Source organism: Bombina bombina, chromosome 2 (genome assembly GCF_027579735.1).
Source record: "Bombina bombina isolate aBomBom1 chromosome 2, aBomBom1.pri, whole genome shotgun sequence".
Classification (NCBI taxonomy): Eukaryota; Metazoa; Chordata; class Amphibia; order Anura; family Bombinatoridae; genus Bombina; species Bombina bombina.
This window is the reverse complement of record NC_069500.1, coordinates 802,114,514-802,393,152: the sequence shown is the minus strand read 5'-3', so window position 1 is coordinate 802,393,152 and position 278,639 is coordinate 802,114,514. Positions and strand designations below refer to the sequence as shown.

The following is a 278,639-nucleotide window of genomic DNA, read 5'->3' as shown; positions in this document are numbered from 1 at the left end:
AACTGCACTGCATTAATTATAAAGCTCATGCCTAGAGCTGCTCCCTGGTTTAGCAGAGCATCAAATGAAAGATAAACAGAGCACTCTAAAAATAAATCACTAAAGAAAAGTTTTAGGTGCAAACTATGAAAATTCTGCTCTCTGACTCTGTTCCAAGTCTGTCAGTGCACAGCCCCGGGCCGCGTGCCTACCGCTTCTTATGGCCAAGCACCTCTGCACTCTGCCCACCCCCAGACCCCCGCCCGCCCTCCTACCTGTTCAGTGTGCACTTAGTGTACCGTAACCGTAATGGTCTGATGGGCATCATACGTGGCTCCTTCACTTTAAAGACAGTGTCAAACAGTCATGCGGTCAGGTGCCAGGCATCCCCTCATGATTTGCCAGTTCCCGTTTAGAGAGACAGCACAGCAGTGAGTGACTCCACTGCTCCACATGTCACTGAGCAGTGAGCACAGATAGGCAGGCAGGTTTAGGCTAGCAGCGCAACTTTGCAAGCCCCACGGCATGCCCACAACATTCATAGCGAAATTGGGCAGGGGAGAAGCAAAGTACAAACAAGCAAAAGCAGCCGGGAAAACTATTTGTTGAAATTGCAGCACTGGCTCAAGGGGCAAAAAAATTGTGTGTCTACATCTTCCCCAGTCCCACCAATGTTCACAAATGCCAGCCCCTCTAATAAAAATAAATCTATGCATCTCAACATTGTATTTCTTTTAATTTCAATAAAATTAAAAAAAAAAAAAAAAAAAAAATTTTTTGGTGTCCCCCCCTGGTGGGTGTCACCCGGGTGCGGCCCGCCCCCCCCCCCGCCCCCTCCTAGTGACGCCACTGGTCTAACACGCCTCCCAAAAATAAACCCGACACGTAAAACCACTATATCCCCCACTAAACCCACATCGGAACTAATAAAAGTATTAACCACAAAACCGACAACCCCCCCACAACGCAATATGCCTAATTAAACTATTAACCCTTATTTCCACCATCAAACCCACACCGCAAGTAATAATTACATTATTAACCCCTAAATCCACCAACCCCAACATCGCAAACTACCTAATGTATTAACCCCTGATCTGCCATTAACCTACATCGCAAAGTCCCTATTAAAACTATTGACCCTTAAACCGCCATTAACCCACATCACAAAATACAAACACACATCGCAAACTACCTATTAAAACTATTAACCCCTAAACCGCCATCCCCTATAATGCAAATAAATAATGAAATTACTAAGCCCCCTAACCTAACACCCCCTAAAAATTAAAAAAAATTAACCAAATCCCTATGAAAATAAAAAAGCCCACCCAAAATAAAATGTAAAAGAGCTGCAAATCGGTATCCAATATTCAGCGCAAGGACTTATGTGGCGAAAATGGATACATTTTACTCCATTTTCACCTCACCACACAAAGGCAGCCGCAGCAAGCCTTGCGCTGAGTATGTGAGCACCGTAATTCCGTAACTGCCTGAAAATATAAACTAACACCTAAAGCATGTGCAATGTCTATCTACCTGTCAACCGCAATCCCCCACCGCAAAAACTAATAAAGTATAATTAACCCCTATATCTGCAATCAAACTCACACCACAAGAAATAATTAAAATATTAACACCTAAATCCGCAAACCCCAACATCGCAAACTACCTAATGTATTAACCCATAATCCGCCATTAACTCACATCGCAAAGTCCCTATTAAAACTATTAACCCCTAAACCGCCATTAATCCACATTGCAAACTACCTATTAAAACTATTAACCCCTAAATCGCCAACTCCACAACGCAAATAAATAATTAAATTACTAAGCCCCCTTACCTAACACCCCCTAAATTAACCCAAATTACCTACATTAAAAAATACTAAAATTACTATCTATTAAAATAAAAAAAAATAAGTTTAAATTAAGCTAATATTACGGAAAATAAAAAAATCTAATATTGCAGAAAATAATAAACAAATTATCAAAAATTAAAAAAATAAACCTAATCCCTATGAAAATAAAAAAGCCCCCCCAAAATAAAACACCCCTAATCTAATGCTAAACTACCAATAGCCCTTAAAAGGGCTTTTTGCAGGGCATTGCCCTAAGTTAAACAGCTCTTTTACATTTACAAAATATCCTCAGTCCCCCCTATCAGTAAAACCCACCACCCACCAAACCCCCCAAAATAAATAAACCTTACAGGAAAAAACCTAAACTACTCATTGTCCTGAAAAGGGCATTTGTATGGGCATCGCCCTTAAAAGGGCATTTGTATGGGCATTGCCCTTAAAAGGGCATTTAGCTCTTTTGCTGCCCTTAAAAGGGCATTTAGCTATTTTAAGAATTGCCCATCCCTAATCTAAATAAAACAACCCCCCCAAAAAATTTAAAAAATCTAAGTCTAACCCCCAGGTTGGTACTCACGGTTCCTGAAGTCTGGCAGAGAAAGTCCTTTTCCAGGCGGTGAAGTCTTCTTCCAAGCGGTGACCTCTTCTTTCTTCTTCCAGGAACAACCCGGCGCGGAGCGGAGGACAGAGCTGAAGACCGATGACCATGGAGCTAAAGACCGGCGACCCTGGAACTGATGACCAGCGACCCTGGAACTGAAGACAGGTGACCGTGGAGCCATGGAGCATAGAGGATCCTCTTCATACGATCTCCGCCATACACTGAATAGTGAATTCAAGGTACGCAATTAAAGATAGCCTCCCTTGAATTCCTAATGGCTAATTTTATTCTTCAAATTCAAATCAGCCAATAGGATGAGAGCTACTGAAATCCTATTGGCTGTTCAAATCAGCCAATAGGACGAGAGCTACTAAAATTCTTTTGGCTGATTTGAAAAGCCAATAGGAATTCAAAGGACGCCATCTTTAATCGCGTACCTTGAATTCACTATTTAGTGTATGATGGAGATCGTACGAAGAAGATCCTCCACGCTCCATGGCTCCGCGGTCGCTGGTCTTCAGTTCCAGGGTCGGTAAGTCTTCAGCTCCGCAGTCATCAGTCTTCAGCTCCCCCCTCCGCTCCACGCTGACTTGTTCCTGGAAGAAGAAAAAAGAGGACCTTCTCCGCCGGACTTCAGGAACCGCAAGTACCAACCTGGGGGTTAGACTTAGGGTTTTTTTTAATTTTTGGGGGGTTTGTTTTATTTAGATCAGAGATGGGCAATTCTTAAAAGAGCTAAATGCCCTTTTAAGGACATCAAAAGAGCTAAATGCCATTTTAAGGGCAATGCCCATACAAATGCCCTTTTAAGGGCGATGCCCATACAAATGCCCTTTTCAGGACAATGAGTAGTTTAGGTTTTTTCCTGTAAGGTTTATTTATTTTGGGGGGTTTGGTGGGTGGTGGGTTTTTTAGGTTTTTAGGTTTTTTAGTGTAAGGTTTATTTATTTTGGGAGTTTGGTGGGTGGTGGGTTTTACTGTTATGGCTGACTTAGAATTTTTTGTAAATGTAAAAGAGCTGTTTAACTTAGTGCAATGCCCTGCAAAAATCCCTTTTAAGGGCTATTGGTAGTTTAGCATTAGATTAGGGGGTGTTTTTATTTTGGGGGGGACTTTTTTATTTTCATAGGAATTAGGTTTAATTTTTTTAATTTTTGATAATTTGTTTATTATTTTCTGTAATATTAGATTTTTTTATTTTCCATAATTTTAGCTTAATTTAAACTTAGTTGTTTTTATTATTAAAGTAATGTTATTACTTATTAATAAATTTGGGTTAATTTATGGGGCATTAGGTTAGGGGACTTAGTAATTTAATTATTTATTTGCGTAGTGGGGGTTGGTGGTTTAGGGGTTAATAGTTTTAATAGGTAGTTTGCGATGTGGGTTAATGGCGGTTTAGGGTTTAATAGTTTTAATAGGAACTTTGCGATGTGGTTTAATAACAGATTAGGGGTTAATACATTAGGTAGTTTGCGATGTTGGGGTTTGCGGATTTAGCGGGTTAATAATTTAATTATTACTTGCGGTGTGGGTTTGATGGCGGATATAGGGGTTAATATACTTTATTAGTTATTGCGGTGGGGGATTGAGGTTGACAGGTAGATAGACATTGCGCATGCTTTAGGTGTTAGTTTATATTTTCAGGCAGTTATGAGAGTTACGGTGCTCACATACTCTGTCTTTGTGTGGCGAGGAGAAAATGGAGTAAAATGTATCCATTTTCGCCACGTAAGTCCTTGCGCTGAATATTGGATACTGATTTGCAACCTGGTCCCATGTTAGCTTGTACCGTGTAAAAACCAGTGGTGTTGGCTGCATATGTAATGGAGCCCAAGATTTCTAAAACATTTTAGTTTTTATGCACTGCAATTTCTACTCCTATTTTCCGAAATATCAGCAACAAGGGTGGCAGGATTATAAAAACTGTAGAGTTATGGAATATTTACTCTTACTGGATTTTAAAAAAGAAATAATTTATTGTCATATTATGCTATAATCCTCTGTCACTTTTAGTGACTGGATATGCTGAACATTTTAAATAAATTGGATTATTTATTGAGTTAATAGGTGTTGAAAAAAAGCTACGTTCCCCCATCTACTAACATTAAAAATGGTGAAAAAAATAGCATTGGCCAGTTGTGTCTTAACGGTAGGGTGGTGGGAACAGAATGCCCCAGGTGCCAGAAAACGTTGGTGCATCAGGGGCAAACTAACAGTCGTGGTCTGAGTGAGGATAGTGCTACCTAAAATACAGGATTGTATTTCACATCTGAAAGTTACCATCCCTCAGTGGTCACCATCAGAAACTAATGTGGTTGTTCTGCTTACGCACAGTGGCACAGATTATTGGCAGCAGCTTTCTTTGAGAGTTTGCAGGTAGTGATGTCTGGGTGGGTATCTATCTGGATTATAAAAAAAACATTTTCAGCTAAAACTAAATGAAGATATACTTAGTAGTGATTTGGTGATTTGGCATCTAAAGTTCCAAATTTCCTATCTTTCGAACATTTGATAGAAAACTTGAATTCTGGCATTAATTTTGATAATTAATTCCTTGTTTATTTACCTAAGAAATTGCACCTTACACATTAGAATAAAATGATAAATACAAATAAAAAAAGAACCAGACAACTATAAGTATTTTCTAAATGTTGTATTTCTTTCTAAAGTTTTCAACTAAATTATAATCAAAACTTTTTGAAGTCCTGAAAAACATATATATAAATTATAATTTTCTGTAAAGCTCCACCAAATTCTGTGAATAATATAAAAAGACAAAAAGTTGTGACATTCTGATCATGTGAAATAATGATACCTCTCTGTTCTTTGAATTGAACAGCAAAAAAAAAATAAAAAAATAGGGTACAATAATTTGTAAATAATGAATATAAATTAACACCTGGGGCGCGATTACATATATGCGCAGGCTTCAGTGCAAGCGCTGCACCCTGCTCCACCTGTAACTTCACCTTGCAAATCGGACTTTTACATATACGGCGCCGGCAGTTCATAAAGTGCCGTAAGTCGGGTAAACTAGCAATGTCCTCAAATGAGCGTAAATACAAATTTCTGGAGTCGCTAGTGACTTACAGCACTTTAGAAACTGCCGGCGTCTAAGAAAAGTAAAAAAAACAACGAATCTCCCGTAAAAGTCTAACATGTCTCCCACACATAGGCCCAAAACATAAAACCCCTATTTCCGCAATCCCCTCTCTCACAACTAATAATAATTGTATTAACCCCTTAACCGACAACCCCCCACAATGCAATATGCCTAATTAAACTATTAACCCCTATATAAGTCATCAAACCCACACCACAAGTAATAACTAAATTATTAACCCCTAAATCTGCCAACCCCAACATTGCAAACTACCTATTTAAAGTATTAACCCCAATCCGCCATTAACCCACAATGCAAACTACCTATTAAAGTATTAACCCCTAAACCGCCAAAGCCCACAACGCAATAAACCTATCAAAAGTATTAACCCCTAAACCGCCAAAGCCCACAACGCAATAAACCTATCAAAAGTATTAACCCCTAAATTGCCAAAGCCCACAATGCAATAAACCTATCAAAAGTATTAACCCCTAAATCGCCAAAGCCCACAATGCAATAAACCTATCAAAGTATTAACCCCTAAACCGCCAAAGCCTACAATGCAAATAAATAAATTACTAAGCCCCAAGGCCTAACACCCCCTAACCTAACACCCCCCTAACCTAACACCCCCTAAATGAACCCAAATTACCTATATTACAAAATAATAAAGTTACTATTAAAATACAAAAAAGTAACACTACTTTAAAAATAAAAATAAACCAAGTATAAATTGAAGGGGCAGTCTAATCAAAATTAAAATTCTGGTATAGACTGTCCTTTAAGCTACAATTACAGAAAATAAAAAAATCTTAGATTACATAAAATAAAAAACAAAATTACCAAATTTAAAAAAATTATACCTAATCCCTATGAAAATTAAAAAGCCCCCCAAAATAAAAACACCCCCTACTCTAAGAATAAACTTCCAGTAGCCCTTAAAAGGGCTTTTTACAGGGCATTGCCCCAAGATAATCAGCTTTTTTACAAAAAATACACAAAGTCCCCCCTAACAGTAAAACCCCCCACCCACCAAACCCCCCAAAATAAAAGAACCTAACACTAAAAATCTAAACTACCCATTGCCCTGTAAAGGGCATTTGTTGGGCATTGTCCTTAAAATTTAAAATTAACCCCAGGTTAATACTCACCATTCCTGAAGTCTGGCGGAGAAGGTCCTGTCCTCTGCGGTGAAGTCTTCTTCCAAGCGGTGACCTCTTCTTCCAGGAACATCCAGCACGGAGCGGATGGTGGAGATGAAGACCGGCGACCCTGGAACTGAAGACCGGTGACCCTGGAACTGAAGATTGGTGACCCTGGAACTGAAGACCGGCGACCACGGAGCCATGGAGCGTGGAGGATCTTATTCGTACGATCGCTGCCGTACACTGGATAGAGAATTCAAGTTACGCAATTAAAAACTCAAATCCTATTGGCTGTTCAAATCAGCCAATAGGATGAGAGCTACTGAAATTCTATTGGCTGATTTGAATAGCCAATAGGATTTGAGTAGCTTTCAGCCTATAGGTTTTTTTATTTGTTTTATTTAGATAGGGTGGGCAGTAAAAGAGCTAAATGCCCTTTTCAGGGCAATGGCTAGTTTAGGTTTGTAATGTGTTAGGTTCTTTTATTTTGGGGGGTTTGGTGGGAGGGGGGGGTTACTGTTAGGGGGGACTTTGTGTATTTTTTGTAAAAGAGCTGATTATCTTGGTGCAATGCCCTGCAAAAAGCCCTTTTAAGGGCTACTGTTAGTTTATTCTTAGAGTAGGGGGTGTTTTTATTTTGGGGCTTTTTTATTTTCATATGGATTAGGTATAATTTTTTTAAATTTTGTAATTTTGTTTTTTATTTTATGTAATCTTAGATTTTTTTATTTTCTGCAATTGTAGCTTAAAGGGGCACTGAACCAAAATGTTTTCTTTTGTGATTCAGATAGAGCATGTATTTTTAAGCAACTTTCTAATTTACTCCTATTATCAAATTTTCTTTATTCTCTTGGTATCTTTATTTGAAATGCAAGAATCTAAGTTTAGATGCCGGCCCATTTTGGTGAACAACCTGGGTTGTCCTTGCTGATTGGTGGAAAAAATCCATCCACCAATCAAAAAGTGCTGTCCAGAGTTCTTAACCCAAAAAAGCTTAGATGGCTTTTATTTCAAATAAAGATAGAAAGAGAACGAAGAAAAAATGATAAAAGGAGTAAATTAGAAAGTTGCTTAAAATTGTATGCTCTATCTGAATCACAAAAGAAATAATAGATACTGGGCTTTGTGACCCATGAAGAGGAAGTCTCAATAAGGCAACTATTATCTTCGTGGCTGGAGCACCTGCTAAAGATTAAAAGATCTCTAAATCTGCCGCAACTCTGACAATAATATTCCACCGGCAGAGATACAAAGTATAAATCAATCTACTTCAGATGGGACATAAGATACAATGTCTACTCACAGGAAAGTATACAAGTCCTAAACTGTGCCTGGAAAGACTCTAAATACTAAAGCTCTCCCCGGTGAGCACACAGAGCTCCATTCTATTGGCGCACCTGAAGTCTCCCGAGTTGCTCGGTTGCTCCCTGGAGAGCACACAGAATCCCGCTCTACTCATAGCACCTGAATTTATATGTAGCGCCCGGCTGTTCCCTGGTGAGCACACAGAGCCCCCTGCCTACTGACATACCTGAACTCCTCAAGCCGCTAGCCTGCCCCCTGGAGAATATACAGAACCTCGCAGCTTCATATCTCCTGGACCTATATGCGGTGCCCGGTTGCTCCCTAGTGAGCATGTAGAGTCCCATCTACCCAGTACCTGAACTCTTCTGAGGCACCCGCCCGCTCCCTGGTGAGCGAATCTTGACTCCGACGGCGACGCTGAGATCTTGAGAGGAATACCTCCTGCTCCAGATAGACCGGGAGGCGGACACAGCAGAGGACCTTAGGCGCAGGGTGCTTGCGCTGAAGCGACGAACACAGGGAGAGAGGTCATCTTCGACTTCGGAATCTGTGATTGGAGGAAAGCCGGGGGTGCGCAGGCAGCGTGCGGTCGCACGTTGATGAGTGCTGCTGAGATTCATGTTCACCGGCATTCCTCTAATCCCGCAATAGAAGGTTGGTGGTCGGTAACACAGTAGGAGGAGTGGTACACGTTACTTGCCTACTGGCCCAAAACCGGGTGGACTGCTCAAGATAAGGTACAGCTTTTTTGCTTAAACGGCCAGAATTTGGAGGTGATGTATGCAAGGATAATTTACCTGGGACTTGCATAAAAGAACTATAAAGTAAAGTTCTGTTTTTTTCTACATGTGTTTGTTTTGTCCCTCTCCTCTTTGCTTTTTTTCCCCTGTGATCTAGCGTGCATATTACATATGCATAGAGGCTTCTAAGAACTGTCTTCACATCAATAGATGGACACTGGGACAATTGTATAATAGCTGTCTCTGATTTAGTTAAACCTAATACTCATGCTTATATATGGCTGTAGCTGATACTGTCTTTTAGGACAGAGCCAAGAGAAAAGGGAAAACTTATTGGTTGGACTTAGGCATAAGGTATATAAACTGCTAAGATAATAGTTCAATATAATTTTTATCTGATCTTTTTCTAGATACGCAGGGGTTGTTTGTAATAGTCTTATCCCTGGATTGTACTGCCATGATATAGGAAATACATGAAAGATTTGTATATTGTGACTTAACTAAATGAGTTGGCTTTTTTATTTTCATATGGATTAGGTATAATTTTTTTAAATTTTGTAATTTTGTTTTTTATTTTATGTAATCTTAGATTTTTTTATTTTCTGCAATTGTAGCTTAAAGGGCCCTGAACCCAAATGTTTTCTTTTGTGATTCAGATAGAGCATGTATTTTTAAGCAACTTTCTAATTTACTCCTATTATCAAATTTTCTTTATTCTCTTGGTATCTTTATTTGAAATGCAAGAATCTAAGTTTAGATGCCGGCCCATTTTGGTGAACAACCTGGGTTGTCCATGCTGATTGGTGGAAAAAATCCATCCACCAATCAAAAAGTGCTGTCCAGAGTTCTTAACCCAAAAAAGCTTAGATGGCTTTTATTTCAAATAAAGATAGAAAGAGAACGAAGAAAAAATGATAAAAGGAGTAAATTAGAAAGTTGCTTAAAATTGTATGCTCTATCTGAATCACAAAAGAAAAAAATTGGGTTCAGTGTCCCTTTAAAGGGACAGTCTATACCAGAATTTTAATTTTGACTAAACTGTCCCTTTAATTTATACTTAGTTTATTTTTATTTTTAAAGTAGTGTTAGTTTTTTTTTATTTTATTAGTAACTTTAGTATTTTGTAATTTAGGTAATTTGGGTTCATTTATGGATGTTAGATTAGGGGGTGTTAGGCTAGGGGGCTTAGTAATTTATTTATTTGTGTTGTGGACTTTGGCAGTTTAGGGGTTAATACTTTTAATAGGTAGTTTGCAATGTTGGGGTTGGCGGATTTAGGGGTTAATAATTAAGTTGTTACTTGTGGTGTGGGTTTGATGGTGGATATAAGGGTTAATAGTTTAATAAGGTTTATTGCGTTGTAGGGGGGTTGCCGGTTTAGGGGTTATTACTTTTATTAGCTCCTATGTGGGTTTGATGATGGATATAGGGGTTAATATACTTTCTATCAGCCAATCGGAATTAAGGTAGGAAAAATCTGATTGGCTGATCCAATCAGCCAATCAGATTGAGCCTGCATTCTATTGGCTGATCGGAACAGCAAATAGAATGCAAGCTCAATCTGATTGGCTGATTAGATCAGCCAATCGGATTGAACTTGAATCTAATTGGCTGATTGGATCAGCCAATCAGATTTTTCCTATCAGCCAATCGGAATTCGAGGGACGCCATCTTGGATGATGTCACTTAAAGGAATATTCATTCGGCGAGTAGGCGTCGGTGGATGAAGATGGCTCCGCGTCGGCTGCTTTGAAGATGGCTCCGCTCCGGATGGATGAAGATTGAAGACGCCGCCTGGATGAAGACTTCTATCGGATGGAAGACCTCTTCAGCGCCCCTTGGATGAAGACTTCGGCCACTGCGGATGTCCTCTTCTGTTCCATCGGTGGTCGGCTGGCTGAAGACGGCTAAAGGTAGGATGATCTTCAGGGGGTAGTGTTAGGTTTTTTTAAGGGGGGATTGGGTGGGTTAGAGTAGGGTTATGTACGTGGTGGGTTTTAATGTTTCGGGGATTGTATTTTTTTTAACATACAAAAGAGCTGATTTCTTTGGGGCATGCCCCGCAAAAGGCCCTTTTATGGGCTGGTAAGGTAATAGAGCTGTTAACTTTCGTAATTTAGAATAGGGTAGGGCATTTTTTTTATTTTGGGGGCTTTGTTATTTTATTAGGGGGCTTAGATTAGGTGTAATTAGCTTAAAAATCTTGTAATATTTTTTTATTTTTTGTAACTTAGTTTTTTTTATTTTTTGTACTTTAGTTAGTTTATTTAATTGTATTTAATTGTAGGGATTTGTAGATAATTAATTTAATTTATTTAATGATAGTGTAGTGTTAGGTTTAATTGTAACTTAGGTTAGGATTTATTTTACAGGTAATTTTGTATTTCTTTTAGCTAGGTAGTTATTAAATAATAACTATGTAATAACTATTCTACCTAGTTAAAATAAATACAAAGTTACCTGTAAAATAAATATAAATCCTAAAAATTATTAATTACATTGTAGCTATCTTAGGGTTTATTTTATAGGTAAGTATTTAGTTTTAAATAGGAATAACTAATTTAATAAGAGTGATATTTATTTAGATTTATTTAATTAATATTTAAGTTATGGGGGTGTTAGGGTTAGACTTAGGTTTAGGGGTTAATAATTTTTATTATAGGTTGCGGCGGTATAGGGGGGCAGGATAGGGGTTAATAAATTTATTATAGGTGGTGACGGTGTAGGGGGGGCAGATTAGGGGTTAATAAGTTTAATATAGCTTGAGGTGGGGTCTGGCAGCGGCAGTTTAGGGGTTAAACAATTTATTTAGTTGCGGCGGGGTACGGGATCGGCAGGATAGGGGTTAATAAATTTATTATATGTGGCGGCAGTATAGGGGGGCAGGATAGGGGTTAATAGGTATTATGTAGGTGGCGGCGGGGTCCGGGAGCGGCGGATTAGGGGTTACTCAGTTTATTAGAGTGGCGGTCGGCTCAGGGAGCGGCTGTTTAGGGGTTAATACATTTATTATAGTTGCAGCGGGGTCTAGGAGCGGTAGTTTAGGGGTTAATAACTTTATTTAGTTGCGGGGGGCTCCGGGGGCGCCGGTATAGGGGGTAGAACAGTGTAGTTTAGTGTGGGTGCTTAGTGACAGCTTATCAATAAAGCTGTAGAAAAGCCGAAGAGCAGCGAGATCGGATGAGTGATAACTATCACAGTCCGCTGCTCATCACCCCGTACTTGGTGCTTGGCTTTTTGACAGCTTTTTTGATAACATTGGCGAGCGTATTCAGGTCCGCGGCGGCAATGTGAGGCGAGCTTAGGCGGGCGTATTGGGGCCGGCGATGGCAGGTAAGTAGACACGTTGATAACTAGAGGCCTATGAGTCCAAATTATCAAATGTCTGTCGGACCTAATCCAACAGTGCGGATCAGGTCCAACAGACGTTGCTGAATGCAGAGAGCAATACGCTCTCCGTATTCAGCATTGCACCAGCAGCTCACAAGAGCTGCTGGTGCAACGCTGTCCCCTGCAGACTCGCGGCCAATGGGCCGCCAGCAGGGAGGTGTCAATCGACCTAATCATACTCAATCAGGTTGAATTGTGGTGATTCCTGTCTGCATCATCAGAGCAGTGGCGTCACTAGGGTTGGTGTCACCCGGTGCGGTAAGTCATGGTGTCACCCCCCCCCCCCAGAAAGCAGACAAACACAAAAACACAGGCAAACACACATACAAACACTCAGACACACTTAAAAACATACTCAGATGCACACACAAACACTCGGAAACACACTCAGACACACACACAAAAACACACACACAAAAACACTGAGACACACAAAAACTCAGGCACACACATACAAAATATGTAAACTGCACTGCATTAATTATGAAGCTCATGCCTAGAGCTGCTCCCTGGCTCAGCAGAACATCAAATGAAAGATAAACAGAGCACTCTAAAATAAATCACTGAAGAAAAGATTTAGCCGCGCAAACTATGAAAATTCTGCTCTCTGACTCTGTTCTAAGCCTGTCAGTGCACAGCCCTGGGCCGCATGTCACTGAGCAGTGAGCACAGATAGGCAGGCAGGTTTAGGCTAGCAGCGCAACTTTGCAAGCCCCACGGCACACCCACAACATTCATAGTGAAATTGGGCAGGGGAGGAGCAAAGTACAAACAAGCAAAAGCCGCCGGGAAAACTATTTGTTGAAATTGCAGCACTGGCTCAAGGGGCAAAAAAATTGTGTGTCTACAACTTCCCAAGTCCCACTAATGTTCACAAATTCCAGCCTCTAATAAAATAATCTATGCATCTCAACATTGTATTTCTTTGAATTTCAATAAAATTTAAAAAAAAAAAAAAAAAAAAAAAATTTTTTTTTTTTTTTTTTTTTTGGTGTCACCCCCTGGAGGGTGTCACCCGGGTGCGGCCCGCCCCCCCCGCCCCCCCCTAGTGACGCCACTGCATCAGAGCAGGCGGACAGGGTTATGGAGCAGCGGTCTGAAGACTCGCCAGAAACACAGGCCACAAGCTCCATACGGAGCTTGATAAATGGTCCTCCAAGTCTAAGATGTTATATGAATTGTACATTGTAACTTGCTGCAAATGGATCCAGCTCTGGATATTGCTTTGGTTTATGTTATACAACATTTATGTTAGGAATATGATGAAAAAGATCTGGAAAACAATAAAAAGAAGTTTTTTTTTTAAAAAAGATGCACTTGAAACCTTGATATTGTCTATGCTTTTCCACAATATTTTTCTTAAATCCTCAGACAATTCTTTGCTGTTCTTTCTCTTCTCCATGCTCAGTGTGGCACACAGAGACACACAACAGAAAGCTTGAGTCAATTTTTCACCATTTTAACTGGTTACCGGTGTGATTTCTATATTGTCAGCACCTGTTAATTGATACAGGTGAGTTTAATTACAAATAACAGGAGCATCCCAAACTTGGAATGCAATTATTTCTTACAATTTTGAGAAGGTGCCAATAACTTTGTCCAGTCCATTTTTGGATTTTCTTGCATGGAATGTGTCAGCTTTGGCTTTTTTTTCCACTTTTAGGTTTCATACCAATACAAACAAAAGAAATAAACATGATAATGCCTAAACATTTGTAATTGCAACAATTTTCTGGGCGAAGTGGTGCATTATCTGACAGAGATACAGGGGTGCCAATATTTCTGGCCATGAATCTATACAATATATATATATATATATATATATATATATATATATATATATATATATATATATATATATATATATATATATATATATATATATATATACTGTATATATGTCTAAATATGGAATAAAAAGAGGTTTGTGGATTGGTACAAAATCACACAAATTTCAGTGGTTGTAATGTGTGAACAATTTGGTGATAATATTTCACAGTAATATCATATAGAAATTAAAAAAAATTGTATAGGTTCTAAATCAATTAGAACTACAAAACTATAACAACAGTGGTAATCAAATACACTAGGACTCTAGGAGTATAAAAATGTCTGCACAGTTAAGATATGAATTAGTAAGTAATGTTCATATAGAGTCCCAGGAGATAATGGTTTGTATAAAGTGGATAGATTATGTAAAATCCACAGGCAGTTAATAAAATGAGGAAGATAGGAGGCAAGAGTCCTGGTCCCTTTCAGGTATCTACTTACACTCTTCTACCTCAATCAGTATGAGGTAAGAGCCGCACAGTATAGGTATAGTCTAGTCACAGACACCAGGCATATCTTGTCTCCTTGTGATATTATCAGGCCAGTATCTCAGCATAAAGGTTTCATCAGTAGCTAACCAAAGCCAGCAGATCCTACAGGATTATAGTGAGACAGTTGCGTGTTATCTCTATAAGGAACCTGCTCCATAAACAAACACCATCCATTATCATGTTTATTTCTTACCTAAGTATTTATGTATTTATATATGTATATATGTATTTACAGACATATATAAAAATATAAACACATAAATACATATGTACAAATATAATGACATATATATATATACAGTATATATATATATATATATATAGATATATATATATATATATATATATGTATATATATTTAACACAATACACAGAAAACCTGGCACTCGCCAGTAGATTCACAGTAATGTTTAAAGGCAAAACTGGCACCAAATGTATCTGACTTCCCCCAGTTTTGCTTTTGAACATTAATGTGAATTTTTCTGTGTGTTGTGTTGATAATGTTTGTAATGCTTTCTTGCGGGCCTGTCACCCAGGTTGCTCTGGGGTTAACTCCCTGGGTTGCTGGGAACTTTGCAGCTGTCTGTCAGTGTTCAGGGCTGTGGAGTTTGCTGTGGCTTAGGATGTGTACCCAGTCCAATCTGTGAGTGCGGTCCATTCCTGTGTTTTATATATATATATTTATATATAAGTGCATTAGAGCCCTTTGCAGTTAAGTAGATGAAAACATGAAAATTCATATTTATGCAATATTCATATATAATAAAATGTTATACTGTATATTTACTGTAAATATTTCACATACCAATGTTCAAAATCAAAAAATATGTTTTAAGTGTTTATGAAAAGATATTCCTATACTGTATATATATATATATATATATATATATATATATATATATATATATATATATATATATATATATATATATGCATATATCTATAGCTATATTTATTTATAAATATATATATTGTACAAACATGCCATCAAATATATGTAGAAATGTTTATTTATGAATAAATAGGGCATTTTCTTGAATGTGAAGAACATTGGCATGTGAAATATTCATATTTTTTTGTCGCATTAGCGCATTTGAGAACATGAATTTGGGTTAGCTTGCAACTTTTAGCGCAATTAGTGCTAACAGCCCAGGACAAAGCCGCCGTACTAGTGTCTATGTGACCGTTTGTTTGACTGTTTATTAGAGTGTCTACATGAGCGTTTGTGTGAGACTGTATTAGAGTGTCTATGTGACTGCTTGTGTGAGTTTGTATTAGAGTGTTTATGTGACTGTTTGTGTGAGTGTGCATTAGTGTTTATGTGACTGTTTATGTGAGTGTGTATTTGAATGTCTATGTGAGAGCTTGTATGTGTATGTGTCTGTGTTTGCAAATGCATGTGTGAGCATGTCATACACGGTTTGTTTGTGTGAATGTATCTTCTTTGTGTATGTCTAGAACAATATACAAATACATAAAACTGTTCTGTTATGTTAGTTTTCTGCAATGTTTCATATTTGTGACTTGCAAGTTGTTGTCAGGCTCTGTATCACTGTGTTATGCGCTAAGACTGTCATACCATTTTGCACAGTGATACAGAGCTGTGTCTGCAATCTGTGTATCTTTAATAATCAGCTGATATTCAGTTCCAGCACTGTTTATTGTGCCAGTGAAATGAGCTGATGACATCCCAGGTCCATAGTTGGGTGATGAGAGTGTGTGATGGTTGGTAAATATTAGTTTAGGAGACTCCCCTGGTGATTGTATTAAGAATGCCATACCACTTGAATCCTTAACACCTACAATGCAGTTAAATGTATAACTCTGCCCTTGAGTAACAGATCCAACTTGAGGGCTCAGCACTGGTGTTTGTGATTGAGCACCTAAAAAATATATAATATAAATACATTTTCAGTAAAAAAGCAAAAGACAATGACATTGGAAATATTGCTTGGTAACTTACATGAAATATAAAGTAATATGCAGCATGTCAGTGACTGCAACAGGGTCATGTTAGGAGGGTGTTTTTGCCTTGTTCTGTACTCAGATATAAAAGAAAACCTGCTGAGTGGGACATAAATACTATCAGGAACAGCAGTGTCTGTGTATGCAAATATGAGACAAGTAAATATGTATAAATCTAACCAGCTGAGCTCAGTGATGAGTGAAACAATCAGCAATTACAAGTCTCTACTCAATGTTTACTGGAAATACAAGTGCCATTTGCTAATACATCAGCTCTGCACATCATTTACAAATTGAAAACAACTTTTAAAAAATTAATATCACAAAACACCTTCAGTATCTTTTGATGTAGGTAGATGCATGCTGAACTTTATGGTAGTCACTGTATTATTAGTTTTATACAGTTGAAAGTCTTTATTTTGTATTTTATGTATAGCTGTTCATTTAGGAATATGATGTCTAAAACATTTTAGTTTTTATGCACTGCAGTTTCTACTCCTATTTTGCAAAATATCAGCAACAAGGGTGGCAGAAATATAAAAACTGTGGAGTTATGGAATATTTACTCTTACTGGATTTTAAACAAGAAATAATTTATTGTCATATTATGCTATAATCCTCTGTCACTTTTAGTGGATATGCTGAACATTTTAAATAAATTGGATTATTTATTGAGTTAATAGGTGTTGAAAAAAAGCTACATTCCCCCATCTACTAACATTAAAAATTGTGAAAAAAATAGCATTGGCCAGTTGTGTCTTAACGGTAGGGTGGTGGGAACAGAATGCCCCAGGTGCCAGAAAACGTCGGTGCATCAGGGGCAAACTAACAGCCGTGATCTGAGGGTAGTTCTACCTAAAATACAGGATTCTATTTCACATCTAAAAGTTACCATCCCTCAGTGGTCACCATTAGAAACGGATGTGGTTGTTCTGCTTACGCACAGTGGCACAGATTATTGGCAGCAGCTTTATTTGAGAGTTTGTAGATAGTGATGTCTGGGTGGGTATCTATCTGGTAATAAAAAAAAATATTTTCAGCTAAAACTAAATGAAGATCTAGGCCTCCATTACATATGTAGCATCGCCCGCAAAAGCCGGCGACGCCGTTTTTTGCGCTGTTTTGGTATCACATATACGGCGTAGCATACAAGTTACACCCGTATATTTCACCCGTCGCTCGCAATTTTTGCTCCCATAGGCTAACATGGGACCGCGTCGTAAATCGGTATCCAATATCCAGCGCAAGACCTTACGTGGCGAAAATGGAGAAATCTTACTCCATTTTTACCTCGCCATAAAAGCAGCCATAGCAGGCCTTGCGCTGAGTATAGGAGCACCGTAACTCCCGAAAATGCCTGCAAAAATAAACTAACACCTAACGCATGCGCAATGTCTATCTACCTGTCAACCGCAATCCCCACCACAATAACTAGTAAACTCTATTAACCCCTAAACCGCCATAGCCCACATAGCCTATTAAATGTATTAACCCCTAATCTGCCGCCGCCAACGTCGCCGCCACTATAATAAAGTTTTTAATCCCTAAACCTAAGTCTAACCCTAACCCTAACACCCCCCTAACTTACATATTATTTAAATAAATCTAAATAATATTACTATTATTAACTAAATTATTCCTATTTAAAACTAAATACTTACCTATAAAATAAACCCTAAGATAGCTACAATATAATTAATATTTACATTGTAGCTATTTTAGGATTTATTTTTATTTTACAGGCAACTTTGTATTTATTTTAACTAGGTACAATAGCTATTAAATAGTTCATAACTATTTAATAGCTACCTAGTTAAAATAACTACAAATTTACCTGTAAAATAAATCCTAACCTAAGTTACAATTACACCTAACACTACACTATCATTAAATTAATTAAATTAAATAACTACAATTACCTAAAATTAAATACAATTAAATAAAATAAACTATAGTACAAAAAAAACACTAAATTACAGAAAATAAAAAAAAATTACAAGAAGTTTAAACTAATTACACCTAATCTAAGCCCTCTAATAAAATAAAAAAGCCCCCCAAAATAATAAAATTCCCTACCCTATACTAAATTAAAAATAGCCCTTAAAAGGTAATCAGCTCTAAAACCCATCCAATCCCCCCTTAAAAAAAACCTAACACTAACCCCTTAAAGACCACCCTACCTTGAGCCGTCTTCACCCAGCCAGGCAGAAGTCTTCATCCGATCTGGGCAGAAGAGGTCCTCCAGCCGGGCAGAATTCTTCATCCAAGCGGCATCTTCTATCTTCTTCCATCCAACGAAGAGCGGCTCCATCTTGAAGACATTCGACGCAGAGCATCCTTCCTGGCCGACGACTAACCGACAAATGAAGGTTCCTTTAAATGACGTCATCCAAGATGGCGCCCCTTCAATTCCGATTGGCTGATAGAATTCCATGAGCCAATAGGAATTAATGTAGAAAAAAATCCTATTGGCTAATGCAATCAGCCAATAGGATTGAGCTCGCATTCTGTTGGCTGATTGGAACAGCCAATAGAATGCAAGGTCAATCCTATTGGCTGATTGGATCAGCCAATCAGATTGAACTTCAATCCGATTGGCTGATTGCATCAGCCAATAGGATTTTCCCTACCTTTATTCCGATTGGCTGATAGAATTCTATCAGCCAATCAGAATTGAAGGGACGCCGTCTTGGATGACGTCATTTAAAGGAACCTTCATTCGTCGGTTCATTCATTCTGCCATTAGTTTGTTTTTTTTATAATTAATTCCTTGTTTTTTTACCTAAGAAATTACACCTAACACATTAGAATAAAATGATAAATAAAATTTAAAAAAAAACAGACAACTATTAATATTTTCTAAATGTTGTATTTCTTTCTAAAGTTTTCAGCTAAATTATAATCAAAACTTTTGAAGTCCTGAAAAACATATATATAAATTATAATTTTCTGTAAAACTCCACCAAATTCTGTGAATAATATAAAAAGACATAAAGTTGTGACATTCTGATCATGTGAAATAATGATACCTCTCTGCTGTTCTTTGAATTGGACAGCAAAAAAAAAAAAATAGGGTACAATAATTTGTAAATAATTAATATAAATTATAACACCTGAAGCCTGCATATCATCTTTAGACTAAAGTATGAGCCTACTGGTGTGACAATAACACAACATTCATGTGGTAAGTGTAAGGCCTGCACACACATTTAAACTCATATATCATAAGGAGCTGGGAGACTAGGGGGACATTCAGACATTTTCAATCACTTTAACTAAAAAGGTTCAGAATTCACAAAGGCAGGAGATCCAGAGAGGTCAGGTTGCCTGCAGCAAATAAGCAAGTTATAGGGTCGATAATAATTTTGTAAAGCATATCATATGATTTAACTACAAAAATTCCAATAGATTCCAATAGTGAATGTTGTAGAAAACATCATGAGATATGCTTTGTCTAAAATGATTCTTATCGACCACTATGGGGCCGATTTATCAAGTGTCTCTCAAACATGATCCACTCAGCGGATCATGTCTGACAGACATCGCTGAATGCCGACAGCATACGCTGTCGGCATTTATCATTGCACAAGAAGTTCTGGTGAACTGCTTGTGCAATGCTACCCCCTGCAGATTGGCGGACAATCGGCCGCTAGCAGGAGGTGTCAATCAGCCCAATCGTACACAATTGGGCGGAGCCTCAGAAGCAGCATATGAGTTAAGGAGCAGCAGTCTTAACTAGTGATGTCCCGAAATGTTCGCCCGCGAATGGTTCACGGCGAACATAGCATGTTCGCGTTCGCGGCTGTGGGCGAACACATGCGATGTTCGATCCGCCCCCTATGTGTCATCATTGAGGAAACTTTGACCCTGTATGTCACAGCCTTCTGACACATTAGAGCCAATCAACATCAGACAATCCCTCACAGACCCTCCCAGCTACTTGGAATCCGCCATTTTAGACTCATAACGACCTTGCTTTCTTAGTGAGAGGACGTGTTGTTTTTGTGCTGCTGACATTATAGTGAAAAAGATAGCTAGGCTAGTGTATTTAGTGTCCACTACAGTCCAGAAGGACTCATCTCATCTCTGCTGCAAGGACAGCACCCCAAAAAGCCCTTTTTAGGGCTATAATTCGAGCCGTTTTTTGTTTTGTTTTTCTTCGTATTTTTATTAGCATTTGCCTGGCTTTCAACCTGTGTTTGTGAGGCTCACAGCATATGCTGTGATTACTGCCACCACTGATATCTGCCTAACAACATTAGTTTAAATTTAACCAACAAAAATGTTTAATTATTTTGCTAGTGTAATTTTTATTCATTTTCTATCAGGCCTGTGTCACACAGCATATACTCTGGTTCATTGCTCTGTGCCAGCCACCAGTGTTAATATCCGTTTATAACATTATTTTAAATTAAAAAAAAAAATTAAATAATTTTGCTAGTGTAATCTAATTACATTTTCTATCAGGCCTGTGTCTGTCAGGCTCACACAGCATTAATATACTTCATTTTTTTCAGTCTTTTGGTTAATTGCTCTGTGCCAGGCATCCACTCATATCTTCTTCACCTTAATTTAAATTTAAAAAAAAAAACGTTTACATTTTTTTGATAGTGTAATCTAATATCATTTTCTATCAGGCCTGTGTGTTTTGCTGACATACAGAGCCTACTGTGTTTACTTGCTGCCCTCCCTAGTCTATGAGCCATGACTCATATGTGTTTAACCTTTTTTTTAATTCCCCCCCCCAAAAAAAAAAATTAAATCATTTGTCTAGTGTAATCTAATAGTATTTTCTATCAGGTCTGTGTGTGTATCTGACTTACAGAGCCTACTGTTTTTAATAGCTGCCCTTCCAAGGCTATCAGCCACGACTCATATCTATGTGCTTAACCTTTTTCTTTAAATTCCCCAAAAAAATCTAAATCATTATGCTAGTGTAATCTAATTTTATTTTCTATCAGGCCTGTGTCTATCTGTCTATCTGACTTACACAGCATACTGTTGTTAATTGCTGCCCTACGTAGCAGCCAGCCAGTGCGACCAATCATATGTGCATTGCACTTCTTAACATTATTTTAATATTAAAATATAAAATTTTAAATTATTTTGCTAGTGTAATCTAACTTAATTTTCTACCAGGCCTGTGTTTTTGTCACTTACACAGCATACTGTGTTAAATTGCTGCCCTACCTACCAGCCACGACTCATATCTGCCAGCCTGTGTGCCAGGCCCAACTAGCCAATTAGTGCCACCAATCATAGTTGTTGTAACAGTATTGAAAACATTGTGAATCATCACTTTTTTGACTGTCAATCTGCAGTCTAGTAGTGCCATTGAATTGCAGTTCCCTCCTGCCTGGCAGCCTGTGTGCCAGGCCCAAACTAGCCAATTAGTGCCACCAATCCTAGTTGTTGTAACAGTATTGTTAATCTTTAAAATTACAAATTGTTCACTTGTGATTCATCAGTTTGCTCGTGCCATTGAATTGCACTTTCCTCCTGCCTGCCAGCGCGTTTTCCAGGCCCAACTAGCCAATTAGTGGCACCAATCATAATTCTTGTAACAGTATATAAAAAATTTAAAATCATAATATTTTTGACTGCAAATATTCAGTCTCCTAGTGCCATTGAATTGCAGTTTCCTCCTGCCTGGCAGCCTGTGTGCCAGGCCCTTACTAGCCAATTAGTGCCACCAATCCTAGTTGTTGTAACAGTATTGTTAATATTTAAAATTAAACATTGTTCAATTGTGATTCATCATTTGGCTTGTTGCATTGAATTGCAGTTCCCTCCTGCCTGCCAGCGTGTTTTCCAGGCCCAACTAGCCAATTAGTGGCACCAATCATAATTCTTGTAACAGTATATAAAAAATTTAAAATCATAATTTTTTTGACTGCAAATATTCAGTCTCCTAGTGCCATTGAATTGCAGTTTCCTCCTGCCTGGCAGCCTGTGTGCCAGGCCCAAACTAGCCAATTAGTGCCACCAATCCTAGTTGTTGTAACCATATTGTTAATCTTTAAAATTACAAATTGTTTGCTTGTGATTCATCAGTTTGCTCGTGCCATTGAATTGCACTTTCCTCCTGCCTGGCAGCCTGTGTGCCAGGCCCAAACTAGCCAATTAGTGCCACCAATCCTAGTTGTTGTAACCGTATTGTTAATCTTTAAAATTACAAATTGTTTGCTTGTGATTCATCATTTGGCTTGTTGCATTGAATTTCACTTTCCTCCTGTCTGCCAGCGTGTTTTCCAGGCCCAACTAGCCAATTAGTGGCACCAATCATAATTCTTGTAACAGTATATAAAAAATTTAAAATCATAATTTTTTTGACTGCAAATATTCAGTCTCCTTGTGCCATTGAATTGCAGTTTCCTCCTGCCTGGCAGCCTGTGTGCCAGGCCCAAACTAGCCAATTAGTGCCACCAATCCTAGTTGTTGTAACAGTATTGTTAATATTTAAAATTAAACATTGTTCGATTGTGATTCATCATTTGGCTTGTTGCATTGAATTGCAGTTCCCTCCTGCCTGCCAGCATGTTTTCCAGGCCCAACTAGCTAATTAGTGGCACCAATCATAATTCTTGTAACAGTATATAAAAAATTTAAAATCATAATTTTTTTGACTGCAAATATTCAGTCTCCTAGTGCCATTGAATTGCAGTTTCCTGCTGCCTGGCAGCCTGTGTGCCAGGCCCTTACTAGCCAATTAGTGCCACCAATCCTAGTTGTTGTAACAGTATTGTTAATATTTAAAATTAAACATTGTTCGAGTGTGATTCATCATTTGGCTTGTTGCATTGAATTGCAGTTCCCTCCTGCCTGCCAGCCTGTGTGCCAGGCCCAACTAGCAAATTAGTGCCACCAATCATATTTCTTCTAACAGTATATAAAAAAAATTAAATCATAATTTTTTTTACTGCAAATCTTCAGTCTCCTAGTGCCATTGAATTGCAGTTTCCTCCTGCCTGGCAGCCTGTGTGCCAGTCCCAACTAGCCAATTAGTGCCACCAATTATAGTTGTTTAAACAGTATTTAAAAAATTGTAAATCATCACTTTTTTGACTGTGATTCTGTAGTCTAGTAGTGCCATTGAATTGCAGTTCCCTCCTGCCTGCCAGCCTGTGTGCCAGGCCGACTTGCCAACTAGTTACACCAATAATATTTGTTGTCACAGTATTGTTATTATTTAAAATAAAAAATTATTTGATTGTTATTCTGAATCCTCAGTTTTCTCGTGCCATTGAATCGCACTTTCCTCCAGCCTGGCAGCCTGTGTGCCAGGCCCAACTAGCCAAGTAGTGCTAGCAATCATATTTCTTTTAACAGTCTTGAAAAAATTGTAAATCATCACTGTTTTGACTGTGAATCTGCAGTCTCCTAGTGCCCTTGAATTGCAGTTTCCTCCTGCCTGCCAGCCTGTGTGCCAGGTTGATTTGCCAACTAGTTACACCAATCATATTTGTTGTCACAGTATTGTTAATAATTAAACTTAATTTTTTTTTATTGTTATTCTGAATTTCTGAATCCTCAGTTTGCTCGTGCCATTGAATTTCACTTTCCTCCTGCCTGCCAGCCAGTGTGCCAGGATGACTTGCCAACTATTTTCACCAATAATAATTGTTGTCACAGTATTGTTAATTATTAAAATTAAAAAAAATTTGATGGTTATTCTGAATACTCAGTTTTCTCGTGCCATTGAATTGCATTTCCCTCCTGCCTCCCAGCCTGTGTGCCAGGCCCAACTAGCCAATTAGTGCCAGCATTCATATTTATTTTAACAGTCTTGCCAAAATTGTCAATCATCACTGTTTTGACTGTCAATCTGCAGTCTACTAGTGTCCTTGAATTGCATTTTTCTCCTGCCTGCCAGAATGTGTGTCAGGCCCAACTAGCCAATTAGTGCCACCAATCATATTTCTTGTAACAGTATTGAAATTTTTGTTAATCATAACTGTTTTGACTGTGAATCTTCAGTCTCCTAAAGCCATTGAATTGCAGTTTCCTTTCTCCCAGCGTGTGTGCCAGACAGGACCATTTGCCAACTATTGCCAACAATCATATTTGTTGTCACAGTACTTCTAATATTTTAAAAAATTAACAATTTGTGATTTTTAAAACATCTGTCTGTTTTGTTGTTGTCAGTCTCACAGCGTATACTGTGCCCACTTGCAGAGTGCCACCACTCATATAATTTGTGTTATAGTATTGTTAGTGTCCATTTAAAAAAAAATGACAGGCAGAGGCAGGCCACCCCGCATGTACCATGGTCGTGGTCGTGGTGCTGTGATTCCTTTAGACCCTACAAATATGCACATTGTTCAGACGCCGGGTGCCAGGGGGGACGCGAAAAGTTCTGAGGAGGACCTAGTTAAATGGCTAACACAGGACACCCAATCTTCTACAGCTTCCGCTCCTAGTCCTCCTAACCTTGACGCACCATCTACACCCAGCTGTGCTTTGGGCAGGTCTCAAGTGACCAGTGCCACTCGCCCGCCTGTCACCACCATCAACACTAGCACCACAGCCGCTTCACTTGATCTGTCACAGGAGTTATTGACACATCAGTTGGAAGAAATGAGTGATGCGCAACCATCATTGACAGAGGATGTAGATAACAGTGATCAGTCTCAGTCAGGCAGCATTACCGACATGGAGGTATGGTGTGATGATGATGATGTTGTACCCGCTGCTGCTTACTTTCTTGATGTGTCAGATACAAGTGAAGCGATTGATGATGATGTGTCGGTGGATGTCACGTGGGTGCCTGCTAGAAGAGAAGAAGAAGAGGGGGAAAGTTCAGATGGGGAGACAGAGAGGAGGAGGAGGAGGAGACGAGTTGGAAGCATGGGGAGGCCGTCTCAAGGAGCTAGTGGCACAGTCAGACAGCATGCATCGGCACCCGGGGTCAGCCAGACAGCACGCCAACGCCCATCAACGCATGCTGTTGCCACCACCAGAATGCCGTCATCGCAGAGCTCAGCAGTGTGGCATTTTTTGTGTGTGTCTGCCTCTATCAACAGCGATGCCATTTGCAACCTGTGCCAAAAGAAACTGAGTCCAACAGCCACCTAGGTACAACTGCTTTGCGAAGGCACATGGTCTCCCATCACAAACGCTGATGGGAAGAACACATGAGTAGAAGCAGCACACAAAGTGAAAGCCGCCCTCCTCCTCCTGCTCCAGCATCTTCAGCCACGTCAACCACTGCTGTCCTCCTTGCCCCCTCTCAACCATCCTCCACTGAGTCTCTCTTACGTAGCAGTTCCTGGTCATCTGCCCACAGTCAGCTGTCTGTCAAGGACATGTTTGAGCGTAAGAAGCCAATCTCAAAGTCACCCCCTTGCCCGGCGTCTGACAGCTGGCTTGTCTGAACTCTTAGCCCGCCAGCTTTTACCATACAAGCTGGTGGAGTCTGATGCTTTCAAAAAAAATTTATCTATTGGGACACCGCAGTGGAAGGTACCTGGCCAAAATTTCTTTTCACAAAAGGCAATCCCAAACCTGTACTCTGTTGTTCGAAAGGAAGTTATGGCATGTCTGGCACACAGCGTTGGGGCAAGGGTCCATATGACCACGGATAGCTGGTCTGCAAAGCATGGTCAGGGCAGGTATATCACCTACACTGCGCATTGGGTAAACCTGCTGACGTCTGACAAGCATGGAATGCGTGGGTGACACAGCCACGACTTGCAGGCAGGCCTGCTGCTACCTCCTCTACTCCTCCTACTCCATCCTCTTCCATAACCTCTTCCTCGGCTGAGTCCTCTTCAACTTCTGCGTCTTGCTCCACATCTATGGCACCCCCCCAGCTCCCCAGGTACTATGCTACATCCCGGGTACGGCAGTGTCACGCCGTCTTGGGGTTGACTTGCCTGAAAGCGGAGAGTCACACCGCACCAGCACTCCTGACCGCCCTGAATGCACAGGTGGATCAGTGGCTGACTCCGCACCAACTGGAGATTGGCAAGGTTGTTTCTGACAATGGAAGTAATTTGGTGGCGGCATTGAAATTGTGCAAGTTGACACCATGGCACATGTGTGTAATCTGATTGTACAATGCTTTGTGCATAAGTACCCAGGCTTACAGGACGTCCTGAAGCAGGCCAGGAAGGTGTGTGGCCATTTCAGGCGTTCCTACATGGCCATGGTGCACTTGTCCGATATCCAGCGTCGAAACAACCTGACAGTGAGGCGCTTGATTTGCGACAGCCCGGCACGGTGGAATTCAACACTCCTGATGTTCGAGCGCCTGCTCCAACAAGAAAAAGCTGTTAACGAGTATTTGTATGACCGGGGTGCTAGGACAGCCTCTGGGGAGCTGGGGATTTTTTTTCCAAATTACTGGATGCTCATGCGCAATGCCTGTAGGCTCATGCAACCTTTTGAGGAGGTGACAAACCTTGTCAGTCGCACCGAAGGCACCATCAGCGACATCATACCATTTGTTTTCTTCCTGGAGCGTGCCCTGCGAAGAGTGCTGGATCAGGCCGTAGATGAACGTGAAGAGGAAGAGTTGTTTTGTCCATCACCACCAGAAACAGCCTTATAAGCATCGCTTGCTGGACCTGCGGCAACGCAGGAAGAGGATTGTGAGGAAGATAAGTCAGAGGAGGAATGTGGCTTTGAGGAGGAGGAGGAGGAGGAGGAGGAAGACCAAGCACAACAGGCATCCCAGGGTGCTCGTTGTGGTCACCTATCTGGTACCCGTGGTGTTGTACATGGCTGGGGGGAAGAAGATACCTTCAGTGACATCAGTGAGGACGAGGAACGGGACATGATTAGCTCGGCATCCAACCTTGTGCAAATGGGATCTTTCATGCTGTCGTGCCTGTTGAGGGACCCTCGTATAATAAAGCTGAAGGAGAACGACCTGTACTGGGTGTCCATGCTACTAGACCCCCGGTATAAGCATAAAGTGACTGAAATGTTACCAAATTCCCGCAAGTCGGAAAGGAAATAAATTAAAAAGTATGCTTTACACAGCGTATAAGGGTGATGTCACAGCACAACGGGAATCTAACAGGGGGAGAGATGAAAGTAATCCTCCTCCTCCTCCCACGACCACAGCGGCAAGGACAGGACGCATTCCTGACCTGTTGTTGATGGAGGACATGCGTACCTTTTTAACTCCTATGTATCGCCAGAGCCTTTCGGGATCCAGCCTTATAGAAAGACTCAACCGACAGGTAGCAGACTACCTAGCATTAACTGCGGATCTCAACACTCTGAGGAGCGATGGACCCCTTGACTACTGGGTGTGCAGGCTTGACCTGTGGCCTGAGCTATCCCAATTTGCAATCGAACTTCTGGCCTGCCCCGCTTCAAGTGTCCTGTCAGAAAGGACCTTCAGTGCAGCAGGAGGTTTTGTCACTGAGAAGAGAAGTCGCCTAGGTCAAAAAAGTCTTGATTATCTCACCTTTATTAAAATGAATGAGGGATGGATCCTGAAGGGACTGACATTGGGCGATACATTAGAGTAAAAAAGGCCTGATGATGAGCTGCCTTGGGCTACAAATGGTACACACGCTGCCGTATTTTTTCTTCGAATGCCGGATGACTTGCATTTGGACATGCCTAATTTTTCTGGCCTCTGGTGCTGCACTGTGGCTACAAAACCCAAACCAAAAAAAGGCACATAACAGTGATGAAACTGTTAAGAATAGTACTCAGTCATTAACACACCACTCATATCTAGTGGCACAGTAGATTGCACGTGCAGTGCCCCAAATTTGAAGTAGGAGGACCAACCAAGAATCTTTTTCCATCTCACGGTTCAGAAAAATTATCTATGGGTTCCTAAAAACGAGGCCATACCTGTACTCAATTGTGCAAAAGGATGTCATATGTGGTGTTTCATGCTGTTGTTCCTGTTGGGGGTCGTGGACCATCGTATAAAAAGGCTGAAGGAAAACGACCTTTACTGGGTGTCCAAGCATGTTTTTTTGTTCAATTTCCCGGTTCCTGTAAATTATCTCCGGGTTCCTAAAATCAATGCCATATCTGTAATCTATTGTGCAAAAGGATGGCATATGTGGAGTTTCATGCTGTTGTGCCTGTTGGGGGTCATGGACCATCGTATAAAAAGGCTGAAGGAGAACGACCTGTACTGGGTGTCCAAGCATGTTTTTTTGTTCAATTTCCCGGTTCCTAAAAATTATCTCCGGGTTCCTAAAATCAATGCCATATCTGTAATCTATTGTGCAAAAGGATGGCATATGTGGTGTTTCATGCTGTTGTGCCTGTTGGGGGTCGTGGACCATGGTATAAAAAGGCTGAAGGAGAACGACCTGTACTGGGTGTCCAAGCATGTTTTTTTGTTCAATTTCCTGGTTCCTAAAAATGATCTCCGGGTTCCAAAAATCAATGCCATATCTGTTATCTATTGTGCAAAAGGATGGCATATGTGGTGTTTCATGCTGTTGTGCCTGTTGGGGGTCGTGGACCATCGTATAAAAAGGCTGAAGGAGAACGACCTGTACTGGGTGTCCAAGCATGGTTTTTTGTTCAATTTCCCGGTTCCTAAAAATTATCTCTGGCTTCCTAAAATCAATGCCATATCTTTAATCTATTGTGCAAAAGGATGGCATATGTGGTGTTTCATGCTGTTGTGCCTGTTGGGGGTCGTGGACCATCGTATAAAAAGGCTGAAGGAGAACGACCTGTACTGGGTGTCCAAGCATGTTTTTTTGTTCAATTTCCCGGTTCCTAAAAATTATCTCCGGCTTCCTAAAATCAATGCCATATCTGTAATCTATTGTGCAAAAGGATGGCATATGTGGTGTTTCATGCTGTTGTGACTGTTGGGGGTCGTGGACCATCGTATAAAAAGGCTGAAGGAGAATGACCTATACTGGGTGTCCAAGCATGGTTTTTTGTTCAATTTCCCGGTTCATAAAAATTATCTCCGTGTTCCTAAAATCAATGCCATACTTGTACTCGATTGTGCAAAAGGATGGCATATGTGGTGTTTCATGCTGTTGTGCCTGTTGAGGGTCGGGGACCCTCGTATAAAAAGGCTGAAGGAGAACGACCTGTACTGGGTGTCCAAGCATCTTTTTCCATCTCCCGGTTCCTAAAAATTATCTCCGGGTTCCTAAAATCGATGCCATACCTATACTCTATTGTTCAAAAGGATGGCATATGTGGTGTTTCATGCTGTTGCTTCTGTTGAGGGTCCTGGACCCTTGTCTAAAAAGGCTGAAGGAGAACAAAGTGTACTGGTTGTCCAAGCATCTTTTTCCATCTCCCGGTTCCTAAAAATTATGTCCGGGGTCCTAAAATCGATGCCATACCTGTACTCTATTGTTCAAAAGGATGGCATATGTGGTGTTTCATGCTGTTGTTTCTGTTGAGAGTCCTGGACCCTCATCTAAAAAGGCTGAAGGAGAACGAAGTGTACTGGTTGTCCAAGCATCTTTTTCCATCTCCCGGTTCCTAAAAATTATCTCCGGGTTCCTAAAATCGATGACATACCTGTAATGTATTATTCAAAAGGATGGCATATGAGGTGTTTCATGCTGTTGTTTCTGTTGAGGGTCCTGGACCATCGTATAAAAAGGCTGAAGGAGAACGACCTGTACTGGGTGTCCAAGCATGTTTTTTTTTTCAATTTCCCGGTTCCTAAAAATTATCTCCGGCTTCCTAAAATCAATGCCATATCTGTAATCTATTGTGCAAAAGGATGGCATATGTGGTGTTTCATGCTGTTGTGACTGTTGGGGGTCGTGGACCATCGTATAAAAAGGCTGAAGGAGAATGACCTATACTGGGTGTCCAAGCATGGTTTTTTGTTCAATTTCCCGGTTCATAAAAATTATCTCCGTGTTCCTAAAATCAATGCCATACTTGTACTCGATTGTGCAAAAGGATGGCATATGTGGTGTTTCATGCTGTTGTGCCTGTTGAGGGTCGGGGACCCTCGTATAAAAAGGCTGAAGGAGAACGACCTGTACTGGGTGTCCAAGCATCTTTGTCCATCTCCCGGTTCCTAAAAATTATCTCCGGGTTCCTAAAATCGATGCCATACCTATACTCTATTGTTCAAAAGGATGGCATATGTGGTGTTTCATGCTGTTGCTTCTGTTGAGGGTCCTGGACCCTTGTCTAAAAAGGCTGAAGGAGAACAAAGTGTACTGGTTGTCCAAGCATCTTTTTCCATCTCCCGGTTCCTAAAAATTATGTCCGGGGTCCTAAAATCGATGCCATACCTGTACTCTATTGTTCAAAAGGATGGCATATGTGGTGTTTCATGCTGTTGTTTCTGTTGAGAGTCCTGGACCCTCATCTAAAAAGGCTGAAGGAGAACGAAGTGTACTGGTTGTCCAAGCATCTTTTTCCATCTCCCGGTTCCTAAAAATTATCTCCGGGTTCCTAAAATCGATGACATACCTGTAATGTATTATTCAAAAGGATGGCATATGAGGTGTTTCATGCTGTTGTTTCTGTTGAGGGTCCTGGACCATCGTATAAAAAGGCTGAAGGAGAACGACCTGTACTGGGTGTCCAAGCATGTTTTTTTTTTCAATTTCCCGGTTCCTAAAAATTATCTCCGGCTTCCTAAAATCAATGCCATATCTGTAATCTATTGTGCAAAAGGATGGCATATGTGGTGTTTCATGCTGTTGTGCCTGTTGGGGGTCATGGACCATCGTATAAAAAGGCTGAAAGAGAACGACCTGTATTGGGTGTCCAAGCATGTTTTTTTGTTCAATTTCCCGGTTCCTAAAAATTATCTCCGGGTTCCTAAAATCAATGCCATATCTGTAATCTATTGTGCAAAAGGATGGCATATGTGGTGTTTCATGCTGTTGTGCCTGTTGGGGGTCGTGGACCATTGTATAAAAAGGCTGAAGGAGAACGACCTGTACTGGGTGTCCAAGCATGGTTTTTTGTTCAATTGCCCGGTTCCTAAAAATTATCTCCGGGTTCCTAAAATCAATGCCATATCTGTTATCTATTGTGTAAAAGGATGGCATATGTGGTGTTTCATGCTGTTGTGCCTGTTGGGGGTCGTGGACCATCGTATAAAAAGGCTGAAGGAGAATGACCTGTACTGGGTGTCCAAGCATGGTTTTTTGTTAATTTTCCCGGTTCCTAAAAATTATCTCCGGCTACATAAAATCAATGCTATATCTGTAATCTATTGTGCAAAAAGATGGCATATGTGGTGTTTCATGCTGTTGTGCCTGTTGGGTGTCGTGGACAATCGTATGAAAAGGTTGAAGGAGAACGACCTGTACTGGGTGTCCAAGCATGTTTTTTTGTTCAATTTCCCGGTTCCTAAAAATTATCTCCGGGTTACTAAAATCGATGCCATACCTGTACTCGATTGTGCAAAAGGATGGCATATGTGGTGTTTTATGCTGTTGTGCCTGTTGAGGCTCGGGGACCCTCGTATAAAAAGGCTGAAGGAGAACGACCTGTCCAAGCATCTTTTTCCATCTTCCGGTTCCTAAAAATTATGTCCGGGTTCCTAAAATCGATGCCATACCTGTACTCTATTGTTCAAAAGGATGGCATATGTGGTGTTTCATGCTGTTGTTTCTGTTGAGGGTCCTGGACCCTCGTCTAAAAAGGCTGAAGAAGAACGAAGTGTACTGGTTGTCCAAGCATCTTTTTCCATCTCTCGGTTCCTAAAAATTATCTCTGGGTTCATAAAATCGATGACATACCTGTACTGTATTATTCAAAAGGATGGCATATGTGGTGTTTCATGCTGTTGTTTCTGTTGAGGGTCCTGGACCCTCGTCTAAAAAGGCTGAAGGAGAACGACATGTACTGGGTGTCCAAGCATCTTTTTCCATCTCCTGGTTCCTAAAAATTATCTCCGGGTTTCTAAAATTGATGCCATACCTGTACTGGATTATTCAAAAGGATGGCATATGTGGTGTTCATTCTGTTGTTTCTGTTGAGGGTCCGGGACCCTTGTATAAAAAGGCTGAAGGAGAACAAAGTGTACTGGGTGTCCAATCATGTTTTTTGTTCAATTTCCCGGTTCCTAAAAATTATCTCCGGGTTCCTAAAATCGATGCCATACCTGTACTGGATTGTTCAAAAGGATGGCATATGTGGTGTTTCATGCTGTTGTTTCTGTTGAGGGTCCGGGAACCTCGTATAAAAAGGCTGAAGGAGAACGACCTGTACTGGGTGTCCAAGCATCTTTTTCCATCTCCCGGTTCCTAAAAATTATGTCCGGGTTCCTAAAATCGATGCCATCCCTGTACTCTATTGTGCTAAAGGATGGCATATGTGGTGTTTCATGCTGTTGTGCCTGTTGAGGGTCGGGGACCCTCTTCTAAAAAGGCTGAAGGAGAACGACCTGTACTGGGTGTCCAAGCATCTTTTTCCATCTCCCGGTTCCTAAAAATTATCTCCGGGTTCCAAAAATCGATGCCATCCCTGTACTCTATTGTGCTAAAGGATGGCATATGTGGTGTTTCATGCTGTTGTTTCTGTTGAGGGTCCTGGACCCTCGTATAAAAAGGCTGAAGGAGAACGACCTGTACTGGGTGTCAAAGCATCTTTTTCCATCTCCCGGTTCCTAAAAATTATCTCCGGGTTCCTAAAATCAATCCCATACCGGTACTCTATTGTGCAAAAGGATGGCATATGTGGTGTTTCATGCTGTTGTGCCTGTTGAGGGTCGGGGACACCCGTATAAAAAGGCTGAAAGAGAATGACCTGTACTGGGTGTCCAAGCATCTTTTTCCATCTCCCGGTTCCTAAAAATTATCTCTGGGTTTCTAAAATCGATGCCATCCCTGTACTCTATTGTTCAAAAGGATGGCATATGTGGTGTTTCATGCTGTTGTTTCTGTTGAGGGTCCTGGACCCTCGTCTAAAAAGGCTGAAGGAGAACAAAGTGTACTGGTTGTCCAAGCATCTTTTTCCATCTTCCGGTTCCTAAAAATTATGTCCGGGTTCCTAAAATCGATGCCATACCTGTACTGGATTGTTCAAAAGGATGGCATATGTGGTGTTTCATGCTGTTGTTTCTGTTGAGGGTCCTGGACCCTCGTCTAAAAAGGCTGAAGGAGAACGAAGTGTACTGGTTGTCCAAGCATCTTTTTCCATCTCCCGGTTCCTAAAAATTAACTCCGGGTTCCTAAAATCGATGACATACCTGTACTGTATTATTCAAAAGGATGGCATATGTGGTGTTTCATGCTGTTGTTTCTGTTGAGGGTCCTGGACCCTCGTCTAAAAAGGCTGAAGGAGAACGACCTGTACTGGGTGTCCAAGCATCTTTTTCCATCTCCCGGTTCCTAAAAATTATCTCCGGGTTTCTAAAATTGATGCCATACCTGTACTGGATTATTCAAAAGGATGGCATATGTGGTGTTTCATGCTGTTGTTTCTGTTGAGGGTCCGGGACCCTCGTATAAAAAGGCTGAAGGAGAACAAAGTGTACTGGGTGTCCAATCATGTTTTTTGTTCAATTTCCCGGTTCCTAAAAATTATCTTTGGGTTCCTAAAATCGATGCCATACCTGTACTGGATTGTTCAAAAGGATGGCATATGTGGTGTTTCATGCTGTTGTTTCTGTTGAGGGTCCGGGAACCTCGTATAAAAAGGCTGAAGGAGAACGACCTGTACTGGGTGTCCAAGCATCTTTTTCCATCTCCCGGTTCCTAAAAATTATGTCCGGGTTCCTAAAATTGATGCCATCCCTGTACTCTATTGTGCTAAAGGATGGCATATGTGGTGTTTCATGCTGTTGTGCCTGTTGAGGGTCGGGGACCCTCGTCTAAAAAGGCTGAAGGAGAACGACCTATACTGGGTGTCCAAGCATCTTTTTCCATCTCCCGGTTCCTAAAAATTATCTCCAGGTTCCAAAAATCGATGCCATCCCTGTACTCTATTGTGCTAAAGGATGGCATATGTGGTGTTTCATGCTGTTGTTTCTGTTGAGGGTCCTGGACCCTCGTATAAAAAGGCTGAAGGAGAACGACCTGTACTGGGTGTCAAAGCATCTTTTTCCATCTCCCGGTTCCTAAAAATTATCTCCGGGTTCCTAAAATCAATCCCATACCGGTACTCTATTGTGCAAAAGGATGGCATATGTGGTGTTTCATGCTGTTGTGCCTGTTGAGGGTCGGGGACACCCGTATAAAAAGGCTGAAAGAGAATGACCTGTACTGGGTGTCCAAGCATCTTTTTCCATCTCCCGGTTCCTAAAAATTATCTCCGGGTTTCTAAAATCGATGCCATCCCTGTACTCTATTGTTCAAAAGGATGGCATATGTGGTGTTTTATGCTGTTGTTTCTGTTGAGGGTCCTGGACCCTCGTCTAAAAAGGCTGAAGGAGAACAAAGTGTACTGGTTGTCCAAGCATCTTTTTCCATCTTCCGGTTCCTAAAAATTATGTCCGGGTTCCTAAAATCGATGCCATACCTGTACTGGATTGTTCAAAAGGATGGCATATGTGGTGTTTCATGCTGTTGTTTCTGTTGAGGGTCCTGGACCCTCGTCTAAAAAGGCTGAAGGAGAACGAAGTGTACTGGTTGTCCAAGCATCTTTTTCCATCTCCCGGTTCCTAAAAATTATCTCCGGGTTCCTAAAATCGATGACATACCTGTACTGTATTATTCAAAAGGATGGCATATGTGGTGTTTCATGCTGTTGTTTCTGTTGAGGGTCCTGGACCCTCGTCTAAAAAGGCTGAAGGAGAACGACCTGTACTGGGTGTCCAAGCTTCTTTTTCCATCTCCCGGTTCCTAAAAATTATCTCTGGGTTTCTAAAATTGATGCCATACCTGTACTGGATTATTCAAAAGGATGGCATATGTGGTGTTTCATGCTGTTGTTTCTGTTGAGGGTCCGGGACCCTCGTATAAAAAGGCTGAAGGAGAACAAAGTGTACTGGGTGTCCAATCATGTTTTTTGTTCAATTTCCCGGTTCCTAAAAATTATCTCCGGGTTCCCAAAATCGATGCCATACCTGTACTGGATTGTTCAAAAGGATGGCATATGTGGTGTTTCATGCTGTTGTTTCTGTTGAGGGTCCAGGAACCTCGTATAAAAAGTCTGAAGGAGAACGACCTGTACTGGGTGTCCAAGCATCTTTTTCCATCTCCCGGTTCCTAAAAATTATGTCCGGTTCCTAAAATTGATGCCATCCCTGTACTCTATTGTGCTAAAGGATGGCATATGTGGTGTTTCATGCTGTTGTGCCTGTTGAGGGTCGGAGACCCTCGTCTAAAAAGGCTGAAGGAGAACGACCTATACTGGGTGTCCAAGCATCTTTTTCCATCTCCCGGTTCCTAAAAATTATCTCCGGGTTTCAAAAATCGATGCCATCCCTGTACTCTATTGTGCTAAAGGATGGCATATGTGGTGTTTCATGCTGTTGTTTCTGTTGAGGGTCCTGGACCCTCGTATAAAAAGGCTGAAGGAGAACGACCTGTACTGGGTGTCAAAGCATCTTTTTCCATCTCCCGGTTCCTAAAAATTATCTCCGGGTTCCTAAAATCAATCCCATACCGGTACTCTATTGTGCAAAAGGATGGCATATGTGGTGTTTCATGCTGTTGTGCCTGTTGAGAGTCGGGGACACCCGTATAAAAAGGCTGAAAGAGAATAACCTGTACTGGGTGTCCAAGCATCTTTTTCCATCTCCCGGTTCCTAAAAATTATCTCCGGGTTTCTAAAATCGATGCCATCCCTGTACTCTATTGTTCAAAAGGATGGCATATGTGGTGTTTCATGCTGTTGTTTCTGTTGAGGGTCCTGGACCCTCGTCTAAAAAGGCTGAAGGAGAACAAAGTGTACTGGTTGTCCAAGCATCTTTTTCCATCTTCCGGTTCCTAAAAATTATGTCCGGGTTCCTAAAATCGATGTCATACCTGTACTCTATTGTTCAAAAGGATGGCATATGTGGTGTTTCATGCTGTTGTTTCTGTTGAGGGTCCTGGACCCTCGTCTAAAAAGGCTGAAGGAGAACAAAGTGTACTGGTTGTCCAAGCATCTTTTTCCATCTCCCGGTTCCTAAAAATTATCTCCGGGTTCCTAAAATCGATGACATACCTGTACTGTATTATTCAAAAGGATGGCATATGTGGTGTTTCATGCTGTTGTTTCTGTTGAGGGTCCGGGACCCTCGTATAAAAAGGCTGAAGGAGAACAAAGTGTACTGGGTGTCCAATCATGTTTTTTGTTCAATTTCCCAGTTCCTAAAAATTATCTCCGGGTTCCTAAAATCGATGCCATACCTGTACTGGATTGTTCAAAAGGATGGCATATGTGGTGTTTCATGCTGTTGTTTCTGTTGAGGGTCCGGGAACCTCGTATAAAAAGGCTGAAGGAGAACGACCTGTACTGGGTGTCCAAGCATCTTTTTCCATCTCCCGGTTCCTAAAAATTATGTCCGGGTTCCTAAAATTGATGCCATCCCTGTACTCTATTGTGCTAAAGGATGGCATATGTGGTGTTTCATGCTGTTGTGCCTGTTGAGGGTCGGGGACCCTCGTCTAAAAAGGCTGAAGGAGAACGACCTATACTGGGTGTCCAAGCATCTTTTTCCATCTCCCGGTTCCTAAAAATTATCTCCGGGTTCCAAAAATCGATGCCATCCCTGTACTCTATTGTGCTAAAGGATGGCATATGTGGTGTTTCATGCTGTTGTTTCTGTTGAGGGTCCTGGACCCTCGTATAAAAAGGCTGAAGGAGAACGACCTGTACTGGGTGTCAAAGCATCTTTTTCCATCTCCCAGTTCCTAAAAATTATCTCCGGGTTCCTAAAATCAATCCCATACCGGTACTACATTGTGCAAAAGGATGGCATATGTGGTGTTTCATGCTGTTGTGCCTGTTGAGGGTCGGGGACACCCGTATAAAAAGGCTGAAAGAGAATGACCTGTACTGGGTGTCCAAGCATCTTTTTCCATCTCCCGGTTCCTAAAAATTATCTCCGGGTTTCTGAAATCGATGCCATCCCTGTACTCTATTGTTCAAAAGGATGGCATATGTGGTGTTTCATGCTGTTGTTTCTGTTGAGGGTCCTGGACCCTCGTCTAAAAAGGCTGAAGGAGAACAAAGTGTACTGGTTGTCCAAGCATCTTTTTCCATCTTCCGGTTCCTAAAAATTATGTCCGGGTTCCTAAAATCGATGCCATACCTGTACTGGATTGTTCAAAAGGATGGCATATGTGGTGTTTCATGCTGTTGTTTCTGTTGAGGGTCCTGGACCCTCGTCTAAAAAGGCTGAAGGAGAACGAAGTGTACTGGTTGTCCAAGCATCTTTTTCCATCTCCCGGTTCCTAAAAATTATCTCCGGGTTCCTAAAATCGATGACATACCTGTACTGTATTATTCAAAAGGATGGCATATGTGGTGTTTCATGCTGTTGTTTCTGTTGAGGGTCCTGGACCCTCGTCTAAAAAGGCTGAAGGAGAACGACCTGTACTGGGTGTCCAAGCATCTTTTTCCATCTCCCGGTTCCTAAAAATTATCTCCGGGTTTCTAAAATTGATGCCATACCTGTACTGGATTATTCAAAAGGATGGCATATGTGGTGTTTCATGCTGTTGTTTCTGTTGAGGGTCCGGGACCCTCGTATAAAAAGGCTGAAGGAGAACAAAGTGTACTGGGTGTCCAATCATGTTTTTTGTTCAATTTCCCGGTTCCTAAAAATTATCTCCGGGTTCCCAAAATCGATGCCATACCTGTACTGGATTGTTCAAAAGGATGGCATATGTGGTGTTTCATGCTGTTGTTTCTGTTGAGGGTCCAGTAACCTCGTATAAAAAGTCTGAAGGAGAACGACCTGTACTGGGTGTCCAAGCATCTTTTTCCATCTCCCGGGTTCCTAAAAATTATGTCCGGGTTCCTAAAATTGATGCCATCCCTGTACTCTATTGTGCTAAAGGATGGCATATGTGGTGTTTCATGCTGTTGTGCCTGTTGAGGGTCGTAGACCCTCGTCTAAAAATGCTGAAGGAGAACGACCTATACTGGGTGTCCAAGCATCTTTTTCCATCTCCCGGTTCCTAAAAATTATCTCCGGGTTCCAAAAATCGATGCCATCCCTGTACTCTATTGTGCTAAAGGATGGCATATGTGGTGTTTCATGCTGTTGTTTCTGTTGAGGGTCCTGGACCCTCGTATAAAAAGGCTGAAGGAGAACGACCTGTACTGGGTGTCAAAGCATCTTTTTCCATCTCCCGGTTCCTAAAAATTATCTCCGGGTTCCTAAAATCAATCCCATACCGGTACTCTATTGTGCAAAAGGATGGCATATGTGGTGTTTCATGCTGTTGTGCCTGTTGAGGGTCGGGGACACCCGTATAAAAAGGCTGAAAGAGAATAACCTGTACTGGGTGTCCAAGCATCTTTTTCCATCTCCCGGTTCCTAAAAATTATCTCCGGGTTTCTAAAATCGATGCCATCCCTGTACTCTATTGTTCAAAAGGATGGCATATGTGGTGTTTCATGCTGTTGTTTCTGTTGAGGGTCCTGGACCCTCGTCTAAAAAGGCTGAAGGAGAACAAAGTGTACTGGTTGTCCAAGCATCTTTTTCCATCTTCCGGTTCCTAAAAATTATGTCTGGGTTCCTAAAATCGATGTCATACCTGTACTCTATTGTTCAAAAGGATGGCATATGTGGTGTTTCATGCTGTTGTTTCTGTTGAGGGTCCTGGACCCTCGTCTAAAAAGGCTGAAGGAGAACGAAGTGTACTGGTTGTCCAAGCATCTTTTTCCATCTCCCGGTTCCTAAAAATTATCTCCGGGTTCCTAAAATCGATGCCATACCTGTACTGGATTGTTCAAAAGGATGGCATATGTGGTGTTTCATGCTGTTGTTTCTGTTGAGGGTCCGGGAACCTCGTATAAAAAGGCTGAAGGAGAACGACCTGTACTGGGTGTCCAAGCATCTTTTTCCATCTCCCGGTTCCTAAAAATTATGTCCGGTTTCCTAAAATTGATGCCATCCCTGTACTCTATTGTGCTAAAGGATGGCATATGTGGTGTTTCATGCTGTTGTGCCTGTTGAGGGTCGGGGACCCTTGTCTAAAAAGGCTGAAGGAGAACGACCTATACTGGGTGTCCAAGCATCTTTTTCCATCTCACGGTTCCTAAAAATTATCTCCGGGTTCCAAAAATCGATGCCATCCCTGTACTCTATTGTGCTAAAGGATGGCATATGTGGTGTTTCATGCTGTTGTTTCTGTTGAGGGTCCTGGACCCTCGTATAAAAAGGCTGAAGGAGAACGACCTGTACTGGGTGTCAAAGCATCTTTTTCCATCTCCCGGTTCCTAAAAATTATCTCCGGGTTCCTAAAATCAATCCCATACCGGTACTCTATTGTGCAAAAGGATGGCATATGTGGTGTTTCATGCTGTTGTGCCTGTTGAGGGTCGGGGACACCCGTATAAAAAGGCTGAAAGAGAATGACCTGTACTGGGTGTCCAAACATCTTTTTGCATCTCCCGGATGTAGCGTTACTCCACTAGGGGGTCTCCCTTCCTCTGTCCAAACCCAGGGGTGGCCACCGTATAGTGGGACCAGATATATAGTTGCTGAGACCGGGGTCAAGCCAGCGGGTGTATCTCCCGCAGCTGGGCTGGTCTCAGTGGACTCCCAGTCAGGTAGCATCCTCTCTGCACTGCAGCTCTTTCTTGGCAGGTATCGTCCCCTCTGCCTGTCTGCTTCTAGTCAGGAATAAATCCCCCTGCTAGGCTGCTTCTTGGCAGGAATTGATCCCTCTGCCTCCAAATAGTGGGACCAGGGCTATCGTGGCTGAGACCGGGTTCAAGCCAGCGGCTGTATCTCCCCCAGCTGGGCTGGTCTCAGTGTGCTCACAGGCAGGTAGCGTCCCCTCTGCCTGTCTGCTTCTAGGCAGGAATCGATCCCTCTGCCTTGCTGCTCCTTTCAGGCAGGCCAGCTCTTTGCATACAGGCCCACAGACTCTGTAACAGATCTCTCTTGCAGGGAGAGGTGCAGCCAGAATGCAGGGTCAGAACCTTGGCAAATGGTATACCTGAAAGAATCAAATAGCACAAAAAGGCAATCCCGGACCCAACCTGTACTCGATTATGCAAAAGGAAGTAACCTTACCATGGGTCTCAGACCGCATGTCTTATTGTTATACTCTGTCATTGAAATTATATCTATCAAATCTATCTATCTATTTATCTATCTAATCTATCTATCTAATCTATCTAACTATCAATCGTATCTATCAAATATATATTGCATCTATCGATCTCTGTATTTCTTATCTATCAAATGTATATTGCATCTTTTGATCTGCCTTGCTGCTCCTTTCAGGCAGGCCAGCTCTTTGCATACAGGCCCACAGACTCTGTAACAGATCCCTCTTTTAGGGACAGGTGCAGCCATAATGCAGGGTCAGAACCTCTGCAATTGGTATACTTGATTGTGCAAAAGGAAGTAACCTTACCATGGTTCCCTGACCGCACGTCTTGTAATACTCTGTCATTGAAATTATATATCTATCAAATCTATCTATCTATTTATCTATCTAATCTATCAATCTATCTAATCTATCTAACTATCAATCGTATCTATCAAATTTATATTGCATCTATCGATCTCTGTATTTCTTATCTATCAAATGTATATTGCATCTTTTGATCTACCTTGCTGCTCCTTTCAGGCAGGCCAGCTCTTTGCATAAAGGCCCACAGACTCTGTAACAGATCTCTCTTGCAGGGAGAGGTGCAGCCAGAATGCAGGGTCAGAACCTCTGCAACTGGTATACTCGATTGTGCAAAAGCAAGTAACCTTACCATGGGTGCCAGACTGCACGTCTTTGTAATTCGCAGTCTGTGAAATTATATATCTTTCAAATTAGCTATTTATCTATCAAATCGATCTAATCGTATCTATCAAATGTATATTGCATCTATTGATCTATGTAATTCGTATCTATGAAATGTATATTGCATCTTTTGATCTATGTAATTGGTATCTATCAAATGTATATTGCATCTATTAATCTATGCAATTTGTATCTATCAAATGTATATTGCATCTATTGATCTATGGAATTCGTATCTATCAAATGTATATTGCATCGATTGATCTATGTAATTAATATCTATCAAATGTATATTGCATCTTTTGATCTATGTAATTCGTATCTATCAAATGTATATTGCATCTATTGATGTAATTCGTATCTATCAAATGTATATTGCATCTTTTGATCCATGTAATTTGTATCTATCAAATGTATATTGCATCTTTTGATCTATGTAATTTGTATCTATCAAATGTATATTGCATCTATTGATCTATGCAATTCGTATCTATCAAATGTATATTGCATCTATTGATCTATGTAATTGGTATATATCAAATGTATATTGCATCTATTGATCTATGTAATTCATATCTATCAAATGTATATTGCATCTTTTGATCTATGTTATTCGTATCTATCAAATGTATATTGCATCTATTGATGTAAATCGTATCTATCAAATGTATATTGCATCTTTTGATCCATGTAATTCGTATCTATCAAATGTATATTGCATCTTTTGATCCATGTAATTCGTATCTATCAAATGTATTTTGCATCTTTTGATCTATGTAATTCGTATCTATCAAATGTAAATTGCATCTTTTGATCTATGTAATTCGTATCTATCAAATGTATATTGCATCTTTTGATCTATGTAATTGGTATCTATCAAATGTATATTGCATCTATTGATCTATGCAATTCGAATCTATCAATAGTATATTGCATCTATTGATCTATGGAATTCGTATCTATCAAATGTATATTGCATCGATTGATCTATGTAATTAATATCTATCAAATGTATATTGCATCTTTTGATCTATGTAATTCATATCTAGCAAATGTGTATTGCATCTATTGATGTCATTCGTATCTATCAAATGTATATTGCATCTTTTGATCCATGTCTTTCGTATCTATCAAATGTATATTGCATCTTTTGATCTATGTAATTCGTATCTAACTATCAAATGTAAATTGCATCTTTTGATCTATGTAATTCGTATCTATGAAATGTATATTGCATCTTTTGATCTATGTAATTGGTATCTATCAAATGTATATTGCATCTATTGATCTATGTAATCTATGGATCTATCTATCAAATCTATCGATCTCGTGGTTGTGCAAATGGACTGTTTGCGGTTGTTTGCGGTGCGTTAAACGGGAAGTTTGGTCTGTCACTGTGAAGCGGGCGTAAACCTTACACTACCTGATCGATACAACATCATACCTGATGTTTTAAAGCACGTTATTCCAAACAATTTAGGAATGTTAGGTAATTTATGCCCTTTATGGATTAAAACCAGACTCTGCATCAACTAAGTAATTTTCCATGGGAGTTTTTCCATGGATCCCCCTCCGGCATGCCACAGTCCAGGTGTTAGTACCCTTGAAACAAGTTTTCCATCACTATTGTGGCCAGAAAGAGTCCCTGTGGGTTTTAAAATTTGCCTGCCCATTGAAGTCAATGGCGGTTCGCCCGGTTCGCCGGTTCGCGGACATTTGACAAAGTTTGCGTTCGCCGTTCTCGAACGCAAAATTTTAGGTTCACAACATCACTATGTGAAACATCAGTCTGCTAGTGTAATCTAATTGCAGTTGCCTGCCTGCCAGCATGTGTGCCAGGCCCACTTGCCAACTAGTGCCACCACTCATGTCTGTTGTAACAGTAGTGTAAATTTAAAAAAAAAAAACTTTTTTGACTGTGAAACATCAGTCTGCTTGTGTAATCTAATTCCAGTTGCCAGCGTGTGTGCCAGGCTCGCAGCGTATACTGTGCCCACTTGCCCAGTGGCACCACTCATATCTTTTTTAATAGTAGTGTAAGTGTACATTTATAAAAATAAAAACTTTTTGGACTGTCAAACATCAGTCTGCATTTTTGTGTCAGGCTCACAGCGTATACTGTGCCCACTTGCCCAGTGCCACCACTCATATCTTGTTTAATAGTAGTGTAAGTGTACATTTAAAAAAAAATGACAGGCAGAGGCAGGCCACCCCGCAGGTGCCGTCGTGGTCGTGGTGCTGTGATTCCCTTTGGCCATAGAATAATGCCCAGTGTTCAGAGGCCACGTCCCATGAACTCGAAAAGTTCTGAGGAGGACATAGTTGACTTTTTAACACAGGACACCCAATCTTCTATAGCTTCCGCTCCGAACCTTGACGCACCATCCTCCTCCAGCTTATCTTCGGGCACCTCTCAAGTTACCACCACTCGCCCGCCTGCCGCCACCACCAACACTAGCACCACAGCCGCTTCACTTGATGTGTCAGAGGAGTTTTTTACACATCAGTTGGAAGAAATGAGTGTTGCGCAACCATCATTGACAGATGATGTAGATAACAGTGATATGTCTCAGTCAGGCAGCATTACAGACATGGACGTACGGTGTGATGATGATGATGTTGTACCCGCTGCTGCTTCCTTTGTTGATTTGTCAGATACAAGTGAAGCGGTTGATGATGACGATGCGTCCGTGGATGTCACGTGGGTGCCCACTAGAAGAGAAGAAGAACAGGGGGAAAGTTCAGATGGGGAGACAGAGAGGAGGAGGAGGAGACAAGTTGGAAGCAGGGGGAGGTTGTTGCAAGGAGCTAGTGGCACAGTCAGACAGCATGCATCGGCACCCGGGGTCAGCCAGACAGCACGCCAATCAACACATGCTGTTGCCACCACCAGAATGCCGTCATCGCAGAGCTCAGCAGTGTGGCATTTTTTTGTGTGTCTGCCTCTGACAACAGCGATGCCATTTGCAACCTGTGCCAAAAGAAACTGAGTCGTGGGAAGTTCAACACCCACCTAGGTACAACTGCTTTGCGAAGGCACATGATCGCACATCACAAACGCCTATGGGATCAACACGTGAGTAGAAGCAGCACACAAACTCAAAGCCGCCATCCTCCTCCTGGTCCAGCATCTTCAGCTATGTCAACCACTGCTGTCTTCCTTGCCCCCTCTCAACCATCCGCCACTCCGTCTCTCTTCCCGAGCAGTTCCTGCTCATCTGCCCACAGTCAGGTGTCTGTCAAGGACATGTTTGAGCGGAAGAAGCCAATGTCACAAAGTCACCCCCTTGCCCGGCGTCTGACAGCTGGCTTGTCTGAACTCTTAGCCTGCCAGCTTTTACCATACAAGCTGGTGGTGGAGTGTGAGGCGTTCAAAAAATTTGTAGCTATTGGGACACCGCAGTGGAAGGTACCCGGATGAAATTTCTTTTCACAAAAGGCAATCCCCAACCTGTACTCTATTGTGCGAAAGGAAGTAATGGCATGTCTGGCACACAGTGTTGGGGCAAGGGTCCATATGACCACTGATAGCTGGTCTGCAAAGCATGATCAGGGCAGGTTTATCACCTACACTGCGCATTGGGTAAACCTGCTGACGGCTGCCAAGCATGGAATGCGTGGCTCTGCAGAGCAGTAGTTGGTGACACCGCCACGACTTGCAGGCAGGCCTGCTGCCCCCTCATCTACTCCTCCTACTCCATCCTCTTCCATAACCTCCTCGGCTGAGTCTTCTTCTGCTGCTGCGTCTTGCTCCACATCAACGGCACCCCCCCAGCTCCGCAGGTACTATTCCACATCCCGGATATGGCAGTGTCACGCCGTCTTGGGGTTGACTTGCCTGAAAGCAGAGAGTCACACCGGACCAGCAGTCCTGTCTGCCCTGAACGCACAGGTGGATCAGTGGCTGACTCCGCACCAACTGGAGATCGGCAAAGTGGTTTCTGACAACGGAAGTAATTTGGTGGCTACATTGAAATTGGGCAAGTTGACCCATGTGCCGTGCATGGCACATGTGTGTAATCTGATCGTACAATGCTTTGTGCATAAGTACCCAGGCTTACAGGACGTCCTGAAGCAGGCCAGGAGGGTGTGTGGCCATTTGAGGCATTCCTACACGGCCATGGCACACTTTTCCGATATCCAGCGGCGAAACAACATGCCAGTGAGGCGCTTGATTTGCGACAGCCCGACACGTTGGAATTCAACACTCCTAATGTTCGACCGCCTGCTCCAACAAGAAAAAGCCGTTAACGAGTATTTGTATGACCGGGGTGCTAGGACAGCCTCTGTGGAGCTGGGAATTTTTTTGCCACGTTACTGGGCGCTCATGCGCAATGCCTGTAGGCTCATGCGTCCATTTGAGGAGGTGACAAACCTAGTCAGTCGCACCGAAGGCACCATCAGCGACATCATACCATTTGTTTTCTTCCTGGAGCGTGCCCTGCGAAGAGTGCTGGATCAAGCCGTAGATGAGCGTGAAGAGGAAGAGTTATGGTCACCATCACCACCAGAAACAGCCTTAACAGCATCGCTTGCTGGACCTGCAGCAACGCTGGAAGAGGATTGTGAGGAAGAGGAGTCAGAGGAGGAATGTGGCTTTGAGGAGGAGGAGGAAGACCAACCACAACAGGCATCCCAGGGTGCTTGTTGTCACCTATCTGGTACCTGTGGTGTTGTACGTGGCTGGGGGGAAGAAGATACCTTCAGTGACATCACTGAGGATGAGGAATGGGACATGAGTAGCTCGGCATCCAACCTTGTGCAAATGGGGTCTTTCATGCTGTCGTGCCTGTTGAGGGACCCTCGTATAAAAAAGCTGAAGTCGGAAAGGATGCAGAATTTCCAAAATAAATGAAAAAGTATGCTTTACACAGCGTATAAGGGTGATGTCACAGCACAACATGAATCTAACAGGGGAAGAGCTGAAAGTAATCCTCCGACTCACACGACCCCGCCGGCAAGGACAGGACGCTTTACAGACGTGTTGTTGATGGAGGACATGCGGAGCTTTTTAACTCCTATGCATCGCCATAGCCCTTCGGGGTCCACCCTCAGAGAACGACTCGACTGACAGGTAGCAGACTACCTCGCCTTAACTGCAGATATCGACACTCTGAGGAGCGAAGAACCCCTTGACTACTGGGTGTGCAGGCTTGACCTGTGGCCTGAGCTATCCCAATTTGCAATAGAACTTCTGGCCTGCCCCGCTTCAAGTGTCCTGTCAGAAAAGACCTTTAGTGCAGCAGGAGGTATTGTCACTGAGAAGAGAAGTCGTCTAGGTCAAAAAAGTCTAGATTACCTCACCTTTTTTAAGATGAATGAGGGATGGATCCCGAAGGGACTGACATTGGGCGATACATTTGAGTAAAAAAGGCCTGATGAGATGAGCTGCCCCAAATTTGAAGTAGCAGGACCGACCAAGAATCTTTTTCCATCTCCCGGTTCCTAAAATCCATGCCATATACACCTCCCCCGATAGGGGGAGTAACAGGTATTAAACTAATCAGAATAGTACTGCTTAACACACCACTCATATCTGGTGGCACAGTAGATTGCATGCGCAGTGCCCCAAATTTGAAGTAGGAGGACCGACCAAGCATCTTTTTCCATCTCCAGGTTCCTAAAATCCATGCCATATACACGTCCCCTGGCGCCGCAACTGCCTCTGGGAACCTTACCATGGGTCCCAGCTGCATGTCTTGTAATTCTCTGTCTGGGAAATTATATATCTATCAAATCTATCTATTTATCTATCAAATCTATCTAACTATCTATCGTATCTATCAAATGTATATTGCATCTATTGATCTATCTAATCTATGTATCTATCTATCAAATCTATCCATCTCGTGGCCAGACTGTTTTGTGACAGCCACTTGTGTTTCGGCCAAATGTCCGTCGGCCAAATGTCTGTCGGCTAAAGGTCCGGCCACGATTGCACGCGCAGTGCCCCAAATGTGAAGTAGGAGGACCGACCAAGCATCTTTTTCCATCTCCCGGTTCCTAAACTCCATGCCATATACACGTCCCCTGGCCCCGCAACTGCCTCTGGGAACCTTACCATGGGTCCCAGACCACACGTCTTGTAATTCTCTGTCTGGGAAATTATATATCTATCAAATCTATCTATTTATCTATCAAATCTATCTAACTATCTATCGTATCTATCAAATGTATATTGCATCTATTGATCTATCTAATCTATGTATCTATCTATCAAATGTATCTATCTCGTGGCCGGACTGTTTTGTGACAGCCACTTGTGTTTCGACCAAATGTCCGTTGGACAAATGTCCGTCGGCCAAATGTCTGTTGGCTAAAAGTACGGCCATGATTGCACGCGCAGTGCCCCAAATGTGAAGTAGGAGGACCGACCAAGCATCTTTTTCCATCTCCCGGTTCCTAAAATCCATGCCATATACACGTCCCCTGGCGCCGCAACTGCCTCTGGGAACCTTACCATGGGTCACAGACCGCACGTCTTGTAATTCTCTGTCTGGGAAAGTATCTATCTATCAAATCTATCTATTTATCTATCAAATCTATCTATCTGTCTATCGTATCTATCAAATGTATATTGCATCTATTGATCTATGTAATCTATGTATCTATCTATCAAATCTATCTATCTCGTGGCTGGACTGTTTTGTGACAGCCACTTGTGTTTCGGCCAAATGTCCGTCGGCTAAAAGTCCAGCCACGATTGCACATGCAGTGCCCCAAATTTGAAGTAGGAAGATCGACCAAGCATCTTTTTCCATCTCCCGGTTCCTAAAATCCATGCCATATACACCTCCCCCGATAGGGGGAGTAACAGGTGTTAAACTAATCAGAATAGTACTACTTAACACACCACTCATATCTGGTGCCACAGTAGATTGCACGCGCAGTGCCCCAAATTTGAAGTAGGAGGACCGACCAAGCATCTTTTTCCATCTCCCGGTTCCTAAAATCCATGCCATATACACGTCCCCTGGTGCCACAACTGCCTCTGGGAACCTTACCATGGGTCCCAGACCGCACGTCTTGTAATTCTCTGTCTGGGAAATTATATATCTATCAAATCTATCTATTTATCTATCAAATCTATCTAGCTATCTATCGTATCTATCAAATGTTTATTGCATCTATTGATCTATCTAATCTATGTATCTATCTATCAAATCTATCTATCTCGTGGCCGGACTGCTTTGTGACAGCCACTTGTGTTTCGGCCAAATGTCCGTCGGACAAATGTCCGTCGGCTAAAAGTCCGGCCACGATTGCACGTGAGGTGCCCCAAATTTGAAGTAGGAGGACCGACCAAGCATCTTTTTCCATCTCCCGGTTCCTAAAATCCATGCCATATACAACTCCCCCGATAGGGGGAGTAACAGGTATTTAACTGATAAGAATAGTACTACTTAACACAGCACTCATATCTGGTGCCACAGTAGATTGCACGCGCAGTGCCCCAAATTTGAAGTAGGAGGACCGACCAAGCATCTTTTTCCATCTCCCGGTTCCTAAAATCCATGCCATATACACGTCCCCTGGCGCCGCAACTGCCTCTGGTAACCTTACCATGGGTCGCAGACTGCACGTCTTGTAATTCTCTGTCTGGGAAATTATATATCTATCAAATCTATCTATTTATCTATCAAATCTATCTATCTATCTATCTATCTATCTATCTATCGTATCTATCAAATATATATTGCATCTATTGATCTATCTATCTAATCTATGTATCTATGTATCTATCATCAAATCTATCTATCTCGTGGTTGTGCAAATGGACTGTTTGCAGTTGTTTGCGGTGCGTTAAACGGGGAGTTTGGTCTGTCACTGTGAAGCAGGCGTAACCCTTACACTACCTGATCGATACAACATCATACCTGATGTTTTAAAGCACGTTTATTCCAAACAATTTAGGAATGTTAGGTGATTTATGCCCTTTATGGATTAAAACCAGACTCTCCATCAACTATGTAATTTTCCGTGGGAGTTTTGCCATGGATCCCCCTCCGGCATGCCACAGTCCAGGTGTTAGTCCCCTTGAAAAAAAATTCCATCACTATTGTGGCCAGAAAGAGTCCCTGTGGGTTTTAAAATTCGCCTGCCCATTGAAGTCAATGGCGGTTCGCCCAGTTCGCCCATTCGCGAACAGTTGCGGAAGTTCGAGTCCGCCATTCGCGAACGGAAAATTTTAAGTTCGCGACATCACTATTCCAGTACAGAAACAAGGAAAGGGTTTTTACTCAAATCTCTTAATTGTACCAAAGAAGGAGAATTCATTCAGACCAATATGGAATCTGAAAACATTAAACAAATTTGTAAGAATTCCAACCTTTAAGATGGAAACTATAAGGACTATTTGCCTTTTGTTCAGCAAGGTCATTAAATGTCCACAATAGACTTACAGGATGCTTATCTTCACATCCCTATTCACCCTGATCATTTTCAATTTCTGAGATTCTCTTTTCTAGAAAAGCATTTTCAGTTTGTTGCTCTTCCATTTGGCTTAACAACAGTAAAAGGATAATGGTTAGTATATTGTAATTACAACACATTTCTACAACTTTAAAGACTTACCTTTCAAGTTTTACATGTAGATAGTTCAACTTATTCTTCCTAGTTCAATAGTAATCCTGAATAATGTCTTATATCAATATTCTGGGCAAATATAAAAGAATAATAATAATTGAAAGATTCCCAGACGTTTCTTCTTCATATATTAGATAAACTTTCAAAACATAGATGAAATGATTTAAAACTAAGATTATATTTTTGTTTGTTTACAGCTTTTTAAGTCAATGGTAGAGGATAATTATAATGTGTGTTAAATTACATGATAATATAAGTTGTTGATTGGATGTTAAAATGTAAATGACATAGAATGTGGGTTTTTTTCTTAATTTTTCATGCTATATCAGCCTCTGAGACCAAAAAAATAAGTAAATGGTAGAACAAGTCGCTGTGGCTTAGTTGGTTAAAGTGCCTGCCTAGTAAACAGGAGATCCTGAGTTTGAATCTCAGCAGTGCCTTCTCTAAATCTTTTATATTTAATTGATATAAAGAAAAATATAAAGGTCTCTAAAACACAATGCTGGATAATTATAATGTGTGTTAAATTACGTGATAATATAAGTTGTTGATTTGATGTTAAAATGTAAATGACATGGAATGTGGGTTTTTTTCTTAATATTTCACGCTAGATCAGCCTCTGAGACAAAAAAAAAAAAAACACGTGGATCTACAAGGCGCTGTGGCTGGTTAAAGCGCTTGTCTAGTAAATAGGAGATCCTGAGATTGAATCTCAGCAGTGCCTTTCTCTTTTTTAAAAAAAGCATCATATGATAAAAAGATTTTTAAAAATGCATAAAATGTCTAGCAGGACATCAATATTGATAAGAGTAACAAATTGGGATAAAATAGTTACTGTAGGCATAAGTACTTTAAAAAAAATCAAAGTAAAATCCTTCCTCAGTGATTAAATGAATATCATAACATTAGTAAAAGGATAATGGTTAGTATATTGTAATTACAAAACATTTCTACAACTTTAAAGACTTACCTTTAAAATTCTACATGTAGATAGTTCAATTTATTCTTCCTAGTTCAATAGTAATCCTGAATCATGTCTTATATCAATATTCTGGGCAAATATAAAAGAATAATAATAATTGGAAGATTCCCAGACGTTTCTTCTTTATATATTAGATAAACTTTCAAAACATAGATGAAATTATTTAAAACTAAGATTATATTTTTGTTTGTTTACAGATTTTTAAGTCAATGGTAGAGGTCTACAAATTTCACGTTCATCTGACCCACTTCAATAGATGTTACTCAAGCATATTTTGATAAAAGTTGAATCCTTATTGATATGAGTACTCACTGAAATAGGAAGATTTTTTAAAGTTTGAGATTTTAATGTATAAACATCATGAATTGCGCAGAGTAAAATTTGAATTTAATATTTTAATGTATGCAGTAAACAACATAAAATCTTCTTAAAAAGCCTATTTTAATCCAGTTGACAGCATTTTCCCTATTGCTTTTTTTCTTTAAATGTATAAGATTTCACCCTAAGACTCCCAGAATTTTACTTCTGAAAGAAGAAGAAAAAAAAGCTGCTCACTTTTTCTCAGAAATTATAATATAAAAATAAATTTATATTGATCAATAGTGTCTAGAAATTAAAACTTTTAGATGAAGCTGAACACAAAAAGCATGGTCTAAAGCGAAGCCACTAACGATCAAATCTCTTTTAGCAAAAAAAATATTACCTGCAAATTTTATAGAAAATTCAATCCATCTGAATTATCATTTATTTTTAAAATATAGTTTAAAACTAATCCACTAACCTACAAATCTTTAGTAAAGAAAATATTGCATGCTAGTTTTATAAAAAATACAAAAAATCTCATATATTGTTCATTTGTAAAACTCGACAAACGTACCAAAGCCAAGAACACACAAAAAACCTCCAATGCATAATCATTTAGATGTCTAAAACAACTCCTACAAAAACCATCCGGATTAGATTGATTGTGGGGTGCTGTGGCTTAGTCGGTTAAAGCGCATGTCTCGTAAACAGAAGATCCTGTGTTCGAATCTCAGCAGTGCCTTCTCTAAATCTGTCATATTTAACCCCTTAACGACCGAGGACATGCAGGGTACGTCCTCAAAAAAAAGGCAGTTAATGCCTGAGAACGTACCCTGCATGTCCTCGGTGTGGAAAGCAGCTGGAAGCGATCCTGCTCGCTTCCAGCTGCTTTCCGGTTATTGCAGTGATGCCTCGATATGGAGGCATCCTGCAATAACCTTTTTAAGCCATCCGGTGCAGAGAGAGCCACTCTGTGGCCCTCTCTGCACCGGAGATCGGTGGCTCCCTGCGTTGGTGGGTGGGAGCCGGACCGGGAGGCGGGTGGCGGCCATCGATGGCCCTGGTTATGTGCAGGGGGGGGCGGGATCGTGGGCGGGGATGAGCGGGGGCGCGCACGGACGTGCGCGCGTGCACGGGAGGGCGGGCGCGTGCACGGGGAGGGAGCGGGTGGGAACCGCTACACTACAAAAAAAGTATTAATAAAAAATGTTTAAATGTCTAAATATTTAAAAAAAAAAAAAAGATCAGCAAGGTGGTGGGGGTTTGTCTGTGTGGGGGGGGAAGCTACACTACAGAAAAAAGCCAAACAAAAATAAAAAAAGCACTTTTTTTTTGCAAACTGGGTACTGGCAGACAGCTGCCAGTACCCAAGATGGCCCCCAATGAGGCAGAGGGGAGGTTTAGAGAGCGGTTTTGGGGGGGATCAGGGAGGTTGGGGGCTAAGGGGGGGATCCTACACCCTAGCATATGTAAAAAAAAATTAAAAACCCTTTTATTTTAGTACTGGCAGACTTTCTGCCAGTACTTAAGATGGCGGGGACAATTGTGGGGTGGGGGAGGGAAGGGAGCTGTTTGGGAGGGATCAGGGGGTGGGATGTGTCAGGTGGGAGGCTGATCTCTACACTAAAGCTAAAATTAACCCTGCAAGCTCCCTACAAACTCCCTAATTAACCCCTTCACTGCTAGCCATAATACACGTGTGAGGCGCAGCAGGATTTAGCGGCCTTCTAATTACTAGAAAGCAACGCCAAAGTCATATATGTCTGCTATTTCTGAACAAAGGGGATCCCAGACAAGTATTTACAACCATTTGTGCCATAATTGCACAAGCTGTTTGTAAATTATTTCAGTGAGAAACCTAAAATTGTGAAAAATTTAACTTTTTTTTCAATTTGATCGCATTTGGCAGTGAAATGGCGGTATGAAATATACCAAAATGTGCCTAGATCAATACTTGGGGTTGTCTACTATACTACACTAAAGCTAAAATTAACCCTACAAGCTCCCTAAAAGCTCCCTAATTAACCCCTTAACTGCTGGGCATAATACACTTGTGGTGCGCAGTGGCATTTAGCGGCCTTCTAATTACCAAAAAGCAACGCCAAAGCCATATATGTCTGCTATTTCTGAACAAAGGGGATCCCAGAGAAGAATTTACAACCATTTATGCCATAATTGCACAAGTTGTTTGTAAATAATTTCAGTGAGAAACCAAAAGTTTGTGAAAAAATTTGTGAAAAAGTGAACGATTTTTTGTATTTGATCGCATTTGGCGGTGAAATGGTGGTATGAAATATACCAAAATTGTCCTAGATCAATACTTTGGGATGTCTACTAAAAAAAAATATATACATGTCAAGGGATATTCAGGGATTCCTGAAAGATATTAGTGTTCTAATGTAACTAGCGCTAATTTTGGAAAAAAGTGGTTTGGAAATAGCAAAGTGCTACTTGTATTTATGGCCCTATAACTTGCAAAAAAAGCAAAGAACATGTAAACATTGGGTATTTCTAAACTCAGGACAAAATTTTGAAACTATTTAGCATGGGTGTTTTTTGGTGGTTGTAGATATGTAACAGATTTTGGGGGTCAAAGTTAGAAAAAGTGTGTTTTTTCCATTTTTTCCTCATATTTTATATTTTTTTTATAGTAAATTATAAGATATGATGAAAATAATGGTATCTTTAGAAAGTCCATTTAGTGGCGAGAAAAACGGTATATAATATGTGTGGGTACAGTAAATGAGTAAGAAGAAAATTACAGCTAAACACAAACACCGCAAAAATGTAAAAATAGCCTTGGTCCCAAACGGACAGAAAATGGAAAAGTGCTGTGGTCATTAATGGGTTAATTTATATAAAATAATTAAAAAGGTCTCTAAAACACAAAGCTGGATAATTATAATGTGTGTTAAATTGCATGATAATATAAGTTGTTGATTGAATGTTAAAATATAAATGATATAGAATGTTTTTTTTTTCTTAATTTTTCACGCTATATCAGCCTCTGAGACCAAAAAAAAAAAACATATGGTACAGCAAGTTGCTGTGGCTTAGTTGGTTAAAGCGCCTGTCAAGTAGACAGGAGATACTGAGTTCGAATCTCAGCTGTGCTGTCTCTAAATCTTTCATATTTAATTGATATATAATATATATAGGTCTCTAAAACACAATGCTGGATAATTATTATAATGTGTGTTAAATTACATGATAATATAAGTTGTTGATTGGATATTAAAATGTAAATGACATAAATTGTGTTTTTTTTTTCTTAATATTTCACGCTAGATCAGCCTCTGAGACAAAAAAGGAGCTGTGGCTTAGTTGGTTAAAGTGCCTGTCTAGTAAACAGGAGGTCCTGAGTTCAAATCTCAGCAGTGCCTTTCTCTTTTTTTTAAAAAAGCATCATATGGGGCGGAGTTAGCTGCCAGAGTGAGAGGACATGTTGTATGGGAGCTCCTTCCTTTTTCTTATAAAATTACTTAAAATCTAACTAAATACCCATATTTCCTAGCTAAATATCGGATACCTTACTTCTATGAAAGTCTGAGACCTCTGAAAGACCGGATTGAGGATTTAGGAAAATTTTATTTGGCCGGTGAACAAAGCTGGTGTGTTGCGCACTTCATTTTGATTACCAGAGCTGCTGGATTGACTGCGTTCTCCTTACCACTGGAAGACTAGTTCTGTGGCTTAACTTCACTCCGGAGGGTCGGGGCTCTGCTCCGGAGTGTTGGGACACTATTTACCTGCCATCAGCACTGTGGCCATCGGAGACTAGAGGAACTTAAGTTGCCAAATACCTAGGTGGTTCACCCGCATCCTTGGCCATGACTTAGCGGATAAATCTGCAGGCCCCAGTGTCAACCTTTACTCTGGGACCCTAGATGATCTTATTTACCAGCGGTGACACTGACCAGCCGAGAGTGAAATTCTCTAGCCTGTAAGTGCGTTATCACGGTTCTAGCGTGAACGTCCGCCATTTTCTGCACTGTCAGGCCGTCCAGGAGAAAGCATATAACCAGCACCGGACCAGGAAAATCACTAACAGCTGATCCCTATAGCTGCACGGAGGGTAAGACCTTTTTGTAAGCACCGTGTCTTTGCCACATAAATAGTCCCTGTGCTAGATTTATTTCCCCCCTTGGCTGGACTTTGAGACCTATAAGCGGCCGACAGAGAGACTGGTATTTTCTTCTCTGACACCAGAGCACATAAGAGGAGCTTGAGCTTATTATCACAGCAGGGCAAATTAAGCCTTTAATATTTTGTCAATCACAGAGACTGTGCTCTAAGGGGTATTAGCAGTGTATAATCTTACCAACTTTATTACAAATAGAGGAGAAGAGAAAGCAGGGAGTTTGGGGAAGTATCTGCAGCAAAGTTTACATGCTCTCTGTGGGATTTGCTATCACCCCTAGGATTGTGAAGTACACAGATAAAGGCATAAATATATTTCCTTTCTAGTGACACTTGTCAACATTGCTGATTAATATACCTCTAAAATGGACTGTTTACCACATTTAAATTGTAGTGTCACATGTTACTAAGATTGCACTGCAAATAAAGGTGCAGAAATAAATTGTGCATTAAGAGAAGATCTACAATCAAGGTCAAACTCAATGGGGTGCCTCTTCATAACTGCTGAGGTCTATATGGTGAATTAATAGAGCCACTAGTAGATCACTCTCCCTGTGCTACTTACTAATGCTAATGTTATAACAACATCTTTAATTAGTTAGCAAGTCTCTCTTCTCCCTTTCCCGTTGGCCAACGTGCCCGCTGGTCATACCCACTTTCCCTTTTCCTTACATAGTTCAGAAGGAACACCTCCCCAGGAGAGAGACCTTTTCCATTTGCATAAGAGGGATCTACAAGCAAGCGTTACCCCTGCTGAGAAGTTGCTTAATTAACACCTGAGGCACTCTTAGCATAAGGAGTCCTCCTGGATTGACTTTCATTTACTGTACCCCACTGGCCCTAGACCCCTTTCCTGTGATGGGAAATTCTTGAACTGCTTGTCTACATCTCTTCAGCAAATGGGGTGCTAGTGTACTAATGCCAAGGGGGGGGGCTATGAACCACTGAGATCTGTTTCTTTTTTCTTTTGTTTAAATTATGTCTCATGGAAGTCTAGTCACACCAAGTAATTAACCGATATAGTTAGTAGATCTCCATCAAGGGTCCTGTTCTTTGAAACGATCCTGCACTCATGGCACACCTCAATAAAAGACGGCCCAAAACTTCAACTGTTGGGCCTAAAAGGACAGTGGTGGATCATTTTAATACTATCTCTCCCTCCTCTCCAGAAGATCAGCAAGAAGATCCAACCATGTCCCAATCAGAAACTGATGCTGTTGCTACAACCTTCAAAGCACTCCAAGAGGTGGCTCCAGCTACAGTGACTCCTAATTTTATCTTAGATTCCCTCAAATCCTTGCTGGCAGCACATCATTCTGCTTTTCAAACACAAATCACAGCCTCTTTAGCTGACCTGCGGAGAGATCTTACCTCCACCTCAGAGCGGTTGGATACAGTGGAAAGGAAGCAGGAGGACATGGTAGTGGATCAAGCTAATATCTTAACTTATGCTCAAAGTCTAGCAGAGCAGTTAACCACTTTGGATGATAAGATGGCGGACATGGAGGACTGCTCCCCTGCAACAATCTGCGGCTGCAAGGTATTCCAGAGAATGTAGTTCCTGGAGATCGAATATAATTTCTGACGGAGTACTTTGGGTACTTGGCCCGTCCTGCTGATTCTAACGAGGGCCTCATTGATAGAGCTCATAGAGCCTTAAGGTCTCTAAAACACAAAGCTGGATAATTATAATGTGTGTTAAATTACATGATAACATAAGTTGTTGATTGAATGTTAAAATATAAATGAAATATAATGTTTTTTTTCTTAATTTTTCACGCTATATCAGCCTCTGAGACCAAAAAAAAACACCTGGTACAACAGGGCGCTGTGGCTTAGTTGGTTAAAGCGCATGTCTAGTAAACATGAAATCCTGAGTTTGAATCTCAGCAGTGCCTTCTCTAAATCTTTCATATTTAATTGATATAAAAAAAATATAAAGGTCTCTAAAACAAAATGCTGGATAATTATAATGTGTGTTAAATTACATGGTAATATAAGTTGTTGATTGGATGTTAAAATGTAAATGACATTGAATGTGGTTTTATTCTTAATATTTCATGCTAGATCAGCCTCTGAGACAAAAAAAACACACATGGATCTACAAATATAAAAGAATAATAATAATTGGAAGATTCCCAGACGTTTCTTCTTCATATATTAGATAAACTTTCAAAACATAGATGAAATGATTTAAAACTAAGATTATATTTTTGTTTGTTTACAGATTTTTAAGTCAATGGTAGAGGTCTAAAAATTTCACGTTCATCTGACCCACTTCGATAGATGTTACTCAAGCATATTTTGATAAAAGTTGAATCATTATTGATATGAGTACTCACTGAAATAGGAAGAATTTTTAAAGTTTGAGATTTTAATGTATAAACATCAATATATATTAATGTATGCAGTAAACAACATAAAATCTTCTTTAAAAGCCTATTTTAATCCAGTTGACAGCATTTTCCCTATTGATTTTTTCTTTAAGTGTATAAAATTTCACCCTAAGACTCCCAGAATTTTACTTCTGAAAGTAGAAGAAAAAAAAACGGCTCACTTTTTCTCAGAAATTATAATATAAAAATAAATTTCTACTGATCAATAGTGTCTAGAAATAAAAACTTTTAGATGAAGCTGAACACAAAAAGCATGGTCCAAAGCGAAGCCACTAACGATAAAATCTCTCTTGGCAAAAAAAATATTACCTGCAAATTTTACAGAAAATTCAATCCATCTGATTTATCATTTATTTGTAAAATATAGTTTAAAACAAATCCACTAACCTACAAATCTGTATTAAAGAAAATATCACATGCTAGTTTTATAAAAAATACAAAAAATCTCATATATTGTTCATTTGTAAAACTCGACAAACGTACCAAAGCCAAGAACACACAAAAAACCTCCAATGCATAATCATTTAGATGTCTAAAACAACTCCTACAAAAACCATCCGGATTGGCTTGTTTGTTGGGTGCTGTGGCTTATTTGGTTAAAGCGTCTGTCTTGTAAACAGGAGATCCTGAGTTCTAATCTTAGCAGTGCCTTCTCTAAATCTGTCATATTTAATTGATATTAAAAAATTATAAAGGTCTCTAAAACACAAAGCTGGATAATTATAATGTGTGTTAAATTACATGATAATATAAGTTGTTGATTGAATGTTAAAATATAAATGATATAGAATGTTTTTTTTCTTAATTTTTCCCGCTATATCAGCCTCTGAGACAAAAAAAAAACATCTGGTACAACAAGGTTCCCTGGCTTAGTTGGTTAAAGCACCTGTCTTGTAAACAGGAGATCCTGAGTTTGAAACTCAGCAGTGCCTTCTCTAAATCTGTCATATTTTAATCCAATTGACAGCATTTTCCCTATTGCTTTTTTTTTTTTTTTTTTTTTTTTTTTAAATCAAATTTTTTATTGGGGTGCTGTGGCTTATTTGGTTAAAGCGTCTGTCTTGTAAACAGGAGATTCTGAGTTCGAATCTTAGCAGTGCCGTCTCTATATCTGTCATATTAGATTGATATAAAAAAATTGTAAAGGTCTCTAAAACACAAAGCTGGATAATTATAATGTGTGTTAAATTACATGATAATATAAGTTGTTGATTGGATGTTAAAATATAAATGATATAGAATGTGTTTTTTTTCTTAATTTTTCATGCTATATCAGCCTCTGAGACCAAAAAAAAACAAATGGTACAACAAGGTGCTGTGGCTTAGTTGGTTAAAGTGCCTGTCTAGTAAACAGGAGATCCTAAGTTCGAATCTCAGCAGTGCCTTCTCTAAATCTGTCATATTTTAATCCAATTGACAGCATTTTCCCTATTGCTTTTTTTTTTTTTTTTTTAAATCAAAGTTTTATATTGGGGTATTTTGCAAGAAACTGAACAAACATAAGTTGAGACATAAGTTACTTCTAGAGGCACACATCTGATAACACATTAAAATCATGACGATCACTCTTATATCAAACATAACATAATACAGTGCTAAACTGTCCCAAACATATGTACGGTATGATTTACATTGATATGATACCTCATCATTTTTATTTTTTTGTAAGAGATTACTATAGTACCTTTTTATCAAGATCTGCTACCTATTAGGATGAAACTTTAATCTGGTATACCCAGGAAATTGTCTTGGTTGAAAGGTACATTTGTCCCTGAAAAGTACTGAATAAGATATTAATTGTAACATTAGCTTCCATGGAATAAAAATAAAAAACACAATTAATATCAGGAGCGGATTAATACCTCTAAATATTCACCAAAGAGAGTGAATAGGGACTAAGGAAACTTAGTCATGTGGGGGAGGAGGGGAGAAAATGGTATAAAATAGTAAAGACTATGTAATGCCACACTAAGAACAAACGTTGGTTATAACTGTATTAACTATATGTTAAACTGAGTTAGGGAGAAACTGATGGACCTTGGACTCCCTACTCCTAAGGAGGGTAATGGTGAAGCTTAAAGTAAACATGTAGCCAAACCTATCATCTATAACCGAGGGGACTAATAATTTCCCTACTCTTCTTTGGTATGAAAGGATACCTGTAGTACTTAATCAGGTGCAAGAGCTCAGTATGTAAAGCAGGTATAAACTTTCTGATACAAATATAGGTATATTTCAACTTCATGTCTATTTTTGTGTTTCACATCATTCCCAACCTGAAATTAAATATGAATCTAGGTTGTTCATAAGACAAGTTAGGCACCTTTAAGGAACACAACTCCAGCATCTCAAACCTTTCTGAAACCCCTAGTAAATTTGATGAAATTACCCTATTTCTACTACATATACTCTACACGATCATATTGAATATTAAAAGAGATTGGTTACTATAAGTATTACAAAAGGAGCAAAAATCATAAAATAGGATCTCCCCTTTGCACTAGTATATTAAAATAGGACTGGAATATTTCACTCTGTTGGCCTCCCAGAATATATTTTATGGAGTCGTAAATGTCAACACACATTCTGAACTACAATATATATCCTAAAGGCATTGCAACAGGGAGGGTTACGAAGCATAAACTAGGAGTGTAGGGGGAATATTACACAAAGTATATAGGAATAGTAAAAAATATAAACCCCTTCTTTAACAGCTAGGAGCGCATTTTTAACTGTTGCGGTACTCTAAAGAACACTAATTAGGCAATTCCATATAACTATAACATTCCTAACTAGCTTCTGTTAACATGCCTTAACCCTTTAGCATAGTAGTTAGTGTGCCAAAACTTCAAGAAGAGAAAGGTCAATACGTAATATCCTAGATGGAGTTAGTCCCTTTGTTTCAAGACTTTAGGCCATCTGGACTCTAGTCAAACTAAGGAATCACCCGAGTTCAGAAAGTCCAGTATATTGAACATAAGCACTGTTGGTTGGAATGCTTAAATGAATAGCAAGTTCCATTAGCTATAACTTATAATTTAGAATCCACCCTGTGGCAGAAATAAAACAAACAATTCTGAAGCAAGCCACCTCGGCCGCAGGTAGCTTCCAAAACATATTATCAAACTCCCACAACAGGAGGGAGGCCAAGGCATTTGTGCTACATGAAATCCCAAGGGATGTCAATATAGAAACATAGGGTCACAGAAGAGCACATTTGACAAATATGATGAACCCCTACTATTACATCACTTTTTTTAAGGAACTCAGAGGAATTTATAGCTCCCAACAGCTAATTTTTATAGGATGATGGGGATTGCAATAGGTGTAATATAGTATCTAGAGTCCTGAATCCACAAGCTTCAGACCTAAGGGTCGTCATCTAAGGTAATGGACAGCTAGAAGACAGTTACTAGATATCCCAATATACAGATGAAATCTGGTGTAGTCACAGTATGGAGGATAAGACAGTGATGCGCTGCAGCTTACATAGAGAGAAACCGAACATCACTCCAACTCTGATAAGCGCTCACCCAATTCCAGATCTTGGCATCAAGATTTAACATAGGATGACCAGGTCCCGGATACAGTCAAAGGACCATCGTGAGCTGCATGAATATAAATAGGTCCCCAGCCACCTAGATCCATCCACAGGTTGCAGCATATTGCCCCCTGTCACAACACACTCACTCCTAATAGAAGCCGCTGGTGTCAGTATTTTATAACGGCTGACAATTTTCTGATGTGCCACTTGGACTAGTTCTAGAGCCGTGTTGCAGCCAAACTCAAGGCTCCTTGCGATGTCCCTTACATTTCTTTCCAGATCTGCACAAAACGCAGTTCTCTCTTAAACCCGTATTGCTGATCATATGTACGGTGCAGAACCATATCCCCACCGTCAGGCAGGGCATCTGTTGGGCTGATGAGTGGATTTTCACAAGGTACTGCTGTATAAGGAGCGCTGACTGCATCCCTTAGTGTGTCGACAATGGCAACCAGGTGGTGGTCTAGTCGGGCGCACAACGATGCCAAACAGGAAGCAGCCAGCTCGATGTTAAAATATGTGTGAGCTTATAAATGTCATCGCGACCCTGTCTCCTCACTTGTAAATTAACATTAGGGTGAGATAGCTTAAGTCTCCACAGTAATGGGTCTCTATAGCATAGTTAGCGATACTTTCTTTCGGGCCATGTCGCAGTTAGAGTCCGTAACTGTGTGGTAGAACACAACCACAGCTGCATGTTTTTAAGCCAAAGCCAGTGATTTTGCCACTAAATCGTCTACTCCCGTGTTCTCAACATATCCCTGGTGAAACTTAAGAACATGTGCATACAATTATCAAGAAGATAGTACTTAGGACCCCATCTAAAAAAAAGAAATTTAACGGAGCTCTTCCAACTTTCATCCGCTCAGCATGGCGGTTGGCTCCGCCCCCGCAATAATCTTCCCTATTGCTTTTATCTTTAAGTGTATAAGTGCCTTCTCTAAATCTGTCATATTTAATTTATATTAAAAATTATAAAGGTCTCTAAAAAAACAAAGCTGGATAATTATAATGTGTGTTAAATTACATGATAATATAAGTTGTTGATTGAATGTTAAAATATAAATGATATAGAATGAGTTTTTTTTCTTAATTTTTCATGCTATATCAACCTCTGAGACCAAAAAAACAAATGGTCCAACAAGGCACTGTGGCTTAGTTGGTTAAAGCGCCTGTCTCGTAAACAGGAGATCCTGAGTTCGAATCTCAGTAGTGCCTTTTCTAAATCTGTCATATTTAATTTTTATAAAAAAATTATAAAGGTCTCTAAAACACAAAGCTGGATAATTATAATGTGTGTTAAATTACATGATAATATAAGTTGTTGATTGAATGTTAAAATATAAATGATATAGAATGTTTTTTTCTAAAATTTTCACGCACTATAAGCCACTGAGACAAAAAAAAAAAACCCTGTTACAACAAGGCGCTGTGGCTTAGTTGGTTAAAGCGCCTGTCTAGTAAACAGAAGATCCTGAGGTCGAATCTCAGCAGTGCCTTCTCTAAATCTGTCACATTTAATTGATATTAAAAAATTATAAAGGTCTCTAAAACACAAAGCTGGATAAATATAATTTGTTTTAAATTACATGATAATATAAGTTGTTGATTGAATGTTAAAATATAAATAATATAGAATGTTTTTTTTCTTAATTTTTCACGCTATATCAGCCTCTGAGACCAAAAAAAACCACCTGGTGCAACAAAGCACTGTGGCTTAGTTGGTTAAAGCGCCTGTCTAGTAAACAGGAGATCCTGAGTTCGAATCTCAGCAGTGCCTTCTCTATATCTGTCATAAATATAAAAAAATTATAAAGGTCTCTAAAAACACACAGCTGGATAATTATAATATGTGTTAAATTACATGATAATATAAGTTGTTGATTGGATGTTAAAATATAAATGATATAGAATGTGTTTTTTTTCATAATTTTTCATGCTATATCAGCCTCTGAGACAAAAAAAAACAAATGGTACAACAAGGTGCTGCGGCTTAGTTGGTTAAAGCGCCTGTCTCGTAAACAGGAGATCCTGAGTTTGAATCTCACCTGCAAATTTTACAGAAAATTCAATCCATCTGATTTATCATTTATTTGTAAAATATAGTTTAAACCAAATCCATTAACCTACAAATCTTTAGTAAAGAAAATATCATATGCTAGTTTTATAAAAAATACAAAAAATCTCATATATTGTTCATTTGTAAAACTCGACAAACGTACCAAAGCCAAGAACACACAAAAAACCTCCAATGCATAATCATTGAGATGTCTAAAACAACTCCTACAAAAACCATCCGGATTTGATTGTTTGTTGGGTGCTGTGACTTAGTTGGTTAAAGTGTCTGTCTTGTAAACAGGAGATCCTGAGTTTGAATCTCAGCAGTGCCTTCTCTAAATCTGTCACATTTAATTGATATTCAAAAATTATAAAGGTTTCTAAAACACAAAGCTGAATAATTATAATGTGTGTTAAATTACATGATAATTTAAGTTGTTGATTGGATGGTAAAATGTAAATGACATAGAATGTGTTTTTTTTCTTAATATTTCATGCTAGATCAGCCTCTGAGGCAAAAAAAACACATGATCTACAAATATAAAAGAATAATAATAATTGGAAGATTAGCAGACGTTTCTTCTTCAGATATTAGATAAACTTTCAAAACATAGATGAAATTATTTAAAACTAAGATTATATTTTTGTTTGTTTACAGCTTTTTAAATCAATGGTAGAGGTCTACAAATTTCACGTTCATCTGACCCACTTCGAAAGATGTTACTCAAGCATATTTTGATAAAAGTTGAATCATTATTGATATGAGTACTCACTAAAATAGGAAGATTTTTTAAAGTTTGAGATTTTAATGTATAAACATCATGAATTGTGCAAAATTTTAATTTAATATTTTAATGTATGCAGTAAACAACATAAAATCTTCTTAAAAAGCCTATTTTAATCTAATTGACAGCATTTTCCCTATTGCTTTTATCGTTAAGTGTATAAGATTTCACCCTAAGACTCCCAGAATTTTACTTCTGAAAGTAGAAGAAAAAAAAGCGGCTCACTTTGTCTCAGAAATTATAATATGAAAATAAATTTCTACTGATCAATAGTGTCTAGAAATAAAAACTTTTAGATGAAGCTGAACACAAAAAGCATGGTCCAAAGCGAAGCCACTAACGATAAAATCTCTTTTAGCAAAAAAAATATTACCTGCAAATTTTACAGAAAATTCAATCCATCTGATTTATCATTTATTTGTAAAATATAGTTTAAAGCAAATCCACTAACCTACATATCTTTATTAAAGAAAATATCACATGCTAGTTTTATAAAAAATACAAAAAATCTTATATATTGTTCATTTGTAAAACTCGACAAACGTACCAAAGCCCAGAACACACAAAAAACCTCCAATGCATAATCATTTAGATGTCTAAAACAACTCCTACAAAAACCATCCGGATTTGATTGATTGTTGGGTGCTGTGGCTTAGTTGGTTAAAGCTCCTCTCTCGTAAACAGGAGATCCTGATTTCGAAACCCAGCAGTGCTTTCTCTAAATCTGTCATATTTAATTGATATAAAAAACTTGATAATTATAATTTGTGTTAAATTACATGATAATATAAGTTGTTGATTGAATGTTAAATGATATAGAATGTTTTTTTTTTCTTAAATTTTCACGCTATATCAGCCTCTGAGACAAAAAAAAAACACTTGGTACAGCAAGGCGATCTGGCTTAGTTGGTTAAAGCGCCTGCCTAGTAAACAGGAGATCCTGAGTTTGAATCTCAGCAGTGCCTTCTCTGTAGCTGTCATACTTAATTGATTTAAAAAAATTCTAAAGTTCTCTAAAAACACAAAGCTGGATAATTATAATGTGTGTTAAATTACATGATAATATAAGTTGTTGATTGGATGTTAAAATATAAATGATATCGGGTGTGGTTTTTTTCTTAATTTTTCATGCTATATCAGCCTCTTAGACCAAAAAAAACAAATGGTACAACACGGCGCTGTGGCATTGTTGGTTAAAGCGCCTGTCTAGTAAACAGGAGATCCTGATTTTGAAACTCAGCAGTGCCTTCTCTATATCTGTTATATTTGATTGATATAAAAAAATTATAAAGGTCTCTATAGCACATGCTATATAAGCCTCTGAGACCAAAATCTCAGCAGTGCCTTGATATTAAAAAATTATAAAGGTTTCTAAAACACAAAGCTGAATAATTATAATGTGTGTTAAATTACATGATAATATAAGTTGTTGATTGAATGTTAAAATATAAATGATATAGAATGAGTTTTTTTTCTTAATTTTTCACGCTATATCAGCCTCTGAGACCAAAAAAAAAACATCTGGTACAGCAAGGCGCTGTGGCTCAGTTGGTTAAAGCGCCTGTCTAATAAACAGGAAATCCTGAGTTCTAATCTCAGCAGTGCCTTCTCTATATCTGTTATATTTGATTGATATAAAAAAATTATAAAGGTCTCTAAAACACAAAGCTGGATAATTATAATGTGTGTTAAATTACATGATAATATAAGTTGTTGATTGGATGTTAAAATATAAATGATATAGAATGTGTTTTTTTTCTTAATTTTTCATGCTATATCAGCCTCTGAGACCAAAAAAAAACAAATGCTACAACAGGGCGCTGTGGCTTAGTTGGTTAAAGCGCCTGTCTCGTAACCAGGAGATCCTGAATTCGAATCTCAGCAGTGCCTTCTCTAAATCTGTCATATTTAATTTATATAAAAAAAAATATAAAGGTCTCTAAAACACAAAGCTGGATAATTATAATGTGTGTTAAATTACATGATAATATAAGTTGTTGATTGAATGTTAAAATATAAATGATATAGAATGATTTATTTTTCTTAATTTTTCACGCTATATCAGCCTCTGAGACCAAAAAAACAAATGGTACAACAAGGCGCTGTGGCTTAGTTGGATAAAGCGCCTGTCTCATAAATTTTTAATTTTTAATGCTGTATCAGCCTCTGAGACCAAAAAAAAGAAATGGTACAACAAGGCGCTGTGGCTTAGTTGGTTAAAGCGCCTGTTTCGTAAACAGGGGATCCTGAGTTCGAATCTCAGCAGTGCCTTCTCTAAATCTGTCATATTTAATTTATATAAAAAAATTATAAAGGTCTCTAAAACACAAAGCCTCTGAGACCAAAAAAACAAATGGTACAACAAGGCGCTGTGGCTTAGTTGGTTAAAGCGCCTGTCTCGTAAACAGGAGATCTTGAGTTTGTATCTCAGCAGTGCCTTCTCTAAATCTGTCATATTTTAATCCAATTGACAGCATTTTCCCTATTGCTTTTATCTTTAAGTGTATAAGTGCCTAGAATGTGTTTTTTTTCTTAATTTTTCATGCTATATCAGCCTCTGAGACCAAAAAAACAAATGGTACAACAAGGCGCTGTGGCTTAGTTGGTTAAAGCACCTGTCTCATAAATTTTTAATTTTTCATGCTATATCAGCCTCTGAGACCAAAAAATAAATAAATGGTATAACAAGGCGCTGTCACTTAGTTGGTTAAAGCGCCTGTCTCGTAAACAGGAGATCCTGAGTTCGAATGTCAGCAGTGCCTTCTCTAAATCTGTCATATTTAATTTATATAAAAAAATTATAAAGGTCTCTAAAACACAAAGCTGGATAATTATAATGTGTGTTAAATTACATGATAATATAAGTTGTTGATTGAATGTTAAAATATAAATGATATAGAATGTTTTTTTCTTAATTTTTCACGCTATATCAGCCTCTGAGACCAAAAAAAAAACAAATGGTACAACAAGGCGCTGTGGCTTAGTTGGTTAAAGTGCCTGTCTAGTAAACAGGAGATCCTTAGTTCGAATCTCATAAAGGTCTCTAAAAACACAAAGCTGGATAATTATAATGTGCGTTAAATTACATGTTAATATAAGTTGTTGATTGGATGTTAAAATATTAATGATATAGAATGTGTTTTTCTTCTTAATTTTTCATGCTATATCAGCCTCTTAGACCAAAAAAAATAATCATACAACAAGGCGCTGTGGCTTAGTTGGTTAAAGCGCCTGTCTCGTAAACAGGAGATCCTGAGTTCAAATCTCAGCAGTGCCTTCTCTAATTCTGTCATATTTTAATCCAATTGACAGCATTTTCCCAATTGCTTTTATCTTTAAGTGTATAAGTGCCTTCTCTAAATCTGTCATATTTAATATATAAAAAAATATAAAGGTTTCTTAAACACAAAGCTGGATAATTATAATTGTAAACAGGAGATCCTAAGTTCGAATATCAGCAGTGCCTTCTCTAAATCTGTCACATTTATTTGATATTAAAAAATTATAAAGGTTTCTAAAACACAAAGCTGAATAATTATAATGTGTGTTAAATTACATGATAATATAAGTTGTTGATTGAATGTTAAAATATAAATGATATAGAATGTGTTTTTTCTTAATTTTTCACGCTATATCAGCCTCTGAGACCAAAAAAAACACCTGGTACAACAAGGCGCTGTGGCTTAGTTGGTTAAAGCGCCTGTCTAGTAAACAGGAGATCCTGAGTTCGAATCTCAGCAGTGCCTTCTCCAAATCTGTCATATTTAGTTTATATAAAAAAAATTATAAAGGTCTCTAAAAACACAAAGCTGGATAATTATAATGTGTGTTAAATTACATGATAATACAAGTTGTTGATTGAATGTTAAAATATAAATGATATAGAATGTGTGTTTTTTCTTAATTTTTCATGCTATATCAGCCTCTGAGACCAAAAAAAAAACAAATGGTACAACAAGGCGCTGTGGCTTAGTTGGTTAAAGTGCCTGTCTCGTAAACAGGAGATCCTGAGTTCGAATCTCAGCAGTTCCTTCTTTAAATCTGTCAATTATTAAATTGATATAAAAAAATTATAAAGGTCTCTAAAAACACATAGCTGGATAATTATAATGTGTTTTAAATTACATGATAATATAAGTTGTTGATTGGATGTTAAAATATAAATGATATTGAATGTGTTTTTTTTCTTAATTTTTCATGCTATATCAGCCTCTGAGACCAAAAAAAACAAATGCTACTACAGGGCGCTGTGGCTTAGTTGGTTAAAGTGCCTGTCTCGTAAACAGGAGATCCTGAGTTCGAATCTCAGCAGTGCCTTCTCTAAATCTGTTATATTTGATTGATATAAAAAAATTATAAAGGTCTCTAAAACAGAAAGCTGGATAATTATAATGTGTGTTAAATTACATGATAATATAAGTTGATGATTGGATGTTAAAATATAAATGATATAGAATTATAAAGGTCTCTAAAAACACAAAGCTGGATAATTATAATGTGTGTTAAATTACATGATAATACAAGTTGTTGATTGGATGTTAAAATATAAATGATATAGAATTATAAATCTGTTATATTTGATTGATATAAAAAAATTATAAAGGTCTCTAAAACACAAAGCTGGATAATTATAATGTGTGTTAAATTACATGATAATATAAGTTGTTGATTGGATGTTAAAATATAAATGATATAGAATTATAAAGGTCTCTAAAAACACAAAGCTGGATAATTATAATGTGTGTTAAATTACATGATAATATAAGTTGTTGATTGGATGTTAAAATATAAATGATATAGAATGTGTTTTTTTTTCTTAATTTTTCATGCTATATCAGCCTCTGAGACCAAAAAAAAACAAATGATACAACAAGGCACTGTGGCTTAGTTGGTTAAAGTGCCTGTCTCGGAAACAGGAGATCCTGTGTTCAAATCTCAGCAGTGCCTTCTCTAAATCTGTCAATTATTAAATTGATATAAAAAAATTATAAATGTCTCTAAAAACACAAAGCTGGATAATTATAATGTGTGTTAAATTACATGATAATATAAGTTGTTGATTGGATGTTAAAATATAAATGATATAGAATGTGTTTTTTTCTTAATTTTTCATTCTATATCAGCCTCTGAGACCAAAAAAAACAAATGCTACTACAGGGCGCTGTGGCTTAGTTGGTTAAAGCGCCTGTCTAGTAAACAGAAGATCCTGAGGTCGAATCTCAGCAGTGCCTTCTCTAAATCTGTTACATTTAATTGATATTAAAAAATTATAAAGGTCTCTAAAACACAAAGCTGGATAAATATAATTTGTGTTAAATTACATGATAATATAAGTTGTTGATTGAATGTTAAAATATAAATGATATAGAATGTTTTTTTTCTTAATTTTTCACGCTATATCAGCCTCTGAGACCAAAAAAAACACCTGGTACAACAAGGCACTGTGGCTTAGTTGGTTAAAGCGCCTGCCTAGTAAACAGGAGATCCTGAGTTTGAATCTCAGCAGTGCCTTCTCTAAATCTGTCAATTATTAAATTGATATAAAAAAATTATAAAGGTCTCTAAAAACACAAAGCTGGAAAATTATAATGTGTTTTAAATTACATGATAATATAAGTTGTTGATTGGATGTTAAAATATAAATGATATAGAATGTGTTTTTTTTCTTAATTTTTCATGCTATATCAGCCTCTGAGACCAAAAAAAACAAATGCTACTACAGGGCGCTGTGGCTTAATTGGTTAAAGCGCCTGTCTAGTAAACAGAAGATCCTGAGGTCGAATCTCAGCAGTGCCTTCTCTAAATCTGTCATATTTAAGTGATATTAAAAAATTATAAAGGTCTCTAAAACACAAAGCTGGATAAATATAATTTGTGTTAAATTACATGGTAATATAAGTTGTTGATTGAATGTTAAAATATAAATGATATAGAATGTTTTTTTTCTTAATTTTTCACGCTATATCAGCCTCTGAGACCAAAAAAAAACACCTGGTACAACAAGGCAGTGCCTTCTCTATATCTGTCAATTATTAAATTGATATAAAAAAATTATAAAAGTCTCTAAAACACAAAGCTGGATAATTATAATGTGTGTTAAATTACATGATAATATAAGTTGTTGATTAAATGTTAAAATATAAATGATATAGAATGTGTTTTTTTTTCTTAATTTTTTATTTTTTATTTTTTTTCTTAATTTTTGAGACAAAAAAAAACAAATGCTATTACAGGGCGCTGTGGCTTAGTTGGTTAAAGCGCCTGTCTCGTAAACAGGAGATCCTGAGTTCGAATCACAGCAGTGCCTTCTCTAAATCTGTCATATTTTAATCCAATTGACAGCATTTTCCCTATTGCTTTTATCTTTAAGTGTATAAGTGCCTAGAATGTGTTTTTTTTCTTAATTTTTCATGCTATATCAGCCTCTGTTCAGTTCGAATCTCAGCAGTGCCTTCTCTAAATCTGTCAATTATTAAATTGATATAAAAAAAATTATAAAGGTCTCTAAAAACACAAAGCTGGATAATTATAATGTGTGTTAAATTACATGATAATATAAGTTGTTGATTGGATGTTAAAATATAAATGATATAGAATGTGTTTTTTTTTATTAATTTGTCATGCTATATCAGCCTCTGAGACCAAAAAAAATAAATGCTACTACAGGGCGCTGTGGCTTAGTTGGTTAAAGCGCCTGTCTCGTAAACAGGAGATCCTGAGTTTGAATCTCAGCAGTGCCTTCTCTATATCTGTTATATTTGATTGATATAAAAAAATTATAAAGGTCTCTAAAACACAAAGCTGGATAATTATAATGTGTGTTAAATTACATGATAATATAAGTTGTTGATTGAATGTTAAAATATAAATGATATAGAATGTTTTTTTTCTTAATTTTTCACGCTATATCAGCCTCTGAGACCAAAAAAAAAACAAATGATACAACAAGGCGCTGTGGCTTAGTTGGTTAAAGCACCTGTCTAGTAAACAGGAGATCCTTAGTTCGAATCTCATAAAGGTCTCTAAAAACACAAAGCTGGATAATTATAATGTGCGTTAAATTACATGTTAATATAAGTTGTTGATTGAATGTTAAAATATTAATGATATAGAATGTGTTTTTCTTCTTAATTTTTCATGCTATATCAGCCTCTTAGACCAAAAAAATAACGGTACAACAAGGCGCTGTGGCTTAGTTGGTTAAAGCGCCTGTCTCGTAAACAGGAGATACTGAGTTCAAATCTCAGCAGTGCCTTCTCTAATGCTGTCATATTTTAATCCAATTGACAGCATTTTCCCAATTGCTTTTATCTTTAAGTGTATAAGTGCCTTCTCTAAATCTGTCATATTTAATATATAAAAAAATATAAAGGTTTCTTAAACACAAAGCTGGATAATTATAATTGTAAACAGGAGATCCTAAGTTCGAATATCAGCAGTGCCTTCTCTAAATCTGTCACATTTATTTGATATTAAAAAATTATAAAGGTTTCTAAAACACAAAGCTGAATAATTATAATGTGTGTTAAATTACATGATAATATAAGTTGTTGATTGAATGTTAAAATATAAATGATATAGAATGTGTTTTTTCTTAATTTTTCACGCTATATCAGCCTCTGAGACCAAAAAAAACACCTGGTACAACAAGGCACTGTGGCTTAGTTGGTTAAAGCGCCTGTCTAGTAAACAGGAGATCCTGAGTTCGAATCTCAGCAGTGCCTTCTCCAAATCTGTCATATTTAGTTTATATAAAAAAAATTATAAAGGTCTCTAAAAACACAAAGCTGGATAATTATAATGTGTGTTAAATTACATGATAATACAAGTTGTTGATTGAATGTTAAAATATAAATGATATAGAATGTGTGTTTTTTCTTAATTTTTCATGCTATATCAGCCTCTGAGACCAAAAAAAAAACAAATGGTACAACAAGGCGCTGTGGCTTAGTTGGTTAAAGTGCCTGTCTCGTAAACAGGAGATCCTGAGTTCGAATCTCAGCAGTTCCTTCTTTAAATCTGTCAATTATTAAATTGATATAAAAAAATTATAAAGGTCTCTAAAAACACATAGCTGGATAATTATAATGTGTTTTAAATTACATGATAATATAAGTTGTTGATTGGATGTTAAAATATAAATGATATTGAATGTGTTTTTTTTCTTAATTTTTCATGCTATATCAGCCTCTGAGACCAAAAAAAACAAATGCTACTACAGGGCGCTGTGGCTTAGTTGGTTAAAGTGCCTGTCTCGTAAACAGGAGATCCTGAGTTCGAATCTCAGCAGTGCCTTCTCTAAATCTGTTATATTTGATTGATATAAAAAAATTATAAAGGTCTCTAAAACAGAAAGCTGGATAATTATAATGTGTGTTAAATTACATGATAATATAAGTTGATGATTGGATGTTAAAATATAAATGATATAGAATTATAAAGGTCTCTAAAAACACAAAGCTGGATAATTATAATGTGTGTTAAATTACATGATAATATAAGTTGTTGATTGGATGTTAAAATATAAATGATATAGAATTATAAATCTGTTATATTTGATTGATATAAAAAAATTATAAAGGTCTCTAAAACACAAAGCTGGATAATTATAATGTGTGTTAAATTACATGATAATATAAGTTGTTGATTGGATGTTAAAATATAAATGATATAGAATTATAAAGGTCTCTAAAAACACAAAGCTGGATAATTATAATGTGTGTTAAATTACATGATAATATAAGTTGTTGATTGGATGTTAAAATATAAATGATATAGAATGTGGTTTTTTTCTTAATTTTTCATGCTATATCAGCCTCTGAGACCAAAAAAAAATCAAATGATACAACAAGGCGCTGTGGCTTAGTTGGTTAAAGTGCCTTTTTCGTAAACAGGAGATCCTGAGTTCGAATCTCAGCAGTGCCTTCTCTAAATCTGTCAATTATTAAATTGATATAAAAAAATTATAAAGGTCTCTAAAAACACAAAGCTGGATAATTATAATGTGTATTAAATTACATGATAATATAAGTTGTTGATTGGATGTTAAAATATAAATGATATAGAATGTGTTTTTTTTCTTAATTTTTCATGCTATATCAGCCTCTGAGACGAAAAAAAAAACAAATGGTACAACAAGGCGCTGTGGCTTAGTTGGTTAAAGTGCCTTTTTCGTAAACAGGAGATCCTGAGTTCGAATCTCAGCAGTGCCTTCTCTAAATCTGTCAATTATTAAATTCATATAAAATTTTTTTATAAAGGTCTCTAAAAACACAAAGCTGGATAATTATAATGTGTGTTAAATTACATGATAATATAAGTTGTTGATTGGATGTTAAAATATAAATCATATAGAATGTGTTTTTTTCTTAATTTTTCATTCTATATCAGCCTCTGAGACCAAAAAGAAACAAATGCTACTACAGGGCGCTGTGGCTTAGTTGGTTAAAGCGCCTGTCTAGTAAACAGAAGATCCTGAGGTCGAATCTCAGCAGTGCCTTCTCTAAATCTGTCACATTTAATTGATATTAAAAAATTATAAAGGTCTCTAAAACACAAAGCTGGATAAATATAATTTGTGTTAAATTACATGATAATATAAGTTGTTGATTGAATGTTAAAATATAAATGATATAGAATGTTTTTTTTCTTAATTTTTCACGCTATATCAGCCTCTGAGACCAAAAAAAACACCTGGTACAACAAGGCACTGTGGCTTAGTTGGTTAAAGTGCCTTTCTCGTAAACAGGAGATCCTGAGTTCGAATCTCAGCAGTGCCTTCTCTAAATCTGTCAATTATTAAATTCATATAAAAAATTTTTATAAAGGTCTCTAAAAACACAAAGCTGGATAATTATAATGTGTGTTAAATTACATGATAATATAAGTTGTTGATTGGATGTTAAAATATAAATGATATAATTTTTCATTCTATATCAGCCTCTGAGACCAAAAAAAAACAAATGCTACTACAGGGCGCTGTGGCATAGTTGGTTAAAGCGCCTGTCTAGTATACAGAAGATCCTGAGGTCGAATCTCAGCAGTGCCTTCTCTAAATCTGTCACATTTAATTGATATTAAAAAATTATAAAGGTCTCTAAAACACAAAGCTGGATAAATATAATTTGTGTTAAATTACATGATAATATAAGTTGTTGATTGAATGTTAAAATATAAATGATATAGAATGTTTTTTTTTCTTAATTTTTCACGCTATATCAGCCTCTGAGACCAAAAAAAACACCTGGTACAACAAGGCACTGTGGCTTAGTTGGTTAAAGTGCCTGTCTCGTAAACAGGAGATCCTGAGTTCGAATCTCAGCAGTGCCTTCTCTAAATCTGTTATATTTGATTGATATAAAAAAATTATAAAGGTCTCTAAAACAGAAAGCTGGATAATTATAATGTGTGTTAAATTACATGATAATATAAGTTGATGATTGGATGTTAAAATATAAATGATATAGAATTATAAAGGTCTCTAAAAACACAAAGCTGGATAATTATAATGTGTGTTAAATTACATGATAATATAAGTTGTTGATTGGATGTTAAAATATAAATGATATAGAATTATAAATCTGTTATATTTGATTGATATAAAAAAATTATAAAGGTCTCTAAAACACAAAGCTGGATAATTATAATGTGTGTTAAATTACATGATAATATAAGTTGTTGATTGGATGTTAAAATATAAATGATATAGAATTATAAAGGTCTCTAAAAACACAAAGCTGGATAATTATAATGTGTGTTAAATTACATGATAATATAAGTTGTTGATTGGATGTTAAAATATAAATGATATAGAATGTGGTTTTTTTCTTAATTTTTCATGCTATATCAGCCTCTGAGACCAAAAAAAAATCAAATGATACAACAAGGCGCTGTGGCTTAGTTGGTTAAAGTGCCTTTTTCGTAAACAGGAGATCCTGAGTTCGAATCTCAGCAGTGCCTTCTCTAAATCTGTCAATTATTAAATTGATATAAAAAAATTATAAAGGTCTCTAAAAACACAAAGCTGGATAATTATAATGTGTATTAAATTACATGATAATATAAGTTGTTGATTGGATGTTAAAATATAAATGATATAGAATGTGTTTTTTTTCTTAATTTTTCATGCTATATCAGCCTCTGAGACGAAAAAAAAACAAATGGTACAACAAGGCGCTGTGGCTTAGTTGGTTAAAGTGCCTTTTTCGTAAACAGGAGATCCTGAGTTCGAATCTCAGCAGTGCCTTCTCTAAATCTGTCAATTATTAAATTCATATAAAATTTTTTTATAAAGGTCTCTAAAAACACAAAGCTGGATAATTATAATGTGTGTTAAATTACATGATAATATAAGTTGTTGATTGGATGTTAAAATATAAATCATATAGAATGTGTTTTTTTCTTAATTTTTCATTCTATATCAGCCTCTGAGACCAAAAAGAAACAAATGCTACTACAGGGCGCTGTGGCTTAGTTGGTTAAAGCGCCTGTCTAGTAAACAGAAGATCCTGAGGTCGAATCTCAGCAGTGCCTTCTCTAAATCTGTCACATTTAATTGATATTAAAAAATTATAAAGGTCTCTAAAACACAAAGCTGGATAAATATAATTTGTGTTAAATTACATGATAATATAAGTTGTTGATTGAATGTTAAAATATAAATGATATAGAATGTTTTTTTTCTTAATTTTTCACGCTATATCAGCCTCTGAGACCAAAAAAAACACCTGGTACAACAAGGCACTGTGGCTTAGTTGGTTAAAGTGCCTTTCTCGTAAACAGGAGATCCTGAGTTCGAATCTCAGCAGTGCCTTCTCTAAATCTGTCAATTATTAAATTCATATAAAAAATTTTTATAAAGGTCTCTAAAAACACAAAGCTGGATAATTATAATGTGTGTTAAATTACATGATAATATAAGTTGTTGATTGGATGTTAAAATATAAATGATATAATTTTTCATTCTATATCAGCCTCTGAGACCAAAAAAAAACAAATGCTACTACAGGGCGCTGTGGCATAGTTGGTTAAAGCGCCTGTCTAGTATACAGAAGATCCTGAGGTCGAATCTCAGCAGTGCCTTCTCTAAATCTGTCACATTTAATTGATATTAAAAAATTATAAAGGTCTCTAAAACACAAAGCTGGATAAATATAATTTGTGTTAAATTACATGATAATATAAGTTGTTGATTGAATGTTAAAATATAAATGATATAGAATGTTTTTTTTTCTTAATTTTTCACGCTATATCAGCCTCTGAGACCAAAAAAAACACCTGGTACAACAAGGCACTGTGGCTTAGTTGGTTAAAGCGCCTGCCTAGTAAACAGGAGATCCTGAGTTTGAATCTCAGCAGTGCCTTCTCTAAATCTGTCAATTATTAAATTGATATAAAAAAATTATAAAGGTCTCTAAAAACACAAAGCTGGATAATTATAATGTGTATTAAATTACATGATAATATAAGTTGTTGATTGGATGTTAAAATATAAATGATATAGAATGTGTTTTTTTTCTTAATTTTTCATGCTATATCAGCCTCTGAGACGAAAAAAAAACAAATGGTACAACAAGGCGCTGTGGCTTAGTTGGTTAAAGTGCCTTTTTCGTAAACAGGAGATCCTGAGTTCGAATCTCAGCAGTGCCTTCTCTAAATCTGTCAATTATTAAATTCATATAAAAATTTTTTATAAAGGTCTCTAAAAACACAAAGCTGGATAATTATAATGTGTGTTAAATTACATGATAATATAAGTTGTTGATTGGATGTTAAAATATAAATCATATAGAATGTGTTTTTTTCTTAATTTTTCATTCTATATCAGCCTCTGAGACCAAAAAGAAACAAATGCTACTACAGGGCGCTGTGGCTTAGTTGGTTAAAGCGCCTGTCTAGTAAACAGAAGATCCTGAGGTCGAATCTCAGCAGTGCCTTCTCTAAATCTGTCACATTTAATTGATATTAAAAAATTATAAAGGTCTCTAAAACACAAAGCTGGATAAATATAATTTGTGTTAAATTACATGATAATATAAGTTGTTGATTGAATGTTAAAATATAAATGATATAGAATGTTTTTTTTCTTAATTTTTCACGCTATATCAGCCTCTGAGACCAAAAAAAACACCTGGTACAACAAGGCACTGTGGCTTAGTTGGTTAAAGTGCCTTTCTCGTAAACAGGAGATCCTGAGTTCGAATCTCAGCAGTGCCTTCTCTAAATCTGTCAATTATTAAATTCATATAAAAAATTTTTATAAAGGTCTCTAAAAACACAAAGCTGGATAATTATAATGTGTGTTAAATTACATGATAATATAAGTTGTTGATTGGATGTTAAAATATAAATGATATAATTTTTCATTCTATAGCAGCCTCTGAGACCAAAAAAAAACAAATGCTACTACAGGGCGCTGTGGCATAGTTGGTTAAAGCGCCTGTCTAGTATACAGAAGATCCTGAGGTCGAATCTCAGCAGTGCCTTCTCTAAATCTGTCACATTTAATTGATATTAAAAAATTATAAAGGTCTCTAAAACACAAAGCTGGATAAATATAATTTGTGTTAAATTACATGATAATATAAGTTGTTGATTGAATGTTAAAATATAAATGATATAGAATGTTTTTTTTTCTTAATTTTTCACGCTATATCAGCCTCTGAGACCAAAAAAAACACCTGGTACAACAAGGCACTGTGGCTTAGTTGGTTAAAGCGCCTGCCTAGTAAACAGGAGATCCTGAGTTTGAATCTCAGCAGTGCCTTCTCTAAATCTGTCAATTATTAAATTGATATAAAAAAATTATAAAGGTCTCTAAAAACACAAAGCTGGATAATTATAATGTGTTTTAAATTACATGATAATATAAGTTGTTGATTGGATGTTAAAATATAAATGATTTAGAATGTGTTTTTTTTCTTAATTTTTCATGCTATATCAGCCTCTGAGACCAAAAAAAACAAATGCTACTACAGGGTGCTGTGGCTTAGTTGGTTAAAGCGCCTGTCTAGTAAACAGAAGATCCTGAGGTCGAATCTCAGCAGTGCCTTCTCTAAATCTGTCATATTTAAGTGATATTAAAAAATTATAAAGGTCTCTAAAACACAAAGCTGGATAAATATAATTTGTGTTAAATTACATGGTAATATAAGTTGTTGATTGAATGTTAAAATATAAATGATATAGAATGTTTTTTTTCTTAATTTTTCACGCTATATCAGCCTCTGAGACCAAAAAAAACACCTGGTACAACAAGGCAGTGCCTTCTCTATATCTGTCAATTATTAAATTGATATAAAAAAATTATAATAGTCTCTAAAACACAAAGCTGGATAATTATAATGTGTGTTAAATTACATGATAATATAAGTTGTTGATTGAATGTTAAAATATAAATGATATAGAATGTGTTTTTTTTCTTAATTTTTTATTTTTTATTTTTTTTCTTAATTTTTGAGACGAAAAAAAACAAATGCTACTACAGGGCGCTGTGGCTTAGTTGGTTAAAGCGCCTGTCTCATAAACAGGAGATCCTGAGTTCGAATCACAGCAGTGCCTTCTCTAAATCTGTCATATTTTAATCCAATTGACAGCATTTTCCCTATTGCTTTTATCTTTAAGTGTATAAGTGCCTAGAATGTGTTTTTTTTCTTAATTTTTCATGCTATATCAGCCTCTGTTCAGTTCGAATCTCAGCAGTGCCTTCTCTAAATCTGTCAATTATTAAATTGATATAAAAAAAATTATAAAGGTCTCTAAAAACACAAAGCTGGATAATTATAATGTGTGTTAAATTACATGATAATATAAGTTGTTGATTGGATGTTAAAATATAAATGATATAGAATGTGTTTTTTTTATTAATTTGTCATGCTATATCAGCCTCTGAGACCAAAAAAAAAACAAATGATACAAAAAGGCGCTGTGGCTTAGTTGGTTAAAGCACCTGTCTAGTAAACAGGAGATCCTTAGTTCGAATCTCATAAAGGTCTCTAAAACACAAAGCTGGATAAATATAATTTGTGTTAAATTACATGATAATATAAGTTGTTGATTGAATGTTAAAATATAAATGATATAGAATGTTTTTTTTTCTTAATTTTTCACGCTATATCAGTCTCTGAGACAAAAAAAACACCTGGTACAACAAGGCACTGTGGCTTAGTTGGTTAAAGCGCCTGTCTCGTAAACAGGAGATCCTGAGTTCGAATCTCAGCAGTGCCTTCTCCAAATCTGTCATATTTAGTTTATATAAAAAAAATTATAAAGGTCTCTAAAAACACAAAGCTGGATAATTATAATGTGTGTTAAATTACATGATAATACAAGTTGTTGATTGAATGTTAAAATATAAATGATATAGAATATGTGTTTTTTCTTAATTTTTCATGCTATATCAGCCTCTGAGACCAAAAAAAAAACAAATAGTACAACAAGGCGCTGTGGCTTAGTTGGTTAAAGTGCCTGTCTCGTAAACAGAAGATCCTGAGTTCGAATCTCAGCAGTGCCTTCTCTAAATCTGTTATATTTGATTGATATAAAAAAATTATAAAGGTCTCGAAAACACAAAGCTGGATAATTATAATGTGTGTTAAATTACATGATAATATAAGTTGTTGATTGGATGTTAAAATATAAATGATATAGAATTATAAAGGTCTCTAAAAACACAAAGCTGGATAATTATAATGTGTGTTAAATTACATGATAATATAAGTTGTTGATTGGATGTTAAAATATAAATGATATAGAATTATAAATCTGTTATATTTGATTGATATAAAAAAATTATAAAGGTCTCTAAAACACAAAGCTGGATAATTATAATGTGTGTTAAATTACCTGATAATATAAGTTGTTGATTGGATGTTAAAATATAAATGATATAGAATTATAAAGGTCTCTAAAATCACAAAGCTGGATAATTATAATGTGTGTTAAATTACATGATAATATAAGTTGTTGATTGGATGTTAAAATATAAATGATATAGAATGTGTTTTTTTTCTTAATTTTTCATGCTATATCAGCCTCTGAGACCAAAAAAAAAAACAAATGATACAACAAGGTGCTGTGGCTTAGTTGGTTAAAGTGCCTGTCTCGTAAACAGGAGATCCTGAGTTCGAATCTCAGCAGTGCCTTCTCTAAATCTGTCAATTATTAAATTCATATAAAAAAAATTATAAAGGTCTCTAAAAACACAAAGCTGGATAATTATAATGTGTGTTAAATTAATATAAGTTGTTGATTGGATGCTAAAATATAAATGATATAGAATGTGTTTTTTTCTTAATTTTTCATGCTATATCAGCCTCTGAGACCAAAAAATACATATGCTATTACGGGGCGCTGTGGCTTAGTTGGTTAAAGCGCCTGTCTCGTAAACAGGAGATCCTGAGTTCGAATCTCAGCAGTGCGTTCTCTAAATCTGTTATATTTGATTGATATAAAAAAATTATAAAGGTCTCTAAAACACAAAGCTGGATAATTATAATGTGTGTTAAATTACATGATAATATAAGTTGTTGATTGGATGTTAAAATATAAATGATATAGAATGTGTTTTTTTTCTTAATTTTTCATGCTATATCAGCCTCTGAGATGAAAAAAAAACAAATGGTACAACAAGGCGCTGTGGCTTAGTTGGTTAAAGTGCCTTTCTCGTAAACAGGAGATCCTGAGTTCGAATCTCAGCAGTGCCTTCTCTAAATCTGTCAATTATTAAATTCATATAAAAAAAATTATAAAGGTCTCTAAAAACACAAAGCTGGATAATTATAATGTGTGTTAAATTAAGATAAGTTGTTGATTGGATGTTAAAATATAAATGATATAGAATGTGTTTTTTTCTTAATTTTTCATGCTATATCAGCCTCTGAGACCAAAAAAAAACAAATGCTACTACAGGGCACTGTGGCTTAGTTGGTTAAAGCGCCTGTCTAGTAAACAGAAGATCCTGAGGTCGAATCTCAGCAGTGCCTTCTCTAAATCTGTCACATTTAATTGATATTAAAAAATTATAAAGGTCTCTAAAGCACAAAGCTGGATAAATATAATTTGTGTTAAATTACATGATAATATAAGTTGTTGATTGAATGTTAAAATATAAATGATATAGAATGTTTTTTTTCTTAATTTTTCACGCTATATCAGCCTCTGAGACCAAAAAAAACACATGCTACAACAAGGCACTGTGGCTTAGTTGGTTAAAGCGCCTGTCTAGTAAACAGGAGATCCGGAGTTCGAATCTCAGCAGTGCCTTCTCTAAATCTGTCATATTTAGTTTATATAAAAATAATTATAAAGGTCTCTAAAAACACAAAGCTGGATAATTATAATGTGTGTTAAATTACATGATAATATAAGTTGTTGATTGAATGTTAAAATATAAATGATATAGAATGTGAGTTTTTTCTTAATTTTTCATGCTATATCAGCCTCTGAGACCAAAAAAAAACAAATGGTACAACAAGGCGCTGTGGCTTAGTTGGTTAAAGTGCCTGTCTCGTAAACAGGAGATCCTGAGTTCGAATCTCAGCAGTGCCTTCTCCAAATCTGTCATATTTAGTTTATATAAAAAAAATTATAAAGGTCTCTAAAAACACAAAGCTGGATAATTATAATGTGTGTTAAATTACATGATAATACAAGTTGTTGATTGAATGTTAAAATATAAATGATATAGAATGTGTGTTTTTTCTTAATTGTTCATGCTATATCAGCCTCTGAGACCAAAAAAAAAACAAATGATACAACAAGGCGCTGTGGCTTTGTTGGTTAAAGTGCCTGTCTCGTAAACAGGAGATTCTGAGTTCGAATCTCAGCAGTTCCTTCTCTAAATCTGTTATATTTGATTGATATAAAAAAATTATAAAGGTCTCTAAAACAGAAAGCTGGATAATTATAATGTGTGTTAAATTACATGATAATATAAGTTGATGATTGGATGTTAAAATATAAATGATATAGAATTATAAAGGTCTCTAAAAACACAAAGCTGGATAATTATAATGTGTGTTAAATTACATGATAATATAAGTTGTTGATTGGATGTTAAAATATAAATGATATAGAATTATAAATCTGTTATATTTGATTGATATAAAAAAATTATAAAGGTCTCTAAAACACAAAGCTGGATAATTATAATGTGTGTTAAATTACATGATAATATAAGTTGTTGATTGGATGTTAAAATATAAATGATATAGAATTATAAAGGTCTCTAAAAACACAAAGCTGGATTATTATAATGTGTGTTAAATTACATGATAATATAAGTTGTTGATTGGATGTTAAAATATAAATGATATAGAATGTGTTTTTTTTCTTAATTTTTCATGCTATATCAGCCTCTGAGACCAAAAAAAAACAAATGATACAACAAGGCGCTGTGGCTTAGTTGGTTAAAGTGCCTGTCTCGTAAACAGGAGATCCTGAGTTCAAATCTCAGCAGTGCCTTCTCTAAATCTGTCAATTATTAAATTGATATAAAAAAATTATAAAGGTCTCTAAAAACACAAAGCTGGATAATTCTAATGTGTATTAAATTACATGATAATATAAGTTGTTGATTGGATGTTAAAATATAAATGATATAGAATGTGTTTTTTTTCTTAATTTTTCATGCTATATCAGCCTCTGAGACGAAAAAAAACAAATGGTACAACAAGGCGCTGTGGCTTAGTTGGTTAAAGTGCCTTTCTCGTAAACAGGAGATCCTGAGTTCAAATCTCAGCAGTGCCTTCTCTAAATCTGTCAATTATTAAATTCATATAAAAATTTTTTATAAAGGTCTCTAAAAACACAAAGCTGGATAATTATAATGTGTGTTAAATTACATGATAATATAAGTTGTTGATTGGATGTTAAAATATAAATGATATAGAATGTGTTTTTTTCTTAATTTTTCATTCTATATCAGCCTCTGAGACCAAAAAAAAACAAATGCTACTACAGGGCGCTGTGGCTTAGTTGGTTAAAGCGCCTGTCTAGTAAACAGAAGATCCTGAGGTCGAATCTCAGCAGTGCCTTCTCTAAATCTGTCACATTTAATTGATATTAAAAAATTATAAAGGTCTCTAAAACACAAAGCTGGATAAATATAATTTGTGTTAAATTACATGATAATATAAGTTGTTGATTGAATGTTAAAATATAAATGATATAGAATGTTTTTTTTCTTAATTTTTCACGCTATATCAGCCTCTGAGACCAAAAAAAACACATGGTACAACAAGGCACTGTGGCTTAGTTGGTTAAAGCGCCTGCCTAGTAAACAGGAGATCCTGAGTTTGAATCTCAGCAGTGCCTTCTCTAAATCTGTCAATTATTAAATTGATATAAAAAAATTATAAAGGTCTCTAAAAACACAAAGCTGGATAATTATAATGTGTTTTAAATTCCATGATAATATAAGTTGTTGATTGGATGTTAAAATATAAATGATATAGAATGTGTTTTTTTTCTTAATTTTTCATGCTATATCAGCCTCTGAGACCAAAAAAAACAAATGCTACTACAGGGCGCTGTGGCTTAGTTGGTTAAAGCGCCTGTCTAGTAAACAGAAGATCCTGAGGTCGAATCTCAGCAGTGCCTTCTCTAAATCTGTCATATTTAAGTGATATTAAAAAATTATAAAGGTCTCTAAAACACAAAGCTGGATAAATATAATTTGTGTTAAATTACATGGTAATATAAGTTGTTGATTGAATGTTAAAATATAAATGATATAGAATGTTTTTTTTCTTAATTTTTCACGCTATATCAGCCTCTGAGACCAAAAAAAAACACCTGGTACAACAAGGCAGTGCCTTCTCTATATCTGTCAATTATTAAATTGATATAAAAAAATTATAAAAGTCTCTAAAACACAAAGCTGGATAATTATAATGTGTGTTAAATTACATGATAATATAAGTTGTTGATTGAATGTTAAAATATAAATGATATAGAATGTGTTTTTTTTTCTTAATTTTTTATTTTTTATTTTTTTTCTTAATTTTTGAGACAAAAAAAAACAAATGCTACTACAGGGCGCTGTGGCTTAGTTGGTTAAAGCGCCTGTCTCGTAAACAGGAGATCCTGAGTTCGAATCACAGCAGTGCCTTCTCTAAATCTGTCATATTTTAATCCAATTGACAGCATTTTCCCTATTGCTTTTATCTTTAAGTGTATAAGTGCCTAGAATGTGTTTTTTTTCTTAATTTTTCATGCTATATCAGCCTCTGTTCAGTTCGAATCTCAGCAGTGCCTTCTCTAAATCTGTCAATTATTAAATTGATATAAAAAAAATTATAAAGGTCTCTAAAAACACAAAGCTGGATAATTATAATGTGTGTTAAATTACATGATAATATAAGTTGTTGATTGGATGTTAAAATATAAATGATATAGAATGTGTTTTTTTTCTTAATTTGTCATGCTATATCAGCCTCTGAGACCAAAAAAAAAATAAATGCTACTACAGGGCGCTGTGGCTTAGTTGGTTAAAGCGCCTGTCTCGTAAACAGGAGATCCTGAGTTTGAATCTCAGCAGTGCCTTCTCTATATCTGTTATATTTGATTGATATAAAAAAATTATAAAGGTCTCTAAAACACAAAGCTGGATAATTATAATGTGTGTTAAATTACATGATAATATAAGTTGTTGATTGAATGTTAAAATATAAATGATATGAGGGCGGAGCCAGCAGCAGCGATGGAAGCTGTGTAACTTCTGAGCTCCGTGACCCGGTTCCATAGACAGGCTCAAAATTACACACAAAGCCCTAATTTCCGCAAAACAACATGCTCTCATGAAAGCCTTAAAGACCAGGAGTCGCAAGAAAGCCTTTTTAAGCAGATCCAGTGGATTTATTCCCGCCGTTGGGCCCCATCGCATCAATACCCGGCGATGCATTGACTTTTACACGGCCCGGAGCTAGACTGGTAACCGGGACTTAACTTTGTGCCTTGTCCGCCTAGGGGAATCCCTCCCCACCCTGACCGCTGACCTGGAACGCCACTCGGCGTAGTAACAGAGCCCCTTACTTACTCCCGTGTCCCACCGCCATTGCTAGGAGTAACCTACGCATGCAGCACTGAGGCCGCAACCGCATCATAAGAAGCCGGAGGACACCGACCCGGAGGTCACTTCTTCTACGGGTAAGGAGAGGGAAATAGCACCACCTGGGCTCAAACTAAAGACAGGGGGAGTGTAACAGGCCCAATTCTAACGGACAGGCATACACCCTGTGAAGACTAACCACCTAGCCTAAAGCCAGTGGCGTGGGGCCTACAGATTTTTACTAGCGCAGCTTACCACGTGGCAGAGCAACCACGCGGCTGAGTATCTACCAGCACTACACCGATCCTAGGGGTTTGCAAGCTCACATAGCTGGCAGCACAGACACCTGCCCCTGGCCTTTACTATATTCTATATCATTGAACATTACTCCATAAAACAGCGCACCTGGATTAGGTTTCTTATCTTCCCTCATAGCCACATTTGCTTTGAGAAGGAATCAGCAACATACTTTTACATCTTCCCACTGCTTAAATACAATGAATGCAAAGCGCTCCACGAAACTGAATAAACCCTCTAAGATGCACAACCACAGGGACAGTATGGTCGCTCAGTTTTTCTCACCCCCTGCTACAAAAGTTAGTGACAGTGTTGAATCTGCTAAGTCACCAAAAAAGAGAGTTCAGACCTCACAATTACAAGAGGATAACACTGAAGAGAGCACACCTATCCCTAACACTATCCTCTCTACATTGGCATTCAAGCAGGATATAGCCGACATAATTCGCTCATGCATCAGGGAAGAGATAGCAGAAATAAAGCAGGACCTTCACTCAGTGGGCAACAGGGTGGAGGCCTTGGAGGAATTCACGGACCACCTTCAAGTGGAAATCAATGCAACTCAAGATTCAACTACCCATCATACAGCTCTTATAGCAGATCTCTTTGACAAAATTGAGGATCTGGAGAATAGGAGCCGCCGGAAAAACCTTAGAATTAGAGGTGTACCTGAGTCGGTATTACCCAAAGACTTCCCTATTTATCTCCCGGCTTTATTCGCACACCTCAGAAACACCACCCCCTCCACCGATATTCCTTGGGTTCGGGCACACAGAGCCCTCAGACCGAAGCCTCCAGACGCTGCTCCCCCCAGGGACATTATTATGAAGTTTAGAGAATTCAATGAAAAGGAAGAGCTCCTAAACCTCTCCCGTAGGCACCAGCCTGTGAAATTCAGGGGGGTTGTTCTCCAATTTTTCCAGGATCTCTCCCAACGCACATTACAAAGGAGGAGAGACCTTGCTCCTGTAACGTCTCTGCTCCGACAGAAGAAAATCCTATACAGGTGGGGATTCCCCTTTCATCTCTATGTTCTTCATGGAAACAGAAAGCTAGTCTGTAGAACCATGGAAGATGTCAACACCTTTTGCCAGGCACTAGAATTGGACCCCCCAGAAGATCTTCCCCCAGAGAACTCCCACGAACCCCCTAGAAAGAAACCTACAGGATCTGCCCAGAGAGAGTGGCAGCGTATACCTTCTAAATCCCAACCTAAACCGTTGGCCAAGTCCTCCGGCTCGCTCCCTAGAGCAACAACTTAGCTGGTCATTTTTATTTCAGTTACCTCTACGATTTGAACAATCTGTTTGAGGCCATGCCCGCTGCTACAATCTGGTCGTGGGGTAATGTATAGCCTCATTGGTCATTAATCTTTAACTGTTAAATGACTCCTGGTCCAGAAATTTTGGAAGTTTAGGAATTTAGGAATTATTATATGGTATTGTTAGAATTATTTTATCACTGTAATTGAGCATTAGTTAGTCTTAAACGTATAATATTTACTTTGGAAAGGGTCATAATCCCTCCCTTTTAACACCAAAAGTTCAATGTCAGTATTTGTACCTAGAGTTTACATGAGAAAATGTATGTTTTACTTTATGTTTTTATTCATGTTATTTTTGCTTTGTGACAGAGATTCGGGTCCTAGGGCCTACTCAACACAGTATATTCGCTATACCCTACACCCACGCATGAATGCCTATCACCTATCGCAGTCATCAAACTATAGACACCAGATACACCAATACCATGGAAGGCCCCACTAAAACTCTCACCTTACTGAGTCAAAATACCAAGGGCTTGAATTCTGCACAAAAACGCTCACTAGCCATGAGAGATTTACGTAGGAAAGGGGGTGACATTCTCTTCCTCCAAGAGACCCATTTTTTAAAACACAAGGAACCTAGCTATTTTGGAGGTTTCTACACCCAAAGTTTTCACAGCTCATTTGATCACAAAAGGCACGGCGTAAGCATTCTTATTAGCAGACAGATTCCTTTTACACATATTCATACTTTCACTGATACAGAGGGTAGGTTCTTATGTGTAACTGGCACCTTGTTTGGCTCCCCGGTGACACTGGTTAATCTTTATGCTCCCAACACCAGACAACTCCCTTTTTTCAAGAAAAGTTTTGCTCAGATTTTAGACCACACAATAGGTGCACTATATCTTGGGGGAGATTTCAACCTCCCCATTCAACCACACTTAGATTCTTCGAACCCCCGGCCCACAACATCTAAACACACAATCAAACAACTATGGAAACTTTTGTTAGACCAAACACTGTTTGACACCTGGAGATTCATCCACCCTGAGAAGAGGGACTATACCTTCTTCTCTGCCCCTCATAGTTCATATAGTAGAATTGACTACCTTATTACTAACCAAAGAGGCCTTTCCAATGTTTTATCTTCCAAGCTCTCACATACAGTATGGTCAGACCACTCGGCAGTACTAACAACACTCAAATGGCCATCGGCTCCCAGTGGCAACTTCCAGTGGAAACTAGATGAGAAACTATTAGATTCCCCAACCCTGGTTTCCAATTTAGAAAAGCTTCTACAGGAGTATTTTAGATTTAACTCCCTACCGGAAACAGACCCTTTTGTTGTCTGGGAGGCTCACAAATGTTTTATCAGGGGGGAACTCATAAAACAACAAGCACAAGCTAGAAAGAATGCACGGCAGATATATAAAACATCCACTGACCTCCTAGCCAAACTTGAATATGACCATAAACGAAACCCTTCCTCCCCCCATCTTTTAGCCGACTTAATGAAAGCTAGGAAAGCAGTTCATGACTTACAACTTAGTGAAGCTAATGCACTGGCCTTATTGACTAAACAAAAATTTTATTTTGAAAGTAACAGGGCGGGAAAACTCCTAGCGCGCTCCTTAAAGCTTAAAAAACTTAAAACCTTTATCCATGAGATTAAAACCCCTACGAACCAAACTGTTAATACCACCCCTGAAATACTTTCCCAATTTGAGGCGTATTATTCCAATCTCTACAACCTCACTAACCCTGACCGCCCCCCTGACCCCAGTAATGCCATAAACAACTATCTTCTAAGCACCCCGTTACCGCAACTCACTGATGCACAAGCGGCAGAATTAGACGAACCCTTCTCATTGACTGAACTCATAACCACCCTGAAAGATTTACCATCGGGCAAAAGTCCTGGCCCTGACGGACTCTCGGTCGCTTATTACAAAAAGTTTGCACCTAGCTTGCTTCCACAATTATGCACCTTATTTAACCTAGTTGACCAGGAACACCCCTTTCTCCCCCCCATGCTGGAGGCGCATATTTCTGTGATCCCTAAACCCGGAAAGCCCACAGACAACCCCTCTAACTTTCGTCCCATCTCGCTTCTAAACGTAGACGTTAAGCTTTATGCTAAACTCATAGCCACCAGACTCAATAAGATCCTCCCCCAACTGATCCACACAAATCAAGTGGGATTTGTCCCCCGAAGAGAAGCGCGAGACAACACCATCAAAATCCTAAATTTAATCGAATATACCCAGTCACAAAACATCCCATCTATCTTTCTAGCCATCGATGCCGAAAAGGCTTTCGATAGGTTGGATTGGTTGTTCCTTCGGTCAACGCTCACTCGATTTGGCCTGGGAAACAGACTCATTGAGAAAATATTTGCCTTATACCACACGCCGAAAGCCCGCATAAAGTTAAATGATTCTTTGTCAAATGCATTCCCTATATCAAATGGAACGAGGCAGGGCTGCCCCCTTTCCCCCATCTTGTTTATTTTGGCCATGGAGGTGCTTGCCTCCAAGATTAGGAATGACGAAAAAATTTACGGCATTCACATAGCAGACACTCATTACAAACTAACTCTCTATGCGGACGATATTTTATTTTCACTGACCTCCCCCTCACAGTCCCTAGAAGCACTTCTGCCGGTAATGGGTGCTTATAGCGCCCTCTCTAATTTCAAAATAAATAAGCAGAAATCAGAGTTCCTAGGCATCGATATCTCAAACCAGACAGCCCAGCAGATCACTAATTTATACCAATTTCGGTCCCAACCTTCTTCCATAAAGTATCTAGGGATAAAGCTAACGACCTCAAAAGAAGCTCTATATCGCCAAAACCACCAACACCTTTTAGAATCCATTAGAGCAGATATGGGAGCTTGGCGTAATAAATTCCTTTCCTGGCTTGGCAGAGTTCAAGCATTTAAGATGAGCATCCTGCCTCGCTTTTTATACATGTTCCAAACCCTACCCATCCAACCTCCCCTACACTACATTCGCAATGCACAGTCCTTCGTTAATGGCTATATATGGGCCCACAAACGCCCTAGAATCTCTAAAACCACCCTCTACAGGAAAAGGGACGAGGGGGGACTAGGGGTACCCAACCTTTTACTTTACTCACAGGCAGCGCAACTAACTAGAATAGTCGACTGGTGCAAAAACAGTACTGACAAAGAATGGGTTAAGCTTGAACACGACCTATCCACTTCAAGAAGCCTAGGGTCGGTGTGTTGGACATATAGACAACATAGGACATTATCACCTCTCACACCCTCGTTAGTAACCGATACACTCTCCACATGGGACCATCTTATAAGTTCACAGAAAGGCATATCGACCTTACCCTCGCCACTTACTCCCCTACTACACAACAAAGACTTCCCTCCACTACTCCAAAAATGGTCTCTGGAACTGTACACGCTAGTTGCGGGTTTACCCTGCCACCTTGTCCTAGAAAAAGGCACCATCATACAAAAAACCGCCCTTGCGGACAAAAACATAAGCTTTTTTGAAAGATGGTTCGAATATTTACAACTAGCCCCCTTTTTCTCCCACCACAAAGATAAACATAACTTGGTTAGAAACCTAAACCCATTCGAAACACTATGCCACTCCTCATTATTAGCGCAGGGCACTCTCTCAAAGATATATAAAATCCTAATTGCCCTGCACTCCAAAAACCTTCCGTCATATACAAAAGCATGGGAAGCCGAGTTGGGGCATGAGATCCCACCTGAGACATGGGACATAATATTCCAGCAAATGGGGAAGGCCCCTTCCTAAATGAGCATCACTGAGACGAACATAAAACTTTTAGAAAGGTGGTACCTTTACCCCAGCAGGCTTGCTAAAATTTACCCCCATACAGATCCACTATGTTGGAGAGATTGCAAACAAGTAGGAACACTCCTCCACATTTGGTGGACTTGCCCCACACTTCAGCCTTTCTGGCTGGACATCCACAGGGAAATTCAAAAGGTCCTCAACATCACTATCCCCTTCAACCCCATAACGCTATTATTCAACAAACCCCCTAAGATCAAATGCAAATACAAACAGGTCTTACTATATATTATGTTAAGTGGGGCTAAGCAACTGGTCCCTAGACTGTGGAAACAGCAACATATTCCTACCCAGAAAGAGTGGGTACAAAATGTCACTCTCCTTCTTTCCCTGGAAAGGTTTCACTATCAGAAAACAAAAAGGATGGATTTCTATTGCGCCATGTCCTTCTATTGGGAAACATACACCCACACACTTGCTAGAATTCCACCATAGCTAACTAAAAACTCTCTGGTACTCAGATACCTTGTGTAGCCAAATAACCCCCGTAGTCCATAGCAAAACTAGGATCTCTGTCACATTGCTCAGTTTAAATGTTAAGTGGAAGTTTCATCCACAAGTGTTATTTTAAAAAAAAAGAAAAATCAACACAAGCTACTACTAAAAACACAAAGCTGGATAATTATAATGTGCGTTAAATTACATGTTAATATAAGTTGTTGATTGAATGTTAAAATATTAATGATATAGAATGTGTTTTTCTTCTTAATTTTTCATGCTATATCAGCCTCTTAGACCAAAAAAATAATGGTACAACAAGGCGCTGTGGCTTAGTTGGTTAAAGCGCCTGTCTCGTAAACAGGAGATACTGAGTTCAAATCTCAGCAGTGCCTTCTCTAATTCTGTCATATTTTAATCCAATTGACAGCATTTTCCCAATTGCTTTTATCTTTAAGTGTATAAGTGCCTTCTCTAAATCTGTCATATTTAATATATAAAAAAATATAAAGGTTTCTTAAACACAAAGCTGGATAATTATAATTGTAAACAGGAGATCCTAAGTTCGAATATCAGCAGTGCCTTCTCTAAATCTGTCACATTTATTTGATATTAAAAATTTATAAAGGTTTCTAAAACACAAAGCTGAATAATTATAATGTTAAATTACATGATAATATAAGTTGTTGATTGAATGTTAAAATATAAATGATATAGAATGTGTTTTTTTTTTCTTAATTTTTCATGCTATATCAGCCTCTGAGACCAAAAAAAACAAATGGTACAACAGGGCGCTGTCGCTTAGTTGGTTAAAGCGCCTGTCTAGTAAACAGGAGATCCTGAGTTCAAATCTCAGCAGTGCTTTCTCTAAATATTTCATATTTAATTTATATAAAAAAATTATAAAGGTCTCTAAAAACACAAAGCTGGATAATTATAATGTGTGTTAAATTACATGATAATATAAGTTGTTGATTGGATGTTAAAATATAAATGATATAGAATGTGTGTTTTTTCTTAATTTTTCATGCTATATCAGCCTCTGAGACCAAAAAAAACAAATGCTACTACAGGGCGCTGTGGCTTAGTTGGTTAAAGCGCCTGTCTAGTAAACAGAAGATCCTGAGGTCGAATCTCAGCAGTGCCTTCTCTAAATCTGTCACATTTAATTGATATAAAAAAATTATAAAGGTCTCTAAAACAGAAAGCTGGATAATTATAATGTGTGTTAAATTACATGATAATATAAGTTGATGATTGGATGTTAAAATATAAATGATATAGAATTATAAAGGTCTCTAAAAACACAAAGCTGGATAATTATAATGTGTGTTAAATTACATGATAATATAAATTGTTGATTGGATGTTAAAATATAAATGATATAGAATTATAAATCTGTTATATTTGATTGATATAAAAAAATTATAAAGGTCTCTAAAACACAAAGCTGGATAATTATAATGTGTGTTAAATTACATGATAATATAAGTTGTTGATTGGATGTTAAAATATAAATGATATAGAATTATAAAGGTCTCTAAAAACACAAAGCTGGATAATTATAATGTATGTTAAATTACATGATAATATAAGTTGTTGATTGGATGTTAAAATATAAATGATATAGAATGTGTTTTTTTTCTTAATTTTTCATGCTATATCAGCCTCTGAGACCAAAAAAAAACAAATGATACAACAAGGCGCTGTGGCTTAGTTGGTTAAAGTGCCTGTCTCGTAAACAGGAGTTCCTGAGTTCAAATCTCAGCAGTGCCTTCTCTAAATCTGTCAATTATTAAATTGATATAAAAAAATTATAAAGGTCTCTAAAAACACAAAGCTGGATAATTATAATGTGTATTAAATTACATGATAATATAAGTTGTTGATTGGATGTTAAAATATAAATGATATAGAATGTGTTTTTTTTCTTAATTTTTCATGCTATATCAGCCTCTGAGACGAAAAAAAACAAATGGTACAACAAGGCGCTGTGGCTTAGTTGGTTAAAGTGCCTTTCTTGTAAACAGGAGATCCTGAGTTCGAATCTCAGCAGTGCCTTCTCTAAATCTGTCAATTATTAAATTCATATAAAATTTTTTATAAAGGTCTCTAAAAACACAAAGCTGGATAATTATAATGTGTGTTAAATTACATGATAATATAAGTTGTTGATTGGATGTTAAAATATAAATGATATAGAATGTGTTTTTTTCTTAATTTTTCATTCTATATCAGCCTCTGAGACCAAAAAAAAAAACAAATGCTACTACAGGGCGCTGTGGCTTAGTTGGTTAAAGCGCCTGTCTAGTAAACAGAAGATCCTGAGGTCGAATCTCAGCAGTGCCTTCTCTAAATCTGTCACATTTAATTGATATTAAAAAATTATAAAGGTCTCTAAAACACAAAGCTGGATAAATATAATTTGTGTTAAATTACATGATAATATAAGTTGTTGATTGAATGTTAAAATATAAATGATATAGAATGTTTTTTTTCTTAATTTTTCACGCTATATCAGCCTCTGAGACCAAAAAAAACACCTGGTACAACAATGCACTGTGGCTTAGTTGGTTAAAGCGCCTGCCTAGTAAACAGGAGATCCTGAGTTTGAATCTCAGCAGTGCCTTCTCTAAATCTGTCAATTATTAAATTGATATAAAAAAATGATAAAGGTCTCTAAAAACACAAAGCTGGATAATTATAATGTGTTTTAAATTACATGATAATATAAGTTGTTGATTGGATGTTAAAATATAAATGATATAGAATGTGTTTTTTTTCTTAATTTTTCATGCTATATCAGCCTCTGAGACCAAAAAAAACAAATGCTACTACAGGGCGCTGTGGCTTAGTTGGTTAAAGCGCCTGTCTAGTAAACAGAAGATCCTGAGGTCGAATCTCAGCAGTGCCTTCTCTATATCTGTCAATTATTAAATTGATATAAAAAAAATATAAAAGTCTCTAAAACACAAAGCTGGATAATTATAATGTTTGTTAAATTACATGATAATATAAGTTGTTGATTGAATGTTAAAATATAAATGATATAGAATGTGTTTTTTTTCTTAATTTTTTATTTTTTATTTTTTTTCTTAATTTTTGAGACAAAAAAAAACAAATGCTACTACAGGGCGCTGTGGCTTAGTTGGTTAAAGCGCCTGTCTCGTAAACAGGAGATCCTGAGTTCGAATCACAGCAGTGCCTTCTCTAAATCTGTCATATTTTAATCCAATTGACAGCATTTTCCCTATTGCTTTTATCTTTAAGTGTATAAGTGCCTAGAATGTGTTTTTTTTCTTAATTTTTCATGCTATATCAGCCTCTGTTCAGTTCGAATCTCAGCAGTGCCTTCTCTAAATCTGTCAATTATTAAATTGATATAAAAAAAATTATAAAGGTCTCTAAAAACACAAAGCTGGATAATTATAATGTGTGTTAAATTACATGATAATATAAGTTGTTGATTGGATGTTAAAATATAAATGATATAGAATTATAAAGGTCTCTAAAAACACAAAGCTGGATAATTATAATGTGTGTTAAATTACATGATAATATAAGTTGTTGATTGGATGTTAAAATATAAATGATATAGAATTATAAATCTGTTATATTTGATTGATATAAAAAAATTATAAAGGTCTCTAAAACACAAAGCTGGATAATTATAATGTGTGTTAAATTACCTGATAATATAAGTTGTTGATTGGATGTTAAAATATAAATGATATAGAATTATAAAGGTCTCTAAAATCACAAAGCTGGATAATTATAATGTGTGTTAAATTACATGATAATATAAGTTGTTGATTGGATGTTAAAATATAAATGATATAGAATGTGTTTTTTTTCTTAATTTTTCATGCTATATCAGCCTCTGAGACCAAAAAAAAACCAAATGATACAAAAAGGTGCTGTGGCTTAGTTGGTTAAAGTGCCTGTCTCGTAAACAGGAGATCCTGAGTTCGAATCTCAGCAGTGCCTTCTCTAAATCTGTCAATTATTAAATTCATATAAAAAAAATTATAAAGGTCTCTAAAAACACAAAGCTGGATAATTATAATGTGTGTTAAATTAATATAAGTTGTTGATTGGATGTTAAAATATAAATGATATAGAATGTGTTTTTTTCTTAATTTTTCATGCTATATCAGCCTAAGAGACCAAAAAATACATATGCTATTACGGGGCGCTGTGGCTTAGTTGGTTAAAGCGCCTGTCTCGTAAACAGGAGATCCTGAGTTCGAATCTCAGCAGTTCCTTCTCTAAATCTGTTATATTTGATTGATATAAAAAAATTATAAAGGTCTCTAAAACACAAAGCTGGATAATTATAATGTGTGTTAAATTACATGATAATATAAGTTGTTGATTGGATGTTAAAATATAAATGATATAGAATGTGTTTTTTTTCTTAATTTTTCATGCTATATCAGCCTCTGAGATGAAAAAAAAACAAATGGTACAACAAGGCGCTGTGGCTTAGTTAGTTAAAGTGGCTTTCTCGTAAACAGGAGATCCTGAGTTCGAATCTCAGCAGTGCCTTCTCTAAATCTGTCAATTATTAAATTCATATAAAAAAAATGATAAAGGTCTCTAAAAACACAAAGCTGGATAATTATAATGTGTGTTAAATTAAGATAAGTTGTTGATTGGATGTTAAAATATAAATGATATAGAATGTGTTTTTTTCTTAATTTTTCATGCTATATCAGCCTCTGAGACCAAAAAAAACAAATGTTACTACAGGGCACTGTGGCTTAGTTGGTTAAAGCGCCTGTCTAGTAAACAGAAGATCCTGAGGTCGAATCTCAGCAGTGCCTTCTCTAAATCTGTCACATTTAATTGATATTAAAAAATTGTAAAGGTCTCTAAAACACAAAGCTGGATAAATATAATTTGTGTTAAATTACATGATAATATAAGTTGTTGATTGAATGTTAAAATATAAATGATATAGAATGTTTTTTTTCTTAATTTTTCATGCTATATCAGCCTCTGAGACCAAAAAAAACAAATGCTACTACAGGGCGCTGTGGCTTAGTTGGTTAAAGCGCCTGTCTAGTAAACAGAAGATCCTGAGGTCGAATCTCAGCAGTGCCTTCTCTAAATCTGTCATATTTAGTTTATATAAAAATAGTTATAAAGGTCTCTAAAAACACAAAGCTGGATAATTATAATGTGTGTTAAATTACATGATAATATAAGTTGTTGATTGAATGTTAAAATATAAATGATATAGAATGTGAGTTTTTTCTTAATTTTTCATGCTATATCAGCCTCTGAGACCAAAAAAAACCAAATGGTACAACAAGGCGCTGTGGCTTGGTTGGTTAAAGTGCCTGTCTCGTAAACAGGAGATCCTGAGTTCGAATCTCAGCAGTGCCTTCTCTAAATCTGTCAATTATTAAGTTGATATAAAAAAATTATAAAGGTCTCTAAAAACACAAAGCTGGATAATTATAATGTGTTTTAAATTACATGATAATATAAGTTGTTGATTGGATGTTAAAATATAAATGATATAGAATGTGTTTTTTTTTCTTAATTTTTCATGCTATATCAGCCTCTGAGACCAAAAAAAACAAATGCTACTACAGGGCGCTGTGGCTTAGTTGGTTAAAGCGCCTGTCTAGTAAACAGAAGATCCTGAGGTCGAATCTCAGCAGTGCCTTCTCTAAATCTGTTATATTTAATTGATATTAAAAATTTATAAAGGTCTCTAAAACACAAAGCTGGATAAATATAATTTGTGTTAAATTACATGGTAATATAAGTTGTTGATTGAATGTTAAAATATAAATGATATAGAATGTTTTTTTTCTTAATTTTTCACGCTATATCAGCCTCTGAGACCAAAAAAAACACCTGGTACAACAAGGCAGTGCCTTCTCTATATCTGTCAATTATTAAATTGATATAAAAAAAATTATAAAAGTCTCTAAAACACAAAGCTGGGTAATTATAATGTGTGTTAAATTACATGATAATATAAGTTGTTGATTGAATGTTAAAATATAAATGATATAGAATGTGTTTTTTTTTCTTAATTTTTTATTTTTTATTTTTTTTCTTAATTTTTGAGACAAAAAAAAAAAATGCTACTATAGGGCGCTGTGGCTTAGTTGGTTAAAGCGCCTGTCTCGTAAACAGGAGATCCTGAGTTCGAATCTCAGCAATGCCTTCTCTAAATCTGTCAATTATTAAATTGATATAAAAAAAATTATAACGGTCTCTAAAAACACAAAGCTGGATAATTATAATGTGTGTTAAATCACATGATAATATAAGTTGTTGATTGGATGTTAAAATATAAATGATATAGAATGTGTTTTTTTTCTTAATTTTTCATGCTATATCAGCCTCTGAGACCAAAAAAACAAATGGTACAACAAGGTGCTGTGGCTTAGTTGGTTAAAGCGCCTGTCTCGTAAACAGGAGATCCTGAGTTCGAATCACAGCAGTGCCTTCTCTAAATCTGTTGTATTTTAATCCAATTGACAGCATTTTCCCTATTGTTTTTATCTTTAAGTGTATAAGTGCCTAGAATTTTTTTTTTTTTCTTAATTTTTCATGCTATATCAGCCTCTGAGACCAAAAAAAACAAATGGCACAACAAGGTGCTGTGGCTTAGTTGGTTAAAGTGCCTGTCTCGTAAACAGGAGATCCTGAGTTCGAATCTCAGCAGTGCCTTCTCTAAATCTGTCAATTATTAAATTGATATAAAAAAAATTATAAAGGTCTCTAAAAACACAAAGCTGGATAATTATAATGTGTGTTAAATTACATGATAATATAAGTTGTTGATTGGATGTTAAAATATAAATGATATAGAATGTGTTTTTTTTATTAATTTGTCATGCTATATCAGCCTCTGAGACCAAAAAAAACAAATGCTACTACAGGGCGCTGTGGCTTAGTTGGTTAAAGCGCCTGTCTCTTAAACAGGAGATCCTGAGTTCGAATCTCAGCAGTGCCTTCTCTATATCTGTTATATTTGATTGATATAAAAAAATTATAAAGGTCTCTAAAACACAAAGCTGGATAATTATAATGTGTGTTAAATTACATGATAATATAAGTTGTTGATTGGATGTTAAAATATAAATGATATAGAATGTATTTTTTTTCTTAATTTTTCATGCTATATCAGCCTCTGAGACCAAAAAAAACAAATGCTACTACAGGGCGCTGTGGCTTAGTTGGTTAAAGCGCCTGTCTCGTAAACAGGAGATCCTGAGTTCAAATCTCAGCAGTGCCTTCTCTATATCTGTTATATTTGATTGATATAAAAAAATTATAAAGGTCTCTAAAACACAAAGCTGGTTAATTATAATGTGTGTTAAATTACATGATAATATAAGTTGCTGATTGGATGTTAAAATATAAATGATATAGAATGTGTTTTTTTTCTTAATTTTTCATGCTATATCAGCCTCTGAGACAAAAAAAAACAAATGGTACAACAAGGCGCTGTGGCTTAGTTGGTTAAAGTGCCTGTCTCGTAAACAGGAGATCCTGAGTTCGAATCTCAGCAGTGCCTTCTCTAAATCTGTCAATTATTAAATTCATATAAAAAAAATTATAAAGGTCTCTAAAAACACAAAGCTAGATAATTATAATGTGTACATGATAATATAAGTTGTTGATTGGATGTTAAAATATAAATGATATAGAATGTGTTTTTTTTTCTTAATTTTTCATGCTATATCAGCCTCAGAGACCAAAAAAAACAAATGGTACTACAAGTAGCTGTGGCTTAGTTGGTTAAAGCGCCTGTCTCGTAAACAGGAGATCCTGAATTCAAATCTCAGCAGTGCCTTCTCTAAATCTGTCATATTTAATTTATATAAAAAAAATTATAAAGGTCTCTAAAACGCAAAGCTGGATAATTATAATGTGTGTTAAATTACATGATAATATAAGTTGTTGATTGAATGTTAAAATATAAATGATAGGGGGGCGGAGTTTGCCACGCTATCAAGCAGTCACGCTTTGTGAGAGCTCTGCAGACCATACCTTATTTTATTATTTTTCCCCACCTAATTTCTTTTTATTTTCTGCCTAATATCTCTCTAACCCCACTGTGACTATTCCGGTTAACCTTCTAGGTGAAAATAATTTTTTAAAAGAGCCGTTTCACCAGCTTGAAGAGGGAAATTTCCACTGCACCACTATCTACAGCAGTGTTATAAGTGACTTCCGGATTGCCCTAACATCCTGACAGGCACTAAGAATAGAGCCGGACAACACGCAGCGCTATTGCTTCCAAGGCTACTTACCTCATCCACCGGACACCCGCGGAACAACAATCTACCTGGCCACAACTAAAGGGGTACACAGAAAGAGCGAGGTTTTCAGATCCTCCCGGCCCCCATCATACCGCCGGTAGGGAAGCCCTGTTACACTTTCCAGCGCGCTGCAAGATAACGGCTCCCCAGGTGCATTTGGCCTTTACTACTGAGCCTCTCTACAAGAGCAGAGTACCTACCCGCTCTCCCACCGGAGCCTTCTGCCTGTAACTGCTGCCTATGGGGTGACTCAGCAAATTCTACCACGCAGATCTTCAGGGTAAGCAGTCTGATTATAGAGTTGTAATACAGTGGGGTTAAATTGTACCAGCATAGTCCCAACGAGTATCCAAGGATACAAGAGACTGCTAACTATGACCATTCTCTAACAGACAGGGAAAATAACATTACCTTTCAATTACTTACTCACAGTAAGGCCTCACACCTCGTTACTCAAGCTGGGACTTTGTATATATCTGTGATATTCCCCTGTCTGCTGTCAGTGCAATAAAGGATACATCAAATACTCTCTGTATATGAGCATCCACCCCACATTTACTTGGGACATTTATAACTGCCAGCTATTTTTACACCTCTCAGCAGCCTATATTGAGACCTATAATCATCCCTGCTCTTGCTCCAACTTACTGTAATTCTCAGCTACAACCTCAGTTTGTAACACTGTTATCTAAAGAGACTTGCATCACTGAATTATACTAAATGCAATATATTGCAATAATCTGGACTTACAGATCTGCAAGCAATCTATACTATAATCCTCCTGGGTCTGCTGTTATCCAAGACTTTACCTCTGATCCCTGCAAATATCACAACCACATCTCATTATCTCTCTTTTTTTTTAAACCCCTGCGGTAATACTTACTACCGCCTCATCTACCTGCTCTCTCTCCCCTCCCTTTCCCGTCGGCCCACTGTGCCCACGGGTCATATCCTAAATTCCTTTTTCCCTACTTGCTCGGAAGAGAGCAATCCCTAGGGGAGAGAAACACTTTAGACGACAACGAAGATTACAACAACTTTATTTTAAGCTGACTGATTAAGAAGTGAGAATAACTGAGAAGCTGTGAGAGACTTTCCCCAGGTCGCACAATAAATTTCTAATCAGTGGATCGTCATCTCATGTTGGGCTAGGCGCCATTACTGGGGGAGTGCCTGACGCATACCCTTTTGCTACACACTCTGAAATCGAAACCAACTTTGAAATCTCTTTTAGAAAGTTCCTGACCTCTCAAATCAATTATGAGTAAGATGGCCCACTCGCAGAGAAAGAAACAGAAACATGGCGACATGCCGAAACGGACTCTTTCGGATCACTTTTCAAATAAGAACACATTTGAACAGGACCTATCTGATGAAGACTCACGAGACTCAATTACCTCAGCTAAAGGACCATCCCGGTCTCTTTCCCACTCCACAGAAAGGGTATCTCATTCCTCCTCTTCTATCCTTGAATCAATCAAGGATCTCTCAAATAAAATGGACTCACATTACACATCTCTGAAGCAAGAACTTAAAGCTTCCGTATCTGAGCTGAAGAGGGATGTTTCTCTACTAGGGGAAAGAACAGAATCATTAGAGAAAAAGCAAGAAGATCTACATGTGGATCATACCAACCTACTAAGTTACACCCAATCGTTAGCAGAAATGATATCCGGCCTGGAAGCTAAATTAGCTGACCAGGAGGATAGATCACGTCGGAACAACCTCAGAATCAGAGGTGTTCCTGAGGAAATTGGCCCTGCAGATCTATCTAACTACCTCCAGTCCCTCTTCACAGAAATTCTTGGTTCTGTCTCCTCTCAGGAGAACTTAATTGACAGAGCTCATAGGGCCCTTAGGCCAAGAAATGCACCTATGGGAGCAGCAAGAGATGTAATTGTGCGACTACACTTTTTCACTTTCAAAGAGAAAGTTCTGAGGGCCTCTTTTCAGAATAAAAACTTGAAGGATCCACATCAGGACATACAGATTTTCCCAGACCTGTCAGCCCACACTCTTTCTAGAAGAAGACTTTTTCACCAAATTACCCTATGCCTTCGCAATAACAATATTAAATATAGATGGGGGTTTTCCTGTTCGTTTATTTTTTCAATTCAATGATATTTCATACACCATCACAAATCTCGAACAAGGTTTCCAGCTCTTACAGTCCCTGAAACTCCTTCCAACTGACAATCAGTCTTCTACTCCTCAGGAACCTTCCAAGAAACTCAATGCCACGGCGGCCACTTGGCGGCCTCAACACCAAACCTTCAGTTTTCAGTCTGCCAGGGAAGATCCCTCACCTTCACTACCCTCGAAAAGACCACAGTTTTGAGGAGAAAGAGCTGTTGACTAATATGCTGCCCCTTTTCCTACTGAACTTTGTGAGGCATATAATCATAAGACTATCTTCTCTTCCACCATTTTGCTCCTGTTGAGTTTTTGTTTGTTTTGTTTTCTCATTTTGCTCTCTACTACAGTGCCTCCTAGGTTCTGGTGTTATTTAACCCTTCAGGACTTCCAGCTTCCAGTAATTAGAAGATGTTGGATGGGTAATGTAAAGCATCTATATCATGTATAGAGTTTAACTGCTTAACCATTGTGTTTAGAGGTTCGTTACATTCTAGTTAGCACTGTATATTTTTCATTTTTTTTCTTATTTTTATCATTCATAATGGGCCTCCTGGACACCTTATTCCACGCTCTATATAGCCCCCCGCTCTTGAAAGATGTTGACTCACAACTCAGATATTACCTAAGATGAGACTTGTTTTAGCCTCTAGAACCCACTTTAGATAGCTCTCAATTGATATTTTCTATACACCTGACGATATGCTGACTTCACACGCCTCACTTTAAACTTATATGAGAAACTTCCTCCCTTAACATTGAGAGGCAATTATACATATAGTAGAATTTAACTCAACCTTTAATTGATTGATTAGCCCCGATCACTACCTCACATAACGGACACTTCTAAACTAATTATGCTGTTACCTTTTAACGATAGAGTTCACTTATATTCTACCATTAAAGCACTTATATCCTGTTTGACCGACTTTACTTCTCAGACTAGGTCGTGAGATTAGCAGGAGGAATTTCACTAGACAATCTACATTTAACTTTTCCCTTACTGGTCTCTATCTATTGAGTCATCATACACATGGAATAAGGTTGTATCAATTAGAGAGATGTACACGTGATTTATCTACAACTTAGATACTACTTTCTTAGTTTTTACTTATATAGATGAAAAATATTATTGCCTATTTACAACGGTCCTCCTTATGATGTTTTTATATAGTTAGACTATTGTTATGCTTTGAAAATTTTATTCGATATGTTTGAAATGTTATATATGTTTACTTTCATACTTATTCAGTGTTGGTTGGACCATTTTTCTGTCCTGACCCTAGTAATGTTGGAGTTCTATCCCTCTGCCTTTACTTCTTCTCTCTCTGATTTCAGCTTACTAGTTGGAACAGGGTACTTACCCAGGCACTCCCCTTCTCCCCCAGCTTTCACACCTCATACGAATTTTCCTCCTCCGCTCCTCAGACTGACCCGCTTTAGTTTTTCTGGAGACGCTAAAATCTTCAGAATCACTTTATTTACATTCTCCCATTTTACTCATTTTTTCTACCTAATTTTAATATCTTCTTTACCCCTTTCCTTCTTTCCTTTATTTAAGGTCTGCATCTCTATACCCACACTACGAATTCCTTATACGAAAAGTCCATCTTATAAGCAACTCCCTCCTCCATCACCCCTCCCTCAACTCCCTTTTATCCCCCAATTCGAGCGGCTTTTGCCCGCTGCATCCCCCTCCCTTAGCTCATCCAGTGGGCCTTATAGATTTAAGTATAGTAATCTCTTTTCATTATTCTCTCATAGAGATTTATAAATAGACTTGGAGAAATACAGTTATACCTCTACAATGTCAGAATTGAAGTTTTTGACCCTCAATACCCAAGGGCTCATCTCCCCGACCAAACGTAGCCTACTACTCACCATGCTTTCACGCAACAAAGTTGATGTAGCCTTCATTCAGGAGACGCATTGGCTTGTTAACACAAATTTTACATATTCATATAGAAAATTCCCTACTGTAATTACAGCGCCCTTCCACTCCAAATCCAGAGGGGTGGCTATATTGATTGGTTCCTCCATCCAATATGAGCCAATTTATATAGAAAAAGATTTGCAAGCTCGTTTTATAATCTTAATCTGCAAACTCAATTCTAAAATATTTACATTGGTAAATATTTACGCACCCAATTCAGGCCAAATTAGATTTCTTAGATATCTCTTGGAGTCAGTGTCGGCCGTGACCCAGGGGGAATTAGTCTGGGGAGGGGACTTTAACCTCATTTGGAACCCCCTGATAGATAGAACGGGCCCCCCGATTTCCACATCAGAGAGAACTCTACACCCTCTATCTGTATCTTTTCAAAATCTGATTAAACAGTATAACCTTTATGACGTATGGAGAGCAGTTCACCCGAACCGACGAGAATATACTTTCTATTCGGCCCCCCATAAATCTCATACTCGGATTGATCTTTTTTTCTTAAGCTCCCGCCTGTTAGATTCAATTTCAGACGCATCAATCTCAGTAATCTCGTGGTCAGACCATGACTCCCTGTCAATAGTTCTAGGTAGCTATTCCCCACGCACTGTAGGCATCACATGGCGACTCAAAAATTTCCTGGTCACTACCCCGGAGATCAAGACAGAGACTTTAGCAGCCATCACCATCTTTCTTGCTGAAAATCGCTCCCCTCTTTTGTCGGAGGAAGTGATCTGGGCTGCGCTTAAAGCGTATCTCAGAGGCTTTTTTATTGATAAGGCATCCCAAATTAGGACGACACAGGGAGCCACACTCGCGTCCCTCAACTGCCAACTAAGAACATTGAAACTCGAACTCTCTAACTCCTACTCTACTATAACGAATACTCAAATATCAGAAATCACAAAACAGATAAAGACTTTAGAAGTTAATAAAACTCAGCACATGCTAGAAAGACTTAAACAAGTATACTATCACAATAGTAACAAGGCCTCCACATTGTTAGCTAGGAAGCTTAGGAATAGGACGGCACAAGCCAAAATTACAGCCATAAACACCAGCGGCGGATGTGTTACATCTCCTTCTGCTATAGGTGAGGCCTTTAAAAAATTCTACTATCAGCTTTATAATCTAAGTTCTTTGGACCCCACGAAAACTATTGAACCAGAAAACATTCGTAGATATCTACACTCTCTAAATCTCCCCCAACTGGACCAAAAGGATAAAACTGCTTTAACATCCCCTATCTCTCTTGACGAAGTCACCCTAGCCATCAGAGAACTCCAAATAGCGAAATCTCCGGGCCCAGATGGCTTCACGAGTCAATTCTATAAATCCTACTCTCCTCAGATCTCTCCAATCCTCTGTGGAGTATTCAATGAAGTACTCAATAAAGGTAGCTTTAGGAAAGAATTCCTTGAAGCTTCAATCACTACTATACTGAAACCAGGCAAGGATCCTCAGGAATGTGGAAGTTACCACCCGATTTCTTTACTCAACATAGACACGAAACTCTACGCTAAGATTTTAGCAACCCGTCTCTCCTGCATCACTCCCTCTTTGGTCCATTCGGACCAGATGGGATTTGTGCCCCGTAGAGAAGGTCCAGATGCCACACGACGTGTTCTGGATATATTATTGGAGAGTGCAATTGGAGATACTCCCACGTTAGCCCTGTCGTTAGACGCTGAGAAAGCCTTCGACAGGGTGAGGTGGGAGTATTTGTGGGAAACCCTTTATGCTTTTGGGATTCCGGAGCAATTTATTACGGCAATTCAAGCTCTTTATGCCAACCCGACTGCTAGTGTTAAGGGAATAGGATTTAAATCCAATAGCTTTGACATAACAAATGGGACGAGGCAGGGTTGCCCCCTCTCCCCGCTATTGTTCGCTTTCTCTATCGAACCACTCGCTCAGGCTATCAGATCTAACCCGGACATCTCCGGTTTCCCGATAGGCTCCCGTCAACATACCATCTCCTTATATGCAGATGATGTAACGCTATTGCTTACCGACCCACATAGGTCGCTACCGGCTGTATTTAAAATCATCTCTAAGTTTAAAACTTTGAGCTATTATAAACTAAATCTTTCTAAAACCGAGGCTCTATACATCAATATCATGCCTGCAGATCTCCTAGCTCTACGTGATAGATACAAATTTCAATGGTCCCCCCATTCCCTCAAATTGTTAGGTACCCACCTCTCCCCGAATGTCTCTACTATTCTTTCCAGGAACTTTACGGAGAGAATCCCAGAATGGAAAAAACTTTTAGATTCCTGGGAATTCCGCGAAATCTCCTGGACGGGTAGGATTGCAGCCATCAAAATGTCTTTTATTCCGAAGGTAACATATCTTTTTCGCACTATCCCAATTAATATACCACGACCGATACTTAACAAGCTTCAGAGCCTTATCACCAGTTATATTTGGAAAGGTAAGAAACCTCGTACGTCGAGGCAAACTCTTCAAAGACCTAGTGATAAAGGCGGACTAGGCATGCCAAACATTATTCTCTACTATCAAGCAGCACGCCTAGCACATGTGATAGAATGGGGTCACAGCGACAGCCCAACCTCTTGGAGAGAGGCGGAACAATCACTTCTTCCCTCTGACTTGAGACTGTCGGATCTCCCGTGGGTGCCCTCCCATTATTGGAAAAATCTCCTTACCACTCACCCAGTGATCTTAGACACCCTTCGGTTCTGGGATCAGACGAGACATTCAAACTTGATCGCTCCTCATCCTTCCCCTTGCCAAACTGTTTTTAGTGTTCTCTTCTGCCTACCTGATACTCATGTCTCTAGCTGGACCTCTCTTGGAGTAGACCGGTTGGCCGATCTTTATGGGCAAGTTGGGAATATATCCTACTTGGCGATTAGCAATAAACTTCAGATCCCGACCCCATTAAAATTTGAAGCCTTCCGACTCTGCTCCATAATCAGATCCTGGGGGTTCCCAAGAGAGAATATTAGGCCTATTACAGTTTGGGAGCAACGATGGTCACAACCTCACAGACTCAAGGGAACTTTATCGTTCCATTACGAGACCCTACTAGCTCCCTTCTCCCAACAGAAAGTTTCCCAGTTTATAGCCTGGGAGATGGATTTGAACTTTGCGACCGACGCTGACTCCTGGTATAGAGAACTTAAATCTACGAAAAAATTGTTGCATTGTACGTCCCTATGGGAACTTCAATACAAAATTGCAGTACGATGGCACCTAGTTCCGGTGACCCTACATAGGATCTATGACTCTCACTCTCCTGCCTGCTGGAGAGGATGCGGACAGCTGGGAACTCAGGCACACATCTGGTGGTTCTGCCCTAGAGTTTCCTCTGTTTGGCTCCAGGTAACCAATCTACTACACTCTCTAGGTATCACCATCACACTTAGTCCCCAAGCTGGCTTACTACATTTAGATTTCCCAGTTATATCTCCTACACATAAAGCTTTATCTATCTATGTTCTAATGGCTACTAAATTAGAAATAGCGAAAGCATGGAAACAACCCATTCCTCCGACCATGCCACAAATATTAGCCACAATTAATTTTCTTTCAAAAATGGAAGCTTACTCGCACTCTGCTCTAGATAAACTAGACTTTTATTACGCAACCTGGGCACCTTGGTGGGAAAAATTCCCTAATTGAACAAGCTGATAGCATATGGACTTTGGTCACCCCCTCCTAATATTTTGCTGATAGCTGCCCCTCCTCATTTTTTTTTTTTAATTTTTTTTTTTTTCTTTTTCTCTTTCTTTTTTCATTTCTCATTCCCTCTCATGCTCCTCACTCTGTGTTTTCTCCATCTCTCACTCATTTAGTTTGTTTCTTTGAGTATTCTATAAGAGTATATATATGTTCCCACTTGTGTTTTTTGATGTTTATATACGCTATATAATTTTGAAAAATGAGAAAAGTATACAATGCAGTGCTGTACAACTTGTTAATTGCTTGTACATTGAAACTGCTGAAACTATATTAACAGTTGCTACTATTTCTTTTTTCTGTATCATTGATAATACTGCCTATGTTTGATATTTTTGTATCCAGTGATTTTCTCAAATAAAAATTTATTTAAAAAAAAAATATATAAATGATATAGAATATTTTTTTCTTAATTTTTCATGCTATATCAGCCTCTGAGACAAAGAAAAAATGGTACAACAAGGCGCTGTGGCTTAGTTGGTTAAAGTGCCTGTCTCGTAAACAGGTGATCCTGAGTTCGAATCTCAGCAATGCCTTCTCTAAATCTGTCAATTATTAAATTGATATAAAAAAAATTATAAAGGTCTCTAAAAACACAAAGCTGGATAATTATAATGTGTGTTAAATTACATGATAATATAAGTTGTTGATTGGATGTTAAAATATAAATGATATAGAATGTTTTTTTTCTTAATTTTTCACGCTATATCAGCCTCTGAGAACAAAAAAAAACACCTGGTACAACAAGGCAGTGCCTTCTCTATATCTGTCAATTATTAAATTGATATAAAAAAATTATAAAAGTCTCTAAAACACAAAGCTGGATAATTATAATGTGTGTTAAATTACATGATAATATAAGTTGTTGATTGAATGTTAAAATATAAATGATATAGAATGTGGTTTTTTTTTCTCAATTTTTTATTTTTTATTTTTTTTCTTAATTTTTGAGACAAAAAAAAAGAAATGCTACTACAGGGCGCTGTGGCTTAGTTGGTTAAAGCGCCTGTCTCGTAAACAGGAGATCCTGAGTTCGAATCACAGCAGTGCCTTCTCTAAATCTGTCATATTTTAATCCAATTGACAGCATTTTCCCTATTGCTTTTATCTTTAAGTGTATAAGTGCCTAGAATGTGTTTTTTTTCTCAATTTTTCATGCTATATCAGCCTCTGAGACCAAAAAAAAAAAAAAATTGGTACAACAAGGCGCTGTGGCTTAGTTGGTTAAAGTGCCTGTCTTGTAAACAGGAGATCCTGAGTTCGAATCTCAGCAGTGCCTTCTCTAAATCTGTCAATTATTAAATTGATATAAAAAAAAATTATAAATTTCTCTAAAAACACAAAGCTGGATAATTATAATGTGTGTTAAATTACATGATAATATAAGTTGTTGATTGGATGTTAAAATATAAATGATAGGGGCGGAGCCTAGCCACGACTGTTAATGGCTGCACATTGAGAGTGCTCTGACACCCAAATACTCTCAGTGTAAGGTTAAACACGACATGCAGCACTAAAAATGATCCTGAAGCAGCACAATTGACTGGTGAACATATATACATTGAAGCGGTCACCTAATCAAGCACGGCTGGATATTAATAAGATTGCAGAGCCAGGCCTACAGCGACGCCGTGAAGGAGTCACAACTCGCATCTATCTGGCGCCCTTCGGTGCCGCTGCCTACCTGTGAGGAGTAACAGAGAATCGCACACTAAGCGGCCGGAGCACTGGACAACATCTGAGTAGCCCCCTCCTTTCGGTCCGAAATAGACCCAGTAACGAAGCGCTTGCCGGCGCACACCTGACCGCGGCTAATAAACCCCAGAGCCGGGAAGAGGCCCCGGTATACACCGGTGACTTACCTACTACTGGCAGGCGGCACTAAAGATCCCTACGAGGTGGCCGCGGCAGAGAAGACTGACCGGAGGAGTGGTGAGTGGCACCTCGGTGCGTAGTTCAAAACCGAGTGGAGAGGTGGCAAGTAACTGGCAGTACACGTGCAATAGAGAGCAAGAGCGTGCACTTGCAGAAGCACAAGTTAGATAGCACAACAACAGTTTACATATACATAAGGGGACTGCTTATATAGTTGCAGGGAAAACTGGAGGCATAGAGGTACTAACTAAATGGCCGAGAAATAAATGCCACTAGGCCGCCACACTTGTGATTGATACGCACTCCCTAATAGCAGCTACTCTTGTACACAGCCCCTAACAATAAGGAGTGATAGAGACAGATGTGAAAAGGGAAAATTGCAACATAGGCCCAACTTTGTGTGCAACGTTAATATGACAAGCAAGAGAGGCCCCAAGGTACACAAGGCCCTGCATACATCAAATATGGACAGTTATTTGATACCTACTGACTCAGGACAAAATCCACCAAAAGACATAACAGAGCCTGTACTTTCACAAGAGACAGCTCCCTCCCAAGGTACTGAGCCTAAACAGTGTGATTATATCACAAAAGAAGATATTAGACATTTATCATCAAAAAAAGATATAAAGGAGGCCATTATGGAAATGAAAAATATGTTTGGGGCCCTTAAAAAAGACATTGCCACTATAGATCATCGTGTTACACTTGCAGAGGAGTCACAAGAGGCGCTGCGTGCTGATGTACAGCATAACACTAATTGTATTCAATCACAAGACATGACTGTTCAAAATCTAACTGAAAGGATTGAAGATTTAGAGAACAGGAGTCGACGGAATAACTTGAGACTGAGAGGAGTTCCTGAGACTGTGACCCCGAATGAAATCAATGAGTACATTCAGAAGCTGTTTAAACACATCAAAAATAACCCTGAAGAAGGGGATATTCATGTGGAGAGAGCCCACAGGGCCTTGCGACCTAAGCCGCCAGCGAGAGCACCCCCCAGGGATATTATAGTCAAGCTCCTGTCATATAGAGACAGGGAGGAAATACTCCGCCACACCAGAAATAGGCAGCCACTATCTTACGAGGGAACAGAGATACAGGTCTATACAGATTTGTGCCCTGCAACCCTTCAAAAACGGAGGGAGATGCGCTTTCTGACATTGCAACTTAAGGAGCAAAGGATCCCATATAGATGGGGTTTCCCAACATGTCTCATTGCCACTAAGGATGGAGTCACAGCCACTTATCGCACAATATCTGACCTACCTGCTTTTAACCAGGCACTTGGAACACAAATAAGGCCTCTACACCCTGCAGCAGAACCTGCACAAGAAGGAGGAATCCACATGGAAGAGAGAGTCCCACAAAACAGAAGACTGCCTTAAACATCTTACTCTCCCATTGGAACAATGGACTGTGTCTGCATAAGTGAATATGTTGAGGCTGCAGGACATTATAAAGGATAGATGCTTCACTCAAGACATGGATCTTCATGTCTAGCAGCTAAGTATATAATTTATCTTGAATGCACATAGTTAGCCTGATAATGATAAAGTTATAATATGTCACATGCTCCATATTAAATGTACAAAGCCAGCACCCAGGGACAGCAGAGCAACTGGCGGCCCACACATGGCTATAGTAGTTATTATAAATGTTATTGTCTGGGACACTTCAATTCTTTTTTGATTTATGTATGCCATGCTTAAGATCACAGACCTATGGGACTATATCCAACCACAGTTGTACCGATATGTCACAGCACCCCCTTGGAAATTTTGAATGAACTCCCTCTAGCTGTAATGCAAATGTGTAGACTACCTGTGAACAAGCATTAACCACTTACCATATAGAAAATACAATAGAAAGAATGATATTACTGATTTTGCACATGTTACTGCACTGTTTAAATGTTTATTGTTATCATTAGATTTAGGAGCATACCAGTTAGTTGTGCTCACCATTTTATGTAATAGAATCGAGTCTGGGACCAGTACATTTTTACCCACAGCCTTGACCTATGTTAATTGTTTTATTTTTCATATGCTCCATTACATGCTCTTATTATCTTTGGTTTGATGGTGCGAAATACTGCGCCACCCTATGCAACTCAGACAACCGATCTTTTAAATCACACAGTCTCCTCATGTAATTACTATTTAAAAAGCTCTATGATCACCTTAGCCCCCCATCATTAATAACTAGAATGGGAAAGGTGAGAATGAAAGAGGGAGTAAAGGAGAGGGAGACATAGCCGAGTATAGCATAACCTGAGGCATATCTGAGGTTATATGGATAGCAGAAACTTCCCCACACGAGGTCATTCGCCCCTCAGAAAGATTTCATGCGCAAGCGACTAGGTAGTCTCATATATTTTATAACATAGCACTGATTATAAATAGATCTCAATAGAGATATAGAGTACTGACACTAGGTATGAGAAGAAAGGGATAGGTGTGTGAGACCAAAAGGGAACTGAGATGCCCAGCCCACTAGAAAGTGTATAGGATTCCTAATAGCGCACCTTAGATACTATAGTTAGGCTATGGACAGGACTTTATAAGGAATATGTCCCTGGCTCGATAAGTAAAGCTGAAGATATGTTTTGTTTATTGTTTGTCGTGTTTACCTACAAAATATAGAATTCTTAAGTATAAACCAATTGCTGAGAGTATAAGGGTTACTACCCCCTTTGATTTGTATTACTTGTTAGTAGAGATTCACTCTACACTCTTTAGTTTATTCTTATTTCGAACTATTTCTGTACTTTCTTCCTCCCTGCCTGAGATAGGGATATTTGTCTTCACCCCACCCACATACCTACCCCTCTGAACCTTACCTACTGCCTATACCCCACACTGACCACACCCAATCTTCTATTTAGCTTGCCCACCTTTCCCGTTTTTTTTTTTTTTTTTTTTCTCTCTTCCCTCTCCTTCATTCTATTACCCTCTCCCCCCCCTACCACCCCCTGATCAACGTCTCTCCCCTCCACACCCACTTGCCTTATTAGCCGAACTAGGTGGCCCTAGAGTGCTCGCTCGATACAATGAGAGGTCCCGGAAATCTTACCATAGACCTCATTACAATCAATGTCAAAGGACTTAACAGCCCTGGGAAGCGGTCAATTGTCACTAGGGACCTTCAGAGGATGGGCGGGGACGTTGTGTATGTTCAGGAGACGCACTTCTCTAAATTTAAAGAACCGAAATGGTATAATCAAAAATTCCCAGTAGCGCACTTTGCATCTGGCCCATCTAAAAAAAACGGGGTGGGAATACTATTCGGGACTAGGGTACCTTTTCGGATGGAGCAGACAATAAAAGACCCTGAGGGTAGGTTTCTGATGCTAATTGGGACGCTATATGGAAAACATGTAACATTTGTTAACGCCTACTTACCTAATGTGGCACAGGATGTCTTTTTTAAAAAGCTAACAAATAATATCCTGGAAAACCAGAAGGGGATTGTCTTCCTAGGTGGAGACTTTAACGTTTCACTCTGTCCTACATTAGATACTTCAGACGGTCTATCAAGTACTAAGCACAAAATTGTGAAACAAATAACTAAATGCATGAGGGACCTGGTCCTCCACGATATATGGCGTACAATGCACCCATCTACCAAGAATTACTCATTCTATTCTCATCCACACAGGAAATACACGAGAATTGATTATATTCTCACGGATCCAGCAGGATTATCTATTACCACCAGCAGCAATATAGGGCAGATCACCTGGTCTGACCATGCTCCTGTGAGATGCACCATCGAATGGCCGGAAATGCCTGTCACCCCGTTTGTATGGCGCCTCGATGAGGCCTTGCTGGATGACCCATTATTAAAGCAGAAGTTAAACTGCGCCATTGAAGAATACTTCTGCATTAACTCAGAAGGTGACCTAGATGATAACTTGGTATGGGAGGCACATAAGTGTGTCATAAGAGGCGTCTTGATTAGACACACTTCGATCCTTCGAAGGGAACATAGACACCGATATAACATCCTTCTTCAAAAAGTTGAACAAGCTGAAACTGCACATAAAGCACGACCTGCAGACTGTGCATTGCAGGAGGACCTTGCTGAAGCCAGGGCAGCTCTTTTGACCCATATACAGGCTGAACAGCAATCTAAAGCCCTTAAGCTCCGACAGTATTACTTCGAACAAAGTAACAAAGCAGGCAAACTCCTAGCGCGAGCACTAGCACGCCAAAGACTGAAAACATATGTATATGAGATAACTGACTGCTCTGGTAACAAACACCAAGAAGGGTCGGCTATTGCTGACACCTTTGGAAGCTTTTATGAAACCCTATATAATCTGCATCCTACAGTCCAAGAGGAGCGAGATCAAACTCTTGGGGATCCCCAGGAGAGAGCCATACTAGACTACTTAAATGGAATAGAGATGCCTGGGCTGACACAGGCAGAGGCATCTAAGCTTGAGGCACCATTCACGATCAAAGAGATCCAATCAGCGATCAAGCTCCTGCCGGGAGGTAAAAGCCCCGGCCCAGATGGCTTTGGCATGCGCTACTACAAAGCATTCTCAGACAAACTAGCTCCACGCTTACTGAAGATATTCAATAAGCTGTCAGAAGGGACCTCACTACCCGACTCTATGCTTGAAGCGCACCTCACAGTCATACATAAACCAGGAAAACCTGAGACCCAGCCTAGTAGCTACAGGCCAATCTAGCTCCTTAACTCGGACATTAAAATCCTGGCGAAGGTTATCGCTAATCGCATTTCTAAGCTCTTACCACAATTGGTCCACACGGACCAAGTGGGGTTTGTCCCGGGCAGAGAAGCCCGGGACAATATCCTTAGGGTAATACAACTGATATCCTTCGCCCATAACAACTCAGCTCCGTTGGCCCTTGTGTCAACGGACGCTGAAAAAGCTTTTGACCGGGTTAATTGGTCATTTATGAGACATGCCTTGGCTAAACTGGGTTTTGGTAACGGCATTATACGCACAATTTTCTCGTTATACTCATCACCGAGTGCTAAGGTGCGAGTCAATGGGATGTTCTCTAAATCCTTTAAGATCACCAATGGGACGAGACAGGGGTGTCCCCTGTCTCCTCTACTATTTGCAATAGTGATGGAGACGCTGGCTTGCAAAATCCGCAACAATCCTAATATCTCGGGATTAGTGGTCGGGCAAAAAGAGCACAAGTTAGCCATGTACGCGGACGACGTCCTTGTGATGTTATCTGATACGTCTGCCTCATTATCAGCACTATTGGCAGAGTTCGCGGAATTTGGAAAAGTCTCGGACTTTCTGCTTAATCTGACCAAATCCGAGATTATTAATATCTCCATACCAGTTGATACTTTCAAGGAGACATGCACGCTCTGCCCACTTAGTGTGACAAAACATCGTTTGAGATATCTCGGGATCATCCTGACACCAGTGGTCTCCGACATTGTCGACATAAATTACAAATTGCTTAGAGATGCAGTGAAAGAGGACCTGACGAAATGGAAAAACAAGTCCATCTCATGGATGGGCCGAATCCATGCGATCAAAATGAATGTTTTGCCTAGAGCTTTGTATATAATGCAGGCGGTACCTCTTTTATCGGCAATACCTCTTATCCACCAGATCCAATCGGAAATGGAGGCGTATATATGGAATGGCATACGGCCGAGAATCAGGAAAAAAACAATGTATCTGCCTAGAGACAGAGGGGGAGCTGGAGTTCCCCTGCTGAAAATGTACTTTAAAGCGATAAATGTACAACGACTGGCCCACTGGTGTCATAACAAACCGGACAAGGCATGGATCGACCTTGACTGCGAGATCTTACAAAGAGGCAACGTAGGCACCCTTGCGTGGGTCTCGACAGAGAACCGGATCTCATTGATCCATCAATACCCACTATTGGAAGACGTTTTTTGTGTGTGGGATTCTCTGGTTAAGCAAGATAAATATATCTCTACCAAACCATCGCCCGTAACCCCGGTTTATGAAAACCCAGACAACGCTTTAGCATACAGAACACATGCCCCAAGACGTAAATATACGTTAGCAGAAGCGGCGGTTTCTAATGCTTTCTGTGACGGGAAGATCAAGGCCCAAGAGAGCCTGCAGGAATGGGATCAATGGCTATTCTCCTCCTGGTTCAGAGTAGCACAGTTTCATCACTACGTTAATGGACAAAGTGATATGGCTGCTTTCACAAGAGAGAGAACGCCCTTTGAATCAATATGTACAATGGCTCAACCACCGGGCCATCTGGTTTCACGCCTGTACAAATTACTGTCAACAGGCGATGAAGAGACACTGCCCTCTTATACAGAGGCATGGCAAAAGGATCTTGACTTAAATATCACCCCAACAGACTGGTTACAGATCTTCAATAAAGCTAAGAAAGCATCGGTTTCTATGAAACTACAAGAGATGCATTTTAAATTTCTAAGCCGATGGTACCTGACCCCACAAAGGCTGAATAAGATCTACCCACAGACAAATGGAGAGTGTTGGAGGGGCTGTGGAGAACAGGGATCGATCATGCACATATGGTGGACATGTCCACGAATAGGTGTATTTTGGGAGGCGGTCTTCCGAGAGTGCAGCCGACTCCTGCAAATGATCTTGCCCCCAAACCCACATTACCTGGTCTACCATGCCATGCCTAAGATGGTGCTAGAGGCGAAGCGTGCTCTATTTCTTTTGCTGCTGAACTGCGCTAAGGGCCTAATTCCAAAGTATTGGAAATCAGTAACAGTGCCAAGCTTAAATGAATGGAAACATGGAGTTAGAGATCTGCTGGGTTTGGAAAGGTATCACTACCTTAGATCTGGGAAAATAGCCCTTCATGAACACATGGTCATGATATGGGAAGGCAAAAGCATATAATAGATCAAAATAGAGACCAATATTCTAATTGATACGCTGTTGCAGACCCTGGAGATACACAACCTGACTCGCTATAGAGAACACATCCTAGATGAAAGAACTTATGAGAACTAATAATGTAATATATATATCACATTGGGTGATAGGAATAGCTTACCTACAAGGGTGAACCCCGCTCCTGCCCATATCCCTCACTCGCTCCCGCACATTCATGATTCCCTCCCTCCCCATCTCTTCCTTCCTCTCCCCTCCCCCCCCCTTTTTTTTTTTTTTTTTCTCTCTTCTTTTCTCTCTCTCTTCTTCCCCCCTTCATCTTCCTCCTTTCTTCCTTCCGATACTGTTCACATTCTGGGTATGACTTAATACCCAAGCTTAATTATAACTCTGAAAAGACTGATACGCTTAAAACTATAATGTATAATAATGCACTGAAAGATGAGAACAATGTACCAGATATTTGAACCAAGAGCAATGTTGAAAATACTGTTAACGCACTGTTTACTTGACTGTAACTCAACTCAATGTTAAATATGCAACTCTTGTTTATTTGCCAAAGATTGTTGGTTATTTCTGTTTATGCTGGACATTCAATAAAGCTTTTCAAAGGGTAAAAAAAAAAAAAAAAAAGTTGCACAAAACACATAAAAAATACATGACAAAGTACAGTTACATATAACACAAGGAATTCCAGCACTCAGGATAGGATGCACCTCACCTTAGGACCACTGCCCAGGCCCCAAACAATCACAAAAAGAAGGCAAGCAGGTGACAGCAAAACTGTTTATTCCATACTCAAATAGACAAAAAGACAGGCGACGTTTGGGAACTCATGCCATGCCAAACAAACATGTTACACATACTTATATACCCTTACACCACTAGGTGGCACTCTGGAGTAATTAACTCCTTATTTACAAAACAATAATCATCTTATTTATTTTACAATTTCAATACAGAAGTAGATATCTAGTGGTATGTAACTAATTCTATATTAAAAAATCTCATATTAAGACGAAAAGGCAGAAAAACTGAAAACAAAATATATCATACATATCATACATATTATCCTGAATAACAATTTACATGAAGTCTTTTGTCAATTAAACTTTCGTCTGAGACGATCTTACGTACTCGTAAAAATTGACTAAGAGAAACAGTACAGTTAACATCATCTAATAAAAAATATTCACAAAATATATTGCATACAGAAGTAATAAGGGCTCAAAGATATGAGGTCTCAGGTATTAGAAAAAAAGGCAGGCAAAAGGCTTTACAATGAGACACATATACATGTCTAAATATGTGTATGTATGTATTTATAGATGTCTTTATTTGTGTACATACAGTATGTATTTATATGTGTATATATGTATTTATAGATGTCTTTATTTGTGTACATACAGTATGTATTTATATGTGTATATACATATTTATAGATGTCTTTATTTGTGTACATACAGTATGTATTTATATGTGTATATATGTATTCACAGACAAATATAGACATATAAACACATAAATACATATATAAACCTATATATGAGTGCATTGGAGCGCTTTGCCATTGAGGAGATGAAAACATGTAAAAGCATATTAATGCAATATTCATATTTTATAAAGGTTTTAACTATAAAATATAAATGATATAGAATGTGTTTTTTTTCTAAATTTTTCATGCTATATCAGCCTCTGAGACCAAAAAAACAAATGGTACAACAAGGTGCTGTGGCTAAGTTGGTTAAAGCGTCTGTCTCGTAAACAGGAGATCCTGAGTTCGAATCACAGCAGTGCCTTCTCTAAATCTGTAGTATTTTAATCCAATTGACAGCATTTTCCCTATTGTTTTTATCTTTAAGTGTATAAGTGCCTAGAATGTGTTTTTTTTTCTTAATTTTTCATGCTATATTAGCCTCTGAGACCAAAAAAAACAAATGGTACAACAAGGCACTGTGGCTTAGTTGGTTAAAGTGCCTGTCTCGTAAACAGGAGATCCTGAGTTCGAATCTCAGCAGTGCCTTCTCTAAATCTGTCAATTATTAAATTGATATAAAAAAAATTATAAAGGTCTCTAAAAACACAAAGCTGGATAATTATAATGTGTGTTAAATTACATGATAATATAAGTTGTTGATTGGATGTTAAAATATAAATGATATAGAATGTGTTTTTTTTATTAATTTGTCATGCTATATCAGCCTCTGAGACCAAAAAAAACAAATGCTACTACAGGGCGCTGTGGCTTAGTTGGTTAAAGCGCCTGTCTCGTAAACAGGAGATCCTGAGTTCGAATCTCAGCAGTGCCTTCTCTATATCTGTTATATTTGATTGATATAAAAAAATTATAAAGGTCTCTAAAACACAAAGCTGGATAATTATAATGTGTGTTAAATTACATGATAATATAAGTTGTTGATTGGATGTTAAAATATAAATGATATAGAATATGTTTTTTTTCTTAATTTTTCATGCTATATCAGCCTCTGAGACCAAAAAAAACATATTCTACTACAAGCCGCTGTGGCTTAGTTGGTTAAAGCACCTGTCTAGTAAACAGGAGATCCTGAGTTTGAATCTCAGCAGTGCCTTCTCTAATTCTGTCATATTTAATTTATATAAAAAAAATTATAAAGGTCTCTAAAAACACAAAGCTGGATAATTATAATGTGTGTTAAATTACATGATAATATAAGTTGATGATTGAATGTTAAAATATAAATGATATAGAATGTGTTTTTTTTCTTAATTTTTCATGCTATATCAGCCTCTGAGACCAAAAAAACAAATGGTACAACAAGGCGCTGTGGCTTAGTTGGTTAAAGCGCCTGTCTCGTAAACAGGAGATCTTGAGTTCGAATCACAGCAGTGCCTTCTCTAAATCTGTCATATTTTAATCCAATTGACAGCATTTTCCCTATTGCTTTTATCTTTAAGTGTATAAGTGCCTAGAATGTGTTTTTTTCTTAATTTTTCATGCTATATCAGCCTCTGAGACCAAAAAAACAAATGGTACAACAAGGCGCTGTGGCTTAGTTGGTTAAAGCGCCTGTCTCATAAATTTTTAATTTTTCATGCTATATCAGCCTCTGAGACCAAAAAAAGCAAATGGTACAGCAAGGCGCTGTGGCTTAGCTGGTTAAAGCACCTGTGTCATAAACAGGAGATCTTGAGTTCGAATCTCAGCAGTGCCTTCTCTAAAGCTTTCATACTTAATTTATATAAAAAAAATTATAAAGGTCTCTAAAACACAAAGCTGGATAATTATAATGTGTGTTAAATTACATGATAATATAAGTTGTTGATTGGATGTTAAAATATAAATGATATAGAATGTGTTTTTTTTCTTAATTTTTCATGCTATATCAGCCTCTGAGACCAAAAAAACAAATGGTACAACAAGGTGCTGTGGCTTAGTTGGTTAAAGCGCCTGTCTCGTAAACCGGAGATCCTGAGTTCGAATCACAGCAGTGCCTTCTCTAAATCTGTCGTATTTTAATCCAATTGACAGCATTTTCCCTATTGTTTTTATCTTTAAGTGTATAAGTGCCTAGAATGTGTTTTTTTTCTTAATTTTTCATGCTATATCAGCCTCTGAGACCAAAAGAAACAAATGGTACAACAAGGCGCTGTGGCTTAGTTGGTTAAAGTGCCTGTCTCGTAAACAGGAGATCCTGAGTTTGAATCTCAGCAGTGCCTTCTCTAAATCTGTCAATTATTAAATTGATATAAAAAAAATTATAAAGGTCTCTAAAAACACAAAGCTGGATAATTATAATGTGTGTTAAATTACATGATAATATAAGTTGTTGATTGGATGTTAAAATATAATTGATATAGAATGTGTTTTTTTTCTTAATTTTTCATGCTATATCAGCCTCTGAGACCAAAAAAAACAAACGCTACTACAGGGCGCTGTGGCTTAGTTGGTTAAAGCGCCTGTCTCGTAAACAGGAGATCCTGAGTTTGAATCTCAGCAGTGCCTTCTCTATATCTGTTATATTTGATTGATATAAAAAAATTATAAAGGTCTCTAAAACACAAAGCTGGTTAATTATAATGTGTGTTAAATTACATGATAATATAAGTTGCTGATTGGATGTTAAAATATAAATGATATAGAATTTGTTTTTTTTCTTAATTTTTCATGCTATATCAGCCTCTGAGACGAAAAAAAACAAATGGTACAACAAGGCGCTGTGGCTTAGTTGGTTAAAGTGCCTTTCTCGTAAACAGGAGATCCTGAGTTCGAATCTCAGCAGTGCCTTCTCTAAATCTGTCAATTATTAAATTCATATAAAAAAAATTATAAAGGTCTCTAAAACACAAAGCTGGTTAATTATAATGTGTGTTAAATTACATGATAATATAAGTTGCTGATTGAATGTTAAAATATAAATGATATAGAATATTTTTTTTTTAATTTTTCATGCTATATCAGCCTCTGAGACAAAAAAAAAACTGGTACAACAAGGCGCTGTGGCTTAGTTGGTTAAAGTGCCTGTCTCGTAAACAGGAGATCCTGAGTTCGAATCTCAGCAGTGCCTTCTCTAAATCTGTCATATTTAATTGATATTAAAAAATTTTAAAGGTCTCTAAAACACAAAGCTGGATAAATATAATTTGTTTTAAATTACATGATAATATAAGTTGTTGATTGAATGTTAAAATATAAATGTTATAGAATGTTTTTTTTCTTAATTTTTCACTCTATATCAGCCTCTGAGAACAAAAAAAAACACCTGGTACAACAAGGCAGTGCCTTCTCTATATCTGTCAATTATTAAATTGATATAAAAAAATTATAAAAGTCTCTAAAACACAAAGCTGGATGATTATAATGTGTGTTAAATTACATGATAATATAAGTTGTTGATTGAATGTTAAAATATAAATGATATAGAATGTGTTTTTTTTTTCTCAATTTTTTATTTTTTATTTTTTTTCTTAATTTTTGAGACAAAAAAAAACAAATGCTACTACAGGGCGCTGTGGCTTAGTTGGTTAAAGCGCCTGTCTCGTAAACAGGAGATCCTGAGTTCGAATCACAGCAGTGCCTTCTCTAAATCTGTCATATTTTAATCCAATTGACAGCATTTTCCCTATTGCTTTTATCTTTAAGTGTATAAGTGCCTAGAATGTGTTTTTTTTCTCAATTTTTCATGCTATATCAGCCTCTGAGACCAAAAAAAAAAAAAAAAAAAAATTGGTACAACAAGGCGCTGTGGCTTAGTTGGTTAAAGTGCCTGTCTTGTAAACAGGAGATCCTGAGTTCGAATCTCAGCAGTGCCTTCTCTAAATCTGTCAATTATTAAATTGATATAAAAAAAATTATAAAGGTCTCTAAAAACACAAAGCTGGATAATTATAATGTGTGTTAAATTACATGATAATATAAGTTGTTGATTGGATGTTAAAATATAAATGATATAGAATGTGTTTTTTTTCTAAATTTTTCATGCTATATCAGCCTCTGAGACCAAAAAAACAAATGGTACAACAAGGTGCTGTGGCTTAGTTGGTTAAAGCGTCTGTCTCGTAAACAGGAGATCCTGAGTTTGAATCACAGCAGTGCCTTCTCTAAATCTGTAGTATTTTAATCCAATTGACAGCATTTTCCCTATTGTTTTTATCTTTAAGTGTATAAGTGCCTAGAATGTGTTTTTTTTTCTTAATTTTTCATGCTATATCAGCCTCTGAGACCAAAAAAAACAAATGGTACAACAAGGCGCTGTGGCTTAGTTGGTTAAAGTGCCTGTCTCGTAAACAGGAGATCCTGAGTTCGAATCTCAGCAGTGCCATCTCTAAATCTGTCAATTATTAAATTGATATAAAAAAAATTATAAAGGTCTCTAAAAACACAAAGCTGGATAATTATAATGTGTATTAAATTACATGATAATATAAGTTGTTGATTGGATGTTAAAATATAAATGATATAGAATGTGTTTTTTTTATTAATTTGTCATGCTATATCAGCCTCTGAGACCAAAAAAAACAAATGCTACTACAGGGCGCTGTGGCTTAGTTGGTTAAAGCGCCTGTCTCGTAAACAGGAGATCCTGAGTTCGAATCTCAGCAGTGCCTTCTCTATATCTGTTATATTTGATTGATATAAAAAAATTATAAAGGTCTCTAAAACACAAAGCTGGATAATTATAATGTGTGTTAAATTACATGATAATATAAGTTGTTGATTGGATGTTAAAATATAAATGATATAGAATATGTTTTTTTTCTTAATTTTTCATGCTATATCAGCCTCTGAGACCAAAAAAAACATATTCTACGTCAAGGCGCTGTGGCTTAGTTGGTTAAAGCACCTGTCTAGTAAACAGGAGATCCTGAGTTTGAATCTCAGCAGTGCCTTCTCTAAATCTGTCATATTTAATTTATATAAAAAAAATTATAAAGGTCTCTAAAAACACAAAGCTGGATAATTATAATGTGTGTTAAATTACATGATAATATAAGTTGATGATTGAATGTTAAAATATAAATGATATAGAATGTGTTTTTTTTATTAATTTGTCATGCTATATCAGCCTCTGAGACCAAAAAAAACAAATGCTACTACAGGGCGCAGTGGCTTAGTTGGTTAAAGCGCCTGTCTCGTAAACAGGAGATCCTGAGTTCGAATCACAGCAGTGCCTTCTCTAAATCTGTAGTATTTTAATCCAATTGACAGCATTTTCCCTATTGTTTTTATCTTTAAGTGTATAAGTGCCTAGAATGTGTTTTTTTTTCTTAATTTTTCATGCTATATCAGCCTCTGAGACCAAAAAAAACAAATGGTACAACAAGGCGCTGTGGCTTAGTTGGTTAAAGTGCCTGTCTCGTAAACAGGAGATCCTGAGTTCGAATCTCAGCAGTGCCTTCTCTAAATCTGTCAATTATTAAATTGATATAAAAAAAATTATAAAGGTCTCTAAAAACACAAAGCTGGATAATTATAATGTGTGTTAAATTACATGATAATATAAGTTGTTGATTGGATGTTAAAATATAAATGATATAGAATGTGTTTTTTTTTATTAATTTGTCATGCTATATCAGCCTCTGAGACCAAAAAAAACAAATGCTACTACAGGGCGCTGTGGCTTAGTTGGTTAAAGCGCCTGTCTCGTAAACAGGAGATCCTGAGTTCGAATCTCAGCAGTGCCTTCTCTATATCTGTTATATTTGATTGATATAAAAAAATTATAAAGGTCTCTAAAACACAAAGCTGGATAATTATAATGTGTGTTAAATTACATGATAATATAAGTTGTTGATTGGATGTTAAAATATAAATGATATAGAATATGTTTTTTTTCTTAATTTTTCATGCTATATCAGCCTCTGAGACCAAAAAAAACATATTCTACTACAAGGCGCTGTGGCTTAGTTGGTTAAAGCACCTGTCTAGTAAACAGGAGATCCTGAGTTTGAATCTCAGCAGTGCCTTCTCTAAATCTGTCATATTTAATTTATATAAAAAAAATTATAAAGGTCTCTAAAAACACAAAGCTGGATAATTATAATGTGTGTTAAATTACATGATAATATAAGTTGATGATTGAATGTTAAAATATAAATGATATAGAATGTGTTTTTTTTCTTAATTTTTCATGCTATATCAGCCTCTGAGACCGAAAAAACAAATGGTACAACAAGGCGCTGTGGCTTAGTTGGTTAAAGCGCCTGTCTCGTAAACAGGAGATCCTGAGTTCGAATCACAGCAGTGCCTTCTCTAAATCTGTCGTATTTTAATCCAATTGACAGCATTTTCCCTATTGCTTTTATCTTTAAGTGTATAAGTGCCTAGAATGTGTTTTTTTTCTTAATTTTTCATGCTATATCAGCCTCTGAGACCAAAAAAACAAATGGTACAACAGGGCGCTGTGGCTTAGTTGGTTAAAGCGCCTGTCTCATAAATTTTTAATTTTTCATGCTATATCAGCCTCTGAGACCAAAAAAACAAATGGTACAGCAAGGCGCTGTGGCTTAGTTGGTTAAAGCACCTGTGTCATAAACAGGAGATCTTGAGTTCGAATCTCAGCAGTGCCTTCTCTAAAGCTTTCATACTTAATTTATATAAAAAAAATTATAAAGGTCTCTAAAACACAAAGCTGGATAATTATAATGTGTGTTAAATTACATGATAATATAAGTTGTTGATTGGATGTTAAAATATAAATGATATAGAATGTGTTTTTTTTCTTAATTTTTCATGCTATATCAGCCTCTGAGACCAAAAAAAACCAAATGGTACAACAAGGCACTGTGGCTTAGTTGGTTAAAGTGCCTTTCTCGTAAACAGGAGAACCTGAGTTCGAATCTCAGCAGTGCCTTCTCTAAATCTGTCAATTATTAAATTCATATAAAAAAATTATAAAGGTCTCTAAAACACAAAGCTGGTTAATTATAATGTGTGTTAAATTACATGATAATATAAGTTGCTGATTGAATGTTAAAATATAAATGATATAGAATGTGTTTTTTTATTAATTTGTCATGCTATATCAGCCTCTGAGACCAAAAAAAACAAATGCTACTACAGGGCGCTGTGGCTTAGTTGGTTAAAGCGCCTGTCTCGTAAACAGGAGATCCTGAGTTCGAATCTCAGCAGTGCCTTCTCTATATCTGTTATATTTGATTGATATAAAAAAATTATAAAGGTCTCTAAAACACAAAGCTGGATAATTATAATGTGTGTTAAATTACATGATAATATAAGTTGTTGATTGGATGTTAAAATATAAATGATATAGAATATGTTTTTTTTCTTAATTTTTCATGCTATATCAGCCTCTGAGACCAAAAAAAACATATTCTACTACAAGGCGCTGTGGCTTAGTTGGTTAAAGCACCTGTCTAGTAAACAGAAGATCCTGAGTTTGAATCTCAGCAGTGCCTTATCTAAATCTGTCATATTTAATTTATATAAAAAAAAATATAAAGGTCTCTAAAAACACAAAGCTGGATAATTATAATGTGTGTTAAATTACATGATAATATAAGTTGATGATTGAATGTTAAAATATAAATGATATAGAATGTGGTTTTTTTCTTAATTTTTCATGCTATATCAGCCTCTGAGACCAAAAAAACAAATGGTACAACAAGGCGCTGTGGCTTAGTTGGTTAAAGTGCCTGTCTCGTAAACAGGAGATCCTGAGTTTGAATCTCAGCAGTGCCTTCTCTAAATCTGTCAATTATTAAATTGATATAAAAAAAATTATAAAGGTCTCTAAAAACACAAAGCTGGATAATTATAATTTGTGTTAAATTACATGATAATATAAGTTGTTGATTGGATGCTAAAATATAAATTATATAGAATGTGTTTTTTTTATTAATTTGTCATGCTATATCAGCCTCTGAGACCAAAAAAAACAAATGCTACTACAGGGCGCTGTGGCTTAGTTGGTTAAAGCGCCTGTCTCGTAAACAGGAGATCCTGCGTTCGAATCTCAGCAGTGCCTTCTCTATATCTGTTATATTTGATTGATATAAAAAAAATTATAAAGGTCTCTAAAACACAAAGCTGGATAATTATAATGTGTGTTAAATTACATGATAATATAAGTTGTTGATTGGATGTTAAAATATAATTGATATAGAATGTGTTTTTTTTCTTAATTTTTCATGCTATATCAGCCTCTGAGACCAAAAAAAACAAACGCTACTACAGGGCGCTGTGGCTTAGTTGGTTAAAGCGCCTGTCTCGTAAACAGGAGATCCTGAGTTCGAATCTCAGCAGTGCCTTCTCTATATCTGTTATATTTGATTGATATAAAAAAATTATAAAGGTCTCTAAAACACAAAGCCGGTTAATTATAATGTGTGTTAAATCACATGATAATATAAGTTGCTGATTGGATGTTAAAATATAAATGATATAGAATTTGTTTTTTTTCTTAATTTTTCATGCTATATCAGCCTCTGAGACGAAAAAAAACAAATGGTACAACAAGGCGCTGTGGCTTAGTTGGTTAAAGTGCCTTTCTCGTAAACAGGAGATCCTGAGTTCGAATCTCAGCAGTGCCTTCTCTAAATCTGTCAATTATTAAATTCATATAAAAAAAATTATAAAGGTCTCTAAAACACAAAGCTGGTTAATTATAATGTGTGTTAAATTACATGATAATATAAGTTGCTGATTGAATGTTAAAATATAAATGATATAGAATATTTTTTTCTTAATTTTTCATGCTATATCAGCCTCTGAGACAAAAAAAAAAAATGGTACAACAAGGCGCTGTGGCTTAGTTGGTTAAAGTGCCTGTCTCGTAAACAGGAGATCCTGAGTTCGAATCTCAGCAGTGCCTTCTCAAAATCTGTCAATTATTAAATTGATATAAAAAAAATTATAAAGGTCTCTAAAAACACAAAGCTGGATAATTATAATGTGTGTTAAATTACATGATAATATAAGTTGTTGATTGGATGTTAAAATATAAATGATATAGAATGTGTTTTTTTTTCTTAATTTTTCATGCTATATCAGCCTCTGAGACCAAAAAAAAACAAATGCTACTACAGGGCGCTGTGGCTTAGTTGGTTAAAGCGCCTGTCTAGTAAACAGAAGATCCTGAGGTCGAATCTCAGCAGTGCCTTCTCTAAATCTGTCATATTTAATTGATATTAAAATTTTTTAAAGGTCTCTAAAACACAAAGCTGGATAAATATAATTTGTGTTAAATTACATGATAATATAAGTTGTTGATTGAATGTTAAAATATAAATGATATAGAATGTTTTTTTTCTTAATTTTTCACGCTATATCAGCCTCTGAGAACAAAAAAAAACACCTGGTACAACAAGGCAGTGCCTTCTCTATATCTGTCAATTATTAAATTGATATAAAAAAATTATAAAAGTCTCTAAAACACAAAGCTGGATGATTATAATGTGTGTTAAATTACATGATAATATAAGTTGTTGATTGAATGTTAAAATATAAATGATATAGAATGTGTTTTTTTTTCTCAATTTTTTATTTTTTATTTTTTTTCTTAATTTTTGAGACAAAAAAAAACAAATGCTACTACAGGGCGCTGTGGCTTAGTTGGTTAAAGAGCCTGTCTCGTAAACAGGAGATCCTGAGTTCGAATCACAGCAGTGCCTTCTCTAAATCTGTCATATTTTAATCCAATTGACAGCATTTTCCCTATTGCTTTTATCTTTAAGTGTATAAGTGCCTAGAATGTGTTTTTTTTTCTTAATTTTTCATGCTATATCAGCCTCTGAGACCAAAAAAAAAAAAAATTGGTACAACAAGGCGCTGTGGCTTAGTTGGTTAAAGTGCCTGTCTTGTAAACAGGAGATCCTGAGTTCGAATCTCAGCAGTGCCTTCTCTAAATCTGTCAATTATTAAATTGATATAAAATTTTTTATAAAGGTCTCGAAAAACACAAAGCTGGATAATTATAATGTGTGTTAAATTACATGATAATATAAGTTGTTGATTGGATGTTAAAATATAAATGATATAGAATGTGTTTTTTTTCTAAATTTTTCATGCTATATCAGCCTCTGAGACCAAAAAAACAAATGGTACAACAAGGTGCTGTGGCTTAGTTGGTTAAAGCGTCTGTCTCGTAAACAGGAGATCCTTAGTTCGAATCACAGCAGTGCCTTCTCTAAATCTGTAGTATTTTAATCCAATTGACAGCATTTTCCCTATTGTTTTTATCTTTAAGTGTATAAGTGCCTAGAATGTGTTTTTTTTTCTTAATTTTTCATGCTATATCAGCCTCTGAGACCAAAAAAAACAAATGGTACAACAAGGCGCTGTGGCTTAGTTGGTTAAAGTGCCTGTCTCGTAAACAGAAGATCCTGAGTTCGAATCTCAGCAGTGCCTTCTCTAAATCTGTCAATTATTAAATTGATATAAAAAAAATTATAAAGGTCTCTAAAAACACAAAGCTGGATAATTATAATGTGTGTTAAATTACATGATAATATAAGTTGTTGATTGGATGTTAAAATATAAATGATATAGAATGTTTTTTTTTTATTAATTTGTCATGCTATATCAGCCTCTGAGACCAAAAAAAACAAATGCTACTACAGGGCGCTGTGGCTTAGTTGGTTAAAGCGCCTGTCTCGTAAACAGGAGATCCTGTTTTCGAATCTCAGCAGTGCCTTCTCTATATCTGTTATATTTGATTGATATAAAAAAATTATAAAGGTCTCTAAAACACAAAGCTGGATAATTATAATGTGTGTTAAATTACATGATAATATAAGTTGTTGATTGGATGTTAAAATATAAATGATATAGAATATGTTTTTTTTCTTAATTTTTCATGCTATATCAGCCTCTGAGACAAAAAAAAACATATTCTACTACAAGGCGCTGTGGCTTAGTTGGTTAAAGCACCTGTCTAATAAACAGGAGATCCTGAGTTTGAATCTCAGCAGTGCCTTCTCTAAATCTGTCATATTTAATTTATATAAAAAAAATTATAAAGGTCTCTAAAAACACAAAGCTGGATAATTATAATGTGTGTTAAATTACATGATAATATAAGTTGATGATTGAATGTTAAAATATAAATGATATAGAATGTGTTTTTTTTTCTTAATTTTTCATGCTATATCAGCCTCTGAGACCAAAAAAACAAATGGTACAACAAGGCGCTGTGGCTTAGTTGGTTAAAGCGCCTGTCTCGTAAACAGGAGATCCTGAGTTCGAATCACAGCAGTGCCTTCTCTAAATCTGTCATATTTTAATCCAATTGACAGCATTTTCCCTATTGCTTTTATCTTTAAGTGTATAAGTGCCTAGAATGTGTTTTTTTTCTTAATTTTTCATGCTATATCAGCCTCTGAGACCAAAAAAACCAATGGTACAACAAGGCGCTGTGGCTTAGTTGGTTAAAGCGCCTGTCTCATAAATTTTTAATTTTTCATGCTATATCAGCCTCTGAGACCAAAAAAAGCAAATGGTACAGCAAGGCGCTGTGGCTTAGTTGGTTAAAGCACCTGTCTCATAAACAGGAGATCTTGAGTTCGAATCTCAGCAGTGCCTTCTCTAAAGCTTTCATACTTAATTTATAGAAAAAAAATTATAAAGGTCTCTAAAACACAAAGCTGGATAATTATAATGTGTGTTAAATTACATGATAATATAAGTTGTTGATTGGATGTTAAAATATAAATGATATAGAATGTGTTTTTTTTCTAAATTTTTCATGCTATATCAGCCTCTGAGACCAAAAAAACAAAGGGTACCACAAGGTGCTGTGGCTTAGTTGGTTAAAGCGTCTGTCTCGTAAACTGGAGATCCTGAGTTCGAATCACAGCAGTGCCTTCTCTAAATCTGTAGTATTTTAATCCAATTGACAGCATTTTCCCTATTGTTTTTATCTTTAAGTGTATAAGTGCCTAGAATGTGTTTTTTTCTTAATTTTTCATGCTATATCAGCCTCTGAGACCAAAAAAAACAAATGGTACAACAAGGCGCTATGGCTTAGTTGGTTAAAGTGCCTGTCTTGTAAACAGGAGATCCTGAGTTCGAATCTCAGCAGTGCTTTCTCTAAATCTGTCAATTATTAAATTGATATAAAAAAAATTATAAAGGTCTCTAAAAACACAAAGCTGGATAATTATAATGTGTGTTAAATTACATGATAATATAAGTTGTTGATTGGATGTTAAAATATAAATGATATAGAATGTGTTTTTTTTATTAATTTGTCATGCTATATCAGCCTCTGAGACCAAAAAAAACAAATGCTACTACAGGGCGCTGTGGCTTAGTTGGTTAAAGCGCCTGTCTCGTAAACAGGAGATCCTGAGTTGGAATCTCAGCAGTGCCTTCTCTATATCTGTTATATTTGATTCATATAAAAAAATTATAAAGGTCTCTAAAACACAAAGCTGGATAATTATAATGTGTGTTAAATTACATGATAATATAAGTTGTTGATTTGATGTTAAAATATAAATGATATAGAATATGTCTTTTTTCTTAATTTTTCATGCTACATCAGCCTCTGAGACCAAAAAAAACAAAGCCAACTACAAGGCGCTGTGGCTTAGTTGGTTAAGCGCCTGTCTAGTAAACAGGAGATCCTGAGTTTGAATCTCAGCAGTGCCTTCTCTAAATCTGTCATATTTAATTTATATAAAAAAAATTATAAAGGTCTCTAAAAACACAAAGCTGGATAATTATAATGTGTGTTAAATTACATGATAATATAAGTTGATGATTGAATGTTAAAATATAAATGATATAGAATGTGTTTTTTTTCTTAATTTTTCATGCTATATCAGCCTCTGAGACCAAAAAAACAAATGGTACAACAAGGCGCTGTGGCTTAGTTGGTTAAAGCGCCTGTCTCGTAAACAGGAGATCCTGAGTTCGAATCACAGCAGTGCCTTCTCTAAATCTGTCATATTTTAATCCAATTGACAGCATTTTCCCTATTGCTTTTATCTTTAAGGGTATAAGTGCCTAGAATGTGTTTTTTTTCTTAATTTTTCATGCTATATCAGCCTCTGAGACCAAAAAAAAACAAATGGTACAGCAAGGCGCTGTGGCTTAGTTGGTTAAAGCACCTTTCTCATAAACAGGAGATCTTGAGTTCGAATCTCAGCAGTGCCTTCTCTAAATCTGTCATATTTAATTTATATAAAAAAAATTATAAAGGTCTCTAAAAACACAAAGCTGGATAATTATAATGTGTGTTAAATTACATGATAATATAAGTTGATGATTGAATGTTAAAATATAAATGATATAGAATGTGTTTTTTTTCTTAATTTTTCATGCTATATCAGCCTCTGAGACCAAAAAAACAAATGGTACAACAAGGCGCTGTGGCTTAGTTGGTTAAAGCGCCTGTCTCGTAAACAGGAGATCCTGAGTTCGAATCACAGCAGTGCCTTCTCTAAATCTGTCATATTTTAATCCAATTGACAGCATTTTCCCTATTGCTTTTATCTTTAAGTGTATAAGTGCCTAGAATGTGTTTTTTTTCTTAATTTTTCATGCTATATCAGCCTCTGAGACCAAAAAAAGCAAATGGTACAACAAGGCGCTGTGGCTTAGTTGGTTAAAGCGCCTGTCTCGTAAACAGGAGATCCTGAGTTCGAATCACAGCAGTGCCTTCTCTAAATCTGTCATATTTTAATCCAATTGACAGCATTTTCCCTATTGCTTTTATCTTTAATTGTATAAGTGCCTAGAATGTGTTTTTTTTCTTAATTTTTCATGCTATATCAGCCTCTGAGACCAAAAAAACAAATGGTACAACAAGGCGCTGTGGCTTAGTTGGTTAAAGCGCCTGTCTCATAAATTTTTAATTTTTCATGCTATATCAGCCTCTGAGACCAAAAAAAGCAAATGGTACAGCAAGGCGCTGTGGCTTAGTTGGTTAAAGCACCTGTCTCATAAACAGGAGATCTTGAGTTCGAATCTCAGCAGTGCCTTCTCTAAATCTTTCATACTTAATTTATATAAACATTTTTTATAAAGGTCTCTAAAACACAAAGCTGGATAATTATAATGTGTGTTAAATTACATGATAATATAAGTTGTTGATTGAATGTTAAAATATAAATGATATAGAATCTGTTTTTTTTCTTAATTTTTCATGCTATATCAGCCTCTGAGACCAAAAAAAAAACAAATGGTACAACAAGGCACTGTGGTTTAGTTGGTTAAAGCACCTGTCTAGTAAACAGGAGATTCTGAGTTCGAATCTCAGCAGTGCCTTCTCTATATCTGTCATATTTGATTGATATAAAAAAATTATAAAAGTCTCTAAAACACAAAGCTCGATAATTATAATGTGTGTTAAATTACATGATAATATAAGTTGTTGATTGAATGTTAAAATATAAATCATATAGAATGTGCTTTTTTTCTTAATTTTTCATGCTATATCAGCCTCTGAGACAAAAAAAAACAAATGGTACAAGAAGGCGCTGTGGCTTAGTTGGTTAAAGCGCCTGTCTCGTAAACAGGAGATCCTGAGTTCGAATCTCAGCAGTGCCTTCTCTAAATCTGTCATATTTTAATCCAAATGACAGCATTTTCCCTATTGCTTTTATCTTTAAGTGTATAAGTGCCTAGAATGTGTTTTTTTTCTTAATTTTTCATGCTATATCAGCCTCTGAGACCAAAAAAACAAATGGTACAACAAGGCGCTGTGGCTTAGTTGGTTAAAGCGCCTGTCTCATAAATTTTTAATTTTTCATGCTATATCAGCCTCTGAGACCAAAAAAAGCAAATGGTACAGCAAGGCGCTGTGGCTTAGTTGGTTAAAGCACCTGTCTCATAAACAGGAGATCTTGAGTTCAAATCTCAGCAGTGCCTTCTCTAAATCTTTCATACTTAATTTATATAAAATTTTTTATAAAGGTCTCTAAAACACAAAGCTGGATAATTATAATGTGTGTTAAATTACATGATAATATAAGTTGTTGATTGAATGTTAAAATATAAATGATATAGAATCTGTTTTTTTTCTTAATTTTTCATGCTATATCAGCCTCTGAGACCAAAAAAAAAACAAATAGTACAACAAGGCGCTGTGGTTTAGTTGGTGAAAGCACCTGTCTAGTAAACTGGAGATTCTGAGTTCGAATCTCAGCAGTGCCTTCTCTATATCTGTCATATTTGATTGATATAAAAAAATTATAAAAGTCTCTAAAACACAAAGCTCGATAATTATAATGTGTGTTAAATTACATGATAATATAAGTTGTTGATTGAATGTTAAAATATAAATCATATAGAATGTGCTTTTTTTCTTAATTTTTCATGCTATATCAGCCTCTGAGACCAAAAAAAACAAATGGTACAAGCAGGCGCTGTGGCTTAGTTGGTTAAAGCTCCTGTCTCGTAAACAGGAGATCCTGAGTTCGAATCTCAGCAGTGCCTTCTCTAAATCTGTCATATTTTAATCCAAATGACAGCATTTTCCCTATTGCTTTTATCTTTAAGTGTATAAGTGCCTTCTCTAAATCTGTCATATTTAATTTATATAAAAAAAATATAAAGGTTTCTAAAACACAAAGCTGAATAATTATAATTGTAAACAGGAGATCCTGAGTTCGAATCTCAGCAGTGCCTTCTCTAAATCTGTCACATTTAATTGATATTAAAAAATTATAAAGGTTTCTAAAACACAAAGCTGGATAATTATAATGTGTGTTAAATTACATGATAATATAAGTTGTTGATTGAATGTTAAAATATAAATGATATAGAATGAGTTTTTTTTCTTAATTTTTCATGCTATATCAGCCTCTGAGTAGTGATGTCCCGAACTGTTCGCCCGCGAACGGTTCACAGCGAACATAGGTTGTTCGCGTTCGCGTTTGTGGGCGAACACATGGCGATGTTTGATCCGCCCCTATGTGTCATCATTGTGGAAACTTTGACCCTTTATGTCACAGCCGCCTGACACATTAGAGCCAATCAACATCAGATACTCCCTCACAGACACTCCCAGCTACTCGGAATCCGCCATTTTAGACTCATAACGACCTTGCTTTTTTAATGAGAGGACGTGTTGTGTTTTTGCTCCTGACATTAATAGGAAAAACATAGCTAGACTAGTGTATTTACAGTCCAGAAGGACTCCACTCATCTCTGCTGCAAGCACAGCACCCCAAAAAGCCCTTTTTAGGGCTATATTTCGTGCCGTTTTTTTTTTTCTTTTTTTTTTTATTAGCATTTGCCTGGCTTTCAGCTGTGTGTTTAAGGCTCACAGCATATGCTCTGACTACTGCCACCACTGATATCTCCCTAACAACATTAGTTTAAATTTAACTAACCCAAAAATATAATTATTTTTCTAGTGTAATTTTTTTTCATTTTCTATCAGGCCAGTGTCACACAGCATATACTCTGGTTCATTGCTCTGTGCCAGCCAGCAGCCACCAGTGTTAATATCCGTTTCTAACATTATTTTTAATTTAAAAAAAAACACAAAAAAATATTTTTCTAGTGTAATCTATTTACATTTACTATCATGCCTGTGTCTGTCAGGCTCACTCAGCATTAATATACCTCTTTTTTTTTCAGTCTTTTGGTTAATTGGTCTGTGCCAGGCAGCCACCCACCCAGCACTCATATCTATTTTTCTTTCACCTTAATTTTAATATAAAAAAAAAAGTTTAAATTTGTTTGCTAGTGTAATCTAATATAATTTTCTATCCGGCCTGTGTGTTTTGCTGACATAGAGAGCCTACTGTGTTTACTTGCTGCCCTCCCTAGTCTATGAGCCACGACTCATATGTGTTTAACCTTTTTTTAATCCCCCCCCCAAAAAAATAATTTCAATCATTTTTCTAGTGTAATCTAATAGTATTTTCTATCAGGTGTGTGTGTATCCGACATACAGAGCCTACTGTTTTAATAGCTGCCCTTCCAAGGCTATCAGCCACGACTCATATGTATGTGCTTAACCTTTTTCTTAAAATTTCCAAAAAAAAGTCTTTAAATCATTATGCTAGTGTAATCTAATTGTATTTTCTATCAGGCCTGTGTCTAACTGTCTATCTGACTTACACAGCATACTGTTGTTATAATTGCTGCCCTACGTAGCAGCCAGCCAGTGCGACCACTCATAGAGTCATATGTGCATTGCACTTCTTAACATAATTTTAATATTAAAATCTAAAATTTTAAAATATTTTGCTAGTGTAATGTAACTTAATTTTCTATCAGTCCTGTGTTTTTGTCACTTACACAGCATACTGTGTTAAATTGCTGCCCTACCTACCATCCACGACTCATATCTGCCAGCCTGTCTGCCAGGCCCAAGTAGCCAATTAGTGGCACCAATCACAATTCTTGTAACAGTAATAAAAAAAAAAACATAATTTTTTGGACTGCAAATATTCAGTCTCCTAGTGCCATTGAATTTAATTTACCTCCTGCCTGCCACTGCCAGCCTTTTGTGCCAGGCCGTCTAGCCAACTATTTACACCAATCATAATTGTTGTCACAGTCAGACAGTATAGTTATTAATTTAAATAAAAAAAAAATTTGTGTTGATCTTAATCCTCAGTTTGCTCGTGCCTTTGAATTGCACTTTTCTACAGCCTTCCAAGCCTGTGTGCCAGGCCTACTTAAAAAATATTTACACCAATCATATTTGTTGTGACAGTATTCTAATAATTAAAAATTAAAATTTTTGGTAATAGTTGCTGTGATTTGAATCCTCAGTTTGCTGGTGCCATTGAATAGCACTTTCCTCCTGCCTTGCAGCCTGCTGTGAGCCAGGCCCCCACCTAGCCAATTGTTGTCAGCAATCATATTTCTGTTAACAGTATTTCAAAAATTGTCAATCATCACAGTTTAGACTGTCAGTAATCAGTCTCCTAGTTTCCTTGAATTGCATCTCCCTCCTGCCTGCCATCCTTTTGTGCCAGACCGTCTTGCCAACTATTTACACCAATCCAAATTTTTTGTCACAGTATAGTTACTAATTAAAATTAAAAAAATCTTTATTGTTGATGATCTTAACCCTCAGTTTGCTCGTGCCTTTGAATTGCACTTTTCTACAGCCTTCCAAGCCTGTGTGCCAGGCCTACTTAAAAAATATTTACACCAATCATATTTGTTGTGACAGTATTCTAATAATTAAAAATTAAAATTTTTGGTAATAGTTGCTGTGATTTGAATCCTCAGTTTGCTGGTGCCATTGAATAGCACTTTCCTCCTGCCTTGCAGCCTGCTGTGAGCCAGGTCCCCACCTAGCCAATTGTTGGCAGCAATCATATTTCTGTTAACAGTATTTCAAAAATTGTCAATCATCACTGTTTAGACTGTCAGTAATCAGTCTCCTAGTTTCCTTGAATTGCATCTCCCTCCTGCCTGCCATCCTTTTGTGCCAGGCCGTCTTGCCAACTATTTACACCAATCCAAATTTTTTGTCACAGTATAGTTACTAATTACAATTAAAAAAATCTTTATTGTTGATGATCTTAACCCTCAGTTTGCTCGTGCCTTTGAATTGCACTTTTCTACAGCCTTCCAAGCCTGTGTGCCAGGCCTACTTAAAAAATATTTACACCAATCATATTTGTTGTGACAGTATTCTAATAATTAAAAATTAAAATTTTTGGTAATAGTTGCTGTGATTTGAATCCTCAGTTTGCTGGTGCCATTGAATAGCACTTTCCTCCTGCCTTGCAGCCTGCTGTGAGCCAGGCCCCCACCTAGCCAATTGTTGTCAGCAATCATATTTCTGTTAACAGTATTTCAAAAATTGTCAATCATCACTGTTTAGACTGTCAGTAATCAGTCTCCTAGTTTCCTTGAATTGCATCTCCCTCCTGCCTGCCATCCTTTTGTGCCAGGCCGTCTTGCCAACTATTTACACCAATCCAAATTTTTTGTCACAGTATAGTTACTAATTACAATTAAAAAAATCTTTATTGTTGATGATCTTAACCCTCAGTTTGCTCGTGCCTTTGAATTGCACTTTTCTACAGCCTTCCAAGCCTGTGTGACATTCGGTGTCGTATCAGCTATTAAACTAATAAGAACAGTACTACCAAAATACACCCAATGAAGGGCCTTAGGAAGACTGAGCCAAGGTTGGATTGTAGTATTTGGTTAGGCTAATCATGATGGCCATGTAGACCACCACCACCGAGAGTCCTGGAAGTAACAGGGATGATGAGATGAAAGAGCTAAGAATAGTAGAACTTGAAACAACAGAGTTAGCCATGGGTGTTAGTGCAAAACTGCTTGGCTTTTTTTTGGCTTTGGGTGCGGCTATTCATGCAGGCCATATAGAGCTGACAACATTCGGTGTCATATCAGCTATTAAACTAATAAGAACAGTACTACCAAAATACAGCCAATGAAGGGCCTTAGGAAGACTGGGCCAAGGTTGGATTGTAGTATTTGGTTAGGCTAATCATGATGGCCATGTAGACCACCACCACAGAGAGTCCTGGAAGTAACAGGGATGATTAGATGAAAGAGCTAAGAATAGTAGAACTTGAAACAACAGAGTTAGCCATGGGTGTTAGTGCAAAACCGCTTGACTTTTTTTTGGCTTTGGGTGCGGCTATTCATGCAGGCCATATAGAGCTGACAACATTTGGTGTCATATCAGCTATTAAACTAATAAGAACAGTACTACCAAAATACAGCCAATGAAGGGCCTTAGGAAGACTGGGCCAAGGTTGGATTGTAGTATTTGGTTAGGCTAATCATGATGGCCATGTAGACCACCACCACAGAGAGTCCTGGAAGTAACAGGGATGATGAGATAAAAGAGCTAAGAATAGTAGAACTTGAAACAACAGAGTTAGCCATGGGTGTTAGTGCAAAACCGCTTGGCTTTTTTTTGGCTTTGGGTGCGGCTATTCATGCAGACCATATAGAGCTGACAACATTCGGTGTCGTATCAGCTATTAAACTAATAAGAACAGTACTACCAAAATACACCCAATGAAGGGCCTTAGGAAGACTGAGCCAAGGTTGGATTGTAGTATTTGGTTAGGCTAATCATGATGGCCATGTAGACCACCACCACCGAGAGTCCTGGAAGTAACAGGGATGATGAGATGAAAGAGCTAAGAATAGTAGAACTTGAAACAACAGAGTTAGCCATGGGTGTTAGTGCAAAACCGCTTGGCTTTTTTTTGGCTTTGGGTGCGGCTATTCATGCAGGCCATATAGAGCTGACAACATTCGGTGTCGTATCAGCTATTAAACTAATAAGAACAGTACTACCAAAATACAGCCAATGAAGGGCCTTAGGAAGACTGAGCCAAGGTTGGATTGTAGTATTTGGTTAGGCTAATAATGATGGCCATGTAGACCACCACCACCGAGAGTCCTGGAAGTAACAGGGATGATGAGATGAAAGAGCTAAGAATAGTAGAACTTGAAACAACAGAGTTAGCCATGGGTGTTAGTGCAAAACTGCTTGGCTTTTTTTGGCTTTGGGTGCGGCTATTCATGCAGGCCATATAGAGCTGACAACATTCGGTGTCGTATCAGCTATTAAACTAATAAGAACAGTACTACCAAAATACAGCCAATGAAGGGCCTTAGGAAGACTGAGCCAAGGTTGGATTGTAGTATTTGGTTAGGCTAATCATGATGGCCATGTAGACCACCACCACCGAGAATCCTGGAAGTAACAGGGATGATGAGATGAAAGAGCTAAGAATAGTAGAACTTGAAACAACAGAGTTAGCCATGGGTGTTAGTGCAAAACCGCTTGGCTTTTTTTTGGCTTTGGGTGAGGCTATTCATGCAGGCCATATAGAGCTGACAACATTCGGTGTCGTATCAGCTATTAAACTAATAAGAACAGTACTACCAAGATACAGCCAATGAAGGGCCTTAGGAAGACTGAGCCAAGGTTGGATTGTAGTATTTGGTTAGGCTAATCATGATGGCCATGTAGACCACCACCACCGAGAGTCCTGGAAGTAACAGGGATGATGAGATGAAAGAGCTAAGAATAGTAGAACTTGAAACAACAGAGTTAGCCATGGGTGTTAGTGCAAAACCGCTTGGCTTTTTTTGGGCTTTGGGTGCGGCTATTCATGCAGGACATATAGAGCTGACAACATTCGGTGTCGTATCAGCTATTAAACTAATAAGAACAGTACTACCAAAATACAGCCAATGAAGGGCCTTAGGAAGACTGAGCCAAGGTTGGATTGTAGTATTTGGTTAGGCTAATCATGATGCCCATATAGACCACCACCACCGAGAGTCCTGGAAGTAACAGGGATGATGAGATGAAAGAGCTAAGAATAGTAGAACTTGAAACAACAGAGTTAGCCATGGGTGTTAGTGCAAAACCGCTTGGCTTTTTTTTGGCTTTGGGTGCGGCTATTCATGCAGGACATATAGAGCTGACAACATTCGGTGTCGTATCAGCTATTAAACTAATAAGAACAGTATCACCAAAATACAGCCAATGAAGGGCCTTAGGAAGACTGAGCCAAGGTTGGATTGTAGTATTTGGTTAGGCTAATCATGATGGCCATGTAGACCACCACCACCGAGAGTCCTGGAAGTAACAGGGATGATGAGATGAAAGAGCTAAGAATAGTAGAACTTGAAACAACAGAGTTAGCCATGGGTGTTAGTGCAAACCGCTTGGCTTTTTTTGGGCTTTGGGTGCGGCTATTCATGCAGGACATATAGAGCTGACAACATTCGGTGTCGTATCAGCTATTAAACTAATAAGAACAGTACTACCAAAATACAGCCAATGAAGGGCCTTAGGAAGACTGAGCCAAGGTTGGATTGTAGTATTTGGTTAGGCTAATCATGATGGCCATGTAGACCACCACCACCGAGAGTCCTGGAAGTAACAGGGATGATGAGATGAAAGAGCTAAGAATAGTAGAACTTGAAACAACAGAGTTAGCCATGGGTGTTAGTGCAAAACCGCTTGGCTTTTTTTGGGCTTTGGGTGCGACTATTCATGCAGGACATATAGAGCTGACAACATTCGGTGTCGTATCAGCTATTAAACTAATAAGAACAGTACTACCAAAATACAGACAATGAAGGGCCTTAGGAAGACTGAGCCAAGGTTGGATTGTAGTTTTTGGTTAGGCTAATCATGATGGCCATGTAGACCACCACCACCGAGAGTCCTGGAAGTAACAGGGATGATGAGATGAAAGTGCTAAGAATAGTAGAACTTGAAACAACAGAGTTAGCCATGGGTGTTAATCCAAGACCGCTTGGATTTATTTTTGTATTGGGTGCGGCTAATCATGCAGGCCATATAGAGCTGCCACCATTTGGTGTTGTATCAGCTATAAAAATAATAAGAACTGTACTATCAAAATACAGACAATGAAGGGCCTATGAAGACTGAGCAAAGGTTGGATTGTAGTATTTGGTTAGGCTAATCATGATGGACATGTAGACCGCCCGTAACAGGGATGAAAGTGGTAAGAATAGTACTAATTGAAACAACCGAGTTAGCCATGGGTGTTAGTCTAAGACCACTCAGCTTTTTTTGGGGTTTGGGTGCAGCTAATCATGAAGGCCAGATAGACCTGCCACCATTTGGTGTTGTAACAGGTATGAAAATGCAAAGAACAGTACTACTTAACACAACCTACTTACCATGGGTCCCAGAGCATATGTTTGGTTGTTATATTTTGTAAGGGTAATCATGCAGGCCATATAGACCTCCACCGATAGGGTGAGTATGAGTAACAGCTATTAAAATGCGAAGGACATTACTAATTAACACAACATAGTTACCATGGGTCGCAGACCAAGAGCAGATGTCTTATTATTATATTTTGTATGGGTAATCATCCAGGCCGTATAGACCTCACCAAATAGGGGGAGTTACAGAGATTAAAGTGCTAAGAATGGTAGTACTTAAAACACAACCTCGTTAAAATAGGTAGCAGACCACATGTCTTATTATTATAATTTTTAAGGGTAATCTGGCAGGCCATATAGAACTCCCCCGATAGGGGGGGGGGGACAGGGATTAAAGTGCTAAGAAAAGTACTAATTGACACAAGCTAGTTGGGTCCAAGAACGCATGTTTGATTATTAGAATTTATTAGGGTAATTATATATCTAACAAATCTATCTATTTCTCTTCTATCGATTCGATCTAACTATCAATCTATGTATATCTATCTATCCTATCTATCACTATCAATCTATCTTCTGTCCGGGATGTTTTGAGACAGCCACTTTGGGAATGTTAGTTGATTTAGACCCATTATGGCTTAAAAGCAGACTCTGCATCAACTATGTAATTTTCCATGGGAGTTTTGCCAGGGATCCCCCTCCAGCATGCAACAGTCCAGGTGTTAGTACCCTTGAAACAACTTTTCCATCACTATTGTGGCCAGAAAGAGTCCTTGTAGGTTTTAAAGTTCACCTGCCTATTGAATTCAATGGCGGTTCGCGCGGTTCGCAACATCACTACCTCTGAGACCAAAAAAGGAAATGGTACAACACGGCGCTGTGGCTTAGTTGGTTAAAGCACCTGTCTCGTAAACAGGAGATCCTGAGTTCAAATCTCAGCAGTGCCTTCTCTAAATCTGTCATATTTTAATCCAATTGACAGCATTTTCCCTATTGCTTTTATCTTTAAGTGTATAAGTGCCTAGAATGTGTTTTTTTCTTAATTTTTCATGCTATATCAGCCTCTGAGACCAAAAAAACAAATGGTACAACAAGGCGCTGTGGCTTAGTTGGTTAAAGCGCCTGTCTCATAAATTTTTAATTTTTCATGCTATATCAGCCTCTGAGACCAAAAAAAAACAAAAGGTACAACAAGTCGCTGTGGCTTAGTTGGTTAAAGTGCCTGTCTCGTAAACAGGAGATCCTGAGTTCGAATCTCAGCAGTGCCTTCTCTAAATCTGTCATATTTAATTTATATAAAAAAATTTATAAAGGTCTCTAAAACACAAAGCTGGATAATTATAATGTGTGTTAAATTACATGATAATATAAGTTGTTGAATGAATGTTAAAATATAAATGATATAGAATGTTTTTTTCTTAATTTTTCACGCTATATCAGCCTCTGAGACCAAAAAAAAACAAATGGTACAACAAGGCACTGTGGTTTAGTTGGTTAAAGCACCTGTCTAGTAAACAGGAGATCCTGAGTTCGAATCTCAGCAGTGCCTTCTCTATATCTGTCATATTTGATTGATATAAAAAAATTATAAAAGTCTCTAAAACACAAAGCTGGATAATTATAATGTGTGTTAAATTACATGATAATATAAGTTGTTGATTGAATGTTAAAATATAAATGATATAGAATGTGGTTTTTTTCTTAATTTGTCATGCTATATCAGCCTCTGAGACCAAAAAAAACAAATGGTACAACAAGGCGCTGTGGCTTAGTTGGTTAAAGTGCCTGTCTCGTAAACAGGAGATCCTGAGTTCGAATCTCAGCAGTGCCTTCTCTAAATCTGTCAATTATTAAATTGATATAAAAAAAATTATAAAGGTCTCTAAAAACACAAAGCTGGATAATTATAATGTGTGTTAAATTACATGATAATATAAGTTGTTGATTGGATGTTAAAATATAAATGATATAGAATGTGTTTTTTTTTTTAAATTTTTCATGCTATATCCGCCTCTGAGACCAAAAAAACAAAATGGTACAACAAGGCGCTGTGGCTAAGTTGGTTAAAGCGCCTGTCTCGTAAACAGGAGATCCTGAGTTCGAATCTCAGCAGTGCCTTCTCTAAATCTGTCTTATTTGAATCCAAATGACAGCATTTTCCCTATTACTTTTATCTTTAAGTGTATAAGTGCCTTCTCTAAATCTGTCATATTTAATTTATATAAAAAAAATATAAAGGTTTCTAAAACACAAAGCTGGATAATTATAATTGTAAACAGGAGATCCTGAGTTTGAATCTCAGCAGTGCCTTCTCTAAATCTGTCATATTTAATTGATATAAAAAAATTATAAAGGTCTCTAAAAACACAAATCTGGATAATTATAATGTGTGTTAAATTGCATGATAATATAAGTTGTTGATTGAATGTTAAAATATAAATGAAATAGAATAAGTTTTTTTTCTTAATTTTTCACGCTATATCAGCCTCTGAGACCAAAAAAAACACCTGGTACAACAAGGCACTGTGACTTTGTTGGTTAAAGTGCCTGTCTAGTAAACAGGAGATCCTGAGTTCGAATCTCAGCAGTGCATTCTCTAAATCTGTCATATTTTTTTTTTATTTTTTTTTCAAAGAATTTTTATTGGTTTTAAACATTATAGAACAGTAATTGGGGTCTCGCAGGACCCCTAAACAGTTGGATACACATCATGTAAATAATTGTTTGATTCTGAATCATGTAACTGACACATTCAAAGAATAGAGATAGGAGTCAGTACATTTCCAAATGGTTAGCAGGGGGGGGTGGGAAGGAGGGAGGGAGAAGGGGGGGCACATCTACATGAAGGGGAGTAGGAGAGGGGATTGGGGGGGGAGAAGGGGTCTTTACCCGGGATCGGCTGAGGTGGTCACAGTATGATCTCTTAGACACTAACCTGGGGTAACCATGGAGTGTTATGTATGTCTGTCCAATCAGCCCAGACCATTTCAAAAAGGTCGATTCTGTCCAAACTATAGTATATGTCTTTTTCCATAGCATGTAAGTATGCCATCGTTTTGAGTATATCAGACCATCTAGGGGGAGAGGCTTTCTTCCAGCATCTGGCAATGTTAGTCTTGACAGATGACAGGAGATAAACGCTGAAAATCTGCTGATGTTTGGGAAGTGCGTGTAAGTTTAGATGTAGGAGTGCCGTGGCAGGGTTTTTGGGCAACTGGATCCTGAGGGCAGATAGAGTGCGGAAACATGTATTCCACAGTGGAGTTAGCCTGGGGCACTCCCACCATATGTGAACCACGGTCCCTCCAACATTGTGGAGAGAATGTTGGATACATCTTGGACAGCCGCGCGGGTACCAGATACTTTTGAGAATTGACTTTATAGTGAGTTTCGAACATTGTTACACAATGTAATGATTTTTTAGTTAAGATGAGGGACCCCTGCCAAGCGTTTGCAGAGATTCGAGTGTGTAGGATAGCGTCCCACTTAAGCAAGTGTGGGGCCATGTCCGGAGGTATGGAGCCCTCAAGTAGACAGTAATGTTTCGAGAGAGGCTTATAGAGTCTACGTCCTCCTTTCCACACAGACTCCCATGGGGTAAGCTGTCGTGGGGCAGTGGGGAAGAATCCCCAACTAGATAGGAAACTCTTGATCCTAGTAAGTTCGAAATGGAGGTAGGGCGGAATGTCTTCCCGAGGGTTGTCCTTAGACAACGAGATATATCCGTCCCCGCTGGACCCTGACCAGAAGTCTGACACTTGTTTTACACCTATCCGGGCCCACGTGTTGGGGTGCGTTTCTGCAAGGCCTGTGAGAAGACCTGAGACAGAAGTGATCGGGGAGGGGTGTGGCGCAATCAATTTGCGATGCCTAATCTTGTCCCATATTGCTAAGCACTCCAGGACTATGAAATTGAGAATGTTCAGGGTTCTCCTACTATGGACCGGAGTCCAGATTAGGTATTTTAGATAAATATCAAAGGGTAAGGAGGCTTGTTCAATATCTCTCCACCTGTCTTGTGAATGAAGCACTCCCCATTGGGAAATATGCGTGAGCATGGCTCCCTCATAGTACTTAACTATAGATGGGGAAGCCAGACCCCCCAGCTGAACTGGAAACTGTAGGATTTTGTGGGCTATTCTGGGAGTTTTATTCTGCCAGATAAATTTTGTACACTCACTTTGGAATTGTAGCAAAAGGTGAGAGGGCATCCTAATCGGGAGACATCTAAACAGATAGGTGAGCCGGGGGAGGAACGACATTTTAAGGGAAGCTATACGACCCATCCAAGAGATGTTCTTATGGTCCCAAACGTTTTTCAATGCGCGCAAATCCGTCAGCAGGGGAAGGTAGTTATCCTTGACCATCTGCTTCAAGTCATTAGAGATTTTAACTCCAAGATGGGTAATCCATTTATTAGACCATTTAAAATCAAACTGCTCTTGAAGGGTCGTGACATAGGTTTGGGGGAAACCCCACCAATAGATTTCTGTTTTGGGGGCATTAAGCTTATAAAAAGATAGAGAGCCAAAGGTCTCAAGTATTTCCAAGAGTCTAGGGATTGTGCTAAGTGGGTCTGCAGAGAACACAGTAACATTGTCTGCAAATAGGGCAATGTTGTGTTTGGAGCCAGAGAGTGTAATTCCCACCAGGCCCTTATCGGTGCATATAGTTTCAGCGAGTGGCTCAATTGCCAGAGCAAACAGGAGCGGGGAGAGTGGACAACCCTGCCTCGTACCATTAAAGATGGGAAATGGGGTTGTATGAAACCCTACCCCCCTGACCACTGCTGTGGGGCAGGAGTATAGGGCTTGAATCGCGAGACAAATGTCAGAGGGAAATTTGAAGGCAATGAGAGTCTCCCAAAGGTAGCTCCATCTGACTCTGTCAAAAGCCTTCTCGGCATCTAAGGAGATGACCGAGAAAGGTTTGTTCATTCTCGTGGATTCGCAGACTATATTGATAAGGCGTCTAGTATTATCTGGGCCCTCGCGGTTGTGGATAAACCCTACTTGGTCTGGGTTGACCAAGATGGGCAGAAGTTTACAGATTCGGTTGGCCAGAAGCTTGGAGTAGATTTTAATTTCCACGTTTATAAGCGAGATAGGCCTATAGTTGGGACAAAATGAGGGGTCTTTGTTTGGCTTGGGGATCATAACGATCTCGGCCTCTAAGAATTCTTGCTTAAATTTGCCTTCTTGCCTGGCTGTGTTAAAGAACCTGAGGAGCAACGGTATCAGTTCTTGACTGTAGGTTTTGTAGAACTGTGCGGGAAATCCATCTGGGCCAGGGGCCTTAAGGGGTTTGAGACGTTGAATGACCTGCTTGAGTTCAAGCTGAGTAAAAGGGTTAGTCAGAGACTCTTGTTGTTCCATAGTTAGAGTCGGAAGATTTAGTGAATCAAGGAATTGTCTAATCTGTTGTGTGGAGGCGGGGGCTTGAATTTCAGTGCTCTAAAGATTATAGAGTTTGGAGTAATAGTCTGAGAAACAGTCTCCTATCTGTGAGGGAAGTCTGTGTGTCTTATTGTTGTATACAATTTGGTGTATGCGAGAAGAGCTAGTCCGCTGGCGCAATTTGTGTGCTAACATAGTATCTGCCCTGTTGCCTTTATAGTAAAATAATTGCTTAAGTTTTGTGAGGTTCTCTTGGGTGCGGCGCAGCTCTAGAAGGTTAATATGTGAGCGCACGGCTGAAATCTGGGAGGTTAGTGTATCTGTGATGTTGACTCTGTTAGCGGTCTCCAGTTGCCTGAGTTTACAGTGAGCTTGGGCTAGAGTAAGTCCGGCCAATTTCCTAAGTCGGGCTTGCTTACGGATGATATAGCCTCTAGACACCGCCTTAACCGCTCCCCAGAGTGTATCGTCCGTTGTCTGTCCATTGTCGTTAAGTTGGATAAGTTCTGTAAGATCTCTACGTAACTCTTCCCTGAAGGGGATGTCTGCTAGGATATTGCGCGGAAGAGACCACTTGCTTTTATGAAGACAAGGGTCACTGGTGTGTAGGTCCGCCAGAACTGGGTCATGGTCTGACCAAGAGCAAAGAGGGATATTAGATTGGAGTACTGAGTCTAAGGTCATCGCCGAGCAAAAGATATGGTCCAGTCTGGAGTAGGTTTTGTGTGCCTGGGAGAAGTGGGTGAAGTCTCTTTCTGTAGTGTGTAACGATCTCCAAATGTCATAGTACCCAAATTCAGACATGATAGATTTAAAGCATGTGGAGAGAAGAGTTAGTTGGGAGGAGGTCTTAGAGGGGGATACCGTCTTGCGATCTAATTTAGTGTCCCAGATCATGTTATAGTCCCCTGCTATTATGACCCTACCCTGTTTGTATTGATCAATCAATCTCAGTATTTTCCTAAGACATGTAGGCTGATGAGAGTTGGGCAAGTAAACCGAAACTAGGGTGTGAGTGACATGATCGAGCTTGCAGACTACTATAGTGAACCTAGCCTGGGGGTCCTTTAGCACCTGGATTTCCTCATAAGCTACCCTCCTGTGTATCATGACTGCAGTCCCTCTTGCTTTCTTTGAAAATGAAGAGCACTCTATAGTCGTGTATGAGCGAGAGTGAAATCTATGGGGAGTGTCAGTCAACCAGTGCGTTTCTTGCAGGAATACAACGTCGGGGTTGTGGTGATTGAGCATACGAGTAAGTAAGCTCCGCTTGAAGGGAGAGTTTAAACCTCTAGAGTTATGTGTGCAGACTCGTAGACGGTTCATGTTCTGTTTCTAACCCTGTGGAGTGAGTGATCAGGGGCGGATGGGGTGTCTAGGGGGCGTAAGTCAAAGACCTGGGATGTATTACGTACAGGGTGGGAAGGGAGGAAGGGAAGTCAATCAGCACGTAAGGCAGGAATGTACCGACAGTACAGGTGGAAATAGCCCACCTAGGTGGAACCCTGGTGTGGGTTAACCTATAGGGGGTGGAGCTAAGAACAAGTGTATGGGTGGAGGAGCCGGAAGGTCCAGCCCCACTCCATTAACTAAATGAATAAGTAGTGGGAGGGTAAACTAAAGTGCAAATAATTGTCAACCTGTGGGCCCCGAGTAGGGCGCAACAAAAACCTAACAAGCAATATGAACACAGAGGTCTAACATGAAACAATAAAATGAGACCATGTACATATAATTAGAAAATTACATATTTCAAAAAGTACGAACCCTACTCCGTGACACGTTAGCATAACAACAAAAAGGAAGAGTAGTACGGATAGGCATTTTTAATCATGTCAGGCCTGTGGTGTGAAAGCATAAATAAGCTCTAAATTCAGGAGGACAGAGGATCAGGTTGGGTTGTATCCATAGGCTGTTGCATTCTCATCCTCTTTGACCTTTGGTCCTTAACAGACCATTCAGGAGCCGTGACTCTTAGCTTAGATTGTGCAGCGGGAGGTCCCTTAGGATCCTCCGGCATAAGACCCCATTGACCAAGGAGAGAAGTCCCTTGCGTGAGCGTTGTCACTGTGAATGTTTTGTTGTCCCTTGTTATTATCAGTTTGGTAGGGTAGCCCCACCTGTATTTAATATTTTCCCTGCGAAGGATCAGCGTAACTGGCTGGAAGTATCTGCGGTGTTGCAGAGTGTGAGCGGACAGGTCAGGCAGCAGCTGAATTTCCTTAAATCGCTCTGAGATCTGTGGCCTCCGAAAAGCAGCCTGCATAAGTCTGTCCTTGAAGAGAAAACTGTGGAAGCAGACTATGACGTCTCTCGGTTTCTCCTGAGAGACAGTTCTAGGACACAGGGCTCTATGAGCTCTTTCCATGGTGTCAGTCAGCCCCTCTGTTGGGCCTAGTAATTCTTTGAAGAGATCTTTCAGGAAGTTTTGAATCTCGGCAGGTTGGATATCCTCAGGTACTCCTCGAAATCTGATGTTGTTTCTGCGTGCCCTGTCCTCTACATCAGCAAGTTTGAACTCCAGCTGACTAATCTGTTCCGCAAGAGATTCTGAGTAGGAGAGCAAGTTTGTATGGTCGGTGGCAAGATCGTCCTGTTTTCTTTCAAGAGAGTCCACCCTGTCGCCAATCTCCGAAATGTCCTTGCGGAGTTCAGCGTGGTTTCGCTGAATTTCTTTAGTTATGGAGAGAGTTTGGTTTGCAAACATTTTTTTAAGGGTTGCCTCCGTAATTAAGTGTTGTGGCCTAACAGGTGGCATAAGATCAGGTTGGAAACTATCCCCCAGAGATTCAGAGTCGCTCAGACCCTCATTGGAGTCTTCATTCTGGTCTTTAGGAGGTTGAAATGGTCCAGGACCGTTTTCTTAGCTGGCCCTGGAGTTTTCTGGTGTCTCCTGGCAGTGTGAGGTATTTTCATAGGAGAGGTGAGTACCATGTACTCAGCAGATGAGCTTGAATTAGAGGTGTTAGGGAAACTTGTGGGCCCAACAGGCTAACAGACTGAAAAGGAGAAATTACATATGCACAATAGTATTACATAACGGAGTAGGGCTCGGCGGCCATCTGGACCTCTATCTCCCCATAGCGGCGCTTATGGGCAGAATGCTACCCTACGGAACGCAATTTCAATCAGAAAAAGCCAACTCAGGTGGAGAAGGAGGCCAGGTGGGCGCTTTATGCAAATAACCCTTTACTTAGTATGAGAGGTCGCTATATACCTTGAGAAAGGCGTCCCCTTTGGACTCAGGGAAAGAGGGGTATGACCCAAAGGAAGGGGAAAAGGAGAGTGGAAGTGACCAGCCCGCGTTAGCAGGCCGGAAAGGGGGAGTCCAAAGGGGGGGTTCAGCCAGATAAAATGAAGTCAACACACAAATTAACTCATCAGCCTAAAATATATGGGACAGTGGCTCCTGCTGGCCAGAGCGCAAGGCGGGAGCGGGGAGGCTTTATAAAACACAGCTTAGTGGGGTAAGAGTAGGCTGTTTCTTGAGAAGTTAACACTTAGGTATGCAGTAGTTTAATTTAAGTGCCTAGAATGTGTTTTTTTTTTCTTAATTTTTCATGCTATATCAGCCTCTGAGACCAAAAAAAAAACAAATGGTACAACAAGGCGCTGTGGCTTAGTTGGTTAAAGTGCCTGTCTCGTAAACAGGAGATCCTGAGTTCGAATCTCAGCAGTGCCTTCTCTAAATCTGTCAATTATTAAATTGATATAAAAAAAATTATAAAGGTCTCTAAAAACACAAAGCTGGATAATTATAATGTTTGTTAAATTACATGATAATATAAGTTGTTGATTGGATGTTAAAATATAAATGATATAGAATGTGTTTTTTTTCTTAATTTTTCATGCTATATCAGCCTCTGAGACCAAAAAAAACAAATGGTACAACAAGGCTTTGTGGCTTAGTTGGTTAAAGTGCCTGTCTCGTAAACAGGAGTTCCTGAATTCGAATCTCAGCAGTGCCTTCTCTAAATCCGTCAATTATTAAATTGATATAAAAAAAATTAAAAAGGTCTCTAAAAACACAAAGCTGTATAATTATAATGTGTGTTAAATTACATGATAATATAAGTTGTTGATTGGATGTTAAAATATAAATGATATAGAATGTGTTTTTTTTCTTAATTTTTCATGCTATATCAGCCTCTGAGACCAAAAAAAACAAATGCTACTACAGGGCGCTGTGGCTTAGTTGGTTAAATCGCCTGTCTCGTAAGCAGGAGATCCTGAGTTCGAATCTCAGCAGTGCCTTCTCTATATCTGTTATATTTGATTGATATAAAAAAATTATAAAGGTCTCTAAAACACAAAGCTGGATAATTATAATGTGTGTTAAATTACATGATAATATAAGTTGTTGATTGGATGTTAAAATATAAATGATATAGAATGTGTTTTTTTTCTTAATTTTTCATGCTATATCAGCCTCTGAGACCAAAAAAAACAAATGCTACTACAGGGCGCTGTGGCTTAGTTGGTTAAAGCGCCTGTCTCGTAAACATAAGATCCTGAGTTCGGATCTCAGCAGTGCCTTCTCTATATCTGTTATATTTGATTGATATAAAAAAATTATAAAGGTCTCTAAAACACAAATCTGGATAATAACAATGTGTGTTAAATTACATGATAATATAAGTTGTTGATTGGATGTTAAAATATAAATGATATAGAATGTGTTTTTTTTTCTTAATTTTTCATGCTATATCAGCCTCTGAGACCAAAAAAAAACAAATGGTAAAACAAGGCGCTGTGGCTTAGTTGGTTAAAGTGCCTGTCTCGTAAACAGGAGATCCTGAGTTCGAATCTCAGCAGTGCCTTCGCTAAATCTGTCAATTATTAAATTGATATAAAAAAATTATAAAGGTATCTAAAACACAAAGCTGGATAATTATAATGTGTGTTAAATTACATGATAATATAAGTTGTTGATTGGATGTTAAAATATAAATGATATAAAATGTGTTTTTTTTCTTAATTTTTCATGCTATATCAGCCTCTGAGACCAAAAAAAACTAATGTTACTACAGGGCCCTGTGGCTTAGTTGGTTAAAGCGCCTGTCTAGTAAACAGGAGATCCTGAGTTCGAATCTCAGCAGTGCCTTCTCTAAATCTATCATATTTAATTTATATAAAAAAAATTATAAAGGTCTCTAAAAACACAAAGCTGGATAATTATAATGTGTTAAATTACATGATAATATAAGTTGTTGATTGGATGTTAAAATATAAATGATATAGAATGGTTTTTTTTTCTTAATTTTTCATGCTATATCAGCCTCTGAGACCAAAAAAACAAATGGTACAACAAGGCGCTGTGGCTTAGTTGGTTAATGCGCCTGTCTAGTAAACAGGAGATCCTAAGTTTGAATCACAACAGAGCCTTCTCTAAATCTGTCATATTTTAATCCAATTGACAGCATTTTCCCTATTGCTTTTATCTTTAAGTGTATAAGTGCCTAGAATGTGTTTTTTTTCTTAATTTTTCATGCTATATCAGCCTCTGAGACCAAAAAAAACAAATGGTACAACAAGGCGCTGTGGCTTAGTTGGTTAAAGTGCCTGTCTCGTAAAAAGGAGATCCTGAGTTCGAATCTCAGCAGTGCCTTCTCTAAATCTGTCAATTATTAAATTGATATAAAAAAAAATTATTAAGGTCTCTAAAAACACAAAGCTGGATAATTATAATGTGTGTTAAATTACATGATAATATAAGTTGTTGATTGGATGTTAAAATATAAATGATATAAAATGTGTTTTTTTTCTTAATTTTTCATGCTATATCAGCCTCTGAGACCAAAAAAACAAATGCTACTACAGGGCGCTGTGGCTTAGTTGGTTAAAGCGCCTGTCTTGTAAACAGGAGATCCTGAGTTCGAATCTCAGCAGTGCCTTCTCTATATCTGTTATATTTGATTGATATAAAAAAATTATAAAGGTCTCTAAAACACAAAGCTGGATAATTATAATGTGTGTTAAATTACATGATAATATAAGTTGTTGATTGGATGTTAAAATATAAATGATATAGAATGTGTTTTTTTTCTTAATTTTTCATGCTATATCAGCCTCTGAGACCAAAAAAAACAAATGCTATTTCAGGGCGCTGTGGCTTAGTTGGTTAAAGCGCCTGTCTTGTAAACAGGAGATCCTGAGTTCGAATCTCAGCAGTGCCTTCTCTATATCTGTTATATTTGATTGATATAAAAAAATTATAAAGGTCTCTAAAACACAAAGCTGGATAATTATAATGTGTGTTAAATTACATGATAATATAAGTTGTTGATTGGATGTTAAAATATAAATGATATAGAATGTGTTTTTTTTCTTAATTTTTCATGCTATATCAGCCTCTGAGACCAAAAAACAACAATTGCTATTTCAGGCCGCTGTGGCTTAGTTGGTTAAAGCGCCTGTCTTGTAAACATGAGATCCTGAGTTCGGATCTCAGCAGTGCCTTCTCTGTATCTGTTATATTTGATTGATATAAAAAAATTATAAAGGTCTCTAAAACACAAAGCTGGATAATTACAATGTGTGTTAAATTACATGATAATATAAGTTGTTGATTGGATGTTAAAATATAAATGATATAGAATGTGTTTTCTTTTCTTAATATTTCATGCTATATCAGCCTCTGAGACCAAAAAAAACAAATGGTACAACAAGGCGCTGTGGCTTAGTTGGTTAAAGTGCCAGTCTCGTAGACAGGAGATCCTGAGTTCGAATCTCAGCAGTGCCTTCTCTAAATTTGTGAATTATTAAATTGATATAAAAAAAATTATAAAGGTATCTAAAACACAAAGCTGGATAATTATAATGTGTGTTAAATTACATGATAATATAAGTTGTTGATTGGATGTAAAATATAAATGATATAGAATGTGTTTTTTTTCTTAATTTTTCATGCTATACCAGCCTCTGAGACCAAAAAAAAAATTCTACTACAGGGCGCTGTGGCTTAGTTGGTTAAAGCGCCTGTCTAGTAAACAGGAGATCCTGAGTTCGAATCTCAGCAGTGCCTTCTCTAAATCTGTCAATTATTAAATTGATATAAAAAAAATTATAAAGGTCTCTAAAAACACAAAGCTGGATAATTATAATGTTTGTTAAATTACATGATAATATAAGTTGTTGATTGGATGTTAAAATATAAATGATATAGAATGTGTTTTTTTTCTTAATTTTTCATGCTATATCAGCCTCTGAGACCAAAAAAAACAAATGGTACAACAAGGCTTTGTGGCTTAGTTGGTTAAAGTGCCTGTCTCGTAAACAGGAGTTCCTGAATTCGAATCTCAGCAGTGCCTTCTCTAAATCCGTCAATTATTAAATTGATATAAAAAAAATTAAAAAGGTCTCTAAAAACACAAAGCTGTATAATTATAATGTGTGTTAAATTACATGATAATATAAGTTGTTGATTGGATGTTAAAATATAAATGATATAGAATGTGTTTTTTTTCTTAATTTTTCATGCTATATCAGCCTCTGAGACCAAAAAAAACAAATGCTACTACAGGGCGCTGTGGCTTAGTTGGTTAAATCGCCTGTCTCGTAAGCAGGAGATCCTGAGTTCGAATCTCAGCAGTGCCTTCTCTATATCTGTTATATTTGATTGATATAAAAAAATTATAAAGGTCTCTAAAACACAAAGCTGGATAATTATAATGTGTGTTAAATTACATGATAATATAAGTTGTTGATTGGATGTTAAAATATAAATGATATAGAATGTGTTTTTTTTCTTAATTTTTCATGCTATATCAGCCTCTGAGACCAAAAAAAACAAATGCTACTACAGGGCGCTGTGGCTTAGTTGGTTAAAGCGCCTGTCTCGTAAACAGGAGATCCTGAGTTCGGATCTCAGCAGTGCCTTCTCTATATCTGTTATATTTGATTGATATAAAAAAATTATAAAGGTCTCTAAAACACAAATCTGGATAATAACAATGTGTGTTAAATTACATGATAATATAAGTTGTTGATTGGATGTTAAAATATAAATGATATAGAATGTGTTTTTTTTTCTTAATTTTTCATGCTATATCAGCCTCTGAGACCAAAAAAAAACAAATGGTAAAACAAGGCGCTGTGGCTTAGTTGGTTAAAGTGCCTGTCTCGTAAACAGGAGATCCTGAGTTCGAATCTCAGCAGTGCCTTCGCTAAATCTGTCAATTATTAAATTGATATAAAAAAATTATAAAGGTATCTAAAACACAAAGCTGGATAATTATAATGTGTGTTAAATTACATGATAATATAAGTTGTTGATTGGATGTTAAAATATAAATGATATAAAATGTGTTTTTTTTCTTAATTTTTCATGCTATATCAGCCTCTGAGACCAAAAAAAACTAATGTTACTACAGGGCCCTGTGGCTTAGTTGGTTAAAGCGCCTGTCTAGTAAACAGGAGATCCTGAGTTCGAATCTCAGCAGTGCCTTCTCTAAATCTATCATATTTAATTTATATAAAAAAAATTATAAAGGTCTCTAAAAACACAAAGCTGGATAATTATAATGTGTTAAATTACATGATAATATAAGTTGTTGATTGGATGTTAAAATATAAATGATATAGAATGGTTTTTTTTTCTTAATTTTTCATGCTATATCAGCCTCTGAGACCAAAAAAACAAATGGTACAACAAGGCGCTGTGGCTTAGTTGGTTAAAGCGCCTGTCTAGTAAACAGGAGATCCTAAGTTTGAATCACAACAGAGCCTTCTCTAAATCTGTCATATTTTAATCCAATTGACAGCATTTTCCCTATTGCTTTTATCTTTAAGTGTATAAGTGCCTAGAATGTGTTTTTTTTTCTTAATTTTTCATGCTATATCAGCCTCTGAGACCAAAAAAAATAAATGGTACAACAAGGCGCTGTGGCTTAGTTGGTTAAAGTGCCTGTCTCGTAAAAAGGAGATCCTGAGTTCGAATCTCAGCAGTGCCTTCTCTAAATCTGTCAATTATTAAATTGATATAAAAAAAAATTATTAAGGTCTCTAAAAACACAAAGCTGGATAATTATAATGTGTGTTAAATTACATGATAATATAAGTTGTTGATTGGATGTTAAAATATAAATGATATAAAATGTGTTTTTTTTCTTAATTTTTCATGCTATATCAGCCTCTGAGACCAAAAAAACAAATGCTACTACAGGGCGCTGTGGCTTAGTTGGTTAAAGCGCCTGTCTTGTAAACAGGAGATCCTGAGTTCGAATCTCAGCAGTGCCTTCTCTATATCTGTTATATTTGATTGATATAAAAAAATTATAAAGGTCTCTAAAACACAAAGCTGGATAATTATAATGTGTGTTAAATTACATGATAATATAAGTTGTTGATTGGATGTTAAAATATAAATGATATAGAATGTGTTTTTTTTCTTAATTTTTCATGCTATATCAGCCTCTGAGACCAAAAAAAACAAATGCTATTTCAGGGCGCTGTGGCTTAGTTGGTTAAAGCGCCTGTCTTGTAAACAGGAGATCCTGAGTTCGAATCTCAGCAGTGCCTTCTCTATATCTGTTATATTTGATTGATATAAAAAAATTATAAAGGTCTCTAAAACACAAAGCTGGATAATTATAATGTGTGTTAAATTACATGATAATATAAGTTGTTGATTGGATGTTAAAATATAAATGATATAGAATGTGTTTTTTTTCTTAATTTTTCATGCTATATCAGCCTCTGAGACCAAAAAACAACAATTGCTATTTCAGGCCGCTGTGGCTTAGTTGGTTAAAGCGCCTGTCTTGTAAACATGAGATCCTGAGTTCGGATCTCAGCAGTGCCTTCTCTGTATCTGTTATATTTGATTGATATAAAAAAATTATAAAGGTCTCTAAAACACAAAGCTGGATAATTACAATGTGTGTTAAATTACATGATAATATAAGTTGTTGATTGGATGTTAAAATATAAATGATATAGAATGTGTTTTCTTTTCTTAATATTTCATGCTATATCAGCCTCTGAGACCAAAAAAAACAAATGGTACAACAAGGCGCTGTGGCTTAGTTGGTTAAAGTGCCAGTCTCGTAGACAGGAGATCCTGAGTTCGAATCTCAGCAGTGCCTTCTCTAAATTTGTGAATTATTAAATTGATATAAAAAAAATTATAAAGGTATCTAAAACACAAAGCTGGATAATTATAATGTGTGTTAAATTACATGATAATATAAGTTGTTGATTGGATGTAAAATATAAATGATATAGAATGTGTTTTTTTTCTTAATTTTTCATGCTATATCAGCCTCTGAGACCAAAAAAAAAATTCTACTACAGGGCGCTGTGGCTTAGTTGGTTAAAGCGCCTGTCTAGTAAACAGGAGATCCTGAGTTCGAATCTCAGCAGTGCCTTCTCTAAATCTGTCAATTATTAAATTGATATAAAAAAAATTATAAAGGTCTCTAAAAACACAAAGCTGGATAATTATAATGTTTGTTAAATTACATGATAATATAAGTTGTTGATTGGATGTTAAAATATAAATGATATAGAATGTGTTTTTTTTCTTAATTTTTCATGCTATATCAGCCTCTGAGACCAAAAAAAACAAATGGTACAACAAGGCTTTGTGGCTTAGTTGGTTAAAGTGCCTGTCTCGTAAACAGGAGTTCCTGAATTCGAATCTCAGCAGTGCCTTCTCTAAATCCGTCAATTATTAAATTGATATAAAAAAAATTAAAAAGGTCTCTAAAAACACAAAGCTGTATAATTATAATGTGTGTTAAATTACATGATAATATAAGTTGTTGATTGGATGTTAAAATATAAATGATATAGAATGTGTTTTTTTTCTTAATTTTTCATGCTATATCAGCCTCTGAGACCAAAAAAAACAAATGCTACTACAGGGCGCTGTGGCTTAGTTGGTTAAATCGCCTGTCTCGTAAGCAGGAGATCCTGAGTTCGAATCTCAGCAGTGCCTTCTCTATATCTGTTATATTTGATTGATATAAAAAAATTATAAAGGTCTCTAAAACACAAAGCTGGATAATTATAATGTGTGTTAAATTACATGATAATATAAGTTGTTGATTGGATGTTAAAATATAAATGATATAGAATGTGTTTTTTTTCTTAATTTTTCATGCTATATCAGCCTCTGAGACCAAAAAAAACAAATGCTACTACAGGGCGATGTGGCTTAGTTGGTTAAAGCGCCTGTCTCGTAAACATAAGATCCTGAGTTCGGATCTCAGCAGTGCCTTCTCTATATCTGTTATATTTGATTGATATAAAAAAATTATAAAGGTCTCTAAAACACAAATCTGGATAATAACAATGTGTGTTAAATTACATGATAATATAAGTTGTTGATTGGATGTTAAAATATAAATGATATAGAATGTGTTTTTTTTTCTTAATTTTTCATGCTATATCAGCCTCTGAGACCAAAAAAAAACAAATGGTAAAACAAGGCGCTGTGGCTTAGTTGGTTAAAGTGCCTGTCTCGTAAACAGGAGATCCTGAGTTCGAATCTCAGCAGTGCCTTCGCTAAATCTGTCAATTATTAAATTGATATAAAAAAATTATAAAGGTATCTAAAACACAAAGCTGGATAATTATAATGTGTGTTAAATTACATGATAATATAAGTTGTTGATTGGATGTTAAAATATAAAATGTGTTTTTTTTCTTAATTTTTCATGCTATATCAGCCTCTGAGACCAAAAAAAACTAATGTTACTACAGGGCCCTGTGGCTTAGTTGGTTAAAGCGCCTGTCTAGTAAACAGGAGATCCTGAGTTCGAATCTCAGCAGTGCCTTCTCTAAATCTATCATATTTAATTTATATAAAAAAAATTATAAAGGTCTCTAAAAAAACAAAGCTGGATAATTATAATGTGTGTTAAATTACATGATAATATAAGTTGTTGATTGGATGTTAAAATATAAATGATATAGAATGTTTTTTTTTTCTTAATTTTTCATGCTATATCAGCCTCTGAGACCAAAAAAACAAATGGTACAACAAGGCGCTGTGGCTTAGTTGGTTAAAGCGCCTGTCTAGTAAACAGGAGATCCTAAGTTTGAATCACAACAGAGCCTTCTCTAAATCTGTCATATTTTAATCCAATTGACAGCATTTTCCCTATTGCTTTTATCTTTAAGTGTATAAGTGCCTAGAATGTGTTTTTTTTCTTAATTTTTCATGCTATATCAGCCTCTGAGACCAAAAAAAACAAATGGTACAACAAGGCGCTGTGGCTTAGTTGGTTAAAGTGCCTGTCTCGTAAAAAGGAGATCCTGAGTTCGAATCTCAGCAGTGCCTTCTCTAAATCTGTCAATTATTAAATTGATATAAAAAAAAATTATTAAGGTCTCTAAAAACACAAAGCTGGATAATTATAATGTGTGTTAAATTACATGATAATATAAGTTGTTGATTGGATGTTAAAATATAAATGATATAAAATGTGTTTTTTTTCTTAATTTTTCATGCTATATCAGCCTCTGAGACCAAAAAAACAAATGCTACTACAGGGCGCTGTGGCTTAGTTGGTTAAAGCGCCTGTCTTGTAAACAGGAAATCCTGAGTTCGAATCTCAGCAGTGCCTTCTCTATATCTGTTATATTTGATTGATATAAAAAAATTATAAAGGTCTCTAAAACACAAAGCTGGATAATTATAATGTGTGTTAAATTACATGATAATATAAGTTGTTGATTGGATGTTAAAATATAAATGATATAGAATGTGTTTTTTTTCTTAATTTTTCATGCTATATCAGCCTCTGAGACCAAAAAAAACAAATGCTATTTCAGGGCGCTGTGGCTTAGTTGGTTAAAGCGCCTGTCTTGTAAACAGGAGATCCTGAGTTCGAATCTCAGCAGTGCCTTCTCTATATCTGTTATATTTGATTGATATAAAAAAATTATAAAGGTCTCTAAAACACAAAGCTGGATAATTATAATGTGTGTTAAATTACATGATAATATAAGTTGTTGATTGGATGTTAAAATATAAATGATATAGAATGTGTTTTTTTTCTTAATTTTTCATGCTATATCAGCCTCTGAGACCAAAAAACAACAATTGCTATTTCAGGCCGCTGTGGCTTAGTTGGTTAAAGCGCCTGTCTTGTAAACATGAGATCCTGAGTTCGGATCTCAGCAGTGCCTTCTCTGTATCTGTTATATTTGATTGATATAAAAAAATTATAAAGGTCTCTAAAACACAAAGCTGGATAATTACAATGTGTGTTAAATTACATGATAATATAAGTTGTTGATTGGATGTTAAAATATAAATGATATAGAATGTTTTTTCTTTTCTTAATATTTCATGCTATATCAGCCTCTGAGACCAAAAAAAACAAATGGTACAACAAGGCGCTGTGGCTTAGTTGGTTAAAGTGCCAGTCTCGTAGACAGGAGATCCTGAGTTCGAATCTCAGCAGTGCCTTCTCTAAATCTGTCAATTATTAAATTGATATAAAAAAAATTATAAAGGTCTCTAAAAACACAAAGCTGGATAATTATAATGTTTGTTAAATTACATGATAATATAAGTTGTTGATTGGATGTTAAAATATAAATGATATAGAATGTGTTTTTTTTCTTAATTTTTCATGCTATATCAGCCTCTGAGACCAAAAAAAACAAATGGTACAACAAGGCTTTGTGGCTTAGTTGGTTAAAGTGCCTGTCTCGTAAACAGGAGTTCCTGAATTCGAATCTCAGCAGTGCCTTCTCTAAAACCGTCAATTATTAAATTGATATAAAAAAAATTAAAAAGGTCTCTAAAAACACAAAGCTGTATAATTATAATGTGTGTTAAATTACATGATAATATAAGTTGTTGATTGGATGTTAAAATATAAATGATATAGAATGTGTTTTTTTTCTTAATTTTTCATGCTATATCAGCCTCTGAGACCAAAAAAAACAAATGCTACTACAGGGCGCTGTGGCTTAGTTGGTTAAATCGCCTGTCTCGTAAGCAGGAGATCCTGAGTTCGAATCTCAGCAGTGCCTTCTCTATATCTGTTATATTTGATTGATATAAAAAAATTATAAAGGTCTCTAAAACACAAAGCTGGATAATTATAATGTGTGTTAAATTACATGATAATATAAGTTGTTGATTGGATGTTAAAATATAAATGATATAGAATGTGTTTTTTTTCTTAATTTTTCATGCTATATCAGCCTCTGAGACCAAAAAAAACAAATGCTACTACAGGGCGCTGTGGCTTAGTTGGTTAAAGCGCCTGTCTCGTAAACATAAGATCCTGAGTTCGGATCTCAGCAGTGCCTTCTCTATATCTGTTATATTTGATTGATATAAAAAAATTATAAAGGTCTCTAAAACACAAATCTGGATAATAACAATGTGTGTTAAATTACATGATAATATAAGTTGTTGATTGGATGTTAAAATATAAATGATATAGAATGTGTTTTTTTTTCTTAATTTTTCATGCTATATCAGCCTCTGAGACCAAAAAAAAACAAATGGTAAAACAAGGCGCTGTGGCTTAGTTGGTTAAAGTGCCTGTCTCGTAAACAGGAGATCCTGAGTTCGAATCTCAGCAGTGCCTTCGCTAAATCTGTCAATTATTAAATTGATATAAAAAAATTATAAAGGTATCTAAAACACAAAGCTGGATAATTATAATGTGTGTTAAATTACATGATAATATAAGTTGTTGATTGGATGTTAAAATATAAAATGTGTTTTTTTTCTTAATTTTTCATGCTATATCAGCCTCTGAGACCAAAAAAAACTAATGGTACTACAGGGCCCTGTGGCTTAGTTGGTTAAAGCGCCTGTCTAGTAAACAGGAGATCCTGAGTTCGAATCTCAGCAGTGCCTTCTCTAAATCTATCATATTTAATTTATATAAAAAAAATTATAAAGGTCTCTAAAAAAACAAAGCTGGATAATTATAATGTGTGTTAAATTACATGATAATATAAGTTGTTGATTGGATGTTAAAATATAAATGATATAGAATGTTTTTTTTTTCTTAATTTTTCATGCTATATCAGCCTCTGAGACCAAAAAAACAAATGGTACAACAAGGCGCTGTGGCTTAGTTGGTTAAAGCGCCTGTCTAGTAAACAGGAGATCCTAAGTTTGAATCACAACAGAGCCTTCTCTAAATCTGTCATATTTTAATCCAATTGACAGCATTTTCCCTATTGCTTTTATCTTTAAGTGTATAAGTGCCTAGAATGTGTTTTTTTTCTTAATTTTTCATGCTATATCAGCCTCTGAGACCAAAAAAAACAAATGGTACAACAAGGCGCTGTGGCTTAGTTGGTTAAAGTGCCTGTCTCGTAAAAAGGAGATCCTGAGTTCGAATCTCAGCAGTGCCTTCTCTAAATCTGTCAATTATTAAATTGATATAAAAAAAATTTATTAAGGTCTCTAAAAACACAAAGCTGGATAATTATAATGTGTGTTAAATTACATGATAATATAAGTTGTTGATTGGATGTTAAAATATAAATGATATAAAATGTGTTTTTTTTCTTAATTTTTCATGCTATATCAGCCTCTGAGACCAAAAAAACAAATGCTACTACAGGGCGCTGTGGCTTAGTTGGTTAAAGCGCCTGTCTTGTAAACAGGAAATCCTGAGTTCGAATCTCAGCAGTGCCTTCTCTATATCTGTTATATTTGATTGATATAAAAAAATTATAAAGGTCTCTAAAACACAAAGCTGGATAATTATAATGTGTGTTAAATTACATGATAATATAAGTTGTTGATTGGATGTTAAAATATAAATGATATAGAATGTGTTTTTTTTCTTAATTTTTCATGCTATATCAGCCTCTGAGACCAAAAAAAACAAATGCTATTTCAGGGCGCTGTGGCTTAGTTGGTTAAAGCGCCTGTCTTGTAAACAGGAGATCCTGAGTTCGAATCTCAGCAGTGCCTTCTCTATATCTGTTATATTTGATTGATATAAAAAAATTATAAAGGTCTCTAAAACACAAAGCTGGATAATTATAATGTGTGTTAAATTACATGATAATATAAGTTGTTGATTGGATGTTAAAATATAAATGATATAGAATGTGTTTTTTTTCTTAATTTTTCATGCTATATCAGCCTCTGAGACCAAAAAACAACAATTGCTATTTCAGGCCGCTGTGGCTTAGTTGGTTAAAGCGCCTGTCTTGTAAACATGAGATCCTGAGTTCGGATCTCAGCAGTGCCTTCTCTGTATCTGTTATATTTGATTGATATAAAAAAATTATAAAGGTCTCTAAAACACAAAGCTGGATAATTACAATGTGTGTTAAATTACATGATAATATAAGTTGTTGATTGGATGTTAAAATATAAATGATATAGAATGTGTTTTCTTTTCTTAATATTTCATGCTATATCAGCCTCTGAGACCAAAAAAAACAAATGGTACAACAAGGCGCTGTGGCTTAGTTGGTTAAAGTGCCAGTCTCGTAGACAGGAGATCCTGAGTTCGAATCTCAGCAGTGCCTTCTCTAAATTTGTGAATTATTAAATTGATATAAAAAAAATTATAAAGGTATCTAAAACACAAAGCTGGATAATTATAATGTGTGTTAAATTACATGATAATATAAGTTGTTGATTGGATGTTAAAAGATAAATGATATAGAATGTTTTTTTTCTTAATTTTTCATGCTATATCAGCCTCTGAGACCAAAAAAAAAAATGGTACAACAAGGCGCTGTGGCTTAGTTGGTTAAAGCGCCTGTCTAGTAAACAGGAGATCCTGAGTTCGAATCTGAGCAGTGCCTTCTCTAAATCTCTCCAATTTAATTTATATAAAAAAATTATAAAGCACCTGTCTAGTATACAGGAGATCCTGAGTTCGAATCTCAGCAGTGCCTTCTCTAAATCTGTCATATTTAATTTATATAAAAAAAATTATAAAGGTCTCTAAAACACAAAGCTGGATAATTATAATGTGTGTTAAATTACATGATAATATAAGTTGTTGATTGAATGTTAAAATATAAATGATATAGAATGTTTTTTTTCTTAATTTTTCATGCTATATCAGCCTCTGAGACCAAAAAAAAAACAAATGGTACAACAAGGTGCTGTGGCTTAATTGGTTAAAGTGCCTGTCTAGTAAACAGGAGATCCTGAGTTCGAATCTCAGCAGTGCCTTCTCTAAATCTGTCATATTTAATTTAATTAAAAAAAATTATAAAGGTCTCTAAAACACAAAGCTGGATAATTATAATGTGTGTTAAATTATATGATAATATAAGTTGTTGATTGAATGTTAAAATATAAATGATATAGAATGTTTTTTTTCTTAATTTTTCATTCTATATCAGCCTCTGAGACCAAAAAAAAAATGGTACAACAAGGCGCTGTGGTTAGTTGGTTAAAGCGCCTGTCTAGTAAACAGGAGATCCTGAGTTCGAATTTCAGCAGTGCCTTCTCTAAATCTGTCATATTTAATTTATATAAAAAAATTATAAAGCACCTGTCTAGTAAACAGGAGATCCTGAGTTCGAATCTCAGCAGTGCCTTCTCAAAATCTGTCATATTTAATTTAAATAAAAAAAATTATAAAGGTCTCTAAAACACAAAGCTGGATAATTATAATGTGTGTTAAATTTCATGATAATATTAGTTGTTGATTGAATGTTAAAATATAAATGATATAGAATGTTTTTTTTTTCTTAATTTTTCACGCTATATCAGCCTCTGAGACCAAAAAAAAATACCTGGTACAACGAGGCGCTGTGGCTTAGTTGGTTAAAGCACCTGTCTAGTAAACAGGAGATCCTGAGTTCGAATCTCAGCAGTGCCTTCTCAATATCTGTTATATTTGATTGATATAAAAAAATTATAAAGGTCTCTAAAACACAAAGCTGGATAATTATAATGTGTGTTAAATTACATGATAATATAAGTTGTTGATTGGATGTTAAAATATAAATGATATAGAATGTGTTTTTTTTCTTAATTTTTCATGCTATATCAGCCTCTGAGACAAAAAAAAAACAAATAGTACAACAGTGCGCTGTGGCTTAGTTGGTTAAAGCGCCTGTCTAATTATAACGGTCTCTAAAACACAAAGCTGGATAATTATAATGTGTGTTAAATTACATGATAATATAAGTTGTTGATTGAATGTTAAAATATAAATGATATAGAATGTTTTTTTTCTTAATTTTTCATGCTATATTAGCCTCTGAGACCAAAAAAAACAAATAGTACAACAAGGTGCTGTGGCTTAGTTGGTTAAAGCGCCTGTCTAGTAAACAGGAGATCGTGAGTTCAAATCTCAGCAGTGCCTTCTCTACATCTGTCATATTTAATTTATATAAAAAAAATTATAAAGGTCTCTAAAACACAAAGCTGGATAATAATAATGTGTGTTAAATTACATGATAATATAAGTTGTTGATTGAATGTTAAAATGTAAATGATATAGAATGATTTTTTTCTTAATTTTTCTTAATTTTTCATGCTATATCAGCCTCTGAGACCAAAAAAAAACAAATAGTACAACAAGGTGCTGTCACTTAGTTGGTTAAAGCGCTTGTCTTGTAAACAGGAGATCCTGAGTTCAAATCTCAGCAGTGCCTTCTCTAAATCTGTCTTATTTATTTTATATAAAAAATTATAAAGGTCTCTAAAACACAAAGCTGGATAATTATAATGTGTGTTAAATTACATGATAATATAAGTTGTTGATTGAATATTAAAATATAAATGATATAGAATGTTTTTTTTTTCTTAATTTTTCACGCTATATCAGCCTCTGAGACCAAAAAAAACACCTGGTACAGCAAGGCGCTGTGGATTAGTTGGTTAAAGCGCCTGTCTAGTAAACAGGAGATCCTGAGTTTGAATCTCAGCAGTGCCTTCTCTATATCTGTTATATTTGATTGATATAAAAAAATTATAAAGGTCTCTAAAACACAAAGCTGGATAATTATAATGTGTGTTAAATTACATGATAATATAAGTTGTTGATTGAATGTTAAAATATAAATGATATAGAATTTTTTTTTTCTTAATTTTTCATGCTATATCAGCCTCTGAGACCAAAAAAAACAAATATTACAACAAGGTGCTGTGGCTTAGTTGGTTAAAGCGCCTGTCTAGTAAACAGGAGATCGTGAGTTCAAATCTCAGCAGTGCCTTCTCTACATCTGTCATATTTAATTTATATAAAAAAATTTATAAAGGTCTCTAAAACACAAAGCTGGATAATAATAATGTGTGTTAAATTACATGATAATATAAGTTGTTGATTGGATGTTAAAATATAAATGATATAAAATGTGTTTTTTTTCTTAATTTTTCATGCTATATCAGCCTCTGAGACCAAAAAAAACTAATGTTACTACAGGGCCCTGTGGCTTAGTTGGTTAAAGCGCCTGTCTAGTAAACAGGAGATCCTGAGTTCGAATCTCAGCAGTGCCTTCTCTAAATCTATCATATTTAATTTATATAAAAAAAATTATAAAGGTCTCTAAAAACACAAAGCTGGATAATTATAATGTGTGTTAAATTACATGATAATATAAGTTGTTGATTGGATGTTAAAATATAAATGATATAGAATGTTTTTTTTTTCTTAATTTTTCATGCTATATCAGCCTCTGAGACCAAAAAAACAAATGGTACAACAAGGCGCTGTGGCTTAGTTGGTTAAAGCGCCTGTCTAGTAAACAGGAGATCCTAAGTTTGAATCACAACAGAGCCTTCTCTAAATCTGTCATATTTTAATCCAATTGACAGCATTTTCCCTATTGCTTTTATCTTTAAGTGTATAAGTGCCTAGAATGTGTTTTTTTTCTTAATTTTTCATGCTATATCAGCCTCTGAGACCAAAAAAAACAAATGGTACAACAAGGCGCTGTGGCTTAGTTGGTTAAAGTGCCTGTCTCGTAAAAAGGAGATCCTGAGTTCGAATCTCAGCAGTGCCTTCTCTAAATCTGTCAATTATTAAATTGATATAAAAAAAATTTATTAAGGTCTCTAAAAACACAAAGCTGGATAATTATAATGTGTGTTAAATTACATGATAATATAAGTTGTTGATTGGATGTTAAAATATAAATGATATAAAATGTGTTTTTTTTCTTAATTTTTCATGCTATATCAGCCTCTGAGACCAAAAAAACAAATGCTACTACAGGGCGCTGTGGCTTAGTTGGTTAAAGCGCCTGTCTTGTAAACAGGAGATCCTGAGTTCGAATCTCAGCAGTGCCTTCTCTATATCTGTTATATTTGATTGATATAAAAAAATTATAAAGGTCTCTAAAACACAAAGCTGGATAATTATAATGTGTGTTAAATTACATGATAATATAAGTTGTTGATTGGATGTTAAAATATAAATGATATAGAATGTGTTTTTTTTCTTAATTTTTCATGCTATATCAGCCTCTGAGACCAAAAAAAAACAAATGCTATTTCAGGGCGCTGTGGCTTAGTTGGTTAAAGCGCCTGTCTTGTAAACAGGAGATCCTGAGTTCGAATCTCAGCAGTGCCTTCTCTATATCTGTTATATTTGATTGATATAAAAAAATTATAAAGGTCTCTAAAACACAAAGCTGGATAATTATAATGTGTGTTAAATTACATGATAATATAAGTTGTTGATTGGATGTTAAAATATAAATGATATAGAATGTGTTTTTTTTCTTAATTTTTCATGCTATATCAGCCTCTGAGACCAAAAAACAACAATTGCTATTTCAGGCCGCTGTGGCTTAGTTGGTTAAAGCGCCTGTCTTGTAAACATGAGATCCTGAGTTCGGATCTCAGCAGTTCCTTCCCTGTATCTGTTATATTTGATTGATATAAAAAAATTATAAAGGTCTCTAAAACACAAAGCTGGATAATTACAATGTGTGTTAAATTACATGATAATATAAGTTGTTGATTGGATGTTAAAATATAAATGATATAGAATGTGTTTTCTTTTCTTAATATTTCATGCTATATCAGCCTCTGAGACCAAAAAAAACAAATGGTTCAACAAGGCGCTGTGGCTTAGTTGGTTAAAGTGCCAGTCTCATAGACAGGAGATCCTGAGTTCGAATCTCAGCAGTGCCTTCTCTAAATTTGTGAATTATTAAATTGATATAAAAAAAATTATAAAGGTATCTAAAACACAAAGCTGGATAATTATAATGTGTGTTAAATTACATGATAATATAAGTTGTTGATTGGATGTAAAATATAAATGATATAGAATGTGTTTTTTTTCTTAATTTTTCATGCTATATCAGCCTCTGAGACCAAAAAAAAAATTCTACTACAGGGCGCTGTGGCTTAGTTGGTTAAAGCGCCTGTCTAGTAAACAGGAGATCCTGAGTTCGAATCTCAGCAGTGCCTTCTCTAAATCTGTCAATTATTAAATTGATATAAAAAAATTTATAAAGGTCTCTAAAAACACAAAGCTGGATAATTATAATGTTTGTTAAATTACATGATAATATAAGTTGTTGATTGGATGTTAAAATATAAATGATATAGAATGTGTTTTTTTTCTTAATTTTTCATGCTATATCAGCCTCTGAGACCAAAAAAAACAAATGGTACAACAAGGCTTTGTGGCTTAGTTGGTTAAAGTGCCTGTCTCGTAAACAGGAGTTCCTGAATTCGAATCTCAGCAGTGCCTTCTCTAAATCCGTCAATTATTAAATTGATATAAAAAAAATTAAAAAGGTCTCTAAAAACACAAAGCTGTATAATTATAATGTGTGTTAAATTACATGATAATATAAGTTGTTGATTGGATGTTAAAATATAAATGATATAGAATGTGTTTTTTTTCTTAATTTTTCATGCTATATCAGCCTCTGAGACCAAAAAAAACAAATGCTACTACAGGGCGCTGTGGCTTAGTTGGTTAAATCGCCTGTCTCGTAAGCAGGAGATCCTGAGTTCGAATCTCAGCAGTGCCTTCTCTATATCTGTTATATTTGATTGATATAAAAAAATTATAAAGGTCTCTAAAACACAAAGCTGTATAATTATAATGTGTGTTAAATTACATGATAATATAAGTTGTTGATTGGATGTTAAAATATAAATGATATAGAATGTGTTTTTTTTCTTAATTTTTCATGCTATATCAGCCTCTGAGACCAAAAAAACAAATGCTACTACAGGGCGCTGTGGCTTAGTTGGTTAAAGCGCCTGTCTCGTAAACATAAGATCCTGAGTTCGGATCTCAGCAGTGCCTTCTCTATATCTGTTATATTTGATTGATATAAAAAAATTATAAAGGTCTCTAAAACACAAATCTGGATAATAACAATGTGTGTTAAATTACATGATAATATAAGTTGTTGATTGGATGTTAAAATATAAATGATATAGAATGTGTTTTTTTTTCTTAATTTTTCATGCTATATCAGCCTCTGAGACCAAAAAAAAACAAATGGTAAAACAAGGCGCTGTGGCTTAGTTGGTTAAAGTGCCTGTCTCGTAAACAGGAGATCCTGAGTTCGAATCTCAGCAGTGCCTTCGCTAAATCTGTCAATTATTAAATTGATATAAAAAAATTATAAAGGTATCTAAAACACAAAGCTGGATAATTATAATGTGTGTTAAATTACATGATAATATAAGTTGTTGATTGGATGTTAAAATATAAATGATATAAAATGTGTTTTTTTTCTTAATTTTTCATGCTATATCAGCCTCTGAGACCAAAAAAAACTAATGTTACTACAGGGCCCTGTGGCTTAGTTGGTTAAAGCGCCTGTCTAGTAAACAGGAGATCCTGAGTTCGAATCTCAGCAGTGCTTTCTCTAAATCTATCATATTTAATTTATATAAAAAAAATTATAAAGGTCTCTAAAAACACAAAGCTGGATAATTATAATGTGTGTTAAATTACATGATAATATAAGTTGTTGATTGGATGTTAAAATATAAATGATATAGAATGTTTTTTTTTTCTTAATTTTTCATGCTATATCAGCCTCTGAGACCAAAAAAACAAATGGTACAACAAGGCGCTGTGGCTTAGTTGGTTAAAGCGCCTGTCTAGTAAACAGGAGATCCTAAGTTTGAATCACAACAGAGCCTTCTCTAAATCTGTCATATTTTAATCCAATTGACAGCATTTTCCCTATTGCTTTTATCTTTAAGTGTATAAGTGCCTAGAATGTGTTTTTTTTCTTAATTTTTCATGCTATATCAGCCTCTGAGACCAAAAAAAACAAATGGTACAACAAGGCGCTGTGGCTTAGTTGGTTAAAGTGCCTGTCTCGTAAAAAGGAGATCCTGAGTTCGAATCTCAGCAGTGCCTTCTCTAAATCTGTCAATTATTAAATTGATATAAAAAAAATTATTAAGGTCTCTAAAAACACAAAGCTGGATAATTATAATGTGTGTTAAATTACATGATAATATAAGTTGTTGATTGGATGTTAAAATATAAATGATATAAAATGTGTTTTTTTTCTTAATTTTTCATGCTATATCAGCCTCTGAGACCAAAAAAACAAATGCTACTACAGGGCGCTGTGGCTTAGTTGGTTAAAGCGCCTGTCTTGTAAACAGGAGATCCTGAGTTCGAATCTCAGCAGTGCCTTCTCTATATCTGTTATATTTGATTGATATAAAAAAATTATAAAGGTCTCTAAAACACAAAGCTGGATAATTATAATGTGTGTTAAATTACATGATAATATAAGTTGTTGATTGGATGTTAAAATATAAATGATATAGAATGTGTTTTTTTTCTTAATTTTTCATGCTATATCAGCCTCTGAGACCAAAAAAAACAAATGCTATTTCAGGGCGCTGTGGCTTAGTAGGTTAAAGCGCCTGTCTTGTAAACAGGAGATCCTGAGTTCGAATCTCAGCAGTGCCTTCTCTATATCTGTTATATTTGATTGATATAAAAAAATTATAAAGGTCTCTAAAACACAAAGCTGGATAATTATAATGTGTGTTAAATTACATGATAATATAAGTTGTTGATTGGATGTTAAAATATAAATGATATAGAATGTGTTTTTTTTCTTAATTTTTCATGCTATATCAGCCTCTGAGACCAAAAAACAACAATTGCTATTTCAGGCCGCTGTGGCTTAGTTGGTTAAAGCGCCTGTCTTGTAAACATGAGATCCTGAGTTCGGATCTCAGCAGTGCCTTCTCTGTATCTGTTATATTTGATTGATATAAAAAAATTATAAAGGTCTCTAAAACACAAAGCTGGATAATTACAATGTGTGTTAAATTACATGATAATATAAGTTGTTGATTGGATGTTAAAATATAAATGATATAGAATGTGTTTTCTTTTCTTAATATTTCATGCTATATCAGCCTCTGAGACCAAAAAAAACAAATGGTACAACAAGGCGCTGTGGCTTAGTTGGTTAAAGTGCCAGTCTCGTAGACAGGAGATCCTGAGTTCGAATCTCAGCAGTGCCTTCTCTAAATTTGTGAATTATTAAATTGATATAAAAAAAATTATAAAGGTATCTAAAACACAAAGCTGGATAATTATAATGTGTGTTAAATTACATGATAATATAAGTTGTTGATTGGATGTAAAATATAAATGATATAGAATGTGTTTTTTTTCTTAATTTTTCATGCTATATCAGCCTCTGAGACCAAAAAAAAAATTCTACTACAGGGCGCTGTGGCTTAGTTGGTTAAAGCGCCTGTCTAGTAAACAGGAGATCCTGAGTTCGAATCTCAGCAGTGCCTTCTCTAAATCTGTCATATTTAATTTATATAAAAAAAAATTATAAAGGTCTCTAAAAACACAAAGCTGGATAATTATAATGTGTGTTAAATTACATGATAATATAAGTTGTTGATTGGATGTTAAAATATAAATGATATAGAATGTTTTTTTTTCTTAATTTTTCATGCTATATCAGCCTCTGAGACCAAAAAAAAAAAATGGTACAACAAGGCGCTGTGGCTTAGTTGGTTAAAGCGCCTGTCTAGTAAACAGGAGATCCTGAGTTCGAATCTGAGCAGTGCCTTCTCTAAATCTCTCCAATTTAATTTATATAAAAAAATTATAAAGCACCTGTCTAGTATACAGGAGATCCTGAGTTCGAATCTCAGCAGTGCCTTCTCTAAATCTGTCATATTTAATTTATATAAAAAAAATTATAAAGGTCTCTAAAACACAAAGCTGGATAATTATAATGTGTGTTAAATTACATGATAATATAAGTTGTTGATTGAATGTTAAAATATAAATGATATAGAATGTTTTTTTTCTTAATTTTTCATGCTATATCAGCCTCTGAGACCAAAAAAAAACAAATGGTACAACAAGGTGCTGTGGCTTAATTGGTTAAAGTGCCTGTCTAGTAAACAGGAGATCCTGAGTTCAAATCTCAGCAGTGCCTTCTCTAAATCTGTCATATTTAATTTATATTAAAAAATTATAAAGCGCCTGTCTAGTAAACAGGAGATCCTGAGTTCGAATCTCAGCAGTGCCTTCTCTAAATCTGTCATATTTAATTTAATTAAAAAAAATTATAAAGGTCTCTAAAACACAAAGCTGGATAATTATAATGTGTGTTAAATTATATGATAATATAAGTTGTTGATTGAATGTTAAAATATAAATGATATAGAATGTTTTTTTTCTTAATTTTTCATTCTATATCAGCCTCTGAGACCAAAAAAAAAATGGTACAACAAGGCGCTGTGGTTAGTTGGTTAAAGCGCCTGTCTAGTAAACAGGAGATCCTGAGTTCGAATTTCAGCAGTGCCTTCTCTAAATCTGTCATATTTAATTTATATAAAAAAATTATAAAGCACCTGTCTAGTAAACAGGAGATCCTGAGTTCGAATCTCAGCAGTGCCTTCTCAAAATCTGTCATATTTAATTTAAATAAAAAAAATTATAAAGGTCTCTAAAACACAAAGCTGGATAATTATAATGTGTGTTAAATTTCATGATAATATTAGTTGTTGATTGAATGTTAAAATATAAATGATATAGAATGTTTTTTTTTTCTTAATTTTTCACGCTATATCAGCCTCTGAGACCAAAAAAAAATACCTGGTACAACGAGGCGCTGTGGCTTAGTTGGTTAAAGCACCTGTCTAGTAAACAGGAGATCCTGAGTTCGAATCTCAGCAGTGCCTTCTCAATATCTGTTATATTTGATTGATATAAAAAAATTATAAAGGTCTCTAAAACACAAAGCTGGATAATTATAATGTGTGTTAAATTACATGATAATATAAGTTGTTGATTGGATGTTAAAATATAAATGATATAGAATGTGTTTTTTTTCTTAATTTTTCATGCTATATCAGCCTCTGAGACAAAAAAAAAACAAATAGTACAACAGTGCGCTGTGGCTTAGTTGGTTAAAGCGCCTGTCTAATTATAACGGTCTCTAAAACACAAAGCTGGATAATTATAATGTGTGTTAAATTACATGATAATATAAGTTGTTGATTGAATGTTAAAATATAAATGATATAGAATGTTTTTTTTCTTAATTTTTCATGCTATATCAGCCTCTGAGACCAAAAAAAACAAATAGTACAACAAGGTGCTGTGGCTTAGTTGGTTAAAGCGCCTGTCTAGTAAACAGGAGATCGTGAGTTCAAATCTCAGCAGTGCCTTCTCTACATCTGTCATATTTAATTTATATAAAAAAAATTATAAAGGTCTCTAAAACACAAAGCTGGATAATAATAATGTGTGTTAAATTACATGATAATATAAGTTGTTGATTGAATGTTAAAATGTAAATGATATAGAATGATTTTTTTCTTAATTTTTCTTAATTTTTCATGCTATATCAGCCTCTGAGACCAAAAAAAAACAAATAGTACAACAAGGTGCTGTCACTTAGTTGGTTAAAGCGCTTGTCTTGTAAACAGGAGATCCTGAGTTCAAATCTCAGCAGTGCCTTCTCTAAATCTGTCTTATTTATTTTATATAAAAAATTATAAAGGTCTCTAAAACACAAAGCTGGATAATTATAATGTGTGTTAAATTACATGATAATATAAGTTGTTGATTGGATGTTAAAATATAAATGATATAGAATGTTTTTTTTTTCTTAATTTTTCACGCTATATCAGCCTCTGAGACCAAAAAAAAACACCTGGTACAGCAAGGCGCTGTGGATTAGTTGGTTAAAGCGCCTGTCTAGTAAACAGGAGATCCTGAGTTTGAATCTCAGCAGTGCCTTCTCTATATCTGTTATATTTGATTGATATAAAAAAATTATAAAGGTCTCTAAAACACAAAGCTGGATAATTATAATGTGTGTTAAATTACATGATAATATAAGTTGTTGATTGAATGTTAAAATATAAATGATATAGAATGTTTTTTTTCTTAATTTTTCATGCTATATCAGCCTCTGAGACCAAAAAAAACAAATATTACAACAAGGTGCTGTGGCTTAGTTGGTTAAAGCGCCTGTCTAGTAAACAGGAGATCGTGAGTTCAAATCTCAGCAGTGCCTTCTCTACATCTGTCATATTTAATTTATATAAAAAAAATTATAAAGGTCTCTAAAACACAAAGCTGGATAATAATAATGTGTGTTAAATTACATGATAATATAAGTTGTTGATTGGATGTTAAAATATAAATGATATAAAACGTGTTTTTTTTCTTAATTTTTCATGCTATATCAGCCTCTGAGACCAAAAAAAACTAATGTTACTACAGGGCCCTGTGGCTTAGTTGGTTAAAGCGCCTGTCTAGTAAACAGGAGATCCTGAGTTCGAATCTCAGCAGTGCCTTCTCTAAATCTATCATATTTAATTTATATAAAAAAAATTATAAAGGTCTCTAAAAACACAAAGCTGGATAATTATAATGTGTGTTAAATTACATGATAATATAAGTTGTTGATTGGATGTTAAAATATAAATGATATAGAATGTTTTTTTTTTCTTAATTTTTCATGCTATATCAGCCTCTGAGACCAAAAAAACAAATGGTACAACAAGGCGCTGTGGCTTAGTTGGTTAAAGCGCCTGTCTAGTAAACAGGAGATCCTAAGTTTGAATCACAACAGAGCCTTCTCTAAATCTGTCATATTTTAATCCAATTGACAGCATTTTCCCTATTGCTTTTATCTTTAAGTGTATAAGTGCCTAGAATGTGTTTTTTTTCTTAATTTTTCATGCTATATCAGCCTCTGAGACCAAAAAAAAACAAATGGTACAACAAGGCGCTGTGGCTTAGTTGGTTAAAGTGCCTGTCTCGTAAAAAGGAGATCCTGAGTTCAAATCTCAGCAGTGCCTTCTCTAAATCTGTCAATTATTAAATTGATATAAAAAAAAATTATTAAGGTCTCTAAAAACACAAAGCTGGATAATTATAATGTGTGTTAAATTACATGATAATATAAGTTGTTGATTGGATGTTAAAATATAAATGATATAAAATGTGTTTTTTTTCTTAATTTTTCATGCTATATCAGCCTCTGAGACCAAAAAAACAAATGCTACTACAGGGCGCTGTGGCTTAGTTGGTTAAAGCGCCTGTCTTGTAAACAGGAGATCCTGAGTTCGAATCTCAGCAGTGCCTTCTCTATATCTGTTATATTTGATTGATATAAAAAAATTATAAAGGTCTCTAAAACACAAAGCTGGATAATTATAATGTGTGTTAAATTACATGATAATATAAGTTGTTGATTGGATGTTAAAATATAAATGATATAGAATGTGTTTTTTTTCTTAATTTTTCATGCTATATCAGCCTCTGAGACCAAAAAAAACAAATGCTATTTCAGGGCGCTGTGGCTTAGTTGGTTAAAGCGCCTGTCTTGTAAACAGGAGATCCTGAGTTCGAATCTCAGCAGTGCCTTCTCTATATCTGTTATATTTGATTGATATAAAAAAATTATAAAGGTCTCTAAAACACAAAGCTGGATAATTATAATGTGTGTTAAATTACATGATAATATAAGTTGTTGATTGGATGTTAAAATATAAATGATATAGAATGTGTTTTTTTTCTTAATTTTTCATGCTATATCAGCCTCTGAGACCAAAAAAACAACAATTGCTATTTCAGGCCGCTGTGGCTTAGTTGGTTAAAGCGCCTGTCTTGTAAACATGAGATCCTGAGTTCGGATCTCAGCAGTGCCTTCTCTGTATCTGTTATATTTGATTGATATAAAAAAATTATAAAGGTCTCTAAAAACACAAAGCTGGATAATTACAATGTGTGTTAAATTACATGATAATATAAGTTGTTGATTGGATGTTAAAATATAAATGATATAGAATGTGTTTTCTTTTCTTAATATTTCATGCTATATCAGCCTCTGAGACCAAAAAAAACAAATGGTACAACAAGGCGCTGTGGCTTAGTTGGTTAAAGTGCCAGTCTCGTAGACAGGAGATCCTGAGTTCGAATCTCAGCAGTGCCTTCTCTAAATTTGTGAATTATTAAATTGATATAAAAAAAATTATAAAGGTATCTAAAACACAAAGCTGGATAATTATAATGTGTGTTAAATTACATGATAATATAAGTTGTTGATTGGATGTAAAATATAAATGATATAGAATGTGTTTTTTTTCTTAATTTTTCATGCTATATCAGCCTCTGAGACCAAAAAAAAAATTCTACTACAGGGCGCTGTGGCTTAGTTGGTTAAAGCGCCTGTCTAGTAAACAGGAGATCATGAGTTCGAATCTCAGCAGTGCCTTCTCTATATCTGTTATATTTGATTGATATAAAAAAATTATAAAGGTCTCTAAAACACAAAGCTGGATAATTATAATGTGTGTTAAATTACATGATAATATAAGTTGTTGATTGGATGTTAAAATATAAATGATATAGAATGTTTTTTTTTTCTTAATTTTTCATGCTATATCAGCCTCTGAGACAAAAAAAAACAAATAGTACAACAGGGCGCTGTAGCTTAGTTGGTTAAAGCGCCTGTCTAATTACAAAGGTCTCTAGAACACAAAGCTGGATAATTATAATGTGTGTTAAATTACATGATAATATAAGTTGTTGATTGAATGTTAAAATATAAATGATATAGAATGTTTTTTTTCTTAATTTTTCATGCTATATCAGCCTCTGAGACCAAAAAAAAACAAATAGTACAACAAGGTGCTGTGGCTTAGTTGGTTAAAGTGCCTGTCTCGTAAACAGGAGTTCCTGAATTCGAATCTCAGCAGTGCCTTCTCTAAATCCGTCAATTATTAAATTGATATAAAAAAAATTAAAAAGGTCTCTAAAAACACAAAGCTTTATAATTATAATGTGTGTTAAATTACATGATAATATAAGTTGTTGATTGGATGTTAAAATATAAATGATATAGAATGTGGTTTTTTTCTTAATTTTTCATGCTATATCAGCCTCTGAGACCAAAAAAAACAAATGCTACTACAGGGCGCTGTGGATTAGTTGGTTAAAGCGCCTGTCTCGTAAACATAAGATCCTGAGTTCGGATCTCAGCAGTGCCTTCTCTATATCTGTTATATTTGATTGATATAAAAAAATTATAAAGGTCTCTAAAACACAAATCTGGATAATAACAATGTGTGTTAAATTACATGATAATATAAGTTGTTGATTGGATGTTAAAATATAAATGATATAGAATGTGTTTTTTTTTCTTAATTTTTCATGCTATATCAGCCTCTGAGACCAAAAAAAACAAATGGTAAAACAAGGCGCTGTGGCTTAGTTGGTTAAAGTGCCTGTCTCGTAAACAGGAGATCCTGAGTTCGAATCTCAGCAGTGCCTTCGCTAAATCTTTCATTATTAAATTGATATAAAAAAATTATAAAGGTATCTAAAACACAAAGCTGGATAATTATAATGTGTGTTAAATTACATGATAATATAAGTTGTTGATTGGATGTTAAAATGTAAATGATATAGAATGATTTTTTCTTATTTTCTTAATTTTTCATGCTATATCAGCCTCTGAGACCAAATAAAAACTAATGTTACAACAGGGCCCTGTGGCTTAGTTGGTTAAAGCGCCTGTCTAGTAAACAGGAGATCCTGAGTTCGAATCTCAGCAGTGCCTTCTCTAAATCTGTCTTATTTAATTTATATAAAAAAATTATAAAGGTCTCTAAAAACACAAAGCTGGATAATTATAATGTGTGTTAAATTACATGATAATATAAGTTGTTGATTGGATGTTAAAATATAAATGATATAGAATGTTTTTTTTTTCTTAATTTTTCATGCTATATCAGCCTCTGAGACCAAAAAAACAAGTGGTACAACAAGGCGCTGTGGCTTAGTTGGTTAAAGCGCCTGTCTAGTAAACAGGAGATCCTAAGTTTGAATCACAACAGAGCCTTCTCTAAATCTGTCATATTTTAATCCAATTGACAGCATTTTCCCTATTGCTTTTATCTTTAAGTGTATAAGTGCCTAGAATGTGTTTTTTTTCTTAATTTTTCATGCTATATCAGCCTCTGAGACCAAAAAAAACAAATGGTACAACAAGGCGCTGTGGCTTAGTTGGTTAAAGTGCCTGTCTCGTAAAAAGGAGATCCTGAGTTCGAATCTCAGCAGTGCCTTCTCTAAATCTGTCAATTATTAAATTGATATAAAAAAAATTTATTAAGGTCTCTAAAAACACAAAGCTGGATAATTATAATGTGTGTTAAATTACATGATAATATAAGTTGTTGATTGGATGTTAAAATATAAATGATATAGAATTAGTTTTTTTTCTTAATTTTTCACGCTATATCAGCCTCTGAGACCAAAAAAAACACCTGCTACAACAAGGCGCTGTGGCTTAGTTGGTTGAAGCGCCTGTCTAGTAAACAGAGATCCTGAGTTCGAATCTCAGCAGTGCCTTCTCTATATCTGTTATATTTGATTGATATAAAAAAATTATAAAGTTCTCTAAAACACAAAGCTGGATAATTATAATGTGTGTTAAATTACATGATAATATAAGTTGTTGATTGGATGTTAAAATATAAATGATATAGAATATGTTTTTTTTCTTAATTTTGCATGCTATATCAGCCTCTGAGACCAAAAAAAAAACACCAGGTACAAAAAAGGCACTGTGGCTTAGTTGGTTAAAGCGCCTGTCTCGTAAACAGGAGATCCTGAGTTCAAATCTCAGCAGTGCCTTCTCTAAATCTGTCTTATTTAATTTATATAAAAAATTATAATGTTCTCTAAAACACAAAGCTGGATAATTATAATGTGTGTTAAATTACATGATAATATAAGTTGTTGATTGAATATTAAAATATAAATGATATAGAATGTTTTTTTTTCTTAATTTTTCACACTATATCAGCCTCTGAGACCAAAAAAATAAATGGTACAACAAGGCGCTGTGGCTTAGTTGGTTAAAGCGCCTGTCTCGTAAACTGGAGATCCTGAGTTCGAATCTCAGCAGTGCCTTCTCTAAATCTGTCATATTTAATTTATATAAAAAAAATTATAAAGGTCTCTAAAACACAAAGCTGTATAATTATAATGTGTGTTAAATTTCATGATAATATTAGTTGTTGATTGAATGTTAAAATATAAATGATATAGAATGTTTTTTTTTTCTTAATTTTTCACGCTATATCAGCCTCTGAGACAAAAAAAAAATACCTGGTACAACGAGGCACTGTGGCTTAGTTGGTTAAAGCGCCTGTCTAGTAAACAGGAGATCATGAGTTCGAATCTCAGCAGTGCCTTCTCTATATCTATTATATTTGATTGATATAAAAAAATTATAAAGGTCTCTAAAACACAAAGCTGGATAATTATAATGTGTGTTAAATTACATGATAATATAAGTTGTTGATTGGATGTTAAAATATAAATGATATAGAATATGTTTTTTTTCTTAATTTTGCATGCTATATCAGCCTCTGAGACCAAAAAAAAAACACCAGGTACAAAAAGGCACTGTGGCTTAGTTGGTTAAAGCGCCTGTCTCGTAAACAGGAGATCCTGAGTTCAAATCTCAGCAGTGCCTTCTCTAAATCTGTCTTATTTAATTTATATAAAAAATTATAATGTTCTCTAAAACACAAAGCTGGATAATTATAATGTGTGTAAAATTACATGATAATATAAGTTGTTGATTGAATATTAAAATATAAATGATATAGAATGTTTTTTTTTCTTAATTTTTCACACTATATCAGCCTCTGAGACCAAAAAAATAAATGGAACAACAAGGCGCTGTGGCTTAGTTGGTTAAAGCGCCTGTCTCGTAAACTGGAGATCCTGAGTTCGAATCTCAGCAGTGCCTTCTCTAAATCTGTCATATTTAATTTATATAAAAAAAATTATAAAGGTCTCTAAAACACAAAGCTGTATAATTATAATGTGTGTTAAATTTCATGATAATATTAGTTGTTGATTGAATGTTAAAATATAAATGATATAGAATGTTTTTTTTTTCTTAATTTTTCACGCTATATCAGCCTCTGAGACAAAAAAAAAATACCTGGTACAACGAGGCGCTGTGGCTTAGTTGGTTAAAGTGCCTGTCTAGTAAACAGGAGATCATGAGTTCGAATCTCAGCAGTGCCTTCTCTATATCTGTTATATTTGATTGATATAAAAAAATTATAAAGGTCTCTAAAACACAAAGCTGGATAATTATAATGTGTGTTAAATTACATGATAATATAAGTTGTTGATTGGATGTTAAAATATAAATGATATAGAATGTTTTTTTTTTCTTAATTTTTCATGCTATATCAGCCTCTGAGACAAAAAAAAACAAATAGTACAACAGGGCGCTGTAGCTTAGTTGGTTAAAGCGCCTGTCTAATTATAAAGGTCTCTAAAACACAAAGCTGGATAATTATAATGTGTGTTAAATTACATGATAATATAAGTTGTTGATTGAATGTTAAAATATAAATGATATAGAATGTTTTTTTTCTTAATTTTTCATGCTATATCAGCCTCTGAGACCAAAAAAAAACAAATAGTACAACAAGGTGCTGTGGCTTAGTTGGTTAAAGCGCTGGTCTAGTAAACAGGAGATCCTGAGTTCAAATCTCAGCAGTGCCTTCTCTAAATCTGTCATATTTAATTTATATAAAAAAAATTATAAAGGTCTCTAAAACACAAAGCTGGATAATTATAATTTGTTTTAAATTACATGATAATATAAGTTGTTGATTGAATGTTAAAATATAAATGATATAGAATGTTTTTTTTCTTAATTTTTCATGCTGTATCAGCCTCTGAGACCAAAAACAAAACAAAAGGTACAACAAGGCGATGTGGCTTAGTTGGACTCTAAAACACAAAGCTGTTAATTTACATAATTTTTTTTATAAAGGTCTCTAAAACACAAAGCTGGATAATTATAATGTGTGTTAAATTACATGATAATATAAGTTGTTGATTGAATGGTAAAATATAAATGATATAGAATTAGTTTTTTTTCTTAATTTTTCACGCTATATCAGCCTCTGAGACCAAAAAAAACACCTGGTACAACAAGGCGCTGTGGCTTAGTTGGTTGAAGCGCCTGTCTAGTAAACAGGAGATCCTGAGTTCGAATCTCAGCAGTGCCTTCTCTATATCTGTTATATTTGATTGATATAAAAAAATTATAAAGTTCTCTAAAACACAAAGCTGGATAATTATAATGTGTGTTAAATTACATGATAATATAAGTTGTTGATTGGATGTTAAAATATAAATGATATAGAATATGTTTTTTTTCTTAATTTTGCATGCTATATCAGCCTCTGAGACCAAAAAAAAAACACCAGGTACAAAAAGGCACTGTGGCTTAGTTGGTTAAAGCGCCTGTCTCGTAAACAGGAGATCCTGAGTTCAAATCTCAGCAGTGCCTTCTCTAAATCTGTCTTATTTAATTTATATAAAAAATTATAATGTTCTCTAAAACACAAAGCTGGATAATTATAATGTGTGTTAAATTACATGATAATATAAGTTGTTGATTGAATATTAAAATATAAATGATATAGAATGTTTTTTTTTCTTAATTTTTCACACTATATCAGCCTCTGAGACCAAAAAAATAAATGGTACAACAAGGCGCTGTGGCTTAGTTGGTTAAAGCGCCTGTCTCGTAAACTGGAGATCCTGAGTTCGAATCTCAGCAGTGCCTTCTCTAAATCTGTCATATTTAATTTATATAAAAAAAATTATAAAGGTCTCTAAAACACAAAGCTGGATAATTATAATTTGTGTTAAATTACATGATAATATAAGTTGTTGATTGAATGTTAAAATATAAATGATATAGAATGTTTTTTTTCTTAATTTTTCATGCTGTATCAGCCTCTGAGACCAAAAACAAAACAAAAGGTACAACAAGGCGATGTGGCTTAGTTGGACTCTAAAACACAAAGCTGGATAATTATAATGTGTGTTAAATTACATGATAATATAAGTTGTTGATTGAATGTTAAAAAATAAATGATATAGAATGTTTTTTTTCTTAATTTTTCATGCTATATCAGCCTCTGAGACCAAAAAAAAAAAAATGGTACAACAAGGCGCTGTGGCTTAGTTGGTTAAAGCGCCTGTCTAGTAAACAGGAGATCCTGAGTTCGAATCTCAGCAGTGCCTTCTCTAAATCTGTCATATTTAATTTATATAAAAAAAATTATAAAGGTCTCTAAAACACAAAGCTGGATAATTATAATGTGTGTTAAATTACATGATAATATAAGTTGTTGATTGGATGTTAAAATATAAATGATATAGAATATGTTTTTTTTCTTAATTTTGCATGCTATATCAGCCTCTGAGACCAAAAAAAAAACACCAGGTACAAAAAGGCACTGTGGCTTAGTTGGTTAAAGCGCCTGTCTCGTAAACAGGAGATCCTGAGTTCAAATCTCAGCAGTGCCTTCTCTAAATCTGTCTTATTTAATTTATATAAAAAATTATAATGTTCTCTAAAACACAAAGCTGGATAATTATAATGTGTGTAAAATTACATGATAATATAAGTTGTTGATTGAATATTAAAATATAAATGATATAGAATGTTTTTTTTTCTTAATTTTTCACACTATATCAGCCTCTGAGACCAAAAAAATAAATGGAACAACAAGGCGCTGTGGCTTAGTTGGTTAAAGCGCCTGTCTCGTAAACTGGAGATCCTGAGTTCGAATCTCAGCAGTGCCTTCTCTAAATCTGTCATATTTAATTTATATAAAAAAAATTATAAAGGTCTCTAAAACACAAAGCTGTATAATTATAATGTGTGTTAAATTTCATGATAATATTAGTTGTTGATTGAATGTTAAAATATAAATGATATAGAATGTTTTTTTTTTCTTAATTTTTCACGCTATATCAGCCTCTGAGACAAAAAAAAAATACCTGGTACAACGAGGCGCTGTGGCTTAGTTGGTTAAAGCGCCTGTCTAGTAAACAGGAGATCATGAGTTCGAATCTCAGCAGTGCCTTCTCTATATCTGTTATATTTGATTGATATAAAAAAATTATAAAGGTCTCTAAAACACAAAGCTGGATAATTATAATGTGTGTTAAATTACATGATAATATAAGTTGTTGATTGGATGTTAAAATATAAATGATATAGAATGTTTTTTTTTTCTTAATTTTTCATGCTATATCAGCCTCTGAGACAAAAAAAAAACAAATAGTACAACAGGGCGCTGTAGCTTAGTTGGTTAAAGCGCCTGTCTAATTATAAAGGTCTCTAAAACACAAAGCTGGATAATTATAATGTGTGTTAAATGACATGATAATATAAGTTGTTGATTGAATGTTAAAATATAAATGATATAGAATGTTTTTTTTCTTAATTTTTCATGCTATATCAGCCTCTGAGACCAAAAAAAAACAAATAGTACAACAAGGTGCTGTGGCTTAGTTGGTTAAAGCGCTGGTCTAGTAAACAGGAGATCCTGAGTTCAAATCTCAGCAGTGCCTTCTCTAAATCTGTCATATTTAATTTATATAAAAAAAATTATAAAGGTCTCTAAAACACAAAGCTGGATAATTATAATTTGTGTTAAATTACATGATAATATAAGTTGTTGATTGAATGTTAAAATATAAATGATATAGAATGTTTTTTTTCTTAATTTTTCATGCTGTATCAGCCTCTGAGACCAAAAACAAAACAAAAGGTACAACAAGGCGATGTGGCTTAGTTGGACTCTAAAACACAAAGCTGGATAATTATAATGTGTGTTAAATTACATGATAATATAAGTTGTTGATTGAATGTTAAAAAATAAATGATATAGAATGTTTTTTTTCTTAATTTTTCATGCTATATCAGCCTCTGAGACCAAAAAAAAAAAAATGGTACAACAAGGCGCTGTGGCTTAGTTGGTTAAAGCGCCTGTCTAGTAAACAGGAGATCCTGAGTTCGAATCTCAGCAGTGCCTTCTCTAAATCTGTCATATTTAATTTATATAAAAAAAATTATAAAGGTCTCTAAAACACAAAGCTGGATAATTATAATGTGTGTTAAATTACATGATAATATAAGTTGTTGATTGAATGTTAAAATATAAATGATATAGAATGTTTTTTTTCTTAATCTTTCATGCTATATCAGCCTCTGAGACCAAAAAAAAAAATGGTGCCTTCTCTACATCTGTCATATTTAATTTATATAAAAAAAATTATAAAGGTCTCTAAAACACAAAGCTGGATAATAATAATGTGTGTTAAATTACATGATAATATAAGTTGTTGATTGAATGTTAAAATGTAAATGATATAGAATGATTTTTTTCTTAATTTTTCTTAATTTTTCATGCTATATCAGCCTCTGAGACCAAATAAAAACAAATAGTACAACAAGGTGCTGTCACTTAGTTGGTTAAAGCGCCTGTCTCGTAAACAGGAGATCCTGAGTTCAAATCTCAGCAGTGCCTTCTCTAAATCTGTCATATTTAATTTACATAAATTTTTTTATAAAGGTCTCTAAAACACAAAGCTGGATAATTATAATGTGTGTTAAATTACATGATAATATAAGTTGTTGATTGAATGGTAAAATATAAATGATATAGAATTAGTTTTTTTTCTTAATTTTTCACGCTATATCAGCCTCTGAGACCAAAAAAAACACCTGGTACAACAAGGCGCTGTGGCTTAGTTGGTTGAAGCGCCTGTCTAGTAAACAGGAGATCCTGAGTTCGAATCTCAGCAGTGCCTTCTCTATATCTGTTATATTTGATTGATATAAAAAAATTATAAAGTTCTCTAAAACACAAAGCTGGATAATTATAATGTGTGTTAAATTACATGATAATATAAGTTGTTGATTGGATGTTAAAATATAAATGATATAGAATATGTTTTTTTTCTTAATTTTGCATGCTATATCAGCCTCTGAGACCAAAAAAAAAACACCAGGTACAAAAAGGCACTGTGGCTTAGTTGGTTAAAGCACCTGTCTCGTAAACAGGAGATCCTGAGTTCAAATCTCAGCAGTGCCTTCTCTAAATCTGTCTTATTTAATTTATATAAAAAATTATAATGTTCTCTAAAACACAAAGCTGGATAATTATAATGTGTGTTAAATTACATGATAATATAAGTTGTTGATTGAATATTAAAATATAAATGATATAGAATGTTTTTTTTTCTTAATTTTTCACACTATATCAGCCTCTGAGACCAAAAAAATAAATGGTACAACAAGGCGCTGTGGCTTAGTTGGTTAAAGCGCCTGTCTCGTAAACTGGAGATCCTGAGTTCGAATCTCAGCAGTGCCTTCTCTAAATCTGTCATATTTAATTTATATAAAAAAAATTATAAAGGTCTCTAAAACACAAAGCTGTATAATTATAATGTGTGTTAAATTTCATGATAATATTAGTTGTTGATTGAATGTTAAAATATAAATGATATAGAATGTTTTTTTTTTCTTAATTTTTCACGCTATATCAGCCTCTGAGACAAAAAAAAAAATACCTGGTACAACGAGGCACTGTGGCTTAGTTGGTTAAAGCGCCTGTCTAGTAAACAGGAGATCATGAGTTCGAATCTCAGCAGTGCCTTCTCTATATCTGTTATATTTGATTGATATAAAAAAATTATAAAGGTCTCTAAAACACAAAGCTGGATAATTATAATGTGTGTTAAATTACATGATAATATAAGTTGTTGATTGGATGTTAAAATATAAATGATATAGAATGTGTTTTTTTTCTTAATTTTTCATGCTATATCAGCCTCTGAGACAAAAAACAAAAACAAATGGTACAACAGGGCGCTGTGGATTAGTTGGTTAAAGCACCTGTCTAATTATAAAGGTCTCTAAAACACAAAGCTGGATAATAATAATGTGTGTTAAATTACATGATAATATAAGTTGTTGATTGAATGTTAAAATATAAATGATATAGAATGATTTTTTTCTTAATTTTTCTTAATTTTTCATGCTATATCAGCCTCTGAGACCAAAAAAAAACAAACAGTACAACAAGGTACTGTCACTTAGTTGGTTAAAGCGCCTGTCTTGTAAACAGTAGATCCTGAGTTCGTATCTCAGCAGTGCCTTCTCTAAATCTGTCATATTTAATTTACATAAATTTTTTTATAAAGGTCTCTAAAACACAAAGCTGGATAATTATAATGTGTGTTAAATTACATGATAATATAAGTTGTTGATTGAATGGTAAAATATAAATGATATAGAATTAGTTTTTTTTCTTAATTTTTCACGCTATATCAGCCTCTGAGACCAAAAAAAACACCTGGTACAACAAGGCGCTGTGGCTTAGTTGGTTGAAGCGCCTGTCTAGTAAACAGGAGATCCTGAATTCGAATCTCAGCAGTGCCTTCTCTATATCTGTTATATTTGATTGATATAAAAAAATTATAAAGTTCTCTAAAACACAAAGCTGGATAATTATAATGTGTGTTAAATTACATGATAATATAAGTTGTTGATTGGATGTTAAAATATAAATGATATAGAATATGTTTTTTTTCTTAATTTTGCATGCTATATCAGCCTCTGAGACCAAAAAAAAAACACCAGGTACAAAAAGGCACTGTGGCTTAGTTGGTTAAAGCGCCTGTCTCGTAAACAGGAGATCCTGAGTTCAAATCTCAGCAGTGCCTTCTCTAAATCTGTCTTATTTAATTTATATAAAAAATTATAATGTTCTCTAAAACACAAAGCTGGATAATTATAATGTGTGTAAAATTACATGATAATATAAGTTGTTGATTGAATATTAAAATATAAATGATATAGAATGTTTTTTTTTCTTAATTTTTCACACTATATCAGCCTCTGAGACCAAAAAAATAAATGGTACAACAAGGCGCTGTGGCTTAGTTGGTTAAAGCGCCTGTCTCGTAAACTGGAGATCCTGAGTTCGAATCTCAGCAGTGCCTTCTCTAAATCTGTCATATTTAATTTATATAAAAAAAATTATAAAGGTCTCTAAAACACAAAGCTGTATAATTATAATGTGTGTTAAATTTCATGATAATATTAGTTGTTGATTGAATGTTAAAATATAAATGATATAGAATGTTTTTTTTTTCTTAATTTTTCACGCTATATCAGCCTCTGAGACAAAAAAAAATACCTGGTACAAAGAGGCGCTGTGGCTTAGTTGGTTAAAGCGCCTGTCTAGTAAACAGGAGATCATGAGTTCGAATCTCAGCAGTGCCTTCTCTATATCTGTTATATTTGATTGATATAAAAAAATTATAAAGGTCTCTAAAACACAAAGCTGGATAATTATAATGTGTGTTAAATTACATGATAATATAAGTTGTTGATTGGATGTTAAAATATAAATGATATAGAATGTTTTTTTTTTCTTAATTTTTCATGCTATATCAGCCTCTGAGACAAAAAAAAACAAATAGTACAACAGGGCGCTGTAGCTTAGTTGGTTAAAGCGCCTGTCTAATTACAAAGGTCTCTAGAACACAAAGCTGGATAATTATAATGTGTGTTAAATTACATGATAATATAAGTTGTTGATTGAATGTTAAAATATAAATGATATAGAATGTTTTTTTTCTTAATTTTTCATGCTATATCAGCCTCTGAGACCAAAAAAAAACAAATAGTACAACAAGGTGCTGTGGCTTAGTTGGTTAAAGCGCTGGTCTAGTAAACAGGAGATCCTGAGTTCAAATCTCAGCAGTGCCTTCTCTAAATCTGTCATTTTTAATTTATATAAAAAAAATTATAAAGGTCTCTAAAACACAAAGCTGGATAATTATAATTTGTGTTAAATTACATGATAATATAAGTTGTTGATTGAATGTTAAAATATAAATGATATAGAATGTTTTTTTTCTTAATTTTTCATGCTGTATCAGCCTCTGAGACCAAAAACAAAACAAAAGGTACAACAAGGCGATGTGGCTTAGTTGGACTCTAAAACACAAAGCTGGATAATTATAATGTGTGTTAAATTACATGATAATATAAGTTGTTGATTGAATGTTAAAAAATATATGATATAGAATGTTTTTTTTCTTAATTTTTCATGCTATATCAGCCTCTGAGACCAAAAAAAAAAAAATGGTACAACAAGGCGCTGTGGCTTAGTTGGTTAAAGCGCCTGTCTAGTAAACAGGAGATCGTGAGTTCAAATCTCAGCAGTGCCTTCTCTACATCTGTCATATTTAATTTATATAAAAAAAATTATAAAGGTCTCTAAAACACAAAGCTGGATAATAATAATGTGTGTTAAATTACATGATAATATAAGTTGTTGATTGAATGTTAAAATGTAAATGATATAGAATGTTTTTTTTCTTAATCTTTCATGCTATATCAGCCTCTGAGACCAAAAAAAAAAATGGTACAACAAGGTGCTGTGGCTTAGTTGGTTAAAGCGCCTGTCTAGTAAACAGGAGATCGTGAGTTCAAATCTCAGCAGTGCCTTCTCTACATCTGTCATATTTAATTTATATAAAAAAAATTATAAAGGTCTCTAAAACACAAAGCTGGATAATAATAATGTGTGTTAAATTACATGATAATATAAGTTGTTGATTGAATGTTAAAATGTAAATGATATAGAATGATTTTTTTCTTAATTTTTCTTAATTTTTCATGCTATATCAGCCTCTGAGACCAAATAAAAACAAATAGTACAACAAGGTGCTGTCACTTAGTTGGTTAAAGCGCCTGTCTCGTAAACAGGAGATCCTGAGTTCAAATCTCAGCAGTGCCTTCTCTAAATCTGTCTTATTTAATTTATATAAAAAATTATAAAGGTCTCTAAAACACAAAGCTGGATAATTATAATGTGTGTTAAATTACATGATAATATAAGTTGTTGATTGGATGTTAAAATATAAATGATATAGAATGTGTTTTTTTTCTTAATTTTTCATGCTATATCAGCCTCTGAGACAAAAAACAAAAACAAATGGTACAACAGGGCGCTGTGGATTAGTTGGTTAAAGCACCTGTCTAATTATAAAGGTCTCTAAAACACAAAGCTGGATAATAATAATGTGTGTTAAATTACATGATAATATAAGTTGTTGATTGAATGTTAAAATATAAATGATATAGAATGATTTTTTTCTTAATTTTTCTTAATTTTTCATGCTATATCAGCCTCTGAGACCAAAAAAAACAAACAGTACAACAAGGTACTGTCACTTAGTTGGTTAAAGCGCCTGTCTTGTAAACAGTAGATCCTGAGTTCGTATCTCAGCAGTGCCTTCTCTAAATCTGTCATATTTAATTTACATAAATTTTTTTATAAAGGTCTCTAAAACACAAAGCTGGATAAATATAATGTGTGTTAAATTACATGATAATATAAGTTGTTGATTGAATGGTAAAATATAAATGATATAGAATTAGTTTTTTTTCTTAATTTTTCACGCTATATCAGCCTCTGAGACCAAAAAAAACACCTGGTACAACAAGGCGCTGTGGCTTAGTTGGTTGAAGCGCCTGTCTAGTAAACAGGAGATCCTGAGTTCGAATCTCAGCAGTGCCTTCTCTATATCTGTTATATTTGATTGATATAAAAAAATTATAAAGTTCTCTAAAACACAAAGCTGGATAATTATAATGTGTGTTAAATTACATGATAATATAAGTTGTTGATTGGATGTTAAAATATAAATGATATAGAATATGTTTTTTTTCTTAATTTTGCATGCTATATCAGCCTCTGAGACCAAAAAAAAAACAACAGGTACAAAAAGGCACTGTGGCTTAGTTGGTTAAAGCGCCTGTCTCGTAAACAGGAGATCCTGAGTTCAAATCTCAGCAGTGCCTTCTCTAAATCTGTCTTATTTAATTTATATAAAAAATTATAATGTTCTCTAAAACACAAAGCTGGATAATTATAATGTGTGTTAAATTACATGATAATATAAGTTGTTGATTGAATATTAAAATATAAATGATATAGAATGTTTTTTTTTCTTAATTTTTCACACTATATCAGCCTCTGAGACCAAAAAAATAAATGGTACAACAAGGCGCTGTGGCTTAGTTGGTTAAAGCGCCTGTCTCGTAAACTGGAGATCCTGAGTTCGAATCTCAGCAGTGCCTTCTCTAAATCTGTCATATTTAATTTATATAAAAAAAATTATAAAGGTCTCTAAAACACAAAGCTGTATAATTATAATGTGTGTTAAATTTCATGATAATATTAGTTGTTGATTGAATGTTAAAATATAAATGATATAGAATGTTTTTTTTTTCTTAATTTTTCACGCTATATCAGCCTCTGAGACAAAAAAAAAATACCTGGTACAACGAGGCACTGTGGCTTAGTTGGTTAAAGCGCCTGTCTAGTAAACAGGAGATCATGAGTTCGAATCTCAGCAGTGCCTTCTCTATATCTATTATATTTGATTGATATAAAAAAATTATAAAGGTCTCTAAAACACAAAGCTGGATAATTATAATGTGTGTTAAATTACATGATAATATAAGTTGTTGATTGGATGTTAAAATATAAATGATATAGAATATGTTTTTTTTCTTAATTTTGCATGCTATATCAGCCTCTGAGACCAAAAAAAAAACACCAGGTACAAAAAGGCACTGTGGCTTAGTTGGTTAAAGCGCCTGTCTCGTAAACAGGAGATCCTGAGTTCAAATCTCAGCAGTGCCTTCTCTAAATCTGTCTTATTTAATTTATATAAAAAATTATAATGTTCTCTAAAACACAAAGCTGGATAATTATAATGTGTGTAAAATTACATGATAATATAAGTTGTTGATTGAATATTAAAATATAAATGATATAGAATGTTTTTTTTTCTTAATTTTTCACACTATATCAGCCTCTGAGACCAAAAAAATAAATGGAACAACAAGGCGCTGTGGCTTAGTTGGTTAAAGCGCCTGTCTCGTAAACTGGAGATCCTGAGTTCGAATCTCAGCAGTGCCTTCTCTAAATCTGTCATATTTAATTTATATAAAAAAAATTATAAAGGTCTCTAAAACACAAAGCTGTATAATTATAATGTGTGTTAAATTTCATGATAATATTAGTTGTTGATTGAATGTTAAAATATAAATGATATAGAATGTTTTTTTTTTCTTAATTTTTCACGCTATATCAGCCTCTGAGACAAAAAAAAAATACCTGGTACAACGAGGCGCTGTGGCTTAGTTGGTTAAAGTGCCTGTCTAGTAAACAGGAGATCATGAGTTCGAATCTCAGCAGTGCCTTCTCTATATCTGTTATATTTGATTGATATAAAAAAATTATAAAGGTCTCTAAAACACAAAGCTGGATAATTATAATGTGTGTTAAATTACATGATAATATAAGTTGTTGATTGGATGTTAAAATATAAATGATATAGAATGTTTTTTTTTTCTTAATTTTTCATGCTATATCAGCCTCTGAGACAAAAAAAAACAAATAGTACAACAGGGCGCTGTAGCTTAGTTGGTTAAAGCGCCTGTCTAATTATAAAGGTCTCTAAAACACAAAGCTGGATAATTATAATGTGTGTTAAATTACATGATAATATAAGTTGTTGATTGAATGTTAAAATATAAATGATATAGAATGTTTTTTTTCTTAATTTTTCATGCTATATCAGCCTCTGAGACCAAAAAAAAACAAATAGTACAACAAGGTGCTGTGGCTTAGTTGGTTAAAGCGCTGGTCTAGTAAACAGGAGATCCTGAGTTCAAATCTCAGCAGTGCCTTCTCTAAATCTGTCATATTTAATTTATATAAAAAAAATTATAAAGGTCTCTAAAACACAAAGCTGGATAATTATAATTTGTTTTAAATTACATGATAATATAAGTTGTTGATTGAATGTTAAAATATAAATGATATAGAATGTTTTTTTTCTTAATTTTTCATGCTGTATCAGCCTCTGAGACCAAAAACAAAACAAAAGGTACAACAAGGCGATGTGGCTTAGTTGGACTCTAAAACACAAAGCTGTTAATTTACATAATTTTTTTTATAAAGGTCTCTAAAACACAAAGCTGGATAATTATAATGTGTGTTAAATTACATGATAATATAAGTTGTTGATTGAATGGTAAAATATAAATGATATAGAATTAGTTTTTTTTCTTAATTTTTCACGCTATATCAGCCTCTGAGACCAAAAAAAACACCTGGTACAACAAGGCGCTGTGGCTTAGTTGGTTGAAGCGCCTGTCTAGTAAACAGGAGATCCTGAGTTCGAATCTCAGCAGTGCCTTCTCTATATCTGTTATATTTGATTGATATAAAAAAATTATAAAGTTCTCTAAAACACAAAGCTGGATAATTATAATGTGTGTTAAATTACATGATAATATAAGTTGTTGATTGGATGTTAAAATATAAATGATATAGAATATGTTTTTTTTCTTAATTTTGCATGCTATATCAGCCTCTGAGACCAAAAAAAAAACACCAGGTACAAAAAGGCACTGTGGCTTAGTTGGTTAAAGCGCCTGTCTCGTAAACAGGAGATCCTGAGTTCAAATCTCAGCAGTGCCTTCTCTAAATCTGTCTTATTTAATTTATATAAAAAATTATAATGTTCTCTAAAACACAAAGCTGGATAATTATAATGTGTGTTAAATTACATGATAATATAAGTTGTTGATTGAATATTAAAATATAAATGATATAGAATGTTTTTTTTTCTTAATTTTTCACACTATATCAGCCTCTGAGACCAAAAAAATAAATGGTACAACAAGGCGCTGTGGCTTAGTTGGTTAAAGCGCCTGTCTCGTAAACTGGAGATCCTGAGTTCGAATCTCAGCAGTGCCTTCTCTAAATCTGTCATATTTAATTTATATAAAAAAAATTATAAAGGTCTCTAAAACACAAAGCTGGATAATTATAATTTGTGTTAAATTACATGATAATATAAGTTGTTGATTGAATGTTAAAATATAAATGATATAGAATGTTTTTTTTCTTAATTTTTCATGCTGTATCAGCCTCTGAGACCAAAAACAAAACAAAAGGTACAACAAGGCGATGTGGCTTAGTTGGACTCTAAAACACAAAGCTGGATAATTATAATGTGTGTTAAATTACATGATAATATAAGTTGTTGATTGAATGTTAAAAAATAAATGATATAGAATGTTTTTTTTCTTAATTTTTCATGCTATATCAGCCTCTGAGACCAAAAAAAAAAAAATGGTACAACAAGGCGCTGTGGCTTAGTTGGTTAAAGCGCCTGTCTAGTAAACAGGAGATCCTGAGTTCGAATCTCAGCAGTGCCTTCTCTAAATCTGTCATATTTAATTTATATAAAAAAAATTATAAAGGTCTCTAAAACACAAAGCTGGATAATTATAATGTGTGTTAAATTACATGATAATATAAGTTGTTGATTGGATGTTAAAATATAAATGATATAGAATATGTTTTTTTTCTTAATTTTGCATGCTATATCAGCCTCTGAGACCAAAAAAAAAACAACAGGTACAAAAAGGCACTGTGGCTTAGTTGGTTAAAGCGCCTGTCTCGTAAACAGGAGATCCTGAGTTCAAATCTCAGCAGTGCCTTCTCTAAATCTGTCTTATTTAATTTATATAAAAAATTATAATGTTCTCTAAAACACAAAGCTGGATAATTATAATGTGTGTAAAATTACATGATAATATAAGTTGTTGATTGAATATTAAAATATAAATGATATAGAATGTTTTTTTTTCTTAATTTTTCACACTATATCAGCCTCTGAGACCAAAAAAATAAATGGTACAACAAGGCGCTGTGGCTTAGTTGGTTAAAGCGCCTGTCTCGTAAACTGGAGATCCTGAGTTCGAATCTCAGCAGTGCCTTCTCTAAATCTGTCATATTTAATTTATATAAAAAAAATTATAAAGGTCTCTAAAACACAAAGCTGTATAATTATAATGTGTGTTAAATTTCATGATAATATTAGTTGTTGATTGAATGTTAAAATATAAATGATATAGAATGTTTTTTTTTTCTTAATTTTTCACGCTATATCAGCCTCTGAGACAAAAAAAAAATACCTGGTACAACGAGGCGCTGTGGCTTAGTTGGTTAAAGCGCCTGTCTAGTAAACAGGAGATCATGAGTTCGAATCTCAGCAGTGCCTTCTCTATATCTGTTATATTTGATTGATATAAAAAAATTATAAAGGTCTCTAAAACACAAAGCTGGATAATTATAATGTGTGTTAAATTACATGATAATATAAGTTGTTGATTGGATGTTAAAATATAAATGATATAGAATGTTTTTTTTTTCTTAATTTTTCATGCTATATCAGCCTCTGAGACAAAAAAAAACAAATAGTACAACAGGGCGCTGTAGCTTAGTTGGTTAAAGCGCCTGTCTAATTATAAAGGTCTCTAAAACACAAAGCTGGATAATTATAATGTGTGTTAAATGACATGATAATATAAGTTGTTGATTGAATGTTAAAATATAAATGATATAGAATGTTTTTTTTCTTAATTTTTCATGCTATATCAGCCTCTGAGACCAAAAAAAAACAAATAGTACAACAAGGTGCTGTGGCTTAGTTGGTTAAAGCGCTGGTCTAGTAAACAGGAGATCCTGAGTTCAAATCTCAGCAGTGCCTTCTCTAAATCTGTCATATTTAATTTATATAAAAAAAATTATAAAGGTCTCTAAAACACAAAGCTGGATAATTATAATTTGTGTTAAATTACATGATAATATAAGTTGTTGATTGAATGTTAAAATATAAATGATATAGAATGTTTTTTTTCTTAATTTTTCATGCTGTATCAGCCTCTGAGACCAAAAACAAAACAAAAGGTACAACAAGGCGATGTGGCTTAGTTGGACTCTAAAACACAAAGCTGGATAATTATAATGTGTGTTAAATTACATGATAATATAAGTTGTTGATTGAATGTTAAAAAATAAATGATATAGAATGTTTTTTTTCTTAATTTTTCATGCTATATCAGCCTCTGAGACCAAAAAAAAAAAAATGGTACAACAAGGCGCTGTGGCTTAGTTGGTTAAAGCGCCTGTCTAGTAAACAGGAGATCCTGAGTTCGAATCTCAGCAGTGCCTTCTCTAAATCTGTCATATTTAATTTATATAAAAAAAATTATAAAGGTCTCTAAAACACAAAGCTGGATAATTATAATGTGTGTTAAATTACATGATAATATAAGTTGTTGATTGAATGTTAAAATATAAATGATATAGAATGTTTTTTTTCTTAATCTTTCATGCTATATCAGCCTCTGAGACCAAAAAAAAAAATGGTGCCTTCTCTACATCTGTCATATTTAATTTATATAAAAAAAATTATAAAGGTCTCTAAAACACAAAGCTGGATAATAATAATGTGTGTTAAATTACATGATAATATAAGTTGTTGATTGAATGTTAAAATGTAAATGATATAGAATGATTTTTTTCTTAATTTTTCTTAATTTTTCATGCTATATCAGCCTCTGAGACCAAATAAAAACAAATAGTACAACAAGGTGCTGTCACTTAGTTGGTTAAAGCGCCTGTCTCGTAAACAGGAGATCCTGAGTTCAAATCTCAGCAGTGCCTTCTCTAAATCTGTCATATTTAATTTACATAAATTTTTTTATAAAGGTCTCTAAAACACAAAGCTGGATAATTATAATGTGTGTTAAATTACATGATAATATAAGTTGTTGATTGAATGGTAAAATATAAATGATATAGAATTAGTTTTTTTTCTTAATTTTTCACGCTATATCAGCCTCTGAGACCAAAAAAAACACCTGGTACAACAAGGCGCTGTGGCTTAGTTGGTTGAAGCGCCTGTCTAGTAAACAGGAGATCCTGAGTTCGAATCTCAGCAGTGCCTTCTCTATATCTGTTATATTTGATTGATATAAAAAAATTATAAAGTTCTCTAAAACACAAAGCTGGATAATTATAATGTGTGTTAAATTACATGATAATATAAGTTGTTGATTGGATGTTAAAATATAAATGATATAGAATATGTTTTTTTTCTTAATTTTGCATGCTATATCAGCCTCTGAGACCAAAAAAAAAACACCAGGTACAAAAAGGCACTGTGGCTTAGTTGGTTAAAGCACCTGTCTCGTAAACAGGAGATCCTGAGTTCAAATCTCAGCAGTGCCTTCTCTAAATCTGTCTTATTTAATTTATATAAAAAATTATAATGTTCTCTAAAACACAAAGCTGGATAATTATAATGTGTGTTAAATTACATGATAATATAAGTTGTTGATTGAATATTAAAATATAAATGATATAGAATGTTTTTTTTCTTAATTTTTCACACTATATCAGCCTCTGAGACCAAAAAAATAAATGGTACAACAAGGCGCTGTGGCTTAGTTGGTTAAAGCGCCTGTCTCGTAAACTGGAGATCCTGAGTTCGAATCTCAGCAGTGCCTTCTCTAAATCTGTCATATTTAATTTATATAAAAAAAATTATAAAGGTCTCTAAAACACAAAGCTGTATAATTATAATGTGTGTTAAATTTCATGATAATATTAGTTGTTGATTGAATGTTAAAATATAAATGATATAGAATGTTTTTTTTTTCTTAATTTTTCACGCTATATCAGCCTCTGAGACAAAAAAAAAAATACCTGGTACAACGAGGCACTGTGGCTAAGTTGGTTAAAGCGCCTGTCTAGTAAACAGGAGATCATGAGTTCGAATCTCAGCAGTGCCTTCTCTATATCTGTTATATTTGATTGATATAAAAAAATTATAAAGGTCTCTAAAACACAAAGCTGGATAATTATAATGTGTGTTAAATTACATGATAATATAAGTTGTTGATTGGATGTTAAAATATAAATGATATAGAATGTTTTTTTTTTCTTAATTTTTCATGCTATATCAGCCTCTGAGACAAAAAAAAACAAATAGTACAACAGGGCGCTGTAGCTTAGTTGGTTAAAGTGCCTGTCTAATTATAAAGGTCTCTAAAACACAAAGCTGGATAATTATAATGTGTGTTAAATTACATGATAATATAAGTTGTTGATTGAATGTTAAAATATAAATGATATAGAATGTTTTTTTTCTTAATTTTTCATGCTATATCAGCCTCTGAGACCAAAAATAAACGAATAGTACAACAAGGTGCTGTGGCTTAGTTGGTTAAAGCGCTGGTCTAGTAAACAGGAGATCCTGAGTACAAATCTCAGCAGTGCCTTCTCTAAATCTGTCATTTTTAATTTATATAAAAAAAATTATAAAGGTCTCTAAAACACAAAGCTGGATAATTATAATTTGTGTTAAATTACATGATAATATAAGTTGTTGATTGAATGTTAAAATATAAATGATATAGAATTTTTTTTTTCTTAATTTTTCATGCTGTATCAGCCTCTGAGACTAAAAACAAAACAAAAGGTACAACAAGGCGATGTGGCTTAGTTGGACTCTAAAACACAAAGCTGGATAATTATAATGTGTGTTAAATTACATGATAATATAATTTTTCATGCTATATCAGCCTCTGAGACAAAAAAAAACAAATAGTACAACAGGGCGCTGTAGCTTAGTTGGTTAAAGTGCCTGTCTAATTATAAAGGTCTCTAAAACACAAAGCTGGATAATTATAATGTGTGTTAAATTACATGATAATATAAGTTGTTGATTGAATGTTAAAATATAAATGATATAGAATGTTTTTTTTCTTAATTTTTCATGCTATATCAGCCTCTGAGACCAAAAAAAAACGAATAGTACAACAAGGTGCTGTGGCTTAGTTGGTTAAAGCGCTGGTCTAGTAAACAGGAGATCCTGAGTACAAATCTCAGCAGTGCCTTCTCTAAATCTGTCATATTTAATTTATATAAAAAAAATTATAAAGGTCTCTAAAACACAAAGCTGGATAATTATAATTTGTGTTAAATTACATGATAATATAAGTTGTTGATTGAATGTTAAAATATAAATGATATAGAATTTTTTTTTTCTTAATTTTTCATGCTGTATCAGCCTCTGAGACTAAAAACAAAACAAAAGGTACAACAAGGCGATGTGGCTTAGTTGGACTCTAAAACACAAAGCTGGATAATTATAATGTGTGTTAAATTACATGATAATATAAGTTGTTGATTGAATGTTAAAAAATAAATGATATAGAATGTTTTTTTTCTTAATTTTTCATGCTATATCAGCCTCTGAGACCAACAAAAAAAAAAAATGGTACAACAAGGCGCTGTGGCTTAGTTGGTTGAAGCGCCTGTCTAGTAAACAGGAGATCCTGAGTTCGAATCTCAGCAGTGCCTTCTCTAAATCTGTCATATTTAATTTATATAAAAAAAATTATAAAGGTCTCTAAAACACAAAGCTGGATAATTATAATGTGTGTTAAATTACATGATAACATAAGTTGTTGATTGAATGTTAAAATATAAATGATATAGAATGTTTTTTTTCTTAATCTTTCATGCTATATCAGCCTCTGAGACCAAAAAAAAAAAAATGGTACAACAAGGTGCTGTGGCTTAGTTGGTTAAAGCGCCTGTCTAGTAAACAGGAGATCCTGAGTTCGAATCTCAGCAGTGCCTTCTCTAAATCTGTCATATTTAATTTATATAAAAAAAATTATAAAGGCCTCTAAAACACAAAGCTGGATAATTATAATGTGTGTTAAATTACATGATAATATAAGTTGTTGATTGAATGTTAAAATATAAATGATATAGAATGTTTTTTTTCTTAATTTTTCATGCTATATCAGCCTCTGAGACCAAAAAAAAACAAATGGTACAACAAGGCGCTGTGGCTTAGTTGGTTAAAGCGCCTGTCTAGAAAACAGGAGATTCTGAGTTCGAATCTCAGCAGTGCCTTCTCTAAATCTGTCATATTTAATTTATATAAAAAAAATTATAAAGCGCCTGTCTAGTAAACAGGAGATCCTGAGTTCGAATCTCAGCAGTGCCTTCTCTAAATCTGTCATATTTAATTTATATAAAAAAAATTATAAAGGTCTCTAAAACACAAAGCTGGATAATTATGTGTGTTAAATTACATGATAATTTAAGTTGTTGATTGAATGTTAAAATATAAATGATATAGAATGTTTTTTTTTCTTAATTTTTCATGCTATATAAGCCTCTGAGACCAAAAAAAAAAACAAATGGTACAACAAGGCGCTGTGGCTTAGTTGGTTAATGCGCCTGTCTAGTAAACAGAAGATCCTGAGTTCAAATCTCAGCAGTGCCTTCTCTAAATCTGTCAATTATTAAATTAATATAAAAAAAATTATAAAGGTCTCTAAAAACACTAAGCTGGATAATTATAATGTGTGTTAAATTACATGATAATATAAGTTGTTGATTGAATGTTAAAATATAAATGATAGAGAATGTTTTTTTCCTTAATTTTTCATGCTATATCAGCCTCTGAGACAAAAAAAACAAATGGTACAACAAGGTGCTGTGGCTTAATTGGTTAAAGCGCCTGTCTAGTAAACAGGAGATCCTGAGTTCAAATCTCAGCAGTGCCTTCTCTAAATCGGTCATATTTAATTTATATAAAAAAATTATAAAGTGCCTGTCTAGTAAACAGGAGATCCTGAGTTCGAATCTCAGCAGTGCCTTCTCTAAATCTGTCATATTTAATTTATATAAAAAAAATTATAAAGGTCTCTAAAACACAAAGCTGGATAATTATAATGTGTGTTAAATTACATGATAATATAAGTTGTTGATTGAATGTTAAAATATAAATGATATAGAATGTTTTTTTTCTTAATTTTTCATGCTATATCAGCCTCTGAGACCAAAAAAAACAAATGGTACAACAAGGTTCTGTGGCTTAATTGGTTAAAGCGCCTGTCTAGTAAACAGGAGATTCTGAGTTCAAATCTCAGCAGTGCCTTCTATAAATCTGTCATATTTAATTTATATAAAAAAATTATAAAGTGCCTGTCTAGTAAACAGGAGATCCTGAGTTCGAATCTCAGCAGTGCCTTCTCTAAATCTGTCATATTTAATTTATATAAAAAAAATTATAAAGGTCTCTAAAACACAAAGCTGGATAATTATAATGTGTGTTAAATTACATGATAATATAAGTTGTTGATTGAATGTTAAAATATAAATGATATAGAATGTTTTTTTTCTTAATTTTTCATGCTATATCAGCCTCTGAGACCAAAAAAAAAATGGTACAACAAGGCGCTGTGGCTTAGTTGGTTAAAGCGCCTGTCTAGTAAACAGGAGATCCTGAGTTTGAATTTCAGCAGTGCCTTCTCTAAATCTGTTATATTTAATTTATATAAAAAAATTATAAAGCACCTGTCTAGTAAACAGGAGATCCTGAGTTTGAATCTCAGCAGTGCCTTCTCTAAATCTGTCATATTTAATTTAAATAAAAATTTTTATAAAAGTCTCTAAAACACAAAGCTGGATAATTATAATGTGTGTTAAATTTCATGATAATATTAGTTGTTGATTGAATGTTAAAATATAAATGATATAGAATGTTTTTTTTTTCTTAATTTTTCACGCTATATCAGCCTCTGAGACCAAAAAAAAAATGGTACAACAAGGCGCTGTGGCTTAGTTGGTTAAAGCGCCTGTCTAGTAAACAGGAGATCCTGAGTTCGAATCTCAGCAGTGCCTTCTCTATATCTGTTATATTTGATTGATATAAAAAAATTATAAAGGTCTCTAAAACACAAAGCTGGATAATTATAATGTGTGTTAAATTACATGATAATATAAGTTGTTGATTGGATGTTAAAATATAAATGATATAGAATGTGTTTTTTTTTTTCTTAATTTTTTTATGCTATATCAGCCTCTGAGAAGAAAAAAAAACAAATAGTACAACAGGGCGCTGTAGCTTAGTTGGTTAAAGTGCCTGTCTAATTATAAAGGTCTCTAAAACACAAAGCTGGATAATTATAATGTGTGTTAAATTACATGATAATATAAGTTGTTGATTGAATGTTAAAATATAAATGATATAGAATGTTTTTTTTCTTAATTTTTCATGCTATATCAGCCTCTGAGACCAAAAAAAACAAATAGTACAACAAGGTGCTGTGGCTTAGTTGGTTAAAGCGCCTGTCTAGTAAACAGGAGATCCTGAGTTCAAATCTCAGCAGTGCCTTCTCTAAATCTGTCATATTTAATTTATATAAAAAAAATTATAAAGGTCTCTAAAACACAAAGCTGGATAATTATAATGTGTGTTAAATTACATGATAATATAAGTTGTTGATTGAATGTTAAAATATAAATGATATAGAATGTTTTTTTCTTAATTTTTCACGCGATATCAGCCTCTGAGACCAAAAAAAAAACAAAAGGTAAAACAAGGCGATGTGGCTTAGTTGGTCTCTAAAACACAAAGCTGGATAATTATAATGTGTGTTAAATTACATGATAATATAAGTTGTTTATTGAATGTTAAAATATAAATGATATAGAATGTTTTTTTTCTTTATTTTTCATGCTATATCAGCCTCTGAGACCAAAAAAAAAAAATATGGTACAACAAGGCGCTGTGGCTTAGTTGGTTAAAGCGCCTGTCTAGTAAACAGGAGATCCTGAGTTCGAATCTCAGCAGTGCCTTCTCTAAATCTGTCATATTTAATTTATATAAATTTTTTTATAAAGGTCTCTAAAACACAAAGCTGTATAATTATAATGTGTCTTAAATTACATGATAATATAAGTTGTTGATTGAATGTTAAAATATAAATGATATAGAATGTTTTTTTTCTTAATCTTTCATGCTATATCAGCCTCTGAGACAAAAAAAAACAAATGGTACAACAAGGCGCTGTGGCTTAGTTGGTTAAAGCGCCTGTCTAGTAAACAGGAGATCCTGAGTTCAAATCTCAGCAGTGCCTTCTCTAAATCTGTCAATTATTAAATTAAGATAACAAAAATTTATAAAGGTGTCTAAAAACACAAAGCTGGATAATTATAATGTGGGTTAATTACATGATAATATAAGTTGTTGATTGGATGTTAAAATATAAATGATATAGAATGTTTTTTTTTCCTAATTTTTCATGCTATATCAGCCTCTGAGACCACAAAAACAAACGGTACTACAAGGTGCTGTGGCTTAGTTGGTTAAAGTGCCTGTCTAGTAAACAGGAGATCCTGAGTTCAAATCTCAGCAGTGCCTTCTCTAAATCTGTCATATTTAATTTATATAAAAAAAATTATAAAGGTCTCTAAAACACAAAGCTGGATAATTATAATGTGTATTAAATTACATGATAATATAAGTTGTTGATTGAATGTTAAAATATAAATGATATAGAATGTTTTTTTTCTTAATTTTTCACGCTATATCAGCCTCTGAGACCAAAAAAAAACAAATGGTACAACAAGGCGCTGTGGCTTTGTTGGTTAAAGCGCCTGTCTTGAAAACAGGAGATTCTGAGTTCGAATCTCAGCAGTGCCTTCTCTAAATCTGTCATATTTAATTTATATAAAAAAAATTATAAAGCGCCTGTCTAGTAAACAGGAGATCCTGAGTTCGAATCTCAGCAGTGCCTTCTCTAAATCTGTCATATTTAATTTATATAAAAAAAATTATAAAGGTCTCTAAAACACAAAGCTGGATAATTATGTGTGTTAAATTACATGATAATTTAAGTTGTTGATTGAATGTTAAAATATAAATGATATAGAATGTTTTTTTTTCTTAATTTTTCATGCTATATAAGCCTCTGAGACCAAAAAAAAAACAAATGGTACAACAAGGCGCTGTGGCTTAGTTGGTTAAAGCGCCTGTCTAGTAAACAGAAGATCCTGAGTTCAAATCTCAGCAGTGCCTTCTCTAAATCTGTCAATTATTAAATTAATATAAAAAAAATTATAAAGGTCTCTAAAAACACTAAGCTGGATAATTATAATGTGTGTTAAATTACATGATAATATAAGTTGTTGATTGAATGTTAAAATATAAATGATAGAGAATGTTTTTTTCCTTAATTTTTCATGCTATATCAGCCTCTGAGACAAAAAAAACAAATGGTACAACAAGGTGCTGTGGCTTAATTGGTTAAAGCGCCTGTCTAGTAAACAGGAGATCCTGAGTTCAAATCTCAGCAGTGCCTTCTCTAAATCTGTCATATTTAATTTATATAAAAAAATTATAAAGTGTCTGTCTAGTAAACAGGAGATCCTGAGTTCGAATCTCAGCAGTGCCTTCTCTAAATCTGTCATATTTAATTTACATAAAAAAAATTATAAAGGTCTCTAAAACACAAAGCTGGATAATTATAATGTGTGTTAAATTACATGATAATATAAGTTGTTGATTGAATGTTAAAATATAAATGATATAGAATGTTTTTTTTCTTAATTTTTCATGCTATATCAGCCTCTGAGACCAAAAAAAAAATGGTACAACAAGGCGCTGTGGCTTAGTTGGTTAAAGCGCCTGTCTAGTAAACAGGAGATCCTGAGTTCAAATCTCAGCAGTGCCTTCTCTAAATCTGTCAATTATTAAATTAAGATAACAAAAATTTATAAAGGTGTCTAAAAACACAAAGCTGGATAATTATAATGTGGGTTAATTACATGATAATATAAGTTGTTGATTGGATGTTAAAATATAAATGATATAGAATGTTTTTTTTTCCTAATTTTTCATGCTATATCAGCCTCTGAGACCAAAAAAACAAACGGTACTACAAGGTGCTGTGGCTTAGTTGGTTAAAGTGCCTGTCTAGTAAACAGGAGATCCTGAGTTCAAATCTCAGCAGTGCCTTCTCTAAATCTGTCATATTTAATTTATATAAAAAAAATTATAAAGGTCTCTAAAACACAAAGCTGGATAATTATAATGTGTATTAAATTACATGATAATATAAGTTGTTGATTGAATGTTAAAATATAAATGATATAGAATGTTTTTTTTCCTAATTTTTCATGCTATATCAGCCTCTGAGACCAAAAAAACAAACGGTACTACAAGGTGCTGTGGCTTAGTTGGTTAAAGTGCCTGTCTAGTAAACAGGAGATCCTGAGTTCAAATCTCAGCAGTGCCTTCTCTAAATCTGTCATATTTAATTTATATAAAAAAAATTATAAAGGTCTCTAAAACACAAAGCTGGATAATTATAATGTGTATTAAATTACATGATAATATAAGTTGTTGATTGAATGTTAAAATATAAATGATATAGAATGTTTTTTTTCTTAATTTTTCATGCTATATCAGCCTCTGAGACAAAAAACAAAAACAAATGGTACAACAGGGCGCTGTGGATTAGTTGGTTAAAGCACCTGTCTAATTATAAAGGTCTCTAAAACACAAAGCTGGATAATAATAATGTGTGTTAAATTACATGATAATATAAGTTGTTGATTGAATGTTAAAATATAAATGATATAGAATGATTTTTTTCTTAATTTTTCTTAATTTTTCATGCTATATCAGCCTCTGAGACCAAAAACAACAAACAGTACAACAAGGTACTGTCACTTAGTTGGTTAAAGCGCCTGTCTTGTAAACAGTAGATCCTGAGTTCGTATCTCAGCAGTGCCTTCTCTAAATCTGTCATATTTAATTTACATAAATTTTTTTATAAAGGTCTCTAAAACACAAAGCTGGATAATTATAATGTGTGTTAAATTACATGATAATATAAGTTGTTGATTGAATGGTAAAATATAAATGATATAGAATTAGTTTTTTTTCTTAATTTTTCACGCTATATCAGCCTCTGAGACCAAAAAAAACACCTGGTACAACATGGCGCTGTGGCTTAGTTGGTTGAAGCGCCTGTCTAGTAAACAGGAGATCCTGAGTTCGAATCTCAGCAGTGCCTTCTCTATATCTGTTATATTTGATTGATATAAAAAAATTATAAAGTTCTCTAAAACACAAAGCTGGATAATTATAATGTGTGTTAAATTACATGATAATATAAGTTGTTGATTGGATGTTAAAATATAAATGATATAGAATATGTTTTTTTTCTTAATTTTGCATGCTATATCAGCCTCTGAGACCAAAAAAAAAACACCAGGTACAAAAAGGCACTGTGGCTTAGTTGGTTAAAGCGCCTGTCTCGTAAACAGGAGATCCTGAGTTCAAATCTCAGCAGTGCCTTCTCTAAATCTGTCTTATTTAATTTATATAAAAAATTATAATGTTCTCTAAAACACAAAGCTGGATAATTATAATGTGTGTTAAATTACATGATAATATAAGTTGTTGATTGAATATTAAAATATAAATGATATAGAATGTTTTTTTTTCTTAATTTTTCACACTATCTCAGCCTCTGAGACCAAAAAAATAAATGGTACAACAAGGCGCTGTGGCTTAGTTGGTTAAAGCGCCTGTCTCGTAAACTGGAGATCCTGAGTTCGAATCTCAGCAGTGCCTTCTCTAAATCTGTCATATTTAATTTATATAAAAAAAATTATAAAGGTCTCTAAAACACAAAGCTGTATAATTATAATGTGTGTTAAATTACATGATAATATAAGTTGTTGATTGAATGGTAAAATATAAATGATATAGAATTAGTTTTTTTTCTTAATTTTTCACGCTATATCAGCCTCTGAGACCAAAAAAAACACCTGGTACAACAAGGCGCTGTGGCTTAGTTGGTTGAAGCGCCTGTCTAGTAAACAGGAGATCCTGAGTTCGAATCTCAGCAGTGCCTTCTCTATATCTGTTATATTTGATTGATATAAAAAAATTATAAAGTTCTCTAAAACACAAAGCTGGATAATTATAATGTGTGTTAAATTACATGATAATATAAGTTGTTGATTGGATGTTAAAATATAAATGATATAGAATATGTTTTTTTTCTTAATTTTGCATGCTATATCAGCCTCTGAGACCAAAAAAAAAACACCAGGTACAAAAAGGCACTGTGGCTTAGTTGGTTAAAGCGCCTGTTTCGTAAACAGGAGATCCTGAGTTCAAATCTCAGCAGTGCCTTCTCTAAATCTGTCTTATTTAATTTATATAAAAAATTATAATGTTCTCTAAAACACAAAGCTGGATAATTATAATGTGTGTTAAATTACATGATAATATAAGTTGTTGATTGAATATTAAAATATAAATGATATAGAATGTTTTTTTTTCTTAATTTTTCACACTATCTCAGCCTCTGAGACCAAAAAAATAAATGGTACAACAAGGCGCTGTGGCTTAGTTGGTTAAAGCGCCTGTCTCGTAAACTGGAGATCCTGAGTTCGAATCTCAGCAGTGCCTTCTCTAAATCTGTCATATTTAATTTATATAAAAAAAATTATAAAGGTCTCTAAAACACAAAGCTGTATAATTATAATGTGTGTTAAATTTCATGATAATATTAGTTGTTGATTGAATGTTAAAATATAAATGATATAGAATGTTTTTTTTTTCTTAATTTTTCACGCTATATCAGCCTCTGAGACAAAAAAAAAATACCTGGTACAACGAGGCACTGTGGCTTAGTTGGTTAAAGCGCCTGTCTAGTAAACAGGAGATCATGAGTTCGAATCTCAGCAGTGCCTTCTCTATATCTGTTATATTTGATTGATATAAAAAAATTATAAAGGTCTCTAAAACACAAAGCTGGATAATTATAATGTGTGTTAAATTACATGATAATATAAGTTGTTGATTGGATGTTAAAATATAAATGATATAGAATATGTTTTTTTTCTTAATTTTGCATGCTATATCAGCCTCTGAGACCAAAAAAAAAACACCAGGTACAAAAAGGCACTGTGGCTTAGTTGGTTAAAGCGCCTGTCTCGTAAACAGGAGATCCTGAGTTCAAATCTCAGCAGTGCCTTCTCTAAATCTGTCTTATTTAATTTATATAAAAAATTATAATGTTCTCTAAAACACAAAGCTGGATAATTATAATGTGTGTAAAATTACATGATAATATAAGTTGTTGATTGAATATTAAAATATAAATGATATAGAATGTTTTTTTTTCTTAATTTTTCACACTATATCAGCCTCTGAGACCAAAAAAATAAATGGTACAACAAGGCGCTGTGGCTTAGTTGGTTAAAGCGCCTGTCTCGTAAACTGGAGATCCTGAGTTCGAATCTCAGCAGTGCCTTCTCTAAATCTGTCATATTTAATTTATATAAAAAAAATTATAAAGGTCTCTAAAACACAAAGCTGTATAATTATAATGTGTGTTAAATTTCATGATAATATTAGTTGTTGATTGAATGTTAAAATGTAAATGATATAGAATGTTTTTTTTTTCTTAATTTTTCACGCTATATCAGCCTCTGAGACAAAAAAAAACAAATAGTACAACAGGGCGCTGTAGCTTAGTTGGTTAAAGTGCCTGTCTAGTAAACAGGAGATCATGAGTTCGAATCTCAGCAGTGCCTTCTCTATATCTGTTATATTTGATTGATATAAAAAAATTATAAAGGTCTCTAAAACACAAAGCTGGATAATTATAATGTGTGTTAAATTACATGATAATATAAGTTGTTGATTGAATGTTAAAATATAAATGATATAGAATGTTTTTTTTCTTAATTTTTCATGCTATATCAGCCTCTGAGACCAAAAAAAACCAAATAGTACAACAAGGTGCTGTGGCTTAGTTGGTTAAAGCGCTGGTCTAGTAAACAGGAGATCCTGAGTTCAAATCTCAGCAGTGCCTTCTCTAAATCTGTCATATTTAATTTATATAAAAAAAATTATAAAGGTCTCTAAAACACAAAGCTGGATAATTATAATTTGTGTTAAATTACATGATAATATAAGTTGTTGATTGAATGTTAAAATATAAATGATATAGAATGTTTTTTTTCTTAATTTTTCATGCTGTATCAGCCTCTGAGACCAAAAACAAAACAAAAGGTACAACAAGGCGATGTGGCTTAGTTGGACTCTAAAACACAAAGCTGGATAATTATAATGTGTGTTAAATTACATGATAATATAAGTTGTTGATTGAATGTTAAAAAATAAATGATATAGAATGTTTTTTTTCTTAATTTTTCATGCTATATCAGCCTCTGAGACCAAAAAAAAAAAAATGGTACAACAAGGCGCTGTGGCTTAGTTGGTTAAAGCGCCTGTCTAGTAAACAGGAGATCCTGAGTTCGAATCTCAGCAGTGCCTTCTCTAAATCTGTCATATTTAATTTATATAAAAAAAATTATAAAGTTCTCTAAAACACAAAGCTGGATAATTATAATGTGTGTTAAATTACATGATAATATAAGTTGTTGATTGGATGTTAAAATATAAATGATATAGAATATGTTTTTTTTCTTAATTTTGCATGCTATATCAGCCTCTGAGACCAAAAAAAAAACACCAGGTACAAAAAGGCACTGTGGCTTAGTTGGTTAAAGCGCCTGTTTCGTAAACAGGAGATCCTGAGTTCAAATCTCAGCAGTGCCTTCTCTAAATCTGTCTTATTTAATTTATATAAAAAATTATAATGTTCTCTAAAACACAAAGCTGGATAATTATAATGTGTGTTAAATTACATGATAATATAAGTTGTTGATTGAATATTAAAATATAAATGATATAGAATGTTTTTTTTTCTTAATTTTTCACACTATCTCAGCCTCTGAGACCAAAAAAATAAATGGTACAACAAGGCGCTGTGGCTTAGTTGGTTAAAGCGCCTGTCTCGTAAACTGGAGATCCTGAGTTCGAATCTCAGCAGTGCCTTCTCTAAATCTGTCATATTTAATTTATATAAAAAAAATTATAAAGGTCTCTAAAACACAAAGCTGTATAATTATAATGTGTGTTAAATTTCATGATAATATTAGTTGTTGATTGAATGTTAAAATATAAATGATATAGAATGTTTTTTTTTTCTTAATTTTTCACGCTATATCAGCCTCTGAGACAAAAAAAAAATACCTGGTACAACGAGGCACTGTGGCTTAGTTGGTTAAAGCGCCTGTCTAGTAAACAGGAGATCATGAGTTCGAATCTCAGCAGTGCCTTCTCTATATCTGTTATATTTGATTGATATAAAAAAATTATAAAGGTCTCTAAAACACAAAGCTGGATAATTATAATGTGTGTTAAATTACATGATAATATAAGTTGTTGATTGGATGTTAAAATATAAATGATATAGAATATGTTTTTTTTCTTAATTTTGCATGCTATATCAGCCTCTGAGACCAAAAAAAAAACACCAGGTACAAAAAGGCACTGTGGCTTAGTTGGTTAAAGCGCCTGTCTCGTAAACAGGAGATCCTGAGTTCAAATCTCAGCAGTGCCTTCTCTAAATCTGTCTTATTTAATTTATATAAAAAATTATAATGTTCTCTAAAACACAAAGCTGGATAATTATAATGTGTGTAAAATTACATGATAATATAAGTTGTTGATTGAATATTAAAATATAAATGATATAGAATGTTTTTTTTTCTTAATTTTTCACACTATATCAGCCTCTGAGACCAAAAAAATAAATGGTACAACAAGGCGCTGTGGCTTAGTTGGTTAAAGCGCCTGTCTCGTAAACTGGAGATCCTGAGTTCGAATCTCAGCAGTGCCTTCTCTAAATCTGTCATATTTAATTTATATAAAAAAAATTATAAAGGTCTCTAAAACACAAAGCTGTATAATTATAATGTGTGTTAAATTTCATGATAATATTAGTTGTTGATTGAATGTTAAAATGTAAATGATATAGAATGTTTTTTTTTTCTTAATTTTTCACGCTATATCAGCCTCTGAGACAAAAAAAAACAAATAGTACAACAGGGCGCTGTAGCTTAGTTGGTTAAAGTGCCTGTCTAGTAAACAGGAGATCATGAGTTCGAATCTCAGCAGTGCCTTCTCTATATCTGTTATATTTGATTGATATAAAAAAATTATAAAGGTCTCTAAAACACAAAGCTGGATAATTATAATGTGTGTTAAATTACATGATAATATAAGTTGTTGATTGAATGTTAAAATATAAATGATATAGAATGTTTTTTTTCTTAATTTTTCATGCTATATCAGCCTCTGAGACCAAAAAAAACCAAATAGTACAACAAGGTGCTGTGGCTTAGTTGGTTAAAGCGCTGGTCTAGTAAACAGGAGATCCTGAGTTCAAATCTCAGCAGTGCCTTCTCTAAATCTGTCATATTTAATTTATATAAAAAAAATTATAAAGGTCTCTAAAACACAAAGCTGGATAATTATAATTTGTGTTAAATTACATGATAATATAAGTTGTTGATTGAATGTTAAAATATAAATGATATAGAATGTTTTTTTTCTTAATTTTTCATGCTGTATCAGCCTCTGAGACCAAAAACAAAACAAAAGGTACAACAAGGCGATGTGGCTTAGTTGGACTCTAAAACACAAAGCTGGATAATTATAATGTGTGTTAAATTACATGATAATATAAGTTGTTGATTGAATGTTAAAAAATAAATGATATAGAATGTTTTTTTTCTTAATTTTTCATGCTATATCAGCCTCTGAGACCAAAAAAAAAAAAATGGTCCAACAAGGCGCTGTGGCTTAGTTGGTTAAAGCGCCTGTCTAGTAAACAGGAGATCCTGAGTTCGAATCTCAGCAGTGCCTTCTCTAAATCTGTCATATTTAATTTATATAAAAAAAATTATAAAGGTCTCTAAAACACAAAGCTGGATAATTATAATGTGTGTTAAATTACATGATAATATAAGTTGTTGATTGGATGTTAAAATATAAATGATATAGAATATGTTTTTTTTCTTAATTTTGCATGCTATATCAGCCTCTGAGACCAAAAAAAAAACACCAGGTACAAAAAGGCACTGTGGCTTAGTTGGTTAAAGCGCCTGTCTCGTAAACAGGAGATCCTGAGTTCAAATCTCAGCAGTGCCTTCTCTAAATCTGTCTTATTTAATTTATATAAAAAATTATAATGTTCTCTAAAACACAAAGCTGGATAATTATAATGTGTGTAAAATTACATGATAATATAAGTTGTTGATTGAATATTAAAATATAAATGATATAGAATGTTTTTTTTTCTTAATTTTTCACACTATATCAGCCTCTGAGACCAAAAAAATAAATGGTACAACAAGGCGCTGTGGCTTAGTTGGTTAAAGCGCCTGTCTCGTAAACTGGAGATCCTGAGTTCGAATCTCAGCAGTGCCTTCTCTAAATCTGTCATATTTAATTTATATAAAAAAAATTATAAAGGTCTCTAAAACACAAAGCTGTATAATTATAATGTGTGTTAAATTTCATGATAATATTAGTTGTTGATTGAATGTTAAAATATAAATGATATAGAATGTTTTTTTTTTCTTAATTTTTCACGCTATATCAGCCTCTGAGACAAAAAAAAAATACCTGGTACAACGAGGCGCTGTGGCTTAGTTGGTTAAAGCGCCTGTCTAGTAAACAGGAGATCATGAGTTCGAATCTCAGCAGTGCCTTCTCTATATCTGTTATATTTGATTGATATAAAAAAATTATAAAGGTCTCTAAAACACAAAGCTGGATAATTATAATGTGTGTTAAATTACATGATAATATAAGTTGTTGATTGGATGTTAAAATATAAATGATATAGAATGTTTTTTTTTCTTAATTTTTCATGCTATATCAGCCTCTGAGACAAAAAAAAACAAATAGTACAACAGGGCGCTGTAGCTTAGTTGGTTAAAGCGCCTGTCTAATTATAAAGGTCTCTAAAACACAAAGCTGGATAATTATAATGTGTGTTAAATTACATGATAATATAAGTTGTTGATTGAATGTTAAAATATAAATGATATAGAATGTTTTTTTTCTTAATTTTTCATGCTATATCAGCCTCTGAGACCAAAAAAAAACAAATAGTACAACAAGGTGCTGTGGCTTAGTTGGTTAAAGCGCTGGTCTAGTAAACAGGAGATCCTGAGTTCAAATCTCAGCAGTGCCTTCTCTAAATCTGTCATATTTAATTTATATAAAAAAAATTATAAAGGTCTCTAAAACACAAAGCTGGATAATTATAATTTGTGTTAAATTACATGATAATATAAGTTGTTGATTGAATGTTAAAATATAAATGATATAGAATGTTTTTTTTCTTAATTTTTCATGCTGTATCAGCCTCTGAGACCAAAAACAAAACAAAAGGTACAACAAGGCGATGTGGCTTAGTTGGACTCTAAAACACAAAGCTGGATAATTATAATGTGTGTTAAATTACATGATAATATAAGTTGTTGATTGAATGTTAAAAAATAAATGATATAGAATGTTTTTTTTCTTAATTTTTCATGCTATATCAGCCTCTGAGACCAAAAAAAAAAAAATGGTACAACAAGGCGCTGTGGCTTAGTTGGTTAAAGCGCCTGTCTAGTAAACAGGAGATCCTGAGTTCGAATCTCAGCAGTGCCTTCTCTAAATCTGTCATATTTAATTTATATAAAAAAAATTATAAAGGTCTCTAAAACACAAAGCTGGATAATTATAATGTGTGTTAAATTACATGATAATATAAGTTGTTGATTGAATGTTAAAATATAAATGATATAGAATGTTTTTTTTCTTAATCTTTCATGCTATATCAGCCTCTGAGACCAAAAAAAAAATGGTACAACAAGGCGCTGTGGCTTAGTTGGTTAAAGCGCCTGTCTAGTAAACAGGAGATCCTGAGTTTGAATTTCATCAGTGCCTTCTCTAAATCTGTCATATTTAATTTATATAAAAAAATTATAAAGCACCTGTCTAGTAAATAGGAGATCCTGAGTTCGAATCTCAGCAGTGCCTTCTCTAAATCTGTCATATTTAATTTATATAAAAAAATTTATAAAGGTCTCTAAAACACAAAGCTGGATAATTATAATGTGTGTTAAATGTCATGATAATATTAGTTGTTGATTGAATGTTAAAATATAAATGATATAGAATGGTTTTTTTTTCTTAATTTTTCACGCTATATCAGCCTCTGAGACCAAAAAAAAAATGGTACAACAAGGCGCTGTGGCTTAGTTGGTTAAAGCGCCTGTCTAGTAAACAGGAGATCCTGAGTTCGAATCTCAGCAGTGCCTTCTCTATATCTGTTATATTTGATTGATATAAAAAAATTATAAAGGTCTCTAAAACACAAAGCTGGATAATTATAATGTGTGTTAAATTACATGATAATATAAGTTGTTGATTGGATGTTAAAATATAAATGATATAGAATGTGTTTTTTTCTTAATTTTTTATGCTATATCAGCCTCTGAGAAAAAAAAAACAAATAGTACAACAGGGCGCTGTAGCTTAGTTGGTTAAAGTGCCTGTCTAATTATAAAGGTCTCTAAAACACAAAGCTGGATAATTATAATGTGTGTTAAATTACATGATAATATAAGTTGTTGATTGAATGTTAAAATATAAATGATATAGAATGTTTTTTTCTTAATTTTTCACGCTGTATCAGCCTCTGAGACAAAAAAAAAAAACAAAAGGTACAACAAGGCGATGTGGCTTAGTTGGTCTCTAAAACACAAAGCTGGATAATTATAATGTGTGTTAAATTACATGATAATATAAGTTGTTGATTGAATGTTAAAATATAAATGATATAGAATGTTTTTTTTCTTAATTTTTCATGCTATATCAGCCTCTGAGACCAAAAAAAAAAATATGGTACAACAAGGCGCTGTGGCTTAGTTGGTTAAAGCGCCTGTCTAGTAAACAGGAGATCCTGAGTTTGAATCTCAGCAGTGCCTTCTCTAAATCTGTCTTATTTAATTTATATAAAATTTTTTATAAAGGTCTCTAAAACACAAAGCTGGATAATTATAATGTGTGTTAAATTACATGATAATATAAGTTGTTGATTGAATGTTAAAATATAAATGATATAGAATGTTTTTTTTCTTAATCTTTCATGCTATATCAGCCTCTGAGACCAAAAAAAATTATTAAATTAAGATAAGATGTCTAAAAACACAAAGCTGGATAATTATAATGTGGGTTAATTACATGATAATATAAGTTGTTGATTGGATGTTAAAATATAAATGATATAGAATGTTTTTTTTTCCTAATTTTTCATGCTATATCAGCCTCTGAGACCAAAAAAACAAACGGTACAACAAGGTGCTGTGGCTTAGTTGGTTAAAGTGCCTGTCTAGTAAACAGGAGATCCTGAGTTCAAATCTCAGCAGTGCCTTCTCTAAATCTGTCATATTTAATTTATATAAAAAAAATTATAAAGGTCTCTAAAACACAAAGCTGGATAATTATAATGTGTATTAAATTACATGATAATATAAGTTGTTGATTGAATGTTAAAATATAAATGATATAGAATGTTTTTTTTCTTAATTTTTCACGCTATATCAGCCTCTGAGACCAAAAAAAAGCAAATGGTACAACAAGGCGCTGTGGCTTAGTTGGTTAAAGCGCCTGTCTAGAAAACAGGAGATTCTGAGTTCGAATCTCAGCAGTGCCTTCTCTAAATCTGTCATATTTAATTTATATAAAAAAAATTATAAAGCGCCTGTCTAGTAAACAGGAGATCCTGAGTTCGAATCTGAGCAGTGCCTTCTCTAAATCTGTCATATTTAATTTATATAAAAAAAATTATAAAGGTCTCTAAAACACAAAGCTGGATAATTATGTGTGTTAAATTACATGATAATTTAAGTTGTTGATTGAATGTTAAAATATAATTGATATAGAATGTTTTTTTTTCTTAATTTTTCATGCTATATAAGCCTCTGAGACCAAAAAAAAACAAATGGTACAACAAGGCGCTGTGGCTTAGTTGGTTAAAGCGCCTGTCTAGTAAACAGAAGATCCTGAGTTCAAATCTCAGCAGTGCCTTCTCTAAATCTGTCAATTATTAAATTAATATAAAAAAAATTATAAAGGTCTCTAAAAACACTAAGCTGGATAATTATAATATGTGTTAAATTACATGATAATATAAGTTGTTGATTGAATGTTAAAATATAAATGATAGAGAATGTTTTTTCCTTAATTTTTCATGCTATATCAGCCTCTGAGACAAAAAAAAAATGGTACAACAAGGCGCTGTGGCTTAGTTGGTTAAAGCGCCTGTCTAGTAAACAGGAGATCCTGAGTTCAAATCTCAGCAGTGCCTTCTCTAAATCTGTCATATTTAATTTATATAAAAAAAATTATAAAGGTCTCTAAAACACAAAGCTGGATAATTATAATGTGTGTTAAATTACATGATAATATAAGTTGTTGATTGAATGTTAAAATATAAATGATATAGAATGGTTTTTTTCTTAATTTTTCATGCTATATCAGCCTCTGAGACAAAAAAAAATGGTACAACAAGGCGCTGTGGCTTAGTTGGTTAAAGTGCCTGTCTAGTAAACAGGAGATCATGAGTTCGAATCTCAGCAGTGCCTTCTCTAAATCTGTCGTATTTAATTTATATAAAAAAATTATAAAGCGCCTGTCTAGTAAACAGGAGATCCTGAGTTCGAATCTCAGCAGTGCCTTCTCTAAATCTGTCATATTTAATTTATATAAAAATTTTTATAAAGGTCTCTAAAACACAAAGCTGGATAATTATAATGTGTGTTAAATTACATGATAATATAAGTTGTTGATTGAATGTTATAATATAAATGATATAGAATGTTTTTTTTCTTAATTTTTCATGCTATATCAGCCTCTGAGACCAAAAAAAAAACAAATGGTACAACAAGGCGCTGTGGCTTAGTTGGTTAAAGCGCCTGTCTAATAAACAGGAGATCCTGAGTTCAAATCTCAGCAGTGCCTTCTCTAAATCTGTCAATTATTAAATTAATATAAAAAAAAATTATAAAGGTCTCTAAAAACACAAAGCTGGATAATTATAATGTGTGTTAAATTACATGATAATATAAGTTGTTGATTGGATGTTAAAATATAAATGATATAGAATGTTTTTTTTCTTAATTTTTCATGCTATATCAGCGTCTGAGACCAAAAAAACGAACGATACAACAAGGTGCTGTGGCTTAGTTGGTTAAAGCGCCTGTCTAGTAAACAGGAGATCCTGAGTTCGAATCTCAGCAGTGCCTTCTCTAAATCTGTCATATTTAATTTATATAAAAAAAATTATAAAGGTCTCTAAAACACAAAGCTGGATAATTATAATGTGTATTAAATTACATGATAATATAAGTTGTTGATTGAATGTTAAAATATAAATGATATAGAATGTTTTTTTTTCTTAATTTTTCATGCTATATCAGCCTCTGAGACCAAAAAAAAAATGGTACAACAAGGCTCTGTGGCTTAGTTGGTTAAAGCGCCTGTCTAGTAAACAGGAGATCCTGAGTTTGAATCTCAGCAGTGCCTTCTCTAAATCTGTCATAATTAATTTATGTAAAAAAAATTATAAAGCGCCTGTCTAGTAAACAGGAGATCCTGACTTCGAATCTCAGCAGTGCCTTCTCTAAATCTGTCATATTTAATCTATATAAAAAAAATTATAAAGGTCTCTAAAACACAAAGCTGGATAATTATAATGTGTGTTAAATTACATGATAATATAAGTTGTTGATTGAATGTTAAAATATAAATGATATAGAATGTTTTTTTTCTTAATTTTTCATGCTATATCAGCCTCTGAGACCAAAAAAAAAACCAAATGGTACAACAAGGCGCTGTGGCTTAGTTGGTTAAAGCGCCTGTCTAGTAAACAGGAGATCCTGAATTCAAATCTCAGCAGTGCCTTCTCTAAATCTGGCAATTATTAAATTAATATAAAAAAAATTATAAAGGTCTCTAAAAACACTAAGGTGGATAATTATAATGTGTGTTAAATTACATGATTATATAAGTTGTTGATTGGATGTTAAAATATAAATGATATAGAATGTGTATTTTTTCTTAATTTTTCATGCTATATCAGCCTCTGAGACCAAAAAAACAACCATGTACAACAAGGTGCTGTCACTTAGTTGGTTAAAGCGCCTGTCTTGTAAACAATAGAACCTGAGTTCGAATCTCAGCAGTGCCTTCTCTAAATCTATTAGAAAAAAGGGCCTAAGGTGCGCTAGGACAAAAAGAGATTATCAAACTCCCCCTAAATGACAATATCCCTATAATTGTCATACAATAAAATTATGAGAGTAAAAAGGGTTTAAAGGGAAGCGCTAAAACAAAGCCAAAGGTAATCACTCACTTAATATATATACAGTTTATTCTAACATATATAATTCACATAAAAGGGACGTCTCCCCAAATGACACTGTCATAAATATATTCGTTCAGTCTATAACAGGACCGCTATATATAAAATCACTAAAATATATTGTACAATAATTGACGGTTCTAAAACATATAATAAATTAGAGTTCAGATAAAAGTTCATGAAATTGACGAATAAAACCACCAAGCTGCCAAAGAAAAGTTAATATGGTAGGTCTACCGATAAAAGTGTTCTGAATACTCCACACTTCCTTAAGAGAGATACAAGACCAGCGTATACATAGAGGTGTTATGTTTTGAGTTTTTGACAATTACTTTACCCACGATCTCCTGATCGTCTGCAGTACACCTTCCCTGTTCGGTATCTCCCTCGAGTGGATCCGACTGGGGTTTCTCGGCGTCTGACGTCACGGAATCGAGATCCGGCAAAGAGAAGTGGTCAGAGCTTAGCGCTTCTTGTAACCTTCACAGGTGCGATTCTTTCACATCCACCCTGCACTTAGTGCTATGTGCACGCAAGGGTGTATACAGGTATTGTAGGAAGATGTTGTAGAAAGGTACTGTGGTGAATATTCCAACTTCATTCAAACCACAAAGCATATAATAGAAATTCCAAATAGGAAAATAAGTTCAATTTTTTATAACCCGGGTTAAGTATAAGGAATCCAAAGGGTGTAGATATATTGCACATATGCCAAAGGGTAGTCCTGCCTTCACACCCGACGCGTTTCGCCCTCTTCAGGGCTTTATCAAGGTAGTGATGGCAAGTCTAGATACCTTAATTTAAAGGTGTATCTTTAATTTGATTGGTGCTGATTTTAATTGACAAACTCTCTTAAGGTGGTATTTGGCTCCAAATGCAGCTTCTTCTTAAGGTGGTATTTAGACAAACCTTAGTATATCTCCATATCTATAATAGCTCATAATTCACAATAGGAACCCTAAATGGGTTATCTATTTCAATAAGGATAAACTAATGACTCACATAGATACAGCTAATAGTATTAGTATCATAGTGTAGACATAAACATATAAAGTTGTATGTGATAAAATTTAAAGTGCTATGTGAATAAATAAAATAAATAACTAAATCAATAAAATATATACATATAGACTTGTGTTGATTTTACTCAAAAAGGAAGGGGGACAGGTCCAATTCCGAATTAAGCACTTTGGGGTATAGAGTATAATATTTATAAATATATTCGGCCTCCCTTATTAGGAGCATTTTCTCAATATTCCCCCCCCCTCCAGTGATTTTTAATTTTGTGTATTCCCCAATATTTCAAATCTTTAGTGTTACCCCCGTGAGCCTCCTTAAAGTGCTTATATAGATGTGTATCTTCTTTCTCTTTTTCTATACATAGAAGATGTTCCCTTATTCTATCCCGGAGACTTCTTGTTGTTTCTCCGAAATAGAATAAATTACATGTACATCTAAGTACATAAATAACATTTTTGTGAGTGCATCTTATCAATTCCTTAATAATGATATCTTCACCTGGGTCATTTATCCTGAGACTGTTTAATTTAGAGCTATGTGTGCACGCTTTACAAGTGTAGCAGGGGAAGTATCCTGCTATCCTCTTACCCTCCAGGTCTAACTGCTTGGTATTACTAGTTTTATGGCGTAATTCGCTAGGTGCCAAAATGGTTTTGAAATTCCTAGCTTTCTTAAAGATAAAAGTTGGTCTGTCCGCCAGATGGTCGCCTATAATATTATCTTCCTTCAGTAAGTGCCAATTTCTCTTTATAATTCTTTTAATCAAATAATGATCTGCATTATAGTCTGTTACAAAGGGAACAATATTTTTTTCTGTTTTGGTAGGTTCTTTCATTCTATAGCTCAAAAGGTCATCCCTATTTTTCTTCTTTGCTTTCTGTATTGCTTCTGCAATATTTTTTTCTTCATAACCCTTAACCGTGAATTTATCTGCTAGCTTCACTACCTGCCTTTCAAAGTCCTCAATTCTTGAACAGTTCTTTCTAATGCGTAGGCTCTGGCCAAAAGGGATGTTATTCTTCCATGATTTCAAATGGCAACTATCTGCATGTAACAGACTGTTACAGTCCACCTCTTTGAAATGGGTTTGTGTCTCAAATTTCTCATTTATCACCATAATCTCCAAATCTAAGAACACCACTTTTTCTTTGCTATAGTGACTTATAAATTTAAGACCATAATTATTAACATTCATCTCCTCAAACAGTTTAATCAACTCATGTTCAGGGCCCTTCCATACTATTAAAAGGTCATCTATATAACGCTTATAGAGTACGAGGTTTGCACCGAGATCTCTTCTATTGAAAAAACTCTCTTCCCAAACACCCATGAAGAGGTTTGCATAACTCGGTGCAAACCTCGTACCCATCGCGGTCCCTTCTATTTGTAGGAAGAATTTGTTGTCAAAAGCAAAATAATTGTGCTAGAGTATATACTTAATATTATTTAGAATTAATTTTTTCTGATCATCCTTCATATTGGAGTCTTTTTCTAAATAGTGTCTGACAGCATTTAGGCCATGTTCATGTTTAATTATAGTATATAATGACGACACGTCACAGGTCGCCATTATCATATCACTACTCCAAACTATTGATTTTAGAGAATTTAAAACTTGGGTGGAGTCTTTAAGGTAAGAGTCTAGATTAGATACATAAGTTTGAAGAAATTTGTCAATATACTGAGATACATTCACTGTGATAGAGTTAATCCCAGAGACTATTGGTCTCCCCGGAGGGTTGACCAAGCACTTGTGGATCTTTGGTAAAAAATAAAAAATAGGGATCCTGGGGTGATCAGATGTTAAATATGCCAATTCTTTATCATTCAAAATTCCCTTTTTGTTACCCTCTATTAAAATCTTATCCAGAATTGCTTTATATCTTTTTGTGGGATCATTTGTTAACAATGTATAGGTTTGCTTATCGTTAAGGAGTCTGTAGGCTTCCGTCATATATTTAGTGGTGTCCATTACTACTACCCCACCCCCCTTGTCCGCTGGCTTTATGGTAATGTGGTTGTTAGTTTGTAGCTCACTAAGAATCTCTCTTTCTTTTTTGCTAATATTCTGCTTTCTTAATTTAGGGAGATTAAATTTCCTTACATCATTTGTTACTATTTTCTCAAATGTTTCCAAAAAATTGCCCTTGGCGAAAGTAGGGTTAAATTTAGATTTTAATTTTAGATCAGTATGTTGAAAATTATCTGTATTCTCATGGTCATTTCTTACTTGTCTCTCTAAGGGGGTTTTCATGAAGAATCTTTTGATGGTTAGATTTCTAACAAATTTTTTTATGTGGATATGGGTATTAAATTTACTAATCCTCACTTAAGGGGCATAGGATAATCCCAGATTCAACAATTTTTCTTGTTCGCTATTTAATTTAAACTGACTCAAATTAAAAATACTTTTCTTTTCATTCTCAACTATCTTATTCTTTTGGCTACGTTTAAGTGTTCCTCCTTCTCTTTTTCCTCGTACCCTCTTTTTCTTCTTTGAGATTGTTCTAGATTGAACCTTATAGTGTCTTTTGATGTGCCCTCTCTTGGAGGGCTGTAATCTAAAAAAGATTTCTCCTCAGTGGTTAAAATTTCAGTGTTGGTAGGCTCAGTTCTCAGGGGGGCAAATCTGTTATGTGTTGGTGTTTCTTTCTCTTTATAATCCTGCCTATATTCTCTTTGTCTCGCAGTGTTTCTGTGTCTGGGATACTCCCATTCGTTATGTCTTGAATAATTATCTCTTTGATATGAGCTATTATAATAATCATCATGTCTATATCCCTGTTGCGAATAGTATCTATTTTGATACTGGTTGTACCCATAATTATTATAATTCCTGCTAGAACCTCTGTTGTAATAATTGGTTCTATAATTATCCCTATTGTAATTGTATCCATTGTTTCTTTCCTGAAAATTCCTCTCTTGATAGTTTCTACCATAATTATAGGGTTGTTTTGGATTGGGGTAATCATTAGCTTTACTCACATATGTATGTGTACCTTGCAACTTTGTACTAGTTTTTTTACTCATGCTGATTTGTTCATTCTTAGCCTCAGTTTTTTCTGTACTCTCTTTAATGTCCCTTTCCATCTTGCCCCATTTCGATTTTAATAGGTCTTTGTTTAAATTGTCTAATTTGTTGATAATGACTTTTTGTTTTTCTTTAAATTCTCTATCCTCCTTCATTCCCTCTAGTTGTTCTTTAAGACTAAGTATTTCATTTTCAATAGTCTGTAGGGACTCTTTACGTGACCTTTTCAAAATATCTAATAAATTATTTGATGCCTTTTTTAAAGTATCAGTCCATTCCAACTGTAATTTCTGGCTTAGTGTGAAAGTACAGCTTTTATTAAATTGTAAGCCTTTGGGTATTAATCCTTTGTTGGTGTATCTGTTTAAAAAAACCAGCTCCATTTTCTGCTTGAGCTCTTTGGTCATTGCAATTTCAAGACTATGCATAATGTCTGTGAGGTTAGAGATACTCTCCACCATGGGAACCCCTGTGTTGTCCTCCTCATCCATATCTAGATAGATTTTGCCCCTAAAATCAAATAAGTCTTCCATATTAGAAGAAATATAAGGTATTTACCCTATAGATATATAAATAAGTGTGTCCTAAAGCAGCAACCAAAAAGGGATACACAAATATATTAGAAAAAAGGGTCTAAGGTGCGCTAGGACAAAAAGAGATTATCAAACTCCCCCTAAATGACAATATCCCTATAATTGTCATACAGTAAAATTATGAGAGTAAAAAGGGTTTAAAGGGAAGCGCTAAAACAAAGCCAAAGATAATCACTCACTTAATATATATACAGTTTATTCTAACATATATAATTCACATAAAAGGGACGTCTTCCCAAATGACACTGTCATAAATATATTCGTTCAGTCTATAACAGGACCGCTATATATAAAATCACTAAAATATATTGCACAATAATTGACGGTTCTAAAACATATAATAAATTAGAGTTCAGATAAAAGTTCATGAAATTGACGAATAAAACCACCAAGCTGCCAAAGAAAAGTTAATATGGTAGGTCTACCGATAAAAGTGTTCTGAATACTCCACACTTCCTTAAGAGAGATACAAGACCAGCGTATACATAGAGGTGTTATGTTTTGAGTTCTTGACAATTACTTTACCCACGATCTCCTGATCGTCTGCAGTACACCTTCCCTGTTCAGTATCTCCCTCGAGTGGATCCGACTGGGGTTTCTCGGCGTCTGTCGTCACGGAATCGAGATCCGGCAAAGAGAAGCAGTCAGAGCTTAGCGCTTCTTGTAACCTTCACAGGTGCGATTCTTTCACATCCACCCTGCACTTAGTGCTATGTGCACGCAAGGGTGTATACAGGTATTGTAGGAAGATGTTGTAGAAAGGTACTGTGGTGAATATTCCAACTTCATTCAAACCACAAAGCATATAATAGAAATTCCAAATAGGAAAATAAGTTCCATTTTTTATAACCCGGGTTAAGTATAAGGAATCCAAAGGGTGTAGATATATTGCACATATGCCAAAGGGTAGTCCTGCCTTCACAGCCGACGCGTTTCGCCTTCTTCAGGGCTTTATCAAGGTAGTGATGGCAAGTCTAGATACCTTAATTTAAAGGTGTATCTTTAATTTGATTGGTGCTGATTTTAATTGACAAACTCTCTTAAGGTGGTATTTGGCTCCAAATGCAGCTTCTTCTTAAGGTGGTATTTAGACAAACCTTAGTATATCTCCATATCTATAATAGCTCATAATTCACAATAGGAACCCTAAATGGGTTATCTATTTCAATAAGGATAAACTAATGACTCGCATAGATACAGCTAATAGTATTAGTATCATAGTGTAGACATAAACATATAAAGTTGTATGTGATAAAATTTAAAGTGCTATGTGAATAAATAAAATAAATAACTAAATCAATAAAATATATACATATAGACTTGTGTTGATTTTACTCAAAAAGGAAGGGGGACAGGTCCAATTCCGAATTAAGCCCTTTGGGGTATAGAGTATCATATTTATAAATATATTCGGCCTCCCTTATTAGGAGCATTTTCTCAATATTCCCCCCCCTCCAGTGATTTTTAATTTTGTGTATTCCCCAATATTTCAAATCTTTAGTGTTACCCCCGTGAGCCTCCTTAAAGTGCTTATATAGATGTGTATCTTCTTTCTCTTTTTCTATACATAGAAGATGTTCCCTTATTCTATCCCGGAGACTTCTTGTTGTTTCTCCGAAATAGAATAAATTACATGTACATCTAAGTACATAAATAACATTTTTGTGAGTGCATCTTATCAATTCCTTAATAATGATATCTTCACCTGGGTCATTTATCCTGAGACTGTTTAATTTAGAGCTATGTGTGCACGCTTTACAAGTGTAGCAGGGGAAGTATCCTGCTATCCTCTTACCCTCCAGGTCTAACTGCTTGGTATTACTAGTTTTATGGCATAATTCGCTAGGTGCCAAAATGGTTTTGAAATTCCTAGCTTTCTTAAAGATAAAAGTTGGTCTGTCCGCCAGATGGTCGCCTATAATATTATCTTCCTTCAGTAAGTGCCAATTTCTCTTTATAATTCTTTTAATCAAATAATGATCTGCATTATAGTCTGTTACAAAGGGAACAATAATTTTTTCTGTTTTGGTAGGTTCTTTCATTCTATAGCTCAAAAGGTCATCCCTATTTTTCTTCTTTGCTTTCTGTATTGCTTCTGCAATATTTTTTTCTTCATAACCCTTAACCGTGAATTTATCTGCTAGCTTCACTACCTGCCTTTCAAAGTCCTCAATTCTTGAACAGTTCTTTCTAATGCGTAGGCTCTGGCCAAAAGGGATGTTATTCTTCCATGATTTCAAATGGCAACTATCTGCATGTAACAGACTGTTACAGTCCACCTCTTTGAAATGGGTTTGTGTCTCAAATTTCTCATTTATCACCATAATCTCCAAATCTAAGAACACCACTTTTTCTTTGCTATAGTGACTTATAAATTTAAGACCATAATTATTAACATTCATCTCCTCAAACAGTTTAATCAACTCATGTTCAGGGCCCTTCCATACTATTAAAAGGTCATCTATATAACGCTTATAGAGTACAAGGTTTGCACCGAGATCTCTTCTATTGAAAAAACTCTCTTCCCAAACACCCATGAAGAGGTTTGCATAACTCGGTGCAAACCTCGTACCCATCGCGGTCCCTTCTATTTGTAGGAAGAATTTGTTGTCAAAAGCAAAATAATTGTGCTAGAGTATATACTTAATATTATTTAGAATTAATTTTTTCTGATCATCTTTCATATTGGAGTCTTTTTCTAAATAGTGTCTGACAGCATTTAGGCCATGTTCATGTTTAATTATAGTATATAATGACGACACGTCACAGGTCGCCATTATCATATCACTACTCCAAACTATTGATTTTAGAGAATTTAAAACTTGGGTGGAGTCTTTAAGGTAAGAGTATAGATTAGATACATAAGTTTGAAGAAATTTGTCAATATACTGAGATACATTCGCTGTGAAAGAGTTAATCCCAGAGACTATTGGTCTCCCCGAAGGGTTGACCAAGCACTTGTGGATCGTTGGTAAAAAATAAAAAATAGGGATCCTGGGGTGATCAGATGTTAAATATGCCAATTCTTTATCATTCAAAATTCCCTTTTTGTTACCCTCTATTAAAATCTTATCCAGAATTGCTTTATATCTTTTTGTGGGATCATTTGTTAACAATGTATAGGTTTGCTTATCGTTAAGGAGTCTGTAGGCTTCCGTCATATATTTAGTGGTGTCCATTACTACTACCCCACCCCCCTTGTCCGCTGGCTTTATGGTAATGTGGTTGTTAGTTTGTAGCTCACTAAGAATCTCTCTTTCTTTTTTGCTAATATTCTGCTTTCTTAATTTAGGGAGATTACATTTCCTTACATCATTTGTTACTATTTTCTCAAATGTTTCCAAAAAATTGCCCTTGGCGAAAGTAGGGTTAAATTTAGATTTTAATTTTAGATCAGTATGTTGAAAATTATCTGTATTCTCATGGTCATTTCTTACTTGTCTCTCTAAGGGGGTTTTCATGAAGAATCTTTTGATGGTTAGTTTTCTAACAAATTTTTTTATGTGGATATGGGTATTAAATTTACTAATCCTCACCGTAGGGGCATAGGATAATCCCAGATTCAACAATTTTTCTTGTTCGCTATTTAATTTAAACTGACTCAAATTAAAAATACTTTTCTTTTCATTCTCAACTATCTTATTCTTTTGGCTACGTTTAAGTGTTCCTCCTCCTCTCTTTCCTCGTACCCTCTTTTTCTTCTTTGAGATTGTTCTAGATTGAACCTTATAGTGTCTTTTGATGTGCCCTCTCTTGGAGGGCTGTAATCTAAAAAAGATTTCTCCTCAGTGGTTAAAATTTCAGTGTTGGTAGGCTCAGTTCTCAGGGGGGCAAATCTGTTATGTGTTGGTGTTTCTTTCTCTTTATAATCCTGCCTATATTCTCTTTGTCTCGCAGTGTTTCTGTGTCTGGGATACTCCCATTCGTTATGTCTTGAATAATTATCTCTTTGATATGAGCTATTATAATAATCATCATGTCTATATCCCTGTTGCGAATAGTATCTATTTTGATACTGGTTGTACCCATAATTATTATAATTCCTGTTAGAACCTCTGTTGTAATAATTGGTTCTATAATTATCCCTATTGTAATTGTATCCATTGTTTCTTTCCTGAAAATTCCTCTCTTGATAGTTTCTACCATAATTATAGGGTTGTTTTGGATTGGGGTAATCATTAGCTTTACTCACATATGTATGTGTACCTTGCAACTTTGTACTAGTTTTTTTACTCATGCTGATTTGTTCATTCTTAGCCTCAGTTTTTTCTGTACTCTCTTTACTGTCCCTTTCCATCTTGCCCCATTTCGATTTTAATAGGTCTTTGTTTAAATTGTCTAATTTGTTGATAATGACTTTTTGTTTTTCTTTAAATTCTCTATCCTCCTTCATTCCCTCTAGTTGTTCTTTAAGACTAAGTATTTCATTTTCAATAGTCTGTAGGGACTCTTTACGTGACCTTTTCAAAATATCTAATAAATTATTTGATGCCTTTTTTAAAGTATCAGACCATTCCAACTGTAATTTCTGGCTTAGTGTGAAAGTACAGCTTTTATTAAATTGTAAGCCTTTGGGTATTAATCCTTTGTTGGTGTATCTGTTTAAAAAAACCAGCTCCATTTTCTGCTTGAGCTCTTTGGTCATTGCAATTTCAAGACTATGCATAATGTCTGTGAGGTTAGAGATACTCTCCACCATGGGAACCACTGTGTTGTCCTCCTCATCCATATCTAGATAGATTTTGTCCCTAAAATCAAATAAGTCTTCCATATTAGAAGAAATATAACGTATTTACCCTATAGATATATAAATAAGTGTGTCCTAAAGCAGCAACCAAAAAGGGATACACAAATATATTAGAAAAAAGGGTCTAAGGTGCGCTAGGACAAAAAGAGATTATCAAACTCCCCCTAAATGACAATATCCCTATAATTGTCATACAATAAAATTATGAGAGTAAAAAGGGTTTAAAGGGAAGCGCTAAAACAAAGCCAAAGGTAATCACTCACTTAATATATATACAGTTTATTCTAACATATATAATTCACATAAAAGGGACGTCTCCCCAAATGACACTGTCATAAATATATTCGTTCAGTCTATAACAGGACCGCTATATATAAAATCACTAAAATATATTGCACAATAATTGACGGTTCTAAAACATATAATAAATTAGAGTTCAGATAAAAGTTCATGAAATTGACGAATAAAACCACCAAGCTGCCAAAGAAAAGTTAATATGGTAGGTCTACCAATAAAAGTGTTCTGAATACTCCACACTTCCTTAAGAGAGATACAAGACCAGCGTATACATAGAGGTGTTATGTTTTGAGTTTTTGACAATTACTTTACCCACAATCTCCTGATCGTCTGCAGTACACCTTCCCTGTTCAGTATCTCCCTTGAGTGGATCCGACTGGGGTTTCTCGGCGTCTGACGTCACGGAATCGAGATCTGGCAAAGAGAAGCGGTCAGAGCTTAGCGCTTCTTGTAACCTTCACAGGTGCGATTCTTTCACATCCACCCTGCACTTAGTGCTATGTGCACGCAAGGGCGTATACAGTTATTGTAGGAAGATGTTGTAGAAAGGTACTGTGGTGAATATTCCAACTTCATTCAAACCACAAAGCATATAATAGAAATTCCAAACAGGAAAATATTTTTTACATGTAATTTATTCTATTTCGGAGAAACAACAAGAAGTCTCCGGGACAGAATAAGGGAACATCTTCTATGTATAGAAAAAGAGAAAGAAGATACACATCTATATAAGCACTTTAAGGAGGCTCACGGGGGTAACACTAAAGATTTGAAATATTGGGGAATACACAAAATTAAAAATCACTGGAGGGGGGGAATATTGAGAAAATGCTCCTAATAAGGGAGGCCGAATATATTTATAAATATGATACTCTATACCCCAAAGGGCTTAATTCGGAATTGGACCCCTTCCTTTTTGAGTAAAATCAACACAAGTCTATATGTATATATTTTATTGATTTAGTTATTTATTTTATTTATTCACATAGCACTTTAAATTTTATCACATACAACTTTATATGTTTATGTCTACACTATGATACTAATACTATTAGCTGTATCTATGCGAGTCATTAGTTTATCCTTATTGAAATAGATAACCCATTTAGGGTTCCTATTGTGAATTATGAGCTATTATAGATATGGAGATATACTAAGGTTTGTCTAAATACCACCTTAAGAAGAAGCTGCATTTGGAGCCAAATACCACCTTAAGAGAGTTTGTCAATTAAAATCAGCACCAATCAAATTAAAGATACACCTTTAAATAAAGGTATCTAGACTTGCCATCACTACCTTGATAAAGCCCTGAAGAGGGCAAAACGCGTCGGCTGTGAAGGCAGGACTACCCTTTGGCATATGTGCAATATATCTACACCCTTTGGATTCCTTATACTTAACCCGGGTTATAAAAAATGGAACTTATTTTCCTATTTGGAATTTCTATTATATGCTTTGTGGTTTGAATGAAGTTGGAATATTCACCACAGTACCTTTCTACAACATCTTCCTACAATACCTGTATACACCCTTGCGTGTACATAGCACTAAGTGGAGGGTGGATGTGAAAGAATCGCACCTGTGAAGGTTACAAGAAGCGCTAAGCTCTGACTGCTTCTCTTTGCCAGATCTCGATTCCATGACGTCAGACCCTGAGAAACCCCAGTCGGATCCACTCGAGGGAGATACCGAACAGGGAAGGTGTACTGCAGACGATCAGGAGATCGTGGGTAAAGTAATTTTCAAGAACTCAAAACATAACACCTCTATGTATACGCTGTTCTTGTATCTCTCTTAAGGAAGTGTGGAGTATTCAGAACACTTATATCGGTAGACCGACCATATTAACTTTTCTTTGGCAGCTTGGTGGTTTTATTCGTCAATTTCATGAACTTTTATCTGAACTCTAATTTATTATATGTTTTAGAACCGTCAATTATTGTGCAATATATTTTAGTGATTTTATATATAGCGGTCCTGTTATAGACTGAACGAATATATTTATGACAGTGTCATTTGGGGAGACGTCCCTTTTATGTGAATTATATATGTTAGAATAAACTGTATATATATTAAGTGAGTGATTACCTTTGGCTTTGTTTTAGCGCTTCCCTTTAAACCCTTTTTACTTTCCTTCTCTAAATCTGTCATATTTAATTTATATAAATTTTTTTATAAAGGTCTCTAAAACACAAAGCTGGATAATTATAATGTGTTAAATTACATGATAATATAAGTTGTTGATTGAATGGTAAAATATAAATGATATAGAATGAGTTTTTTTCTTAATTTTTCACGCTATATCAGCCTCTGAGACCAAAAAAAAACACCTGGTATGAAAAGGCGCTGTGGCTTAGTTGGTTAAAGCGCTTGTCTAGTAAACAGGAGATTCTGAGTTTCGAATCTCAGCAGTGCCTTCTCTATATCTGTCATATTTGATTGATACAAAAAACTTATAAAGGTCTCTAAAAACACAAAGCTGGATAGTTATAATGTGTGTTAAATTACATGATAATATAAGTTGTTGATTGGATGTTAAAATATATATGTTATAGAATGTGTTTTTTTTCTTAATTTTTCATGCCATATCAGCCTCTGAGATCAAAAAAACACCTGGTACAACAAGGCGCTGTGGCTTAGTTGGTTAAAGCGCCTTTCTAGTATCAGGAGATCCTGAGTTCGAATCTCAGCAGTGCCTTCTCTATATCTGTTATATTTGATTGATATAAAAAAATTATAAAGGTCTCTAAAACACAAAGCTGGATAGTTATAATGTGTGTTAAATTACATGATAATATAAGTTGTTGATTGGATGTTAAAATATAAATGATATAGAATGTGTTTTTTTTCTTAATTTTTAATGCTATATCAGCCTCTGAGACAAAAAAAAACAAATGGTATAACAGGGCACTGTGGCTTAGTTGGTTAAATCGCCTGTCTAATTATAAAGGTCTTTAAAACACAAAGCTGGATAATTATAATGTGTGTTAAATTAAATGATAATATAAGTTGTTGATTGAATGTTAAAATATAAATGCTATATCAGCCTCTGAGACCAAAAAAAAACAAATGGTACAACAAGGCGCTGTGGCTTAGTTGGTTAAAGCGCTTGTCGAGTAGACAGGAGGTCCTGAGTTCGAATGTTAAAATATAAATGATATAGAATGTGTTTTATTTCTTAATTTTTCATGCTATATCAGCCTCTGAGACAAAAAAAAACAAATAGTACAACAGGGCGCTGTGGCTTAGTTGGTTAAAGCGCCTGTCTAATTATAAAGGTCTCGAAAACACAAAGCTGGATAATTATAATGTGTGTTAAATTACATGATAATATAAGTTGTTGATTGAATGGTAAAATATAAATGATATAGAATGTTTTTTTTCTTAATTTTTCATGCTATATCAGCCTCTGAGACCAAAAAATAATAGTAGAACAAGGTGCTGTGGCTTAGTTGGTTAAAGCGCCTGTCTAGTAAACAGGAGATCCTGAGTTCGAATCTCAGCAGTGCCTTCTCTAAATCTGTTATATTTAATTTATATAAAAAAAATTATAAAGGTTTCTAAAACACAAAGCTGGATAATTATAATGTGTGTTAAATTACATGATAATATAAGTTGTTGATTGAATGTTAAAATATAAATGATATAGAATGTTTTTTTCTTAATTTTTCAAGCTATACCAGCCTCTGAGACCAAAAAAAAAACATATGGTACAACAAGGCGCTGTGGCTTAGTTGGTTAAAGTGCCTGTCTAGTAAACAGTAGATCCTGAGTTCGAATCTCAGCAGTGCCTTCTCTAAATCTGTCAATTATTAAATTAATATAAAAAAAATTATAGAGGTCTCTTAAAACACAAAGCTGGATAATTATAATGTGTGTTAAATTACATGATAATATAAGTTTTTGATTGGATGTTAAAATATAAATGATATAGAATGTGTATTTTTTCTTAATTTTTCATGCTATATCAGCTTCTGAGACCAAAAAAACAAATGGTACAACAAGGTGCTGTCACTTAGTTGGTTAAAGCGCCTGTCTAGTAAACAGTAGATCCTGAGTTCGAATCTCATCAGTGCCTTCTCTAAATCTGTCATATTTAATTTATATAAATTTTTTTATAAAGGTCTCTAAAACACAAAGCTGGATAATTTTAATGTGTGTTAAATTACATGATAATATAAGTTGTTGATTGAATGGTAAAATATAAATGATATAGAATGTTTTTTTTCTTAATTTTTCATGCTATATCAGCCTCTGAGACCAAAAAAAAATGGTACAACAAGGCGCTGTGGCTTAGTTGGTTAAAGCGCCTGTCTAGTAAACAGGAGATCCTGAGTTGGAATCTCAGCAGTGCCTTCTCTAAATCTGTCATATTTAATTTATATAAAAAAAATTAAAAAGGTCTCTAAAACACAAAGCTGGATAATTATAATGTGTGTTAAATTACATGATAATATAAGTTGTTGATTGAATATTAAAATATCAATGATATAGAATGTTTTTTTCTTATTTTTTCACGCTATACCAGCCTCTGAGACCAAAAAAAAAACAAATTGTACAACAAGGTGCTGTGGCTTATTTGGTTAAAGCGCCTGTCTAGTAAACAGGAGATCCTGAGTTCGAATCTCAGCAGTGCCTTCTCTATATTTGATTGATATAAAAAAATTATAAAGGTCTATAAAACACAAAGCTGGATAATTATAATGTCTGTTAAATTACATGATAATATAAGTTGTTGATTGAATATTAAAATATAAATGATATAGAATGTTTTTTTTTTCTTAATTTTTCACGCCATATCAGCCTCTGAGACCAAACAAAACACCTGGTACAACAAGGCGCTTTGGCTTAGTTGGTTAAAGCTCCTGTCTAGTAAACAGGATTAAAGCGCCTGTCTAGTAAACAGTAGATCCTGAGTTCGAATCTCAGCAGTGCAGTCTCTATATTTGTTTGATATAAAGGTCTATAAAACACAAAGCTGGATAATTATAATGTGTGTTAAATTACATGATAATATAAGTTGTTGATTGAATATTAAAATAAAAATGATATAGAATGTTTTTTTTCTTAATTTTTCACGCTATATCAGCCTCTGAGACCAAACAAAACGCCTGGTACAACAAGGCGCTGTGGCTTAGTTGGTTAAAGCTCCTGTCTAGGAAACAGGAGATCCTGAGTTCGAATTTCAGCAGTGCCTTCTCAATATTTGATTGATATTAAAAAATTATAAAGGTCTATAAAACACAAAGCTGGATAATTATAATGTGTGTTAAATTACATGATAATATAAGTTGTTGTTTGGATGTTAAAATATAAAAAAAAATGGTACAACAAGGCGCTGTGGCTTAGTTGGTTAAAGCGCCTGTCTAGTAAACAGGAGATCCTGAGTTCGAATCTCAGCAGTGCCTTCTCTAAATCTGTCATATTTATTTAAAAAAATTATAAAGGTCTCTAAAACACAAAGCTGGATAATTATAATGTGTGTTAAATTACATGATAATATAAGTTGTTGATTGAATGTTAAAATATAAATGATATAGAATGTTTTTTTCTTAATTTTTCACGCTATATCAGACTCTGAGACCAAAAAAAAAGCAAATGGTACAACAAGGCGCTGTGGCTTAGTTGGTTAAAGCGCTTGTCTAGTAGACAGGAGATCCTGAGTTCAAATGTTAAAATATAAATTATATAAAAAACACAAAGCTGGATAATTATAATGTGTGTTAAATTACATGATAATATAAGTTGTTGATTGGATGTTAAAATATAAAAAAATGGTACAACAAGGCGCTGTGGCTTAGTTGGTTAAAGCGCCTGTCTAGTAAACAGGAGATCCTGAGTTCGAATCTCAGCAGTGCCTTCTCTTAATCTGTCATATTTAATTTATTTAAAAAAATTATAAAGGTCTCTAAAACACAAAGCTGGATAATTATAATGTGTGTTAAATTACATGATAATATAAGTTGTTGATTGAATGTTAAAATATAAATGATATAGAATGTTTTTTTCTTAATTTTTCACGCTATATCAGCCTCTGAGACCAAAAAAAAAAACAAATGGTACAACAAGGCGCTGTGGCTTAGAATGTTTTTTTCTTAATTTTTCACGCTATATCAGCCTCTGAGACCAAAAAAAAAACAAATGGTACAACAAGGCGCTGTGGCTTAGTTGGTTAAAGCGCTTGTCTAGTAGATAGGAGATCCTGAGTTCGAATGTTAAAATATAAATGATATAAAATGTGTTTTTTTTTCTTAATTTTTCATGCTATATCAGCCTCTGAGACAAAAAAAAACAAATGGTACAACAGGGCGCTGTGGCTTAGTTGGTTAAAGCGTCTGTCTAATTATAAAGGTCTCTAAAACACAAAGCTGGATAATTATAATGTGTGTTAAATTACATGATAATATAAGTTGTTGATTGAATGTTAAAATATAAATGATATAGAATGTTTTTTTCTTAATTTTTCACGCTATATCAGCCTCTGAGACCAAAAAAAAACCAAATGGTACAACAAGGCGCTGTGGCTTAGTTGGTTAAAGCGCTTGTCTAGTAGACAGGAGATCCTGAGTTCGAATCTCAGCAGTGCCGTCTCTAAATCTGTCAATTATTAAATTAATATAAAAAAAATTATAAAGGTCTCAAAAAACACAAAGCTGGATAATTATAATGTGTGTTAAATTACATGATAATATAAGTTGTTGATTGGATGTTAAAATATAAATGATATAGAATGTGTAGTTTTTCTTAATTTTTCATGCTATATCAGCCTCTGAGACCAAAAAAACAAATGGTACAACAAGGCGCTGTGGCTTAGTTGGTTAAAGCGCCTGTCTCATAAATTTTAAATTTTTCATGCTATATCAGCCTCTGAGACCAAAAAAACAACTGGTACAACAAGGCGCTGTGGCTTAGTTGGTTAAAGCGCCTGTCTTGTAAACAGGAGATCCTGAGTTCGAATCTCAGCAGTGCCTTCTCTAAATCTGTCATATTTAATTTTATATAAAATTTTTTTATAAAAGTCTCTAAAATACAAAGCTGGATAATTATAATGTGTGTTAAATTACATGATAATATAAGTTGTTGATTGAATGTTAAAATATAAATGATATAGAATGAGTTTTTTTTCTTAATTTTTCACGCTATATCAGCCTCTGAGACCAAAAAAAACACCTGGTATGAAAAGGCGCTGTGGCTTAGTTGTCTAGTAAACAGGAGATCCTGAGTTAGAATCTCAGCAGTGCCTTCTCTATATCTGTCATATTTGATTGATACAAAAAACTTATAAAGGTCTCTAAAAACACAAAGCTGGATAATTATAATGTGTGTTAAATTACATGATAATATAAGTTGTTGATTGGATGTTAAAATATAAATGTTATAGAATGTGCTTTTTTTTCTTAATTTTTCATGCCATATCAGCCTCTGAGATCAAAAAAACAAATGGTACAACAAGGTGTTGTGGCTTAGTTGGTTAAAGCGCCTGTCTCGTAAATTTTTAATTTTTCATGCTATATCAGCCTCTGAGACCAAAAAAAAACAAATGGTACAACAAGGCCCTGTGGCTTAGTTGGTTAAAGCGCCTGTCTCGTAAACAGGAGATTCTGAGATCAAATCTCAGCAGTGCCTACTCTAAATCTGTCTTATTTAATTTATATAAAAAAATTATAAAGGTCTCTAAAACACAAAGCTGGATAATTATAATGTGTGTTAAATTACATGATAATATAAGTTGTTGATTGGATGTTAAAATATAAATGTTATAGAATGTGTTTTTTTTCTTAATTTTTCATGCCATATCAACCTCTGAGATCAAAAAAACAAATGGTACAACAAGGCGCTGTGGCTTAGTTGGTTAATGCGCCTGTCTCGTAAATTTTTAATTTTTCATGCTATATCAGCCTCTGAGACCAAAAAAAAACCCATATGGTACAACAAGGCTCTGTGGCTTAGTTGGTTAAAGCGCCTGTCTCGTAAACAGGAGATCCTGAGTTCGAATCTCAGCAGTGCCTTCTCTAAATTTGTCATATTTAATTTATATAATTTTTTTTATAAAGGTCTCTAAAAACACAAAGCTGGATAATTATAATGTGTGTTAAATTGCATGATAATAAAAGTTGTTGATTGAATGTTAAAATATAAATGATATAGAATGTTTTTTTCTTAATTTTTCATGCTATATCAGCCTCTGAGACCAAAAAAAACCCAAATGGTACAGCAAGGCTCTGTGGCTTAGTTGGTTAAAGCACCTGTCTCGTAAACAGGAGATCCTGAGTTCAAATCTCAGCAGTGCCTTCTCTATATCTGTCTTATTTAATTTATATTAAAATATTATAAAGGTCTCTAAAACACAAAGCTGGATAATTATAATGTGTGTTAAATTACATGATAATATAAGTTTTTGATTGAATGTTAAAATATAAATGATATAGAATGTTTTTTTCTTAATTTTTCACGCTATATCAGCCTCTAAGACAAAAAAACCCAAATGGTACAACAAGGCGCTGTGGCTTAGTTGGTTAAAGCTCCTGTCTCGTAAACAGGAGATCCTGAGTTCGAATCTCAGCAGTGCCTTCTCTAAATCTGTCATATTTAATTTATATAAAAAAAATTATAAAGGTCTCTAAAACACAAATCTGGATAATTATAATGTGTGTTAAATTACATGATAATATAAGTTGTTGATTGAATGTTAAAATATAAATGATATAGAATGTTTTTTTCTTATTTTTTCATGCTATACCAGCCTCTGAGACCAAAAAAAAAAAACAAATTGTACAACAAGGCGCTGTGGCTTAGTTGGTTAAACGCTTGTTTAGTAGACAGGAGATCCTGAGTTCGAATGTTAAAATATAAATGATATAGAATGTGTTTTTTTTCTTAATTTTTCATGCTATATCAGCCTCTGAGACAAAAAAAAAACAAATGGTACAACAGGGCGCTGTGGCTTAGTTGGTTAAAGCGCCTGTCTAATTATAAAGGTCTCTAAAACACAAAGCTGGATAATTATAATGTGTGTTAAATTACATGATAATATAAGTTGTTGATTGAATGTTAAAATATCAATGATATAGAATGTTTTTTTCTTATTTTTTCACGCTATACCAGCCTCTGAGACCAAAAAAAAAACAAATTGTACAACAAGGCGCTGTGGCTTATTTGGTTAAAGCGCCTGTCTAGTAAACAGTAGATCCTGAGTTCGAATCTCAGCAGTGCCTTCTCTATATTTGATTGATATAAAAAAATTATAAAGGTCTATAAAGCACAAAGCTGGATAATTATAATGTCTGTTAAATTACATGATAATATAAGTTGTTGATTGAATATTAAAATATAAATGATATAGAATGTTTTTTTTTTTCTTAATTTTTCACGCCATATCAGCCTCTGAGACCAAACAAAACACCTGGTACAACAAGGCGCTGTGGCTTAGTTGGTTAAAGCTCCTGTCTAGTAAACAGTAGATCCTGAGTTCGAATCTCAGCAGTGCCTTCTCTGTATTTGTTTGATATAAAAAAATTATAAAGGTCTATAAAACACAAAGCTGGATAATTATAATGTGTGTTAAATAACATGATAATATAAGTTGTTGATTGAATGTTAAAATATTAATGATATAGAATGTTTTTTTCTTATTTTTTCACGCTATACCAGCCTCTGAGACCAAAAAAAAACAAATTGTAAAACAAGGTGCTGTGGCTTAGTTGGTTAAATCGCCTGTCTAGTAAACAGTAGATCCTGAGTTCGAATCTCAGCAGTGCCTTCTCTATATTTGATTGATATAAAAAAATTATAAAGGTCTCTAAAACACAAAGCTGGATAATTATAATGTCTGTTAAATTACATGATAATATAAGTTGTTGATTGAATATTAAAATATAAATGATACAGAATGGTTTTTTTTTCTTAATTTTTCACGCCATATCAGCCTCTGAGACCAAACAAAACACCTGGTACAACAAGGCGCTGTGGCTTAGTTGGTTAAAGCTCCTGTCTAGTAAACGGTAGATCCTGAGTTCGAATCTCAGCAGTGCCTTCTCTATATTTGTTTGATATAAAAAATTATAAAGGTCTATAAAACACAAAGCTGGATAATTATAATGTGTGTTAAATTACATGATAATATAAGTTGTTGATTGAATGTTAAAATATCAATGATATAGAATGTTTTTTTCTTATTTTTTCACGCTATACCAGCCTCTGAGACCAAAAAAAAAACAAATTGTACAACAAGGCGCTGTGGCTTAGTTGGTTAAAGCGCCTGTCTAGTAAACAGTAGATCCTGAGTTCGAATCTCAGCAGTGCCTTTTCTATATTTGATTGAAATAAAAAAATTATAAAGGTCTATAAAACACAAAGCTGGATAATTATAATGTATGTTAAATTACATGATAATATAAGTTGTTGATTGAATATTAAAATATAAATGATATAGAATGTTTTTTTTTCTTAATTTTTCACGCCATATCAGCCTCTGAGACCAAACAAAATGCCTGGTACAACAAGGCGCTGTGGCTTAGTTGGTTAAAGCTCCTGTCTAGTAAACAGGAGATCCTGAGTTTGAATCTCAGCAGTGCCTTCTCTATATTTGATTGATATAAAAAAATTATAAAGGTCTGTCTAGTAAACAGGAGATCCTGAGTTCAAATCTCAGCAGTGCCTTCTCTATATCTGTCTTATTTAATTTATATTAAAAAATTATAAAGGTCTCTAAAACACAAAGCTGGATAATTATAATGTGTGTTAAATTACATGATAATATAAGTTGTTGATTGGATGTTAAAATATAAATGATATAGAATGTGTTTTTTTTCTTAATTTTTCATGCTATATCAGCCTCTGAGACCAAAAAAACAAATGGTACAACAAGGCGCTGTGGCTTAGTTGGTTAAAGCGCCTGTCTCATAAATTTTTAATTTTTCATGCTATATCAGCCTCTGAGACCAAAAAAACAAATGGTACAACAAGGCGCTGTGGCTTAGTTGGTTAAAGCACCTGTCTTGTAAAAAGGAGATCCTGAGTTCGAATCTCAGCAGTGCCTTCTCTAAATATGTCATATTTAATTTATAAAAATTTTTTTATATAGGTCTCTAAAACACAAAGCTGGATAATTATAATGTGTGTTAAATTACATGATAATATAAGTTGTTGATTGAATGTTAAAATATAAATGATATAGAATGAGTTTTTTTTCTTAATTTTTCACGCTATATCAGCCTCTGAGACCAAAAAAAAATCAACAAGTACAATAAGGTGCTGTGGCTTAGTTGGTTAAAGCGCCTGTCTAGTAAACAGGAGATCCTGAGTTCGAATCTCAGCAGTGGCTTCTCTATATCTGTCATATTTGATTGATACAAAAAACTTATAAAGGTCTCTAAAAACAAAAAAGCTGGATAATTATAATGTGTGTTAAATTACATGATAATATAAGTTGTTGATTGGATGTTAAAATATCAAATTTTAATCCAATTGACAGCATTTTCCCTATTGCTTTTATCTTTAAGTGTATAAGTGCCTTCTCTAAATCTGTTATATTTGATTGATATAAAAAAATTATAAAGGTCTCTAAAACACAAAGCTGGATAATTATAATGTGTGTTAAATTACATGATAATATAAGTTGTTGATTGGATGTTAAAATATAAATGATATAGAATGTGTTTTTTTTCTTAATTTTTCATGCTATATCAGCCTCTGAGACCAAAAAAAACAAATGGTACAACAAGGCCCTTTGTCCTTGTTGGTTAAAGCGCCTGTCTCATAAACAGGAGATCCTGAGTTCGAATCTCATCAGTGCCTTCTCTATATTTGATTGATATAAAAAAATTATAAAGGTCTATAAAACACAAAGCTGGATAATTATAATGTGTTAAATTACATGATAATATAAGTTGTTGATTGGATGTTAAAATATAAAAAAAATGGTACAACAAGGCGCTGTGGCTTAGTTGGTTAAAGCGCCTGTCTAGTAAACAGGAGATCCTGAGTTCGAATCTCAGCAGTGCCTTCTCTAAATCTGTCATATTTAATTTATTTAAAAAAATTATAAAGGTCTCTAAAACACAAAGCTGGATAATTATAATGTGTGTTAAATTACATGATAATATAAGTTGTTGATTGAATGTTAAAATATAAATGATATAGAATGTTTTTTTCTTAATTTTTCACGCTATATCAGCCTCTGAGACAAAAAAACAAACAAATGGTACAACAAGGCGCTGTGGCTTAGTTGGTTAAAGCGCTTGTCTAGTAGACAGGAGATCCTGAGTTCGAATGTTAAAATATAAAATGTGTTTTTTTTCTTAATTTTTCATGCTATATCAGCCTCTGAGACAAAAAACAAACAAATGGTACAACAGGGCGCTGTGGCTTAGTTGGTTAAATCGCCTGTCTAATTATAAAGGTCTCTAAAACACAAAGCTGGATAATTATAATGTGTGTTAAATTACATGATAATATAAGTTGTTGATTGAATGTTAAAATATAAATGATATAGAATGTTTTTTTCTTAATTTTCTTATATCAGCCTCTGAGACCAAAAAAAAAACCAAATGGTACAACAAGGCGCTATGGCTTAGTTGGTTAAAGCGCTTGTCTAGTAGACAGGAGATCCTGGGTTCGAATCTCAGCAGTGCCTTCTCTAAATCTGTCAATTATTAAATTAATATAAAAAAAATTATAAAGGTCTCAAAAAACACAAAGCTGGATAATTATAATGTGTGTTAAATTACATGATAATATAAGTTGTTGATTGGATGTTAAAATATAAATGATATAGAATGAGTTTTTTTTCTTAATTTTTCACGCTATATCAGCCTCTGAGACCCAAAAAAACACCTGGTATGAAAAGGCGCTGTGGCTTAGTTGTCTAGTAAACAGGAGATCCTGAGTTCGAATCTCAGCAGTGCCTTCTCTATATCTGTCATATTTGATTGATACAAAAAACTTATAAAGGTCTCTAAAAACACAAAGCTGGATAATTATAATGTGTGTTAAATTACATGATAATATAAGTTGTTGATTGGATGTTAAAATATAAATGTCATAGAATGTGTTTTTTTTCTTAATTGTTCATGCCATATCAGCCTCTGAGATCAAAAAAACAAATGGTACAACAAGGCGCTGTGGCTTAGTTGGTTAAAGTGCCTGTCTCGTAAATTTTTAATTTTTCATGCTATATCAGCCTCTGAGACCAAAAAAAAAACAAATGGTACAACAAGGCACTGTGGCTTAGTTGGTTAAAGCGCCTGTCTCGTAAACAGGAGATTCTGAGTTCAAATCTCAGCAGTACCTACTCTAAATCTGTCTTATTTAATTTATATAAAAAAATTATAAAGGTCTCTAAAACACAAAGCTGGATAATTATAATGTGTGTTAAATTACATGGTAATATAAGTTGTTGATTGGATGTTAAAATATAAATGTTATAGAATGTGTTTTTTTTCTTAATTTTTCATGCCATATCAACCTCTGAGATCAAAAAAACAAATGGTACAACAAGGCGCTGTGGCTTAGTTGGTTAAAGCGCCTGTCTCGTAAATTTTTAATTTTTCATGCTATATCAGCCTCTGAGACCAAAAAAAAACCAAATGGTACAACAAGGCTCTGTGGCTTAGTTGGTTAAAAAAAACAAAAGGTACAACAAGGCGCTGTGGCTTAGTTGGTTAAAGCGCCTGTCTCGTAAATTTTTAATTTTTCATGCTATATCAGCCTCTGAGACCAAAAAAAAAACCAAAGGGTACAACAAGGCTCTGTGGCTTAGTTGGTTAAAGCGCCTCTCTCGTAAACAGGAGATCCTGAGTTCAAATCTCAGCAGTGCCTTCTCTATATCTGTCTTATTTAATTTATATTAAAAAATTATAAAGGTCTCTAAAACACAAAGCTGGATAATTATAATGTGTGTTAAATTACATGATAATATAAGTTGTTGATTGGATGTTAAAATATAAATGATATAGAATGTGTTTTTTTTCTTAATTTTTCATGCTATATCAGCCTCTGAGACCAAAAAAACAAATGGTACAACAAGGCGCTGTGGCTTAGTTGGTTAAAGCGCATGTCTCATAAATTTTTAATTTTTCATGCTATATCAGCCTCTGAGACCAAAAAAACAAATGGTACAACAAGGCGCTGTGGCTTAGTTGGTTAAAGCGCCTGTCTTGTAAAAAGGAGATCCTGAGTTCGAATCTCAGCAGTGCCTTCTCTAAATCTATCATATTTAATTTCTAAAAAAAATTTTTATATAGGTCTCTAAAACACAAAGCTGGATAATTATAATGTGTGTTAAATTACATGATAATATAAGTTGTTGATTGAATGTTAAAATATAAATGATATAGAATGAGTTTTTTTTCTTAATTTTTCACGCTATATCAGCCTCTGAGACCCAAAAAAACACCTGGTATGAAAAGGCGCTGTGGCTTAGTTGTCTAGTAAACAGGAGATCCTGAGTTCGAATCTCAGCAGTGCCTTCTCTATATCTGTCATATTTGATTGATACAAAAAACTTATAAAGGTCTCTAAAAACACAAAGCTGGATAATTATAATGTGTGTTAAATTACATGATAATATAAGTTGTTGATTGGATGTTAAAATATAAATGTCATAGAATGTGTTTTTTTTCTTAATTGTTCATGCCATATCAGCCTCTGAGATCAAAAAAACAAATGGTACAACAAGGCGCTGTGGCTTAGTTGGTTAAAGTGCCTGTCTCGTAAATTTTTAATTTTTCATGCTATATCAGCCTCTGAGACCAAAAAAAAACAAGTGGTACAACAAGGCACTGTGGCTTAGTTGGTTAAAGCGCCTGTCTCGTAAACAGGAGATTCTGAGTTCAAATCTCAGCAGTACCTACTCTAAATCTGTCTTATTTAATTTATATAAAAAAATTATAAAGGTCTCTAAAACACAAAGCTGGATAATTATAATGTGTGTTAAATTACATGATAATATAAGTTGTTGATTGGATGTTAAAATATAAATGTTATAGAATGTGTTTTTTTCTTAATTTTTCATGCCATATCAACCTCTGAGATCAAAAAAACAAATGGTACAACAAGGCGCTGTGGCTTAGTTGGTTAAAGCGCCTGTCTCGTAAATTTTTAATTTTTCATGCTATATCAGCCTCTGAGACCAAAAAAAAACCAAATGGTACAACAAGGCTCTGTGGCTTAGTTGGTTAAAAAAAACAAAAGGTACAACAAGGCGCTGTGGCTTAGTTGGTTAAAGCGCCTGTCTCGTAAATTTTTAATTTTTCATGCTATATCAGCCTCTGAGACCAAAAAAAAAACCAAAGGGTACAACAAGGCTCTGTGGCTTAGTTGGTTAAAGCGCCTCTCTCGTAAACAGGAGATCCTGAGTTCAAATCTCAGCAGCGCCTTCTCTATATCTGTCTTATTTAATTTATATTAAAAAATTATAAAGGTCTCTAAAACACAAAGCTGGATAATTATAATGTGTGTTAAATTACATGATAATATAAGTTGTTGATTGGATGTTAAAATATAAATGATATAGAATGTGTTTTTTTTCTTAATTTTTCATGCTATATCAGCCTCTGAGACCAAAAAAACAAATGGTACAACAAGGCGCTGTGGCTTAGTTGGTTAAAGCGCCTGTCTCATAAATTTTTAATTTTTCATGCTATATCAGCCTCTGAGACCAAAAAAACAAATGGTACAACAAGGTGCTGTGGCTTAGTTGGTTAAATCGCCTGTCTTGTAAAAAGGAGATCCTGAGTTCGAATCTCAGCAGTGCCTTCTCTAAATCTGTCATATTTAATTTATAAAAAAATTTTTATATAGGTCTCTAAAACACAAAGCTGGATAATTATAATGTGTGTTAAATTACATGATAATATAAGTTGTTGATTGAATGTTAAAATATAAATGATATAGAATGAGTTTTTTTTCTTAATTTTTCACGCTATATCAGCCTCTGAGACCAAAAAAAATCAACAAGTACAATAAGGTGCTGTGGCTTAGTTGGTTAAAGCGCCTGTCTAGTAAACAGGAGATCCTGAGTTCGAATCTCAGCAGTGCCTTCTCTATATCTGTCATATTTGATTGATACAAAAAACTTATAAAGGTCTCTAAAAACAAAAAGCTGGATAATTATAATGTGTGTTAAATTACATGATAATATAAGTTGTTGATTGGATGTTAAAATATCATATTTTAATCCAATTGACAGCATTTTCCCTATTGCTTTTATCTTTAAGTGTATAAGTGCCTTCTCTAAATCTGTTATATTTGATTGATATAAAAAAATTATAAAGGTCTCTAAAACACAAAGCTGGATAATTATAATGTGTGTTAAATTACATGATAATATAAGTTGTTGATTGGATGTTAAAATATAAATGATATAGAATGTGTTTTTTTTCTTAATTTTTCATGCTATATCAGCCTCTGAGACCAAAAAAACAAATGGTACAACAAGGCGCTGTGGCTTAGTTGGTTAAAGCGCCTGTCTCATAAATTTTTAATTTTTCATGCTATATCAGCCTCTGAGACCAAAAAAACAAATGGTACAACAAGGCGCTGTGGCTTAGTTGGTTAAAGCGCCTGTCTTGTAAAAAGGAGATCCTGAGTTCGAATCTCAGCAGTGCCTTCTCTAAATCTGTCATATTTAATTTATAAAAATTTTTTTATATAGGTCTCTAAAACACAAAGCTGGATAATTATAATGTGTGTTAAATTACATGATAATATAAGTTGTTGATTGAATGTTAAAATATAAATGATATAGAATGAGTTTTTTTTCTTAATTTTTCACGCTATATCTGCCTCTGAGACCAAAAAAAATCAATAAGTACAATAAGGTGCTGTGGCTTAGTTGGTTAAAGCGCCTGTCTAGTAAACAGGAGATCCTGAGTTCAAATCTCAGCAGTACCTACTCTAAATCTGTCTTATTTAATTTATATAAAAAAAATTATAAAGGTCTCTAAAACACAAAGCTGGATAATTATAATGTGTGTTAAATTACATGATAATATAAGTTGTTGATTGGATGTTAAAATATAAATGTTATAGAATGTGTTTTTTTTCTTAATTTTTCATGCCATATCAACCTCTGAGATCAAAAAAACAAATGGTACAACAAGGCGCTGTGGCTTAGTTGGTTAAAGCGCCTGTCTCGTAAATTTTTAATTTTTCATGCTATATCAGCCTCTGAGACCAAAAAAAAAACCAAATGGTACAACAAGGCTCTGTGGCTTAGTTGGTTAAAGTGCCTGTCTCGTAAATTTTTAATTTTTCATGCTATATCAGCCTCTGAGACCAAAAAAAAACAAATGGTACAACAAGGCACTGTGGCTTAGTTGGTTAAAGCGCCTGTCTCGTAAACAGGAGATTCTGAGTTCAAATCTCAGCAGTACCTACTCTAAATCTGTCTTATTTAATTTATATAAAAAAATTATAAAGGTCTCTAAAACACAAAGCTGGATAATTATAATGTGTGTTAAATTACATGATAATATAAGTTGTTGATTGGATGTTAAAATATAAATGTTATAGAATGTGTTTTTTTTCTTAATTTTTCACGCTATATCAGCCTCTGAGACCAAAAAAAATCATCAAGTACAATAAGGTGCTGTGGCTTAGTTGGTTAAAGCGCCTGTCTAGTAAACAGGAGATCCTGAGTTCAAATCTCAGCAGTACCTACTCTAAATCTGTCTTATTTAATTTATATAAAAAAAATTATAAAGGTCTCTAAAACACAAAGCTGGATAATTATAATGTGTGTTAAATTACATGATAATATAAGTTGTTGATTGGATGTTAAAATATAAATGTTATAGAATGTGTTTTTTTTCTTAATTTTTCATGCCATATCAACCTCTGAGATCAAAAAAACAAATGGTACAACAAGGCGCTGTGGCTTAGTTGGTTAAAGCGCCTGTCTCGTAAATTTTTAATTTTTCATGCTATATCAGCCTCTGAGACCAAAAAAAAACCAAATGGTACAACAAGGCTCTGTGGCTTAGTTGGTTAAAGTGCCTGTCTCGTAAATTTTTAATTTTTCATGCTATATCAGCCTCTGAGACCAAAAAAAAACAAATGGTACAACAAGGCACTGTGGCTTAGTTGGTTAAAGCGCCTGTCTCGTAAACAGGAGATTCTGAGTTCAAATCTCAGCAGTACCTACTCTAAATCTGTCTTATTTAATTTATATAAAAAAATTATAAAGGTCTCTAAAACACAAAGCTGGATAATTATAATGTGTGTTAAATTACATGATAATATAAGTTGTTGATTGGATGTTAAAATATAAATGTTATAGAATGTGTTTTTTTTTCTGAATTTTTCATGCCATATCAACCTCTGAGATCAAAAAAACAAATGGTACAACAAGGCGCTGTGGCTTAGTTGGTTAAAGCGCCTGTCTCGTAAATTTTTAATTTTTCATGCTATATCAGCCTCTGAGACCAAAAAAAAACCAAATGGTACAACAAGGCTCTGTGGCTTAGTTGGTTAAAAAAAACAAAAGGTACAACAAGGCGCTGTGGCTTAGTTGGTTAAAGCGCCTGTCTCGTAAATTTTTAATTTTTCATGCTATATCAGCCTCTGAGACCAAAAAAAAAAACAAAGGGTACAACAAGGCTCTGTGGCTTAGTTGGTTAAAGCGCCTCTCTCGTAAACAGGAGATCCTGAGTTCAAATCTCAGCAGTGCCTTCTCTATATCTGTCTTATTTAATTTATATTAAAAAATTATAAAGGTCTCTAAAACACAAAGCTGGATAATTATAATGTGTGTTAAATTACATGATAATATAAGTTGTTGATTGGATGTTAAAATATAAATGATATAGAATGTGTTTTTTTTCTTAATTTTTCATGCTATATCAGCCTCTGAGACCAAAAAAACAAATGGTACAACAAGGCGCTGTGGCTTAGTTGGTTAAAGCGCCTGTCTCATAAATTTTTAATTTTTCATGCTATATCAGCCTCTGAGACCAAAAAAACAAATGGTACAACAAGGCGCTGTGGCTTAGTTGGTTAAAGCGCCTGTCTTGTAAAAAGGAGATCCTGAGTTTGAATCTCAGCAGTGCCTTCTCTAAATCTGTCATATTTAATTTATAAAAAATTTTTTATATAGGTCTCTAAAACACAAAGCTGGATAATTATAATGTGTGTTAAATTACATGATAATATAAGTTGTTGATTGAATGTTAAAATATAAATGATATAGAATGAGTTTTTTTTCTTAATTTTTCACGCTATATCAGCCTCTGAGACCAAAAAAAATCGACAAGTACAATAAGGTGCTGTGGCTTAGTTGGTTAAAGCGCCTGTCTAGTAAACAGGAGATCCTGAGTTCGAATCTCAGCAGTGCCTTCTCTATATCTGTCATATTTGATTGATACAAAAAACTTATAAAGGTCTCTAAAAACAAAAAGCTGGATAATTATAATGTGTGTTAAATTACATGATAATATAAGTTGTTGATTGGATGTTAAAATATCATATTTTAATCCAATTGACAGCATTTTCCCTATTGCTTTTATCTTTAAGTGTATAAGTGCCTTCTCTAAATCTGTTATATTTGATTGATATAAAAAAATTATAAAGGTCTCTAAAACACAAAGCTGGATAATTATAATGTGTGTTAAATTACATGATAATATAAGTTGTTGATTGGATGTTAAAATATAAATGATATAGAATGTGTTTTTTTTCTTAATTTTTCATGCTATATCAGCCTCTGAGACCAAAAAAACAAATGGTACAACAAGGCGCTGTGGCTTAGTTGGTTAAAGCGCCTGTCTCATAAATTTTTAATTTTTCATGCTATATCAGCCTCTGAGACCAAAAAAACAAATGGTACAACAAGGCGCTGTGGCTTAGTTGGTTAAAGCGCCTGTCTTGTAAAAAGGAGATCCTGAGTTCGAATCTCAGCAGTGCCTTCTCTAAATCTGTCATATTTAATTTATAAAAAATTTTTTATATAGGTCTCTAAAACACAAAGCTGGATAATTATAATGTGTGTTAAATTACATGATAATATAAGTTGTTGATTGAATGTTAAAATATAAATGATATAGAATGAGTTTTTTTTCTTAATTTTTCATGTTATATCAGCCTCTGAGACCAAAAAAAATCAACAAGTACAATAAGGTGCTGTGGCTTAGTTGGTTAAAGCGCCTGTCTAGTAAACAGGAGATCCTGAGTTCAAATCTCAGCAGTACCTACTCTAAATCTGTCTTATTTAATTTATATAAAAAAAATTATAAAGGTCTCTAAAACACAAAGCTGGATAATTATAATGTGTGTTAAATTACATGATAATATAAGTTGTTGATTGGATGTTAAAATATAAATGTTATAGAATGTGTTTTTTTTCTTAATTTTTCATGCCATATCAACCTCTGAGATCAAAAAAACAAATGGTACAACAAGGCGCTGTGGCTTAGTTGGTTAAAGCGCCTGTCTCGTAAATTTTTAATTTTTCATGCTATATCAGCCTCTGAGACCAAAAAAAAACCAAATGGTACAACAAGGCTCTGTGGCTTAGTTGGTTAAAGTGCCTGTCTCGTAAATTTTTAATTTTTCATGCTATATCAGCCTCTGAGACCAAAAAAAAACAAATGGTACAACAAGGCACTGTGGCTTAGTTGGTTAAAGCGCCTGTCTCGTAAACAGGAGATTCTGAGTTCAAATCTCAGCAGTACCTACTCTAAATCTGTCTTATTTAATTTATATAAAAAAAATTATTAAGGTCTCTAAAACACAAAGCTGGATAATTATAATGTGTGTTAAATTACATGATAATATAAGTTGTTGATTGGATGTTAAAATATAAATGTTATAGAATGTGTTTTTTTTCTGAATTTTTCATGCCATATCAACCTCTGAGATCAAAAAAACAAATGGTACAACAAGGCGCTGTGGCTTAGTTGGTTAAAGCGCCTGTCTCGTAAATTTTTAATTTTTCATGCTATATCAGCCTCTGAGACCAAAAAAAAACCAAATGGTACAACAAGGCTCTGTGGCTTAGTTGGTTAAAAAAAACAAAAGGTACAACAAGGCGCTGTGGCTTAGTTGGTTAAAGCGCCTGTCTCGTAAATTTTTAATTTTTCATGCTATATCAGCCTCTGAGACCAAAAAAAAAAACAAAGGGCACAACAAGGCTCTGTGGCTTAGTTGGTTAAAGCGCCTCTCTCGTAAACAGGAGATCCTGAGTTCAAATCTCAGCAGTGCCTTCTCTATATCTGTCTTATTTAATTTATATTAAAAAATTATAAAGGTCTCTAAAACACAAAGCTGGATAATTATAATGTGTGTTAAATTACATGATAATATAAGTTGTTGATTGGATGTTAAAATATAAATGATATAGAATGTGTTTTTTTTCTTAATTTTTCATGCTATATCAGCCTCTGAGACCAAAAAAACAAATGGTACAACAAGGCGCTGTGGCTTAGTTGGTTAAAGCGCCTGTCTTGTAAAAAGGAGATCCTGAGTTCGAATCTCAGCAGTGCCTTCTCTAAATCTATCATATTTAATTTATAAAAAATTTTTTATATAGGTCTCTAAAACACAAAGCTGGATAATTATAATGTGTGTTAAATTACATGATAATATAAGTTGTTGATTGAATGTTAAAATATAAATGATATAGAATGAGTTTTTTTTCTTAATTTTTCACGCTATATCAGCCTCTGAGACCAAAAAAAATCAACAAGTACAATAAGGTGCTGTGGCTTAGTTGGTTAAATCGCCTGTCTAGTAAACAGGAGATCCTGAGTTCAAATCTCAGCAGTACCTACTCTAAATCTGTCTTATTTAATTTATATAAAAAAATTATAAAGGTCTCTAAAACACAAAGCTGGATAATTATAATGTGTGTTAAATTACATGATAATATAAGTTGTTGATTGGATGTTAAAATATAAATGTTATAGAATGTGTTTTTTTTCTTAATTTTTCATGCCATATCAACCTCTGAGATCAAAAAAACAAATGGTACAACAAGGCGCTGTGGCTTAGTTGGTTAAAGCGCCTGTCTCGTAAATTTTTAATTTTTCATGCTATATCAGCCTCTGAGACCAAAAAAAAACCAAATGGTACAACAAGGCTCTGTGGCTTAGTTGGTTAAAAAAAACAAAAGGTACAACAAGGCGCTGTGGCTTAGTTGGTTAAAGCACCTGTCTCGTAAATTTTTAATTTTTCATGCTATATCAGCCTCTGAGACCAAAAAAAAAAACCAAAGGGTACAACAAGGCTCTGTGGCTTAGTTGGTTAAAGCGCCTCTCTCGTAAACAGGAGATCCTGAGTTCAAATCTCAGCAGTGCCTTCTCTATATCTGTCTTATTTAATTTATATTAAAAAATTATAAAGGTCTCTAAAACACAAAGCTGGATAATTATAATGTGTGTTAAATTACATGATAATATAAGTTGTTGATTGGATGTTAAAATATAAATGATATAGAATGTGTTTTTTTTCTTAATTTTTCATGCTATATCAGCCTCTGAGACCAAAAAAACAAATGGTACAACAAGGCGCTGTGGCTTAGTTGGTTAAAGCGCCTGTCTCATAAATTTTTAATTTTTCATGCTATATCAGCCTCTGAGACCAAAAAAACAAATGGTACAACAAGGCGCTGTGGCTTAGTTGGTTAAAGCGCCTGTCTTGTAAAAAGGAGATCCTGAGTTCGAATCTCAGCAGTGCCTTCTCTAAATCTGTCATATTTAATTTATAAAAAAATTTTTATATAGGTCTCTAAAACACAAAGCTGGATAATTATAATGTGTGTTAAATTACATGATAATATAAGTTGTTGATTGAATGTTAAAATATAAATGATATAGAATGAGTTTTTTTTCTTAATTTTTCATGCTATATCAGCCTCTGAGACCAAAAAAAATCAACAAGTACAATAAGGTGCTGTGGCTTAGTTGGTTAAAGCGCCTGTCTAGTAAACAGGAGATCCTGTGTTCAAATCTCAGCAGTACCTACTCTAAATCTGTCTTATTTAATTTATATAAAAAAAATTATAAAGGTCTCTAAAACACAAAGCTGGATAATTATAATGTGTGTTAAATTACATGATAATATAAGTTGTTGATTGGATGTTAAAATATAAATGTTATAGAATGTGTTTTTTTTCTTAATTTTTCATGCTATATCAGCCGCTGAGACAAAAAAAAAACAAATGGTACAACAAGGCCCTTTGTCCTTGTTGGTTAAAGCGCCTGTCTCGTAAACAGGAGATCCTGAGTTCAAATCTCAGCAGTGCCTTCTCTAAATCTGTCATATTTAATTTATATAAATTTTTTTTATAAAGGTCTCTAAAACACAAAGCTGGATAATTATAATGTGTGTTAAATTACATGATAATATAAGTTTTTGATTGAATGTTAAAATATAAATGATATAGAATGTTTTTTTCTTAATTTTTCATGCTATATCAGCCTCTGAGACAAAAAAAAAATAGTACAAAAAGGCGCTGTGGCTTAGTTGGTTAAAGCGCCTGTCTCGTAAACAGGAGATCCTGAGTTCGAATCTCAGCAGTGCCTTCTCTATATCTGTCATATTTGATTGATACAAAAAACTTATAAAGGTCTCTAAAAACAAAAAGCTGGATAATTATAATGTGTGTTAAATTACATGATAATATAATTTGTTGATTGGATGTTAAAATATCATATTTTAATCCAATTGACAGCATTTTCCCTATTGCTTTTATCTTTAAGTGTATAAGTGCCTTCTCTAAATCTGTTATATTTGATTGATATAAAAAAATTATAAAGGTCTCTAAAACACAAAGCTGGATAATTATAATGTGTGTTAAATTACATGATAATATAAGTTGTTGATTGGATGTTAAAATATAAATGATATAGAATGTGTTTTTTTTCTTAATTTTTCATGCTATATCAGCCTCTGAGACCAAAAAAACAAATGGTACAACAAGGCGCTGTGGCTTAGTTGGTTAAAGCGCCTGTCTCATAAATTTTTAATTTTTCATGCTATATCAGCCTCTGAGACCAAAAAAACAAATGGTACAACAAGGCGCTGTGGCTTAGTTGGTTAAAGCGCCTGTCTTGTAAAAAGGAGATCCTGAGTTCGAATCTCAGCAGTGCCTTCTCTAAATCTGTCATATTTAATTTATAAAAAATTTTTTATATAGGTCTCTAAAACACAAAGCTGGATAATTATAATGTGTGTTAAATTACATGATAATATAAGTTGTTGATTGAATGTTAAAATATAAATGATATAGAATGAGTTTTTTTTCTTAATTTTTCATGCTATATCAGCCTCTGAGACCAAAAAAAATCAACAAGTACAATAAGGTGCTGTGGCTTAGTTGGTTAAAGCGCCTGTCTAGTAAACAGGAGATCCTGTGTTCAAATCTCAGCAGTACCTACTCTAAATCTGTCTTATTTAATTTATATAAAAAAAATTATAAAGGTCTCTAAAACACAAAGCTGGATAATTATAATGTGTGTTAAATTACATGATAATATAAGTTGTTGATTGGATGTTAAAATATAAATGTTATAGAATGTGTTTTTTTTCTTAATTTTTCATGCCATATCAACCTCTGAGATCAAAAAAACAAATGGTACAACAAGGCGCTGTGGCTTAGTTGGTTAAAGCGCCTGTCTCGTAAATTTTTAATTTTTCATGCTATATCAGCCTCTGAGACCAAAAAAAAAACAAATGGTACAACAAGGCTCTGTGGCTTAGTTGGTTAAAAAAAACAAAAGGTACAACAAGGCGCTGTGGCTTAGTTGGTTAAAGCGCCTGTCTCGTAAATTTTTAATTTTTCATGCTATATCAGCCTCTGAGACCAAAAAAAAAACCAAAGGGTACAACAAGGCTCTGTGGCTTAGTTGGTTAAAGCACCTCTCTCGTAAACAGGAGATCCTGAGTTCAAATCTCAGCAGTGCCTTCTCTATATCTATCTTATTTAATTTATATTAAAAAATTATAAAGGTCTCTAAAACACAAAGCTGGATAATTATAATGTGTGTTAAATTACATGATAATATAAGTTGTTGATTGGATGTTAAAATATAAATGATATAGAATGTGTTTTTTTTCTTAATTTTTCATGCTATATCAGCCTCTGAGACCAAAAAAACAAATGGTACAACAAGGCGCTGTGGCTTAGTTGGTTAAAGCGCCTGTCTTGTAAAAAGGAGATCCTGAGTTCGAATCTCAGCAGTGCCTTCTCTAAATCTGTCATATTTAATTTATAAAAATTTTTTTATATAGGTCTCTAAAACACAAAGCTGGATAATTATAATGTGTGTTAAATTACATGATAATATAAGTTGTTGATTGAATGTTAAAATATAAATGATATAGAATGAGTTTTTTTTCTTAATTTTTCACGCTATATCAGCCTCTGAGACCAAAAAAAATCAACAAGTACATTAAGGTGCTGTGGCTTAGTTGGTTAAAGCGCCTGTCTAGTAAACAGGAGATCCTGAGTTCAAATCTCAGCAGTACCTACTCTAAATCTGTCTTATTTAATGTATATAAAAAAATTATAAAGGTCTCTAAAAACAAAAAGCTGGATAATTATAATGTGTGTTAAATTACATGATAATATATGTTGTTGATTGGATGTTAAAATATAAATGATATAGAATGTGTTTTTTTCTTAATTTTTCATGCTATATCAGCCTCTGAGACCAAAAAAACAAATGGTACAACAAGGCGCTGTGGCTTAGTTGGTTAAAGCGCCTGTCTCATAAATTTTTAATTTTTCATGCTATATCAGCCTCTGAGACCAAAAAAACAAATGGTGCAACAAGGCGCTGTGGCTTAGTTGGTTAAAGCGCCTGTCTAGTAAACAGGAGATCCTGAGTTCGAATCTCAGCAGTGCCTTCTCTATATCTGTCATTTTTGATTGATACAAAAAACTTATAAAGGTCTCTAAAAACAAAAAGCTGGATAATTATAATGTGTGTTAAATTACATGATAATATAAGTTGTTGATTGGATGTTAAAATATCATATTTTAATCCAATTGACAGAATTTTCCCTATTGCTTTTATCTTTAAGTGTATAAGTGCCTTCTCTAAATCTGTTATATTTGATTGATATAAAAAAAAGTATAAAGGTCTCTAAAATACAAAGCTGGATAATTATAATGTGTGTTAAATTACATGATAATATAAGTTGTTGATTGGATGTTAAAATATAAATGATATAGAATGTGTTTTTTTTCTTAATTTTTCATGCTATATCAGCCGCTGAGACAAAAAAAAAACAAATGGTACAACAAGGCCCTTTGTCCTTGTTGGTTAAAGCGCCTGTCTCGTAAACAGGAGATCCTGAGTTCAAATCTCAGCAGTGCCTTCTCTAAATCTGTCATATTTAATTTATATAAATTTTTTTTATAAAGGTCTCTAAAACACAAAGCTGGATAATTATAATGTGTGTTAAATTACATGATAATATAAGTTTTTGATTGAATGTTAAAATATAAATGATATAGAATGTTTTTTTCTTAATTTTTCATGCTATATCAGCCTCTGAGACAAAAAAAAAATAGTACAAAAAGGCGCTGTGGCTTAGTTGGTTAAAGCGCCTGTCTCGTAAACAGGAGATCCTGAGTTCGAATCTCAGCAGTGCCTTCTCTAAATCTATCATATTTTAATCCAATTGACAGCATTTTCCCTATTGCTTTTATCTTTAAGTGTATAAGTGCCTTCTCTAAATCTGTTATATTTAATTTATATAAAAAAAATTATAAAGGTCTCTAAAACACAAAGCTGGATAATTATAATGTGTGTTAAATTACATGATAATATAAGTTGTTGATTAGATGTTAAAATATAAATGATATAGAATGTGTTTTTTTTCTTAATTTTTCATGCTATATCAGCCTCTGAGACCAAAAAACAAATGGTACAACAAGGCGCTGTGGCTTAGTTGGTTAAAGCACCTGACTAGTAAACCGGAGATCCTGAGTTCAAATCTCAGCAGTGCCTTCTCTAAATCTGTCATATTTTAATCCAAATGACAGCATTTTCCCTATTGCTTTTATCTTTAAGTGTATAAGTGCCTTCTCTAAATCTGTCATATTTAATTTATATAAAAAAAATATAAAGGTTTCTAAAACACAAAGCTGGATAATTTTAATTGTAAACAGGAGATCCTGAGTTCAAATCTCAGCAGTGCCTTCTCTAAATCTGTCACATTTAATTGATATTAAAAAATGATAAAGGTTTCTAAAACACAAAGCTGGATAATTACATGATAATATAAGTTGTTGATTGAATGTTAAAATATAATTGATATAGAATGATATAGAATGAGCTTTTTTTCATAATTTTTCACGCTATATCAGCCTCTGAGACCAAAAAATTCACCAGGTACAACAAGGCACTGTGGCTTAGTTGGTTAAAGCGCCTGTCTAGTAAACAGGAGATCCTGAGTTCGAATCTCAGCAGTGCCTTCTCTATATCTGTCATATTTGATTGATACAAAAAATTTATAAAGCTCTCTAAAAACAAAAAGCTGGATAATTATAATGTGTGTTAAATTACATGATAATATATGTTGTTGATTGGATGTTAAAATATAAATGATATAGAATGTGTTTTTTTCTTAATTTTTCATGCTATATCAGCCTCTGAGACCAAAAAAACAAATGGTACAACAAGGCGCTGTGGCTTAGTTGGTTAAAGCGCCTGTCTCATAAATTTTTAATTTTTCATGCTATATCAGCCTCTGAGACCAAAAAATCAAATGGTGCAACAAGGCGCTGTGGCTTAGTTGGTTAAAGCGCCTGTCTTGTAAAACGGAGATCCTGAGTTCGAATCTCAGCAGTGCCTTCTCTAAATCTGTCATATTTAATTTATAAAAATTTTTTTAGAAAGGTCTCTAAAACACAAAGCTGGATAATTATAATGTGTGTTAAATTACATGATAATATAAGTTGTTGATTGAATGTTAAAATATAAATGATATAGAATGAGTTTTTTTTCTTAATTTTTCACGCTATATCAGCCTCTGAGACCAAAAAAAATCAACAAGTACAATAAGGTGCTGTGGCTTAGTTGGTTAAAGCATACTGAATGTGAAAAAAAACCAGTGCGCCAAATACCTATGTATAAAAGGTGAAGATGTCAACATATAGTGCGATACTATAATAAAAAACCCCTATATATAAATGCGGGAGTGAACATTACAAAATAAATATACAGAGTAATAAAAAGTCCCAATCAAACCAATCTGGTAGATGGTGGTTATGTGAAATTTGGACAGTTCGTCTAGTCCATAATCCAGATTCAAATGTCTGGAACAGATGGCAGGCTGCTTCTTCGAAATTCTTGTTGGTGTCCCAAGATGTTACGATCTGTAGATGTGAAAGATAAAAAAGAAGGCGCCACCATGGTGCACAATCAGATGATTCAAACACGCCAAATGTACAAGTAAGACCGTACTTACAAGCTGTATGACACTTGAGAAGTGTCACAAATGCCTTCTGGACTGTTGGGAGTCGTCCAGCTAACTCACACTGATGGATGTCAGAGCAACTCTGGAACAAGGGAGCAGCGACAGGCAAGCAGCATGCAGTAACCAGCCACAAGTTTAGCACCAAGCCGGATCGTCCACTTGTGTTGATGGATACACCAGTGACAGTAGATACACTATTGGATACAATGTATCAAAAGGACTCCAAATGTTAAAAAAGTTGTAAAGTATATGATTGAATAAAGATGATGATTCGTGGCAAAAGTCTAGTAAAAACAAACAGACTTTATTTACAGTATAGCAGCACAACGTTTCTCGGTCTTTCCTGACCGTTTCCTCAGGTGCAATATACCAAATGATTAAAACCACGAACTTTTATTGCCGAATTTTCGGCGTCTTCTAAAATGAACAGCGCATGCGTGGAGGTGTGACCACTACAAGGGCTACCATTGGTTGTCATTTATCCAATGTTAGGCCTCTATGAGAAGTATACAGCATGGGTAAAAAACTGTCACTCGTATTATATATACAAAAATCGTGCAGGATTAATTTAAACAAGCACATTTAAGAGGAGTATTTAAAATGCACTTAGATGAAATAAGTATATGTACATATATGTAATATAAATGCGAGTACGAAAATAAATAGTGATCTACACAATGGGAGGCTCTTAGTAGTGACACCAATCGCATACGCAAAAAACAAACATAAAACAAATAAAACTAGAATATCTATCAATCTGAGTACAAATAGTACAATGTTTACAGAATAATACATCAAAATATTATATACATAAGCCTCATATAAGAGGCCTAAAGTTATAGATATCTATAGCATATAACGTATATAATCCATATGAAATGTACACCTAAATAAAATGTGAGACTAAATAATTAAATAGGTGGTAAGGATAAAACCTACTGATAAAACAAATTTGTAAATGGCCATCTGTACATGTATATATGCACCTATGCACGTTACATATCTAATGAGTATGGCTGAAACCCCAACCCATAAAGTATCCCACATGGACTAAGATATATCGATCCCTCGTCATTCATGTCATATCTATATTAGTAATCACATAAAGTACAGATAATACCTACTTGTAAAACATATTTATAAAAATATGCAAATAAAATATCTAGCTTTACATGCATATATGCACCAATACACGTCACATATCCCATGAATATGGCTGAAACCACAACCCATAAGGCATCAAACATGGAATACGATATATCTATCCATCGCCAATCATGATATATCTATGTTTATTTCCACATAAGGCAATGGTAGTAGAAGACACCATAAAGATACCATCAAAAATATATGTTAAAATATATTGAAAAACTAGTTAAAAGCTGCCATATCGATATTGGCATTGAGACCACCAGGGGACAGACTTTTGAGTTTCCAAATCCAAAAGGTCTCCCTTTGTCTCAAATGTAAAAACCTGTTCCTGCCCCACTTGGGTAGGATCTGTTCTAATGGGAATATAGAAAAACAATCAGTAGGTGAAGAGTGGCAAAGACTGGCATGTTTGGGAATACTATGGTTTTTGATATTGTTTTCTATGTTTCTTTTGTGTTCCCCCCACCTCTTTTTTAGGGGCCTGGAGGTCCTCCCCACGTATTGGAGTCCACATACACATTCTAATAGGTAGACAACAAAGGGAGAATCACACGTGAAATGTGAATTAATGTTAAATTTTTCTTTTGTGATAAATGAACTAAATTCAATTCTATTTGGATTTGTGAAAACACATAGGCCACAGTGTGCACGATTACATTTATAAAAACCTGGTTTTCCTAGTAGTGTAGAAACCCTTTTTTTTAGGGGTAAAACCATTTATTTTGGGCTGATGTACTTTCATGACTACCTTGCTGGGAGCCAGCTTATTTTTTAAGGTGGGAGCTCTTCTATAAGTACATATTGGTTGCTTACTCAAAGTGTTGGTAAGAAATGGATCATTCTCTAGGATGTACCAATATTTTTCTAAAATGCCTTTGATCTTTTTGTGGTTGTTATTAAATTGTGTTACAAATCTAACCCCAGTATTATTAGACTCCCTAAGATTTTTGGATTTTACTTCTTTATCAGTCGCATGGTTGTCCCTTGTGTATTTAGAGAAAAAATCTTCTCTACATTTCCTTCTGGCCTCAAGGAAGCTGGTCTCAATTAGACTACTCGGAAAATTCTTTTCCAAAAACCTTTCTTTTAAACCAACACTTTGAGTAAGCAACCAATATGTACTTATAGAAGAGCTCCCACCTTAAAAAATAAGCTGGCTCCCAGCAAGGTAGTCATGAAAGTACATCAGCCCAAAATAAATGGTTTTACCCCTAAAAATAGTGTTTCTACACTACTAGGAAAACCAGGTTTTTATAAATGTAATCGTGCACACTGTGGCCTATGTGTTTTCACAAATCCAAATAGAATTGAATTTAGTTCATTTATCACAAAAGAAAAATTTAACATTAATTCACATTTCACGTGTGATTCTCCCTTTGTTGTCTACCTATTAGAATGTGTATGTGGACTCCAATACGTGGGGAGGACCTCCAGGCCCCTAAAAAAGAGGTGGGGGGAACACAAAAGAAACATAGAAAACAATATCAAAAACCATAGTATTCCCAAACATGCCAGTCTTTGCCACTCTTCACCTACTGATTGTTTTTCTATATTCCCATTAGAACAGATCCTACCCAAGTGGGGCAGGAACAGGTTTTTACATTTGAGACAAAGGGAGACCTTTTGGATTTGGAAACTCAAAAGTCTGTCCCCTGGTGGTCTCAATGCCAATATCGATATGGCAGCTTTTAACTAGTTTTTCAATATATTTTAACATATATTTTTGATGGTATCTTTATGGTGTCTTCTACTACCATTGCCTTATGTGGAAATAAACATAGATATATCATGATTGGCGATGGATAGATATATCGTATTCCATGTTTGATGCCTTATGGGTTGTGGTTTCAGCCATATTCATGGGATATGTGACGTGTATTGGTGCATATATGCATGTAAAGCTAGATATTTTATTTGCATATTTTTATAAATATGTTTTACAAGTAGGTATTATCTGTACTTTATGTGATTACTAATATAGATATGACATGAATGACGAGGGATCGATATATCTTAGTCCATGTGGGATACTTTATGGGTTGGGGTTTCAGCCATACTCATTAGATATGTAACGTGCATAGGTGCATATATACATGTACAGATGGCCATTTACAAATTTGTTTTATCAGTAGGTTTTATCCTTACCACCTATTTAATTATTTAGTCTCACATTTTATTTAGGTGTACATTTCATATGGATTATATACGTTATATGCTATAGATATCTATAACTTTAGGCCTCTTATATGAGGCTTATGTATATAATATTTTGATGTATTATTCTGTAAACATTGTACTATTTGTACTCAGATTGATAGATATTCTAGTTTTATTTGTTTTATGTTTGTTTTTTGCGTATGCGATTGGTGTCACTACTAAGAGCCTCCCATTGTGTAGATCACTATTTATTTTCGTACTCGCATTTATATTACATATATGTACATATACTTATTTCATCTAAGTGCATTTTAAATACTCCTCTTAAATGTGCTTGTTTAAATTAATCCTGCACGATTTTTGTATATATAATACGAGTGACAGTTTTTTACCCATGCTGTATACTTCTCATAGAGGCCTAACATTGGATAAATGACAACCAATGGTAGCCCTTGTAGTGGTCACACCTCCACGCATGCGCTGTTCATTTTAGAAGACGCCGAAAATTCGGCAATAAAAGTTTGTGGTTTTAATCATTTGGTATATTGCACCTGAGGAAACGGTCAGGAAAGACCGAGAAACGTTGTGCTGCTATACTGTAAATAAAGTCTGTTTGTTTTTACTAGACTTTTGCCACGAATCATCATCTTTATTCAATCATATACTTTACAACTTTTTTAACATTTGGAGTCCTTTTGATACATTGTATCCAATAGTGTATCTACTGTCACTGGTGTATCCATCAACACAAGTGGACGATCCGGCTTGGTGCTAAACTTGTGGCTGGTTACTGCATGCTGCTTGCCTGTCGCTGCTCCCTTGTTCCAGAGTTGCTCTGACATCCATCAGTGTGAGTTAGCTGGACGACTCCCAACAGTCCAGAAGGCATTTGTGACACTTCTCAAGTGTCATACAGCTTGTAAGTACGGTCTTACTTGTACATTTGGCGTGTTTGAATCATCTGATTGTGCACCATGGTGGCGCCTTCTTTTTTTATCTTTCACATCTAGTTGGTTAAAGCGCCTGTCTAGTAAACAGGAGATCCTGAGTTCGAATCTCAGCAGTGCCTTCTCTATATCTGTCATTTTTGATTGATACAAAAAACTTATAAAGGTCTCTAAAAACAAAAAGCTGGATAATTATAATGTGTGTTAAATTACATGATAATATAAGTTGTTGATTGGATGTTAAAATATCATATTTTAATCCAATTGACAGCATTTTCCCTATTGCTTTTATCTTTAAGTGTATAAGTGCCTTCTCTAAATCTGTTATATTTGATTGATATAAAAAAAAGTATAAAGGTCTCTAAAACACAAAGCTGGATAATTATAATGTGTGTTAAATTACATGATAATATAAGTTGTTGATTGGATGTTAAAATATAAATGATATAGAATGTGTTTTTTTTCTTAATTTTTCATGCTATATCAGCCTCTGAGACAAAAAAAAAACAAATGGTACAACAAGGCCCTTTGTCCTTGTTGGTTAAAGCGCCTGTCTCGTAAACAGGAGATCCTGAGTTCGAATCTCAGCAGTGCCTTCTCTAAATCTGTCATATTTAATTTATATAATTTTTTTTATAAAGGTCTCTAAAACACAAAGCTGGATAATTATAATGTGTGTTAAATTACATGATAATATAAGTTTTTGATTGAATGTTAAAATATAAATGATATAGAATGTTTTTTTCTTAATTTTTCATGCTATATCAGCCTCTGAGACAAAAAAAAAAAAAAAAAAAAAAAAAAGGCGCTGTGGCTTAGTTGGTTAAAGCGCCTGTCTCGTAAACAGGAGATCCTGAGTTCGAATCTCAGCAGTGCCTTCTCTAAATCTATCATATTTTAATCCAATTGACAGCATTTTCCCTATTGCTTTTATCTTTAAGTGTATAAGTGCCTTCTCTAAATCTGTTATATTTAATTTATATAAAAAAAATTATAAAGGTCTCTAAAACACAAAGCTGGATAATTATAATATGTGTTAAATTACATGATAATATAAGTTGTTGATTAGATGTTAAAATATAAATGATATAGAATGTGTTTTTTTTCTTAATTTTTCATGCTATATCAGCCTCTGAGACCAAAAATCAAATGGTACAACAAGGCGCTGTGGCTTAGTTGGTTAAAGAGCCTGACTAGTAAATCGGAGATCCTGAGTTCAAATCTCAGCAGTGCCTTCTCTAAATCTGTCATATTTTAATCCAAATGACAGCATTTTCCCTATTGCTTTTATCTTTAAGTGTATAAGTGCCTTCTCTAAATCTGTCATATTTAATTTATATAAAAATAATATAAAGGTTTCTAAAACACAAAGCTGGATAATTTTAATTGTAAACAGGAGATCCTGAGTTCAAATCTCAGCAGTGCCTTCTCTAAATCTGTCACATTTAATTGATATTAAAAAATGATAAAGGTTTCTAAAACACAAAGCTGGATAATTACATGATAATATAAGTTGTTGATTGAATGTTAAAATATAATTGATATAGAATGATATAGAATGAGCTTTTGTTCATAATTTTTCACGCTATATCAGCCTCTGAGACCAAAAAATTCACCAGGTACAACAAGGCATCTCAGCAGTGCCTTCTCTATATCTGTCATATTTGATTGATACAAAAAATTTATAAAGGTCTCTAAAAACAAAAAGCTGGATAATTATAATGTGTGTTAAATTACATGATAATATAAGTTGTTGATTGGATGTTAAAAGATAAATGATATAGAATGTGGTTTTTTTCTTAATTTTTCATGCTATATCAGCCTCTGAGACCAAAAAAACAAATGGTACAACAAGGCGCTGTGGCTTAGTTGGTTAAAGCGCCTGTCTCATAAATTTTTAATTTTTCATGCTATATCAGCCTCTGAGACCAAAAAAACAAATGGTAAAAAAAGGTGCTGTGGATTAGTTGGTTAAAGCGCCTGTCTTGTAAACAGGAGATACTGAGTTCGAATCTCAGCAGTGCCTTCTCAAAATCTGTCATATTTAATTTATAATTTTTTTTTTATAAAGCTCTCTAAAACACAAAGCTGGATAATTATAATGTGTGTTAAATTACATGATAATATAAGTTGTTGATTGAATGTTAAAATATAAATGATATAGAATGAGTTTTTTTTCTTAATTTTTCACGCTATATCAGCCTCTGAGACCAAATAAAATCAACAAGTACAATATGGTGCTGTGGCTTAGTTGGTTAAAGCGCCTGTCTAGTAAACAAGAGATCCTGAGTTCGAATCTCAGCAGTGCCTTCTCTATATCTGTCATATTTGATTGATACAAAAAACTTATAAAGGTCTCTAAAAACAAAAAGCTGGATAATTATAATGTGTGTTAAATTACATGATAATATAAGTTGTTGATTGGATGTTAAAATATAAATGATATAGAATGTGTCTTTTTTCTTAATTTTTCATGCTATATCAGCCTCTGAGACCAAAAAAACAAATGGTACAACAAGGCACTGTGGCTTAGTTGGTTATAGCGCCTGTCTCGAAAACAGGAGATCCTGAGTTCGAATCTCAGCAGTGCGTTCTCTAAATCTGTCATATTTTAATCCAATTGACAGCATTTTCCCTATTGCTTTTATCTTTAAGTATATAAGTGCCTAGAATGTGTTTTTTTTCTTAATTTTTCATGCTATATCAGCCTCTGAGACCAAAAAAACAAATGGTACAACAAGGCGCTGTGGCTTAGTTGGTTGAAGCACCTGTCTCATAAATTTTTAATTTTTCATGCTATATCAGCCTCTGAGACCAAAAAAAAAAAATGGTACAACAAGGCGCTGTGGCTTAGTTGGTTAAAGCGCCTGTCTTGTAAACAGGAGATCCTGAGTTCGAATCTCAGCAGTGCCTTCTCTAAATCTGTCATATTTAATTTATATAAATTTTTTTATAAAGGACTCTAAAACACAAAGCTGGATAATTATAATGTGTGTTAAATTACATGATAATATAAGTTGTTGATTGAATGGTAAAATATAAATGATATAGAATGAGTTTTTTTTCTTAATTTTTCACGCTATATCAGCCTCTGAGACCAAAAAAATCAACAGGTACAACAAGGCGCTGTGGCTTAGTTGGTTAAAGCGCCTGTCTAGTAAACAGGAGATCCTGAGTTCGAATCTCAGCAGTGCCTTCTTTATATCTGTCATATTTGATTGATACAAAAAACTTATAAAGGTCTCTAAAAACAAAAAGCTGGATAATTATAATGTGTGTTAAATTACATGATAATATAAGTTGTTGATTGGATGTTAAAATATAAATGATATAGAATGTGTTTTTTTTCTTAATTTTTAATGCTATATCAGCCTCTGAGACCAAAAAAACAAATGGTACAACAAGGCGCTGTGGCTTAGTTGGTTAAAGCGCCTGTCTCATAAATTTTTAATTTTTCATGCTATATCAGCCTCTGAGACCAAAAAAACCAAATAGTACAACAAGTCCCTGTGGCTTAGTTGGTAAAAGCGCCTGTCTCGTAAACAGGAGATCCTGAGTTCGAATCTCAGCAGTGCCTTCTCTACATCTGTCATATTTTAATCCAATTGACAGCATTTTCCCTATTGCTTTTATCTTTAAGTGTATAAGTGCCTAGAATGTGTTGTTTTTCTAAATGTTTCATGCTATATCAGCCTCTGAGATAAAAAAAACAAATGGTACAACAAGGCGCTGTGGCTTAGTTGGTTAACGCGCCTGTCTCATAAATTTTTAATTTTTCATGCTATATCAGCCTCTGAGACCAAAAAAACAAATGGTACAACTAGGCGCTGTGGCTTAGTTGGTTAAAGCGCCTGTCTCGTAAACATGAGGTTCTGAGTTTGAATCTCAGCAGTGCCTTCTCTAAATTTGTCATATTTAATTTATATAAATTTTTTTATAAAGGTCTCTAAAAACACAAAGCTGGATAATTATAATGTGTGTTAAATTACATGATAATATAAGTTGTTGATTGAATGTTAAAATATAAATGATATAGAATGTTTTTTTCTTAATTTTTCATGCTATATCAGCCTCTGAGACCAAAAAAAAACAAATGGTCCAACAAGGCGCTGTGGCTTAGTTGGTTAAAGCGCCTGTCTAGTAAACAGGAGATCCTGAGTTCGAATCTCAGCAGTGCCTTCTCTAAATCTTTCATATTTTAATCCAAATGACAGCATTTTCCCTATTGCTTTTATCTCTAAGTGTATAAGTGCCTTCTCTAAATCTGTCATATTTAATTTATATAAAAAAAATATAAAGGTTTCTAAAACACAAAGCTGGATAATTATAATTGTAAACAGGAGATCCTGAGTTCAAATCTCAGCAGTGCCTTCTCTAAATCTGTCATATTTAATTTATATAAAAAAAATTATAAAGGTCTCTAAAAACACAAAGCTGGATAATTATAATGTGTGTTAAATTACATGATAATATAAGTTGTTGATTGGATGTTAAAATATAAATGATATAGAATGTGTTTTTTTTCTTAATTTTTCATGCTATATCAGCCTCTGAGACCAAAAAAACAAATGGTACAACAAGGCGCTGTGGCTTAGTTGGTTATAGCGCCTGTCTCGTAAACACGAGATCCTGATTTCGAATCTCAGCAGTGCCTTCTCTAAATCTGTCATATTTTAATCCAATTGACAGCATTTTCCCTATTGCTTTTATCTTTAAGTATATAAGTGCCTAGAATGTGTTTTTTTTTCTTAATTTTTCATGCTATATCAGCCTCTGAGACCAAAAAAACAAATGGTACAACAAGGCGCTGTGGCTTAGTTGGTTAAAGCGCCTGTCTCATAAATTTTTAATTTTTCATGCTATATCAGCCTCTGAGACCAAAAAAAACATATGGTACAACAAGGCGCTGTGGCTTAGTTGGTTAAAGTGCCTGTCTCGTAACCAGGAGATCCCAAGTTCGAATCTCAGCAGTGCCTTCTCTAAATCTGTCATATTTAATTTATATTAAAAAAATTATAAAGGTCTCTAAAACACAAAGCTGGATAATTATAATGTGTGTTAAATTACATGATAATATAAGTTGTTGATTGAATGTTAAAAACATAATTTATGTAAAAACTTACCTGATAAATTCATTTCTTTCATATTAGCAAGAGTCCATGAGCTAGTGACGTATGGGATATACATTCCTACCAGGAGGGGCAAAGTTTCCCAAACCTCAAAATGCCTATAAATACACCCCTCACCACACCCACAAATCAGTTTAACGAATAGCCAAGAAGTGGGGTGATAAGAAAAAAGTGCGAAGCATAAATATAAGGAATTGGAATAATTGTGCTTTATACAAAAAAATCAAAACCACCACAAAAAAGGGTGGGCCTCATGGACTCTTGCTAATATGAAAGAAATGAATTTATCAGGTAAGTTCTTACATAAATTATGTTTTCTTTCATGTAATTAGCAAGAGTCCATGAGCTAGTGACGTATGGGATAATGACTACCCAAGATGTGGATCTTCCACGCAAGAGTCACTAGAGAGGGAGGGATAAAATAAAGACAGCCAATTCCGCTGAAAAAAATCCACACCGAAAAATAAAGTTTAAATCTTATAAAGAAAAAAACTGAAAATCTAAGCAGAAGATTCAAACTGAAACAGCTGCCTGAAGTACTTTTCTACCAAAAACTGCTTCAGAAGAAGAAAACACATCAAAATGGTAGAATTTAGTAAAAGTATGCAAAGAAGACCAAGTTGCTGCTTTGCAAATCTGATCAACCGAAGCTTCATTCCTAAATGCCCAGGAAGTAGAAACTGACCTAGTAGAATGAGCTGTAATCCTTTGAGGCGGAGTTTTACCCGACTCGACATAAGCATGATGAATCAAAGATTTCAACCAAGATGCCAAAGAAATGGCAGAGGCCTTCTGACCTTTCCTAGAAACGGAAAAGATAACAAATAGACTAGAAGTTTTCGGAAATCTTTAGTAGCTTCAACATAATATTTCAAAGCTCTAACTACATCCAAAAAATGCAATGATTTCTCCTTAGAATTCTTAGGATTAGGACATAATGAAGGAACCACAATTTCTCTACTAATGTTGTTAGAATTCACAACCTTAGGTAAAAAAAAAGTTCGCAACACCGCCTTATCCTGATGAAAAATCAGAAAAGGAGACTCACAAGAAAGAGCAGATAATTCAGAAACTCTTCTGGCAGAAGAGATAGCCAAAAGGAACAAAACTTTCCAAGAAAGTAATTTAATGTCCAATGAATGCATAGGTTCAAATGGAGGAGCTTGAAGAGCCCCCAGAACCAAATTCAAACTCCAAGGAGGAGAAATTGACTTAATGACAGGTTTTATACGAACCAAAGCTTGTACAAAACAATGAATATCAGGAAGATTAGCAATCTTTCTGTGAAAAAGAACAGAAAGAGCAGAGATTTGTCCTTTCAAGGAACTTGCAGACAAACCTTTGTCCAAACCATCCTGAAGAAACTGTAAAATTCTCGGAATTCTAAAAGAATGCCAGGAAAAATGATGAGAAAGACACCAAGAAATATAAGTCTTCCAGACTCTATAATATATCTCCCTAGATACAGATTTACGAGCCTGTAACATAGTAGTAATCACAGAGTCAGAGAAACCTCTTTGACTAAGAATCAAGCGTTCAATCTCCATACCTTTAAATTTAAGGATTTGAGATCCTGATGGAAAAAAGGACCTTGCGACAGAAGGTCTGGTCTTAACGGAAGAGTCCACGGTTGGCAAGAGGCCATCTGGACAAGATCCGCATACCAAAACCTGTGAGGCCATGCTGGAGCCACCAGCAGAACAAACGAGCATTCCTTCAGAATCTTGGAGATTACTCTTGGAAGAAGAACTAGAGGCGGAAAGATATAGGCAGGATGATACTTCCAAGGAAGTGACAATGCATCCACTGCTTCCGCTTGAGGATCCCTGGATCTGGACAGATACCTGGGAAGTTTCTTGTTTAGATGAGAGGCCATCAGATCTATTTCTGGAAGTCTCCACATTTGAACAATCTGAAGAAATACCTCTGGGTGAAGAGACCATTCGCCCGGATGTAACGTTTGGCGACTGATATAATCCGCTTCCCAATTGTCTATACCTGGGATATGAACCGCAGAAACTAGACAGGAGCTGGATTCCGCCCAAACCAGAATTCGAGATACTTCTTTTATAGCCAGAGGACTGTGAGTCCCTCCTTGATGATTGATGTATGCCACAGTTGTGACATTGTCTGTCTGAAAACAAATGAACGATTCTCTCTTTAGAAGAGGCCATGACTGAAGAGCTCTGAAAATTGCACGGAGTTCCAAAATATTGATCGGTAATCTCACCTCCTGAGATTCCCAAACCCCTTGTGCTGTCAGAGACCCCCACACAGCTCCCCAACCTGTAAGACTTGTATCTGTTGAAATTACAGTCCAGGTCGGAAGAACAAAAGAAGCCCCCTGAACTAAACGATGGTGATCTGTCCACCATGACAGAGAGTGTCGTACAATCGGTTTTAAAGATATTAATTGAGATATCTTTGTGTAATCCCTGCACCATTGGTTCAGCATACAGAGCTGAAGAGGTCGCATGTGAAAACGAGCAAAGGGGATCGCGTCTGATGCAGCAGTCATAAGACCTAGAATTTCCATGCATAAGGCTACCGAAGGGAATGATTGTGACTGAAGGTTTCGACAAGCTGATATCAATTTTAGACGTCTCTTGTCTGTCAAAGACAGAGTCATGGACACTGAATCTATCTGGAAACCTAAAAAGGTTACCCTTGTCTGAGGAATCAATGAACTTTTTGGTAAATTGATCCTCCAACCATGATCTTGAAGAAACAACACAAGTCGATTCGTATGAGATTCTGCTAAATGTGAAGACTGAGCAAGTACCAAGATATCGTCCAAATAAGGAAATACCACAATACCCTGTTCTCTGATTACAGACAGAAGGGCACCGAGAACCTTTGTAAAAATTCTTGGAGCTGTTGCTAGGCCAAACGGCAGAGCCACAAACTGGTAATGCTTGTCTAGGAAAGAGAATCTCAGAAACTGATAGTGATCTGGATGAATCGGAATATGCAGATATGCATCCTGTAAATCTATTGTAGACATATAATGCCCTTGCTGAACAAAAGGCAGGATAGTCCTTACAGTTACCATTTTGAATGTTGGTATCCTTACATAACGATTCAATATTTTTAGATCCAGAACTGGTCTGAAGGAATTCTCCTTCTTTGGTACAATGAAGAGATTTGAATAAAACCCCAGCCCCTGTTCCAGAACTGGAACTGGCATAATTACTCCAGCCAACTCTAGATCTGAAACACATTTCAGAAATGCTTGAGCCTTCGCTGGGTTTACTGGGACACGGGAAAGAAAAAATCTCTTTGCAGGAGGCCTTATCTTGAAGCCAATTCTGTACCCTTCTGAAACAATGTTCTGAATCCAAAGATTGTGAACGGAATTGATCCAAATTTCTTTGAAAAAACGTAATCTGCCCCCTACCAGCTGAGCTGGAATGAGGGCCGCACCTTCATGTGGACTTAGGAGCTGGCTTAGGTTTTCTAAAAGGCTTGGATTTATTCCAGACTGGAGATGGTTTCCAAACTGATACTGCTCCTGAGGATGAAGGATCAGGCTTTTGTTCCTTGTTGTGACGAAAGGAACGAAAACGATTATTAGATCTAAATTTACCTTTAGATTTTTTATCCTGTGGTAAAAAAATTCCTTTCCCTCCAGTAACAGTTGAGATAATAGAATCCAACTGAGAACCAAATAATTTATTACCCTGGAAAGAAAGGGAAAGCAGAGTAGACTTGGAAGACATATCAGCATTCCAAGTTTTAAGCCATAAAGCTCTTCTAGCTAAAATAGCTAGAGACATATACCTGACATCAACTCTAATGATATCAAAAATGGCATCACAAATAAAATTATTAGCATGTTGAAGAAGATTAATAATGCTATGAGAATTATGATCTGTTACTTGTTGCGCTAAAGCTTCTAACCAAAAAGGTGAAGCTGCAGCAACATCCGCTAAAGATATAGCAGGTCTAAGAAGATTACCTGAACACAAGTAAGCTTTTCTTAGAAAGGATTCAATTTTCCTATCTAAAGGATCCTTAAAGGAAGTACCATCTGCCGTAGGAATAGTAGTACGCTTAGCAAGAGTAGAGACAGCCCCATCAACCTTAGGGATTTTGTCCCAAAACTCTAATCTGTCAGATGGCACAGGATATAATTGCTTAAAACGTTTAGAAGGAGTAAATTAATTACCCAAATTATTCCATTCCCTGGAAATTTCTTCAGAAATAGTATCAGGGACAGGAAAAACTTCTGGAATAACTACAGGAGATTTAAAAACCTTATCTAAACGTTTAGATTTAGTATTAAGAGGACTGGAATCCTCTATTTCTAATGCAATTAGGACTTCTTTAAGTAAAGAACGAATAAATTCCATTTTAAATAAATATGAAGATTTATCAGCATCAACCTCTGAGACAGAATCCTCTGAACCAGAAGAACCATTATCAGAATCAGAATGATGATGTTCATTTAAAAATTCATCTGAAAAATGAGAAGTTTTAAAAGACTTTTTAAGTTTACTAGAAGGAGGAATAACAGACATAGCCTTCTTAATGGATTTAGAAACAAAATCTCTTATGTTATCAGGAACACTCTGAGTATTAGATGTTGACGGAACAGCAACAGGTAATGTAACAGTACTAAAGGAAATATTATCTGCATTAACAAGTTTGTCATGACAATCAGTACAAACAACAGCTGGAGGAACAGATACCATAAGTTTACAGCAGATACACTTAGCTTTGGTAGCTCCAGCACCAGGCAGCGATTTTCCAGAAGTATCTTCTGACTCAGTTTCAACATGGGACATCTTGCAATATGTAATAGAAAAAACAACATATAAAGCAAAATTGATCAAATTCCTTAAATGACAGTTTCAGGGATGGGAAAAAATGCCAGTGAACAAGCTTCTAGCAACCAGAAGCAATAAATAATGAGACTTAAATAATGTGGAGACAATAATGACGCCCATATTTTTTAAGCGCCAAAAAAGACGCCCACATTATTTGGCGCCTAAATGCTTTTGGCGCCAAAAATGACGCCACATCCGGAACGCCGACACTTTTGGCGCAAAAGAACGTCAAAAATGACGCAACTTCCGGCGACACGTATGACGCCGGAAACAGGAAAAAATGTTTGCGCCAAAAAAGTCTGCGCCAAGAATGACGCAATAAAATGAAGCATTTTCAGCCCCCGCGAGCCTAACAGCCCACAGGAAAAAAGTCAAATTTTAAGGTAAGAAAAAAATTTATTGATTCATATGCATTATCCCAAAAATGAAACTGACTGTCTGAAATAAGGAATGTTGAACATCCTGAGTCAAGGCAAATAAATGTTTGAATACATATATTTAGAACTTTATAATAAAGTGCCCAACCATAGCTTAGAGTGTCACAGAAAATAAGACTTACTTACCCCAGGACACTCATCTACATGTTGTAGAAAGCCAAACCAGTACTGAAACGAAAATCAGTAGAGGTAATGGTATATATATAAGAGTATATCGTCGATCTGAAAAGGGAGGTAAGAGATGAATCTCTACGACCGATAACAGAGAACCTATGAAATAGACCCCGTAGAAGGAGATCATTGAATTCAATTAGGCAATACTCTCCTCACATCCCTCTGACATTCACTGCACGCTGAGAGGAAAACCGGGCTCCAACCTGCTGCGGAGCGCATATCAACGTAGAATCTAGCACAAACTTACTTCACCACCTCCATAGGAGGCAAAGTTTGTAAAACTGATTTGTGGGTGTGGTGAGGGGTGTATTTATAGGCATTTTGAGGTTTGGGAAACTTTGCCCCTCCTGGTAGGAATGTATATCCCATACGTCACTAGCTCATGGACTCTTGCTAATTACATGAAAGAAATATAAATGATATAGAATGTTTTTTTCTTAATTTTTCACGCTATATCAGCCTCTGAGACCAAAAAAAAAAACAAATGGTCCAACAAGGCGCTGTGGCTTAGTTGGTTAAAGCGCCTGTCTAGTAAACAGGAGATCCTGAGTTCGAATCTCAGCAGTGCCTTCTCTAAATCTGTCATATTTTAATCCAAATGACTGCATTTTCCCTATTGCTTTTATCTTTAAGTGTATAAGTGCCTTCTCTAAATCTGTCATATTTAATTTATATAAAAAAAATATAAAGGTTTCTAAAACACAAAGCTGGATAATTATAATTGTAAGCAGGAAATCCTGAGTTCAAATCTCAGCAGTGCCTTCTCTAAATCTGTCACATTTAATTGATATAAAAAAATGATAAAGGTCTCTAAAAACACAAAGCTGGAAAATTATAATGTGTGTTAAATTACATGATAATATAAGTTGTTGATTGGATGTTAAACTATAAATGATATAGAATGTGTTTTTTTTCTTAATTTTTCATGCTATATCAGCCTCTGAGACAAAAAAAAACAAATGGTACAAAAAGGCGCTGTGGCTTAGTTGGTTAAAGCACCTGTCTCGTAAACTGGAGATCCTGAGTTCAAATTTCAGCAGTGCCTTCTCTATATCTTTCATATTTGATTGATATAAAAAAATTATAAAGGTCTCTAAAAACACAAAGCTGGATAATTATAATGTGTGTTAAATTGCATGATAATATAAGTTGTTGATTGGATGTTAAAATATAAATGATAGGGGGGAACTTCCGGGCAGCGGCCATGACAGGCTCCAAATTCATCAGCTCCTATAATTCTCTGCACAAAAATGAGTAAAATTCCTTTTCCATCACCCCTTTGCATACATCCTTTGGACTTCAGATATAAAGGAATGTGAGTCTGTTCACACCATATCATTATCTTTGGCGTAGAGACAATACCCAGCGTGCCGGAAGGATTTAAGGATTGCGGCCTACCATCTCATTAACCCCCCGGCGGGACATAAGTTTGTCTCTGTCGTTAAGAAGCAGTGAATTCCGCAAAACACTGCCAATTTTCCCCTCTACAAGGCACAACATATTTACAGGAAATTATTGCTTGTTATACCCTCGCTCACAGTATTCTCTTATATACCCGTTATGAGGATCTCCTCAAGCTTCTTGGGGGAGTTGCGCAGCTTGCTACAAAATCATCACACCGCTCTAGAAAATGAGCTTGTTGTGGCTCTGGGTTTCGGCAGTGCTAATTTACCGGCAGCTTGCAAGAAAGAAAGGGGGGAGGCTGACGCTTTGGGGCCACGGCGTTTAGCCCCTTCCTCTAACATACCATCTAAGAGCAGACAGCATGGTTCTATGAGAGCAGCATCACAGATTACTTCAAAGCTGGGAGTAACGACAGCTGCCGTTTCACAACACTCTGCTAACAAGCCTCAAGTTTGTGTAAGTGCTTTACTAGGATTACAATTAGAAAGATTGCAGGTGCGAAGAAACATAGGAAACAACAGGCTACTGCCTTCAACACAAAAGCAAGACTGCTCTGATGTGATTCCTCTATTGCGGGCTGCGCGCCCTCCTTTAGCCGTGATAAAACCGCATATGCTCCCTTATAATAGAGATCACAGCTTGCCAACCAGGATATGGCCACATATACATTATCATGTTGTCTGGGACCCAGGAACCTTGCCTCCCTTTCATGCTTTAGGGGGGATTTGAGAGCCGATAGATATGGCAGCTACCCGATAAGGGAACATTAAGGTGCACTGCATTGATTTTGTGGCCAGGAGCGAGATAACTTTGTAGCCCATTACTATCATAAACATTGTCTCCTTGCTCCCCACATAACGGTTGTTGGACCTTTTCCTATGAACGCTATGTTGATGTTAATGTTACTGCTTATATTGTTTGTTTGTACTTATATTTTTTTATAACTAAGCATAGACTGGTGCTAAACTTTGGTGCAGACTCAAGGTGAACACAACTTATGAATCTGCTGTTGCATAATATTCTTTGTGTTCAAACATTGTGCATGTTTTCGAATTTTACTCTGAGGCTATAACCCCCTCTATATTACACCGTAAAACAAAATTCTTTCAATACAGGCTGGTCCTGTAAATATATCCCTTAATTACTTTTATTTTGAGTCATATGGGTGTTCACACGTTTATTACCCTGGCCAGGTTTGAAAGTTGCATACCCGTAGGAGGGAGTACTATATTGTACTGCTTATGTTTTAGTATCAGTATTTCCACTTAGAACCCCAGCATAACTTAAACATCGCTGTATTTCAATATAACCCTTTTTCTTACATATGTAATTGGGGGGCCCCTCAGACTAGTAGTTGCATCATCTGATATCTGGATCTAAGTTAATGTCACTTGCCAACTGTTTCACAATAATATGCACCATCTTCTTTATGTTTAATTGTTTCACAAGACTGTGCACCATTTTTATTATGTTTTTTCACACAGCGCCTTAGTGCAGCATAATATGGTGAAGAGGTAATGTTAGGCAGCTCATCCTTCTGGCACTGCCACTTAGATATTTAGTTTTAATAGTTTTATGGCACAAGAAAAGATGCATTGATCTGGAGCAGGGATTTATAATTGACTATTAAGAAATCCTAGCATAACACATAGGGCTCCATGTATTAAGAGGCGGGCGGACAGCTTCTTAACTCGCGAAGCTGTCCGCCTCCGCTACACACGGGCAGCGGATCTATTGATCCGCTTGCCCGTATGTATCATTACACACTCAGCGGAGTGTGTAATGCCCGCCCCTTCAGTCGCGCGACCAATCGCGCGACTGAAGGGGCTGTCAATCACCGAGAGCGAGCGAGCTCTCAGTGATTTTGCTTCGCCACCTAAGAGGTGGCGTAGGGTGTAGGAAGCAGCGGTCTAATGACCGCTGCTTCTTACATTGCGGGAAGCAGGCTCGCATATGCGAACCTGCCCCGCAAAGGCTCCGGAGCAGCTTACGCTGCTTCGTACATGGAGCCCATAGTCCTTGCAGCCTGTTTGTTTCCAATTTAATCCCCCCCTCCACTACACATACATTAACAGGGACCCTTAGAGCCATGCTTCAGTTTTATGATTACAGTAAGCATTCTCTTACCTTTAACAGTACTCCTTTCATTTTCCTTTCTTTTTTTTTTCTATATATATGTCAAAGGTTTATACCTTGATTGTTGTGCCTGCCTTATAGTTAGCAAATATCGCGTTATAAAAATGCAAACTATGAGGTGAAATCATTGGGATCCATGAGTGGTCTCTACTATTCCAGATGGGCTTCTATAAAAATCATTATTCTCCTATGGATTGGGGCCCAAAAGTGGCCTCCTCTCTGGATAAAAGAAGTCTCTGATTATTATAGGCATTTATAAACTATGTCTTCTAATAGCATAATAGATATTACCAACCTCAGGTTTTGTAGCTCACTATGTATGTTGTATAGATATACCTTGTTATTGCTCCTTGTTCTTAAGTAATTGTATAATGCTCCATTGTCTTACTTGTATGCCGAAACTTTCCCTCAATAAAAAATATTTAAAAAAAAAAAAATATATATAAATGATATAGAACGTGTTTTTTTTCTTAATTTTTCATGCTGTATCAGCCTCTGAGACAAAAAACAAATAAATGGTACAACAAGGTGCTGTGGCTTAGTTGGTTAAAGCGCCTGTCTTGTAAACTGGAGATCCTGAGTTCGAATCTCAGCAGTACCTCCTCTAAGTCTTTCATATTTAATTGATATAAAAAAAATATAAAGGTCTCTAAAACGCAATGCTGGATAATTATAATGTGTGTTAAATTACATGATAATATAAGTTGTTGATTTGATGTTAAAATGTAAATGACATAGAATTTGTTTTTTTTCTTAATATTTCATGCTAGATCAGCCTCTGACACAAAAAAAACCACATGGATCTACAAATATAAAAGAATAATAATAATTGGAAGATTCCCAGACGTTTCTTCTTCATATATTAGATAAACTTTCAAAACATAGATGAAATGATTTAAAACTAAGATTATATTTTTGTTTGTTTACAGCTTCTTAAGTCAATGGTAGAGGTCTACAAATTTCATGTTCAGCTGACCCACTTCGATTGATGTTACTCAATCGTATTTTGATAAAAGTTGAATCATTATTGATATGAGTACTCACTGAAATAGGAAGATTTTTTATAGTTTGAGATTTTAATGTATAAACATCATGAATTGCGCAGAGTAAAATTTTAATTTAATATTTTAATGTATGCAGTAAACAACATAAAATCTTCTTAAAAAGCCTATTTTAATCCAGTTGACAGCATTTTCCCTATTGCTTTTTTCTTTAAGTGTATAAGATTTCACCCTAAGACTCTCAGAATTTTACTTCTGAAAGTAGAAGAAAAAAAAGCGGCTCACTTTTTCTCAGAAATTATAATATAAAAATAAATTTCTACTGATCAATAGTGTCTAAAAATAAAAACTTTTAGATGAAGCTGAACACAAAAAGCATGGTCCAAAGTGAAGCCACTAACGATAAAACCTCTTTTAGCAAAAAAAAATATTACCTGCAAATTTTACAGAAAATTCAATCCATCTGATTTATCATTTATTTGTAAAATATAGTTTAAAGCAAAGCCACTAACCTACAAATCTTTAGTAAAGAAAATATCACATGCTAGTTTTATAAATAATACAAAAAATCTCATATATTGTTCATTTGTAAAACTCGACAAACGTACCAAAGCCCAGAACACACAAAAAACCTACAATGCATAATCATTTAGATGTCTAAAACAACTCCTACAAAAAGGATCCGGATCTGATTAATTGTGGGGTGCTTTGGATTAGTTGGTTAAAGCGCCTGTCTTGTAAACAGGAGATCCGCAGTTCGAGTCTTAGAAGTGCCTTCTCTAAATCTGTCATATTTAATTGATATAAAAAAATTATAAAGGTCTCTAAAAACACAAAGCTTTATAATGTGTGTTAAATTACATGATAATATAAGTTGTTGATTGGATGTTAAAATGTAAATGATATAGAATGTGCTTTTTTTCTTAATTTTTCACGCTATATAAGCCTCTGAGACCAAAAAAAACAAATGGTTCTACAAGGCACTGTGGCTTAGTTGGTTAAAGCGCCTGTCTAGGAAACAAGAGATCCTGAGATCGAATCTCAGCAGTAACTTTTTTTTTTTTAAAAAAGCAACATATGATAAAAAGATTTTTAAAAATGCATAAAATGTCTAGCAGGACATAGATGACATGATGAAATGATTTAAAACTAAGATTATATTTTTGTTTGTTTACAGCTTTTTTTTTTCAATTATAATTGTTATTGAATATTTTCATCAGATACAAAAAATAAACAAGAAGAAACATCTATATAGTACTGTATACAGTAACTTGACAGCATCATAGTAAAAACCGAATGCAGTAACATAAGTTAATCAAGGAGATAGAAAAACATATTGAAAATGCCGGTGCAAATATTAAGGGTAGGGTTGGGGTAGGAGGGGGGGGGGGGGAAGAAGGGGGAGGGGGACAGGGGGAGGGTAGGTACTACTGTCTGATTGGACTTATGGTTTCCCAGTAAAATTTAACATCATGGTAGTAGTTCAGTCTATTATTTTTAAAATAATAATACTCTTCTAATTGTATAAGTTCCTGCGTGCTGGCCCTCCATGAGTCGATTGTAGGAATCATTTTGGTTTTCCAATTTCTAGCAAGCAGTGATTTCTCTCCATTTATACTTATCTGAAGGAGATGCGATCTCAGTTTACAAGTATGTTTAGGTGCGTCATTAAAAAGTACTATCAAGGGGGGCGGAGCCAACGCTGAAATAGAGAGGTCGCATGCCTATGCAGCTCTGCTCAAGCTCTACTTTTAAAACTAACATTGACCGATCTGATCAGCCTAACTTTTAATTAACCAGACAATCAGGATACCAGGGAGCCGACACAAGAAGTCTGGAGTCTGGAATACCTCTATGACTAGCGAGATAACGCTTATTCGGTGAGGCCCTTTCTTTCAGATGCTCCGAGAAGCGGCCATTATGAGAATTCTGGGCGGACCTACTTATTGAGAGCATCTTGCCCTGGTCGCTGCTTTGACTTATTTATGTTGTGGGCTTATATGGAACTTGGTGGAACAATATATAAACATAATGGAGCTCTCAAGCTATGCTTTTGTGGAGTCGCTACACAGCCTGCTGCGCAGTCATTTCTCGAACCTCGAGAGAAGCATGATGGTGGCTTGGGGAGGAGCTGCAGAGGTAGACGCACAGAGCACTGATCCAGCAACTTTAAGGACCGCTCTTACTTTGAAGCCTGAGGTCGGACTGATGGACTGGGTGCTGAATGGAGCTGCTCAGCTTGAACTTGAGCAGGGTTTGACTGTGACCCAGGCATTGGCCAACAACCCAGCTAAACAGCGAAAGGTGATTGATACGGATGTGGTTGCATCTGATGGGCTACAAGATCATGGAGGGGAAAAAGCGATTTACAGCGCTGCCGATCAGCCAAGAGAAGATGTCCAGCACTACTGGGATGAGAGAGAGTGTCTAATTTGCCAGTCTGCATGGGTCCCTGTCTTCCAACCAGGCCAGAAAGAGGGGGTTGGTTAAACTCTCAGAGAAAGCAGTCTAATCCAAAGTTTAGATATAATCTGCGAGGAACTGTAGATACTTAGACTTTGATATTGTGATCATATATCACCCCACACCTTTGTTTATTAGAAGCATGTTTTGTTTATATATATATATATAACTCTTAGTTCTGGTTAATTCAGCTATACATATCAGCTATTACAACACTAGTAAGATTGTTGGTACACTCGTGAGAGTCTCTGAATTGGATATATGAGACCTTTATTAAGGCTGGAAACTTTACTAATGTCCGGTAGAACTTCTTCTACTCAAGCTGCCTGGATGAAGTTGTGATCAACATTCCATATGAGAGTTTTGTCAATCCTGTGCAAATTACTTAGGTGTCTACAGTATAGTACCTTAATGTTTCCTATATGTCGTATTTGGTTTGTGCATGCTTTGATATTTGTTCTTTTACAGGTTATTGGTTAGGTTACTTGTTGTTCCTTTCAATTATTATTCTTCCACAGGAATGAAGTACTTTATGATGAATGTAGTGTCTGATCTACCAGAGGATGCTTAATAATGAGGATAGACATATACTCCTTTAGTTTGTTAAATAGGGTAGTCCCCATCTAATAGCACCACTTATCTAGTGAAACTAGTGAATCATTAAGCTTAGACCACTTTCCAGCATAATGGGTGTTATATTCACCATTCACGTAGCTAATGGAGGGTAAGCAGACAATTACCAGAATTTACCCACTTACAAATACAAGTGTTTTACTTGTCGTTTGGATTTAGGGCCCATTTCTAGACGACAGAGTATGAAAACACAAGACTGTAGTAAAATCATACTCATACTTTTTAATTTTACTATTGGTATAGCTATACTCTAGATTTTCTCCCTGACTCCCAGCTATGTTAGAGAGAGGGTGTTGGTTAAATTTGCAGGGCATGAAGTATAACCCAAAGTTTGGACAGGATCTGTAAGAAATTGTAGGTTTCAGAATATGAGGTTATGTTTTATTTATTTAACTTCTAGCTCTAGTTTATTCTGTGATAACACTGTTAAGATTGTCTGTAATCTTGGGAGTTTCTATGTTTTGGATGTATGTGATCCTTCTCACGGCGGGAAATTTTACCAGTGTCTGGTGGAACTGCTCCCATTTAAGCTGCTTGGCTGACGCTGAGTTTTTTTTATTTCACATGAGAATTTTGTCTACCCTATGCAAATCACTTTGGTGTTTATACTATAGTACCTTAATACTTGCTTTAGAGCTACTTTCACATTATCTGTATACTACCTAGGACTATACCTAATAATATAGTCTATGGCTCTTACTAGAAAATTGTTTGTTTATTTTAAGCCAAGTTTCATAGCCAGGTATATGCTGAATTAAGAATTATCTCTCATTGTCAATAGATTATTTTATCTATATTATACTTATTGGTTCTGGTGTTTCCCTTGAACTTACATATTGCTTTATTGTATGCTTTGTAGACCCCAACCAACCTAAGATCATACGCATAGGTGTTGGATTATTGTTTCATTTTTACTGGCTGTTACACCACTCATTTTATGCCTGCTGAGCTTGACTGGATAAGTGAGCTTTCATGCAATGTTTTCCCTTATACGCAACTAACTTAACTGTAGATAAGAGCATATGTATGGCAGTTCAAATTATTAGTCTCCCTAGGTGAATTCTGATGTAATTTACCCATTCTCCACCCCCGCCCCCTCCCCCTCCCTGTTTTCCACCCCCTGCCCTCCCTACTCTCCCCGCCTGCTGTTCCCCCTCGCCCCCCCCAAAAAAAAATAATCCCAAAGGGCTCTGGGGTTTCCCAGTAGTCACTTTTACGGTCTTCCTCTTAACATACCACACTCTTCCCCTATATACACTCAACTATTGTATAGGTTTCAAGAACACTTTAAGATGTCTTATATTTTGGTATATGTGCTTAAGATAATGTGCATATTAGTATTTAACATGCTTAGTATAATAGTTGATAATAGTATCATATATTTCTTAACTTTATGTTGTGTCCTGTTGCACATTAGAGCTGTCTTATATGTGGATCGACATCTTATATCGTTTGAAATATTTACTGTTCAAATTGAAACTACTCTAACCTCCAGATATATATTGTTGCTGTGTATTTCCCCTGATTTCCTGTCAATTAAGTGCCTCAAGCAATATATATGTTTCTTTTATTTATTTTTTGTGTGATCTCTGAGGCCTCAATTTTTATGTTGATTGTTTATTCGGTATAATTTGAAAAATTCAATAAAAATTATTTTAAAAAAAATAAAATAAAAAGTACTATCAAAGGAGTGAGCTGGAATGATGCGCTAAACAAGGGGGAGAGTGTCTGCTGTAGGGAAGTCCAAAAGGGCTGCACATTGGGGCAGGACCACCATACATGCGTCATGTCACCTACAGTTCCACAGCCCCTCCAGCACATGGGGGAAGATTCCGGAAATATGCACTTCAGCCTAGAAGGCGTAAGGTACCATCGAGATATTATTTTACAGTTCATCTCAAGAATTTGGGTGGATGTAGATGATTTGTGAGTGCAAAGGTATAATCGGTCCCAGGTCTCTATTGGGATGTCGAAGCCAAGTTCTCTTGCCCAGTTCTGAGTAGATTTGGGTAATTGTGTATATAGGCAATTGTCTATTGTTTACTGCTTTTTAAGTCAATGGTAGAGGTCTACAAATTTCACGTTCATCTGACCCACTTCGATAGATGTTACTCAAACATATTTTGATAAAAGTTGAATCATTATTGATATGAGTACTCACTGAAATAGGAAGATTTTTTAAAGTTTGAGATTTTAATGTATAAACATCATGAATTGCGCAGAGTAAAATTTTAATTTAATATTTTAATGTATGCAGTTAACAACATAAAATCTTCTTAAAAAGCCTATTTTAATCCAGTTGACAGCATTTTCCCTATTGCTTTTTTCTTTAAATGTATAAGATTTCACCCTAAGACTCCCAAAATTTTACTACTGAAAGTAGAAGAAAAAAAAGCGGCTCACTTTTTCTCAGAAATTATAATATAAAAATAAATTTCTACTGATCAATAGTGTCTAGAAATAAATTTTTTTAGATGAAGCTGAACACAAAGAG

General features: G+C 35.0%; 154 non-coding genes and 1 gene segment (V, D, J or C); 154 read left to right on the top strand and 1 right to left on the bottom strand.

The window, feature by feature from the left end:
• Positions 1–16,003: 16,003 nt before the first annotated feature.
• Positions 16,004–16,478, bottom strand: LOC128647299 (immunoglobulin lambda variable 1-44-like). The segment is given in 2 exon segments: positions 16,004–16,329; positions 16,410–16,478. Coding segments are annotated over 2 exon segments (375 nt in total).
• A 45,813-nt stretch (positions 16,479–62,291) lies between these two features.
• TRNAT-CGU (transfer RNA threonine (anticodon CGU)) lies at positions 62,292–62,365 on the top strand. Its single transcript has one exon. It is a non-coding gene; the product is annotated as a tRNA-Thr (tRNA).
• Positions 62,366–65,523: 3,158 nt separating this feature from the next.
• On the top strand, positions 65,524–65,597 carry TRNAI-AAU (transfer RNA isoleucine (anticodon AAU)). Its single transcript has one exon. It is a non-coding gene; the product is annotated as a tRNA-Ile (tRNA).
• Positions 65,598–66,187: 590 nt separating this feature from the next.
• On the top strand, positions 66,188–66,261 carry TRNAT-CGU (transfer RNA threonine (anticodon CGU)). The gene has a single exon. It is a non-coding gene; the product is annotated as a tRNA-Thr (tRNA).
• A 316-nt stretch (positions 66,262–66,577) lies between these two features.
• On the top strand, positions 66,578–66,752 carry TRNAM-CAU (transfer RNA methionine (anticodon CAU)). Its single transcript has 2 exons — positions 66,578–66,615; positions 66,717–66,752. It is a non-coding gene; the product is annotated as a tRNA-Met (tRNA).
• Positions 66,753–67,193: 441 nt separating this feature from the next.
• Positions 67,194–67,267, top strand: TRNAT-CGU (transfer RNA threonine (anticodon CGU)). The gene has a single exon. It is a non-coding gene; the product is annotated as a tRNA-Thr (tRNA).
• A 395-nt stretch (positions 67,268–67,662) lies between these two features.
• On the top strand, positions 67,663–67,736 carry TRNAT-AGU (transfer RNA threonine (anticodon AGU)). Its single transcript has one exon. It is a non-coding gene; the product is annotated as a tRNA-Thr (tRNA).
• Positions 67,737–68,233: 497 nt separating this feature from the next.
• On the top strand, positions 68,234–68,307 carry TRNAT-CGU (transfer RNA threonine (anticodon CGU)). The gene has a single exon. It is a non-coding gene; the product is annotated as a tRNA-Thr (tRNA).
• A 556-nt stretch (positions 68,308–68,863) lies between these two features.
• TRNAP-CGG (transfer RNA proline (anticodon CGG)) lies at positions 68,864–68,937 on the top strand. The gene has a single exon. It is a non-coding gene; the product is annotated as a tRNA-Pro (tRNA).
• Positions 68,938–70,656: 1,719 nt separating this feature from the next.
• TRNAT-CGU (transfer RNA threonine (anticodon CGU)) lies at positions 70,657–70,730 on the top strand. The gene has a single exon. It is a non-coding gene; the product is annotated as a tRNA-Thr (tRNA).
• Positions 70,731–71,640: 910 nt separating this feature from the next.
• On the top strand, positions 71,641–71,714 carry TRNAT-AGU (transfer RNA threonine (anticodon AGU)). Its single transcript has one exon. It is a non-coding gene; the product is annotated as a tRNA-Thr (tRNA).
• A 497-nt stretch (positions 71,715–72,211) lies between these two features.
• Positions 72,212–72,285, top strand: TRNAT-CGU (transfer RNA threonine (anticodon CGU)). The gene has a single exon. It is a non-coding gene; the product is annotated as a tRNA-Thr (tRNA).
• Positions 72,286–74,245: 1,960 nt separating this feature from the next.
• TRNAT-CGU (transfer RNA threonine (anticodon CGU)) lies at positions 74,246–74,319 on the top strand. The gene has a single exon. It is a non-coding gene; the product is annotated as a tRNA-Thr (tRNA).
• Positions 74,320–78,475: 4,156 nt separating this feature from the next.
• Positions 78,476–78,549, top strand: TRNAM-CAU (transfer RNA methionine (anticodon CAU)). Its single transcript has one exon. It is a non-coding gene; the product is annotated as a tRNA-Met (tRNA).
• Positions 78,550–79,141: 592 nt separating this feature from the next.
• Positions 79,142–79,215, top strand: TRNAT-CGU (transfer RNA threonine (anticodon CGU)). Its single transcript has one exon. It is a non-coding gene; the product is annotated as a tRNA-Thr (tRNA).
• An 843-nt stretch (positions 79,216–80,058) lies between these two features.
• On the top strand, positions 80,059–80,132 carry TRNAT-CGU (transfer RNA threonine (anticodon CGU)). The gene has a single exon. It is a non-coding gene; the product is annotated as a tRNA-Thr (tRNA).
• A 1,331-nt stretch (positions 80,133–81,463) lies between these two features.
• Positions 81,464–81,537, top strand: TRNAT-CGU (transfer RNA threonine (anticodon CGU)). The gene has a single exon. It is a non-coding gene; the product is annotated as a tRNA-Thr (tRNA).
• Positions 81,538–82,378: 841 nt separating this feature from the next.
• Positions 82,379–82,452, top strand: TRNAT-CGU (transfer RNA threonine (anticodon CGU)). The gene has a single exon. It is a non-coding gene; the product is annotated as a tRNA-Thr (tRNA).
• Positions 82,453–84,460: 2,008 nt separating this feature from the next.
• TRNAT-CGU (transfer RNA threonine (anticodon CGU)) lies at positions 84,461–84,534 on the top strand. Its single transcript has one exon. It is a non-coding gene; the product is annotated as a tRNA-Thr (tRNA).
• Positions 84,535–92,606: 8,072 nt separating this feature from the next.
• On the top strand, positions 92,607–92,680 carry TRNAT-CGU (transfer RNA threonine (anticodon CGU)). The gene has a single exon. It is a non-coding gene; the product is annotated as a tRNA-Thr (tRNA).
• Positions 92,681–94,817: 2,137 nt separating this feature from the next.
• On the top strand, positions 94,818–94,891 carry TRNAT-CGU (transfer RNA threonine (anticodon CGU)). Its single transcript has one exon. It is a non-coding gene; the product is annotated as a tRNA-Thr (tRNA).
• A 2,635-nt stretch (positions 94,892–97,526) lies between these two features.
• On the top strand, positions 97,527–97,600 carry TRNAT-CGU (transfer RNA threonine (anticodon CGU)). The gene has a single exon. It is a non-coding gene; the product is annotated as a tRNA-Thr (tRNA).
• Positions 97,601–97,812: 212 nt separating this feature from the next.
• On the top strand, positions 97,813–97,886 carry TRNAK-CUU (transfer RNA lysine (anticodon CUU)). Its single transcript has one exon. It is a non-coding gene; the product is annotated as a tRNA-Lys (tRNA).
• Positions 97,887–98,094: 208 nt separating this feature from the next.
• Positions 98,095–98,168, top strand: TRNAT-CGU (transfer RNA threonine (anticodon CGU)). The gene has a single exon. It is a non-coding gene; the product is annotated as a tRNA-Thr (tRNA).
• A 208-nt stretch (positions 98,169–98,376) lies between these two features.
• Positions 98,377–98,450, top strand: TRNAT-CGU (transfer RNA threonine (anticodon CGU)). Its single transcript has one exon. It is a non-coding gene; the product is annotated as a tRNA-Thr (tRNA).
• Positions 98,451–108,183: 9,733 nt separating this feature from the next.
• On the top strand, positions 108,184–108,257 carry TRNAT-UGU (transfer RNA threonine (anticodon UGU)). The gene has a single exon. It is a non-coding gene; the product is annotated as a tRNA-Thr (tRNA).
• Positions 108,258–117,670: 9,413 nt separating this feature from the next.
• TRNAT-CGU (transfer RNA threonine (anticodon CGU)) lies at positions 117,671–117,744 on the top strand. The gene has a single exon. It is a non-coding gene; the product is annotated as a tRNA-Thr (tRNA).
• Positions 117,745–117,956: 212 nt separating this feature from the next.
• Positions 117,957–118,030, top strand: TRNAT-CGU (transfer RNA threonine (anticodon CGU)). The gene has a single exon. It is a non-coding gene; the product is annotated as a tRNA-Thr (tRNA).
• Positions 118,031–118,742: 712 nt separating this feature from the next.
• On the top strand, positions 118,743–118,915 carry TRNAM-CAU (transfer RNA methionine (anticodon CAU)). Its single transcript has 2 exons — positions 118,743–118,780; positions 118,880–118,915. It is a non-coding gene; the product is annotated as a tRNA-Met (tRNA).
• A 717-nt stretch (positions 118,916–119,632) lies between these two features.
• On the top strand, positions 119,633–119,706 carry TRNAT-CGU (transfer RNA threonine (anticodon CGU)). Its single transcript has one exon. It is a non-coding gene; the product is annotated as a tRNA-Thr (tRNA).
• Positions 119,707–120,194: 488 nt separating this feature from the next.
• On the top strand, positions 120,195–120,268 carry TRNAT-CGU (transfer RNA threonine (anticodon CGU)). Its single transcript has one exon. It is a non-coding gene; the product is annotated as a tRNA-Thr (tRNA).
• Positions 120,269–120,939: 671 nt separating this feature from the next.
• On the top strand, positions 120,940–121,013 carry TRNAT-UGU (transfer RNA threonine (anticodon UGU)). Its single transcript has one exon. It is a non-coding gene; the product is annotated as a tRNA-Thr (tRNA).
• A 435-nt stretch (positions 121,014–121,448) lies between these two features.
• TRNAT-CGU (transfer RNA threonine (anticodon CGU)) lies at positions 121,449–121,522 on the top strand. Its single transcript has one exon. It is a non-coding gene; the product is annotated as a tRNA-Thr (tRNA).
• A 212-nt stretch (positions 121,523–121,734) lies between these two features.
• On the top strand, positions 121,735–121,808 carry TRNAT-CGU (transfer RNA threonine (anticodon CGU)). Its single transcript has one exon. It is a non-coding gene; the product is annotated as a tRNA-Thr (tRNA).
• Positions 121,809–122,524: 716 nt separating this feature from the next.
• On the top strand, positions 122,525–122,598 carry TRNAT-CGU (transfer RNA threonine (anticodon CGU)). Its single transcript has one exon. It is a non-coding gene; the product is annotated as a tRNA-Thr (tRNA).
• A 213-nt stretch (positions 122,599–122,811) lies between these two features.
• On the top strand, positions 122,812–122,885 carry TRNAT-CGU (transfer RNA threonine (anticodon CGU)). Its single transcript has one exon. It is a non-coding gene; the product is annotated as a tRNA-Thr (tRNA).
• An 811-nt stretch (positions 122,886–123,696) lies between these two features.
• On the top strand, positions 123,697–123,770 carry TRNAM-CAU (transfer RNA methionine (anticodon CAU)). The gene has a single exon. It is a non-coding gene; the product is annotated as a tRNA-Met (tRNA).
• Positions 123,771–124,263: 493 nt separating this feature from the next.
• TRNAT-CGU (transfer RNA threonine (anticodon CGU)) lies at positions 124,264–124,337 on the top strand. Its single transcript has one exon. It is a non-coding gene; the product is annotated as a tRNA-Thr (tRNA).
• A 1,060-nt stretch (positions 124,338–125,397) lies between these two features.
• Positions 125,398–125,471, top strand: TRNAT-CGU (transfer RNA threonine (anticodon CGU)). The gene has a single exon. It is a non-coding gene; the product is annotated as a tRNA-Thr (tRNA).
• A 489-nt stretch (positions 125,472–125,960) lies between these two features.
• Positions 125,961–126,034, top strand: TRNAT-CGU (transfer RNA threonine (anticodon CGU)). Its single transcript has one exon. It is a non-coding gene; the product is annotated as a tRNA-Thr (tRNA).
• Positions 126,035–126,986: 952 nt separating this feature from the next.
• Positions 126,987–127,060, top strand: TRNAT-UGU (transfer RNA threonine (anticodon UGU)). Its single transcript has one exon. It is a non-coding gene; the product is annotated as a tRNA-Thr (tRNA).
• Positions 127,061–128,063: 1,003 nt separating this feature from the next.
• On the top strand, positions 128,064–128,137 carry TRNAI-AAU (transfer RNA isoleucine (anticodon AAU)). The gene has a single exon. It is a non-coding gene; the product is annotated as a tRNA-Ile (tRNA).
• Positions 128,138–128,668: 531 nt separating this feature from the next.
• Positions 128,669–128,742, top strand: TRNAM-CAU (transfer RNA methionine (anticodon CAU)). The gene has a single exon. It is a non-coding gene; the product is annotated as a tRNA-Met (tRNA).
• A 1,504-nt stretch (positions 128,743–130,246) lies between these two features.
• Positions 130,247–130,320, top strand: TRNAM-CAU (transfer RNA methionine (anticodon CAU)). The gene has a single exon. It is a non-coding gene; the product is annotated as a tRNA-Met (tRNA).
• Positions 130,321–131,073: 753 nt separating this feature from the next.
• Positions 131,074–131,147, top strand: TRNAM-CAU (transfer RNA methionine (anticodon CAU)). Its single transcript has one exon. It is a non-coding gene; the product is annotated as a tRNA-Met (tRNA).
• Positions 131,148–131,641: 494 nt separating this feature from the next.
• Positions 131,642–131,715, top strand: TRNAT-CGU (transfer RNA threonine (anticodon CGU)). The gene has a single exon. It is a non-coding gene; the product is annotated as a tRNA-Thr (tRNA).
• Positions 131,716–131,962: 247 nt separating this feature from the next.
• On the top strand, positions 131,963–132,036 carry TRNAM-CAU (transfer RNA methionine (anticodon CAU)). The gene has a single exon. It is a non-coding gene; the product is annotated as a tRNA-Met (tRNA).
• A 493-nt stretch (positions 132,037–132,529) lies between these two features.
• Positions 132,530–132,603, top strand: TRNAT-CGU (transfer RNA threonine (anticodon CGU)). The gene has a single exon. It is a non-coding gene; the product is annotated as a tRNA-Thr (tRNA).
• An 8,055-nt stretch (positions 132,604–140,658) lies between these two features.
• Positions 140,659–140,732, top strand: TRNAT-CGU (transfer RNA threonine (anticodon CGU)). Its single transcript has one exon. It is a non-coding gene; the product is annotated as a tRNA-Thr (tRNA).
• Positions 140,733–141,542: 810 nt separating this feature from the next.
• Positions 141,543–141,616, top strand: TRNAT-CGU (transfer RNA threonine (anticodon CGU)). Its single transcript has one exon. It is a non-coding gene; the product is annotated as a tRNA-Thr (tRNA).
• Positions 141,617–141,829: 213 nt separating this feature from the next.
• On the top strand, positions 141,830–141,903 carry TRNAT-CGU (transfer RNA threonine (anticodon CGU)). The gene has a single exon. It is a non-coding gene; the product is annotated as a tRNA-Thr (tRNA).
• A 6,886-nt stretch (positions 141,904–148,789) lies between these two features.
• On the top strand, positions 148,790–148,863 carry TRNAT-CGU (transfer RNA threonine (anticodon CGU)). The gene has a single exon. It is a non-coding gene; the product is annotated as a tRNA-Thr (tRNA).
• A 1,064-nt stretch (positions 148,864–149,927) lies between these two features.
• TRNAT-CGU (transfer RNA threonine (anticodon CGU)) lies at positions 149,928–150,001 on the top strand. Its single transcript has one exon. It is a non-coding gene; the product is annotated as a tRNA-Thr (tRNA).
• Positions 150,002–151,001: 1,000 nt separating this feature from the next.
• TRNAT-UGU (transfer RNA threonine (anticodon UGU)) lies at positions 151,002–151,075 on the top strand. The gene has a single exon. It is a non-coding gene; the product is annotated as a tRNA-Thr (tRNA).
• A 208-nt stretch (positions 151,076–151,283) lies between these two features.
• Positions 151,284–151,357, top strand: TRNAT-UGU (transfer RNA threonine (anticodon UGU)). The gene has a single exon. It is a non-coding gene; the product is annotated as a tRNA-Thr (tRNA).
• Positions 151,358–152,131: 774 nt separating this feature from the next.
• TRNAT-AGU (transfer RNA threonine (anticodon AGU)) lies at positions 152,132–152,205 on the top strand. The gene has a single exon. It is a non-coding gene; the product is annotated as a tRNA-Thr (tRNA).
• Positions 152,206–153,269: 1,064 nt separating this feature from the next.
• TRNAT-CGU (transfer RNA threonine (anticodon CGU)) lies at positions 153,270–153,343 on the top strand. Its single transcript has one exon. It is a non-coding gene; the product is annotated as a tRNA-Thr (tRNA).
• A 210-nt stretch (positions 153,344–153,553) lies between these two features.
• On the top strand, positions 153,554–153,627 carry TRNAT-AGU (transfer RNA threonine (anticodon AGU)). Its single transcript has one exon. It is a non-coding gene; the product is annotated as a tRNA-Thr (tRNA).
• Positions 153,628–154,344: 717 nt separating this feature from the next.
• Positions 154,345–154,418, top strand: TRNAT-UGU (transfer RNA threonine (anticodon UGU)). Its single transcript has one exon. It is a non-coding gene; the product is annotated as a tRNA-Thr (tRNA).
• A 208-nt stretch (positions 154,419–154,626) lies between these two features.
• TRNAT-UGU (transfer RNA threonine (anticodon UGU)) lies at positions 154,627–154,700 on the top strand. Its single transcript has one exon. It is a non-coding gene; the product is annotated as a tRNA-Thr (tRNA).
• Positions 154,701–155,474: 774 nt separating this feature from the next.
• Positions 155,475–155,548, top strand: TRNAT-AGU (transfer RNA threonine (anticodon AGU)). The gene has a single exon. It is a non-coding gene; the product is annotated as a tRNA-Thr (tRNA).
• A 1,064-nt stretch (positions 155,549–156,612) lies between these two features.
• On the top strand, positions 156,613–156,686 carry TRNAT-CGU (transfer RNA threonine (anticodon CGU)). Its single transcript has one exon. It is a non-coding gene; the product is annotated as a tRNA-Thr (tRNA).
• Positions 156,687–156,887: 201 nt separating this feature from the next.
• Positions 156,888–156,961, top strand: TRNAT-AGU (transfer RNA threonine (anticodon AGU)). The gene has a single exon. It is a non-coding gene; the product is annotated as a tRNA-Thr (tRNA).
• A 1,000-nt stretch (positions 156,962–157,961) lies between these two features.
• Positions 157,962–158,035, top strand: TRNAT-UGU (transfer RNA threonine (anticodon UGU)). Its single transcript has one exon. It is a non-coding gene; the product is annotated as a tRNA-Thr (tRNA).
• Positions 158,036–159,665: 1,630 nt separating this feature from the next.
• TRNAT-CGU (transfer RNA threonine (anticodon CGU)) lies at positions 159,666–159,739 on the top strand. The gene has a single exon. It is a non-coding gene; the product is annotated as a tRNA-Thr (tRNA).
• Positions 159,740–159,940: 201 nt separating this feature from the next.
• On the top strand, positions 159,941–160,014 carry TRNAT-AGU (transfer RNA threonine (anticodon AGU)). Its single transcript has one exon. It is a non-coding gene; the product is annotated as a tRNA-Thr (tRNA).
• Positions 160,015–161,014: 1,000 nt separating this feature from the next.
• TRNAT-UGU (transfer RNA threonine (anticodon UGU)) lies at positions 161,015–161,088 on the top strand. Its single transcript has one exon. It is a non-coding gene; the product is annotated as a tRNA-Thr (tRNA).
• A 1,805-nt stretch (positions 161,089–162,893) lies between these two features.
• On the top strand, positions 162,894–162,967 carry TRNAT-AGU (transfer RNA threonine (anticodon AGU)). The gene has a single exon. It is a non-coding gene; the product is annotated as a tRNA-Thr (tRNA).
• A 1,551-nt stretch (positions 162,968–164,518) lies between these two features.
• Positions 164,519–164,592, top strand: TRNAT-AGU (transfer RNA threonine (anticodon AGU)). The gene has a single exon. It is a non-coding gene; the product is annotated as a tRNA-Thr (tRNA).
• A 718-nt stretch (positions 164,593–165,310) lies between these two features.
• TRNAT-UGU (transfer RNA threonine (anticodon UGU)) lies at positions 165,311–165,384 on the top strand. The gene has a single exon. It is a non-coding gene; the product is annotated as a tRNA-Thr (tRNA).
• A 209-nt stretch (positions 165,385–165,593) lies between these two features.
• Positions 165,594–165,667, top strand: TRNAT-UGU (transfer RNA threonine (anticodon UGU)). The gene has a single exon. It is a non-coding gene; the product is annotated as a tRNA-Thr (tRNA).
• Positions 165,668–166,159: 492 nt separating this feature from the next.
• Positions 166,160–166,233, top strand: TRNAM-CAU (transfer RNA methionine (anticodon CAU)). Its single transcript has one exon. It is a non-coding gene; the product is annotated as a tRNA-Met (tRNA).
• A 208-nt stretch (positions 166,234–166,441) lies between these two features.
• On the top strand, positions 166,442–166,515 carry TRNAT-AGU (transfer RNA threonine (anticodon AGU)). Its single transcript has one exon. It is a non-coding gene; the product is annotated as a tRNA-Thr (tRNA).
• A 1,063-nt stretch (positions 166,516–167,578) lies between these two features.
• On the top strand, positions 167,579–167,652 carry TRNAT-CGU (transfer RNA threonine (anticodon CGU)). Its single transcript has one exon. It is a non-coding gene; the product is annotated as a tRNA-Thr (tRNA).
• Positions 167,653–168,653: 1,001 nt separating this feature from the next.
• Positions 168,654–168,727, top strand: TRNAT-UGU (transfer RNA threonine (anticodon UGU)). The gene has a single exon. It is a non-coding gene; the product is annotated as a tRNA-Thr (tRNA).
• Positions 168,728–169,783: 1,056 nt separating this feature from the next.
• TRNAT-AGU (transfer RNA threonine (anticodon AGU)) lies at positions 169,784–169,857 on the top strand. Its single transcript has one exon. It is a non-coding gene; the product is annotated as a tRNA-Thr (tRNA).
• Positions 169,858–171,190: 1,333 nt separating this feature from the next.
• On the top strand, positions 171,191–171,264 carry TRNAT-AGU (transfer RNA threonine (anticodon AGU)). Its single transcript has one exon. It is a non-coding gene; the product is annotated as a tRNA-Thr (tRNA).
• A 1,552-nt stretch (positions 171,265–172,816) lies between these two features.
• On the top strand, positions 172,817–172,890 carry TRNAT-AGU (transfer RNA threonine (anticodon AGU)). Its single transcript has one exon. It is a non-coding gene; the product is annotated as a tRNA-Thr (tRNA).
• A 719-nt stretch (positions 172,891–173,609) lies between these two features.
• TRNAT-UGU (transfer RNA threonine (anticodon UGU)) lies at positions 173,610–173,683 on the top strand. Its single transcript has one exon. It is a non-coding gene; the product is annotated as a tRNA-Thr (tRNA).
• A 208-nt stretch (positions 173,684–173,891) lies between these two features.
• Positions 173,892–173,965, top strand: TRNAT-UGU (transfer RNA threonine (anticodon UGU)). Its single transcript has one exon. It is a non-coding gene; the product is annotated as a tRNA-Thr (tRNA).
• A 1,834-nt stretch (positions 173,966–175,799) lies between these two features.
• TRNAT-CGU (transfer RNA threonine (anticodon CGU)) lies at positions 175,800–175,873 on the top strand. The gene has a single exon. It is a non-coding gene; the product is annotated as a tRNA-Thr (tRNA).
• Positions 175,874–176,088: 215 nt separating this feature from the next.
• TRNAT-AGU (transfer RNA threonine (anticodon AGU)) lies at positions 176,089–176,162 on the top strand. Its single transcript has one exon. It is a non-coding gene; the product is annotated as a tRNA-Thr (tRNA).
• Positions 176,163–177,164: 1,002 nt separating this feature from the next.
• Positions 177,165–177,238, top strand: TRNAT-CGU (transfer RNA threonine (anticodon CGU)). The gene has a single exon. It is a non-coding gene; the product is annotated as a tRNA-Thr (tRNA).
• Positions 177,239–177,443: 205 nt separating this feature from the next.
• Positions 177,444–177,517, top strand: TRNAT-CGU (transfer RNA threonine (anticodon CGU)). Its single transcript has one exon. It is a non-coding gene; the product is annotated as a tRNA-Thr (tRNA).
• A 494-nt stretch (positions 177,518–178,011) lies between these two features.
• Positions 178,012–178,085, top strand: TRNAT-CGU (transfer RNA threonine (anticodon CGU)). The gene has a single exon. It is a non-coding gene; the product is annotated as a tRNA-Thr (tRNA).
• Positions 178,086–178,290: 205 nt separating this feature from the next.
• TRNAT-CGU (transfer RNA threonine (anticodon CGU)) lies at positions 178,291–178,364 on the top strand. Its single transcript has one exon. It is a non-coding gene; the product is annotated as a tRNA-Thr (tRNA).
• Positions 178,365–179,859: 1,495 nt separating this feature from the next.
• On the top strand, positions 179,860–179,933 carry TRNAT-CGU (transfer RNA threonine (anticodon CGU)). The gene has a single exon. It is a non-coding gene; the product is annotated as a tRNA-Thr (tRNA).
• A 205-nt stretch (positions 179,934–180,138) lies between these two features.
• On the top strand, positions 180,139–180,212 carry TRNAT-CGU (transfer RNA threonine (anticodon CGU)). The gene has a single exon. It is a non-coding gene; the product is annotated as a tRNA-Thr (tRNA).
• A 390-nt stretch (positions 180,213–180,602) lies between these two features.
• Positions 180,603–180,676, top strand: TRNAT-AGU (transfer RNA threonine (anticodon AGU)). The gene has a single exon. It is a non-coding gene; the product is annotated as a tRNA-Thr (tRNA).
• Positions 180,677–180,887: 211 nt separating this feature from the next.
• Positions 180,888–180,961, top strand: TRNAT-CGU (transfer RNA threonine (anticodon CGU)). The gene has a single exon. It is a non-coding gene; the product is annotated as a tRNA-Thr (tRNA).
• Positions 180,962–181,166: 205 nt separating this feature from the next.
• Positions 181,167–181,240, top strand: TRNAT-CGU (transfer RNA threonine (anticodon CGU)). The gene has a single exon. It is a non-coding gene; the product is annotated as a tRNA-Thr (tRNA).
• Positions 181,241–182,404: 1,164 nt separating this feature from the next.
• On the top strand, positions 182,405–182,478 carry TRNAT-AGU (transfer RNA threonine (anticodon AGU)). Its single transcript has one exon. It is a non-coding gene; the product is annotated as a tRNA-Thr (tRNA).
• Positions 182,479–183,466: 988 nt separating this feature from the next.
• TRNAT-CGU (transfer RNA threonine (anticodon CGU)) lies at positions 183,467–183,540 on the top strand. The gene has a single exon. It is a non-coding gene; the product is annotated as a tRNA-Thr (tRNA).
• Positions 183,541–183,745: 205 nt separating this feature from the next.
• On the top strand, positions 183,746–183,819 carry TRNAT-CGU (transfer RNA threonine (anticodon CGU)). Its single transcript has one exon. It is a non-coding gene; the product is annotated as a tRNA-Thr (tRNA).
• Positions 183,820–185,099: 1,280 nt separating this feature from the next.
• Positions 185,100–185,173, top strand: TRNAT-CGU (transfer RNA threonine (anticodon CGU)). The gene has a single exon. It is a non-coding gene; the product is annotated as a tRNA-Thr (tRNA).
• Positions 185,174–185,378: 205 nt separating this feature from the next.
• Positions 185,379–185,452, top strand: TRNAT-CGU (transfer RNA threonine (anticodon CGU)). The gene has a single exon. It is a non-coding gene; the product is annotated as a tRNA-Thr (tRNA).
• A 2,801-nt stretch (positions 185,453–188,253) lies between these two features.
• TRNAT-CGU (transfer RNA threonine (anticodon CGU)) lies at positions 188,254–188,327 on the top strand. The gene has a single exon. It is a non-coding gene; the product is annotated as a tRNA-Thr (tRNA).
• A 205-nt stretch (positions 188,328–188,532) lies between these two features.
• TRNAT-CGU (transfer RNA threonine (anticodon CGU)) lies at positions 188,533–188,606 on the top strand. Its single transcript has one exon. It is a non-coding gene; the product is annotated as a tRNA-Thr (tRNA).
• A 494-nt stretch (positions 188,607–189,100) lies between these two features.
• On the top strand, positions 189,101–189,174 carry TRNAT-CGU (transfer RNA threonine (anticodon CGU)). Its single transcript has one exon. It is a non-coding gene; the product is annotated as a tRNA-Thr (tRNA).
• Positions 189,175–189,379: 205 nt separating this feature from the next.
• TRNAT-CGU (transfer RNA threonine (anticodon CGU)) lies at positions 189,380–189,453 on the top strand. Its single transcript has one exon. It is a non-coding gene; the product is annotated as a tRNA-Thr (tRNA).
• Positions 189,454–190,948: 1,495 nt separating this feature from the next.
• TRNAT-CGU (transfer RNA threonine (anticodon CGU)) lies at positions 190,949–191,022 on the top strand. The gene has a single exon. It is a non-coding gene; the product is annotated as a tRNA-Thr (tRNA).
• Positions 191,023–191,227: 205 nt separating this feature from the next.
• Positions 191,228–191,301, top strand: TRNAT-CGU (transfer RNA threonine (anticodon CGU)). The gene has a single exon. It is a non-coding gene; the product is annotated as a tRNA-Thr (tRNA).
• A 390-nt stretch (positions 191,302–191,691) lies between these two features.
• TRNAT-AGU (transfer RNA threonine (anticodon AGU)) lies at positions 191,692–191,765 on the top strand. Its single transcript has one exon. It is a non-coding gene; the product is annotated as a tRNA-Thr (tRNA).
• Positions 191,766–191,976: 211 nt separating this feature from the next.
• TRNAT-CGU (transfer RNA threonine (anticodon CGU)) lies at positions 191,977–192,050 on the top strand. The gene has a single exon. It is a non-coding gene; the product is annotated as a tRNA-Thr (tRNA).
• A 205-nt stretch (positions 192,051–192,255) lies between these two features.
• On the top strand, positions 192,256–192,329 carry TRNAT-CGU (transfer RNA threonine (anticodon CGU)). The gene has a single exon. It is a non-coding gene; the product is annotated as a tRNA-Thr (tRNA).
• Positions 192,330–193,492: 1,163 nt separating this feature from the next.
• TRNAT-AGU (transfer RNA threonine (anticodon AGU)) lies at positions 193,493–193,566 on the top strand. The gene has a single exon. It is a non-coding gene; the product is annotated as a tRNA-Thr (tRNA).
• Positions 193,567–194,554: 988 nt separating this feature from the next.
• TRNAT-CGU (transfer RNA threonine (anticodon CGU)) lies at positions 194,555–194,628 on the top strand. Its single transcript has one exon. It is a non-coding gene; the product is annotated as a tRNA-Thr (tRNA).
• Positions 194,629–194,832: 204 nt separating this feature from the next.
• TRNAT-CGU (transfer RNA threonine (anticodon CGU)) lies at positions 194,833–194,906 on the top strand. Its single transcript has one exon. It is a non-coding gene; the product is annotated as a tRNA-Thr (tRNA).
• A 2,348-nt stretch (positions 194,907–197,254) lies between these two features.
• On the top strand, positions 197,255–197,328 carry TRNAS-AGA (transfer RNA serine (anticodon AGA)). Its single transcript has one exon. It is a non-coding gene; the product is annotated as a tRNA-Ser (tRNA).
• Positions 197,329–199,033: 1,705 nt separating this feature from the next.
• Positions 199,034–199,107, top strand: TRNAT-AGU (transfer RNA threonine (anticodon AGU)). The gene has a single exon. It is a non-coding gene; the product is annotated as a tRNA-Thr (tRNA).
• An 883-nt stretch (positions 199,108–199,990) lies between these two features.
• TRNAT-AGU (transfer RNA threonine (anticodon AGU)) lies at positions 199,991–200,064 on the top strand. The gene has a single exon. It is a non-coding gene; the product is annotated as a tRNA-Thr (tRNA).
• Positions 200,065–200,271: 207 nt separating this feature from the next.
• On the top strand, positions 200,272–200,345 carry TRNAT-AGU (transfer RNA threonine (anticodon AGU)). The gene has a single exon. It is a non-coding gene; the product is annotated as a tRNA-Thr (tRNA).
• A 492-nt stretch (positions 200,346–200,837) lies between these two features.
• On the top strand, positions 200,838–200,911 carry TRNAS-UGA (transfer RNA serine (anticodon UGA)). The gene has a single exon. It is a non-coding gene; the product is annotated as a tRNA-Ser (tRNA).
• A 956-nt stretch (positions 200,912–201,867) lies between these two features.
• TRNAT-AGU (transfer RNA threonine (anticodon AGU)) lies at positions 201,868–201,941 on the top strand. Its single transcript has one exon. It is a non-coding gene; the product is annotated as a tRNA-Thr (tRNA).
• Positions 201,942–203,498: 1,557 nt separating this feature from the next.
• On the top strand, positions 203,499–203,572 carry TRNAT-CGU (transfer RNA threonine (anticodon CGU)). Its single transcript has one exon. It is a non-coding gene; the product is annotated as a tRNA-Thr (tRNA).
• A 205-nt stretch (positions 203,573–203,777) lies between these two features.
• On the top strand, positions 203,778–203,851 carry TRNAT-CGU (transfer RNA threonine (anticodon CGU)). Its single transcript has one exon. It is a non-coding gene; the product is annotated as a tRNA-Thr (tRNA).
• Positions 203,852–204,344: 493 nt separating this feature from the next.
• Positions 204,345–204,418, top strand: TRNAT-CGU (transfer RNA threonine (anticodon CGU)). Its single transcript has one exon. It is a non-coding gene; the product is annotated as a tRNA-Thr (tRNA).
• Positions 204,419–204,623: 205 nt separating this feature from the next.
• On the top strand, positions 204,624–204,697 carry TRNAT-CGU (transfer RNA threonine (anticodon CGU)). The gene has a single exon. It is a non-coding gene; the product is annotated as a tRNA-Thr (tRNA).
• Positions 204,698–205,191: 494 nt separating this feature from the next.
• TRNAT-CGU (transfer RNA threonine (anticodon CGU)) lies at positions 205,192–205,265 on the top strand. The gene has a single exon. It is a non-coding gene; the product is annotated as a tRNA-Thr (tRNA).
• Positions 205,266–205,470: 205 nt separating this feature from the next.
• On the top strand, positions 205,471–205,544 carry TRNAT-CGU (transfer RNA threonine (anticodon CGU)). The gene has a single exon. It is a non-coding gene; the product is annotated as a tRNA-Thr (tRNA).
• Positions 205,545–206,498: 954 nt separating this feature from the next.
• TRNAT-AGU (transfer RNA threonine (anticodon AGU)) lies at positions 206,499–206,572 on the top strand. Its single transcript has one exon. It is a non-coding gene; the product is annotated as a tRNA-Thr (tRNA).
• A 211-nt stretch (positions 206,573–206,783) lies between these two features.
• Positions 206,784–206,857, top strand: TRNAT-CGU (transfer RNA threonine (anticodon CGU)). Its single transcript has one exon. It is a non-coding gene; the product is annotated as a tRNA-Thr (tRNA).
• Positions 206,858–207,062: 205 nt separating this feature from the next.
• Positions 207,063–207,136, top strand: TRNAT-CGU (transfer RNA threonine (anticodon CGU)). The gene has a single exon. It is a non-coding gene; the product is annotated as a tRNA-Thr (tRNA).
• Positions 207,137–207,630: 494 nt separating this feature from the next.
• Positions 207,631–207,704, top strand: TRNAT-CGU (transfer RNA threonine (anticodon CGU)). The gene has a single exon. It is a non-coding gene; the product is annotated as a tRNA-Thr (tRNA).
• Positions 207,705–207,909: 205 nt separating this feature from the next.
• TRNAT-CGU (transfer RNA threonine (anticodon CGU)) lies at positions 207,910–207,983 on the top strand. The gene has a single exon. It is a non-coding gene; the product is annotated as a tRNA-Thr (tRNA).
• Positions 207,984–208,937: 954 nt separating this feature from the next.
• TRNAT-AGU (transfer RNA threonine (anticodon AGU)) lies at positions 208,938–209,011 on the top strand. Its single transcript has one exon. It is a non-coding gene; the product is annotated as a tRNA-Thr (tRNA).
• Positions 209,012–209,222: 211 nt separating this feature from the next.
• On the top strand, positions 209,223–209,296 carry TRNAT-CGU (transfer RNA threonine (anticodon CGU)). Its single transcript has one exon. It is a non-coding gene; the product is annotated as a tRNA-Thr (tRNA).
• A 205-nt stretch (positions 209,297–209,501) lies between these two features.
• TRNAT-CGU (transfer RNA threonine (anticodon CGU)) lies at positions 209,502–209,575 on the top strand. Its single transcript has one exon. It is a non-coding gene; the product is annotated as a tRNA-Thr (tRNA).
• A 1,162-nt stretch (positions 209,576–210,737) lies between these two features.
• On the top strand, positions 210,738–210,811 carry TRNAT-AGU (transfer RNA threonine (anticodon AGU)). Its single transcript has one exon. It is a non-coding gene; the product is annotated as a tRNA-Thr (tRNA).
• A 579-nt stretch (positions 210,812–211,390) lies between these two features.
• On the top strand, positions 211,391–211,464 carry TRNAT-AGU (transfer RNA threonine (anticodon AGU)). Its single transcript has one exon. It is a non-coding gene; the product is annotated as a tRNA-Thr (tRNA).
• Positions 211,465–212,787: 1,323 nt separating this feature from the next.
• TRNAS-AGA (transfer RNA serine (anticodon AGA)) lies at positions 212,788–212,861 on the top strand. The gene has a single exon. It is a non-coding gene; the product is annotated as a tRNA-Ser (tRNA).
• Positions 212,862–213,441: 580 nt separating this feature from the next.
• On the top strand, positions 213,442–213,515 carry TRNAT-AGU (transfer RNA threonine (anticodon AGU)). The gene has a single exon. It is a non-coding gene; the product is annotated as a tRNA-Thr (tRNA).
• Positions 213,516–214,094: 579 nt separating this feature from the next.
• Positions 214,095–214,168, top strand: TRNAI-AAU (transfer RNA isoleucine (anticodon AAU)). Its single transcript has one exon. It is a non-coding gene; the product is annotated as a tRNA-Ile (tRNA).
• A 13,715-nt stretch (positions 214,169–227,883) lies between these two features.
• Positions 227,884–227,956, top strand: TRNAL-UAG (transfer RNA leucine (anticodon UAG)). The gene has a single exon. It is a non-coding gene; the product is annotated as a tRNA-Leu (tRNA).
• Positions 227,957–230,381: 2,425 nt separating this feature from the next.
• Positions 230,382–230,455, top strand: TRNAP-AGG (transfer RNA proline (anticodon AGG)). Its single transcript has one exon. It is a non-coding gene; the product is annotated as a tRNA-Pro (tRNA).
• A 137-nt stretch (positions 230,456–230,592) lies between these two features.
• TRNAT-AGU (transfer RNA threonine (anticodon AGU)) lies at positions 230,593–230,666 on the top strand. The gene has a single exon. It is a non-coding gene; the product is annotated as a tRNA-Thr (tRNA).
• A 378-nt stretch (positions 230,667–231,044) lies between these two features.
• TRNAT-AGU (transfer RNA threonine (anticodon AGU)) lies at positions 231,045–231,118 on the top strand. The gene has a single exon. It is a non-coding gene; the product is annotated as a tRNA-Thr (tRNA).
• A 1,037-nt stretch (positions 231,119–232,155) lies between these two features.
• Positions 232,156–232,229, top strand: TRNAT-UGU (transfer RNA threonine (anticodon UGU)). The gene has a single exon. It is a non-coding gene; the product is annotated as a tRNA-Thr (tRNA).
• A 964-nt stretch (positions 232,230–233,193) lies between these two features.
• Positions 233,194–233,267, top strand: TRNAT-CGU (transfer RNA threonine (anticodon CGU)). The gene has a single exon. It is a non-coding gene; the product is annotated as a tRNA-Thr (tRNA).
• Positions 233,268–233,755: 488 nt separating this feature from the next.
• On the top strand, positions 233,756–233,829 carry TRNAT-CGU (transfer RNA threonine (anticodon CGU)). Its single transcript has one exon. It is a non-coding gene; the product is annotated as a tRNA-Thr (tRNA).
• A 3,359-nt stretch (positions 233,830–237,188) lies between these two features.
• On the top strand, positions 237,189–237,262 carry TRNAT-AGU (transfer RNA threonine (anticodon AGU)). The gene has a single exon. It is a non-coding gene; the product is annotated as a tRNA-Thr (tRNA).
• Positions 237,263–242,077: 4,815 nt separating this feature from the next.
• On the top strand, positions 242,078–242,151 carry TRNAT-AGU (transfer RNA threonine (anticodon AGU)). Its single transcript has one exon. It is a non-coding gene; the product is annotated as a tRNA-Thr (tRNA).
• Positions 242,152–242,844: 693 nt separating this feature from the next.
• TRNAT-AGU (transfer RNA threonine (anticodon AGU)) lies at positions 242,845–242,918 on the top strand. Its single transcript has one exon. It is a non-coding gene; the product is annotated as a tRNA-Thr (tRNA).
• Positions 242,919–245,372: 2,454 nt separating this feature from the next.
• Positions 245,373–245,446, top strand: TRNAT-AGU (transfer RNA threonine (anticodon AGU)). The gene has a single exon. It is a non-coding gene; the product is annotated as a tRNA-Thr (tRNA).
• Positions 245,447–248,703: 3,257 nt separating this feature from the next.
• TRNAT-CGU (transfer RNA threonine (anticodon CGU)) lies at positions 248,704–248,777 on the top strand. The gene has a single exon. It is a non-coding gene; the product is annotated as a tRNA-Thr (tRNA).
• Positions 248,778–250,650: 1,873 nt separating this feature from the next.
• Positions 250,651–250,724, top strand: TRNAT-AGU (transfer RNA threonine (anticodon AGU)). Its single transcript has one exon. It is a non-coding gene; the product is annotated as a tRNA-Thr (tRNA).
• A 305-nt stretch (positions 250,725–251,029) lies between these two features.
• Positions 251,030–251,103, top strand: TRNAT-AGU (transfer RNA threonine (anticodon AGU)). The gene has a single exon. It is a non-coding gene; the product is annotated as a tRNA-Thr (tRNA).
• Positions 251,104–251,781: 678 nt separating this feature from the next.
• On the top strand, positions 251,782–251,855 carry TRNAT-CGU (transfer RNA threonine (anticodon CGU)). Its single transcript has one exon. It is a non-coding gene; the product is annotated as a tRNA-Thr (tRNA).
• Positions 251,856–252,605: 750 nt separating this feature from the next.
• Positions 252,606–252,679, top strand: TRNAT-AGU (transfer RNA threonine (anticodon AGU)). The gene has a single exon. It is a non-coding gene; the product is annotated as a tRNA-Thr (tRNA).
• Positions 252,680–258,743: 6,064 nt separating this feature from the next.
• On the top strand, positions 258,744–258,817 carry TRNAT-CGU (transfer RNA threonine (anticodon CGU)). The gene has a single exon. It is a non-coding gene; the product is annotated as a tRNA-Thr (tRNA).
• Positions 258,818–260,457: 1,640 nt separating this feature from the next.
• On the top strand, positions 260,458–260,534 carry TRNAS-CGA (transfer RNA serine (anticodon CGA)). The gene has a single exon. It is a non-coding gene; the product is annotated as a tRNA-Ser (tRNA).
• A 244-nt stretch (positions 260,535–260,778) lies between these two features.
• TRNAT-UGU (transfer RNA threonine (anticodon UGU)) lies at positions 260,779–260,852 on the top strand. The gene has a single exon. It is a non-coding gene; the product is annotated as a tRNA-Thr (tRNA).
• A 209-nt stretch (positions 260,853–261,061) lies between these two features.
• On the top strand, positions 261,062–261,135 carry TRNAT-AGU (transfer RNA threonine (anticodon AGU)). Its single transcript has one exon. It is a non-coding gene; the product is annotated as a tRNA-Thr (tRNA).
• A 909-nt stretch (positions 261,136–262,044) lies between these two features.
• On the top strand, positions 262,045–262,118 carry TRNAT-AGU (transfer RNA threonine (anticodon AGU)). The gene has a single exon. It is a non-coding gene; the product is annotated as a tRNA-Thr (tRNA).
• Positions 262,119–269,004: 6,886 nt separating this feature from the next.
• On the top strand, positions 269,005–269,078 carry TRNAT-AGU (transfer RNA threonine (anticodon AGU)). Its single transcript has one exon. It is a non-coding gene; the product is annotated as a tRNA-Thr (tRNA).
• The last annotated feature ends 9,561 nt before the right edge of the window (positions 269,079–278,639 follow it).